Raw genomic sequence first — 288358 nt, forward strand, 5'->3', positions numbered from 1 at the left:
TCCGGTCCCTGCTGTGGCTGCTGGTGGAGGAGCAGTGACCAGACTGGTCCATCAGCCTCGTCCAACTGAAAACCTCACATGAGAAAGCTGCCTTTCTGTTGGAGGAGACTGACGGACAGGTCTGGTCACTGCTCCTCCACCGGCAGCCACTGTATGGACCGGAGAGCTGTGCAGTCTGTGCGGAGGAGAACCTACATACCTGGCTAATAGTCAGTGCCACTAATCATGTCCCCAACACATCTAATAAATAAAGATCATGTAGCTGACCCTGTTACCTGATTCTGGTGCGATCAACAAACAGCGTAATACAGCGGCTATAGAAGGCAAACGGCAACATTTTTAATTAAACCAAATTACAAAAATGATTTTTAGCCACAATTACATGCATTTAAGTAAGAAAACAAATAGTCCCCAAAGGTGGACAACCCCTTTAAGTGACGAATTTTTGAATGTTATTGCTGAGGGTATTGGGGGCCATGGATGATCCTCCAGACGAGTGCTCACTGCACCCAGAGAACCATACGTAGAATTGTACGACGAAGTCTTTAAGGACATCTCCATTGTGTTATATTTCCAGTTCAGAATAAAATGTTTGTAAAGTTTTCATTCAGCTTACTAGTTATTACAATTCTTTACAAAGAGCCGACATATTCTATAGCAATGTACACAGCAAATGTAGCTCCCATCACACCCTGCCGGAATAATGGCAAAATGTGCAGAAACCAGCAAAAAAGAACAACGATGTATCCCCTGCTACATCCGGCTCCCCTCTATATCCTGCTCCCCACTATCGCTGATCGCTCTCTCTTGCTCCCCTCTATTGCTTATCATTCTATTTTGCTCACCACTATAGCCGATTGCTTTCTTTTGTTCACTGCTATTAATGTTCGCTCTCTTTTGCTCCCCACTATTGGTGATCGCTCTTTTACTCCCCACTATTACTGATCACTCTCTCTTGCTCCCCACTATTCCTGATCGTTCTTGTTTGCTCTCCACAATTGCTGATCACTCTTTTGCTCCCCACTATCCCTGATCACTCTCTTTTGCTCCCCACTCTCCCTGATCACTCTTTTGCTCCCCACTATCGCTGATTGCTGTTTTGTTCCCATTGCTCCCCACTATCGCTGATTGCTGTTTTGTTCCCAAATATCGCTGATCTCTGTCTCTTACTTCCCAATATCACTGATTGCTTTCTTTTGTTCACCACTATTACGGATCGCTCTCTTTTGCTCCCCACTATAGCTGATTGCTCCCTGCTAACCCTGATCACTCTCTTTTGCTCCCCACTATTGCTGATTGCTCCCTACTATCCCTGATTTCTCTCTCTCGCTCTCCACTATTGCTGATCATTCTCTTTTGCTCTCCACTATCCCTGACTGTTCGGTTTTGTTCCCCACTATTCTTGATCACTCTCTTTTTCTACCCATTATTGCTGATTGCTCTCTCTTGCTCCTCACTATATTCTGCTCTCACCTATCCCTTCTCCTGGCTATATTTTTCTCCCCATTATTTCCTGCATTCTCCTTGCTGGCTGCTATCCTCTGCTCCCCATTATGTACAGTAGGGTCAAACATCCATTGCATGATGTGCACTATGACCCTGGAAAAGGTAAATATTAACTGTGATGCCCCCCGATCATGACCACTCACTCTATCTGCCAGTGAAGACTCAGTCTGTAGCGGATCTCTGGTGCCATCTATATAACACTTCACTTTCCTTGATATTAGCAGCTGACCACAGAGAATATGTGGCAGCGGGAAGGCACCAAAATGCTCTAGGAATATAGAATGTTTCATTTTTGGATTTATACTTTTTATTAAGTTTTATGGATGAGAGAAGTTTTTTTGGTTATTTTATTTCCAGACATGAATGCCGGTGTAGATGTTGGGAGTAGTTATCCAGCGGGCAGTTCATACAGTCCCAGGTTTATCTGTAGCTGCTGATCAGGCGCTGTAGGAAGGGCCACTCATGTTATAGCTCCTGTGGAAGTTCAGCCGGTCGTGGGCGGTGATGAGATTGTCCGTACCAGTCACGAAGCTCTTCTCAATGTACGTGTTAAATCCATAGTTCCGGAACATTCCACACTTGGTTGCGGCTTCTGAAAACTTATCTGATACTCCATTAAATGTGGTCTGGAAATAGACAAAATGCTATTAGTAACATAGAATCAGTCATTGCTTAGGAATCCAAAGTAGCAGAGTGGAGGATGGGCATCCCCCAGAAAAGAGCCCAAAATCATAGAACAAGGTCCCTCAACCTACAACTCTCCGGCTGTTGCAAGACTACATCTCCCATGATGCCCTGTCTGTCACAGGTGGGGCTGATGCATTATTAGGGCACAATAGGTGGAAAAATGTCATCCCATTAATACCCATATTAGACAATATGGTATCATAGAGGGAGGGTCTCAGTTTAAGGCCACGGCCCCACTATCAGTATTTGATCAGTATTTTTTCTCAGGAGTGGGAGCCAAAACCAGGAGTGGGTGATAAATGCAGAATTGGGGACTTGTTTCTATTATACCTTTTCTCTGATTGTTCCTCACCTGGTTTTGGCTCCCACTCCTGAGAAAAAATACTGACCGAATACTGACCAAATACTGATAGAGGGGCTGTGTCCTAAGACCCCTTTTCATTAGCCTCTCTCTCTGGCTATGTGACAGATCAGACGGCAGCGGATTGCAGTGTCTCACCGGCATCTCGTGGACGGTCGGCGGTTTATTCCCATATGTCTGGTTTGTTGTTCTGTACAGCGGATTCCCCGGTTTTGATCTGAAAAAAATTAGGAAAACTTAAGTGATCTTCACCCAACTAAAAGTGTGGAATACATGTCTGCTAGGAACGTCTGTCCTATCATGCCCTGCCCGGCTCTGTGCAGACTACAGTCAACCCTGCAGGGCTTCATGCAAAAAAAAAAAAGAAAAAGTGTCTTTTTGACCTCTGGATGCGGTGGTATAGAACTATAGGAAAGCCCGGCTGATTTTCCTACATAGAGGTTCACCACAAAAGACATTACAGCAGGGTGTTACAATGGTGGTATGTTCTGAGCCAGCATTCATTATGTATCTGCACCCATGGGAATCGATTCTCCTCTGCAGCTGTAATAAGAGGGTTCATGATACCAATCGTACCCTCCTGTCTGGCTGCTCGGTCTGTTTCTGGGACAGCTAGCTGATCATTAATGTGGCCGCAATTCCAGGGGATAACTTGCTGATCACTGGGACCAGCAATCCTGAGGACGGGGCAGAGATAGTCGAGCGCTGCACTTGCTGCATCCCATTGTTGGAGGTCCAGAGCCCCCGTGGTTTGGACCTTAGCGGTCGGACCCTCAGCAATCAGCCAGTTATCCCCTATCCTGTCACCTTTGGCTAAGTGCATGACTTCTTCACCTTGTCTGTAAGTCACAACTTCAGGACTTGTATTTGTCCTCATAGTTTATTCGCTGCGCCCATCCCTTTTTTTTTTCCAATATCATTATTATTTGATTTTCCATGACACAAATATATAACACATCAGATCTGGTACATAGACAGGTAAGAGTGCCCGTACACAGACTGGGTCTATAACAACTCTATTCACATATTTAATTGGTATAACAGATCTAACAAACAACAAAATGAATTAGTTGACAGAATGTCTTATATCTCATTGAAGCCATCATGGATAATTAATGCATTTATATCTATGCCAGAAGTCCTGGCCCATTGATTGTTCTCCTCACCATTCTCTTCTTCATTTTAAGTTAAGCGAAGTGGACCTAAGTTATTTTTGAGATCTTCTAGTATATACCAAGCTGTAGATATAAGGGGTTCTACCATTTTTCTTTTGTCCTCTATTGTGCAGCAATTTATAATAAACTGTTTCCATTTTAGAAGGTATTTGCCTGCTTGCTTCTCTTTATTACATAGGGCATCTTGTTGTTCTACCTCCATATAATGCTTCATTTGTGCTATTAGTTCCGTAATGGGGGGATATTGGGATCTAGTCAGTGTTTTAGGAGCTGTTTTTTTCGCCTATATAAGCCAGGTATGTAGTAGCTTGGGGGGACTCCCTATTAATTTGTTAGGGTTGTTTATGTTAGGTCAAACATGCAGCAGGGCTAAACATGGAGAAAGGACATATCCTGGTCCCCACGCCCATCCTTTTACCTGTATCCTCCTCTCCATGTGTCCGGATGATTAAACCTGGCAGGCAGGTCGGGCTGCACCCGATAGTAGTCGCTGGTTTTTGGGCTTGTGGGTGCTTGGGATTCTGCGGGGTCAGGCATTGTGTCCTCCAACTGCAGCCGCACAGAGATCACACGATCCTGATGTTTAGGCTCCAGCGCCATGGAGATTGTTGCTAGGAAACCTCCAGAAGGCAACAAAGTATCATCGTCCAGGAATACAATGGAGGGCGTGGCTACCATGGATCATGTGATGGTGGCTGCACAGACCCATGAGGCCCAGTGCCTGCAGCGCCCCCTGGTGTGTCCGGCCATGCCTGATCCGCAGCAGTTCTCTATACACACTTGCATGGAGCTTGTTCTTAGAGGCGCATAAAGGGCTCGTCCAGCGCCATTCACTTCTGGTTAATGCCAATGACGTCACGTTTGGGGGGCGGTCTCGTTCAGATCAGACGGTTAATTCGATTTGATCCCAATGAAATTATTCCAATTGAAACTGCTGCGATAAACATTTGTTATGTTCTGACGTCTCTACAGACACCAAAATAGGGCAGAAAGGGTTAAAAAAAAAGCGCCTGTCCTCCCCCTATCACAGGCGCATGCCCCCTGGTCCTGCGGGTGCCCGCTCCTCCAGCAGTGAGATTGGGAATGACACGTGTCACACCCCAGGTGAGGTCTAGTGCTGGAGGGAGGAGCGGGGCGACCCGCAGGATCGGGGCGAGCGGGTATAACCCCTCCTGGCCCTATAAGCCATCCAGCGCCTGGCTGACCACGATTTTGCTGGATTCATGGGAAGGAAATCACTAAAGATATGGATTTCTGGCAGACCTGATTTTTTTTAATGTCATTTGTCATCTCTATGACCGTGTTTGTGGCAGCAGACAACCCCTCTACCTTACACGTTCGCTGCTTCATGGTTGTATCTGATCCTGGACAAGCTGGGTGACCACTAATAGGAATGTCGGAGCGGTGGATGAAGCACTGGAAGGATGGATCCAGGAAGCCTGAGACGCAAAGCCCCATGGGAAAAATAATGCAAATGTGCTTTCCTCCAAGAAGAAGTAATTTGCATAATTCTGCCATTAAGAGCTTGGGGAAAGCTGAGTGCAACAAGATCCGTGTGAGGAGGTGGCTGCAGTCTCCCAGAGCTGAGCACAACACGGCACGTCCCAGCACCTCCACCAGGTGGCGCTACGGAGCAGTCAGTGCTGGAAGAGGAGGCGCCCGGGGAGGAAGTGTCGGCGCAGTGTGACCTTCCCCCGGCGCAGACAGCATGGCCTCCCCTGCTCTGGCCGCGCTCCTCCGGACTGGTGAGGTCACTGCTGCTGGACACTACTGGGACGGTGTCGCCTTGTAATGTTCCGTCTCTGGCGCTGCAATAATGTACATTGTATAGGGAGGACCGTGGTGTGCGCGCACAGGGACCGTCATTACTGTGGTGTGCGCGCACGGGGACCGGCAGGACAGCAGAGTATGCGCAACAAGACGTGGGAGCGGCATGACCGGGGCGTATGCGCACAGGGACCGGCAGGATGGGGGATAGGCAATCGGAACCTTCAGGACGGGGATGGGATGCAAACGGAGCGCACAGAGACCAGCAAAACGGGTGGTGCAAACGGGGACCAGCAGGATGGGGGGATACAGACGGGACCGGAACGGGGACGAGCGGGATGACTTATGATGGACCTTGGGACCCCAAATAATTCCAAACTCGAGGGGCCATTATCCCCATTAGGCCACGGCCCCACTATCAGTATTATTTCTCAGGAGTGGGAGACAAAACCAGGAGTGGGTGATAGATGCAGAATTGATGCACTTGTTTCTATTATACCTTTTCTCTGATTGTTCCTCACCTGGTTTTGGTTCCCACTCCTGAGAAAAAATACTGACCGAATACTGACCAAATACTGATAGTGGAGCCGTGGCCTTAGACCAAAGAGTGGACTAGATTCTCCTTTTGAAGATTAGATTTGGTATGGAGTCCAGATGTCCTTTAACCTGTGCGCCTGTTTCTTGTGCAGCCCCTGAACCTGCACCTGATGCCATTTTGTCTTTCAGCGGCCCCGAGGTTTTCCGGCCTCGTCCTCCCAGCAGCCGCGTCACCGCAGCTCCTCTCGTCCGTCAGTCCAGGCAGCAGAACATTCGGAAGTATCCCATCCCCCGCAGCCGAGACCAATGTGAAGGGTCAGTGACTAGAAATTCCCTGATGACGTATGAAGTTGTACTAATTAGTCGTTAACCCTTTCATTTGCTTTTCTTTTCTAGATTTTACGGACTGGCTGGTCTCCGAGCCCCTGAAGCACCCAGATTTCTTTAATGTGAAGGAATTGCTGTCGCTTCAGACGCTTTTTGATGCTCGCGTTCACCTGGGGCACAAGAAAGGATGTCGGCACAGGTGCGTCACCGTCCAATGAAGGATGATACATGGAGTCCTAAGCAGGGAAGGGAGCGAGTTGTCCTGTGATTAGAAAAAAAAATCAGGTTTCTTCCAAAACTTGCAATACTACACACAAGCTGCAGCAGGTGTGGCACTGTTGAGTCACCATGTTTTCCCTATATTATTTAACCCTTTTAAGCTTGGTTACAAATATAACGTTATCATGAAAATAAAATCTCTGGAGTGTAACACTGGGGCTAGACGGCGACTTTGGCAGTGACACCGGCTGGTGCTGCCGCAGAGCGCTCTGTGCTGCTGCTTAATGCAAGTGAATGCGATGACATTACATCCAGCGAGCGAGTTGGAATTCTTGTGAACTGTTGCTTGTGCTCCCATAGAGCGCGCGGTGCGATCCCATTTACCCACATTACACTGCGACATAGCAGCGGCACAGAGCGGTTTTTGGACACGTCGCCTGTGTTGTGGCCAAAGTCGCCATGTTGCCCCAGCCTTTCTGATCCTTTCTTAAAGGGGAAGTATGTATTCATAGGACACTAAAACCGTTCAGTGGAAAACTTCCAGTCCTACTCGCACAGCTGTTTGTCTGGTTACTAAACCAGCTCCCATTACGCTGCAGTGAGCTCCACACCTGTCAGATGAACATCATCAGGAAGGTTGTTTTCAGCTTTCAGTCGTTCTATTCAGTGACAGCAAGCAGCGTTAATAAATTATGAGGCCTTGAGGCACCGGATATACCAAAACGTTGCAGATCTGTACTAAGCCCTTCAGATCCTGATGTTGGCAATGGATGCAGGCTTTGGGGCATTTCTCATTTCTGCGGCTGTTTCCCCTTGCTCTAGGCTGATGGAGTCGTACATTTTTGGCTGTCGATTGGATCAAGACATCATCGATCTGAACCAGACGCTGGAGCACCTGCAGTTGGCACTGAATTTCACCGCCCACGTCGCTTACCGCAACGGAATCATCTTGTTTATTTGTCGCAATCGTCAGTTTGGTCACAGGGTAGAGACGTTAGCGGAGGAGTGCGGTGAGTATGCCCACACCCGGTTCTGGAGGGGCGGCCTGCTTACCAATGCGCACATCCAGTACAGCCTCGGCGTCCGCCTTCCAGATGTCATCGTCTTCCTGGGGACTCTCACTACAGTGTTTGAGCAGCACGTTGCCATCCGGGATGCTGCCAAAATGAACATCCCAACAGTGGGAATTGTGGACACCAACTGCAACCCCAGCCTGATCAGCTACCCCGTCCCTGGAAACGACGACAGCCCCTCTGCCATGGAGCTGTACTGCCAGCTCTTTAAAATGACCATCACCCGAGCCAAAGCCAAGAGGAAGCAGATGGAGATTCTGTACGGACTGAGACATAAGATTGAGGACTCGTAACCCAACCTGAGGGGCCCGAGCCCCAGAAATGTTCATCTTTGTAGACTGTTCATTATAAATAATATAAATATAAGGTTCTTCTGTTATCTGGTCTCTTCCTGTAGTCACATGATCACCAAACTTTAATTTAACAGGCAGTGCTATACTTTATATATTCTTGTACATAGGGGGCAGTGTTGTAGCAGTTATATTCTTGTACATGCAGGGGGGGGCTGCGTTGTAGCAGTTATATTCTTGTACATGGAGGGGGGGGCAGTGTTGTAGCAGTTATATTCTTGTACATGGAGGGGGGGGCAGTGTTGTAGCAGTTATATTCTTGTACATGGAGGGGGGGCAGTGTTGTAGCAGTTATATTCTTGTACATGGAGGGGGGGCAGTGTTGTAGCAGTTATATTCTTGTACATGGAGGGGGGGGCAGTGTTGTAGCAGTTACAGTATATTCTTGTTCATGGGGGGGGGGGGCAATTTTTATAAAAAAAAAAAAAAAAAAAAAAGTGTATATATATTACACTACATTCCGACAAGAAATGCTAAAACAATACAAAACCATAAATAAAATGTTATGGTAATATTAGTTTAAGTCAATTGCTCTGGAAAAGGGGAGAAAAAAAGGAATTAATAACCAACACAAATTGCTTCATAAAGGTGAATCAACATTGAGGCTATGTGCCCAAGATGCAGAAATGCTCTGGATTTTTTCCTGAACGTTTCTGCATCTCCCTGGCAGAAAAAAACGCATGCGGATTGTACATGCATTTTGGAAAGTGCTTGACAACTAGATCACACAATATAAATCCATGCAAACGGCATGGATTTATATAGTGATAGTGTGACCCGAGAGAGTGTTAAAAATAAATATATACTTACCCTCCGATAGCCCACGCTGGCTTGTTTCGCTCGGTCACGGCTGCCGGCAGCAGTGGATTGAAAGACCTGCCGACGTCAGCGTCACGTGACCTGTCACATGACTCTTACGTCAGCGCAGGTCCTTCAATCCACTGCAAAGTGCCGGGAAGCAAGTAGAAGCTCAGCGCGGGCCGCCAGAAGATAAATATACATTTATTTTTTATTTTATTCTTTTTTTTACAGATTTTTTAATGGTACCTGGGTGTGGATGAGACTCTCCTCTCCTCTACACCCGGGTACCATCCGCACATTAGAACGCTTGGATTACGCATCTACATATACAGTGATGCGTAATCAATGCGTTCCAATGCAAGTCAATGGCGGCGAAGACGCAGCACTTCCGCAAAATAATTGGTAGTGCTGTGTTTTTTCCCGCAATGATAATCCGCAGCGGAAATTTCCGCAGCATGTGCACAGCACATATGGGTTATCATTGGGGAACATGGCAGACCTTCTACCATGCGTTTTTAATGCGTTTCCGCAGCTGCGGAAACGCATTAAAAACGCATCGTGGGCACACAGCCTAATCCTTATGTACATGCCTCCATAATGTTTTGCTTTTCCCATTTTTCCTGATCCTAGATATTTCATCCACTTCATCTCTGACGTGATCAGGTTCACTGCTGTCGTATGATAGAAGGGTTCATTATTGAGGGATACTCTATTTCTCATATGCCAGTGGTAGTATTTTATGACTGTAATAATCGTATACATGGTCCCCCTGTCAATGTCACCTACAGTAGCTCTTACACCATAGATAATATCTGGATATTTTAGGGACTGCAATCTTGGGGCATTTAATTTGCAGGATATTTTTTTTCCATATGTTCCTCACACCCCAGCACTCTGTTCACAACACATTCGATCTGACAGGCTCAAACACTTTAGGTTCCCTTGCACTTACAGCTTCCCATGTAATGACAGCCAAGCAATGTCAAAAAATTTAGCTGGGTGTCTCGCTGCATTGAGAAACCTCAGACTTACCTGCAAGGTGGTAGTTGTACAATCTCTCCGTGCAGGCTGTAAACAAAGGAAAGTCCGGCATATCCTGACATACAGGCCCTTCCTGGTCTTACAGAGAAGCCTTATATTGAGAGTAAGTGAACTTCCAGTTCTTTCATCACTGAACCTTTTGAGTTTCTGGTTTCCAACTTTCCAATTTAATCTTACACCCTGAATTTAACCAGTAGGCTCTTAATATGGGTGGGGGCCTCAGCAAACTGCAGCAGATCAAAGCCTGGATCAGCATCCAATGTCCCTTTTTTCAAGGTTGACTGGAGCCCTTTATATAATTTCTGATGGGCACAGACAACATCTACACCTCATGAGGATTAGATATCACCATTATCACATCGGCTGTGTAGGCAACAACATTCGTGCAAGCAGTGGGGGACTGGCACCCTCTGAAAGCCATACTCCTGTAGTAACCTCAAAAATGGGTCTATGGCAAAAACATACAGAAGGGGACTCTGCGGGCAGTCATGTCTCACCCCTGCTCAACTCCAAAAGTGTTACCCTGGCAACCATTAATCAGAGGAAAGCTCACTGCCTCTCTGTACAAAGTATACAGCCAATCCACAAATTGTCCCTGAATACCATACTAGCCTGGTCTACACTGACGACAGATCTCCCACACTGCAGAGCTTTACATCTCTCAAACATCTACTGTATCAAGATGACTGCTCCAGAGATGTTCCTCCCATTTAATGCACCAAACTAAGAGCCTGCCAAACGTGCTGGGGACAGACACTAACCTAGAAAACAGGATCTTTTCCAGAAGCTTCTTGTCAACATTCAAGAGGGCAATTGGCCTCCAGTTCTTGATGTTACTCGGCTCTTTATCTTTAGACAGCAGAATTAACAAGGGCACTTTAAAGCCCAAGACATATTAATACGTATCTGTGCCCTGGGCTTTAAGAGCCTGATGCGTATTAGTACGTCTTTGCAATCGTGCCTGTACACGGGCTGTGCGGGCGCGATCGCCGCCGGGTGTTAGCTGATCTTCACAGCTGACACCTGGTACTATGTTAAGGCAGCTGCCCCGCACTGCTCCCAGCACATTAACCCCCGCAATGCTGCGATCGAAGTCGATCGCAGCATTGCTGTGGCAAGGGGAGGTGATCGCAATACTCACCTCCTCTTCCGGCCTCCAGCACTGTCTGCCGCGGCTTCCCGGATGTTGCCATGACGACCCAATGTCGTCATGACAACATCCGGGTCACCAGACAGCAGTAAGATAGTTTGGTCATGCGCAGTGCATGACCAAACTATCTTCTCCCTGTCCAGCGCTGACAGCCTGCGTAGCACAGGGATGGTGCTCCATTCCTGTGCTATGCAGGTGATCAGAATAAAAAAAGTGAAAGTCCCATAGTGGGACAAAGTAAAAAAAAAAAATTTGTAAAAATAAAAAAAATAATCCACCAAAAATATAATGTACCTATCGATAAGTATTATTATAAAAAAAAAAATATATAAAAGTACACATTTGGTATCGCGGCGTCCGGAACGACCTGACCTATAAAATTGTCCCACTAGTTAACCCCTTCAGTGAACACGGTAAAAAAAAAAAAACAAGCAAAAAGCAATGCTTTATCATTATGCTACCAAACAAAAAATGGAATAACACGCGATCAAAAAGATGAATATAAATAAAAATGGTACCGCTGAAAATGTCATCTCGTCCCGCAAAAAACAAGCCGCCATACAGCTCCATCAGCCGAAAAATAAAAGTTATAGCTCTCAGAATAAAGCGATGCAAAAAAATAATTTTTTCTATAAAATTGCTTTTATTAAGTAAAAGCGCCAAAACATAGAAAAACGATATAAATGTGGTACCGCTGTAAACGTACTGACCCGAAGAATAAAGCTACCTTATCAATTTTACCACACGCGGAACAGAATAAAAAAATAAAAAAAAACAATTCCTGAATTGTTGGTTTTTGTTTATTCTGCCTCCCAAAAATCGGAATAGAAAGCGATCAAAAAATGTCACGTGCCTGAAAATGGTACCAATAAAAACGTCAACTCATCCCGCAAAAAACAAGCCGTCATATGACTGTCGGCCAAAATATGGAAAAATTATACCTCTCAAAATATGGCGATGCAAAAACTAGATTTTACAAAAAAATGCGTCTTTTAGTGTGTGACAGCTGTCAATCATAAAAACCCCATATGATTCTGGTATCTCTGTAGTCGCACCGACCCGAAGAATAAAGTCGTCTAATCACTTATACCGCACGAGGAACGGCGTAAAAAATAAACTCTTGGGTTAGGGTTGTGTTAGGGTTAGGGTTGGGATTTTTTTCAAAAGTAAAAAAAAAAAAAGATGACGATATGGCAACTAGTGTTGAGATCAAGTGCTCGCTACTTGAGTTTGCATCGGGTGCTCGGGTATCCATTGAGTATCGCGGGTGCTCTAGTCTCCGCCCCATATGCTTCGCGGCCAAAAAAAACCTCGCGGTGATTGCCTGCCATGCACGAGCGATCCCTGTCTGTTTTTTTGGGGGTGTCTAATAACCGTGAAACATGCGGACGGGGACTCGAGCATGTCACTCGAGCACCCGTGATACATGGTGCATGCCTGAGTACCCAATGCAAACTCAAGTAGCGAGCACTTCCACTCAAGACTAATGACAACTTATTCATCCTAATGTTATCAAATTCTGTGTCGTACCTCTGGGTTCTAAATGTTCACTATACCCCTTGATAAAATCCTTGAGGGGTGTAGTTTCCAAAATGAGGTCACTTGTGGGGGGGTTTTCACTATTTAGGCACATCAGGGGCTCTCCAAACGCGACATGGCGCCCGCTCTCGATTCCAGCCAATTTTGCGTTCAAAAAGTCACACAGTGCTCCTTCCCTTCTGATCTCTGCCGTGCGCCCAAACACTGTATTTTCCCCACATATGGGGTATTGGTGTACTCAGGAGAAATTGCACAAAAGTTTTTGGGTTCCATTTTCTCCTCTTACCCTTGTGAAAATAATAAAATTGGGGCTAAAACATCATTTTTATGGAAAAAGTTAGATTTTTTTATTTTCACGGCTCCATGTTATAAACTTCTGTAAAGGACTTGGGGGTTCAAGGTGCTCACCACACATTTAGATAAGTTCCCTGAGGGGTCTAGTTTCCAAAATGGTGTCACTTGTAGGTGATTTCCACTGTTTAGGCACATCAGGAGCTCTCCAACGCAACATGGCGTCCGCTAATTATTCAAGCAAATTTTACAATCAAAAAGCCGAATGGCACTCCTTCCCTTCCGAACCCTGCCGTGCACCCAAGCAGTGGTTTTACTCCACAAATGGAGTATCTGCTTACTCAGGAGAAATGCTGGTGCAATTTCTCCTGTTACCCTTATGAAAATGCAAAAGTGGGGGCTGAAAAATGTGAAAATTTTATTTTTACGGCTCAATGTTATAAACTTCTGTGAAGCACCTGGAGGTTCAAGGTGCTAACCACACATCTGGATAAGTTCCCTGAGGGGTCTAGTTTCCCAAATGGGGTCACTTGTGGGTGGTTTCCACTGTTTAGGCACATCAGGGGCTCTCCAAACGCAACATGGCGTCCGCTAATTATTCAAGCAAATTTTACAATCAAAAAGTCAAATGGCGCTCCTTCCCTTCCGAACCCTGCCGTGCGCCTAAGCAGTGGTTTTCCCCCACATATGGGGTATTTGCGTGACCAGGGGAAATTACACAACAAAGTTTGGGATCTATTTTTTCCTGTTACCCCTGCGAAAATAAAAAAAAATGGGTCTAAAGTAACATTTTTGTGAAAAAAAGTTAAATGTTCATTTTTTTTCTTCCGCATTCCAAAAATTCCTGTGAAGCACCTGAAGGGTTAATAAAGTTCTTGAATGTGGTTTTGAGCACCTTGAGGGGTGCAGTTTTTAGAATGGTGTCACTTTGGGGTATTTCTGTCATAAAGACCCCTCAAAGTGACTTCAAATGGGATGTGGTCCCTAAAAAAATGGTTTTGTAAATTTTGTTGGAAAAATGAGAAATCGCTGGTCAACTTTTAACCCTTATACAGTGCCTACAAGTAGTATTCAACCCCCTGCAGATTTAGCTGGTTTGATAAGATGCAAATAAGTTAGAGCCTTCAAACTGCAAACGAGAGTAGGTTTTATGAACAGAAGCATAAATCTTACAAACCAAAAAGTTATGTTGCTCAGTTGAATTTTATTAAATTTTAAACATAAAAGTGTGGGTCAATTATTATCCAACCCCTATGTTTAATATTTTGTGGAATAACCCTTGTTTGCAATTACAGCTAATAATCGTCTTTTATAAGACTTGATCAGGCCGGTACAGGTCTGTGGAGTTATCTTGGCCCACTCCTCCATGCAGATCTTCTCCAAGTTATCTAGGTTCTTTGGGTGTCTCATGTGGACTTTATTCTTGAGCTCCTTCCACAAGTTTTCAATTGGGTTAAGGTTAGGAGACTGACTAGGCCACTCCAACACCTTGACTTTTTCCCTCTTGAACCAGGCCTTGGTTTTCTTGGCTGTGTGCTTTGGGTCGTTGTCTTGTTGGAAGATGAAATTACGACCCATCTTAAGATCCTTGATGGAGGAGCGGAGGTTCTTGGCCAAAATCTCCAGGTAGGCCGTGCTATCCATCTTCCCATGCATGCGGACCAGATGGCCAGGCCCCTTGACTGATAAACAGCCCCACAGCATGATGCTGCCACCATCATGCTTGACTGTAGGGATGGTATTCTTGGGGTCGTATGCAGTGCCATCCAGTCTCCAAACGTCACGTGTGTGGTTGGCACCAAAGATCTCGATCTTGGTCTCATCAGACCATAGAACCTTGAACCAGTCTGTCTCAGAGTCCTCCAAGTGATCATGAGCAAACTGTAGACGAGCCTTGACATGACGCTTTGAAAGTAAAGGTACCATACAGGCTCGTCTGGAACGGAGACCATTGCGGTGGAGTACGTTACTTATGGTATTGACTGAAACCAATCTCTCTGATTTAAGGGCATAAAAATAAAAATTTTGAAAATTACAAAATTTTCAAAATTTTCGCCAAATTTCCGTTTTTTTCACAAATAAACGCAAGTGATATCGAAGAAATTTTACCACAATCATGAAGTACAATATGTCACGAAAAACAGAATCAGGGGGATCCGTTGAAGCGTTCCAGAGTAATCTAATATATATAATTGTCTTATCCCGTCTGTCTGTCCTTCTGTCCAGGAAATCCCACGTCGCTGATTGGTCCGACCGCGACCAATCAGCGACGCGGGATTTCAGAACAAGATGGCGGCCGTTAGCGGCTCATTTGCCGCACGGAGGTCAGCGGCGATGCAGCCGGGATATCACCCTCACACGCTCACCCTCAGACGCTCCCACGCTCACCCTCACATGCTCACCCGCACCCGCTCACCCTCACACGCACACCCGCTCACCCTCACACGCACATCCTCACCCTCAGACGCTCACCCTCAGATGTTCCCACGCTCACCCTCACACGCTCCTACGCTCACCCTCACACGCTCCTACGCTCACCCTCAGACGCTCACCCTCAGACGCTCACACGCACACCCTCACACGCTCACCCTCACACGCTCCCCCTCACACGCTCACCCTCACACGCACACCCTCAGACGCTCAACCTCACACGCTACAATGCTCACCCTCACACGCTCAACCTCACACGCTACAATGCTCACCCTCACACGCTCACGCCCTCAACCACACACCCTCAGACCCTCAGACGCTCACCCTCAGACGCTCACCCTCAGATGTTCCCACCCTCACACGCTCACCCGCACACGCTCAACCTCACACGCTACCACGCTCACCCTCACATGCTCACCCTCACACGCTCACCCTCACATGCTCACGCTCACCCTCACATGCTCACCCTCACATGCTCACCCTCTGATGTTCCCTCCCTCACACGCTCCCACGCTCACCCTCACATGCTCCTACGCTCACCCTCACACGCTCACCCTCAGATGTTCCCACCCTCACACGCTCCTACGCTCACCCTCACATGCTCACCCTCACACGCTCACCCTCACACCCTCCCACGCTCACCCTCACACGCTCCCACGCTCACCCTCACAAGCTCCCACGCTCACCCTCACACGCTCACCTTCACACGCTCACCATCACACGCTCACCCTCACATGCTCCCACGCTCACCCTCACAAGCTCCCACGCTCACACCCTTACACGCTCATACCCTCACACGCTCACCCTCGCACGCTCATACTCTCACACGCTCGCCCTCACACTCTCACACGCTCACCCTCAGACGCTCACACACTCACTCTCAGACGCTCACCCTCAGACTCTCCCACACTCACCCTCACACGCTCCTACGCTCACTCTCTCACACTTACACGCTCACCCTCACACGCTCACCCTCAAACGCTCACCCTCAGACGCTCACGCTCAGATGTTCCCACCCTCACACACTCCTATGCTCACCCTCTGACGCTCACCCTCAGACGCTCACCCTCATGCTCACACCCTCAGACGCTCACCCTCAGACGCTCACCCTCAGACGCTCACCCTCAGACGCTCACCCTCAGACGCTCACCCTCAGACGCTCACCCTCACATGCTCACCCTCACACGCTCACCCTCACACGCTCACCCTCACACGCTCACCCTCAGATGTTCCCACCCTCCTACGCTCACCCTCACACGCTCCCACGCTCACCCTCACAAGCTCCCACGCTCACACCCTTACACGCTCACACGCTCACCCTCACACGCTCCCACGCTCACCATCACACGCTCACACCCTCACATGCTCACCCTCACATGCTCACCCTCACACGCTCACCCTCACATGCTCACCCTCTGATGTTCCCTCCCTCACACGCTCCCACGCTCACCCTCACACGCTCCTACGCTCACCCTCAGACACTCACCCTCAGACACTTACCCTCAGACGCTCCCACGCTCACCCTTACCCGATCACCCTTACCCTCACACGCTCACCCTCACACGCTCACACCCTCACATGCTCACCCTCACATGCTCACCCTCACACACTCACCCTCACATGCTCACCCTCTGATGTTCCCTCCCTCACACGCTCCCACGCTCACCCTCACACGCTCCTACGCTCACCCTCAGACACTCACCCTCAGACACTTACCCTCAGACGCTCCCACGCTCACCCTTACCCGATCACCCTTACCCTCACACGCTCACCCTCACACGCACACCCTCAGACGCTCAACCTCACACGCTACAATGCTCACCCTCACACGCTCAACCTCACACGCTACAATGCTCACCCTCACACGCTCACGCCCTCAACCGCACACCCTCAGACGCTCACCCTCAGACGCTCACCCTCAGATGTTCCCACCCTCACACACTCACCCGCACACGCTCACCCTCAGACGCTCAACCTCACACGCTACCACGCTCACCCTCACTTGCTCACATGCTCACCTTCACACGCTCACCTTCACATGCTCACCCTCACATGCTCACCCTTTGATGTTCCCTCCCTCACACGCTCCCACGCTCACCCTCACATGCTCCTACGCTCACCCTCAAATGCTCACCCTCAGACGCTCAACCTCAGACGCTCACCCTCACACGCTCCCACGCTCACCCTCACACGCTCACCCTCCCACACGCTCACCCTCACACGCTCACCCTTAGATGTTCCCACCCTCACACGCTCCTACGCTCACCCTCACACGCTCACCCTCACACGCTCCCACGCTTACCCTCACAAGCTCCCACGCTCACCCTCACACGCTCACCCTCACACGCTCACCTTCACACGCTCACCATCACACGCTCACCCTCACATGCTCCCATGCTCACCCTCACAAGCTCCCACGCTCACACCCTTACACGCTCATACCCTCACACGCTCACGCTCATACTCTCACACGCTCGCCCTCACACGCTCACCCTCAGACGCTCACACACTCACTCTCAGACGCTCACCCTCAGACTCTCCCACACTCACCCTCACACGCTCCTACGCTCACTCACACGCTCACCCTCACACGCTCACCCTCACACGCTCACCCTCACACGCTCACCCTCAAACGCTCACCCTCAGACGCTCACACTCAGATGTTCCCACCCTCACACACTCCTATGCTCACCCTCACACGCTCACCCTCACACGCTCACCCTCATGCTCACACCCTCACACGCTCACCCTGACACGCTCACCCTGACACGCTCACCCTGACACGCTCTCCCTGACACGCTCTCCCTGACACGCTCACCCTGACACGCTCACCCTGACACGCTCACCCTGACACGCTCACCCTGACACGCTCACCCTCTGATGTTCCCTCCCTCACACGCTCCCACGCTCACCCTCACACGCTCCTACGCTCACCCTCAGACACTCACCCTCAGACACTTACCCTCAGACGCTCCCACGCTCACCCTTACCCGATCACCCTTACCCTCACACGCTCACCCTCACACGCACACCCTCACACGCACACGCTCATCCTCACACGCTCACCTTCACACGCTCACCCTCAGATGTTCCCACCCTCACACGCTCACCTCACACGCTCCTACGCGCACCCTCACCCTCACACGCTCACCCTCACACGCTCATCCTCACACGCTCACCCTCACTCGCTCACACCCTCAGACGCTCACCCTCAGACGCTCACCCTCAGACGCTCACCCTCAGACGCTCACCCTCAGACGCTCACCCTCAGACGCTCGCCCTCAGACGCTCGCCCTCAGACGCTCGCCCTCAGACTCTCGCCCTCAGACTCTCGCCCTCACACGCTCACCCTCACACGCTCACCCTCACACACTCCTGCGCTCACCCTCAGACGCTCACCCTCAGATGCTCACCCTCAGATGCTCACCCTCACACGCTCCCACGCTCACCCTCACACGCTCACACCCTCACATGCTCACACGCTCACCCTCACACACTCCTACGCTCACCCTCAGACGCTCACCCTCAGACGCTCACCCTCAGACGCTCACCCTCAGACGCTCACCCTCAGATGCTCACCCTCAGACGCTCACCCTCACATGCTCCCACGCTCACCCTCACACGCTCTCACCCTCACACGCTCACCCTCCCACACGCTCACCCTCACCCTCAGATGTTCCCACCCTCACACGCTCCCACGCTCACCCTCACACGCTTCTATGCTCACCCTCAGGTGCTCACCCTCACACGCTCACACCCTCACCCTCACACGCTCACCCTCACATGCTCACCCTTACACGCTCATCCTCACTCGCTCGAACGCTCATCCTCACCCGCTCACACACTCGCCTTCACACGCTCACCCTTACCGCTCAACCTCACAGCGCTCACCCTCAAACGCTCACCCTTACCGCTCAACCTCACAGCGCTCACCCTCAAACGCTCACCCTCACACGCTCACCCTCACACGCTCACTCTCACATGCACACCCCCAACCGCACACCCCCAACCGCACACCCTCACTCTCACACGATCACCCTCACACGCTCACCCTCACACGCTCACCCTCACACGCTCACCCTCTCACCCTTTCACGCTCATGCTCACACGCTCACCCTCCCACCCTCACACGCTCACCCTCACACACTCATCCTCACCCGCTTACCTTCACACGCTCACCCTCACACGCTCACCCGCTCACCCTCACACGCTCATCCTCACACGCTCACCCTCACATGCTCACCGTCACACGCACACCCTCAACCGCACACCCTCACTCTCATACGCTCACCCTCACACGCACATCCTCACTCTCACACGATCACCCTAACACGCACACCCTCACATGCACACCCGCACACGCTCACCCGCACACGCTCACCCTCACACGCTCCTACGCTCACCCTCAGACGCTCACCCTCAGACGCTCACCCTCAGACGCTCACCCTCAAACGCTCACCCTCACATGCTCACCCTCACACGCTCACCCTCACATGCTCACCCTCACACGCTCACCCTCACATGCTCACCCTCTGATGTTCCCTCCCTCACACGCTCCCACGCTCACCCTCACACCCTCACAGGCTCACCCTCACACGCTCACCCTCCCACACGCTCACCCTCACACGCTCACCCTCACACGCTCACCCTCCCACACGCTCACCCTCACACGCTCACCCTCAGATGTTCCCACGCTCCCACGCTCACCCTCACACGCTTCTACGCTCACCCTCAGGTGCTCACCCTCACACGCTCACACCCTCACCCTCACACGCTCACCCTCACATGCTCACCCTTACCCGCTCACCCTCACACGCTCATCCTCACCCGCTCGAACGCTCATCCTCACCCGCTCACACACTCGCCTTCACACGCTCACCCTCAGACTCTCACCCTCACACGCTCACCCTCACACGCTCACCCTCACATGCTCCCACGCTCACCCTCACACGCTCCCACGCTCACCCTCACAAGCTCCCACGCTCACACCCTTACACGCTCACCCTCACACGCTCCCACGCTCACCCTCACAAGCTCCCACGCTCACACCCTTACACGCTCACACCCTTACACGCTCACCCTCACACGCTCACCCTCACATGCTCACCCTCACGCGCTCACCCTCACATGCTCACCCTCTGATGTTCCCTCCCTCACACGCTCACCCTCACACGCTCCTACGCTCACCCTCAGACACTTACCCTCAGACGCTCCCACGCTCACCCTTACCCGATCACCCTTACCCTCACACGCTCACCCTCACACGCACACCCTCACACGCACACCCTCACACGCACACCCTCACACGCTCACCCTCACACGCTCACTCTCACACGCTCACCCTCCCACGCTCAACCTCTCACGCTCACCCGCACCCACTCACCCACTCTCACGCTCACCCTCAGACGCTCACGCTCACCCTCACACGCTCACCCGTACCCGATCACCCTTACCCGATCACCCTTACCCGCTCACCCGCTCACCCTCACACTCTCACATCCTCAAACTCACACGCTCACCCTCCCATCCTCTCACCCTCACACGCTCACCCTTACCCGCTCACCCTCACACGCTCATCCTCACACGCTCACCTTCACACGCTCACCCTCAGATGTTCCCACCCTCACACGCTCCCACGCTCACCTCACACGCTCCTACGCGCACCCTCACACGCTCACCCTCACACGCTCATCCTCACACGCTCACCCTCACTCGCTCACACCCTCAGACGCTCACCCTCAGACGCTCACCCTCAGACGCTCACCCTCAGACGCTCACCCTCAGACGCTCACCCTCAGACGCTCGCCCTCACACGCTCACCCTCAGAAGCTCAAGCTCAGATGTTCCCACCCTCACACGCTCCCACGCTCACCCTCACACACTCCTGCGCTCACCCTCACACACTCCTGCGCTCACCCTCAGACGCTCACCCTCAGATGCTCACCCTCAGATGCTCACCCTCACACGCTCCCACGCTCACCCTCACACGCTCACACCCTCACATGCTCACACGCTCACCCTCACACACTCCTACGCTCACCCTCAGACGCTCACCCTCAGACGCTCACCCTCAGACGCTCACCCTCAGACGCTCACCCTCAGACGCTCACCCTCAGACGCTCACCCTCAGATGCTCACCCTCAGACGCTCACCCTCACATGCTCCCACGCTCACCCTCACACGCTCTCACCCTCACACGCTCACCCTCACACGCTCACCCTCCCACACCACACCCTCAGATGTTCCCACCCTCACACGCTCCCACGCTCACCCTCACACGCTTCTATGCTCACCCTCAGGTGCTCACCCTCACACGCTCACACCCTCACCCTCACACTCTCACCCTCACATGCTCACCCTTACCTGCTCACCCTCACACGCTCATCCTCACCCGCTCGAACGCTCATCCTCACCCGCTCACACACTCGCCTTCACACGCTCACCCTTACCGCTCAACCTCACAGCGCTCACCCTCACACGCTCACCCTCAAACGCTCACCCTCACACGCTCACCCTCACACGCTCACTCTCACATGCACACCCCCAACCGCACACCCTCACTCTCACACGATCACCCTCACACGCTCACCCTCACACGCTCACCCTCACACGCTCACCCTCACACGCTCACCCTCACACGCTCACCCTCTCACGCTCACCCTTTCACGCTCATGCTCACACGCTCACCCTCACACGCTCACCCTCTCACCCTCACACACTCATCCTCACCCGCTTACCTTCACACGCTCACCCTCACACGCTCATCCTCACACGCTCACCCTCACATGCTCACCCTCACACGCACACCCTCAACCGCACACCCTCACTCTCATACGCTCACCCTCACACGCACACCCTCACACGCACACCCTCACTCTCACACGATCACCCTAACACCCACACCCTCACATGCACACACGCACACACTCAAACCTCTCACGCTCACACGCTCACCCTCACACGCTCACCCTCAGACGCTCACCCTCAGACGCTCACCCTCAGACGCTCACCCTCAGACGCTCACCCTCAGACGCTCACCCTCAGACGCTCACCCTCAGACGCTCACCCTCACACGCTCACCCTCACACGCTCACCCTCACACGCTCACCCTCACACGCTCACCCTCACACGCTCACCCTCACACGCTCACCCTCTGATGTTCCCTCCCTCACACGCTCCCACGCTCACCCTCACACGCTCACACCCTCACAGGCTCACCCTCACAGGCTCACCCTCACACGCTCACCCTCCCACACGCTCACCCTCACACGCTCACCCTCAGATGTTCCCACGCTCACCCTCACACGCTTCTACGCTCACCCTCAGGTGCTCACCCTCACACGCTCACACCCTCACCCTCACACGCTCACCCTCACATGCTCACCCTTACCCGCTCACCCTCACACGCTCATCCTCACCCGCTCGAACGCTCATCCTCATCCGCTCACACACTCGCCTTCACACGCTCACCCTCACACGCTCACCCTTACCGATCAACCTCACAGCGCTCACCCTCACATGCTCACCCTCAAACGCTCACCCTCACACGCTCACCCTCACACGCTCACTCTCACATGCACACCCTCAACCGCACACCCCCAACCGCACACCCCCAACCGCACACCCTCACTCTCACACGCTCACCCTCACACGCTCACCCTCACATGCTCACCCTCACACGCTCACCCTCTCACGCTCACCCTTTCACGCTCATGCTCACACGCTCACCCTCCCACCCTCACACGCTCACCCTCACACACTCATCCTCACCCGCTTACCTTCACACGCTCACCCTCACACGCTCACCCTCACACGCTCATCCTCACACGCTCACCCTCACATGCTCACCCTCACACGCACACCCTCACTCTCACACGCACACCCTCACACGCACACCCTCACTCTCACACGATCACCCTCACCCTCACACCATCACACGCACACCTTAACACGCACACCCTCACATGCACACACGCACACACTCAAACCTCTCACGCTCACCCACTCACCTGCTCACCCGCACACGCTCACCCACACACGCTCACCCTCACACGCTCCTACGCTCACCCGCACACGCTCACCCTCAGACGCTCACCCTCAGACGCTCACCCTCAGACGCTCACCCTCAGACGCTCACCCTCAGACGCTCACCCTCAGACGCTCACCCTCAGACGCTCACCCTCACCCGCTCACCCTCACACGCTCACCCTCACCCGCTCACCCTCACCCGCTCACCCGCACACCCTCACACGCACACCCTCAACCGCACACCCTCAACCGCACACCCTCACGCTCACCCTCACACGCACACCCTCACACGCACACCCTCACATGCACACACGCACACACTCAAACCTCTCATGTTCACCCACGCACACGCTCACCCTCACACGCTTCTACGCTCACCCTCAGACGCTCACCCTCAGACGCTCACCCTCAGACGCTCACCCTCAGACGCTCACCCTCAGACGCTCACCCTCAGACGCTCACCCTCAGACGCTCACCCTCACACGCACACCCTCACTCTCACACGATCACCCTCACACGCTCGCCCTCACACGCACACCCTCACACGCTCACCCTCACACACTCACGCTCACCCTCACACGCTCACCCTCACACACTCACCCTCACACACTCACTCTCCCACGCTCAACCTCTCACGCTCACCCTCACCCGCACACCCTCACCCTCACACGCACACCCTCACTCTCACACGCTCACCCTCACTCTCACACGCTCACCCTCACTCTCACACGCTCACCCTCACTCTCACACGCTCACCCTCACACCCTCACTCTCACACGTTCACCCTCACACGCTCACCCTCACACGCTCACCCTCACACGCTCACCCTCACACGCTCACCCTCACACGCTCACCCTCACACGCACACCCTCACATGCACACACGCACACACTCAAACCTCTCACGCTCACCCGCACACGCTCACCCTCACACGCTCCTACGCTCACCCTCACTCTCACACGATCACCCTCACACGCTCACCCTCACACGCTCACCCTCACACGCTCACCCTCTCACGCTCACCCTCTCACGCTCACCCTCTCACGCTCACCATCTCACGCGCACCCTCAACTTCACACCCTCACTCTCACACGCACACCCTCACACGCACACCCTCACACGCTCACCCTCACACGCTCACCCTCACACGCTCACCCTCACACGCTCACCCTCCCACGCTCAACCTCTCACGCTCACCCGCACCCGCTCACCCGCACACCTTCACACGCTCACCCTCACACGCTCCTACGCTCACCCTCACACGCTGACCCGCACACGCTCACCCTCAGACGCTCCCACGCTCACCCTGACACGCTCACCCTCTCGCTCACACGCTCACCCTCACACGCTCACACGCACACTCTCACTCTCACACGATCACCCTCACACGCTCATTCTCACACGCTCACCCTCTCACGCTCACCCTCACACGCTCACCCTCACATGCTCACCCTCACATGCTCACCCTCACATGCTCACCCTCACCCGCTCACCCTCACACGCTCACCCTCACCTGCTCACCCGCTCACCCTCACCCGCTCACCCTCACCCGCTCACCCTCACCCGCTCACCCTCACACGCTCACCCTCACACGCTCACCCTCACACGCTCACCCTCACACGCTCGCCCTCTCACGCTCACCCTCTCACGCTCACCCTCACACGCTCACCCTCACACGCACACCCTCACATGCACACACGCACACACTCAAACCTCTCACGCTCACCCTCACACGCTCCTACGCTCACCCTCACTCTCACACGATCACCCTCACACGCTCACCCTCACACGCTCACCCTCACACGCTCACCCTCTCACGCTCACCATCTCACGCGCACCCTCACACGCTCACCCTCACACACACACCCTCAACTGCACACCCTCACTCTCACACGCTCACCCTCACACGCTCACCCTCACACGCACACCCTCACACGCACACCCTCACACGCTCACCCTCACACACTCACCCTCCCACGCTCAACCTCTCACGCTCACCCGCACCCGCACACCCTCACACGCACACCCTCACACGCTCCTACGCTCACCCTCACACGCTGACCCGCACACGCTCACCCTCAGACGCTCCCACGCTCACCCTGACACGCTCACCCTCTCGCTCTCACGCTCACCCTCACATGCTCACCCTCACACGCACACCCTCACTCTCACACGATCACCCTCACACGCTCATTCTCACACGCTCACCCTCTCACGCTCACCCTCTCACGCTCACCCTCACACGCTCACCCTCACACGCTCACCCTCACACGCTCACCCTCACGCTCACCCTCACCCGCTCACCCTCACACGCTCACCCTCACACGCTCACTCTCACACGCTCACTCTCACACGCTCACCCTCACACGCTCACCCTCACACGATCACCCTCACACGCTCACCATCACACGCTCACCCTCACACGCTCGCCCTCTCACGCTCACCCTCTCATGCTCACCCTCACACGCTCACCCTCACACCCTCTCACCCCCACCCTTACCCGCTCACCCTTACCCGCTCACCCTTACCCGCTCAACCTCACACGCTCACCCTCACACGCACACCCTCACACGCTCACCCTCACACGCTCACCCTCACACGCTCACCCTCACACGCTCACCCTCTCACGCTCACCATCTCACGCGCACCCTCACACGCTCACCCTCACACGCTCACCCTCACACGCTCACCCTCACACGCTCAACCTCACACGCTCACCCTCACACGCTCACCCTCACACGCTCAACCTCACACGCTCACCCTCACACGCTCATCCTCACACGCTCACCCTCACGCTCACCCTCACACGCTCACCCTCACACGCACACGTCCACACGCACACCCTCACATGCACACCCTCACACGCTCACCCTCACACGCTCACCCTCACACGCTCACCCTCACACGCTCACCCTCTCACGCTCACCCTCTCACGCTCACCCTCTCACGCTCACCTCTCACGCTCACCCTCTCACGCTCACCCTCTCATGCTCACCCTCTCACGCTCAACCGCACACCCTCACATGCTCACCCTCACACACCCTCACACGCACACTCTCACATGCATACCCTCACACGCACACCCTCACACGCATACCCTCACACGCATACCCTCGCACGCACACCCTCGCACGCACACCCTCGCACGCACACCCTCGCACGCACACCCTCGCACGCACACCCTCGCACGCTCACCCTCACACGCTCACCCTCACACGCTCACACGCACACCTCCACACGCTCACCCTCACACACACACCCTGTGCTAGCTGGTCATCTTCCTCACACGCTTACCCGCTCACCCTGTGCTAGCCGGTCATCTCCCGGCTTCTCGCAGCAGAAGTACCCCTACTGGCGGCCTCGTTCCCCGGTCCTCCAAAATTCATTAGGGGCCCCGGGGGGATACATTGGGGGGTTAATTTAAAGTAGTGCACAACCCATTTAAATGCTACTTCGCTGATTAGTCGTGCCCAGTCGGCCGCATACATATTCTAGAATACCCGATGCGTTAGAATCGGGCCACCATCTAGTTACCTCATAAAGTGACAGTGGTCAGAATTGTAAAAATTGGCCTGGTCATTAACGTGCAAACCACCTTGGGTTGTAAAGGGGTTAATGGATGGAGGCATCAGGTGATGGTCTAGATGCTTTCAAACACATCCATGAGAATTGGAGCCAGGAGGTTTCTGAATTTCTTATAAAATTCTGCTGTTATACAATCTGGACATCGTGTCTTCTTCAGATGTAATTTATCAACAGCCTCCGCAACTTCCTCCACCACTAATTCTGCTGTCAAGGAAGAAAAGTCCAGATTATCAGTATCAGGCACTGGAGTTGCCTCCGAGAATGGAGCCAAACAAGTCACCATAGTAAGATCTCACTACACAAAGGATACCCTCCTGAGATTCCTGCAATACACCCCTGGGAGTCAGTGAGACCTGTAAACAATTTATTGCCCACCTGCTCCCAGCTGTTCTCAAAAGGATCTGGTGCCCCCAAGCAGCCATAATCCCATTCAAGAACCAGGGAGGTATACAGTAGTGCTCAAAATAATAGCAGTCCAATATGACTAACCAGATTAATCACCGTTTTTGGTATAAATTATATTACCACATGTCAAACAATTTACCAGTTGGTGCAGTAGATTCTAAGAAAACCAACAGACTCCGCATTCATGATCTGCAGGTTTTTGAGTCTGTGTATTTGAATAATTAATTGAAAGGGGGTGTGTTCAAAGTAATAGCAGTGTGGGGTTCAATTAGTGATGTCAATCATTCTGTTAAAAACCAGATGTGAATCAGATGGCCCTTATTTAAGGGAGAAGCCAGCACATGTTGTACATGCATTTCTTCTTGAAAGCCTGAGAAATGTGGGTTGTTCGAGACATTGTTCAGAAGAACAGCGTACTTTGATTAAAAAGTTGATTGGAGAGGGTAAAACTTATAAAGAAGTGCAGACAATGATAGGCTGTTCAGCTAAAATGATCTCCATTGCTCTAAAATGGAAAGCAAATCGAGAGAGACGTGGAAGAAAACCGAAAACTGCCATTCGAATGGATCAAAGAATAGCCAGAATGGCAAAGGCTCAGCCAATGTGCAGCTCCAGGATGATCAAAGACAGTCTCAATTTACCTGTGAGTACTGTGACAGTTAGAAGGCGCCTGTGTGAAGCTAATCTCTTTGGAAGAAGTCCCCGCAAAGTCCCACTGTTAAAAAAAGAAAACATGTACTGAAGCGGATACAATTTGCCAAAGAACACATCAACTGGCCTAAAGAGAAATGGAGAAACATTTGTAGACTGATGAAAGTAAAATTGCTCTTTTTGGGTCCAAGGACTGCAGACAGTTCGTCAGACGACCCCCAAACTCTGCATTCAATCCACAGTACACTCTGAAGACAGTGAAGCATGGTGGTGCAAGCATCATAATATGGGCATGTTTCTTTTACTATGGTGCCGGACCTATTTACCGCATACCAGGGATCATGGACCAGTTTCATATAGCAAATTACTTGAAGAGGTCATGTTGCCTTACGCTGAAGAGTATATGCCCTTGAAATGGGTGTTTCAACAAGGCAATGCCCAATCCCCCGACCTTTATCCGTTAGAACACTTGTGGGGTGACATCAAAAATTCAGTTTCTGAGGCAAAGCCAATAAATGCCAAAAATTGTGGGATGTAGTCAAAGCATCCTGGGCTGGAAAAAAACAGTTGAAAGGTGCCAGAAGTTGGTTGACTCTATGCAACATAGATGTGAATCAGTTCTAAAAAAAAACCTGTGGGTATACAACTAAATATCAGGTTAGTGATTCACAGGAATGCTAAAAAAGAGTACATATTGTAAGTTTGTAAAGACAAATGCAGACACTGCTATTTTTTAGAACAACCCAATGTTCATTTTTTGTTATTTTCTGTAAATGTTTCATGTTTTTCAACACACTGCTATTATTTTGAACACTACTGTACCTGCTGTACTGATACTGCCTTATCTCAGATTTCAGTTGGTCAATCCTCTCTTTGTCTTCCTCACCCGCCGAATAGAGTGACTCGAATTCTTTACACAGTCTTAGGTACTGGCTATGCTCTGTCCTCCCTGTATTAACAGACAATCTTTTTAAGAAGGATCTGATATCATCCTTGACAACCTCATACCAGTTGGCCATGTTGTCATAGAAGTCCACTCTCTGTAGATGACCCTGAAAAAGGGAGTAGACACCACTCTGAACATAAACGTCATCCAGGAGACTGGAATTAAGTTTCCACAACCCTTTACCTATGTCAAGGCATCTAGTGGCCCCCAGACAGAAACACAAAGCGAGGTGATCAGAGTAAGGGACAACTTTCTCACTCATGGCACTGACATCTTCTCTGGGACTCACAAAAGTCAAATCAATCCTACTACTTCTGTTGGAACAGGAATAGGTACATTTTGATTTCCAACCTCCCTGTGTAAAAGCATCACACAATCCAGCCTGCAGAATGATGTTATTTAAGCATTTAGCGTCCCTGATCACGGTCCTGCCTGAGGAGCTATCGTCTGATGTCGTTGTGAAGTTGAAGTCCCCCGCCATTACCACCAGAAGTGAGGTGAAGAGAAATGGCTTAATCTCATTAAACACCAGGATCCTGTTAATCCTGGTAATCCCATATTAATAGGCATATCTCTCTTTTTATGTTTCTTTGAGAGTGTTTTGCACGATTTTGTATTTTAAATTAAAATAATCAAAGGTATATTTTCAGGGTTTTTTCTATGTTGGTCGTTACCTAATTGGACCCCGCATGATATATTTTTTCTTCTGGTGTTTGAACCCAGATGACTCTTTAGTTGATGCCATTGCTGGTTTTGTGGCTCTAGGCTCCACAACACTTTAACTGCTGCCACCTGACTGCGGCCTCGTGCGTCATGAGCGTGCCGTGACAATCACCAAGTCTTTCTGCTATTGATTTTCCTGGAGTATTTGCTTCTCCAGTGATGTCCATCTCTGCCTGTTTGGAGTGAGCTGCACACCAGAGGCCTATGATGGGATCTGCTTCACCTCCTGTGTGACAAGCCGGTCTCCAACATTCAGTTTCTCAACAGAAGATTCCTTTGGCATTTTCTTTATTGCTCTGCACAGTGTTTGCCCACCCAGGAGGGCCACTCCCTGGACTTACTCCAGACATGAGGAGAACTACCAAGACACATCCTCACAGCTAGGCGGCAGTATTATAGTAGTTATATTCTTGTACATAGGGGGCAGCATTATAGTAGCTATATTCTTGTACATACAGTAGGAGCTGTATTATAGTAGTTATATTCCTGTACATTGAAGGCAGAATTATAGCATTGTGACAGAGTCAGTGGTATGGTATATGAGGGGAGGCATGTGTCACGCAGGTTGCTGGCCTGTGTGAACTGAAACCAATAGACTTTCTGCCAACATGTTATATGCTAGAGGTAAACTCTTTTAAAGGGTGTGGTTTTATGGAAATGACGTAGAGATGGGAGGGAAGTCATTCCCCATACCTCCACCTCAGGGTGTGGCTGAGCAAGGTTTAAATGCTCAGTCACCCTCTTTTTTTTCTGTTGTTGAGTTTGGAGTGGCAAGGACTCCAGACTGGAAGGCCACAGCTCAGAGAGGAAAGCTGGGGCTACAACCTGTGTGGGTGAAACCCGCACTGCTATGGACTGTGTTATCGTTTATCTTTCTGTTTTGTTGTTTTGCCAGTAAGGCATTTTTTTTGCTGGAGTGCAGAGCTTTATGCCACATATTAAAGCCTGCAGAGAAAACACGGTTCCTGAGTCTACTTCCAGAAGCGGCCGAGTGAGGCGTCATACCACAGTAGGTATGTTCTTGTACACAGGCGCGGTATTATAGTAGTTATATTCTTGTACATAGGGCGCAGTATTATAGTAGTTATATTCTTGTACATAGAGGCAGTATTATAGTAGCTATATTCTTGTACATAGGTGTAGCATTATAGTAGTTATATTCTTGTACATAGGGGCAGTATTATAGTAGTTATATTCTTGTTGTTAGAACCTTGCTGTTAGGTTTTTTTTCCTTTGCTGGTCACATGACCTTGTTGGCCTATTTAATCCTGCTCCGCCCTTCTGGCTTTGCTGGACTACATTGTATATCTACTTTCTAGCTAGCCTGTGCTCTGTGTCTTGCTCTGTTAGTTTGCTTGGTCTACGGACCTCTATGTTCTTTATATTTTGTTTGTTCGTCTGTCTGCTACTATTTCTGTTAGGAGGTGTCCCATATTCCTCCCAGTCCTTAGTACTTGTAGGGATTCCTCCCCCACATCTATAGGTCTTCGTACAGACTAGCTTAGGACTTTAGCAGGTCTGATCGCAGGATCAGGTTCCCTGTTACATCGTAGGGATTCAGCTGAGTCCTATAGTAGGGACAGATCTCCTCTCTTTCCTTAGCTCTGGTAGCAGAACATAACAGTAAGTCCAGCCAGCAAATTCTCTAAGGAAAGATTTTTTTTGTTCCATCATGGTGTCGGTTCAGGATTTGGCTAAACACCTGCAGGGACTCTCTCTGGAAGTGGCCGAGCTCCGTCAGCGCGTGAGTAACTGTTCTGGAGCACATTTCTTGGAGCCTAAGGTATGTTTGCCGGATTTATTTTTTGGTGAACATCGAGAATTTTTTTCATTTAAAAATGCTTGCTTATTGTATTTTCGTTTGAGACCCAAGTCCTCTGGGGATGAATCCCAGCGCGTAGGGTTCATAATGTCACTTTTGCGCAAAGAGCCTCAGGAGTGGGCCTTTTCTTTGCAACCTAGTGATACATGCTTCAGATCAGTGGATAGTTTTTTTTCTGCTTTAGGACTATTATATGATGATCCTGACCGTGTCGCATCAGCTGAGACTGAGTTGAGACGTTTAAAACAAGGATCAGGTAATGTCGAAAAATATTGTACACATTTTCGTCGTTGGTCCACTCAAACAGGGTGGAACGATTCTGCTCTGAAAAGTCTATTTCTTGCTGGGCTCAGTGAAAGGGTTAAAGACCTGCTAATTGCTTATCCTACACCTGAGGATTTGCAACAGGCTATGCAATTAGCTATACGGGTGGATAGAAGACTGCGTGCTAGGGTTAATGAGAGCAAATCCTCTGCTATGTCAGTTTCTGGTTATGATAATGTGTGTACTAACAGTGGTGAACCGATGGAGATTGGATCGGTGGCACCTCGCTCTCAAGAAAAAGACCGTCGTTTTTCGAAAGGCTTGTGTTTCTATTGCGGAAAATCTGGTCATTTGATTAAAGGCTGTGAGCTTCGTATGAAGAAAGAAAAAAAAATGGTCAGTCACGCCCGTATTGCCTGTTTAAATTCCAAGGGTGTATTTTTAGCTGCTTCCACGATTGCTCAGGAAAAATTAATGGAATTTCGGGTGTTTGTTGATTGCGGGTCTACACTGAATGTAATTGATGGGGGATTCGTGGAAAAACTCAATTTAAAACCTGAACCTTTATCATCCCCCATTGCTGTGGTTTCTGTGGATGGTTCCCCTTTGAAGAATATTACTCTCAAGGTCTGTGAATTTCCTCTCACTATTAATGGTGTTCACCATGAGAAATTGGATTTGGTAGTGTTGAATAACTTGCCTTCTCCAGTAATATTGGGTTTGCCCTGGTTAAAATTTCACAATCCTGTACTGGATTGGTCTACCAGTGAAATTAAATCCTGGAGCCATAAATGTTATGACAAGTGTTGTAACGGGCGTATTGCAGCTTTGGATAGGGGAGAATTACCTGTTCCTATTCAGGATTTTTGGAGAGTTTTTTCTGAGAAAGATTCGCAGGTTTTGCCTCCCCATAGAGACTATGATTGTTCTATTGAATTTGTCCCTGGAGCGACTCTTCCTAAAAGTCGTTTATTTAACCTTACTATTCCTGAGAGGAAGGCTTTGGAGGAATACATACAGACAAGTTTGGCCGCCGGTCACATTAGGCCCTCTAAGTCTCCTGTGGCGGTTGGATTTTTTTTTGTAAAAAAAAAGGACGGCGGTTTACGTCCTTGTCTGGATTTTCGTGAGATTAACAAAATTACGGTACGCAATCCTTACCCACTGCCATTGATTCCTGATCTGTTTAACCAGTTATTGGGGGCCAAGTGGTTCTCTAAAATTGACCTTAAGGGGGCATACAATCTGTTGCGCATGAAGGAGGGTGATGAATGGAAGACTGCTTTTAACACTCCTGTGGGTCATTTTGAGAATCTGGTTATGCCTTTTGGTCTTACTAATGCTCCTGCATTTTTTCAGAATCTGATTAATGACATCCTTAGACCTTTGATCGGTAAAAATGTGGTTGTGTATTTGGATGACATTTTGATTTATTCGCCAGATCTGGAGTCTCATTGGCGGAGCGTGCGTGAGGTATTACAGTTATTAATGGACAATTCGCTTTTTGCTAAGCTGGAGAAATGTGAGTTCGCTGTACAGAGAATTAGTTTTTTGGGCTACATTATCTCCAGCAAAGGTTTTGAGATGGATCCGGTTAAGGTTCAGGCTGTGCAGGAATGGCCTAGGCCTATTGGTTTGAAATCGATACAGAGGTTTTTGGGTTTCGCCAATTACTATAGAAAATTCATAAAAAATTTTTCTAGTATTGTCAAACCTCTGACTGATCTCACCAGGAAAGGTGCTGATGCGGTTCAGTGGTCTTCTGAGGCCATTGAAGCTTTTGTGTATCTCAAGGAGAGGTTCACCTCTGCTCCCATCCTTATGCAGCCTGATGTTACTAGGCCGTTTTTGGTTGAGGTTGATGCTTCCTCTGTGGGGGTTGGCGCAGTATTGTCTCAGGATAACGGGGATGGATTACATCCCTGTGCCTTTTTTTCAAAAAAATTTTCGGAGACTGAATTGAATTACGATATTGGTAATCGGGAATTATTGGCTATTAAACTCGCATTTGAACACTGGCGCCACTTCTTGGAAGGTGCGGAATTTCCCGTTCAGGTTCTTACGGATCATAAAAATCTGATATATCTTGACGCTGCCAAGCGCCTGAATGCCCGTCAGGCTAGGTGGGCACTGTTTTTCTCGCGGTTAATTTCTCCGTTACTTACATCCCTGGTACTAAGAATGTTAAGGCGGATGCCTTGTCTCGCAGTTTTTCTCCCATAGTCGGTGCTGAGAAAGAGGAAAACATTTTACAAGAAGGTGTTGTGATAGCTGCTTTAGACTCCGTTTTGGAAGATGAGATTCTTAAAGCTCAGGAGAATGCCCCATCTAACACTCCTCATGGGAGGTTGTTTGTGCCTGGGACCTTTAGGAGAGATTTGTTTGTTGAGTGTCACGAATCTCGGTTGGCAGGTCATCCCGGAATCTCTGAGACCAAGAGACTGGTGGGTCGCAGTTTTTGGTGGCCTGGATGGCAGAAGGAAGTCATTAAGTGGGTACGCCAATGTACTGTATGTGCTAGATCTAAGTCCTCACATACTCCTGCTGCGGGGTTGCTTTGTCCTTTGGAGGTCCCCAGTGCTCCTTGGACACATTTGGCTATGGACTTTATAACTGACCTTCCCCCCTCTGAGGGTTTTACTGTCATCTGGGTGGTCGTGGACCGTTTTAGCAAGATGTGTCACTTGGTTCCCTTCATCAAACTGCCCTGCGCTAAAACTCTCGCTAAGGCCTTTGTCAAGGAAATTGTCAGACTTCATGGCGTTCCTACTGACATTGTTTCTGATAGGGGTCCTCAGTTCGTGGCTCGTTTTTGGCGTGCCTTTTGTGACAGGTTGGGAATTCATTTGTCGTTTTCGTCCGGATATCATCCTGAATCTAATGGCCAGACAGAAAGGAAAAACCAGGATGTTGAGCAGTTCTTGCGTTGTTTTGTGGCAGACAATCAAGAGGGGTGGTCTGAGTTTCTGCCACTTGCCGAATTTGCTCTGAACAATCATACATCTTCTTCTGCTGGTTGTTCGCCTTTTTTTTGTTGTTCTGGGAGACATCCGTCGTTTGGGTCGTTCTCCAAGTTGGGATCTGCCGTGCCTGAGGAGGAGAATTTTTCCGGTGATTTGGAAAGAGTTTGGACGGATGTGCGTGGTAATCTTCAGGAGGCCAACAGAAAATCTAAAGACTACTTTGATAGGAAACGACAGGAGGTTTTGTTCGCTGTTGGTGACATGGTTTGGTTGTCCTCTAGGAATCTGCGGTTGAGGATTCCTTCTAAGAAATTGGGTCCCAAGTTTGTAGGGCCCTTTAAGGTGCTTCAGGTTGTCAACCAATCTGCTGTTAGGTTGGAGGTTCCTACCTCCTGGAGAATTAATCCGGTCTTTCATGTCTCTCTGTTAAAAAAAGCTGTTGTGTCGGATGGTGACGCCTCTGCCTCTGTTCCTCCGGTGGTGGAGGACGGGGAATATGAAATTTCTCGCATCCTTGACTCTAGACGGTATAGAGGTAGTTTGCAGTATCTTGTGGCCTGGAAAGGTTTCGGACCCGAGGATAACTCTTGGGTGAGGTCAGATGATGTTTCCGCGTCCAGACTTATCAGAGCGTTTCACAGGAGATTTCCTGATAAGCCTGGTCCTAGGGGATCCGGAGGATCCTCTTAGAAGGGGGGGTACTGTTAGAACCTTGCTGTTAGGTTTTTTTTCCTTTGCTGGTCACATGACCTTGTTGGCCTATTTAATCCTGCTCCGCCCTTCTGGCTTTGCTGGACTACATTGTATATCTACTTTCTAGCTAGCCTGTGCTCTGTGTCTTGCTCTGTTAGTTTGCTTGGTCTACGGACCTCTATGTTCTTTATATTTTGTTTGTTCGTCTGTCTGCTACTATTTCTGTTAGGAGGTGTCCCATATTCCTCCCAGTCCTTAGTACTTGTAGGGATTCCTCCCCCACATCTATAGGTCTTCGTACAGACTAGCTTAGGACTTTAGCAGGTCTGATCGCAGGATCAGGTTCCCTGTTACATCGTAGGGATTCAGCTGAGTCCTATAGTAGGGACAGATCTCCTCTCTTTCCTTAGCTCTGGTAGCAGAACATAACACTTGTACATAGAGGCAGTATTATAGTAGCTATATTCTTGTACATAGGTGTAGTATTATAGTAGTTATATTCTTGTACATAGTGGGCAGTATTATAGTAGTTATATTCTTGTACATAGGGGCAGTATTATAATAGTTATATTCTTGTACATAGGCGTAGTATTATAGTAGTTATATTCTTGTATATAGGAGCTGTATTATAGTAGTTTTTTTCTTGCACATAGGGGCAGTATTATAGTAGTTATATTCTTGAACATAGGGGGCAGTATAATAATAATAATAATAATCTTCTTTTTATTTATATAGCGCCAACATATTCTGCAGTGCTTTACAATTCAGACAATTTACAGACATTATGGGCACTGTCCCCATTGGGGCTCACAATCTACTTTCCCTACCAGTATGTCTTTGGAGTGTGGGAGGAAACCGGAGAACCCGGAGGAAACCCACGCAAACACGGGGAGAACATACAAACTCCTTGGTGGGATTTGAACCCAGGACCCAGCGCTGCAAGGCTGCAGTGCTAACCATTGAGCCACTCTGCTGCCCTTATTATAGTAGTTATATTCTTGTACATAGGAGCAGTATTATAGTAGTTATATTCTTCTACATAGGGGTAGTGTTACGCTCGCGCCCGGACTGACTGGCGTGAGCGTGATTAGTGATCCCACTGTACCATGAACCGAGGAGTGCCTGGAGGGGTGTAACTAAGTATCAACCCAATCTGACCAAGGTTGCACGGCGGCTCAGTCGACTCTGTGAACCAAGGAGGAACCGAGCAGAGGGACCAGGTGCTACTCCAGGTCAGACCCCGGTCACAGCTGTTGACCCACACCGGGGAATGCAGGAACAGGCAGGTTAGACTGGCATGTAGACAGGTGGGTACTAGCAAACATGGCTGGTATGCAGACAGGTGGATATTGACAGGCACAGCTGGTATGCAGACAGGTGGGCACTGGCAGGAATGGCTGGCGTGCAGACAGGTGGGCACAGGCACGCACGGCTGACATGCAGAGAGGCAGGTACTGGCAGGTAGAAAGACAGACAGGATAGGGACCTGTACAGACTGGGACACAGGAACGGAGCCGCAGGTGCGGTAGACGAGCAGAGCAGAGCAAAACCCGCAGATGCGGTACACAAGCAGAGCAGAGCAAAACCTACAGATGCGGTAGACAAGCAGAGCAGAGCAAAACCCGCAGATGCGGTACACAAGCAGAGCAGAGCAAAACCCGCAGATGCGGTAGACAAGCTGAGCAGAGCAAAACCCGCAGAGGCGGTAGACAGGCAGAGCAGAGCAAAACCCGCAGATGCGGTAGACAAGCTGAGCAGAGCAAAACCCACAGATGCGGTAGACAAGCTGAGCAGAGCAAAACCCGCAGATGCGGTAGACAAGCAGAGCAGAGCAAAACCCGCAGATGCGATAGACGAGCAGAGCAAAACCCGCAGATGCGGTAGACAAGCAGAGCAGAGCAAAACCCGCAGAGCTTGTACATAGGGGTAGTATTATAGTAGTTATATTCTTGTACATACGGAGCAGTATTATAGTAGTTATATTCTTATACATAGGGGCAGTATTATAGTAGTTATATTCTTGTACATAGGGGGCAGTATTACAATAGTTATATTCTTGTACATATGGGCAGTATTATAGTAGTTATATTCTTGTACATAGGGGGCAGTATTATAGTAGTTATATTCTTGTACATATGGGCAGTTTTATAGTAGTTATATTCTTGTACATAGGGAGCAGTGTTATAGTAGTTATATTCTTGTACATAGGGGCAGTATTACAGTAGTTATATTCTTGTACATAGGAGGCAGTATTATAGTAATTATATTCTTGTACATAGTGGGCAGTATTATAGTAATTATATTCTTGTACATAGTGGGCAGTATTATAGTAATTATATTCTTGTACATAGGGGGCAGTATTATAGTAGTTATTTTCTTGTACATAGGGGCAGTATTATAGTAGTTATATTCTTGTACATAGGGACAGTATTATAGTAGTTATATTCTTGTACGTAAGGAGCAGTCTTATAGTAGATATATTCTTGTACATAGGGAGCAGTATTATAGTAGTTATATTCTTTTATATAGAGGCAGTATTATAGTAGTTATATTCTTGCACATAGGGGGCAGTATTATGGTAGTTATATTCTTATACATAGGGGCAGTATTATAGTAGTTATATTCTTGTACATAGGGGCAGTATTACAGTAGTTATATTCTTGTACATAGGGGGCAATATTATAGTAGTTATATTCTTGTACATATGGGCAGTATTATAGTAGTTATATTTTTGTACATAGGGAGCAGTATTATAGTAGTTATATTCTTATACATAGGAGCAGTATTATAGTAGTTATATTCTTGTACATAGGGGCAGTATTACAGTAGTTATATTCTTGTACATAGGGGGCAATATTATAGTAGTTATATTCTTGTACATATGGGCAGTATTATAGTAGTTATATTCTTATACATAGGGAGCAGTATTATAGTAATTATATTCTTGTACATAGGAGCAGTATTATAGTACTTATATTCTTGTACATGGGAGTAGTATTATAGTAGTTATATTCTTGTACATAGGGGCAGTATTATAGTAGTTATATTCTTGTACATAGGGGCAGTATTATAGTAGTTATATTCTTGTACATAGGGGGCAGTATTATAGTAGTTATATTCTTGTACATACGGACAGTATTATAGTAGTTATGTTATTGTACATAGGGGGCAGTATTATAGTATCTATTTTCTTGTACATAAGGGGTAGTATTATAGTAGTTATATTCTTGTACAGAGGGAGCAGTATTATAGTAGATACACTGCTCAAAAAAATAAAGGGAACACTTAAACAACAGAATATAACTCCAAGTAAATCAAACTTCTGTGAAATCAAATTGTCCACTTAGGAAGCAACAGTGATTGACAATCAATTTCACAAGCTGTTGTGCAAATGTAATAGACAATAGATGGAAATTATTGGCAATTATCAAGACACACTCAATAAAGGAGTGGTTCAGCAGGTGGGGACCACAGACCACATCTCAGTACCAATGCTTTCTGGCTGATGTTTTGGTCATTTTTGAATGTTGGTTATGCTTTCACATTCGTGGTAGCATGAGACTGACTCTACAACCCACAGAAGTTGCTCAGGTAGTGCGGCTCATCCAGGATGGCACATCAATGCGAGCTGTGGAAAGAAGGTTTGCTGTGTCTGTCAGCGTAGTGTCCAGAGGCTGTAGGCACTACCAGGAGACAGGCCAGTACACCAGGAGACGTGGAGGGGGCTGTAGGAGGCAATAACCCAGCAGCAGGACCGCTACCTCCGCCTTTGTGCAAGGAGGAACAGGAGGAGCACTGCCAGAGCCCTGCAAAATGACCTCCAGAAGGCCACAAATGTGCATGTGTCTGCACAAACGGTTAGAAACTGACTCCATGAGGGTGGTATGAGGGCCCGACGTCCACAGCTGGGGGTTGTGCTCACAGCCCAACACCGTGCAGGACGCCTGGCATTTGCCACAGAACACCAGGATTGGCAAAGGCGCCACTGGCGCCCTGTGCTCTTCACAGATGAAAGCAGGTTCACACTGAGCACATGTGACAGACGTGAAAGAGTCTGGAGACGCCGTGGAGAGCGATCTGCTGCCTGCAACATCCTTCAGCATGACCGGTTTGGCAGTGGGTCAGTAATGTTGTGGGGTGGCATTTCTTTGGAGGGCCGCACAGCCCTCCATGTGCTCGCCAGAGGTAGCCTGACTGCCATTAGGTACCGAGATGAGATCCTCAGACCCCTTGTGAGACCATATGCTGGTGCGGTTGGCCCTGGGTTCCTCCTAATTCAGGACAATGCCAGACCTCATGTGGCTGGAGTGTGTCAGCAGTTCCTGCAAGACGAAGGCATTGAAGCTATGGACTGGCCCGCCCGTTCCCCAGACCTGAATCCGATTGAGCACATCTGGGACATCATGTCTCGCTCCATCCACCAACGTCACGTTGCACCACAGACTGTCCAGGAGTTGGCGTATTCTTTAGTCCAGGTCTGGGAGGAGATCCCACAGGAGACCATCCGCAACCTCATCAGGAGCATGCCCAGGCGTTGTAGGGAGGTCACACAGGCACGTGGAGGCCACACACAATACTGAGCCTCATTTTGACTTGTTTTAAGGACATTACATCAAAGTTAGATCAGCCTGTAGTGTATTTTTCCACCTTAATTTTGGGGGTGACTCCAAATCCAGGCCTCCATTGGTTAATAAATTTGATTTCCATTGATGATTTTTGTGTGATTTTGTTGTCAGCACATTCAACTTTGTACAGAACAAAGTATTCAATGAGAATATTTCATTCATTCAGATCTAGGATGTGTTATTTGAGTGTTCCCTTTTTTTTTTTGAGCAGTGTATATTCTTGTACATAGGGGACAGTATTATAGTAGTTCTATTCTTGTACATAGGAGCAGTATTATAGTAGTTATATTCTTGTACATAGGGGGCAGTATTATAGTAGTTATATTCTTGTACATAGGGGGCAGTATTATAGTAGTTATGTTCTTGTATATAGGGGTAGTATTATAGTAGTTATATTCTTGTACATAGGGGACAGTATTATAGCAGTTATATTTTTGTACATAGGAGCAGTATTATTGTAGTTGTATTCTTGCACATAGGGGGCAGTATTATAGTAGTTATATTCTTGTACATAGGAGCAGTATTATAGTAGTCATTCTTGTACATAGGGGCAGTATTATAGTAGTTATATTCTTGCACATAGGGGGCAGTATTATAGTAGTTATATTCTTGTACATAGGGGACAGTATTATAGCAGTTATATTTTTGTACATAGGAGCAGTATTATAGTAGTTGCATTCTTGCACATAGGGGGCAGTATTATAGTAGTTATATTCTTGTACATAGGGGCAGTATTATAGCAGTTATATTTTTGTACATAGGAGCAGTATTATAGTAGTTGCATTCTTGCACATAGGGGGCAGTATTATAGTAGTTATATTCTTGTACATAGGGGACAGTATTATAGCAGTTATATTTTTGTACATAGGAGCAGTATTATAGTAGTTGCATTCTTGCACATAGGGGGCAGTATTATAGTAGTCATATTCTTGTAAATAGGGGGCAGTATTATAGTAGTTATATTCTTGTACATAGGGGACAGTTTTATAGCAGTTATATTCTTGTACATAGGAGCAGTATTATAGTAGTTATATTCTTGTACATAGGAGGCAGTATTATAGTAGCTATATTATTGTACATAGGAGCAGTATTATAGTAGTTATATTATTGTACATAGGAGCAGTATTATAGTAGTTATATTATTGTACATAGGAGCAGTATTATAGTAGTTATATTATTCTACATAGGGAGCGGTATTATAGTAGTTGTATTCTTACACATAGGGGGCAGTATTATAGTAGTTATATTCTTGTACATAGGGGGCAGTATTATAGTAGTTATATTCCTGTACATAGGGAGCAGTATTATTGCAGTTATATTTTTGTACACAGGGGGGCAGTATTATAGTAGTTACAGTTTTCTAGATAGCAGCTGCATTATGGCAGTTACTATGTGATTCCAGCAGTGAAATATATGTGAGATCTCCTATGATTCCCTTGTAATCATTAAGGTCTGTATATAACTTCCCAGCGCAGATAACATTGTATAACACGATGTAATAATTCTGTTATCGCCCTTATACGATTTCCATATATATTCTGCCACCATCTAGCGGCGCATTGTTTTATTACAGCATCAATGCTTGACTCTCCATGGACGGACAGAAAAGAGGCGGCTCTGCTGCCATCTGGTGGCTGACTGCCGCATTATAATATTGACCCCTCTGACGCGCCGTAGGCGGCTATTTAAATCCCTGTGAGCGCATGTGCGTTCTCTTTCTCCGCTGACTGTATGGTGGGGTGGATCGGTGTGGCCGGGGCTCGTGCTGTGTGAGTTTCCTGCTGGGGGTCGTAGATTATATTGTGTTACCTCATCGCAGAGGATTAGAGGGGCGCAGGTTTCGGGTGAGTCTGAGTTGCTCCTCAGTGTACAGTCTGTTGATGGCTTGTAGCTAGAACTATAATCCTTGCAGGCTGGAGCTTGTAGTTCCCCTGGGGGTTGGGAGCATGGGCCATTGTGGGATATGAGTTGCCCCTAGAGGCGTTGCAGACATGACCTTGGTTTCATGTTTGTGTCATTAGGTGGCATAGAGGATCTCTGCTGTGTCTACACTTGGTGCCCTGTGTGTGGGTGCTAAGAATGGTTTACAGCTGGATACTTGTTAATTGCTGCATTATAATTTCTGCTCTGGCAGGCGGGTCATAGAAAGCCATGTGAAACGCAGTATCTTTTTATGAATCTTGCATTCAGGTTAATGGGTGCGCAAAAAAATCACAACCCAAATGGCTCATCTGTACGGTGTCCAGTTATTACTTTCTTGTTGCAATTAACTTGAAAAACTGCTTTTAAATTTTATTTTATTTTTTTTTACAACAAGTTTGACTGAATCAGGCAGTTTTTATGTTTGTCTGAACCCGGCCGTAGACTTACGCAGTCTTGGCTTCATTCTCGCATACATAGAGCCATGTTTATTTTACATCTGTATGAAATGAACCTTATAATTTTCTTCCATGTCTTATCTATGGCTCGTTTCATGGCTTTTAAAAACTGAACAGGAGTTTTTTTTTTGTTTTTTTGCCCATTGACTCCTTTACAATTGATCAATGAATCGCTGTATAAATTGTCTATACGGATCCCCATAGACTTTAACAGTGTCTGATCCACAAATTGCATGAGAACTGAGTCCCTGACCAGACACAGATCCGTTTTTAAAACTGATTGTATGGATTGATGAAACTCTGGGGCCATGTGCTCTCCAAAGCAAAAATGGCCGGCATGTGGATGTGATTGCAGCGTTAAGATTTTTTTTTTTTTTTCCTGTTAGTCACCATGTCGCGTTGTACGATCTGTGCACTAAGGTCCTCTGTCTTATAAGCTTATTCTGTGGCAGTTTCCGTTTCTCCATTACGTCTTGCACACGGTGGCTGCTGGATTCTTTGGTTTGTTTTCTGCAGTCACAGCAGATTGCACCTGTTCACATTTGTTTCTGCTATTAGAAGGTGCTGTGAGATTTTGCTTCCTTTGTAATTCTCACTGACTGTTAATGACCAGGTTGTAGATAGGTTAGGATGGTGGTAGTAGTTGGCGGTTTTTGTATATAATTTTTTTTTCTGTCTTGCAGGATGCGTAAAGGTTATCTGGAACCTCATCTGTACAGGTGATGCTTTTCCTAAAACCTATTTTTAAAAGGTTCTCCTTGCCCCTAGAGGCGTTGCAGACATGACCTTGGTTTCATGTTTGTGTCATTAGGTGGCATAGAGTAGCACGGCTGTGTCTACGCTCGGTACCCGCTGTGTGGGTGCTCAGAATGATTTCCAGCCGGACATCTGACTTGCGTTGATCGGCTTCTGTCCAGGGTTGCACAAACAGCCGTATGTTAACAACATTACATTACATGGCTGGCGGCCAAACCATGCTTCAAATGATCGGTTGAACAACAGCCATCTCAGCCGACAATCCTGTGTTCACTGAGAAAGCCACTCGCTGACACCTCGGCCGGTGGATAATCTCTGGAAGAAGACAATTGGCAGTCCAAAATCAAACCTGTCCGCTCTACCCTAAGGATCATTAGGCCTGCAGCCCATTCAGTGTCTGCTGACATTGGTCTAATGTGTATGGGGGCTGTTGGTTTATGCACATGCTGCTTGTCACTCAATCAGATGTGAAGCAGATTAGCACTGAGTGCACATGGGTGAACTGATCTGCATAAGAGGGTGGTTGTTAGTGTAGCCTCAGCTTATTCATGTAGTTACAGCTCAGGCGCTATCTAAGGGTGCATTTACACTGACTATTGTGGATTAGCGAGCCTAGGAACACTTCCCAATAATCATCATGCAGTTTGAACAGGCTGCCGATCACCCAACAAACATCTAAACTGCTTGTTCGTGGAGGAATTGACTTTAAACTACAGACGTCTGGACAGTCCACACCTTACTCTGCACTGATCTTTTATAAGTCAAGGCAATGTAGTCAGTTGGCACTAGATTGTGGGGGGTGAGGAGCCAGCTGTCACACTGCCATACCTCCTCACAGAGGAAATAAACATTGGCTATTACCATCTACCTTCTCAGTCACTATACAGAGCTGAACCAGCTATTGTGTATACATATAGCAATGACCATGCTTCCCCCTCCGGACCCAGCGGTCGTATGATTGCTGGGTGTAGGGAGAACACAGGAGGTGCTGGGTCCTAGGAGGCTCAAACTCCCCTGCAACTGGGGCTGGCATACCAGTTACAATGGGAGCTGGCATTAAAAATAATGAACCATGTTAAAATGCCCCCAAGGGCCTTTTAAGATCTTATGGGGTCAGTGTGTGAAATAAGGAGAAAAAAAAACCTAAAACAGATACTTTGAGCAAGGCTAAAATCGGGGAGGATGTCCAATATATAAGAATAATTTAAGAAGGGGAAACTCAATTTAAATTGTCTTTAGCAGTGAAATGGACATACTTTTACTATGTTTCTATGTTTTCCCCCAATATCGGCAAAAAGAAAAAATGAATCCCCAGAAATCGCAAAAAAGAGGTTATAATTGAATATATAACTGAGAAAGTTTGATAAAATCCAAAAATTAGTCTGGTCAGGAAGGTAAGGGTACGTACCCACGATCAGGAGATGCTGCTGGTTTGACACGGCGTGTTATACAGTTGTACAAATCCCATGTCCACTATGCGTCTCTGCACCCGCGGAAACTGACATCTGATGCGTCTTTCCAGAGCGCAGCATGTCAGTTTCTCCTACGGGTCCGCATGTGGACGTTCCCCATAGACTTAACCTCCTATGAGGAAAGTCCACATGGGGGGGGGGGGGGATCACGCCGCTTATTTGCATAATGAGGGCGGAAGTGATGCGGCTATTCTGCAGCGTCGGGGCCACAGCGGCTCCTGATCGTGGGCACATACCCTAAAAGGCCCACATAAACAGGACTTGTTCTGCCGTGAATTAGTGTCTAATCGCCTAAAATGATCGTTTGCCAATTGTTCGAATCGTGGCCAATCTGTCTGAACAGGCTATTAGACCGCTGATCGGCGATTGTTTGACGTCCGTTATTGGCGAGGGAAATGGGCCCCAAGTTATTAAGCTTTGTGTTTTGCCCTGGGTAATCATACTCTGACCCTCATCCTATTCAGTGCCCCTTGTCTCCATGTAGAGTAGTATTGGGGATTTGCCTTTATTTTAGCCTTTTGGTGATGTCAGTGTTTTTGATGGATTTGTAAGGTTTTGGTAACACCATCTTTCCTTTTATCTTACAGGATGGGTGCAGTGTCCCTGGAGCTTTGGCTGCTCAGGTTTGTCTACCATCTTATTCAGCATTTTCCTGCCCCTAGAGGCGTTGCAGACATGACCTTGGTTTCATGTTTGTGTCATTAGGTGGCATAGAGTAGCACGGCTGTGTCTACGCTCGGTACCCGCTGTGTGGGTGCTTAGAATGATTTCCAGCCGGACATCTGACTTGCGTTGATCGGCTTCTGTCCAGGGTTGCACAAACAGAGCCGTATGTTGACAACATTACATTACATGGCTGGCGGCCAAACCATGCTTCAAATGATCGGTTGAACAACAGCTATCTCAGCCAACAATCCTGTGTTCACTGAGGAAGCCACTCGCTGACATCTCGGCCGGTGGATAATCTCTGGAAGAAGGCAATTGGCAGTCCAAAATCAAACCTGACGATCATTAGGCCTGCAGCCCGTGCAGTGTCGGCTGACATTAGTCTAATGTGTATGGAGGCTGTTGGTTTATGCACATGCTGCTTGTCACTCAATCTATCAGATGTGACGCAGATTAGCACTGAGTGCACATGTGTGAACTGATCTGCATAAGAGAGTGGTTGTTAGTGTAGCCTCAGCTTATTCATGTAGTTACAGCTCAGGCGCTATCTAAGGGTGCATGTACAATGACTATTGTGGATGAGCGAGCCTAGGAACACTTCCCAATAATCATGCAGTTTGAGCAGGCTGCCGATCACCCAACAAACATCTAAACTGCTTGTTCGTGGAGGAAATGACTTCTGGACAGTCCACACCTTACTCTGCACTGATCTTTTATAAGTCAAGGCAATGTAGTCAGTTGGCACTAGATTGTGGGGGGTGAGGAGCCAGCTGTCACACTGCCATACCTCCTCACAGAGGAAATAAACATTGGCTATTACCATCTACCTTCTCAGTCACTGTATACAGAGCTGAACCAGCTATTGTGTATACATATAGCAATGACCATGCTTCCCCCTCCGAACCCAGCGGTCGTATGATTGCTGGGTGTAGGGAGAACACAGGAGGTGCTGGGTCCTAGGAGGCTCAAACTCCCCTGCAACTGGGGCTGGCATACCAGTTACAATGGGAGCTGGCATTAAAAATAATGAACTGTTAAAATGCCCCCCAAATGTCTTTTGACCTTATGGGGTCAGTATGTGAAATGAGGGAAAAAACATAAATAAAGCAGATACTTTTTAGCCTTGCTCAATCAGTGAGGATGTCCAATATATAAGAATAATTTCTTAAAGGGAAACTCAACTTAAAATGTCGTTAGCAGTGAAATGGACATATTTTTACTATGTTTCTTTACATTTTCCCCCAATATCGTCAAAAAAGGAAAAAATCAATCCCCAGAAATCGTGAAAGAGGCTAAAATTGAGTATCTGACAAAATCCAAAAATTAGTCTGGTCAGTAAGGAGGGTAAAGCCCACGTAAACAGGACTTGTTCTACCGTGAACTACAGTCTAAATGGGCCCCAAGTTATTAAGCTTTGTGTGTTGTCCTGGGTGCGTAATCATACGCTGACCCTCAGCCTATTCAGTGCCCCTTGTCTCCATGTAGAGTAGTATTGGGGATCTGCCTTTATTTTAGCAGTTTGGTGATTCAATGTTTTTGATGGATTTGTAAGGTCTTGGTAAAACCTTCTTTCCTTTTATCTTACAGGATGGGTGCAGTGTCCCTGGAGCTTTGGCTGCTCAGGTTTGTCTGCTGTCTTATTCAGGATTTTCCTGCCCCTAGAGGCGTTGCAGACATGACCTTGGTTTCATGTTTGCGTCATTCGGTGGCATAGAGGAACTCTGCTGTGTCTACGCTCGGTGCCCACTATGCGGGTGCTCAGAATGATTTCCAGCCGGACACTTAATGACTCTTCTGGGGTCTTCGTAGGGTGGGCTGATCTTTCACAGGGGCTCCGTGCTGATGCTCCTTATGGCTGTGCACCTTCTTAATATGGTAGGTGGCAAGATACGGTCTTGTGGGCTATGGCTCATCTTGGTGTCCCAACTAAATAAGGCTAGGGCTACACAGCGACTTTAGCAACAACACAAGTCATGTAGCCAAAGTTATCTAGGTATTGCAGCACAGTAAGTCAGTGGGGTCACATTGTGACCCCCCCCCCTAGGGCACTTTGACCATGACAAAGTTGCAAAAAAATCCAACTTTGTTGGGCTTTTTGTGACTTGTTGCTTGGGGACTTGCCCTTTTTAGGCTGCGAGAAGACCCTATGATCTCTGTTGAGCGGCAGTGTAGCATCACCCAGAAAACTTTGGCCGCATGACTAATGGCAATGTAGCCTAAGATTTGCAGAATGGGGGTGTAGTACTTAAGTGGCATAGTGCATTAGTTCAGCTTCTGGTGGGCAGATCCCTCACCAATCTGTTTTCAGTGAAAACTCCTTTAACTTAATTAACTGCATAAATCTTATAACCCCTTTTTATATTTGGGATCAAACTTTCATTATTTTTCTTTATTAGGATGTAGCTTGCTGTATGAGACCATGATGAGGAATAGATGTGAGTTTTATGTCCTCTGGAAGACCATTCTCAAGAATATCATCTTCAGCAACTGGGGAGAAAACTAGCACAGCTCTGATCAGCACTAACGTGTTGTACTAGTACTCTTGTTTCTGCCCATGAGGTACAGTATGAGGGGTATTCGAGACGTTGGTTTCTCCAGCATGTCTGTCAGTGTTGGGGAGCTGAGCTTTCCTCTGCATGTACAGTGCGGGTCTACAGAGAAAGTGAGGGATTTAGAGCTTTGTTCCATGATATTTCTTCCTTTTTTAAGGAATTTAGAAGCCTAAAAGGATGGTTGCTGTATATGGTGATGATGCACCTTCCTACTACCAAGGAATGTTGAGTTTTGGGCCAAGCTGTTTAAATGGGGTAGGGAAACAACTGAAGATGATCCACTCTCCCGGTTTAGGGAGACCTGGCGAAGCATCTGTAGAGGAAAAGTGCTGTAATGTGAAAGCCATGATTTTAGAAGACACTGGGGTCGAAGACAGTGTTATAGCTCATGAATTGGGCATTTCAGTTGGCACGGTTTTGAGTGTCGCTCATGTTTTGATATGAAAGGCCCGTTTCCGTTAGGTGCCATGAATGTTGATGCTTGAGCAAAAAGTGTCTTCAGCAATTTAGCCAAGAGAATTTAGAAACACTCGTAGAAAATCCAAGAGGCTTCTATTCCGAAGGTGACGAAACATGGGTCCACCACCATGATCCTGAGACCAAATAAGAGACCAGGCTATGGAAGCACAAGGAGGTCACCAACTCCAAAGAAATTTAATGTTGAGCCGTAAATTCAGCAAACTCTTGAAGGCTTTCAATCATACGTAATTGACTACAAACCCTCAGGGTGCAGTCAGATGGATATATAAATTGGACTGGCCGGCAGCTTTCCTGAGCGTGACAGCATCATATTTGTATGCAGCGGTCATTCATGTAGTCTAGAGAACTGCAGCCAGTCCAAGAGTAGTTATACCGCCGTCTTACTGCGCCCTTGTGTGGTGGCGATTGTAGTGGTAAGCAGCAGAAACTGATGAATAGTGTTCATTATAGAAGTGTAAGGTCTCCGTTATGTTAAATTCATGTGGTCTGGCCACGGAGCACCTAATACTGCAAATAATTGTAGAAAAGCTGTGTAGTTGTGGGCAACTAGATGGCATTTCACTGCATGACCGTTAGCAAACTGTTTAATAGCAGGCAACCTGAAACTGCACCAATATAAACTGTGTAGATCTGGTGCAGTTCCAACTTGTGAATTCAACTTTTTTGGAGGAGTATATAAATCCTACAGGGTTCTGTGTGGTCTTATAGAATATATTAGATATCTCCCCACTTTTTGTTCAAATAAAGTAATTAAAAAAGAAAACTGCTTCTGTCCATGTGTCTAGTGATTGTGCTGTCAAATCTCAATTGCCAGTATTTTGTTCTGCATGTGTTTGAGGTGTGGTGCCACATACTTGTGACGTACCTATAGCAGAGGTGGGGGTGGGTGGGAAAACTTCTGAGTGGGCCCCTAACCAGGTAACCTTGATTCCAAATATGGTGGCGCATCCTAAGGACAGAGACACTGCTGTATAATGAACTCGTGCAAGGATCGCATCTCTCTCCTGACCTGAGCATGACAGTGTGATGGATTTCTATGCCACTATCAAGGTCCGATCAGGAGAAGTGCTGGCCAGTACGAGGCTTATGATGCCATCCTCGCACGAGAAATACAGCCGTGTGTCTCTACCCTAATGGTGTATGTAGGAGAACCTCAGCAGATGACTGCACTGTTGCTGAAAATAATCTATACAAAGACCTAAAGTTTCTCCTTGTGGAGAGTGACATACCAGTCCTGGCATGCCAATGTAAGGAAGCTTATTTGCTGTACAGTGTTCCTCTGGGAAATTAAATATGCAAACTGCGTCTTCAGAGAGGAAGAGGACGAGAACTCTAGTGCTGCTTCCAACAGGTGGTGCTATAGAGTTCTAGTCCTCTTCCTCTCTGAAGAAGCAATTTGCATATACAAAGACCAACACTGATATTGCTTCCATATAGTTACATATAGTGGTAGATACCAGTGATGCAGAACATGAAAGATATTGCAGTACAGTTACAGCTGGTGAAGTCATTCACTTTTCCATCTGGCCCAGACCAACATAACAACTTCTCCAGCCACGACTCTGCTGCAGAGATTACAACAAAAACACCTGACTTCTCACATTTGCATCACTGTCTCCAGCCTGAAGAACTTCTTATCCTGCTGATACCCCCAATGCTCAGCTGTTGTTGCCGTGTCTCTCTATTACTGTGCCCACTAACATTAATAATGTCCTGAGTCACCCCCCCCCCTTCCCTGTACAGCTCTCATATACACAGTATGACAACACCCACTGTATAGTATCCCCCAACCTGTTTGTATTGCTGTGAGCAAACCGCACGGTGCGTATCATGTGATGTCCGCACAGCATGCGTGATGACATCAGATTCAGAGGGGGAATGATGGGAAAGAGCGTTAGCTGATGCTCTGTCTCTAATCATTACTTTCATCTATATCGGCATGTGGAATGCTCATGCACTTGAATTTGCGATGCCGGGTGGGGGGGACCCCATAGCGGCTGTGTGCCGGTGTCAGGAGATCGTGTCTCCCTGTAACACTGCTGCAGAACGTGTAAGAGGTTACACATGGTGACTTAGAGCTGCCGGTGTTTCTGGTGGAGTCATTCACTCTCTCCATCTGGTCCAGACCGACATGACAACTTCTTCCAGCTTGGACTCTGTTGTAATCTCTGCAGCAAAAACATAATTTCTCACATTTCCATCTCCATCTATTCCTAGCCGGAAGAACTCCTTATCCTGCTGATACCCCAATGCTACTGTTGTATGTGTCCCTATTACTGCACATTAGTGTGTGCCCCTACATGATAAAACAAATTTCTAGAATACTGTATATTAATGCCCTGTGCAAGTTCCCTACAAAACAGTGCCCACATTTTGCCCCTAGAAATAAGTGCCCTCTGTGTGCCCCTTTTGACAGTCACAATAACCCGAGCTCCCCCATATCGATAAGTGCCCACTTGACATTTTATAATGTCCTGAGTCTCCCTCCCCCTGTACAGCTCCCTGCTACACAGTACAATTACCCCAGCACTGTATAGTAGCCCTCAAACAGATGGCCCCAACACTGTACAGTCATGGCCAAAAGTATTGAGAATGGAAAAATTACTATTTGTCTCAAAGTTTACTGCTTCATTTTTTGTAATGGCAATTTGCATATACTCCTGAATGTCAAATAGTGATCAGCTTAACAGCAATTACTGTACTTGCAAAGTCCATATTTGCCCAGAAAATGAACTTTAACCCCCAAAACACATTTCAACATCATTGTAGTCCTGCCTTAAACGGAGCAGCTAACATCGTTTTAGTGATTGATCCATTAACACAGGTGTGGGTGTTGATGAGGACAGGGCTGGCGATCAATCAGTCATGATTAAGTAAGAATGACATCACTGGACACTTTAAAAGTTGGCTGGTTCTTGGTATCATTGTTTCTCTTCAGTTAACCATGGTTATCTCTAAAGAAACACGTGCAGCCATCATTGCACTGCACAAAAATGGCCTAACGGGGAAGAGTATCGCAGCTGCAAAGATTGTTGACTGAGGTGCAATCTATTGCATCATCAAGAACTTCAAGGAGAGAGCTTCCATTGTTGCCAAAAAGGCTCCAGGGCGCCTGAGAAAGACCAGCAAGCGCCAGGATCGTATCTTAAAACTGTTTCGGCTGCGGGATTGGACTACCAGCAGTGCCGAGCTTGCTCAGGAATGGCAGCAGGCTGGTGTGAGTGCTTCTGCACGCACTGTGAGGCGGAGACTCTTTGAGCAAGGGCTGGTTTCAAGGAGGGCAGCAAAGAAGCCACTTCTCTCCAGAAAAAACATCAGGGACCGACTGATATTCTGCAAAAGGTACAGGGAGTGGACTGCTGAGGACTGGGGCAAAGTCATTTTCTCTGATGAATCCCCTTTTCGATTGTTTGGGACATCTGGAAAACAGCTTATTCGGAGAAGAAGAGGTGAGCGCTACCACCAGTCTTGTCTCATGCCAACTGTAAAGGATCCTGAAACCATTCATGTGTGGGGTTGCTTCTCAGCCAAGGGAATTGGCTCACTCACAGTCTTGCCTAAAAACACAGCCATGAATAAAGAATGGTACCAGAATGTCCTCCAAGAGCAACTTCTCCCAACCGTCCAAGAGCAGTTTGGCGCCCAACAATGCCTTTTCCAGCATGATGGAGCACCTTGCCATAAAGCAAAGGTGATAACTAAATGGCTCATAGAACAAAACATAGAGATTTTGGGTCCATGGCCTGGAAACTCCCCAGATCTTAATCCCATTAAAAACTTGTGGTCAATCATCAAGAGACGGGTGGACAAACAAAAACCAACAAATTCTGGCAAAATGCAAGCATTGATTATGCAAGAATGGACTGCTATCAGTCAGGATTTGGTCCAAAAGTTGATTGAGAGCATGCCAGGGAGAATTACAGAGGTCTTGAAGAAGAAGGGGCAACACTGCAAATATTGACTTGCTGCATTAACTCATTCTAACAGTCAATATAACCTATTGGTCCTCATAATATGATTGCAATTATATTTCTGTATGTGATATAAACATCAGACAAACACTAATAAAAACCAGAGGCCAGCAGATCATGTGAAAATATAATTTTGGTGTAATTCTCAAAACTTTTGGCCATGACTGTACAAACACCCTACATTAGCTCCAACACTGCATGGTGCCCCTTTCACTGTAATGCCCACACTGTATGAGGGCCCCTTAACTAGCCTCCATACAGTATAATGCACTATAAAGCATCCAATCACTGCTAAACTACTAGGAACGGCATAAAAATAAATAAAACCAATTCTTCGCCTGCTGTGATTTTTTATTTTTTTATTCTGCCTCCCAAAGATCACAGTAAGGCTCTGCGCACATTTATCCTGTGCCCTATACTGAGCGCTTACATGGGGGTTTCCGTGTAAATCTCTGAAATACGCGTACTTGGGAGGAATCGCATAGATTTTATTGTCCATTTTTTCCTGTTACACTTGTGAAAAGGAAAAATTTGGGGCTAAAGCAACATTTTTTCGGGAAAAAATTCGATTTTTTTTTTTTGTTGTTTTTTTTTTTTTTTTTTTTTATTATTTTCACGGCTCAATGTTATAAAATTCTGTGAAGCACCTGCGGGTTCAAGATGATCACCACACATCTAGATAAATTCCTTGAGGGGTCTAGTTTCCAAAATGGGGTCACTTGTGGGGGGGGGGTTTCCACTGCTTAGTTACATTAGGGTCTCTGCAAACGTGACATGGCACCCGCTATCTATTCCAGTCAGTTTTGTGCTTTAAAGGAATCTTGTCAGCAGGATTTTGCTTTGTAATCGGTAACACCAGTAGCTTATCATTGCTGTGACTAGCTGGTAGTGTGCCTCCTGGTCTGACATGCCCCCTCCTGTGATAGGCAGCTCAATATCTATGGACTTTGTTCATACACAGCCTGGTGGGGGCAGGGTTAGCTTTTCAGCTCTGCTTCATTGCTAAATCTAAAGGCTCTGATTGGGTCAGAAAGGCTGCACCCAGTAATCTTAAGTGATACATCATTGGAGTCAGCGTCTCTTTGCCTACATTATCTGCTCTCAGATGAAGTAGCAAAAACCTGCTGACAGATTCCCTTTGAAAGTCAATTAGCGCTCATTCCCTTCCAAGCCCTGCTGTGCTCCCAAACAGTAGTTTTTCACCACATATGGGGCATCGATGTACTCAGAAAAAATTGCACAACAGATTTTGGGGTGCATTTTCTTCTGTTATCTTTGTGAAAATGAAACATTTAGGGCTGAAGCAACATTTTTGTGGGAATTTTTTTTTTCCCCCACATTCATGGCTTGGCATAATACAATTCTGTGATGCACCTGTGGGTTCAAGGTGTTCACTACCCCTCTAGATAAGTTCCTTGAGGGGTGTAGTTTCCAAAATGGTGTCACTTGTGGTGGGGGGGGGGGAGTTCCACTGTTTAGACACATCAGGGACTCTCCAAACAGGATGTGGCGTCCGCTATCGATTCCAGCCAATTTTGTGCTCCAAAAGTCAAATGGTGTTCCTTCCTTTGCAAGCCCTGCTGTGCACCCAAAGAGTAGGTTTTCATCATATATGGGGTATTGGCGTACTCTGGCGAAATTACTCAACACATTTTATGGTCCATTCTCTCATGATACCCTTGTGAAAATTAAAAATTTGGGGCTTAAGCAACATTTTTGTGGGAAAAATATATATATATTTTTTTATTTTCATGGCTCAAAAATGTTGTGAAGCACTTGTGGGTTCAAGGTGCTCACCACACATCTAGATAAGTTCTTTGAGGGGGAGTTTGGTTTTCAAAATGGGGTCACTTGTGGGAGGTTTCTACAGTTTAGGCACATCAGGGGCTCAGCAAACACAACATGACCAATTTTGAGCTCCATAAGTTTAATGGTGCTCCTTCCCTGCAGTGCGCCCAAATAGTTTTCCACCACAAATGGGATATCGGTGTACTCTGTAGAAACTGCACCACAAACTGTATAGTCCATTTTCTCCTGTTACCCTTTTGAAACTGCACAATTTGGGGCTAAAGCAATATTTTTTTTTGTGGGAAAATAAAATTTTCATTTTTTCCTTCCACATTGTTTTAATTCTGGCGAAGCCCCTAAAGGGTTCATAAACTTCTTGAATGCGTTTTTTGTGCACTATTATGGGTGTAGTTTTTAAAATTGTCAATTTTGGGTATTTTCTGTTACATAGGCCCATCAATGTCACTTCAAATGGGATGTGGTCCCTAAAAATAATAAATGGAAAAATGAGAAATTGCTGATAAAACTTTTAACCCTTTTAACTTCCTAATAAAAAAAAAAAAGTTTCAAAAGGGAAGGGATGCTGATATAAAGTAGACATGTGGGAAATGTAACTTCTTAACTATTTTTTTTTGTGGTATAACTATCTGGTTTAAGAGTGTAAAAACTAAAAGTTTGAAAAATTTTCAAATTTTTGATATAACAAATGCAAATCACATCGACCAAAATTTACCATTATCATGGAAGTACAACATGTTATTAAAAAAAACAGTCTCAGAATCACTGGGATATGTTGAAGTGTTCAAGAGTTATTACCTCATAAAGTGACACTGGTCAGAATTGAAAAAATTGGCCTAGTCAGGAAGGTAAAAACTGGGGAGTGAAGAGGTTAATGGTGTAAAAAAAAAAAAACACACAGCAAACAAGTCTTAAATAGGTCTCACATTGCGTTTGGGCCATGTCGGCGCTTTCCGTGTAAAGCCCTATAAAATGGTATTTGGACAGAATCCCTGATGAGTCCAATCACTTAAATTAGGCAGTCGCTTTGTTCTGTTTCTGGCCTTTGTTTCGGTGGTGCCCATATTTTTGAGGTAGGTACAAAGAAAGGCTCTGTCAGGGATTGCAGCTAATTTGTCGTTTTTCAGGGCTGCAGATGCAAGAGTGAATGGAGTCTCTGACATGTTGCCAGATGCAATGTGAACATGCTCATCTGTATAGTGCAGAATGCAGACAGGCCGCAGTGCTATATGGTGGTAGCACAGATATTCAATACTGATGAACTTGCACTTGTTTTATTTATTTTTTTTTCCCTGTGATGTGTTTTGGATTTTATCATCTCTGGTGAATTGTTTTGTGCCCTCCCAAATTTCTGTGCTACTCCACGTGTATTTTCATTCAGCCCAGCTGTCGACTATCATATGGCTTGTTGCTCTGGGGTGGATCTGGCACATTGCAGGTGGATATGTTGATACTGTACAAGCCGCCTCAGTCATAACTTGTTGTAGGATGATGGCGAAATGGATCGTTTGATGAATAACCTGGCAGGATCCTGCACAACACTAGGAAATTTCTCTCATTAAACTGAAATTATTGGGGCCAAAGGTGTCATTAGCAAAGCTGCAGCTGCTGGCTGCAAAATGAAAGCTGTTAATTGGTAAAAGGCACAACTAATGGAAGAGAGTCCTTAAAGAATTTTAATGAGATTCCCCACAGAGGTGGCTGTGCATTCACATGAGCGGGAAATGTGATGTGCAAATAGTGCAACTGAACAGAGATGCTCTGGTGCAGGGAATGGGGCTCCTGTGCACCTCGGGGGGCTGCTCTCACTTAGATTATTCAAAATTTGGGTTAGGGTCACATTGAGGGTGGCTGTATCGTGCTGAATGTACTAGTCATGGCTTGTTTGCAACTGCAAAGTGGCTCATTGTGCTGCATCTGTTCTTGAAATCAATCTGAGAGACCACTCCAGGGGGTGCACAAGTGATGGTCTGTGGGGAGAACCACCATAATATGGCATCCACTGGAATCTGTCAGGAGTCATAGGTCATTTCTCTGCTGTGAACTGTGACTAGGAGCTTGTATGAAGCTGTGTCCACAAGGCTTTATAGTATCAATATTTAAAGCGGACTTCGTAGACAACACTGGTTAGCTTTTGCAGATGTAAGATGCCAAGACACCTAAACTGGCAAACATACGTCAAAATTGGGCGCAGCTTATGTCTAGAATGGGGAGAGAAGAGTGAGTCCTTGCCATATTTCGCTGGCCTCCTTCCAGAGCTAATCTGGGGGAAATATCGGGACTAGGTGTTGATTTTTGTCAGGGCTGATTTTTCTCTCCCCAGATGACATCTGCCAGAGTTGAGGCCTCCATAATGATTAGATGGCTTGGGTGACTAATGATTTTTCAAAGTATTTCCACTGAGCTAAGTATGTTCTTATTTTAAGCTAATCACTCCTGAGCAGCCTTTCACTCTGTATCTCTCGTAATACTTCACTTCCCAAGCTTGTTCTAGCCACAGGTCATAACGTAAGGGGAGCTGCACAGGTTGTAGTGCACCTGCTGTAAAACATGTAAATGTACTCACTGTGTACTACTGTTACTTTACCACTTGAGGGCACTGCTGCAGAGCATGTAGAAATGTGGTCACTATGTGTAGTACTGATATTTTACCACTTGAGGGCAGCACAGCTCCATGTATGATGGAACCTGTATGACCAGATCCTGATTGTCCTCTGGTTTCAGTTGCAGTGTAGTTTTCTGGGTGCCGTCTGGTCACAACATCTTCAAGTTGTGATCTGTGCAAGAATGATGTAGAAACTGACTCTCTGATGCTGTATTAGTGGACACCTTTCTAACTTTTGGGGTTCAAGGCACCCTGAAATCAGCCTGAGGCCACAGCCCCAGGGAGTAGTGTGTAGTATTTTGCCACGCTTTTGGAAAATGATGGTAGAGAAACACTATGATTTTTGCATGTGGACTAAGCCTAAGGCCACGGCCCCACTATCAGTATTCGGTCAGTATTTTTTCTCAGAAGTGGGAGCCAAAACCAGGAGTGGGTGATAAATGCAGAATTGGTGACTTGTTTCTACTCTACCTTTTCTCTGATTGTTCCTCACATGGTTTTGGCTCCCAATCCTGAGACAAAATACTGACCGAATACTGATAGTGGGGCCGTGGCCTTAGGAATAGCTGTCAGCACGTGGATTACAGACGCAAGCATTTGGGGATTCTGATTCTGGATCCCCATTAATGTCAGGAATAAGGGGAATTTTTTTGGTTAGAAGTGCAGCTGCCTCATCCAAGTAGTCAGAATTTACTGCACTCAGAAAAGCTGAAGGGGGCGCTGCACTTGGACTATAATTTTGGTATATAGTTACCTATTACTAATGTGTGGGGAAACTCCCGAACAGTGAGCACAGGGTTTGGTTTCTGCGGGGATTACATGGGGGCCTGCAGTGATGCAGCGTCTTTCTTCTCCGGCTGCTGCTTCTCTTATTGGAGACAGAGCAGCGTTTACTCCAAGGCCCCAAATTGTGGTGTCACATAATAGGACAGCAGAACACCCAGAGAAATAAAGGCCGATGCTGGGCAGACATGATGATCTCGGTATGAGCTTGCTCTGAGGGACACCAGCTGTGTGCCTTTTTTGGGGGGGTGAGTGCTTATGTTGGGGGGTCTACAAGTATAACACCATGGTTTCTGAACTCCAGTAATTGGAGCAGATAATCACATAACTAGGGGCAGCAGCCTTAGTGCTGGAAAAGTAAAGAGCTGAAGAAGTCTGAGCGCAGGGGGCTACAATCAGATTAGACCACCAGTGATCGATGGTGTATAACTGCACTGCTGAGCTGAGATCTGCCAGTATATGGACACTGGCTGGCGGTATTATTCATCTGTGTAACTGGTTTTTATTCCATCCCTGTTCAGGGGTAATGGTATTATTTGGGCCTTGTAGTGGCACAGTGTGGCAGTAGTATCTGTATGTACCCATGTTGTTGGGAAGACATATCTCAGCATTTAGGGCCAGCCTTGGTCTACACCCGGGCCCGATTCTCTGAGGCATCTGGGTTTGGCTTGCAGCCTCCAGAGCTGCTGAGGCTTCACTTCTCCTGACGTCAAATCCTTCACTGCTGGAGTGGTCTCGAGAAGCGTTTCATTGCGTCGCTGCTCTTAGGAACTAAAGGAGTTTATAAATTGCTGCCCTTTCAGCGTCCCCGCAGCCGGCATTCAGGGTTGCCATAGAAATCATTTTAAGTAGCGTGATTTGAGTCACATTCACCCAGAGTAACTCCGCGCTTTATGCATAAAGGAGAGAAATGTATTATCGGGCAGAATAAGAGGCGAAGCAGGTATGTGCGGAGGTTAAATGCAATCCCATAAGTGGAAATGAAAGGGACGAGTTCCCGCTACATCCTGTTAAGACGAGGTGTTCGTAACTAATGGTGACACAATAAACAGCGAGGACGCATCACATAAAATCATTTAATTTACATGTAAATTGCCGCATGGAAACGGCGCTGACGATTGCAGGCGCCATGGAGGGAAGTGGGAGCCTGCAGGAGCGAGTAGTTGGCGCGTTTCACATGGAGGAAGCATGTTGTCTGCAGATCGGCCCGGACACCGTACCATTTTGGATTGGACAATAGCGGGGGGGGGGGGGGGACACATTAAATCAATGGAACACTTTTTTACAGCACACATGGCTAATGTATGCACAGGGCCCTGTTCACACGATAGCAGACTGCCCTTCTGGCCAATGTTCCGCTGATATAGATCTGTTTTCTTTACAGACTATGCCACACAATTTAGCAGAAAGAAAAGGAAATGGAAAACATAAATCCTTTTATAGTTGGAGCCTACAACGTGGTACCGGTCAAAGTTATAAGTCCGGATATCTTTCTGGTATATACTGCAAATGCAGCCAATATCCAAAATTTAACAATCCGGGCTGACAATTTATTTACAGATAGATGGCCCCTAAAAGGGGAATTCTACTTCCAGTCATCTTGTGATGCAAGTCAGAAGGACCGTACAGCGCTCACGTGGTCAGCCACTATTTTAGAAGGGCTGTATAGCACTCACGTGGGCAGCCACTTTTTATTTAGGAGCACCATACAGTGCTCACGTGGGCAGCCACTTTTTATTTAGGAGGACCGTAGAGCACTCACGTTGGCAGCCACTTTTTATTTAGGAGAACCGTACAGCACTCATGTTGGCAGCCACCTTTTATTTAGGAGGACTGTACAGCGTCTCGTTGGCAGCCACCTTTTATTTAGGAGGACCGTACAGTGCTCACGTGGGCAGCCACCTTTTATTTAGGAGGACCGTGCAGCGCTCACGTGGGCAGCCACTTTTTATTTAGGAGGACCGTACAGCACTCACGTTGGCAGCCACCTTTTATTTAGGACTGTACAGCGCTCACGTTGACAGCCACCTATTTTTTAGGAGGACTGTACAGCGCTCACATGGGCAGCCACCTTTTATTTGAGAACTGGCATTGCTTACAGTCTCCTCCCATGGAGGTCATCTTCTGATGCATCATTGTGACAAGATGAATTTTTGTGGAATTGCCCTTTAATTAGAATTTAGAGAATCATAATCTTACACCTCATTGGTATCTTTACTATTTTGATGTGAGTTATCAAAATGGTACCATCTCCGGGAGGCATCATGTAGCCCATAGACATGACAGGGCTGGTGGCAGATCCAGCCACATAAAAACTGGCGGCAATGTAAAGTCAGTAGCCAGCCATTAACATTAGAGTGGCTGGATCCGTCACCTGCTGTATTGTGTGAGCGCAGCTGTAGGCTCCAGTTAGGAATATTTGGTATTTGAGATCTTTTTCCACAGTAAGGTCTTCAGGTTGTTTAACACCAGTGAATGGTGAACTTCCATCTGACTGGCGAGTCCACTGAGGGTCATACAAGTCCGCAGCTGCTTCTGCAGCTCCTCCCGAAGGTCTGCTGGCGAGCCGTACAGCAGGTATTCCTGCAGCAGTTTACAAGCTTTCGCCAGGTTTGGCTGGATAACGTCATTTTTACACTGTTTCATGAGTTTGTCACAGGCGGCTGTACAATCTCTGCCGAACGTGCAGTCCGAGTTCTGCTCGCAGTGCCGCCCCTTCAGGAAGCCTCTGATGGTCATCTCGGTGGCCACCTGCCGCAGGTTTACCACTTTGAAGTCGTACTTTTCATTGTATCCAATGTTTTTAAAGCTGGTTTCGCAGACGAAGAAACTTCCGTAAGTCCCGTGGAAAATCTCCTCCACAAATTCCAATAGTCCGATGGCGATTTTGGCTCTTCGGGGCCAGGCGGGAGCAAACCACTGGTGAATGAGTCTGTGCACGGGGGAAGGCAGCAGGTTTTGGAGGAAACTGGGCATCCGTGTGCCGTAGAGGGAGTCGTGAGGGATCTTCTCAGTGACATAGAGGTCTCCGCAGTGCCCGAGCAGCTGAGATGTGTGCTCCTTCTCGTGTAACGAGAGCATGAGAAGAAACTCGTTCAGTTGCAGCAAAGCCCATATAGACTTGGCTTCCGCCAAAGACACTTTCCCGTCCTCGTTGACGTCTGCCATTGTTAAAATCTGGCTCACCAGGGTCGCCAGTGAAGTCTGATCTCCCAAATTAACCTGGAAGGATGGAGAGCAGTGACAATCAGGACAGATACAATCGGCCTGACTGATGCACAGAAAAGACTGTGGTCCTAATGCTAACCGATTCTCTGGTCCTGTGCTGACACTAATTGCTACAGGGTCATAAGGATGACAGGTCACCACGGCTCGCAGTGATTGGCGGTGGTAGTTCGGTGACTGTCCCCAGACAAATGAGAAACTTGTGACTGGCTGATAGATGCAGAAGGGAAGGTCACGTATTTCAGTTTATGACCATACACCCCTAATGCACCAGACACGGGTTAGAGATCGGTAATAGTGGCGCTCATGTCTTCAGCACAGACAGTTTTTCACTTGCCTTTGGTAACATTGTGGGAAAGAAAATCAGCAGGGACCTACGCACTATCAACAGGTACGTGAGGACGCAATGACATCGGACCCGATTACCTCTCACTGCAGAAGAGCCATGCTACAAACAACCCCTTTCAGACATCCTATACTTACTGAGCCGTATTAAATAATAAGGTACTGATGAACTTATGTTCCATTACAGGATATATATTTATTCCTCTGTTACTTAAAGGGATTTTCCCATGAACAAAAGTTCATTTTAATCAATAGATCTTGGAATAATAATAAGTTCCACAATTGGATGTGTTTAAATAAAATGTTCCTGTGCTGAGATAACCGTGCAGGAACATGGTCTGATCATACCACATCTCCTGAGTAGGGCAGAGAGCTAAAGATAGTATACAGATATTCAGCTGGGGATCACAGCTGATTCTTTTTTTTTGAGGTAAAACATTCCCCTGTCTGTTTTTAAACAATGTTTTACTTCAAAGAAAGAGTCAGCTGTCATCCCGTGCTGTAATATCTGTATTCTCTTTTGCTTCCCCCTCCCCCCCTGCCCAGGAGATGTGGTATGATCAGACCATGTTCCTGCACGGTCAGACACAGCCATTACACAGTACACAGCAGGGGCACATTTATAAGATTATCTCAGCACAGGAACATTTTATTTAAACCCATCCAATTGTGGAAATTATTATCATTCCAAGATCTATGGATTAAAATTAACTTTTGTTCATGGGAAAACCCCTTTAAAGGGCAGGTCCACTACATTACACCCTGCCGTTATCTGTCCTAACAGCTGCAGTCAAGCACTTGTTATCGGCTTTTATTACATGAACACGTTTCTAAGCCGTCATATCACGGCCGGGCATGCGATTCAGTGCCTCTCTTCACCGTTTCCTTCCGGTGACTTTCCATCTTATCTGCACTTCCTCTGGGCTATGGATTGAGACAGATTGCGTGAAGCATTGGTGACCATCTCTGGAGGGGGCACAGTGACAACCGGTCCGAATCCAGAAGCCGGAAGAAAAAATTGTAGAGACACAATGAATGACGTGACTGGCAGCAATTACAAATATGCGTGGCTAAAGCTGTTCGGACAGGTGGGGGCGATTTATAAAGTAGTGGACAACCCCTTTTAAGTAGGCATATTTGGCGGGGGTAGAGGGGCTGGGCGATACTGGTCCTTTATGGATTATATCATTCTTGCGACAACACAGCTGTACATAAAATATTATATCTCGCAGCAGTGACATCTCTACTTTCCAATTGGCCAATTGTTTCTATGGGGGATTGGATCTTCTTCCTTTGTAATCCCAGCGCCCTCCATTCTCACCTTCAGGAAGTTCAGTAGCATCTCCTTGAATTCGTCCATGGACGTCCCTCTTGTGGGTTTATCAAACAGGACGAGCTCCCTCCGCGGGACGGCGTCCGGGTTACTGTCTACTTTTAAGTTCTCCTCCACCCCGCACTTAATGATGACCTCTCGGTCGCTCCATAGCCCCCTGTAGACCTGCAGAATACAGAAATATCCTTTTACTATGGTTTGGACCCATTCGACCTCTCGCGTCCAGCCCTGACAATGGTTGCCAAGGTTTCCTAATGACATTTGTGACATTTCAACAAATCTAAAAAAAAAGTCTCATTGATTACAGTCAACTGCAGGGAACATGAACCCGAGACAAAAGAGGGGTGTTCTTATCAAGAGATATAGTAACAAAAATTCCTTATATGTAATAATAAAGGGGTTGTCTGCTGGTGAGCGGTGGTGCTGTCATGTCTGTACATAACTGCTGAGATGCGGATATGCCTGTGTAGACGGGCCGACCCGAAATACGTGCACAGAACAATTGTTAATACGACCATTCTGTGAGCATAAAATACCATGTCGTCAGCAGCAGCATGTCCGAGCTACACCGGTCAATGTGCTGCTGAAAGTCATCAACGATCCAATCACCAGATGAACGAGTGGTTTGCTGGTTCTTCAGGTGATTGTCGGCCTGATTACACAATTCAATACTCGGCGAATGAGGGTAAGACATGTTCCAAATTATCGGCTTGTCTGAATGGGCCTTTAGACTACACATGGTGTTCATTTTCTGCCATGTATACATTGCAAAGGTTGAAATCTTCAGAAATTAGACAATGACAATGTTACCAGTAGACATTAGGAAAGGCTGGGGTCACATGCACTGATTTCAGCAGATTTTTCACATACACCGTACTGCAGACTTTTGCTCTTTATTCTAGCAGACGGACTGATCGCCATTTTGAGCTCCTTCTTTAGTAGGCGTTGCAATCTCATCAGTTACTAGTGGTGACATTTTCTTGCACCAGTTTACATATCTGTAGTATAATCCGCCTTCCCCAGTATCTCGCATACATTCTCCTTATAAACCCGTCGATCGCTAACCTTCACCTATATATCACGGTCTACAGCGTAATACCTGGTGGGTGGGCGAGGAGGACAGGCACTGATGGAAGACCAGTGTGTGGTCGTCACATAAGTCTTTGCAGGCCGAGCCGGAAATAATCCCTTTCTTGTACTGGTCGCACTGGAAGAAAGACAAACAGCAGGGTTAGGGGGGTGCTGCAACGGGGCGTTTAGCCTAAAGACCCCCCCCCAACTCTTTGCACCTCAAAAGACATTATCAATTTCATGTAGACTTGGTGATTATAGGATTTCTCATGGAAAAAAATGGTTTTGCAACTTCATCATATACTTTTTAAACATTTTTATTTATTTTGTGCACGGTTTACATTTACAATTCGATGGACAGATTCAGTTCAGATTAAATTTTTGGGATATGACTTGACGCAATGTGATTGCCGTTTTTTAGAAGGAATCTCACTGTCCTTCCTTAAATCCCATAAAATCCGCAGCATGTAAGATGGCGATTTTGTGCTTTCCTCGCCCTCCTCCCTCCCCAGGTAGCAGGCGGTGCGGACTCTCTATAGCTGAAGCTTCCTTACAGACTTCAATAAATAAATTAGTCCCAGTAGACGCCGGGTCAATACATTGTTATCAGTCCGTCTTTAACAGTAACCACCATCTGACAGACGCACAAGTACCTTAATTAAAACAGAGTGGCAGCCGGCCGCTCACCGCAAAATATCTGCCAGCATCTTTAAGGCACAAAGCCATTTTCAACAAGCTCAACTTTAATTGCATTCCCCGAGCTGCTCCAAACTGCGGAAATATCTGCAACGTTGTCATCTCCTAATGGGGGACGGGACAGGAATATTCTGCAGGTCGGAGGCCATGCCTGCGCCACAGGGAGAAGCAAATTACCTGTAAAACCACGACAGACGGAATATGGACTCTGGAGAGGGGTATTTTACTGTCGCTTATAGACCAGACCCTGGTGGAGGCAAAAAGCTGAAAATCTCTTTTTATACTGTTCATAAATCAGGACGAGATGTCGGGGGCCATTCCCGCAGCAAACCGCAAAAGTCCGCTGCAAATCCCTCTCTCATGCACATTTATTTGCTAAAATGCCATAAAACATTAGTAGGGAGAGATCAACCCCACATCGTAGAAGGAAGGGCCGCAGCACTTCTCCATGGGTCACACATGTCTAGGAAGAGAGAGAAAATCTGCGATTCCTCTTTAAGAACACAAGCACATGTTCCTAGGCATCAGCACCTGGTTTTATTCCTTCAGGACCCTGACATCTTACCCGCAGGACAGGAGGGACGTGGACAAAGGATTCATTGACCGACACTGGGAACCAGCGGAGAACAAAGCAGACAGGTTCTGAGCTGGTAATTCGGACAAATTACAGGTTTCTGGTCTTTTTACTAAGCGACTGATGAAGCTTCAAACAAAGCCGAACTCCAGACTGAACTGTCCACAGCGGCACTGGACGTACCCAGACAGGAGTACAACTCCCAGCATGCTCCGCCAACCTCTGTCTCCAACCTGTGGTGTTACAGCTACTGCACAACCACAACTCCCAGCATAACCAGACAGGCAAACGCCCTCAGGGCATGCAGGAACGTGCAGCTTTGCAACAGCTGGAGAGCCACAAGTTGGAGACCACTGACCTAAATCCTGAAAAGCTGGGTGACAACCCTCATAGGAGCTGTGACAGTGGTTGTCAACCTCTCTCATGTCCCTTAAAAGCAGATGAAAAACAGCCTCATGGCGGAAATCTCACATTTATGTTTCTTTTTTTATTTTTGGGGGAAGCCTACAAAGGAATTGCAGCTCGGTTCATATGTTTGGATGAGGAAGAGACAGAAAGTGAAAAGAGATGAAGCTTCAGAGACTCCCAAATTCCCTAGTATCTGGTTAGCGGCCAAGGCGTAATGGAATTAGGTCTGCAGAACGCAGCAGGTGTTTGGTTCCGATAAGTGCGCCTCTCTGTCCGTGCTCCAGGATCATCTGGTGTGCTCACTGAAGTGCATTAGTCTGAGCGCTCTTCAAAAAAAAAAAAACTTCTTATGGATCTCAAAAAAAAAAAAGGGAAATAAATGAAAATGGGCCTAATCCTCTAATTCAATCCATGAGAAATACAAAGCACTAAGAGCAAACAGATGCAACAGCATTAGGTGCAGCGTCCACAGTAACAGGCATCTTCCCTCCTCGGGTCTCATCGGCTTTTTCTATTAAGACTGTGTTCCCATGATGAGCCTGTGGTGAGTTTTTGATGTTGCAGATTTTCTGCACCCATTAAGTAAAATAGGTTAATTGTATTTTTTTCAAAAATCCACAGCGTAAAAAAACTCACCAAACACTCATTGTGGGAATTTAGCCTAACAATCGATATACACAATTATCAAAATGCAAAAGAGATTTCTTTCCGGTTTTTATGTCCTCAAAACTCAGCTTTTCTGCTTTCTGCTGCATTGAACAGAGCTGGTTTTCAAAAGGCCGGCTCCTCGTAATGAATATTAATGACCGCGAGCCACTTGTAAGAGCCGCGCAGCTCCCAGAAGACTAAATCTCCGAGTAATCTCATGCAAATACCAGCCTGCGTCATCAAGTTTTGCTTTAAAAGAGATTTTTGAGTTTATGGTGCAGTCAACGCACAAGACTGGCAGCAGCTACCAGGGCGATTGGCATCCTTTACTGGACGGGTACCAGTGCCATCTGTCCTGGCCTCAGTGCTACCTGGTAATGGACCTGACAATGACTCTGAATAGGATGCTGGAAGCTGCAGTGTTCACAGTTGGTTTTATGAGAGGCCCTGAGTCTGAATTTCGTCACCATGTAATAGGCAGTGCGTGACATACTGACATTTTAGTACCCAGTAGACTCCAGATTTCAGATCTTAGTCTTCATCATATCCAGAGACTTAAAACCGGTTCTGACCCGGTCCTGCTCCTGTGCGAGTCACACATGCACAAAAATGCTGCACTTTGTGTTCTGCAGGTGCCCGCAACAAAATATGCACTAGCAGTCGAAGTTGATTACGGCTCTTTATTATCTGTTTTTGAGGCCAATTTGCTGCACAATTTTTCATTGTAGAATCATCTGGAATCTCCACTTAAAAAATGCAATTGTGTTTTTTATATGTATTTTTTGCATGCTTCCCATAGAATCCTATAACGAAAAAAAATAGCACCAAAAAATATTATAAATATCCACTACTTGAGCAACCCTTCTTGAACTAAATGTTTGGCCCCGATAAAATAAAGGTTATACTCATCTCCCATGCTGACGCCGTTCCCGTGGTATCGGCACTCGATTTCCTCGGGGCTCTCATGCTGTTGTTGTGACACGTGACGCCGTCGCCCAATCATTGCTGGCGTCACTGTCATCGCCTTCGGGCAAATCGAAGTCCAGGCTGCGGCTGATCTCTGACTTCCTCTTAATGTTCATTTAGACAGGAGGTGACACCAGCGCTGATTGGGCAACGGCGTCACGTGTCAGCATGGAAGGTGAGTATAGGCTTTTTTATTTTATCTGGGCCAAGCATGGGGGATGACAAGGAGTAGTCCAAGCAGTGGGCAACTTCTTTAATGCTGTGGCTACACAGTGACGTGAAGACTGAAGTGTCAACTTTCCACATAAAAGTCAGATCTATCAAAATATAAAGTAAATTAATCCGATCAGTAAACGGTGTAAGGAGAAATATAATCAAAACGCCAGAAATTATGTTTTTTGGCTGCTGCAATATTGCAATAAAACGCAATAAGAGGCAATCAAAACATCATATCTACCACGAAATGGTATCAGTAAAAATGTCAGCTCAGGGTGCAAAAAATAAATCCCTCACACAGCCCCATATCTCGAAAAATGAAAACTTTCTGAGTCTTGGAAAATGGCGACAAAAGCAAAATTATTTTTTTACAAATTTCAGAATTTTGTTTTCACCACATAAATAAAAAAAAAACCTATAAATGTTTGGTATCAGCGTACTCATACTCACATGGAGAATTATAGTGCCAGGTCAGTTTTACCGTATAGTGAACATGGTAAATAAGAAACTTAAAAATACATTTTGGAATTGCACTTTTTTTTACAATTTCAATGCACTTGGATTTTTTTTCCTGTTTTCCAAGACACTGTGTGGTAGAATGAATGGTGTCAATCAAAAGTACAACTCCTCCTGCAAAAAAAACAAACCATAATACGGCTGTGTAGACAAAAGAATAAAAAAGTTATGGCTCCTGGAAGAAGAAAACGTAAAAACTGAAAATTGCCTGGGGGTGAAGGGGTTAAAATTCTTGTAATAGCCATATAATAGCAGCACGAGCGCACCCTGCAGGTTTCATTCTTCGGATGTCCATGACAGGGTTACTAACAAACTAAAAAAAAAATAAATAATCATATCTATAAAATGTCCTCAGGGTTAAAGGACTTCATTAATTCCTAAATGTGTAGACCAGAGGTCTCAAACACGCGTCCCGCGGGCCGCATGCGGCCCCTGAGGCTGCTTTATGCGCCCGCAGGCACAGACCCCTTGACGATCCCGACCTGGTCCAGGAGGTGCCGCCGACAGCAGCGCTGCATTGCTGCGTACTGCGCGCAGAGACGGTCTCCCAGCACAGCATTTCCAATGCCAGCCACCGGCCAATTAGAGGCCAGCAGCTGATCGCTGTGCTGGGACGCAGATGAGTATGGCGTCACTGCTGGCAGATGTCAGCTGCTGGCCTGTGATTGGCCAGCGGCTGGCATTGGAAATGCTGTGCTGGGAGACGGTCTCTGCGCGCAGTACGCAGCAATGCAGCGCTGCTGTCGGCGGCACCTCCTGGACCAGGTCGGGATCGTCAAGGGGTCTGTGCCTGCGGGCATTATGTGCACAAAGGACGCCGAGGGAATGGAGAACAGGTGAGAAGAATCTTTTTTTTTTTTTTCTTTTATGTGTGTGTGAAGAACAGCGCAGGGGACAATTCTACAAGATGGGGACCTGGATGGGGCATTACTACCGGATGGGGGACATTACTCCAAGACGAGGACCAGGATGGGGCACATTACTGCAAGATGGGGACCACCAGGATGGGGCACATTACTGCAAGATGGGGACCACCAGGATGGGGCACATTACTGCAACTGGGGACCACCAGGATGGGGCACATTACTACAAGATGGGGACCACCAGGATGGGGCACATTACTGCAAGACAAGGACCAGGATGGGGGCACATTACTATAAGATAGGGACCACCAGGATGGGGCACATTACTCCAAGACGAGGACCAGGATGGGGGTACATTACTACAAGGTAGGGACCACTAGGATGGGGCACATTACTACAAGATGGGGACCATCAGGATGGGGCACATTATTGCAAGATGGGGACCACCAGGATGGGGCACATTACTGCAAGATGGGGACCACTAGGATGGGGCACATTACTGCAAGATGGGGACCACTAGGATGGGGCACATTACTGCAAGATGGGGACCACCAGGATGGGGCACATTACTCCAAGATGGGGACCACCAGGATGGGGCACATTACTACAAGGTGGGGACCACCAGGATGGGGGCACATTACTACAAGGTGGGGACCACCAGGATGGGGGCACATTACTACAAGGTGGGGACCACCAGGATGGGGGCACATTACTACAAGATGGGGACCATTACTACAAGATGGGGACCACCAGGATGGGGCACATTACTGCAAGATGGGGACCATTACTACAAGATGGGGACCACTAGGATGGGGCACATTACTGCAAGATGGGGACCATCAGGATGGGGCACATTATTGCAAGATGGGGACCACCAGGATGGGGCACATTACTGCAAGATGGGGACCACTAGGATGGGGCACATTACAGCAAGATGGGGACCACTAGGATGGGGCACATTACTGCAAGATGGGGACCACCAGGATGGGGCACATTACTCCAAGATGGGGACCACCAGGATGGGGCACATTACTACAAGGTGGGGACCACCAGGATGGGGGCACATTACTACAAGATGGGGACCACCAGGATGGGGGCACATTACTACAAGATGGGGACCACCAGGATGGGGGCACATTACTACAAGATGGGGACCATTACTACAAGATGGGGACCACCAGGATGGGGCACATTACTGCAAGATGGGGACCATTACTACAAGATGGGGACCACTAGGATGGGGCACATTACTGCAAGATGGGGACCACCAGGATGGGCACATTACTGCAAGATGGGGACCACCAGGATGGGGCACATTACTGCAAGATGGGGACCACCAGGATGGGGCACATTACTCCAAGATGGGGACCACTAGGATGGGGCACATTACTGCAAGATGGGGACCACCAGGATGGGGCACATTACTCCAAGATGGGGACCACCAGGATGGGGCACATTACTACAAGGTGGGGACCACCAGGATGGGGGCACATTACTACAAGGTGGGGACCACCAGGATGGGGGCACATTACTACAAGGTGGGGACCATTACTACAAGATGGGGACCACCAGGATGGGGCACATTATTGCAAGATGAGGACCACCAGGATGGGGCATATTACTGCAAGATGGGGACGACCAGGATGGGGCACATTACTGCAAGATGGGGACCACCAGGATGGGGCACATTACTGCAAGATGGGGACCACCAGGATGGGGCACATTACTACAAGATGGGGACCACCAGGATGGGGTACATTACTGCAAGACGAGGACCAGGATGGGGGCACATTACTACAAGATAGGGACCACCAGGATGGGGCACATTACTCCAAGACGAGGACCAGGATGAGGGTACATAATTACAAGGTGGGGACCACTAGGATGGGGCACATTACTACAAGGTGGGGACCACCAGGATGGGGCACATTACTACAAGATGGGGACCACCAGGATGGGGCACATTACTACAAGATGGGGACCACCAGGATGGGCTACATTACTGCAAGACGAGGACCAGGATGGGGGCACATTACTACAAGATAGGGACCACCAGGATGGGGCACATTACTCCAAGACGAGGACCAGGATGGGGGTACATTATTACAAGGTGGGGACCACTAGGATGGGGCACATTACTGCAAGATGGGGACCACCAGGATGGGGCACATTACTGCAAGATGGGGACCACCAGGATGGGGCACATTACTGCAAGATGGGGACCACTAGGATGGGGCACATTACTCCAAGATGGGGACCACCAGGATGGGGGCACATTACTACAAGGTGGGGACCACATTACTACAAGGTGGGGACCACCAGGATGGGGCACATTACTACAAGTTGGGGACCACCAGGATGGGGGCACATTACTACAAGATGGGGACCATTACTACAAGATGGGGACCACCAGGATGGGGCACATTACTACAAGATGGGGACCACCAGGATGGGGCACATTACTGCAAGATGGGGACCACCAGGATGGGGCACATTACTACAAGATGGGGCACATTACTGCAAACTGGGGACCACCAGGATGGGGCACATTACTACAAGATGGGGACAACCAGGATGGGGCACATTACTGCAAGACGAGGACCATGATGAGGGCACATTACTACAAGATAGGGACCACCAGGATAGGGCACATTACTCCAAGACGAGGACTAGGATGGGGGTATATTACTACAAGGTGGGAACCACTAGGATGGGGCACATTACTACAAGATGGGGACCATCAGGATGGGGCACATTATTGCAAGATGAGGACCACCAGGATGGGGCATATTACTGCAAGATGAGGACGACCAGGATGGGGCACATTACTACAAGATGGGGACCACCAGGATGGGGCACATTACTGCAAGATGAGGACCACCAGGATGGGGCACATTACTACAAGATGGGGACCACCAGGATGGGGTACATTACTGCAAGACGAGGACCAGGATGGGGGCACATTACTACAAGATAGGGACCACCAGGATGGGGCACATTACTCCAAGACGAGGACGAGGATGGCGGTACATTATTACAAGGTGGGGACCACTAGGATGGGGCACATTACTACAAGATGGGGACCACCAGGATGGGGCACATTACTACAAGATGGGGACCACCAGGATGGGGCACATTACTACAAGATGGGGACCACCAGGATGGGGCACATTACTGCAAGACGAGGACCAGGATGGGGGCACATTACTACAAGATAGGGACCACCAGGATGGGGCACATTACTCCAAGATGAGGACCAGGATGGGGGTACATTATTACAAGGTGGGGACCACTAGGATGGGGCACATTACTACAAGGTGGGGACCAGGATGGGGCACATTACTACAAGATGGTGACCACCAGGATGGGGCACATTACTACTGTATGTGGCCAATTGGGGGAAACAAAATTGTAAAAATTAAAAAAAAAAAAGTTAAAAATAAAGCATGAAAAAATATTTTGCCACTAAAAATGCTGTTTTATATATAAACTAAAGTAAACACAGAAAAGTGCATGTTTATTATCGTCACATCCGTAACGAACCAAGCTATAAATAAAATAAACACAGCTAAAATGTTCAGACGGTGTATACAAAAAAAATTGGTATCACTGAAAATGGCACTTTGACCTGCAAAGCATGCGGCACCCCAAATTCAAATTTTTTCCATGTGCGGCCCATCTACCCAGCCAAGTTTGAGACCCCTGGTGTAGATAGTTATCAGGCAGAACTTACAAGACATTAAGTTCAACATTTCCACTAGTTACCACCCTAGTGAACCCATAACAGCACAAGACAGGAAGTGTTGTCATAGGGATTTACAGTTAAGTAGATGTTCCTATGAAAACGTTCTTCTTACTGACTTTTCAGTCTGTAAGGCTGTGTGCCCACCATGTGTTTTTTAAGCGTTTCCGCAGCGGCAAAAACGCTGCAGAAATGCTTAAAAAACGCATAGTAGAAGGTCTGCCAGGTTCCCCAATGATAATCCGCATGTGCTGAGCACATGCTGCGGAAATTTCCGCTGCGGGTTATCATTGTGGAAAAAAACGCAGCACTACCAATTATTTTGCGGAAGTGCTGCGTTTTCGCCGCCATTGACTTGCATTAGATCGCATGGATTCCGCATCACTGTATATGTAGATGCGCATTCCATGCGTTCTAATGTGCTGATGGTATCCAGGTCTAGAGAAGAGGAGACTCTCCTCCGGACTTGGGTACCATAGAAAACTGTAAAATAAAGAATAAAATAAAAAATAAATATATACTTACCTTCCGATGGCCCCCGCAGTCTTGCTTCACCGTCCCGGACGCCGGCAGTTCGCGATGGACTGAAGGACCTGCGCTGACGTCATAGTCATGTGACGGGTCACGCGACGCTGACGTCGGCAGGTCCTTCAGTGTAACGCGATCTGCCGGCAGCCGGGACGGTGAAGCAAGACTGCGGGGGCCATCGGAAGGTAAGTATAGATTTATTTTTTGACATTCTCTTGGGTCACACTATATAAATCCATGCCGTTTGGATGGATTTATATAGTGTGACCAAGTTGTCAAGCACTTTCCAAGTGATGCTAAAATCGCTTGGAAAGCGCTTGACATCCGCATGCGGAAATGCATGTGAAGAACGCTTCACATCCGCATGTCCCTGGCAGGAAAAACGCATGTACAATCCGCATGTACAATCCGCATGCGTTTTTTTCTGCCAGGGAGATGCAGAAACGCTCAGGAAAAATCCGGGGCATTTCTACATCGTGGGCACATAGCCTTAAACTTATTTTATTAAACATTTGTAGGTAATTCTTAATTAATTAAAGGAGTCATTTGTTCAGAATCCTCATCTCTTGGTCATAGTATAAGTGGTTACAAAGAGCGTCTCTCTCTGGAGGACCCGTCCTGTATGACACTCAATGGTGTGAGTGTACATGTGAGTGTCTGTCTGTCTGTGTGTCTCTGTGTGTGCGGTTGAGCCTATAATGTATAGACTCTTGGTGTTGTATAAATATATACAGTTGAAACCAGAAGTTTACATACACTGTATAAAAAGACACAAATGCATTTTTTTCTCAATATCTGACATGAAATCAGAATAAACCTTTCCCGTTTTAGGTCAATTAAGATTACCATAATTTTTAATATTTGCCAAATGCCAGAATAATGAGAGAGAAAATGTTTTAAGGCATTTTTATTACTTACTGTAAAGTCAAAAGTTTACATACAGTAAGATTACTATGCCTTTGAACAATTCTGGACTGCCCATATGATGATGTCATGTGTTTGGAAGCTTCAGATTTTTTGGCAACATCTGAGTTAGAGACACAAAACATGCAGATGTATCTTTTTATATAGTGTATGTAAACTTCTGGTTTCAACAGTATATGTGTGAAGACATGTAAGTTTGTGCTCTGTATACATGTGTGTATGTGCTCGGTGTATACATATACTGTATATCTGTATGTATGTGCTCTGTGTATACATATACTGTATATATGTATGTGCTCTGTGTATACATATACTGTATATCTGTATGTATGTGCTCTGTGTATACATATACTGTATATATGTATGTGCTCTGTGTATACATATACTGTATATCTGTATGTATGTGCTCTGTGTATACAAGCTTGTGTGCTATGTGTGTCTATACATATGTGTGTAACATACAAGGTGTGCGTCACATATGATGTATGAATGCAGCATCCACATTTATAAATAGCGGTAGCACAGACGAGAGTCCATAGGTGTAATCATCACCAATCGCCCAACGAAAATGCTGTTTATTCATCAAATGATTGGATTGTTTATGGTGGAACAAAAATCCTTGTTCTCAGCAGCACATTGCCCGGTGTAAGCTGCAGATGAGCTTCTGATAACATGATACTGTATTAGTTATCGGTCTGTCCCCATCATTCTTCCTCAGCCGGTGTAAAGAGGCCGGGAAACAAGGGCCGAACAACTTCAGGATTGTTGATTGCGCTCATTTAATGGTCTGAACTCTGCACATATAAATACAACCAAAATGAGTGTGATTGTGCAATATGTAAGCACTTAGGGCCCCACTTTAAACTTTTACTCAGTGCCCCACTCTGTCTAAAACCAGCCCTGCCTGCAATGTAGGTTGTATGGGACCGCGCTTTGCCCTCCATGTCAGCAGGAGCACAAACAATTGTGCGACTATTTTGGACCTGAAATTTGTCTCTAAAAAGAGAAGTGAAGTTGCAGATAGACTGCACGGTCACACACATTACTGGTAAAGAGTGCGCCCTGCACCCACAATGCCAGCATGCTTCTTGCCTCTGTGGGGTCTCCATAGGTTACAGCGGGATCCCATAGACAATCATTGGATGTGATGTGGCAGTGTAACCGGCCCAGCCTAAAGTAATGGTAAAAAAGAGACCCTCATTCACTGACAGCAAAGGACTGCAAAACAGCGAGAGGCGGACCTGCAAAGAGTGGGAGAAAGTGGCAGAAGTTTTCCGCTCAGAGGTCACACAGGTAAAGTCTCCTAACAAATAGGCCCCATGCCCCATGATGCACCACTGTAGCCGCCGTTCTGACACCTGTGCAGGAAACATAAGGCGCCTGACAATTGCCTGCCGGTGTTAGTATGAGGCAGACTGCGAGAATGTAACAGTGTCGGGAGCTCGTTATGGAGGGTCTGTGTGGCCCCCCGCAGTCCCAGGGCCAGGCCCAGGCCCTTTCTCTCACTCTGGTCTCCCATCTCCATGACAATTCCATAAGTTCCTCGCTGGAATCAGCCAGATTCATTACTGCGTCATTATCCAGCCATTAATCTTGCACGGTGGCGGCGGAGGATGGAGCCTGGCGTCTACGTGCTGTTGTCAGGAAGGAGAGTCCGCTAATTCCCCTCAGGTGCCGTTCACCTCAAAAATCACAGTTACCAGAACAGAACTGGCAGCAGGGTCAGCCGAGGCGTGTACAGGCATCTGACGGGCAAGAGGGGGCTCATCTGCATCTCTTACCACATGATGGGGGTTATAGTCCTAAACCTGAGCCTGACGGGGCGCAGGGGGGCCGCAGAGATCAGGGGCCAAGCCCTAAATGTGTCCGCAGCACAATGAGGAACGTAGTACTACTGGCCAGATACCAGAACATATATCAGCACAGTATCACACAGGATAGGATTAGATACAGGAGCTCAGCAGACAGTATCACACAGGATAGGATTAGATACAGGAGCTCAGCAGACAGTATCACACAGGATAGGATTAGATACACAGCTCAGCAGACAGTATCACACAGGATAGGATTAGATACACAGCTCAGCAGACAGTATCACACAGGATAGGATTAGATACACAGCTCAGCAGACAGTATCACACAGGATAGGATTAGATACACAGCTCAGCAGACAGTATCACACAGGATAGGATTAGATACACAGCTCAGCAGACAGTGTCACATAGGATTAGATACACAGCTCAGCAGACAGTATCACACAGGATAGGATTAGATACACAGCTCAGCAGACAGTATCACACAGGATAGGATTAGATACACAGCTCAGCAGACAGTATCACACAGGATAGGATTAGATACACAGCTCAGCAGACAGTGTCACAGGATAGGATTAGATACACAGCTCAGCAGACAGTGTCACACAGGATAGGATTAGATACACAGCTCAGCAGACAGTATCACACAGGATAGGATTAGATACACAGCTCAGCAGACAGTATCACACAGGATAAGATTAGATACACAGCTCGTCAGACTGTATCACACAGGATAGGATTAGATACACAGCTCAGCATACAGTATCACACAGGATAGGATTAGATACACAGCTCAGCAGACAGTGTCACAGGATAGGATTAGATACACAGCTCAGCAGACAGTGTCACACAGGATAGGATTAGATACACAGCTCGTCAGACTATCACACAGGATTGGATTAGATACACAGCTCGTCAGACGGTATCACACAGGATAGGATTAGATACACAGCTCAGCAGACAATATCACACAGGATAGGATTAGATACACAGCTCAACAGACAGTATCACACATGATAGGATTAGATACACAGCTCAACAGACAGTATCACACAGGATAGGATTAGATACACGACTTAGCAAACAGTATCAAACGATAGGATTAGATACAGAGCTCAGCAGACAGTATCACACAGGGTAGGATTAGATACACGGCTCAGCAAACAGTATGACACAGGATAGGATTAGATACACAGCTCAGCAGACAGTATCACACAGGATAGGATTAGATACACAGCTCAGCAGACAGTGTCACACAGGATAGGATTAGATACACAGCTCAGCAGACAGTATCACACAGGATAGGATTAGATACACAGCTCAGCAGACAGTATCACACAGGATAGGATTAGATACACAGCTCAGCAGACAGTATCACACAGGATAGGATTAGATACACAGCTCAGCAGACAGTGTCACACAGGATAGGATTAGATACACAGCTCAGCAGACAGTGTCACACAGGATAGGATTAGATACACAGCTCAGCAGACAGTATCACACAGGATAGGATTAGATACACAGCTCAGCAGACAGTATCACACAGGATAGGATTAGATACACCGCTCAGCAGACAGTATCACACAGGATAGGATTAGATACACAGCTCAGCAGACAGTGTCACAGGATAGGATTAGATACACAGCTCAGCAGACAGTGTCACACAGGATAGGATTAGATACACAGCTCAGCAGACAGTATCACACAGGATAGGATTAGATACACAGCTCAGCAGACAGTATCACACAGGATAAGATTAGATACACAGCTCGTCAGACTGTATCACACAGGATAGGATTAGATACACAGCTCGTCAGACTGTATCACACAGGATAGGATTAGATACACAGCTCAGCAGACGGTATCACACAGGATAGGATTAGATACACAGCTCATCAGACGGTATCACACAGGAGAGGATTAGATACACCGCTCAGCAGACAGTGTCACACAGGATAGGATTAGATACACAGCTCGTCAGACTATCACACAGGATAGGATTAGATACACAGCTCGTCAGACGGTATTACACAGGATAGGATTAGATATACGACTTAGCAAACAGTATCAAACGATAGGATTAGATACAGAGCTCAGCAGACAGTATCACACAGGGTATGATTAGATACACGGCTCAGCAAACAGTATGACACAGGATAAGATTAGATACACAGCTCAGCAGACAGTATCACACACGATACACTGGGATGCAGTCACTAATGCATTGTGTGTCCCGGTCTGGTAATCTACAGTGTTGGCTCGTGTGTAATAATCGTTCATTAATATCCCATGTTCCCCACAGAGGCCGTGTCTTTACCAGGCCGAGGCGGATGAGTTCTGTCAGGGTCGAGGTTTGTTGGTTTCATGTGTGATGCTTACACTGAGAACGGACATCGCCTGATGAGGAAAATAACTGAATCTGTTCTCGATCCTTTATAAATCAGCAGTTAACGTAAATCAGCCGGGACACGATCTCCACTGACAGATCAATGGCAAGGTCGTCATACATGAAACCGCGCTGGAGACTGCAGCTAAGCCGAGTATTAGACACCACGGACGAGAACCCCGGGTCTAAGCCAAATATATCCACAGTGCACAGACCCTGACCCAGATAGTAAAGTACAGTATGTACACAGTGACTACACCAGCAGAATAGTGAGTGCAGCTCTGGAGTATAATACAGAATGTAACTCAGGAGCAGCACAGGATAAGTAATGTAATGTATGTACACAGTGACTGCACCAGCAGAATAGTGAGTGCAGCTCTGCAGTATTATACAGGATGTAACTCAGGATCAGTAATGTATGTACACAGTGACTGCACCAGCAGAATAGTGAGTGCAGCTCTGATCAGCTGCTGCTCGGTGTGCTGATTACGGGTGTGGTGGCTGCAGATCTTGCTGTGTGCTCCTGATCTCTCTGAGAACCAACACCTCTCCACCTGGGGACCTGCTCTCTCTCCTACCCAGGGAGGGAGTGGGTTTCTGGGATGAGTGATGGAGCCAAGTCCCAGGCTTCTGCTTCCCGAACCAGGTGGGGGGCAGGAGAAACCAGCAACCGGCCTGCACATCAGAGGACTCGGGGGTGAGACGCTCCACCAGGAGTCGCAGCAATGTGGCTCCTACTCCCCCCGAGACTGTGGAGACTCCCAGAAGCCGCAAGGCTTCCAGCATTGAGGTAAAGCCTGACAGCGGCGTGCATGATGGCGCTCCTTCCGGAGGAAAGCTGAGTGCTCACGGAGGTGAGGCCGACCTCACTGAGGGGGGTTGGGCGCTGCAGGGACCCCAGGAGTCTGTGTCCACCTCTGCCTCCCGGGTCATGATCCACCTCCGTGAGTATGAAGATGCAAGTAAGCTGGTCAGGAGACTTCGGGAGGAGCTGCGCTGCACAAGCGCAAAAGCTGCGGGGGCCTCCAAACAGAGGAAGGCTAAACTCCAGGCGGAGGTAAAGAGGCTGACCAGTGAGATTCACCTGCTGGAAAGCCACCATCAGGGAGCAGAGTGGTCCATTCAAGGAAAAGCTGATAAATGAAGACCACTACAGAGAAATGTCTGATACCAGAGAGCAAAGGCAGATGGGGCTGCAGTCTGAGAGCCAGGTGGATGATGAGAGTGATGATGACCAGCAGGAAGCCCCACCTGGCAGCCTGCAAAGTCACCCGCAGGCCACGTGCAGCGAGTTCCCTGCAGGACAGGCAGCAATGGCATCCGGTCGCAGTTCTGCCGGCTCTGGGGAGGACAGTGACAGCAGCGGCCAGGGAGGGGCGCTAATGGCGGAAATAAAGCTCCTGAAGTCCCCAGTGTGCCTCCAAAACTTCCATCTTGGTGGCGATCTACCAGAAGAAGCACCTGGGGGCCACAAAAAGGCTAAGAAGACCAAGCCAAAGCTGCAGGAAGTGTTAAGCTATGTCTATGCCCCCCTCCCTGTACCCCGAGTCGGCGGCAGGCTCAGCTCGCTGTATAAGCCCCGTTGCCCAGCCCAGGTTCTGCTGTGGATCCGGTGCAAAGGTGCGGGGAGATTGCACAGCGCGGTAGTGAGGCGCAGAGCTCCGTCTCTGCTTGTAGTAGCGGGGACGCAGCAGGAGGTGCATCAGCCAAGAGGCTGGACAGTGAGGGCGGCCCGACGGCGGGCGTTCCGTCAGGCCACGATGCTGTTGTGTGCTCCTCAGTGGGAGGGGGGAGCGGCCTGGTGTCGGGGGCAGCACCGGTAGCCTCGGCGCCTCTGAATGCTGTTGCCACTGATCACTTAGTTGAGGAGCGGCGGCAGTGTGAGGGGGCTGTCGGGGCTGAGCGTTCCAGTCCTCCCACCAAAGTGCTATTCTGTGTTGGCGCTGCTGGTCAGGAAGATCCTGATGCTAAAGATCAGCGGCGCCTCACAGCGGCGCATCACTACAAATTCAAAACAGCAGAAATTACCGACTGATGATGTGGAGGGCACACACAAGACCAGGGGTGAGGTTGGCTCCAGTTCTATGGAGGTGACTGAGCCCCTTGTGCCTGATGCTGAGGTCAAAAGGTCATCCACCATTGTCACTGGTCCAGCAGGAATGAATGTGGTGGTGGGTGTGAATGAGGCCAATTCATTGTCTAGTGGTGTGGTTGCTGGTTTGGTGGAGGGTGAGATGGAGGTGGGTAATAGTGATGCTGTTGGGGCTGATGTAGTCACTGGTCCGGTTGCCCCCCCGGGGTGGCAACGCCTGTCCAGAGGTATGCCAGTGTCACCTCCGGGTCAAATAGGGCATCCTCCTCGTCTCCGGGCTTTGGGGACGGCATTTTGCAACGGCGCCTTCTGAAGGCTCTAAAGAAGGGGGAGAGATCACTAATGGTAGAGGGTCGAGAGGTTGATCTATCCTTCTGGATAGAGAGGCATGGCCTCGGGGCCTTCCGAGAGCAAAAAGGGGGGGTACAGTGTGGTCACTCCCAACAGCCGGGCCAGGGAGTGTGCGTAGGAATGTGGTCCGTCTTCGGTGGAGGGGCAGTGATGCATGTCCTCCAAGGTCTAAAGTTGTGGAGCTCCTGCTGAGGATGGGCTTCAAGGCTATTGACATCTACGCCTTGATACATCCCTATTCCACGCCTGAGTTTGATGTCAGCTTTGTTCGGCCGGAGGGGCTTGAGCTCTTCTGGACGAATTATGAGTTGGCAAAAAATGAGCCCGGCTGGCGAGACTTTGCCGTTCAGGCAGTGTCTCGCCAAAACCAGATCAAGAAAGTGACCATGATGACTCGTAACGAGTCGCTTTCTTGTTATGACATCATGACGTGGCTTGGTCGGTATGGCGAGGTGGTGGAGATGCCAAAGAAAAACCGCGACGAGTTTGGTATCTGGTCAGGGGCCTGGACGTTTATGGTAAAACTTAAGCGTTCAGGTGGTACGGTTGCCCACATTCCATCATCTGCCTTCCTTCTACTAGGGGCAACCGAAGCTCTGTCACAGGTGCGGCGACCCCACACACTTCAGTCAAACTGCACTGTGCAGAAATGTGCGTTGTGTGGGGGTGTCGGCCATCTTGCTGCCTCTTGTGTGGAGATTAGGTGCCACCTGTGTGGTGAGTTAGGTCACCCATTCAGCTGTTGTCCTCGCTCCTTCGCTAATGCAGTCGAGACCCCGGTGGGAGAAAGCCGTGAGGCCGATTCTGCTGGGGAGGAGACTAGCAGGGGTGGGGGAGCTGAGGGGCCAGGGAAGAAAAGCAATAAAAAGACGCCTGCCCAGCTGAGGCGTCTAGACAAGCGCAGACAGGAGAGGGAGCAAGGCGAGCCACAGGATACTGGGGCAACCCTGTCCTGGATGCCAGTGTTGCTGCTGAGGCCCCGAGGGATGATGAGTTGGATGAGGAGGTCAGGAGGATCCACAGGGAGGAAACTGCCTCTGCCTCAGAATCCTCCCATTATGAAAGTATGGATGAGGATAATAAGCGGTGGCTAGAGAACAAGCGTAAGCTCGGCACCAAAAAGAAGAGAAAGAAGGGAGATAAAACATCTTCTCCCGCTCTGACCAAGGTACCTAAGGAAGGTAAAACTGACTCCCCTCTAGTTGGTCTTTCTAACCGGTTCCAAGCCCTTGATAACATCTCTTCCTCAGAAGAGGAGGCTGAGGGTGAGGTTCCAGCTTCGGCGGAGCTTACAGGGGGTGCCGAGTCTCCTTCTCCTGGGGATGCAAGGTCCTTGGGGGGGGGAACTGGCCCAGAGTCCGGAGAAGAGGACGAAAATAGAAGGAAAAATGTGGGAATGGACACCTCTGTGTCATTAAAGAGGGGGAAGGATTCCTCCTCTGAGGCAGAGGATAAGGGGAGTGGGAAGAAGAAAGCCATCTATCTCAATCACCAATGATGGCGGTACCCACTCCGTTGACGCTGGCGTCCATTAATGTCGCCAGCATTAAGTCAAATATGGCTAGATTTGCGGCCTTTGATTTTCTCAGCCGGGTTGAAGCTGACATTTTCTTTTTGCAAGAGACCAGGCTGCCAAATATGGCAGAGGTGTTTATCGCTAAGAGGCAGTGGAGACTCGGGCCCTCTTATTGGTCTCTTGCAGCCGAGCGGTATAGCGGAGTGGCTGTCCTTTTTACCGCACCGGTAGAATGCCGACGGGTTACTGAGTTAGAAATGGGGAGGTGCCTGATATTAGATGTCCTCATGAAGGGTCAGGAGCTTCGGCTCATTAACATCTATGGTCCCCAATCTAAGTGGGACCGTAAGTGTCTCTTTATGAGGATCAAGCCCTACTTTTTTACGAGTCGGCAGGTCGTTTTTGGAGGGGACTTCAACACTGTCACGAGGCCCCGGGATAGAGGAGGTTCCAGAGACAAGCTGACTTATGATAGCGTCGCCCTTAATAGTATAGCTAGTGAGGCTCACCTGGTGGATGTCCACATCCGGCACACCGCAGGCCACGAGGGGTTCACCTATCATAGAGGTAACTGTAGGTCCAGGATAGACAAGTTTTATTTAAAGGAGGAAGCCGTCTCTTCAGCAGTATCTGTTGTTGAGGTGGAGTTCTCCGATCACTGTATGATTTTGTTTTCCCTGAATGTTACAGAGACCCCCTGGATGGGAAGAGGCTTTTGGAGGCTCAATTCGTCAGAGTGGTGGGAGATGTTCAAGAAAAGGGTGGCGAGATTCTTCCGCCAGCTCTCGAGCCTCAGGAGCCTGTACAGGTACCGCCTGTATCAGGGACTGAGGAGGAAACTCGAGCATCTTGTCTCAACTGGAGGTAGCCGTGAGGAGATCTACAGAGTGAAATCTTTGCTAATGAGGTGTCAGTATGATAGACACGCATCTTTGGTTTTTGAGAGGGATTATGGGAAGTACCGCTCGCCCGACCCTTACAGAAACTGCAAGATGTCAGTGAATAGTAAAGTTGTTACAGGACTGGTTGACACTGCGGTGTCCCTGAAAAGATCCAGATCAGGGATCCTGGAGGTCGTCAGATCCTTCTACTCGTACCTCTTGGGGAAGAGGGATCTGGATTGGGATGAGATGTCGGCTTTTCGGGCTGACGCCGTCCCCGAACCAGGGGTAGACCCCTCTCTTGGCGTTTTGACAGAGATGATCAAGGAAGAGGAAGTTAAGTAGGCGATTGAAGGGCTTGCCCTAAAGAAATCTCTCGGTCTAGATGGCTTAACATCTGAATTCTATAACTCCTTTAAGGATGCCTTGGTTCCCCTCTTGACTGAGGTATTCAATGAGTGTCTTTCCTCGGGCACTCTGCCAAAGTCAATGAGGAGGTCTGCCCTGATCATCTTGTCAAAGGGTAAGGACTCATCTTGCATTGAGAATTGGTGTCCCATAGCGCTTCTCAATGCAGACAGGAAGGTTTTGGCAAAGGTGCTGTTTAATCGGCTGGTGAAATTTGTGCCCCGACTCCTTTCGGGAGCCCAGCATTGCTCTGTTCCGGGCCTCAGTACAATTAGTGCTGTACTCTGTGTCCGAGAGGCGGTGGAGCAGGGTAAGGCTGGTCACTGGAAGGGGTACATGTTGTCATTGGACCAGGCAAAAGCGTTTGATCGGGTTAATCATAAGTACCTCTGGTCTGTCCTTCTGAGGTATGGCCTGCCGGGGGGGTTTGTTGATTGGCTTAAGACCTTGTACGCTGGGGCAGAGAGTTTCCCGCTTGTGAACGGTTGGATTGGCAGCTCTTTTGAGGTTGGGTGTGGTGTTCGCCAGGGTTGTCCCTTGAGCCCACTGCTGTACGTGTTTGCGATTGACCCGCTTCTTAGGAGGGTGGAGCGTGGACCGTTGGCTGGGATCGGGATGGATCAAACAGCACCGGAAGCCACTCTGAGAGTGGTGGCGTATGCCGACGACGTCACCGTTTTTATTTCCTCTGATGGGGAGGCAGAATGGCTGATGTCAGAGGTAAATCGCTACTCGGAGGCATCCAGGTCCAAGATCAACCGGGATAAGTGTGAGAGTCTCTGGTTGGGAGGAGGAGATCCTGGTTTTGATCTCTCGGACATCCTTCCAGGACCCAAAGTCTCTGCAAAAGTTCTTGGCATCGAATTTGGCCAGGGGGATTACCCCAAACAAAATTGGGACAGCAAGCTAGAGATCGCCACTCAGAAGGTGAACCAATGGAAGGGTTGGTCTTTGACCCTAAGGGAAAGGATAAACCTGATCAAAACTTACCTGCTCCCTTTGCTGATCTATCTGGGCAGTGTGTGCATCTTGCCGGAGCCTCTCTGGACTCGGGTCTACAGTTTGTTCTTCCAACTGTTATTAGGGAATAAACTGAACCTGGTCAAGAGGGAGGTTACTTACCGTACGAGGAGACTAGGAGGGTTAGGTATGGTCAACACTGTGGTATTCCTTGTGAATACCTTCATTAAGATCAATATTGCAAACCTCTGGAAAGAGAGGGCTCCTCCGTGGGTATTCTCCTGTAGGGGATGGTTTCAGCCTTTCTTCCAGGAATGGGAGACAGGAGGGCAAGTGAAGGATCTACGCACACCGCATGGACATCTCCCGGCTTACGCTACCGTGGTTCTGAAGGTAATTCGCCGGTGGGGTCTGGGAATGTGGAAGTCAGGACTCTGCCAAGGAAGCTCCTTGACAAAAGGGTTCTGTTGACCCATTTTCAGAGGCCTCTGGCGCTCAGGGATTACCCAAGTCGGGATCTTGGGGTGGGTCTGCATCTTTTCAATTCTATCAGGATCCCCTCAAAGTTTTGGGACTTGGCTTGGCGCTGCTTCCATGGGAAACTGTGTGTGAGGGACAATCTGAAGTGGAGGAGCTCTGAGGACAGGAACTGTCCTCGAGAGCATTGTGGTACCATGCTTGAAAGCATGGACCACTTCCTGCTTCGTTGTCCCTTTAACACAGAGGTGTACAACAGCGTGGGCGCCTCCATTGGCTGACCCCGGCTGGCCGGTCTCTCTTATGCAGAATGGGCCTAAGGAGCATTCGGGGACCTGGGTGGTCCTTAGTTCTAGTTAGCGCAGTGGTTAGGTATCACACGTGGAACGCACGGTGCTTAGTATCGACGCAACGGAATATCCTCCCAGTGGACGATGTGTTTAGGACCATACTCGGTGACCTGGTGAAGGTGCGTTCTCTGGAGTATGAGAGACTGGGTACACAAAGGGCCGCTGTCCTCTGGAGGTGCTTTTCTTTTAGTGTGCCCTAGTCTGGTCATCTCCTCTCCTGGTGGTGGGCTGCTGCTGACACCATAGATTTTGTTTTGTTTTGATCAGTAGACAGTGATGTAGGACTGCAGGCCCGAACTTGGGCTTTGTTAGTTGTGGTTATTGTATTGTTTGTTATTGTATTGTTTGTTTCTGTATATATTGTATATATGGATTTGGGTGTAAGTGTTAGGAAAAGGGGGGAGGTGGGTTCATCTTGAGGGACACTGGTTATTTGGGTGAAAAACTGGCACTGCCTGATCTGGCCTATGGACGTTGGATATAGGCATGAGACGCAGGACCAGCTTTCAGGTCAGTGCCGGGGTTGGGAATGGTGGGCTTGAGTGTGGGGTGTTTTGTTTAGTATTGTATATATTTGTATAGTTAGTATTTATTTTATATTAATTAAAAAAAAAAAGTTTGTATATATTTGTCAGCTATTGTTTATTTTGTTTATGTTTATTTTATTTATTGTTTGTGGTTATTATTTTCTATGGTAACCGGACCAGAAGTCTGTAGTGTAAGTTCTTATTATTGCGTGTATATGTATAATATGTGTGTGAGGGGAGAGGGAGCGGCTGGACCAGTTCATTACATTGTTTATTTTCTGGTTATTAATTTTATGTTATGTTTTTCATTTTTATAATAAAAGATCTACAGGATGTAACTCAGGATCAGTAATGTAATGTATGTACACAGTGACTGCACCAGCAGAATAGTGAGTGCAGCTCTGCAGTATAATACAGGATGTAACTCAGGATCAGTACAGGATAAGTAATGTAATGTATGTACACAGTGACTGCACCAGCAGAAAAGTGAGTGCAGCTCTGGAGTATAATACAGGATGTAACTCGGGAGCAGCACAGGATAAGTAATGTAATGTATGTACACAGTGACTGCACCAGCAGAAAAGTGAGTGCAGCTCTGGAGTATAATACAGGATGTAACTCAGGATCAGTACAGGATAAGTAATGTATGTACACAGTGACTGCACCAGCAGAATAGTGAGCGCAACTCTGGAGTATAATACAGGATGTAACTCAGGAGCAGCACAGGATAAGTAATGTAATGTATGTACACAGTGACTGCACCAGCAGAATAGTGAGTGCAGCTCTGATCAGCTGTTGCTCACTGTGGTGATTTTGGGTGTGGTGGCTGCAGATCCTGCTGTGTGCTCCTGAGAACCAATACCTCTCCACCTGGGACCCTGCTCTCTCTCCTACCCAGGGAGGGAGTGGGTTTCCTGGGATGAGTGATGGAGCCAAGTCCCAGGCTTCTGCTTCCTGAACCAGGCCGGCGGGGAGCAGGAGAAACCAGCAACCCGCCTGCACATCGGAGGACTCGGGGGTGAGACGCTCTACCAGGAGTCGCAGCAATGTGGCTCCTACTCCCCCCGGGACTGTGGAGACTCCTAGAAGCCGCAAGGCTTCCAGCATGGAGGGTAAGCCTGACAGCGTGCATGATGGCGCTCTTTCCGGAGGAAAGCTGAGTGCTCACGGAGGTGAGGCCGACATCACTGAGGAAGGTTGGGCGATTCAGAGACCCCGGGAGTCTGTGTCCACGTATGCCTCCCGGGTCATGAGCCACCTCCGTGAGTATGAAGATGCGAGTAAGCTCGTCAGGAGGCTCTGGGAGGAGCTGCTCTGCACAAGCGCTAAAGCTGCGGGGGCTTCCAAATCGAGGAAGGCTAAACTCCAGGCGGAGGTAAAGAGGCTCACCAGTGAGATTCATGTGCTGGAACTAAAGAAAGCTACCATCAGAGAGCAGAATGGTCCTTTTAAGGAAAAACTGATAAATGAAGACCGCTTCAGAGAAATGGCTGATAACAGATCAAAGGCAGATGTGGCTGCAGCATGAGAGCCAGGTGGATGATGAGAGTGATGATGACCAGCAGAAAGCCCCACCTGGCAGCCTGAAAAGTCACCCGCAGGCCACGTGCAGTGAGCTCCCTGCAGGACAGGCGACAATGACATCCGGTCGCAGTTCTGCCGGCTCTAGGGAGGACAGTGACAGCAGCGGCCAGGGAGGGGCGCTAATGGCGGAGATAAAGCTCCTGGAGTCCCCAGTGTGCCTCCAAAACTTCTTTGTGACGATCTACCAAAAGAGGCACCTGGGGGCCACAAAAAGGCTAAGAAGACCAAGCCAAAGCTGCAGGAAGCGGTAAGATACGTATATGCCCCCCTCCCTGTACCCCCTGAGTCGGCGGCAGGCTCAGCTCACTTTATAAGCCCCGTTACCCAGCCCAGCCCAGGTTCTGCTGTGGATCCGGTGCAAAGGTGCGGGGAAATTACACAGCATGGTAGTGAGGAGCAGAGCTCTGTCTCTGCTTGTAGTAGCGGGGACGCAGCAGAAGGTGCATCAGTCGAGAGGCTGGACAGTGAGGGCGGCCCGGCGGCAGGCGTTCGGTCAGGCCATGATGCTGTGGTGCGCTCCTCAGTGGAAGGGGGAAGCAGCCCGGTGTCGGGGGCAGCTCCAGTAGCCTCGGCGCCTCTGAATGCTGTTGCCGCGCTGATCACTTAGTTGAGAAGCGGCGGCAGTGTGAGAGGGCTGCTGAGGCTGAGAGTTCCAGTCCTCCCAAAAAAGTGCTATTTTGTGTTGGTGTCGCTGGTCCGGAGGGTCCTGATGCTAAAGATCAGCGGCGCCTCACAACAGCTAAAGATCAGCGGCGCATTATACCTAACGTCAAACAGAAATTACTGACTGATGATGCGGAGGGCACACATAAGACCAGGGGTGAGGTCGCCTCCAGTTCTGTGGAGGTGACTGAGCCCCTTGTGCCTGATGATGCTGAGGTCAAAATGTCATCCACCATTGTTACTGGTCCAGCAGGAATGAATGTGGTGGTGGGTGTGAATGAGGCCAATTCATTGTTTAATGGTGTGGTTGCTGGTTTGGTGGAGGGTGAGATGGAGGTGGGTAATGGTGATGCTGTTGGGGCTGATGCAGTCACTGGTCTGGTTTCCCCCCCGGTGGTGGCAACGCCTGTCCAGAGTTATGCCAGTGTCACCTCCGGGGCAAATAGGGCATCCTCCTCCTCGTCTCCGGGCTTTGGGGACGGCATGTTGCAACGGTGCCTTCTAGAGGCTCTAAAGAAGGGGGAGAGATCACTAATGGTAGAGGGTCGAGAGGTTGATCTATCCTTCTGGATAGAGAGGCATGGCCTCGGGGCCTTCCGAGAGCAAAAAGGGGGGGGGTACAGTGTGGTCCCTCCCAACAGCCGGGCCAGGGAGTGTGCATAGGAATGTGGTCCGTCTTCGGTGGAGGGGCAGTGATGCATGTCCTCCAAGGTCTAAAGTTGTGGAGCTCCTGCTGAGGATGGGCTTCAAGGCGATTGACATCTACGCCTTGATAAATCCCTATTCCACACCTGAGTTTGATGTCAGCTTTGTTCGGCCGGAGGGGCTTGAGCTCTTCTGGACAAATTATGAGTTGGCAAAAAATGAGCCCGGCTGGCGAGACTTTGCCGTTCAGGCAGTGTCTCGCCAAAACCAAATTATGAAAGTGACCGTGATGACTCGCAACGAGTCACTTTCTTCTTATGACATCATGACGTGGCTTGGTCGGTATGGAGAGGTGGTGGAGATGCCAAAGAAAAAACGCGACGAGTTTGGTATCTGGTCAGGAGCCTAGATGTTTATGGTAAAACTTAAGCGTTCAGGTGGTACGGTTTCCCACATTCCATCATCTGCCTTCCTGGGTAGGGATCGTATCCTGGTCTTCTACCAGGGGCAACCGAAGCTCTGTAACAGGTGCGGCGACCTGACACACTTCAGTGCAAACTGCACTGTGCAGAAATGTGCGTTGTGTGGGGGCGTCGGCCATCTGGCTGCCTCTTGTGTGGAGATTAGGTGCCACCTGTGTGGTGAGTTAGGTCACCCATTCAGCTGTTGTCCTCGCTCCTTCGCTAATGCAGTCGAGACCCTGGTGGGAGAAAGCCATGAGGCCGATTCTGCTGGGGAGGGGACTAGCAGGGGTGGGGGAGCTGAGGGGCCAGTGAAGAAAAGCAGTAAAAAGACGCCTGCCCAGCTGAGGCGTCTAGACAAGCGCAGAGAGGAGAGGGAGCGGGGCAAGCCCCGGGCTACTCGGGCGGCCCCTGTCCTGGATGCCAGTGTTGCTGCTGAGGCCCCGAGGGATGATGAGTTGGATGAGGAGGTCAGGAGGATCCACAGGGAGGAAACCGCCTCTGCCTCAGAATCCTCCCATTATGAAAGTATGGATGAGGATAATAAGTGGTGGCTAGAGGAAAAGCGTAAGCTCGGCACCAAAAAGAAGAGAAAGAAAGGAGATAAAACATCTTCTCCTGCTCTGACCAAGGTACCTAAGGAAGGTAAAACTGACTCTCCTCTAGTTGGTCTTTCTAACCGATTACAAGCCCTTGATAACATCTCTTCCTCTGAAGAGGAGGCTGAGGGTGAGGTTCCGGCTTCGACGGAGCTTACAGGGGGCGCCGAGTCTCCTTCTCCTGGGGATGCAAGGTCCTTGGGGGGAGGGACTGGCCCAGAGTCCGGAGACGAGGATGAAAATAGAAGGAAAAATGTGGGAATGGACACCTCTGTGTCATTAAAGAGGGGAAAGGATTCCTCGTCTGAGGCAGAGGATAAGGGGAGTGGGAAGAAGAAAGCCATCTAACACAATCACCAATGATGGCGGTACCCACTCCGTTAACGCTGGCTTCCATTAATGTCACCAGCATTACATCAAATATGGCTAGATTTGCAGCCTTTGATTTTCTCAGCCGGGTTGAAGCTGACATTTTCTTTTTGCAAGAGACCAGGCTGCCAAATATGGCAGAGGTGTTTATCGCTAAGAGGGAGTGGAGACTCGAGCCCTCCTATTGGTCTCTTGCGGCCGAGCCATATAGCGGAGTGGCGGTCCTTTTTACCGCACCGTTAGAATGCCGACGGGTTATTGAGTTAGAAAGGTGAGGTGCCTGATATTAGATGTCCTCATGAAGGGACAAGAGCTCCGGCTCATTAACATCTATGGTCCCCAATCTAAGTGGGTTAGTGAGGCTCACCTGGTGGATGTCCACATCTGGCACACCCCAGGCCACCAGGAGTTCACCTATCATAGAGGTAACTGTAGGTCCAGGATAGACCGGTTTTATTTAAAGGAGGAAGCCGTCTCTTCAGCAGTATCAGTTGTTGAGGTGGAGTGCTCCGATCACTGTTTGATTTTGTTTTCCCTGAATGTTACAGAGACCCCCCGGATGGGAAGAGGCTTTTGGAGGCTCAATTCGTCTCTCTTGGAAGAAGCGGAGATAAGACAGTCCTTTGAGGATTTTCTTCAGAGCCAGGTACCCTTACTGGACCTTTGTAGTAGTAAGTCAGAGTGGTGGGAGATGTTCAAGAAATTCTTCCGCCAGCTCTCGAGCCTCAGGAGCCTGGACAGGTATCGCCTGTATCAGGGCCTGAGGAGGAAACTCGAGCATCTTGCCGCGAGGAGATCTCCTGAGTGAAATCTTTGCTAATAAGCTGTCAGTATGATACACATATCTTTGGTTTTTGAGCGGGATCATGGGAAGTACCGCTCGCCTGACCCTTACAGAAACTGCAAGATTTCAGTGAATAGTAAAGTTGTTACAGGACTGGTTGACACTGCGGGGTCTCTGAAAAGATCCAGATCAGGGATCCTGGAGGTCATCAGATCCTCCTACTCGCACCTCTTGAGGAAGAGGGATCTGGATTGGAATGAGATGAGATGTCGGCTTTTCTGGCTGACGCCGTCCCTGAACCAGGGGTAGACCCCTCTCTTGGCGTTTTGACAGAGATGATCAGGGAAGAGGAAGTTAAGTTGGCGATTGAAGGGCTTGCCCTAAAGAAATCTCCCGGTCCAGATGGCGTAACATCTGAATTCTATAAGACCTTTAAAGACACCTTGGTTCCTCTCTTGACTGAGGTATTCAATGAGTGTCTTTCCTCGGGCACTCTGCCAAAGTCAATGAGGAGGTCTGCCCTGATCATCTTGTCAAAGGGTAAGGAACCATCTTGCATTGAGAATTGGCGTCCCATAGCGCTTCTCAATGCAGACAGGAAGGTTTTGGCAAAGGTGCTGTTTAATCGGCTGGTAAAATTTGTGCCCCGACTCCTTTGGGGAGCCCAGCATTGCTCTGTTCCGGGCCGCAGTACAATTAGTGCTATACTCTGTGTCCGAGAGGCGGTGGGGCAGGGTAGGGTTGGCCACTGGAAGGGGTACATGCTGTCATTGGACCAGGCAAAAGCATTTCATCGGGTTAATCATGAGTACCTCTGGTCTGTCCTTCTGAGGTATGGCCTGCCGGGGGGGCTTGTTGATTGGCTTAAGACCTTGTACGCTGGGGCAGAGAGTTTCCCACTTGTGAACGGTTGGATTGGCAGCTCTTTTGAGGTTGGATGTGGTGTTCGGCAGGGTTGTCCCTTGAGCCCGCTGCTGTACGTGTTTGCGATTGACCCACTTCTTGGGAGGGTGGAGCGTGGACCATTGGCTGGGATCGGGATGGACCGGGCAGCACCGGAAGCCACTCTGAGAGTGGTGGCGTATGCCAATGATGTCACCGTTTTTGTTTCCTCTGATGGGAAGGCAGAATGGCTGATGTCAGAGGTAAATCGCTACTCGGAGGCATCCAGGTCTAAGATCAGCCGGAATAAGTGTCAGAATCGCTGGCTGGGAGGAGGAGATCCTGGTTTTGATCTCCCGGACACCCTTCCAGGACCCAAAGTCTCTGCAAAAGTTCTTGGCAATGAATTTGGCCAGGGGGATTACCCCAAACAAAATTGGGACAGCAGGCTAGAGATCGCCACTCAGAAGGTGAACCAATGGAAGGGTTGGTCTTTGACCCTAAGGGAAAGGATAAACCTGATCAAAACTTACCTGCTCCCTTTGCTGATCTATCTGGGCAGTGTTTGCATCTTGCCAGAGCCTCTCTGGACTCGGGTCTACAGTTTGTTCTTCCAACTGTCATGGGGGAATAGACTGAACCTGGTCAAGAGGGAGGTTACTTACTGTACGAGGAGACTAGGAAGGTTGGGTATGGTCAACCCTGTGGTATTCCTTGTGAATACCTTCATTAAGATCAATATTGCTAACCTCTGGAAAGAGAGGGCTCCTCCATGGGTATTCTCTTGTAAGGGATGGTTTCAGCCTTTCTTCCAAGAACGTGAAACAGGAGGGCAAGTGAAGGATCTACGCACACCGCATGGACATCTCCCGGCTTACGCTACCGTGGTTCTGAAGGTAATTCGCCGGTGGGGTCTGGGAATGTGGGAGATCAGGACTCTGCCAAGGAAGCTCCTTGACAAAAGGGTTCTGTTGACCTATTTTCAGAGGCCTCTGGCACTCAGGGATTGCCCAAGTTGGGATCTTGGGGTGGGTCTGCATCTTTTCAATTCTATCAGGATACCTTCAAAGTTTTGGGACTTGGCGCTGCTTTCATGGGAAACTGTGTGTGAAGGACAATCTGAAGTGTAGGAGCTCTGAGGACAGGAACTGTCCTCGGGAGCATTGTGGTACCATGCTTGAAAGCATGGACCACTTTCCTGCTTCGTTGTCCCTTTAACACAGAGGTGTACAACAGGGTGGGCGCCTCCATTGGCTGGCCCCAGTTGGCCCATCTCTCTTATGCGGAATGGGCCTATGGAGCATTCGAAGACCTGGGTGGTCGGGACCGCTGCACCTTATTTCTAGTTAGTACTGTGGTTAGGTATCACACGTGGAACGCACGGTGCTTAGTATCGACGCAACGGAAAATCCTCCCAGTGGACGATGTGTTTAGGACCATACTCTATGACCTGGTGAAGGTGCATTCTCTGGAGCATGAGAGGCTGGGTAAGCGAAGGGCCGCACTCCTCTGGAGGGGCTTTTCTTTTAGTGTGCCCTAGTCTGGTCATCTCCTCTCCTGGTGGTGGGCTGCTGCTGACACCATAGATTTTTGTTTTGTTTTGATCAGTAAACAGTGACGTAGGGCTGCAGGCACTGAACTTGGGCCTTGTTAGTTGTGATTATTGTATTGTTTGTTATTGTATTGTTTGTTTCTGTATATATTGTATATAAGGATATGGATTTGGGTGTAGGTGTTAAGTTGGGTGGTGGGAAAAGGGGGGAGGTGGGTTCTTCTTGTGGGACTTTGGGACACTGGGTATTTGGGTGAAAAACTTGCACTGCCTGATCTGGCCTATGGACGTTGGACATGGACTGAGGCATGAGACGCAGGACCAGCTCTCAGGTCAGTGCCGGGGTTGGGAATGGTGGGCTTGAGTGTGAGGTGTTTTGTTTAGTCTTGTATATATTTGTATAGCTAGTATTTATTTTATATTAATAAAAAAAAAAAGTTTGTATATATTTTGTCAGCTATTGTTTATTTTGTTTATGTTTATTTATTGTTTGTGGTTATTATTTTATTTGGTAACTGGACCAGAAGTCTGTAATATGAGTAGTTGTTATTCTGTATATATGTATAATATGTGTGTGAGGAGAGAGGGAGCGGCTGGACCAGTTTCATTACATTGTTTATTTTGTGGTTATTAATTTTGTTATGTTTCTGTTATTATTATTGTTATGTTTTTCATTTTTATAATAAAAGATCTACAGGATGTAACTCAGGAGCAGCACAGGATAAGTAATGTAATGTAATGTATGTACACAGTGGCTGCACGAGCAGAATAGGGAGTGCAGCTCTGGACTATAAGGCTGTGTGCCCACGAAGCATTTTCCAAGCGTTTATGCTGCGGAATTTACGCAGCGTAAACGCTTGGGAAACGCTTGGTAATCCGTCCTCTATGGTCCCCAATGACAAGCCGCAATGTCAATGCCCATGCTGCGGATTTTTCCGCAGCATTTATGCTGCACTCAAAAGTCCGCAGCATGTCCATTAATTTTGCGGACACACAGCGTAATCGCCGCCATTGACTGGCATTGGACCGCGTGACATCCGCATCACTGCATCTGCACAAGCGGATATCACACGGTTCAATGTGCGGATGGCACCCAGGTCTGGAGGAGAGGAGACTCTCATCTAGACCCAGGTACCATAGAAACTGTAAAAAAAAGAATTTAAAATAAAAAATAAAGATTATACTCACCTTCCGATGTCCTCCCGGTGTTTTCTCCCCTCCGTCTGGTCTGCTGTATGGGTCGCAGTGTTGTGAAGGACCTGACGTCATTGAGTCATGTGACTTGTCACATGACTCAATTACGTCACCGCAGGTCCTTCACACCACCACGAGCCGCCCAAGACACCGGACGCAGCGGAGAAAACACCAGGAGGACATCGGAAGGTGAGTATAATCTTTTTTTATTATTTTTTACCATTCTTATTCTTTTTAACTAACTTGGTCACACTATATAAATCCATGCCAGTTGCATGGATTTATATAGTGTGACCAAGTTGTCAAGCACTTTTCTAAGTGATGCTAAAATCGCTTGGAAAAGCGCTTGATAACCCTCATGCAGAAATGCATGCAAAAACGCTTGAGAAACGCTTCTACCTGGCGGGAAAAACGCATGTAAAATCCGCATGCGTTTTTCCTGCCAGGGAGAAGCGGAAAAAATATGCAGCATTTCTGCATCGTGGGCACATAGCCTAAATCCTTCCAGAGATGAATATGGCACAGGTTGTGAGCAGTCCACCCGATTTACCACTTTCCTTACATACTAGTAGAGCAGGGAGCTGGCTCCTTTACACAATAATTAAAATGAGGCTTTCGGGAAAAAAAAAAAAAAAACCTGGATTTAATTAAAGATTGTCCCAGATTTATTAATAAATATTTCATAATGAGTGCAAGAAACGCATCAGATCTATCAGCATGGCTGGAGATTGTACCGGTCTGATGGGTCCAGTCAGTCAGTGCAGTCCTTCCTGCCCCAGTAGTGAAGGGGAGACGCCATAATGTATTACTGTATGGTGCACCGAGAAAACACTACATCTCCCCACAATGCACCACAGCAGAGCATGCTCAGTACAATTGCTTACCACCAGCAGCGGGAAATAGGGAGGTGTGAGATCCAGCAGCCAGGGAGCTAACAGGAAAACAGCAGAATTTTGAATGCAGCTCTGGGTGTGACTGAGTATTAGCTGTGATGTGAATGCAGCTTTGGATGTGGCCAGGGATTAGATGTGATGTAAATGCAGCTCTGGATGTGACCAGGTATTAGGTGTGATGTAAATGCAGCTCTGGATGTGACCAGGTATTAGATGTGATGTAAATGCAGCTCTGGATGTGACTGGGTATCAGATATGATGTTATTGCAGCTTTGGATGTGACTGGATATAAGACGTGATGTAGGAGCAATACCTTGGGTGCAGCTTTAGGTATTATTGGGTGTATGAAGTACTGGGCATTCCCTGCAGATATAGTCTGTACATGGGGCTAAGTTAAGCTTTTCAGGCATTTTATTGTTTCCATTAATATGTGACCCCACAGTCCAGCAGTAAATGGTGGCAGAGTCCGTGCGGGGGGAGACGACAGGTGGATTTTTACCATTATGTTCCCACTAATTCTCTTTAATGACTGGTTCTCTATAATGGGATTTTTGGTGGAGACTCAGTAAATACTGAGCGGATTGTTCTATGCATCAGAATTTTAGAAACAAGAAAAATATCTCTTTTTCCCTCTAATAAAGCTGTAAATTTGTGCTTGCACTTTATCCTGCACGCTGGATACAACGCCTACTTTTTTTCCTTTATAATTTAATTGGTGGTTGCTATGACGACCGGAGTATTATTTATCCTGGAGGTTCCGAGTTTCAAGTACTTGTAGAGAAGAAAAACTGTCTTAAAGGGGCCGTGCTGCACGAGAGATCCAGGGGCTTCTGTGAATTGTCCTTTATTTTCTCCAGTTTGTATTAATGCAAAATGAGAGAAACAGAAAAACATCCTGAAGACCTGAACATACCAGAAAGAGGCAAAGAGGGCAACCGGGTGAGAACACTACATCTCCCACAATGCAAGGCATCAGAGCAACCGCTGTACTGAAACCCGCCAGTAGGGAGTAGCAGTGGGGTAACTGGGGGCACTGACCATTCTAGCATTAGGGCAGTGTCCAGGGACCACTGATACCCTAGACCCCTGCACCAGATGTATTAAAACACAAGGCCATTTTCAGCAGAAAAAAAAACAAAATGCTGTAGAAAGTGCAGGGTATGAGAACTATGGCTGTTGGTGGTAACCTAGAGTACGCTCAGTCCGCCACTATAAATCAGCAGCTCTGGATGTGACTAGAGAGTAAGTCAGCATTTGAAACATACAAAGTCACGATAGCCATGGTGAGGTTTAGGTGGCCACCGGGAAAATGCAGCAGAGGCCAAAATGATCACAGCTTCCATCTCATGTACAACAAGGCTGAGAGAGAGAAACGCCGCCATTAATGACGACACCGAGCTGCTAATACAACGGTATCGAAGTCCCACACACATCTGCACGGCTCATATTGTATGGATGTGGCTACAGAACTACCTGGATGTGACCACAGGCCACCCAACGTAATGAGTCAGCAGTGAGGTGAAGCGTTTCATAGTTACAGAGGTTAGCAACAAATATGGCCGCTATAAAGCCTTGCACGAGGAGGTCATCCCGCTGTGTCAGCGTCCGGACTGGCTGATGTGCCCACATAGACAGGTATAGATCCTGTGTACTCCCATGTCACCAGGAGATTTACTAGTCAGGACCCTTATAGTAGCAGTAATGGCGGCATTACTAGTTGTCACTCAGGTCGATATCCGCTTATGGGAATTCTAACAGACACCAGGACTTGTATTTTCTGGGGATTTGGAGATTTTAGGGGGGGAAATACTCTTTAATGTTCAGATGTCATCCTGGCGGTAAAATCCGCTGGATGTTTTTAATGTGGCACAATAGCTGCTCCGGGATTTGCTTGGAATTCATTTGGAAGAGGATGAATCCATTAATTTAAATTAATCTACAGATTATCGTCGTCGGCGACGCTTTCAACTTATTATATCTGTGTCAGATAAAGGACGCCCTTCAGCAGTGGAATGATCTTCATCCTAAACTTCTGGGCCCCCTCCGCTCGCAGATGCTCCCCCCCACCACCAGCCTCTTGAGCGACTACTTTGGCCGAACCTCAACGCATTGGAGCTAAAACAAATTAAAACACTTGTAGAAAGTGCTGCACTAATCAAGGTAAATCAAGCTTTGTGCTTGTGCAATTACTTCAGAGCTGAAGGAAGGAAGAGAAATCAGCGGCTTAACGCAGGAGCTTGTCTGCCACATTCGCTGGCTACTGATGAAGCTTTATTCTTCAGGTCTCTCCAACATCAGCCGAAGCGGTTAACGCAATGTTGTGCTGGAAGATTTTATAGTATGGTGTGTTACCGGTGGTCTTACGTAGGACTGCAGGTAACAACTTCTACATTATCACTTTACCTGTGGTGGAAATGGGAAAAAGGCCCCATGCACATAGACTGTCAGCCGATATCGATATGGCCCACAGTCTAATGTTTCGGGAGCTGCTGACAAATGACTATCGGATGAGATAAGGATCCACCATGTCATGGCGATACTTTTGCTCTCCGTCAGATAAGTCACCACCAGACATGCCTGACAGCGGCTCTCACATGGAGAACGCAGGAGCACTCGGCCGGCTGAGCGATCCTGTGTATGGGAGAATTGGGCGAGAATGCAACCGACAGATCAAGTGGCCAACAGCTGTCTAAGGTGTACGGCGGGAGATTTAAGTCTGTGCCAGATTCCTTATCTCTGGAAGTGAAAAAAAAGGTCAGGCGAGTTGACTGGGGATACCTCCAAACACATTAGCTAGTCATCCGATCTCGCCTAAATCGCTGGGTTTGGTTCACTTTTAACTTGTGCATAAGGGCTTGGCACAGGGGTGGACATGAAGTGAGGGGTAGCATGGAGTGGCTCTTACAGGCCATCATCAATGACATGAAAGGGTTTTATCATCTCCAGGCTAAGGGGAGCCCAGAGCTGTCATGTTGGTAAGTTCCAGGAGACTGGGCTGCTGCCGAACATTTCACTCCTGCATTACCAGGAATGTCACCCTCTGCCTCCACAGCTTGTGGGCATCATGCGGCACCACCTGTGCTCCTTATATTTAAGATGTTCCCTGATCAGCAGTGGTGGTACCAGGGGTGTAGTTACACGGATGGCAGGGATTGCCCACTTCAGCACACAAACGCTCAGGGTCACTTTTACCATGAAGCGATCAATATCTGCCAGACATTACTACAATATGGGGGTGATTAAATAGTAACACACATAGTAATGTAGGTTGAATAAAGACCTAGGTCCATCAAGTTCAACCTTTCTTTGGCTATCTGAAATTTCTTACATTATTTTTTTTTGTGGTGATGTTTGGGGGGACATCCAAATGTTGAACACAGAAAAGCTGGAATCAGCAACAATGATGACTAAGCAGCATTGACGGGTCCCTCTGACACTGAGTGATGCAGCTGAAAGTTACAGGTTGGCAGCAGCCGGCTACCAGAAAGTTGTGCAGGCCGGTGGGGTCCAAGCTGAATTTTTGTACCAGGGATCATGAGCTTTTACCTACGCCCCTAATTAAGTAAAGAGTTAATGGCATTGTGCTAGATTAAAAAACCATGGCTGCTTTCTTCCAAAACCAGTGACGCAAATTTGCATTAAAGCCAGGAAAGATGTTAACCTGATCAGGGAAGATAAGGCTTCCAGTATTGTCCATCATCCGAGCAGTTATTCTGACAAGGCAATGATGATGAGAGTTATAAAGCAGCGGTGTGTTCTGATTTATTATACCAAAAAAAAAAATCAGCTACATATGAATTTCTTGCTCTTATTGTTGAATGCATCAGATTTCCATCAGTTGGGACTGATCGTTCAGGTTATTGGTCCTGACATCACTGTGCCCCATTCATCATATATCTGCGGGGAGCTCATAAGATGCAGAACGTGGTGTGATCGTCTTTCGGATAACAGATCTGACTTTGCTATCCCAGCTGACATTCAGGGCACTGATGGTTTCCAGGCGACATTGTGATTATACAAGCCTGAGATGCAGCAACCAGTGCGTGTTCCCATTAGATTCCTGTATTTAAATGGTTTTCAGGAGGGAGGACGCCGACGCTTCGCCTTTCCCGGTATACAGCATTGGAGACCCAGTGATAGTAAAGTCACCTTGAAGGTGTCATTATTCAGTGCATTCAATGGGCCGCTGCCCGGGCAGATTATATGTGGACGTACAAAGATGACTTGTGCCATGAAGATGACCCATTGTGTCCCTTCACCATGAGGGTCAGTGCATGCTGTGAGTTGTAGTATCACAAGAGCTGGAGAGCAACAGGTTACAGACCATCCTGGGTCCATGTGCATCCAATTGCCCCCACCTGTAAATCTCCTATACTGGATGGAAGAAGCTAATCTGATCAAACCCCCTGCTGACGGGCTGTGATTGATTTTTGCGCTTCAGCCTCCACATAAATAAGAGATGATGCCGTAAGTCATCAGTTTATGTACCCCCCAATACACTATATATCATGCATATACTCAGTATTCCCCTTGCAGTCTCCAGCAGGAGCAGTTCTCTAATGAAGGCTCTGGCCTTGGAGTCGTTCCGAGGGTCCTCTGCTTTGTCTAACCCCAGGCTACTAACATTGCTGTTTGATTAGAGAATTTAATGTGGGCAGAATATCAATCAGCTCGTAGCTGCAGGATGGTGGGGGGTGAGGATGAGGCGTGTGCGGAATTCACACTGCTTCCCCGATCCCCACAAGAGCCTTGTCCGAGTCTCCTCCGCTGCGAGACGGCATTGTCCTGCAGACCGCCAAGCTCATTATCTCGGCGGAGTGACAGCTTAGATGGTGGTGCTCAAACTTGGAGAAAGTAATAATTACGACTCTGTGCATTAAGCTGGAGTATTTCAAGTGTCAGAAATCGGACTCCTCACACCAAATTCCTTAATCAGAAGAGCTAATATTTGTGCTATCAGAGAGACACTGAGAAAAAGCAACGGGAAATATCAAAACGCCGACGCATGAATCCGAGAAAAAATGTGACGGTGTCTACAGAATAAATATAATAGGCAGCACACCAGTCATTCAGATGTGGCGCTTATTATAATCACCACCCAGCTTTCCCAGAAACAGATGTAAGATTGGAAGAGGATGAACAAAGGATTTATATTTAGGGGGTCAGCCCCATCCTCAACCTTCCAGAGGGCGTTAAGTCACTGTCGCCCTAATGCTGTTTGCTGCTGTGAAGATTTCATGGCAAAGGGAATCTATGTCAGGAGCTAGATAACAAGGTGACCCTGCCCGAGCCACCGGGGAGATTAAAGCCCAGCAAACTGGCAGTCTCCGAAGCGCTCGCCAATTAATCTTTTGACAGGTTTTAATTTCAGCGAGTCCCATTGTTTCAGAGAATCGGTTCAGGTTCAGCTCACAGAAAGCTGTTTATTTAATTCTGCCGTCCATAGAAGCTTTTCCCAGAGACACCAAAGTGAAGGTGGGAGACGTAGAGGGAAAAGTCAGATGACCGTGCCGATCGAGTGTGTCTCTTTGGCCTCATTCACATGTCAGTACAGGGGGAGGCTGAGTGCCGGTGCCGATCGTGTGTGTGTGTATGGCCTCATTCACATGTCAGTACAGGGGGAGGCCGGGTGACAGTGCCGATCGCGTGTGTGTATATGACCTCATTCACATGTCAGTACAGGGGGAGGCCGGGTGACAGTGCCGATCGAGTGTGTCTGTAGGGTCTCATTCACATGTCAGTACAGGGGGAGGCTGAGTGCTGGTGCCGATCGAGTGTGTCTGTATGGCCTCATTCACATGTCAGTACAGGGGGAGGCTGGGTGACAGTGCCGATCGAGTGTGTCTGTAGGGTCTCATTCACATGTCAGTACAGGGGGAGGCTGAGTGCTGGTGCCGATCGAGTGTGTCTCTATGGCCTCATTCACATGTCAGTACAGGGGGAGACCGGGTGACAGTGCCGATCGAGTGTGTCTGTAGGGCCTCATTCACATCAGTACAAGGGGAGGCTGGGTGCCGATGCCGATTGCGTGTGTGTGTATGGCCTCATTCACACGTAAGTACAGGGGGAGGCCGGGTGACGGTGACGATCGAGTGTATCTGTAGGGTCTCATTCACGTCAGTACAGGTAGAGGCTGGGTGCTGGTGCCGGTGCCAATAGAGTGTGTCTCTATGGCCTCATTCACATGTCAGTACAGGGAGAGGCTGGGTGACAGTGCCGATCGAGTGTGTCTGTAGGGTCTCATTCACATGTCAGTACAGGGGGAGGCCGGGTGGCGATACCGATCTCGTGTGTGTGTATGGCCTCATTCACATGTCAGTACAGGGGGAGGCTGGGTGCTGGTGCCGGTGCCAATAGAGTGTGTCTCTATGGCCTCATTCACATGTCAGTACAGGGGGGAGGCCGGGTGACAGTGCCGATCGAGTGTGTCTCTATGGCCTCATTCACATGTCAGTACAGGGAGAGGCTGGGTGACAGTGCCGATCGAGTGTGTCTGTACGGTCTCATTCACATGTCAGTACAGGGGGAGGCCGGGTGACGATGCCGATCGTGTGTGTGTGTATGGCCTCATTCACACGTCAGTATAGGGGGAGGCCGGGTGACGATGCCGATCGTGTGTGTGTGTATGGCCTCATTCACATGTCAGTACAGGGGGAGGCCAGGTGACAATGCCGATCGCGTGTGTCTGTATGGCTTCATTCACACGTCAGTATAGGGGGAGGCCGGGTGACGATGCCGATCGCGTGTGTCTGTATGGCCACAATCACACGTAAGTACAGGGGGAGGCCGGGTGACTGTGACGATCGAGTGTGTCTGTAGGGCCTCATTCACATGTCAGTACAGGGGGAGGCTGGGTGCCGATGCCGATCGAGTGTGTCTGTATGGCCTCATTCACATGTCAGTACAGGGGGAGGCTGGGTGCTGGTGCCGATCGAGTGTATCTGTAGGGCCTCATTCACATGTCAGTACAGGGGGAGGCTGGGTGCTGGTGCCGATCGAGTGTGTCTGTATGGCCTCATTCACACGTCTGTATTTGGTCAGTGTATGCCAAAACCAGAAGTGTCTCTAAAAAACAGAACAGGTGTCAATCTTTCAATTATAGTTTTTCTCTGTACGTTCCATTCCTGGTTTTGGCATATAAACAGTGATGAAAAATACTGACGTGTGAATTAGGTCTATGAGGGCGGGCAGACGTAAATAATGGCTCTGGGAATGGAGTCGCCATATAGGACATGGTGCACGGTAATAGAGGCACATTTATATAGTCATCTGTTATTTGTCCTGAGAGTTCAAGGGCTACGCCTACGATCTCTACAGTCTGCAGCCTATAATAGTTCAGCATTATCAGAGGAGCGGCCGATGTCAGACACATCGAAGGAAATGTCAGCAGTGGAGAAATAGGACTTAGAAGTAGCTGAAGGCTCATGAGCCCTGGGGTGAAAGCTCAGCTTGGGCCCTCTTCTGTCTCAGCAACCTTTGGGAAATGTGGGCCATTGTGTACATCACAGGAGTAAGGCCTCATGCACAACGTCAAGCTGCACAAGGGTGTGAACGCTGCCGCACTCGATCTCCATACAAAGGTTTTTCTTGGATTCTATAAGAAACTGTGTCCCATGTAGTTACGGCACTGATCATGGAAGTTTCTGGCCCTCGTCACTCATCACACTGAAGACCGTTAGAACCGCTATACACATTAGATGGCTGTCGGCCGTACAATATTTCAGACAGCTCTCTCATACACAGAAGCACTCATTCGGCCGAAAGCTGTAATCAGACATGTCTGGTGGTGATTTATCTCCAGGAGACAATACGAGCCACAGTCTGAAATCGTACATGCATGATCAATATTTTCCCTGACAATATCGGCTGACAGTTTAATGTGTATTGGGGTGGTGTGGACTGGGGTGGAAGGTTTATAGTCAGCTGCACCCTAATCTGACATAGGTGTATGTCTGAAATGGCTGATAACAGAAAGAATCAGATTTCATTCAGCTGAACTGCAAATCAGGATGTGATGGGCGTTGGTTTTAACGTGCCCTTAAATAATTCCTTTGTTCCACAATATATGCAAGAAGAAAGTGGAAGCTGGCCATATGTCAGCGGAGCCCGCCGGCGGCTCGTTCTGTGCAGGATATTGATTTGGCATCTCAGCGAGTGCACGTTATCACAATGGAGCAGCCTCTCACCCAACATGAAAAAATAATGAAGAGAAACTGACTATGGAGAAGATCATTCCTCCGTCGTGCATAGTGAACATAGTAATGAAATGCTCTGTACCGTTCTAATAAACTTCATGTAACAGTTTTTCTATTTTCCTACTTGCTGTCAGTGAATGAAAATACTGGTTTACATTCAGAGGCTTAAAGGGAGTGTCAGCTGCAACTGACAGTATAAACCAAGCACAAAGCCTTTTAGTGGATATTCCCCCTACAAATCACACCTTTAGTGCTCTCATCGTTGTGTCTGTTCTGGAGAAATGAAGTTTAGGCAAATATGATAATTAGGGTGCTTGGTGCATCTTGGGCGTGGCCAGGTGGCTCAGTGCACGGTCTCAACCACTGGTTTTGCATGCGCTTCCCTCACTGGTGATTGCCAGCACTGGCTTCCCTATGTTTTCTCTGCTGACTATGCTGATTCCAGGCAACCCAGTGCTGTCAATCACCCTGGAGAGAGCCGGGACATGCAAAACTAGTGAGCGCAGCAGTGCACTGAGCCTCTTGGCCATGCACAGGATTCACCAAACACCCTAATTAGCATATTTGGCTAAATTTCAGTTTGCGCAAAACAGAGGCAGCGATGATAGCATTAAAGGTGTGATTATTATAGGGGTGATATCCTCTACAAGGCTTTGTGCTTAGTCTATACCAGGCCTGCATAACATGCAGCCCGCCAAAAGGTTTGCTGACCAGCAGAGCTGTCTGGGAGATGATGCTCACCCATTCCTCTTGTACACATATAGCAATCCAGAACGTGCTTCATGGCTATATAGAAACTTAAAAAAACTCAAAACGTAAAGATTTGAAGCTAGGAGGATTTGGCGAGTTTCTGCTCCAAATACTCAGTTTAAGTCAGCATATGTCCGCACTGATTTTATTTTTTAAGCAGAAACTCTTCAAATCCTCCTGAAATACTTAAAACCTTGCTCTGGTGATGCATTAAAGTACTGATGGTGGTTCTGGTGATATATTCATGTAAGCACCACTTTAAAAAAAATTTGCGGCCCTTGGGATTGGTTCAGTACGACAATGTGGCCCTTAGACCAAAAAATGTTGTGCACCCCTGGTCTATACTATTAATTTGGGCCGACAGATGTCCTTTCAAACCAGTGCAGATGTAATACTTCTCACTGCTTCGTTCAAGTGTATTCAGTCCAGAGACAATACTTTCACAGCTGAACACTCAGGAATAATGGGAATATTATAATAAATGGGGCAACGTACAAGCAGTGGCGGATACAGACAGGAGAGGGCTCCTGTGCAAGAACAGTTTAAGGGCTCCTCTTTGTGCCTGTGGCAGAACCTGCTTGCTGATTTGCAGGTGAAAGTGGCCCCCCTTACCTCTTGGGCCCCTGTGCATCTGCACACTTTCCACCAATGATATATCCGCCCCTGTTTTATAGCTGTATAACTTAGGGATCATTTACACTGAAGGATTATCACGCACTACTATTGTTAAAAACGTTCATTTCAAAATAATCCTTCAGTGTAAACCTGATGGCGATAACCTGATGAACAAGAAAACGCTCGTTCATCAGGTGACATGATCTTTTGCGCTTGCACAAAAGATTATCATTCTCGGCAGTGCATTATCCTGTGTGATCAGGATGGCAGCCTATGCACTGAGCGATCTATTACAGATCTCTTACAGATTGCTCACTGTGCATCATTCACTGCGGTCTGAATGTGCAAACAGGCTGTTAAATGTCCGCCATTCGGTGTGTGTAAACAGACCCGAGTCCATTGTCTCAACTGGATACAATTACATCAGCAGCAATAGATTAAAAGACCCTTATAGTGCAGCTGCCTGTTCCTGTACAGAGCAATAAACATTCAGTGTGATAATCAGAAGTATGACCTGAAAAAAACTTCTTAAAGTACAAACTACAACAGTGTCAAACATTTTCATCTGGCGCATGTTCATCCACATTAACTGTTCTGGACACGTAATGGGGCTGCATACAGAGTAACGCCATGAGGTTGATCTAACATCTGCACACCCCATGTTATATTATTGGGGGGTAGATATGTAATCTAGCTTAATTGGATCCAAAAAGTTACTCCAAATTGTGGCGCAATTTCAGCATACAAGGTTCCTATATAGGTCACATCCCTTTCTCCGCCCTCTGTCTGATACATTATGACTCCTGTCACATGTCAAACACATCTAAAACAACGCGTAATGAATGTGGTACAAGGAATGAAAGACAGTTTTTTGTCACTAAATTAAAGAGGTTATGCACAGCTTGGACAACCCCTTCTCATTCTGACTAAACTCGGACTTTTAAGAGAGTTACAGCACTCAAATGGCATAATTGTGCCACACCGGGGTCAGGAACGGCAGCTGTGTGGGAGGGGAGTATACATTTTCATTTTACAAAGGAAACTTCAACATCTTAGACGGAATTGTCCAAGTAGTAGACAACCCTTTAAAAGCAAAGGTGTTAAACTCAAGGCCAACGGGCTGAATCCGGCCTGCCACGTCATTTTGTGTAGCCCGCTATGTCAGGACACAGAAGGAATGGCTCTTCACTTTCCCCACACAGAGAGCCAGTCAGAGAAGAGTAAAGGTGCATCAGAGCTCAAAATCTAAGATGGCACCCACCTCCTCTGCTGGCGTCACCCCCTCTACTAAGTACTGGCTGCATTCTGTGTTGAAACACAGTGCTTAGCAGAGGTGGTAGAGCCACTGCAAAGAATAGGTGCCATCTTTGAAACCAAACGCACTCAGCCAGCACAAAAAGTGAACGCAGTCAGCCAGCACTTTTGTGTGGTTCAACCTTTGAATCAGAGCAGGCGCAGTCAGTACTTAGCATAGGGAGCAGTCCATCTTGGACTCTGAGGTCTGGCACAGCCTGTCTTAGCCCTACTACTGAGGGACAACTCTTTTTAACCCTACAACCCAGGGACAGCACTCTGAGCCCAACTATCCAGGCACAGCACTCTTAGCCCTACTACCCAGAGACCACTACCTTATAGTGCTACTACCCAGTGTAACACTGATACACAGACTGTGTGACGCTGGTGGATGTGGACCCACTGCACCACAGACTAGGCTTACCTTGGAGGGGAGTGACTAGGTGCCTAACGGGTCTTCACTAGAGCCTCGGGTGGTGAGGATAGCCTGGGCTGCCGGAAAACACCAGATTCCAGTCCAGGGCAGGGCAGTCCCCGGGACTGTAGCAGCCGACCGGATGACACGGGATAGGCCAGGGAACCTAATCTTTGCGAGACACAGCAGAGTTAAATTCCTGAAGGGGCCAGTTACGCCCCCCTAAGGCAAAATGGAAACTACCTTAAGATGCAGCAGCAGCATTGCTGCACTCAGCGAGCCATGTGATGACTGCAGTGAGTAGAGCGGCGTTGAGGAGGCTACAGGTTACCGCTTTGAAACCCAGGGACAACTCTCTCTTAGAGCCCTACTACCCAGGGACAGCTTTCTTTAGAGCCCTACTACCCAGGGACCGCTCTCTTAGAGCCCTACTACCCAGGGACCATTCTCTTAGAGCCCTACTAGCCAGGGACAGCTCTCTTAGAGCCCTACTAGCCAGGGACAGCTCTCTTAGAGCCCCACTAGCCAGGGACAGGTCTCTTAGAGCCCTACTAGCCAGGGACAGCTCTCTTAGAGCCCTACTAGCCAGGGACAGCTCTCTAAGCCCCCTACCCAGAGATAGCTCTCTTAGCCCCACTACCCAGGGACAGCCACCTATGCAGTCTATCAGTGGTGAATAATTTCCTAGCAAAGGAGGGTGTGCTGGCAGGGTCTTTCCTAGAATCATAGAATCATAGAATGGTAGAGTTGGAAGGGACCTCCTGGGTCATCTGGTCCAACCCCCTGCTCAAAGCAGGATTCACTAAATCATCTCAGACAGATGTCTGTCCAGCTTCTGTTTGAAGACGTCCATTGAAGGGGAACTCACCACCTCTCGTGGCAGCCTGTTCCACTCATTAATCACCCTAACTGTCAAAAAGTTTTTTCTAATATCTAATCTGTGTCTCCTCCCATTTAGTTTCATCCCATTGCTTCTAGTCTTTCCTTGTGCAAAAGAGAATAAAGATGATCCTTCTACAATGTGACAGCCCTTGACATATTTGTAGACAGCTATTAAGTCTCCTCTCAGTCTTCTTTTTTGCAAGCTAAACATTCCCAAATCCTGCAACCGTTCCTCATAGGACATGGTTTGCAGACCAGTCACCATTCTGGTCGCTCTTCTCTGAACTTGCTCCAGTTTGTCTATGTCTTTTTTAAAATGTGGTGCCCAAAACTGTACACAGTATTCCAGATGAGGTCTGACCAAAGAGGAGTAAAGACCAATAATGACTTCACGTGATCTAGACTGTATGCTTCTGTTAATACATCCCAGAATTGTATTTGCCTTTTTTGCTGCTGCATTACACTGTTGACTCATGTTCAGTCTATGATCTATTAGTATACCTAAGTCTTTTTCACATGTACTGTTGCTTAGCTCTATTCCTCCCATTCTGTATATGCTTTTTTCATTTTTATTGCCCAGATGTAGTACTTTGCATTTTTCCCTGTTAAAAACCATTCTGTTGGTTGCTGCCCACTGCTCCAGTTTATTTAGGTCTTTTTGAATCCTCTCTCTCTCTTCTCTAGTATTAGCTATCCCTCCTAGCTTTGTGTCATCAGCAAATTTAATCAGTTTACCCTCAATTCCTTCATCTAAATCATTGATAAAGATGTTGAACAATACAGGTCCCAGGACGGAGCCCTGTGGTACCCCACTTGAGACATTCATCCAGCTGGATGTGAAGCCATTTACAATCACCCTTTGAGTCCGATCACTAAGCCAGTTATGAATCCACCTAACAGTTGCCTGGTCCATTGCATACTTGGTCATTTTTTCAATAAGGATGGTGTGAGATACTTTGACAAATGCTTTGCTGAAGTCAAGATATACTATATCTACAGCATTTCCCTGATCCACCCAGTCAGTGATTCTGTCATAGAAGGAAATTAAGTTAGTCTGACATGACTTGTTAGTTATAAACCCATGCTGACTCTGGTTAATCACTTCATTCTTATCCAGGTACTTACATACATGTTGTTTAATAATTTGTTCAAAGATCTTTCCTGGTATAGAAGTCAGACTCACCGGCCTATAGTTCCCTGGGTCCACCTTCTTCCCCTTTTTGAAGATAGGAACAACATTTGCTCTTCTCCAGTCTTCTGGGACTTCTCCTGTTCTCCAAGAATTTTCAAAGATTATGGAGAGTGGTTCTAAAATTTCTTCTACGATCTCCTTCAGTACTCTGGGGTGTAATTCATCTGGACCTGGAGACTTGAACTCATTTATGTTAGCTAAATATTCCCTCACAATCTTTCTGTTTACAGATAACTTGGATTCTTCTATTCCTTTAAAAGGACAGTGAAGATCAGTTGATGTTACATTTTCTTTCTGAGAGAAAACAGATGCAAAATAGGAATTAAAAAGTTTGGCCTTCTCAACATCCTCTCTTACCATTTCTCCATTTTCATCCTGTAAAAATCCTATAGCATCTTTGACTTTTCTTTTACTTTTGACATACCCCCAAAATCCTTTTTTATTGCTTTTGACATCTCTTGCAAGCCTTAATTCATTGTCAGCTTTAGCTAACCTGATACATGCCCTGCAGGATCTGCAGACTGCATTATAATCTTCTTTAGATATGCCTCCCTCTTTCCATTTAATAAACATTTTTTTCTTTCTTTTTAGCATGTGTTTAAGTTCTGTGTTCATCCATCCTGGTTTCCTTAAATGCTTCCCATTCTTCCTACTTTTCGGGATTGTTAACGATTGTGCTTTGAGAATCTCATTTTTAAAAATTTCCCATCCTTCCTGGACATTTTTGTCCTTAAGGACATCCAGCCATTGGATCCCTCCTATTCTCTTTCTGAGTCTCTTAAAATCTGCCTTTCTAAAATCTAACCTTGAAGTTTGAGTCTTCACATGTCTTCCTCCTCTAGTTATCCAAAATTCTATAATAGCATGATCGCTGCCTCCTAGGGTCCCAGCCACTTTTACCTCCTCAACCATTTCCTCCTTGTTTATAAGGATTAGATCCAAAGTAGCAGATCCCCTTGTTTTCTCCCCAACCTTTTGGAAGATAAAGTTGTCAGCAAGAGAGGATAAGAATTTGCTTGACCTGTTAGTTTTACTTGAGAGAGATTCCCAACAAATGTCTGGATAGTTGAAATCTCCCATGACCACTACGTCATATTTTTTTGAGAACTTGGTCATTTGATACATAAAGAGTTCATCCATATCTTCAGCTTGCCCAGGTGGCCTGTAGTAAATGCCTACAATGGTGTCCTTTCCGTTGTTCTCTCCTTGTATTCTTACCCAAACAGTTTCCACAGAACTCCCAGTCTCTGAAGCTTCAATCTCTGTGCAGATATACGCTTTTCTAACATACAATGCGACACCTCCTCCTCGTTTATCAAGTCTGTTTCTTGCAAATAAGTTGTATCCTTTTAGCCTTTTATTCCAATCATGTGTATCGTCCCACCAAGTTTCAGTGATTCCAATGACATCATATTTCTTTTCCTGCGTTAGTAGTTCTAATTCTCCTTGTTTGTTGCCCATGCTTTGTGCATTTGTATAAAAACATTTTAGTTTGTGATTGGTTTCTCTTCCTCCCATATTTTTATTATTTAAATTGTTTTGTCTTTGTTCTTCCTTTCCACTTCCAGTAGCAGAGATCTCAATAGTATTTGTCAGCTGTATGGCTTTTTCTGGCCTTTTGCTTCCCTTCCCACATTGTTCTAGTTTAAAGCTCTCCTGATGAGTGTAGCAAGGCGACTTCCAAATACATGTTTTCCAGTCTTCGTAAGGTGCACCCCATCTCTAGCAAGTAGTCCATCGTATAGGTAATTCATTCCGTGATCCAGAAATCCAAATCCTTGTTGACGGCACCATCGACGTAGCCAGTTGTTCACCTGTAGAATCTTATTCCACCTCATTGTTCCATGGCCATCCACTGGGAGGATGGATGAGAAGACCACCTGCGCTCCCAATTCTTTCACTTTCTTGCCCAAGTCTTCAAAGTCACTGCAGATGGTTTCCAGGTCCTTTCTTGCGGTGTCATTTGTCCCCACATGTATTAGCAGGAATGGGTAGTGATCTGTAGGTCTGAAGAGTCTTGATATCCTGTCAGACACATCTTTAATTTTTGCTCCTGGAAGACAGCACATTTCTCTTGAGGTTATGTCTGGTCTGCAGATAGCGGCCTCTGTTCCTCTTAACAGGGAATCCCCCATGACCACCACTCTCCGTTTTTTCTTCACAACATTCTTCTTTCTCCATCCAGGAGGATTCTGAGGGCTTACAAGGTTATTCATTGCTGGCAAAGTCTTATCTTGCTGTATTTCTTCATGGTTCTCCTGCGAGAGAGCCTGGTACTGGTTCCTGAGCAGTATAGGTGCTGACTGCCTCTCGATCCTCCTGCTTCTCTGGGTCACATGCTTCCATTCCTCTGTTTCTTCAGGTGCAGTTTGAATTTCTTCTCTTTCTGAATCATGAAGAGATAATTCTGCTCTGTCTAAGAACTCTTCACCTTCCTTAATGATTTTCAAGGTAGTTAACCTCTCTTCTAGATTTCGCAACTTTTCCTCCAACAGGGACACAAGTTTGCATTTCTGGCATGTGAAGTTTGGCTTTTCCACTGGCAAGTCTGTGAACATGTAGCAGGATATGCAGCTCACCAAATGGCTCCTGGACTCTTCCATGTTCTTACTGTTAATGTTCTGAAAACAGTGAAAAAAGCTTAAAAAAAAAGCTTCAAAATGCGGCGCGCGGTTTACCGATGTCCTCTTTTCAGCTCCAACAGCCAAAATCCAGTGTTCTTTGAGCTCACGGAGACTCTTCACTTACCCCAAAATGCAGTGGGAATATGCAAATTATCTCCTCAGGACTCCTCCCCTGGTTTACCGATGTCCTCTTTTCAGCTCCAACAGCCAAAATCCAGTGTTCTTTGAGCTCACGGAGACTCTTCACTTACCCCAAAATGCAGTGGGAATATGCAAATTATCTCCTCAGGACTCCTCCCCTGGTTTACCGATGTCCTCTTTTCAGCTCCAACAGCCAAAATCCAGTGTTCTTTGAGCTCACGGAGACTCTTCACTTACCCCAAAATGCAGTGGGAATATGCAAATTATCTCCTCAGGACTCCTCCCCTGGTTTCCTATAGAGCTTGGAAGCGCAGCTCTGGAACTCGCCAGATTGCATGATCCACTTTACTTGTCGTACCAAAAAGCACGCAATCCGGGTCATTGGCACAACAACCCTGCTAATCCAAACTGTCTGTCAATGAGGAGTGGTAGTGATACACTATGAGACAGTCATACCAGATTGTGAGCTCCGGATATCACAGATGATGGGAGTGATACATTGTGCTGCAGCACAGAAGGGAAGTGAAAGTATCTGACATATTTGCCACCCAGTATATTTTAAGGGGGTGGGGCAATCACTTTCTCACACAGGGCCCTGTAGGTTTGGATTTCCTTTTCCCTTAATAATAAAGACCTTAATTTTAAAACTGCATTTTGTGTTTACTTGTGTTATCTTTGTCTATTATTTAAATTTGTTTTTTGACCCGAAACCTTAAGTGTGACAAACATGCAAAAGAATAAGAACTCACATGCAAAAGAATAAGATACCAGGGAGGGGGCAAACACTTTTTCACACTACTATAACTATTGGCTTTCATCGCGAGAAAGTCAGATGAAGTGACAAGATGTCAGCTAGGACAAACTTAATCCAGTAGCCAAACCTATGCTAATCCAGCGAATGATTAGTGATTTCTGCCACATCCCCGCACATCCTGGACCTGGCAGCAGACTGTATAGAAGTGGGACAATGGGACGCATGTGACTGAGCAACAGCCACTACCTGACATTGACAGCTTGTTTTCTCTGGTTCACAGGCAGTTCCCTCACAGCAGATGAATGCAGAGAACATTCCCATCTTCACTGAGTAAATCTGCATGTTCAGAGATTTCCACGAGCGGCAGATGACATTTACGTATCACCAGGCGCAGCGTGATCGGTCATTTCTAATATCCTTGGCGTAAACACTATATTGAACCACAGAAACAACAGAGCGGCGAGTTCATCTAATGATCTCATCTGAATGAATAGGGAATGAATAGGGATGTCACAATCTACAATATTCCTGGCAGCTGACAAATGTACCGTGAAAGCAGAGGTGTGCGCCGGCAAAGAGAAAAGCCAGATTATGCTAAACACATTAATATCATCAATAATATGCAGCTCGCCGGATGGAGGACATAGAATAGAGGAGACTAGACAGAAAGATAGATACATAGATACATTATATGGAGAAAAGTATGTGCCCCCCCACATCCTCCTCCGGAGGCTATTCTGACCTCCCATTCTGTATCCGTAGATATTAATATGGAGTCATCCCCTTTGAAGATATAACGGCTCCCGCTCTTCTGGGAAGGTTATCTACAAGATTTTGGAGGTGTCTGTGGGAATTTTTACAACCTTCATCCAGAAGAGCATTTATGAAGGTAGAACCTGATTTGGGGAGAAGACCGGGCTCACAATGTCCGTTCTTGGATGGGTTTGGGGTCCAGGCTCTGTACGGCCGCTCATGTTCTTCCACCTCCATGTCTGTATGGACCTTGTGCACTGGGCACAGTCATGGGGGACAGAAAAGGTTCTTCCCCAAACTGTTCCCACAAAGCTGAAGCTACAATTGTCCACAATGTCTTGTGCTGTGAAGATTAAGATTTCCCTTCACTGCAACTAAGGTGCCGAGGATGACCCCTCACAACAAGCCCATAGCATTATCCTCCTCCACCAAACTGTACAGCAGGCACAGAAACCCTGATTCATCCATCAGACATCAGTTAGAGAAGTGCGATCCGTCACTGCACAGATCAAGTCTCCTCCAGAGTCCTGTGGTGGCGGCTTTATACCACTCCATCTGACGTTCAGCATTGTGCTTGGTGATGTACGGCTGCATGCAGCTGCTCAGCCATGAAGCTCCTGGTGGTGGTGCAGTGTTTGTGCAGATGGTATACCAGAAGAGGTCTGGACTCTGCAGTTATGGGGTCAGCAGAGCTTTGGTGACTTTTCTGCCCTTTGTGTCTCAGCACTAGTCCCCCGCTTGGTAACGTTACAGGGGCTCCACTTCACTAACAGGCATAGGCAGATTATAATGAGGGCAATCTGGCCTACTGCACATATCCCAGCAAGGAGCTTTCCTGGCGCACTGTTGCCGACGATACGGAAAGGCAGCACAGCTCCAGGGGAGCTCCAGTCGTCTCTGCTGTGACGTGCCAGTGCAATGACGTCATCAGCTGGCGCCGGTGCGCGGCAACATGTACGCACTGGCCACAAGTACAAGTGGAGCCAGACCGGGGACCGGAGCAGAGTTCCGGGGGAACGGGAGCGAGGTGAGTATGTGTTGTTTTTTTTTATTAATATGTGTATATGATGTGTGCATATATATGGGCTTTGTGAGGGTTTGTACTGTATAAAGGTTTCTATGTGTGGGATCATACTGTATATAGATTACTATGTGAGGACTCATCTTGCATCTAGGGAGTTATATGGGGGCTCGTACTGTATATAGGAGCTATGTGAGGGCTCATACTGTATATAAGAGGCTATGTGGGGCTCATACTGTATATAAGGAGCTATGTGGGGGCTCATACTGTATAAAGGAATCTATGTGAGGTATCAAACTGTATATAGGGGGCTATGTGGGGGCTCATTCTGTATCTAGGGAGCTACGTGCAGGCACCATACTGAATATAGGAGCCTATGTGGGGGTTCATACTGTATATAGGTGATGACGTGGGGAAGTACTGTATATATGAATCTGTGAGGGCTCATACTGTATATAGGGAGCTATGTGGGGCTTATACTGTATCTACGGGCTATGTGGGGGCTCATACTGTATCTAGGTAGCTATGTGGGGGCTCATACTGTATCTAGGGGGCTATGTGGAGGCTCATGCTGTATATTAGGGGCTATGTGAGGGCTCATACTGTATATAGGGGACTGTGTGTGGACTCATACTGTATATAGGGGGCTTTGTTGGGACTCATACTGTGTATAGGGGGCTGTGTGGAGGCTCCTATTGTATGTAGAGGGATATGTGAAGGCTTACACTGTATATAGGGGGATGTCAGCATAATTAATTCTGCTCAATATTAAGTGATACAATTAAAATAAAAAAAATATTTATAATTAATATGTTAATATTAATATTGAGCAGAATTAATTTCAGCCTATCGGTTCGGCCTGTACAACAGTAACAGTCTCTAATGTGGCCCCTTGGGAAAATTAATCTCCCACCCCTGCTCTATTTTGTATAGTGCTATGTTATGCATAGTTCTGTACATAAGGGAAAAATTTGCGTTGCGCACCGCCATCTCTGTTGTTTTCCATCTGCAGATGGGCACCACAGCACCTGTGTGTTACTCACATGATCTATCAAAGGGGATCATGTGTCAGGTCATGTGGTACATCTGGTACGAGGGGTGGGGAGGGCAGCACACGGCATCTAAACTGCCCGGGGCCCTGGCTACTCTTAATCCGCCCCTGCTCACAGGTGATGGGGGAAGATTCAAGAGGAAGGAATGTAATACACCAGGAGTGATGGGGCCGGATGTTATACACCGGGGGGCGATGGGACTGAATGACAAACCCAAATTTAACGATTAAGTCGTCAGTATTCAGTAACAATAATTTTGTCTACATGGTGTAGACAGATAGATAGATAGATACCCGTTGTCTAGTTATCTGTGGGAATGATACAATCTTGTTGGTTCTCCCTTTTGATGTCCCTTTAGCGGGGGATCTGCAGGCGGCTCCGGCGCTGTGCACACATGACGGCTCGGAGAATGAGGAAGGAATCATATAATGGAAGACATTTTTCCAGGAGGATTGAGAGCAAATGGGACCTGACCCACCAGTGGCTTGACCTTGTGTGAGATGTAATGAGACAGGGTCGCCCCTTTTCCCGGCACCTATAGCACAGGTCTCCAATGTTGTGGTTTCCATGGAAACCAGCCTCAAGCTGCTTAAAGGAGCCTTGTGCAAACCCTGCCATTTGACAGGAGAAGAGCGATAGCTTCAAGCAGCCAAGAAAAAAAAAGGATGTTTCCTTCAGATGTTGCCTGAGTGTGAAAACTAAAGCCAACTCACGCAATGCACGTGACGGACATGAGCATAGATAGATAGAGTTACATTCTCATAAGTTATAACATAGCTCCCAACCGTCCCAGTTTCCGCGAGACTGTCCCTCTTTGAGGGCTCAGTCCCGCGTCCCGTCACAAAGTGTGCGCTATTAAGATGAATATTCATTCAATAGTGCACACTGTCAATCGCAGCCGCCGGCTTCCTGCTGCGGCTCCGCGATCCTGTGTGCCCGCTATTAGAGAGAATGAATATTCACTCTTTTCCACTCCCATGGGCGTAGAAGAGTGAATAAACATTCTCTTTAGTAGCGGGCACGGAGGATCGCGGAGTCGCAGCAGGAGCGCGGCCGCTGCTGTGTGCACTATTCACTCTCCTCCACGCCCATAGTCCCGGCATGGAGAGGAGTGAATATTCCCGCAGCTCACCTCGGCATCTGAGGGCGCATGGCAGTGACGTCATGCGCTGCTCAGATGCTGATATGAGCTTCTGGCAGACAGGGCACAGCGCTGGAGCAGAGCAGAGGGGAGGAAGGAAGGAGAGTATAATTGTTTATTTTTTTTTCATGTGTGCAGTGATGGGGGGCCATGTATATCAGGACTGGGGATGAGGGGGCCACCATGCACACCAGGACTGGGGATGAGGGGGCCATGCATACCAGGATTGGGTCTGAGGGGGCCATGCATACCAGGATTGGGTCTGAGGGGGGCATGCATACCAGGATTGGGTCTGAAGGGGCCATGCATACCAGGATTGGGTCTGGGGGGGGCATGCATACCAGGATTGGGTCTGAAGGGGCCATGCATACCAGGATTGGGTCTGAGGGGGCCATGCATACCAGGATCAGGTCAGAGGGGGCCATACATACCAGGATTGGGGATGAGGGGGCCATGCATACCAGGATCTGGTCTGAGGGGGCCATGTATACCAGGATTGGGGATGAGGGCCGTCTGCTGAATGTCCTTCATTACCAGCGCCCCTCTGACAACGCCTCCTGCCAGGGGAAAAAAGAAATTGTAAATGGGCGTGGACTGGGGTGTGACCAGGGGCATGGCCAAAATTTGCGCACCACATGATCTGTCCATCTTTCTCTTCTTCAAAAGTTGGGAGGTATGGTTATAGGCTGATTTGTGCAAACTAAGTATTTGTGTATCCACATGGCGGATGAGGTTCAATGTTGAAAAACTTAAAGTTATGGAAATGGGTATTAATGTGCAGGCAATCATATGTTCTAGGGAGAGTCTAAAGGGAAATTAAGGGGAGAAAAGCTAGGAGAGTCACTTGTAGAAAAGGATGTGGGTGTAATAATCTGCAGACATCATATGCTCTAGGGTTAGGTAAACTGGGAGAGTCACTTGTAGAGAAGGATGTGGGTGTAATAATCTGCAGACATCATATGCTCTAGGGTTAGGTAAACTGGGAGAGTCACTTGTAGAGAAGGATGTGGGTGTAATAATCTGCAGACATTATATACTCTAGGGTTAGGTAAACTGGGAGAGTCATTTGTAGAGAAGGATGTGGTTGTACTCGTAGATCACAGGCTAAATAACATCATGAAAGGTCAATCAGCTGCTTTTAAGGCCAGCAGGATATTGTCATGTATTATTAAAGGTACTCTCGGAACAGAGAAGTGACACGACCACTTTATATTGAATTAGTACCATCTCATTTGGAATATTCAGTTCTGGACACAAGTTCATAGAAAGGAGGCGCTGGTCCCAGAAAAGATACAAAGAAGAGCCACAACACTGATGGGGCATGGAGGAGCTAAACTATGAGGAAAGACTAAAGGAATTACATTTATTTAGTCTTGGGAAGAGACGTCTCAGGGGAGACATGATTAAATTGTGCAAGTACATAAATGGCCCATACAAAAGTACAGTCAAAAGATGTATCGTGGCACCCCCTCAAAAGACAAGGAGCATTCTCACTGCCTGGATAAAGAAAGGTTCAATCTCCAGAGAAGACAAGTCTTCTTTACCATGAGAAATATTAATCTGTAGATTACTCTACCTCAGGAGCTGATCACAGCGGGATCCACTGATGGTTTCAAAAAATGCTTTATTTTTTAGAAGAAATGAACAAATAATTATTGAAATGTGTAAAGTTCTTTTCTGAAGGTTTGTTTCAGTGGACTGACAATTGGGATCAGGAGGAAAAGATTAGCTCTTCTGGAATGGATCAGATCATGCTTTGTAGTTGGACAATCCTTTTACAATCCCCTTCCTTTTATCCTTTCCCATCCCTCGGTTGAACGTAATTGATGTGTGTGTCTTTTTTCAACCATATTAATTATGCAACTATTTAACTACTATGTTACATATGGGAAATATGCACTACTTATCCTTGGCTGTTTCCATTGGCTGTAAGCCATAATCATCAACATTAACAGAAATAAACACTTGAAATAGATCACTCTGTGTGTAATGACTCTATATAATATGAGTTTCACTTTTTGTATTGAAGAACTGAAATAAATTAACTTTTTGATGATATTCTAATTTAGTGAGATGCACCTGTATATATCTATAGTGCAATACAAGGGGCATACAAGTGTGTCACTGAAGACCTTCTGCAGACAATGAGAAGGAAGATGTCGGGACAGTTGGGAGTAGAAGGATGCCACAATGGTAGTGTAGTGGTTTAAGAAGTGTGATTATGCAACACTTAACAGTTATTAATTAGATTTAGGATACACATTAGATAGTTGTTAGCCGGTCGTATGGCCAATATCTATTTCACCTAATCTTCTTTACCCCCATTGGCTTAGTGTGCATATGTTCAGACACCTCTGGCATTGATATACAACATGCACAATTTTTTTATCAGCCTCCATACACATCATATGGTCATTCGTTCCCACCTATTGTGTAAGAGCATTCCAGAGTATGGGTGCAGGTCAAGAGAAGTCCTGCAGCGACTGGCTGCAGTTATTATGATAACATTTAATATTTTTTCCCAAAAGTATTAAATTCTATCAGTATATGGCTGACGCCAACATCATTGGTCTGACTAATGATCACTGCAGCTTTCTCCTCCGCAGTCTGCTGGTGTAGCTGTATGGATATGTCCACGCTGGATGTGCATTCAGTGCATAAAAACTGCTGGACACTTTGCCATAAATTATTATTATTTATTTATATAGCACCATTGATTCCATGGTGCTGTACATGAGAAGGGGTTACATACCAAATACAGATATCACTTACAGTAAACAAGCTAACAATGATAGACAGGTACAGAGGGAAGAGGACCCTGCCCTTCAAAGGGTGAAATTAATGGTGTAATTACACAGAGGCAGCAAAAATTCACAAACCAAGGCGTTAAAATTGTCACCATAGATCAATTGCTGTGCATGTTCTTCATGGTAAACTGCAGCTGGAGAATCCACAGCATATCTGCCACATGTGAACAGACCAGGGGCGGGCTGGGCCGGTGGGGCAGGGGGGCATATGCCCCCCAGGCCGGTCACTTAGTAACAGTTCAGGGCCACCCTGCACACTAAATCACCGGTGGTGGTGGCCCGTGCTAGGTCCGTCTGCGGCCGCAGGTGACACAACAACACTGCACCCAACGGCCAGAATTAGGCCAGGCAGTGTAGCACGCCGCAAGTGACACACGGCGTAATTATCAGAGTCCTGGCTGTGGTGTGCTGACGTACCACGCTGCCTGCTGCCTCTCTTTCTCTAACCCTCCTGAGCGGAGCGCTGCATCTCTCTCTAATCCTCCGGACACTGTGTGTCTGGGAGGGGGGTGTTTACTGTGTGTGTGAGGGGGGGTATTTACTGTGTGTGTGAGGGGGGGTATTTACTGTGTGTGTGAGGGGGGGTATTTACTGTGTGGGGTGGTGAGGTATTTACTGTGTGGGAGGGGGGTATTTACTGTGTGTGGGAGGGGGGTATTTACTGTGTGTGTGTGGGAGGGGGGTATTTACTGTGTGTGTGAGGGGGGGTATTTACTGTGTGGGGTGGTGAGGTATTTACTGTGTGGGAGGGGGGTATTTACTGTGTGTGGGAGGGGGTATTTACTGTGTGTGGGAGGGGGGTATTTACTGTGTGGGGTGGGAGGGGGGTATTTACTGTGTGTGTGGGAGGGGGGTATTTACTGTGTGTGTGTGAGGGGGGGTATTTACTGTGTGGGGTGGTGAGGTATTTACTGTGTGGGAGGGGGGTATTTACTGTGTGTGGGAGGGGGGTATTTACTGTGTGTGGGAGGGGGGTATTTACTGTGTGGGGTGGGAGGGGGGTATTTACTGTGTGGGGTGGGAGGGGGGTATTTACTGTGTGTGTGGGAGGGGGTATTTACTGTGTGTGTGTGAGGGGGGGTATTTACTGTGTGTGTGAGAGGGGGTATTTACTGTGTGGGGTGGTGAGGTATTTACTGTGTGGGAGGGGGGTATTTACTGATTGTGGGAGGGGGGTATTTACTGTGTGTGTGAGGGGGGTATTTACTGTGTGGGGTGGGAGGGGGGTATTTACTGTGTGGGGTGGGAGGGGGTATTTACTGTGTGGGGTGGTGAGGTATTTACTGTGTGGGAGGGGGGTATTTACTGTGTGTGGGAGGGGGGTATTTACTGTGTGTGTGTGGGAGGGGGGTATTTACTGTGTGTGTGTGGGAGGGGGGTATTTACTGTGTGTGTGTGGGAGGGGGGTATTTACTGTGTGTGTGAGGGGGGGTATTTACTGTGTGTGTGAGGGGGGGTATTTACTGTGTGGGGTGGTGAGGTATTTACTGTGTGGGAGGGGGGTATTTACTGTGTGTGGGAGGGGGGTATTTACTGTGTGTGTGTGGGAGGGGGGTATTTACTGTGTGTGTGAGGGGGGGTATTTACTGTGTGGGGTGGTGAGGTATTTACTGTGTGGGAGGGGGGTATTTACTGTGTGTGGGAGGGGGGTATTTACTGTGTGTGTGAGGGGGGTATTTACTGTGTGGGGTGGGAGGGGGTATTTACTGTGTGTGTGGGAGGGGGGTATTTACTGTGTGTGTGTGAGGGGGGGTATTTACTGTGTGGGGTGGTGAGGTATTTACTGTGTGGGAGGGGGGTATTTACTGTGTGTGGGAGGGGGGTATTTACTGTGTGTGGGAGGGGGGTATTTACTGTGTGGGGTGGGAGGGGGGTATTTACTGTGTGGGGTGGGAGGGGGGTATTTACTGTGTGTGTGGGAGGGGGTATTTACTGTGTGTGTGTGAGGGGGGGTATTTACTGTGTGTGTGAGAGGGGGTATTTACTGTGTGGGGTGGTGAGGTATTTACTGTGTGGGAGGGGGGTATTTACTGTGTGTGGGAGGGGGTATTTACTGTGTGTGTGAGGGGGGTATTTACTGTGTGGGGTGGGAGGGGGGTATTTACTGTGTGGGGTGGGAGGGGGTATTTACTGTGTGGGGTGGTGAGGTATTTACTGTGTGGGAGGGGGGTATTTACTGTGTGTGGGAGGGGGGTATTTACTGTGTGTGTGTGGGAGGGGGGTATTTACTGTGTGTGTGTGGGAGGGGGGTATTTACTGTGTGTGTGTGGGAGGGGGGTATTTACTGTGTGTGTGGGGGAGGGGGGTATTTACTGTGTGTGGGGGGGAGGGGGGTATTTACAGTGTGTGTGTGGGAGGGGGGTATTTACTGTGTGTGGGAGGGGGTATTTACTGTGTGTGTGAGGGGGGTATTTACGGTGTGGGAGGGGGGTATTTACTGTGTGGGGTGGGAGGGGGGTATTTACTGTGTGGGGTGGGAGGGGGGTATTTACTGTGTGTGTGGGAGGGGGGTATTTACTGTGTGTGTGTGAGGGGGGTATTTACTGTGTGTGTGAGGGGGGGTATTTACTGTGTGGGAGGGGGGTATTTACTGTGTGTGGGAGGGGGGTATTTACTGTGTGTGTGTGAGGGGGGTATTTACTGTGTGGGGTGGGAGGGGGTATTTACTGTGTGTGTGGGAGGGGGGTATTTACTGTGTGTGTGAGGGGGGGGTATTTACTGTGTGGGGTGGTGAGGTATTTACTGTGTGGGAGGGGGGTATTTACTGTGTGTGGGAGGGGGGTATTTACTGTGTGTGTGTGGGAGGGGAGGTATTTACTGTGTGTGTGTGGGAGGGGGGTATTTACTGTGTGTGTGGGGGAGGGGGGTATTTACTGTGTGTGGGAGGGGAGGTATTTACTGTGTGTGTGTGGGAGGGGAGGTATTTACTGTGTGTGTGTGGGAGGGGGGTATTTACTGTGTGTGTGGGAGGGGGGTACTTACTGTGTGTGTGGGAGGGGGGTATTTACTGTGTGTGGGAGGGGGGTATTTACTGTGTGGGGTGGTGAGGTATTTACTGTGTGTGGGAGGGGAGGTATTTACTGTGTGTGTGGGAGGGGGGTGTATTTACTGTATGTGGGAGGGGGGTATTTACTGTGTGTGGGAGGGGAGGTATTTACTGTGTGTGTGGGAGGGGGGTATTTACTGTGTGTGTGGGAGGGGGGTATTTACTGTGTGTGTGGGAGGGGGGTATTTACTGTGTGTGGGAGGGGAGGTATTTACTGTGTGTGTGTGTGAGGGGGTATTTACTGTGTGTGTGGGAGGGGGGTATTTACTGTGTGTGGGAGGGGAGGTATTTACTGTGTGTGTGGGAGGGGGGTATTTACTGTGTGTGGGAGGGGGGTATTTACTGTGTGTGGGAGGGGAGGTATTTACTGTGTGTGTGTGTGAGGGGAGGTATTTACTGTGTGTGTGGGAGGGGAGGTATTTACTGTGTGTGGGAGGGGAGGTATTTACTGTGTGTGTGGGAGGGGGGTATTTACTGTGTGTGTGTGGGAGGGGGGTATTTACTGTGTGTGCGGGGGTATTTAGTGTGTGTGTGGGAGGAGGGTATTTAGTGTGTGTGTGTGAGGAGGGTATTTACTGTGTGTGTGGGAGGGGGTATTTACTGTGTGTGTGTGAGGGGGGTATTTACTGTGTGTGTGTGTGAGGGGGGTATTTAGTGTGTGTGTGGGAGGGGGTGTATTTACTGTGTGGGGGGTATTTACTGTGTGTGTGTGGGGGGGGGGTATTTACTGTGTGTGTGTGAGGGGGGTATTTACTGTGTGTGTGTGAGGGGGGTATTTACTGTGTGTGTGGGAGGGGAGGTATTTACTGTGTGTGCGGGAGTATTTACTGTGTGTGTGGGAGGGGGGTACTTACTGTGTGTGTGGGAGGGGAGGTATTTACTGTGTGTGCGGGAGTATTTACTGTGTGTGTGTGAGGGGGGTATTTACTGTGTGTGTGGGAGGGGGGTATTTACTGTGTGTGTGTGTGAGGGGGTATTTACTGTGTGTGTGTGTGAGGGGGGTATTTACTGTGTGTGTGGGAGGGGAGGTATTTACTGTGTGTGGGAGGGGAGGTATTTACTGTGTGTGTGTGTGTGGGAGGGAGGTATTTACTGTGTGTGTGGGAGGGGAGTATTTACTGTGTGTGTGGGAGGGGGGTATTTACTGTGTGTGTGTGGGAGGGGGGTATTTACTGTGTGTGCGAGGGGGTATTTAGTGTGTGTGTGGGAGGGGGGTATTTAGTGTGTGTGTGTGAGGAGAGTATTTACTGTGTGTGTGGGAGGGGGTATTTACTGTGTGTGTGTGGGAGGGGGTGTATTTACTGTGTGGGGGGTATTTACTGTGTGTGTGAGGGGGGTATTTACTGTGTGTGTGTGAGGGGGGTATTTACTGTGTGTGTGGGAGGGGAGGTTTTTACTGTGTGTGCGGGAGTATTTACTGTGTGTGTGGGAGGGGGGTATTTACTGTGTGTGCGGGAGTATTTACTGTGTGTGTGGGAGAGGGGTACTTACTGTGTGTGTGGGAGGGGGGTACTTACTGTGTGTGTGGGAGGGGGGTATTTAGTGTGTGTGTGTGAGGAGGGTATTTACTGTGTGTGTGGGAGGGGGTGTATTTACTGTGTGGGGGGTATTTACTGTGTGTGGGAGGGGTGGTATTTACTGTGTGTGGGAGGGGAGGTATTTACTGTGTGTGGGAGGGGAGGTATTTACTGTGTGTGTGGGAGGGGGGTATTTACTGTGTGTGTGGGAGGGGGATATTTACTGTGTGTGCGGGAGTATTTACTGTGTGTGTGGGAGGGGGGTACTTACTGTGTGTGTGGGAGGGGGTACTTACTGTGTGTGTGGGAGGGGGGTACTTACTGTGTGTGTGGGAGGGGGGTATTTACTGTGTGTGTGGGAGGGGAGGTATTTACTGTGTGTGTGGGAGGGGGGTACTTACTGTGTGTGTGGGAGGGGGGTATTTAGTGTGTGTGTGTGAGGAGGGTATTTACTGTGTGTGTGGGAGGGGGTGTATTTACTGTGTGTGTGAGGGGGGTATTTACTGTGTGGGAGGGGAGGTATTTACTGTGTGTGGGAGGGGAGGTATTTACTGTGTGTGGGAGGGGAGGTATTTACTGTGTGTGGGAGGGGAGGTATTTACTGTGTGTGGGAGGGGAGGTATTTACTGTGTGTGGGAGGGGAGGTATTTACTGTGTGTGTGGGAGGGGGGTATTTACTGTGTGTGTGGGAGGGGGGTATTTACTGTGTGTGCGGGAGTATTTACTGTGTGTGTTGGAGGGGGGTACTTACTGTGTGTGTGGGAGGGGGGTATTTAGTGTGTGTGTGTGAGGAGGGTATTTACTGTGTGTGTGGGAGGGGGATATTTACTGTGTGGGGGGTATTTACTGTGTGTGGGGTATTTACTGTGTGTGTGGGAGGGGGGTATTTACTGTGTGTGTGGGAGGGGGGTATTTACTGTGTTGGAGAGTGGGAGGGGATTTACTGTGTGTGTGGGAAGTGGGGTATTTACTGTGTGGGAGGGGGTATTTACTGTGTGGGAGGGAGGGGGGTATTTACTGTGTGTGTGGGAGATTTAGTGTAACGGGATGGTGATGATTTGAGGACACAAGTGAGCAAGGGAGGGATCCGTGCAGACACAATATGGGGAGCAGGACAAATTTGAAGACACAATATGAGAAGCAAGGGGTGAAATGGGGGGGATGTGTGAGGAGGCAGTATGGAAAGTGGGAGGCGGAAACTTATGAAGAGACTATTAAGGGGAATAGTGTGAGGAGACAATATGGGGGGGGGAGTGTGAGTGAGCACAGAATAAAGACTGAGTAGTGTGTGTGTGTGTGTGTGTGTGTGTGGGGTAGCATGGGGGGAGGGGCAGTGTAAGGTCACAGCCAGGAAGGGATAGTAAGCCAAGGAGGGGGGAGTGTAATGAGGGGGCATAGTATAGAGGCTGGGCCCTATAGGGGGGACACTGTGTGAAGAGGAGGCCCAGTATTGTAAGGAGAGGGCAATGTGGAGAGCATGTACCATAAGAGGGACATTGTGGAGGTCATATTTTGTGCAGGGAATATAGTGAGGGGCAATTATTTATTCAGGGGCTCAGCGTAGGGCAGATATATTTATTCAGGATCATTATAATGACGCTGCTATCTTTAAGGGCGTCGTGTGGGGATGTGCTGCAGAAGATCGGAGAAGATGGAAGTCTGGAGAGACGAGCTGTGGATGGGAAAAATCATCATGGAGTCTGGACAAGATGAAGAAGAAAGAGAAAGACTCCAGAGACAACGTCATCTATCAGGTACCGGGATGTAAATGTTTTTTGTGATACTGACTAATTCTCATATTTTTATATATGTTAGGAGCATTAAAGATGTTGTCCAAGTTTGTGATGAGTCTGCAGTCATGATTTGTGACTGCAGACTTCTGAATTCTCACAGTGCGCAATGCACACTATCAAGATTTTCTTGTGCTGGCGATTTGAATGCATGCAGTCACATGCTGACTAGACATGTGTGGCCTCACTCAATGAAAATGAATTGAGCGAGGCCGGACACGTCTAGTCGGAATGTGGCCAGAAGTGTACAAATCACATACTTGTGCGAGGGAGAATCCTAAAAGTGTGTAGAAGCCTGCAGTCAACTAGAGTGACTATAGACTTTCATCTCAAACTTTAAGCCTTGTAGCCAATCCTAACAGGAGGTAATATACTCACTGTCAGGATTCATCACATGGCCACTTCATTCGTACTTACAGTCACGTGACAACGAGCTTCTCTTCTGCTTCTCTCAGTTTTTCACTGAACATTGAGAGAATTAGGGAGAGCAGCTCATCGGCACGTGACTAAAGTGTGCACATCGCATATGTGCTGGGGGGTTGGGGGGAGATGTCAAACTGAACTCTTGCCCCAGGTGCCAGAAAACCTAGATACACCTCTGCTGTAACTACAAAGTCCAGCTCATGGACCAAGACAGCCGAAGGGCTGAAAACTGTGACCCACGGCCCACACCATATCCTCCACTATGCCGATATCACCGCTATCTGCATCCCCAAGATGCAGATTGTGGTGAATACATTGGTGGAGGATGGAACCGCTGGCTCCTACTTCCACCAATCAGCGTATGCACCTGAGATAGCAGATGTGACGACATCACTACATCACATCTGCTTTGCGGAGAGTCAGTGCACCGGAAACCGGAGCAGAGTGCTGGGGGAAAGAGAGCAAGGGGAGTATGTGTTGTTTTTTTTCTTTCATATCTGTATGGGATGTGTGCCTGCATATAGGGGGCTATGGGAGGACTTATACTTATACTGTATATAGGAGGCTATGTGGGTCACCACACTGTGTATAGGAAGCTGTGTGGGGGCTCACACTGTATATAGGAGGCTTTGTGGGTTCTGACACTGTATTTAGGAGGCTATGTGGGTCCTCACTGTAAACAGGAGACTATGTGGGTCCTCACACTGTATACAGGAGACTATGTGGGTCCTCACACTGTAGACAGGAGGCTGTGTGTGTCTTCACACTGTAGACAGGAGGCTGTGTGGGCCCTCGCACTGTATATAGGAGGCTGTGTGGGGGGTCATACTGTATATAGGAGGCTATGTGGGTTCTCACACTGTATATAGGAGGCTATGTGGGTCCTTACACTGTATATAGCAGGCTATGTGGGGGCTCACACTATATGTAGGAGGCTATGTGGGTCCTCACACTGTACATAGGAGACTATGTAGGTTCTCACACTGTATAGGAGGCTGAGTGGGGGCTTATACTGTAATGTACATGGAAGGCATTGTGGGGGTTCATACTGTATATAGGAGGCTGTGTGGGTCCTCACACTGTATATAGGAGGCTGTGTGGGTCCTCACACTGTAGACAAGAGGCTGTGTGGGTCCTCCCACTGTATATAGGAGGCTGTGTGGGGGTCATACTGTATATAGGAGGCTATGTGGGTCCTCACACTGTATATAGGAGACTATGTGGGTCCTTACACTGTATATAGCAGGCTGTGTGGGTCCTCACACTGTATATAGGAGGCTATGTAGGTTCTCACACTGTATAAGAGGATGAGTGGGGGCTCATAGTGTATGTAGGAGGCTATGTGAGTCCTCACAATGTATATAAAAGGCTGTGTGGGTCCCCACACAGTATATAGGAGGCTGTGTGGGTGCTGATACTGTATATAGGAGGCTATGTGGGGCTCACACTGTACTGTATATGGAAGGCTATGTGGGGGATCATACTATATATAGGAGGCTATGTGGGACCTCACACACTATATAGGAGGCTTTGTGGGTCCCTACACTGTATATAGGAGGCTGTGTGGGTGCTGATACTGTATATGGAAGGCTATGTGGGGGCTCATACTGTACATAGAAGGCTAGATGAGGGCTCACATTGTATATAGGAGGCTATGTGAAGGCTCACATTGTATATAGGAGGCTATGTGGGGCTCACACTGTACTGTATATGGAAGGCTAGATAAGGGCTCACATTGTATATAGGAGGCTATGTGAAGGCTCACATTGTATATAGGAGGCTATGTGGGGCTCACACTGTACTGTATATGGAAGGCTATGTGGGGGCTCATACTGTAAAAAGGAGACTATGTGGTGGCTCCTGTTCAGCAGCCACTGAATATTCATCTGACCACTGGACCACAGTCCTACAAATTGCTAGTCTCTATATACCAGTCATACTGTAGATTTTCCTATATATATTGTACTGTATGTGGTATACTATGTTCCTGTGCGCACAGACATCAGATGGTGCACACAGGATAATTAGTGACTGCTACATCATATACTATAATGTGGAGTTGAAGTTTACAATGATGATTTGATTGATCAAGTATGTTTGAAAACATATACAAAATAATAATTCATAGGTCTCTATCTAGCAGACCTGGGCTTGTGTGACCATCTTTACTCTGCTGATATGTTTTTTTAGAAGTGTAGAAAAGTACAGTGTACCTGACTTTACTACATCTCTAAAAAGGTATATCTGCTTTAAAAATGGTCATACATATGCATAATCTGTACTATGTCTGACCACTACAAACACTCATCTGAACTGGTCCAAGTGCTGTCAGTTTTTTTTCACGGGCAGCACTTAGACAATACTGTCGTGTGAATATAGGCTTATGATGCAGCTGGTAATAAACATGTTAAGGATGGGCCGCTACTCATGGGCCACTGCTGTGTGCTTGCCCCCCAGGCTAAAATTTGCCAGCTAGCCCCTGGAACAGACCCAAAATAGACAGCACTGTGCAGCTGTTGTGGAGGCTGCAGTCAGAAGACACAGACCTGAGGGTCAGATATGTACATGAGCGTGCTCGAGACAACAGGCATTTACCGTTTTACGTGTGGCGGGTCAGCTGGCGCACAGCTGGAGCTGCTCCAGCGGATCAATATCTATGAAACTGCAGTTTATCAGTTCACTAGCAGGTGACAAGAAGACTGGAAACCTTCATGAGTGTCTGCCGATTCCCCAGTTAGGGAGGTGATGGATTTTATGCATTGCGAGCAGCGGAGACAGGTCAATCTCCAGTGTGGCAGGGTGACAGGTGATAAGACAAACCTCATTCAGTCTCATCACGATGTCGGCTGCGCTCAAGTGAGAGGTTAAGGAGATAGAACATTCTCCCACCTGCACGGTTCATTACCCCGCAGAACAGACCAATTCACACCAGCGGACACATATGGAATCTATTTAGCTTCACAATAGAAGGTGATTTCTGCATCGCTCAGGTACTAGGGGGAATATATATTCATACAAGGCTCTGGTACAGGCAAAGACACATCAAACAGGTGGCAGCTGAATTTGTTGAGAAGAACAAGTCAGGGTTGGGTTTTAAAAAAATATTCCAATTTCTGATGATCCCCCGGAGCACCATCATATCCATTATCATCAAGTGGAAAGAACATGGTACCGCAACAAACCTGCCAAGAGAGGGCCGCCCACCAAAACTCTCAGCCCGGGCAAGGAGGGTAATAATCAGAGAGGCACACACCGAGACCAAAGGTAACTGAAGGAGCTGCAGAGTTCCCAGGTAGACTGGTGTATCTGTCCATATGACCACAGTAAGCCATACACTCCATAGAGGTGGCCTTTATGGAAGAGTGGGCAGAAAAAAGTCTTTACTTACTTATACGCAAAACATGTAAGGCTCGTTTTGAGTTGGCCAAAAGACATGTGGGAGACTCCACAAATGAATGGAGGAAGGTGCTGTGGTCAGATGAGACCAAAATGGAACTTCTTGGCCATCAAGGTAAACGCTATGTCTGGCACCAAATCAACACAGCTCATTACCCCAAGAACACCATCCCCACAGTGAAACAAGGTGGTGGCAGCAGCATCATGCAGTGGGATGTTTTTCGGCAGCAGGGACAGGGAAAATTGTCCGAGTCGAGGGGAAGATGAATTGTGCGAAATACAGGGATATTCTTGAGCAAAACCTGTTTCAGTCTGTCAGTGGTTTGAGACTGGGACAGAGGTTCACTTTCCAATAAGAATATGACCCAAGGCATACTGGTAAAGCAACATTCGAGTGGTTTAAGGTGAAACATGTAAATGTTTTGGAGTGGCCTAGTCAAAGCCCAGACCTTAATTTAATTGAGAATCTGTGCTCAGACTTGAAGATTGCTGTTCACCAGAGGAAACCATCTAACTTGAAGGAGCTGGAGCAGTTTTGCCTTGAGGAATGGGCAAAAATCCAAGTGGCAAGATGTGGAAAGATCAGACTCATCCAAAGCGACTTACAGCTGTAATTGCCGCAAAAGGAGGCTCTACAAAGTACTGACTTTAGGGGGTGAATAGTTAGGCACATTGAAGTTTTCAGTTATTTTGTCCTATTTGTTGTTTGCTTCACAATAAAAAGAAAACCAAATGTTCACAGTTGTAGGCATGTTCTTTACATGAACTGATGCAAACCCTCAAAAAAACAAAGAAATTCCAGGTTGTGAGGTAGCATAACACAAAAAAATGTCAAGGAGGGTGAATACTGTATATATTTATAATATCTAATATGCATTTATTATACCTCCTGATGAAGCTAATATAATAGCGAAACGAGTGTCTTGGTTAGTGCAGCCTATTATGTCTTCAAGTAATGTGGCTTAGTCTGCACCAATTTTGGCAATACTCGTTGGGCCTCTGAGGTTAGCACATGTATCTGGCTTAATGTCTGACATTTATTTATGTTGGTTTCATCACCTTGAGTCAGTCTTGATTAAGGTTTTGCCCATTACTTGGACACCCCTCTCTTAAATTTTGTAAGCTCCAGTGTAAAAAATAACCCCAAAATTACAGACACTCAACTTTTGCCCCAGCACCGTTCCAGCAATGTCAGTGCCAGGTCTGCTGACACTCGTGTAACACTGACTTAACTATCAGCAGCTTCTAGTGGGCAGCTCAACTCACACTTCCCTTGGGCAAAACTCTGATATAAGAGGGGTTTGCTGCTGTTAGAACCTTGCTCTTAGAGTTTTTCTATTGCTGGTCACATGACCTTGTTGGCCTATTTAGTCCTGCTCCGCCCTTCTGGCTTTGCTGGACTTCATTGTATTACTACTCTTTAGCTAGCCTGTGCTCAGTATCTAACTCTGTTAGTTTGCTTGGTCTCCGGACCTCTGTGTTCTATATATTTTGTTTGTTCGTCTGTCTGCTACTATTTCTGTTAGGAGGTGTCCATTTGCTCCCAGTCCCTAGTACTTGTAGGGATTCCTTCCCCATATCTATAGGTCTCCGTACAGACTAGCTGAGGACTTTAGCAGGTCTGATCGCAGGATCAGGTTCCCTGTTACATCGTAGGGATCAAGCTGAGTTCTATCGTAGGGACAGATCTCCTCTCTTTCCTTAGCTCTGGTAGCAGAACATAACAATAAGTCCAGCCCGCAAATTCTCTAAGGAAAGACTTTTCTGTTCCATCATGGTGTCGGTTCAGGATTTGGCTCAACGCCTGCAGGGACTCTCTCTGGAGGTGACCGAGCTCCGTCAGCACGTGAGTAACTGTCCTGGAGCACATTTCTTGGAGCCTAAGGTACGTTTGCCGGATTTATTTTTTGGTGAACACCAAGAATTTTTTTCATTTAAAAATGCTTGCTTATTGTATTTTCGTTTGAGACCCAGGTCCTCTGGGGATGAATCCCAGCGCATAGGGTTCATAATGTCACTTTTGCGCAAAGAGCCTCAGGAGTGGGCCTTTTCTTTGCAACCTAGTGATACATGCTTTAGATCAGTGGATAGTTTTTTTTTCTGCTTTGGGGCTATTATATGATGATCCTGACCGTGTCTCATCAGCTGAGACTGAGTTGAGACGTTTGAGACAGGGATCATGTAATGTGGAAAAATATTGTACTCATTTCCGTCGGTGGTCTACTCAAATAGGGTGGAACGATTCTGCTCTGAAAAGTCTGTTTCTTGCTGGGCTCAGTGAAAGGGTTAAAGACCTGCTAATTGCTTATCCTACACCTGAAGATTTGCAACAGGCTATGCAATTAGCTATACGGGTGGATAGGAGACTGCGTGCAAGGGTTAATGAGAGCAAATCCTCTGCTATGTCAGTTTCTGGTCATGAGAGTGTGTGCGCTGGCAGTGGAGAGCCGATGGAGATTGGAGCGATGGCACCTCGCTCTCAAGAAAAGGACCGCAGATTTTCTGAAGGCTTGTGTTTCTATTGCGGAAATTCTGGTCATTTCATTAAAAGCTGTGTGCTTCGTATGAAGAAAGAAAAAAAAATGGTCAGTCATGCCCGTATTGCCTGTTTAAATTCCAAGGGTGTATTTTTAGCTGCTTCCACGATTGCTCAGGAAAAATTAATGGAGTTTCGGGTGTTTGTCGATTGTGGGTCTACTCTGAATGTAATTGATGGGGGATTCTTGGAAAAACTCAATTTAAAACCCGAACCTTTATCATCCCCCATTGCTGTGGTTTCTGTGGATGGCTCCCCTTTGAAGAATGTTACTCTCAAGGTCTGTGAATTTCCTCTCACTATTAATGGTGTTCACCATGAGAAATTGGATTTGGTAGTTTTGAATAACTTGCCTTCTCCGGTGGTGTTGGGATTGCCCTGGTTAAAATTGCACAATCCTGTACTGGATTGGTCTACCAATGAAATTAAATCCTGGAGCCATAAATGTTATGACAAGTGTTGTAACGGGCGTATTGCAGCTGTGGATAGGGGGGAATTGCCTGTTCCTATTCAGGATTTTTGGAGAGTTTTTTCTGAGAAGGAATCGCAGGTTTTGCCTCCCCATAGAGACTATGATTGTACTATTGAATTTGTCCCTGGAGCGACTCTTCCTAAGAGTCGTTTATTTAATCTTACTATTCCTGAGAGAAAGGCTTTGGAGGAATACATACAGACAAGTTTGGTCGCCGGTCACATTAGGCCCTCTAAGTCTCCTGTGGCGGTTGGATTTTTTTTTGTAAAAAAAAAAAAGGACGGCGGTTTACGTCCTTGTCTGGATTTTCGTGAGATTAACAAAATTACTGTACGCAATCCTTACCCACTGCCATTGATTCCTGATCTGTTTAACCAGTTAGTGGGGGCCAAGTGGTTCTCTAAAATTGACCTTCGGGGGGCATACAATCTGTTGCGCATGAAGGAGGGTGATGAATGGAAGACTGCTTTTAACACTCCTGTGGGTCATTTTGAGAATTTGGTTATGCCTTTTGGTCTCACTAATGCTCCTGCATTTTTTCAGAATCTTATTAATGACATCCTTAGACCTTTGATCGGCAAAAATGTGGTTGTGTATTTGGATGACATTTTGATTTATTCGCCAGATCTGGAGTCTCATTGGCGGAGCGTACGTGAAGTATTACAGTTACTAATTGACAATTCGCTTTTTGCTAAGCTGGAGAAATGTGAGTTCGCTGTACAGAGAATTAGTTTTTTGGGCTACATTATCTCCAGCGAAGGTTTTGAGATGGACCCGGTTAAAGTTCAAGCTGTGCAGGAATGGCCTAGGCCTATTGGTTTGAAATCGATACAGAGGTTTTTGGGTTTCGCCAATTATTACAGAAAATTCATAAAAAAAATTTCTATTATTGTCAAACCTCTGACCGATCTCACCAGGAAAGGTGCTGATGCGGTTCAGTGGACTTCTGAGGCCATTGAAGCTTTTGTGTATCTCAAGGAGAGGTTCACCTCTGCTCCCATCCTTATGCAGCCTGATGTGACTAAGCCGTTCTTGGTTGAGGTTGATGCTTCCTCTGTGGGGGTTGGCGCAGTATTGTCTCAGGATAACGGGGATGGAGTACATCCCTGTGCCTTTTTTTCAAAAAATTTTTCGGAGACTGAACTGAATTACGATATTGGTAATCGGGAATTATTGGCTATTAAACTCGCATTTGAACACTGGCGCCACCTCTTGGAAGGTGCTGAATTTCCCGTTCAGGTTTTTACGGATCATAAAAATCTGATATATCTTGATGCTGCCAAGCGCCTGAATGCCCGTCAGGCTAGGTGGGCACTGTTTTTCTCGCGGTTTAATTTTTCCGTTACTTACATCCCAGGTACCAAGAATGTTAAGGCGGATGCCTTGTCTCGCAGTTTTTCTCCCATAGTCGGTGCTGAGAAAGAGGAGAACATTTTACAAGAAGGTGTTGTGATAGCTGCTTTGGACTCCGTTTTGGAAGATGAGATTCTCAAAGCACAGGAGAATGCCCCATCTAACACTCCCCATGGGAGGTTGTTTGTGCCTGGGACCTTTAGGAGAGATTTGTTTGTTGAGTGTCACGAATCTCGGTTGGCAGGTCATCCCGGAATCTCTGAGACCAAGAGACTGGTGGGTCGCAGTTTTTGGTGGCCTGGATGGCAGAAGGAAGTCATTAAGTGGGTGCGTCAATGTACTATATGTGCTAGATCTAAGTCCTCACATACTCCTGCTGCGGGGTTACTTTGCCCTCTGGAGGTTCCCAGTGCTCCTTGGACACATTTGGCTATGGACTTTATAACTGACCTTCCCCCCTCTGAGGGTTTTACTGTCATCTGGGTGGTCGTGGACCGTTTTAGCAAGATGTGTCACTTGGTTCCCTTCGTCAAACTGCCCTGCGCTAAGACTCTCGCGAAGGCCTTTGTCAAGGAAATTGTCAGACTTCATGGCGTTCCTACTGACATTGTTTCTGATAGGGGACCTCAGTTCGTGGCTCGTTTTTGGCGCGCCTTTTGTGACAGGTTGGGAGTTCATTTGTCGTTCTCATCCGGATATCATCCTGAATCTAATGGCCAGACAGAAAGGAAAAACCAGGATGTTGAGCAGTTCTTGCGTTGTTTTGTGGCAGACAATCAGGAGGGGTGGTCTGAGTTTCTGGCACTTGCTGAATTTGCTCTGAACAATCATACATCTTCTTCTGCTGGTTGTTCGCCTTTTTCTTGTTGTTCTGGGAGACATCCGTCGTTTGGGTCGTTCTCCAAGTTGGTATCTGCCGTGCCTGAGGAGGAGAATTTTTCCGGCGATTTGGAGAGAGTTTGGACGGATGTGCGTGGTAATCTTCAGGAGGCTAACAGAAAATCTAAAGACTACTTTGATAGGAAACGACAGGAGGTTTTGTTCGCTGTTGGTGACATGGTTTGGTTGTCCTCTAGGAATCTGCGGTTGAGGATTCCTTCTAAGAAATTGGGTCCCAAGTTTGTAGGGCCCTTTAAGGTGCTTCAGGTTGTTAACCAATCTGCTGTTAGGTTGGAGGTTCCTACCTCCTGAAGAATTAATCCGGTGTTTCATGTCTCTCTGTTGAAAAAAGCTGTTGTGTCGGATTGTGACGCCTCTGCCTCTGTTCCTCCGGTGGTGGAGGACGGGGAATATGAAATTTCTCGCATCCTTAATTCTAGACGGTATAGAGGTAGTTTGCAGTATCTCATGGCCTGGAAAGGTTTCGGACCCGAGGATAACTCATGGGTGAGGTCGGATGATGTTTCCGCGTCCAGACTTATCAGAGCGTTTCACAGGAGATTTCCTGATAAGCCTGGTCCTAGGGGATCCGGAGGATCCTCTTAGAAGGGGGGGTACTGTTAGAACCTTGCTCTTAGAGTTTTTCTATTGCTGGTCACATGACCTTCTTGGCCTATTTAGTCCTGCTCCGCCCTTCTGGCTTTGCTGGACTTCATTGTATTACTACTCTTTAGCTAGCCTGTGCTCAGTATCTAACTCTGTTAGTTTGCTTGGTCTCCGGACCTCTGTGTTCTATATATTTTGTTTGTTCGTCTGTCTGCTACTATTTCTGTTAGGAGGTGTCCATTTGCTCCCAGTCCCTAGTACTTGTAGGGATTCCTTCCCCATATCTATAGGTCTCCGTACAGACTAGCTGAGGACTTTAGCAGGTCTGATCGCAGGATCAGGTTCCCTGTTACATCGTAGGGATCAAGCTGAGTTCTATCGTAGGGACAGATCTCCTCTCTTTCCTTAGCTCTGGTAGCAGAACATAACAGCTGCGGTGCTCACATAACAATTGCATGCGAGTGCCAGCAGACCAAGCATCACTGTGGGACAGGAGTATCTGTTTCTTTTTTATTATTTTACATGGGGTAATAAAGAATCTAACAAGGTGATGTCCAAGTAGTGGTCACGCTCTAATTTTATATGGTCTTCATTAGGGGCAGCCTAGTGTATGATCTATGTGCGGCATTATATTTTGTACTGACACCTGGGCCCCATTATGTGATCTCTACAGTGGGTATGGAAGTATTCAGACTCCTTTAAATTTTTCACTCTTTGTTTCATTGCATCTATTTGGTAATTTCTAAAAAGTTCATTTTTTTTCTCATTAAAGTATACTCTGCACCCCATCTTGACTGAAAAAAAACAGAAATGTAGAATTTTTTGCAAATTTATTTAAAAAGAAAACTGAAATATCACATGGTCATAAGTATTCAGGACCTTTGCTCAGTATTGAGTAGAACACCCTTTTGAGCTAGTACAGACATGAGTCTTCTTGGGAATGATGAACAAGTTTTCTCACACCTGGATTTGGGGATCCTCTGCCATACTTCCTTGCAGATCCTCTCCAGTTCCGTCAGGTTGGATGTCGTCCTGTCCCTGCAGCTGAAAAACACCCCTATAGCATGATGCTGCCACCACCATGTTTCACTGTTGGGATTGTATTGGGCAGGTGATGAGCAGTGCCTGGTTTTCTCCACACATACCACTTAGAAATTATCACCAAAAAGTTCTATCTTTGTCTCATCAGACCAGAGAATCTTATTCCTCATAGTCTTGGAGTCCTTCATGTGTTTTTGAGCAAACTCTATGCGGGCTTTCATATGTCTTGCACTGAGGAGAGGCTTCCGTCGGGCCACTCTGCCATAAAGGCCCAACTGGTGGAGGGCTGCAGTGATAGTTGACTTTGTGGAACTTTCTCTCATGTCCCTACTGCATCTCTGGAGCTCAGCCACAGTGATCTTGGGGTTCTTCTTTACCTCTCTGACCAAGGCTCTTCTCCCACGATTGCTCAGCTTGGCTGGAAGGCCAGGTCTAAGAAGACTTCTGGTGTTCGCAAACTTCTTTCATTTAAGGATTATGGAGGCCACTGTGCTCTTTGGAACTTTGAGTAATGCAGAAATTCTTTTGTAACCTTGGCCAGATCTGTACCTTGCCAAAATTCTGTCTCTGAGCTCCTGGGCGGTTCCTTTGATCTCATGATTCTCATTTGGTCTGACATGCACTGTGAGCTGTGAGGTCTTATATAGACAGGTGTGTGCCTTTCCAAATCAAGTCCTATCAGTTTAATTAAACACAGCTGGACTCCAATGAAGGAGTAGAACCATCTCAAGGAGGATCACAAGGAAATGGACAGCATCTGGCATAAATATGAGTGTCTGAGCAAAGGGTCTGAATATTTATGACCATATGATATTTCAGTCTTTCTTTTTTAATTACATTTGAAAAAATTTCTACATTTCTATTTTTTTCAGTCAAGATGGGGTGCAGAGTGTACTTTAATGAGGAAAAAATGAACTTTTTAGAAATTACCAAATGGCTGCAATGAAACAAAGAGAATACTTTCCGTACCCACTGTTCATGAGACTGATGTCGCCGCTGACAAATGAAGCTGCGGAGCTAAGGATATGGTATGTCTGATCTCTGACTGACGATCCTTTATTTTCCCATATGAGTCAGCAGTGGCTCCCCCAGTGAACACACAGCAGAGCGCTCCCGTGAGGAATCAGGAGGAATAGCTGTTGGTCAAACGATCGTTCATCTGACAACTATCTAATGTCATTTTGCTGATGCTTAATTTGCTATTTTATATGTATTTACTATTTAAATGGAGATACCCTTTGACTTATATGTAGTGTTTTTTTTTTTACTGCTCCGTATTATGTATAATTGTTTATTTCCCAAGATCCTGCCAATGACCCTAGGTTGCGTCTGGACTGTGCCCAAAACCACGCTGCCATGCCGTCTGTCTGACTGCAAATAAAAGCAGTTTGATGGTCATGCCTCCCTGGTTTCGCAGATGAACGGCAGCTTTCTTTTCACCATTAAATTGCTTTTAGCTCCAATTCATTGGAAAACTGCAGCGATCAGCATGTCGGAGCGGTTTCTGAAGCCTCGTAGGTGCATTTCAGCAATTGTACAGCAGCAACGTGTGAACCCAGACTGACAGATTAGCGCCGTTGATAATGGCAGCCTGGATATATATATAAATATATCCAATAGCTGACAGCAAGCAGAAGTCTGGAAACTGCAGAAGAATTAAAAACCTGAAGGCGAAAATCATAAGATCATAATGAGACAGCAACAAAGTGAACGGGAGCGGTGCGTCCATAGTGAGGGATCGTGTTCATGCACGAGACAGATTTTACAGAGGCAGAATATGATGGGCGCTCAGACATGACACCGACTGACAGCCGCACTACAAAAGCCGCTGCAGGAAATCCAGCATCTTGTCCATGGTAAATTGTGATCCAGGACCCGCAGCAAAGCGCCTCTGTATCACCGGCTGAGACACCATGCATTAAGTGTGCATTCACACATTGTCATCAAAGTGCAATTTTTGGCCATGAAATGAAAGAAACCGCTTCAATTTTGAGAAAAAAAAATAACAATGAGATATTTTACTACAATTTCGCTATAATATCATGATGGGAGAATAACGTACAAGAATCCACATGAGGAACATAACTTGCCCGTGATCCCATAATGGCCGCACGCATACACGTGTGCTACAGAGAGCATTTCGGAGCAGGATCTTGCATTCCATTACAATTTTAATGTCGGAGATTTGTATTTTTGTGCAGCCATCATTTTGGCAGCTCCGTTCACCGCCTCTGCTGCTGCGAGCTCTCAGGTGATCGGAGGACTTGCAGAGCTCTGGGACCCCTTTTCCTCGCACAATGTCGGGGGCTGGCAGGCTGCAGTGCTCTTATTATTTGTGTGCAGACATGCTAGTATGTAATGACATGCAATGCCATGCTAGCTGTGCCCTGCGCCATATGCTCTGATGTGTTCTGACTCGTCCTATATGCCTGCAGCGCACGCGGCCATGTTGGACTAAAGGACGGAGACCTTTATTTTGTGTCCTCCAGGCTCGGCTGGGAGATGTAATTGCTTTTGCCAAGAAAAAAAATGTAGTCGCTACAGATTGTGCAATGTGGAGCTGCTAACAATGCCGAGACATAACATCAGCTTCAGGGGATTGTGAGTGGGGGTGACAGAAGCTGGGGGTTATGATCACTGACCTGTAACAGTCTGTGGCCCAAGTACCAAATGGTGTTTGAATGGAAGCGCTCCGTAGTAATTTACCTATTAAAGGGGTCGTCTCCTCATCATGAATGGGAACAACTGAAAAGTAATTTGTAGAAACAAGCGACTTTGCAATTAACCTCTTATTGAAAATATTTTCTGTTCTCAAGAACTGATGGATTTTTAACTATATAGTGTACAGTTTGTTGCCTAGGTAACCAGCCACTGCTGCAGTCTATCAGAGGTGCATCCTACAATAGACATGGAGTCATAGTTCTTATATATATAAATTCTGAAAGTACTGCATGATTATTCATTATGATTGTTTTGTCCCTTATTAGACATGGATGTATACATGTGATTTAATATGATTGGTGGTTCTACAAATAGCATGTATATTCCCCCCTTGGCTTCTTTATATTGATTATTATTACATTTGATCTTCTGCACATGCACTTTACCACTGGGTTTATTATTTGTTTGGATACTTGTGATTTACCGTATGTATTGTCTGCATATGGTGCTGCTAATTTAACATTTACACCACTATCTTTCTGGAACTATATGATATTCTGGGATACACACCACCCCTGCCCATGATATTTTGGATGGGCTTGCAGCTTTAAGCACCTGATCTTTTGTCCGTATGGCTGCCTTTTTTAATATGTATTGTTGTCTGTTTTGTTATTTTTTTAACAATTAATAGCATTTTGTAATTTTTATATATATGGACTATGACTCAATGTCTCTTGTAGGATGCATTCATTAAGGAATGTCCATGTGGAGCATCCACTTTAGCCCGTAATTCGGGTATTTGGCTTTAACGTACAATGGAATATACGGTATAATGTATGTGCTTCAGATAATATTGACTTTAGGTATATCAGAGGTGGCTGGTTTCCTAGACAAGGAGTGCAGCGCTTACAAGCAGTTTGCTATAGAGCTTGCAAGCACTCGTCTTCAGCTGGCCAGATCGCTGGGTCTGGCCAGCTTCAGTGCCCCCAGGTTCCTCCAAGACAAAGCTGCCTCTGCTAGCAACTTGGGAGTGAACACAGTTTCAGACCTATGGTGTGATCATGACACTGGTCAGAGCTTTCAATCTTCAGAAGCGCACCAAATCCCACCAAATCCTACCATGCCGGGAGGCAGAGGAGCAGTGCACTACTGAATGGTGATCAGAATAACCCTTTAGGCCACAGCTCCACTATCAGTATTTGATCAGTATTTTTTCTCAGGAGTGGGAGCCAAAACCAGGAGTGGGTGATAAATGCAGAATTGGTGACTTGTTTCTATTATACCTTTTCTCTGATTGTTCCTCACCTGGTTTTGGCTCCCGCTCCTGAGAAAAAATACTGACCGAATACTGACCAAATACTGATAGTGGAGCTGTGTCCTTAGGAATATTTCCTATAGCTGTCAGCACGTGGATTACAGACGCAAGCATTTGTGGATTCTGATTCTGGATCCCCATTAATGTCAGGAATAAGGGGATTTTTTCTGGTTGGAAGTGCAGCTGCCTCATCCAAGTAGTCAGAATTTACTGCACTCAGAAAAGCTGAAGGGGGCGCTGCACTTGGCCTCTAATTTTGGTATATAGTTACCTATTACTACTCTGTGTGGGGAAATACTGATAGTGGGGCTGTGGCCTTAGAGAGATAATCCAGGATTAATAAAAACAGTGCCACACCCGTATCCATGTTGTCTCTGGTATTGCAGCTCAGCTTGATTGAGGTGACAAGGGCTGACCTGCAATATCACACACAACCTGTAGACAGGTGTGGTGCTGTTTTCAGGAAGATAGCAGCCATATTTTTCTACTCCTAAAAAAACTTTTAAGGAATAAATCTCATAATAATTACTGCAGTGCTACATTTAATTGTATTAATTTACCATGTTGACTTTGACTCTAGTCACACCCAATGCTGCATTTACATAGAGCAGTGCATTATGGGAGTCACACAGAACTGCATCATCATGATGGTTGATACTGGAAATACTTCTCTATAAGGGGCAACAATGGGATGGAGAATGCCGCCCCAGATGTGTCTGGAGTACAGGATGACTAAGTAAAATATCTTTAAAGGTAATCTGTCATAAGAAAAGATCTATTCTTTAAATTAGGTTTTTCTGGTAAAAATCTTTTTTTTTTTTTTTTTTTTACTTTGGCAATGTTTTATTTACTGTAGCACAATCTTTACTAAAGATATCTATTAGAAATCTTATCATTTTCACACCTGTCACTGGGCTTTTCTAGACTGTAAATTCCTGTTATTTCAGGACATTCAAATGTACATTAGCAGCAATAGACTGACTATTGTATTGAAGCATCTAATGAGCAAGTGCAAAGGTCATTGTGAAGGGAAGGAGAGGAGGTGAGCTGTGACATCACCTATTGTGAATGGTGGATCTTGTGTTATCAGCTGTATATAGAGGTGTTAGCAGTCATTGTACAGGAGGAGGAAGAGGTGAGCTGTGATAACACAGGATCCATGATTTACAAAAGGTGATATCAGCTGCATATAGAGATATTAACAGACATTGTACAGGAGGAGGAGGAGGTGAGCTGTGATATCACTTATTTCGAATGGTGGATCCTGTGTTATTAGCTATATATAGAGGTATTATCTGTTATCAGACATTGTTATCCGTCTTCTGATGATAAGGAAACTGCTGTAAACTCTTCCTGAAAGAACAGGAAGTACGAGTCTAAAATAGCCCCAGTGGCCACTGAAAACTGCAGCATTACAGTCATGGCCAAAAGTATTGAGAATGAGACAAATAGTAATTTTTCCAAAGTTTACTGCTTCATTTTTTGTAATGGCAATTTGCATATACTCCTGAATGTCAAATAGTGATCAGCTTAACAGCAATTACTGTACTTGCAAAGCAATATTTGCCCAGAAAATGAACTTTAACCCCCAAAACACATTTCAACATCATTGCAGTCCTGCCTTAAAAGGAGCAGCTAACATCGTTTTAGTGATTGATCCATTAACACAGGTGTGGGTGTTGATGAGGACAGGGCTGGCGATCAATCAGTCAAGATTAAGTAAGAATGACATCACTGGACACTTTAAAAGGAGGCTGGTTCTTGGTATCATTGTTTCTCTTCAGTTAACCATGGTTATCTCTAAAGAAACACGTGCAGCCATCATTGCACTGCACAAAAATGGCCTAACAGGGAAGAGTATCGCAGCTACAAAGATTGCACCTCAGTCAACAATCTATCGCATCCTCAAGAACTTCAAGGAGAGAGCTTCCATTGTTGTCAAAAAGGCTCCAGGGCGCCCAAGAAAGACCAGCAAGCGCCAGGACCGTATCTTAAAACTGTTTCAGCTGCGGGATCGGACTACCAGCAGTGCCGAGCTTGCTCAGGAATGGCAGCAGGCTGGTGTGAGTGCTTCTGCACGCACTGTGAGGCGGAGACTCTTTGAGCAAGGACTGGATTCAAGGAGGGCAGCAAAGAAGCCACTTCTCTCCAGAAAAAACATCAGGGACCGACTGATATTCTGCAAAAGGTACAGGGAGTGGACTGCTGAGGACTGGGGCAAAGTCATTTTCTCTGATGAATCCCCTTTTCGATTGTTTGGGACATCTGGAAAACAGCTTATTCGGAGAAGAAGAGGTGAGCGCTACCACCAGTCTTGTCTCATGCCAACTGTAAAGCATCCTGAAACCATTCATGTGTGGGGTTGCTTCTCAGCCAAGGGAATCGGCTCACTCACAGTCTTGCCTAAAAACACAGCCATGAATAAAGAATGGTACCAGAATGTCCTCCAAGAGCAACTTCTCCCAACCGTCCAAGAGCAGTTTGGCGCCCAACAATGCCTTTTCCAGCATGATGGAGCACCTTGCCATAAAGCAAAGGTGATAACTAAATGGCTCATGGAACAAAACATAGAGATTTTGGGTCCATGGCCTGGAAACTCCCCAGATCTTAATCCCATTGAGAACTTGTGGTCAATAATCAAGAGACGGGTGGACAAACAAAAACCAACAAATTCTGGCAAAATGCAAGCATTGATTATGCAAGAATGGACTGCTATCAGTCAGGATTTGGTCCAAAAGTTGATTGAGAGCATGCCAGGGAGAATTACAGAGGTCTTGAAGAAGAAGGGGCAGCACTGCAAATATTGACTTGCTGCATTAACTGATTCTAACTGTCAATATAACCTATTGGTACTCATAATATGATTGCAATTATATTTCTGTATGTGATATAAACATCAGACAAACACTAATAAAAACCAGAGGCCAGCAGATCATGTGAAAATATAATTTTGCTGTCATTCTCAAAACTTTTGGCCATGACTGTACTAATCGGTTTTTTTTTTGTGTTTTTTTTTAAATAAACATCGTGATATATAAAAAAAAGGCGTTGGGTCAATTAAAAAATATACATGCAAAATAAAAACCTTATTTAAATGACAGGTCATTTTCTAATGACACAGTCCCTATAAATACAAATACACATATGTTTCAGCCATACTGCTACACAAGTTTTTCCCCAGACCGGGGGCTCAGGGGTCCTTTAAATCTGTCCTTTCTGGTGACCTGAATACATCCGTTGCTTCGAGATGTGCAACATAATTTGCTTTAGAAATCGAGGTTTGTAAGTAAATCATCATCATCATGGTTTCCCGGTGATAGCAATCTCTGGGCACTCTGCAGAACATCAGACAGCCTGCCTGCATTATATAATGGAAACCATTGCAGCATGTCCATGTTTTATTGATGTACCTGCGTAATGAATGGGTTATGACATCTGCCTGGCCTCGCCAGAGACAGGGCTGAAGAGAAGACTGGAGCAGAAACAGCGAGAAACAGCGAGCGAGAAAAGTCTGCAACGTGTGCCAAAGAAACGGACGGGAATAAAAATTATACAGCAGAGAGGAAAGAAATGCATTCAGTGCGGCTCCAGGAAGATTAAAGGGAATGAAACCCAACCGAGTAACCGGAGCACGGCGAGAACATTGTCTGCAGGAGGAGAGGAACGCCAGGTACAAGACATCAAGCACTGCTCAGAAACAAAGAGAAATGGCCTGATCCCTGGCAAAGAAACTCACCAGAGCGAATTGCTGTAATCCATTAGAAAGACACAAAAATGGGAAAAAAAATAATAATCATAAAGCAATGAGATGTAATACGATGAATTAATCAGAAATGCTGCCACAGAGATATACTAAAGAGAAAACCATAACAGGAGGTCAAAAATCCCCCAATGACATCACTGAGAATGCCGCCTATCCATCATTAGAGATCAGCGGTGACATCACTGAGAATGCCGCCTATCCATCACTAGAGATCAGAGGTGACATCACTGAGAATGCTGCCTATCCATCACTAGAGATCAGCGGTGACATCACTGAGAACGCCGCCTATCCATCACTAGAGATCAGCGGTGACATCACTGAGAACGCCGCCTATCCATCACTAGAGATCAGCGGTGACATCACTGAGAATGCCTCCTATCCATCACTAGAGATCAGCGGTGACATCACTGAGAATGCCTCCTATCCATCACTAGAGATCAGCGGTGACATCACTGAGAATGCCGCCTATCCATCACTAGAGATCAGCAGTGACATCACTGAGAATGCCACCTATCCATCACTAGAGATCAGCGGTGACATCACTGAGAATGCCGCCTATCCATCACTAGAGATCAGTGGTGACATCACTGAGAATGCCGCCTATCCATCACTAGAGATCAGCGGTGACATCACTGAGAATGCTGCCTATCCATCACTAGAGATCAGCGGTGACATCACTCAGAATGCCGCCTATTCATCACTAGAGATCAGCGGTGACATCACTGAGAATGCTGCCTATCCATCACTAGAGATCAGCGGTGACATCACTGAGAATGCTGCCTATCCATCACTAGAGATCAGCGGTGACATCACTGAGAATGCCTCCTATCCATCACTAGAGATCAGCAGTGACATCACTGAGAATGCCGCCTATCCATCACTAGAGATCAGCGGTGACATCACTGAGAATGCCACCTATCCATCACTAGAGATCAGCGGTGACATCACTGAGAATGCCACCTATCCATCACTAGAGATCAGCGGTGACATCACTGAGAATGCCGCCTATCCATCACTAGAGATCAGCGGTGACATCACTGAGAATGCCGCCTATCCATCACTAGAGATCAGCAGTGACATCACTGAGAATGCCACCTATCCATCACTAGAGATCAGCGGTGACATCACTGAGAATGCCACCTATCCATCACTAGAGATCAGCGGTGACATCACTGAGAATGCCGCCTATCCATCACTAGAGATCAGCGGTGACATCACTGAGAATGCCGCCTATCCATCACTAGAGATCAGCGGTGACATCACTGAGAATGCCACCTATCCATCACTAGAGATCAGCGGTGACATCACTGACAATGCCGTCTATCCATCACTAGAGATCAGCGGTGACATCACTGAGAATGCCGCCTATCCATCACTAGAGATCAGCGGTGACATCACTTAGAATGCCACCTATCCATCATTATAGATCAGCGGTGACATCACTGAGAATGCCACCTATCCATCACTAGAGATCAGTGGTGACATCACTGAGAATACCACCTATCCATCACTAGAGATCAGCGGTGACATCACTGAGAATGCCGCCTATCCATCACTAGAGATTAGCGGTGACATCACTGAGAATGCCTCCTATCCATCACTAGAGATCAGTAGTGACATCACTGAGAATGCCGCCTATCCATCACTAGAGATCAGCGGTGACATCACTGAGAATGCCGCCTATCCATCACTAGAGATCAGCGGTGACATCACTGAGAATGCCTCCTATCCATCACTAGAGATCAGCAGTGACATCACTGAGAATGCCGCCTATCCATCACTAGAGATTAGCGGTGACATCACTGAGAATGCCGCCTATCCATCACTAGAGATCAGCGGTGACATCACTGAGAATGCCTCCTATCCATCACTAGAGATCAGCGGTGACATCACTGAGAATGCCGCCTATCCATCACTAGAGATCAGCGGTGACATCACTGAGAATGCCGCCTATCCATCACTAGAGATCAGCGGTGACATCACTGAGAATGCCTCCTATCCATCACTAGAGATCAGCGGTGACATCACTGAGAATGCCTCCTATCCATCACTAGAGATCAGCGGTGACATCACTGAGAATGCCGCCTATCCATCACTAGAGATCAGCGGTGACATCACTGAGAATGCCGCCTATCCATCACTAGAGATTAGCGGTGACATCACTGAGAATGCCGCCTATCCATCACTAGAGATCAGCGGTGACATCACTGAGAATGCCTCCTATCCATCACTAGAGATCAGCGGTGACATCACTGAGAATGCCGCCTATCCATCACTAGAGATCAGCGGTGATATCACTGAGAATGCCGCCTATCCATCACTAGAAATCAGCAGTGACATCACTGAGAATGCCTCCTATCCATCACTAGAGATTAGCGGTGACATCACTGAGAATGCCGCCTATCCATCACTAGAGATCAGCAGTGACATCACTGAGAATGCCTCCTATCCATCACTAGAGATCAGCAGTGACATCACTGAGAATGCCGCCTATCCATCACTAGAAATCAGCAGTGACATCACTGAGAATGCCTCCTATCCATCACTAGAGATTAGCGGTGACATCACTGAGAATGCCGCCTATCCATCACTAGAGATCAGCAGTGACATCACTGAGAATGCCTCCTATCCATCACTAGAGATCAGCAGTGACATCACTGAGAATGCCGCCTATCCATCACTAGAGATCAGCAGTGACATCACTGAGAATGCCGCCTATCCATCACTAGAGATCAGCGGTGACATCACTGAGAATGCCTCCTATCCATCACTAGAGATCAGCGGTGACATCACTGAGAATGCCGCCTATCCATCACTAGAGATCAGCAGTGATATCACTGAGAATGCCGCCTATCCATCACTAGAAATCAGCAGTGACATCACTGAGAATGCCTCCTATCCATCACTAGAGATTAGCGGTGACATCACTGAGAATGCCGCCTATCCATCACTAGAGATCAGCAGTGACATCACTGAGAATGCCTCCTATCCATCACTAGAGATCAGCAGTGACATCACTGAGAATGCCGCCTATCCATCACTAGAAATCAGCAGTGACATCACTGAGAATGCCTCCTATCCATCACTAGAGATTAGCGGTGACATCACTGAGAATGCCGCCTATCCATCACTAGAGATCAGCAGTGACATCACTGAGAATGCCTCCTATCCATCACTAGAGATCAGCAGTGACATCACTGAGAATGCCGCCTATCCATCACTAGAGATCAGCAGTGACATCACTGAGAATGCCGCCTATCCATCACTAGAGATCAGCGGTGACATCACTGAGAATGCCTCCTATCCATCACTAGAGATCAGCAGTGACATCACTGAGAATGCCGCCTATCCATCACTAGAGATCAGCGGTGACATCACTGAGAATGCCGCCTATCCATCACTAGAGATCAGCGGTGACATCACTGAGAATGCCGCCTATCCATCACTAGAGATCAACGGTGACATCACTGAGAACGCCGCCTATCCATCACTAGAGATCAGCGGTGACATCACTGAGAATGCCTCCTATCCATCACTAGAGATCAGCAGTGACATCACTGAGAATGTCGCCTATCCATCACTAGAGATCAGCGGTGACATCACTGAGAATGCTGCCTATCCATCACTAGAGATCAGCAGTGACATCACTGAGAATGCCGCCTATCCATCACTAGAGAACAGCAGTGACATCACTGAAAATGCCGCCTATCCATCACTAGAGATCAGCGGTGACATCACTGAGAATGCCGCCTATCCATCACTAGAGATCAGCGGTGACATCACTGAGAATGCCGCCTATCCATCACTAGAGATCAGCAGTGACATCACTGAGAATGCCGCCTATCCATCACTAGAGATCAACGGTGACATCACTGAGAATGCCGCCTATCCATCACTGGAGATCAGCGGTGACATCACTGAGAATGCCGCCTATCCATCACTAGAGATCAGTGGTGACATCACTGAGAATGCCGCCTATCCATCACTAGAGATCAACGGTGACATCACTGAGAATGCCGCCTATCCATCACTGGAGATCAGCGGTGACATCACTGAGAATGCCGCCTATCCATCACTAGAGATCAACGGTGACATCACTGAGAATGCCGCCTATCCATCACTAGAGATCAGCGGTGACATCACTGAGAATGCCGCCTATCCATCACTGGAGATCAGCGGTGACATCACTGAGAATGCCGCCTATCCATCACTAGAGATCAGTGGTGACATCACTGAGAATGCCGCCTATCCATCACTGGAGATCAGCGGTGACATCACGGAGAATGCCGCCTATCCATCACTAGAGATCAGCAGTGACATCACTGAGAATGCCAACTATCCATCACTAGAGATCAGAGGTGACATCACTGAGAATGCCGCCTATCCATCACTAGAGATCAGCGGTGACATCACTGAGAATGCCTCCTATCCATCACTAGAGATCAGCGGTGACATCACTGAGAATGCCAACTATCCATCACTAGAGATCAGCGGTGACATCACTAAGAATGCCGCCTATCCATCACTAGAGATCAGCGGTGACATCACTGAGAATGCCGCCTATCCATCACTAGAGATCAGCGGTGACATCACTGAGAATGCCGCCTATCCATCACTAGAGATCAGCGGTGACATCACTGAGAATGCCGCCTATCCATCACTAGAGATCAACGGTGACATCACTGAGAACGCCGCCTATCCATCACTAGAGATCAGTGGTGACATCACTGAGAATGCCGCCTATCCATCACTAGAGATCAGCGGTGACATCACTGAGAATGCCGCCTATCCATCACTAGAGATCAGCGGTGACATCACTGAGAATGCCTCCTATCCATCACTAGAGATCAGCGGTGACATCACTGAGAATGCCAACTATCCATCACTAGAGATCAGCGGTGACATCACTGAGAATGCCGCCTATCCATCACTAGAGATCAGCGGTGACATCACTGAGAATGCCACCTATCCATCACTAGAGATCAGCGGTGACATCACTGAGAATGCCGCCTATCCATCACTAGAGATCAGCGGTGACATCACTGAGAATCCCGCCTATCCATCACTAGAGATCAGCGGTGCCATCACTGAGAATGCCACCTATCCATCACTAGAGATCAGCAGTGACATCACTGAGAATGCCACCTATCCATCACTAGAGATCAGCAGTGACATCACTGAGAATGCCGCCTATCCATCACTAGAGATCAGCGGTGACATCACTGAGAATACCACCTATCCATCACTAGAGATCAGCAGTGACATCACTGAGAATGCCGCCTATCCATCACTAGAGATCAGCAGTGACATCACTGAGAATGCCGCCTATCCATCACTAGAGATCAGTGGTGACATCACTGAGAATGCCGCCTATCCATCACTAGAGATCAGAGGTGACATCACTGAGAATGCCGCCTATCCATCACTAGAGATCAGCGGTGACATCACTGAGAATGCCGCCTATCCATCACTAGAGATCAGAGGTGACATCACTGAGAATGCCACCTATCCATCACCAGAGATCAGCGGTGACATCACTGAGAATGCCTCCTATCCATCACTAGAGATCAGAGGTGACATCACTGAGAATGCCGCCTATCCATCACTAGAGATCAGCGGTGACATCACTGAGAATGCATCTTCCCCACCATTACAGGCCTCAGACTTGAGTTACATAGATAATGTAGGAAACGTCCTTATTTTCTGCTTCTTCCTAGATGTTCTCTCTCCTTTCTTCATTGTTCCTTAATCCTTGTGACTGGAGAAGCTGTTGAGAAGGTCCTTGTCGCCAAAGATTAGATGGCTTTTTTAAGCAATCCTGAAGACTTGGAAGAAGTGATTTCAGTCTCAAATCTTATGATACAAGAACAAGTTTAATTTAGTCGCTCCCAGAACCTCTTGATAAGGGCGAGTGTTGTAGATTGCGTGTCAGAATAAGCCGGACACATATAATAGCGCGAAGACAGGAACAAATAAATTAAGTCATCCTATGATGTTCACAATCGCTGCTCGAGGACCTGAAGTAAAGGCTTAAAGTGGCAGACCTGCATGTGTACGCCACGAATAAGCCGCCATTTAATTCACTGAGATCTGTGAGTCTGGTGATTATCGCAAAGGGCAGAAGAGCCATAGAATGGCAGGAGCCCCGCAGAGACAGATGCAGACATACAATTCTCACGGGTTTTCTACAATGCATTCATCTTATCATACATTTTCAAGGCATTCTGAGAGCGACAGTAAAGACGGACAATGGTACAAGGATGCACTGACTGCTAGGATCCGATGACTGGTACTCACAATAATCATGCGGCACACGTGTCCTCTGCACAGCTCCGAGTAGGAGGAATAGTGGATATAAACCACCCAGCTGCCCACGAAGATGCCAAGCCATGCCAAGAAGAGATATTTCACCTTGATACCAGGAAGGCGACTCTAGGATAAGAAAACAAGAGGACGGATTACAAGGTGAGTATACATCACACAGGAGCGGAGGGAGAGAAAAGGCTTTACTTTCATGAACAGAAGTGTATGCCAGGCACGGTAAGACGACCGGGGGCTGCGGTGCCAGCTCAGAGTCAGCATCTCGCTGTGCAAGAGATAGCGCTCAATATTTGCTTAGACTTCAGCGTCTCAAGGTCATCGCTTCTCATTGAGCCGTGTACCTGCGTCGGCTGCGGGTCGGGATGGATACAGGAATTTCTAGCCATAATTTCATTGTTTCTTACATACACATTTTACCAGTCTCTTTGTGTCGGCTATAGACAACTTGTTGAAAGCGAGATGTATCCCACAAGGAAAGCTCCCGCCTGCATGGGGAATGAAGGCACACAATAGCCATCTGTCAGGTCTGAAATATGTTTCTTACCAGAGGAGCCCACCGCCAAGAGCCCACAACCCTCCTGGGCTTACAGAGCAAGAAGACATGATGTTTCACCAACCTGGCAATGTACTCGGCATGTTCAGGGAATGCGTAGAATACCTGAGACAACTAAACTACTGTGGGAGACACTGATCAGTGACATATGGGGGACGCACGGACACTCGGGGTACGTGATAATGATACTGACACTCTGGGTGCAGGATAATGACAGTGCCACTCGTGGGTACGGGATAATGACAGTACCACTCGGCGTACAGGATAATGACGCTGACACTCGGGGTACAGGATAATGACACTGACACTCGGGGTACAGGATAATGACACTGACACTCGGGGTACAGAATAATAACGCTGACACTCAGGGTGCAGTCAGGAAAAAAGTTAAATATCCAGCGATAAATAAAAATAAAAATTCTTCCTTTATTTAAATTCATATAAAAAGTCCTGGATTGCGGACAAACACCAGCCACCAGACAGACCAGCCCGATCAACGCGTTTCGACGTTATTTAGTCTTAATCATGATCACTGGGGGTGCGGTATAATGACGCTGACACTCGGGGTACGGGATGACACTGACACTCAGGGTACGGGATAATGATGCTGACACTCGGGGTATGGGATAATGACGCTGACACTCGGAGTACGGGATAATGACAGTGACACTCGGAGTACAGGATAATGACACTGACACTCGGTGTACAGGATAATGACGCTGACACTCAGGGTGCGGGATAATGACGCTGACACTCGGTGTACGGGATAATGATGCTGACACTCGGTGTACGGTATAATAATGATGCTGACACTCGGGGTAGGGGATAATGATGCTGACACTCGGGGTACGGGATAATGACACTGACCCTCGAAGTACAGGATAATGACGCTGACACTCGGTGTACAGGATAATGACGCTGACACTCGGGGTACGGGATAATGACACTGATACTCGGGGTACGGGATAATGACACTGACACTCAGGGTACGGGATCATAGGCGGATTATAATGAGGGCAATCTGGGCTACCGCCCGGGGCTCCAGAAGGCCCGGGGGTCCATGGCCAGATTGCCCTCATTATAATAGGTGCGGCGCCGCGGCACATACCGGCAGTCAGAGGCGGGGGGGCCCTCGGACCGCTCCCCCAGCAGCGGCGCACGGCCGCTACTTCCTCTTCGGCCGGGCCAGCACTGCACCTGTTAACTTCCCTGTGTGCTGGCCCGGCCGCGTCACTGCTAGGAGACACGGCCCTGTGCGCGGCCGTGTTTGCTAGTGTGACGTCACACAGTGCGCGCTGCACTGCTGCACCGGAGAGGAGCTGGAGGACTGGAGCCGAGCCGGGGGATGGTGAGTGTTTGTGTGTGTGAGAGTGTGTGTGTGTGTGAGTGAGTGAGTGTGCAGGCAGATATCATTGTGTGATGTCTGTTTATATGTGTTTTTGTGTTTCAAATGTGTTTAAGCGTGTATGTATATGTCTGTATATGTTTGTGTGTGTGCGTGACTGCGTCCGGCCTCCCGCTGTGTATAGATGGCGCCGTGCGGCCTCCCGTTGTGTATAGATGGCGCCGTGCGGCCTCCTGCTGTGTATAGATGGCTACGTCTGGCCTCCTGCTGTGTATAGATGGCTACGTGCGGCCCCCTGCTGTGTATAGATGGCTACGTGCGGCCTACTGCTGTGTATAGGTGGCTACGTGCGGTCTTCCGCTGTGTATAGATGGCTATGTGTGGCTTCCTGCTGTGTATAGATGGCTAAGTGCGGCCTCTCGCTGTGTATAGATGGCTACGTGCGGCCTCCTGCTGTGTATAGATGGCTACGTGCGGCCCCCTGCTGTGTATAGATGGCTATGTGCGGCTTCCCGCTGTGTATAGATGGCTACGTTCAGCCTCCTGCTGTGTATAGATGGCTACGTGCGGCCTCCTGCTGTGTATAGATGGCTACGTGCGGCCTCCTGCTGTGTATAGATGGCTACGTGCGGCCCCCTGCTGTGTATAGATGGCTACGTGCGGCTTCCTGCTGTGTATAGATGGCTACGTGCGGCCTCCTGCTGTGTATAGATGGCTACGTGCGGCTTCCTGCTGTGTATAGATGGCTACGTGTGGCCTCCTGCTGTGTATAGATGGCTACGTGTGGCCTCCTGCTGTGTATAGATGGCTACGTGCGGCCCCCTGCTGTGTATAGATGGCTACGTGCGGCCTCCCGCTGTGTATAGATGGCTACGTGCAGCCTTCTGCTGTGTATAGATGGCTACGTGTGGCCTCCCGCTGTGTATAGATGGCTACGTGCGGCCTCCCGCTGTGTATAGATGGCGCCGTGCGGCTTCCTGCTGTGTATAGATGGCACTGTGCGGCCTCCCGCCGTGTATAGATGGCTATGTGTGGCCTCCTGCTGTGTATAGATGGCTACGTGTGGCCTCCTGCTGTGTATAGATGGCTACGTGCGGCCTCCTGCTGTGTATAGATGGCGCCGTGCGGCTTCCTGCTGTGTATAGATGGCACTGTGCGGCCTCCCGCCGTGTATAGATGGCTATGTGTGGCCTCCTGCTGTGTATAGATGGCTACGTGCGGCCCCCTGCTGTGTATAGATGGCTACGTGCAGCCTCCCGCTGTGTATAGATGGCTACGTGCGGCCTCCCGCTGTGTATAGATGGCTACGTGCGGCCTCCCGCTGTGTATAGATGGCACTGTGCGGCCTCCCGCCGTGTATAGATGGCTACGTGTGCTCAATATTAAGCCATACAATTAATGTAAGGCTATGTGCCCACGATGCAGAAATGCTCCGGATTTTTTTTGAGCGTTTCTGCATCTCCCTGGCAGAAAAAACGCATGCGGATTGTACATGTGGATTGTACATGTGGATTGTACATGCGGATTGTACATGCGTTTTTCCTGCCAGGGACAAGCGGATGTGAAGCGCTCTTCACATGCATTTCCGCATGCGGGTTGTCAAGCGCTTTACAAGCGATTTTAGCATCACTTGGAAAAGTACTTGACAACTTGGTCACACTATATAAATCCATGCAATCGGCATGGATTTATATAGTGTGACCGTAAAAGAATGGTAAAAAATAAATATATACTTACCTTCTGATGGCCTGCCGACGTCAGCGGTCGCGTGACCCGTCACATGACTAAAGGACGTCACCACAGGTCCTTTAGTCTACCGCGAGCTGCCGGCAAGCCAGGACACATCGGATAAAGACACCGGGGGCCATCAGAAGGTAAGTATAATATTTATTTTTTATTTTATTCTTTTTTTTACAGGTTCTATGGTACCCGGGTCAGGAGGAGAGTCCCCTGTTCTCCAGACCTGGGTACCATCCGCACATTGAAACGCATGGATTCCGCATGTACAGCTGCAGTGATGCGGATATTAAGCGTTCCAATGCAAGTCAATGGCGGCGAAAACGCCGCGCTCCCGCAAAATAATTGGTAGTGCTGCGGATTTTTCCGCAATGATAATCCGCAGCACAAATTTCCGCAGCATGTGCACAGCACATGCGGATTATCATTGGGGAACATGGCAGGCCTTCTACCAAGCGTTTTTTAAGCGTTTCTGCAGCAGAATTGCCACTGCGGAAACGCTTAAAAAACGCATAGTGGGCACACAGCCTAAAAAAAAATATTATAATTAATATATTAATATTGTGCCAAATTAATTTCACGTGAACTATCACATGATTTATCACAGGGGATCATGTGACATGTGATACATCAGGTGTGTGTGTGTTGGGGTGGGGGCCGCGCTTTCTAAACTGCCCGGGGCCCCTGCTACTCTTAATCCACCCCTGTACGGGATAATGACCGGAAACTCGGTAAGCGACAACCTTGCTGACACTCTCGGTTCAGGATAATGACTGACACTTGCGGAATGAGAAAATGAGACTGACACTTAGGGTACAGGATAGTGATGTTGACACTGGGGAACAGAATAACGAAGCTGACGCTCTTGGTATGGGATAGTGACACTGACACTTGGGGTACAGGATAATGTCGCTGACACTGGAGGTACGGGGTAATGACATCGACACTCGGGGTTCAGGATAATGATGTAGACACTTGGGGTACGGGATAACGACACTGACACTTGGGGTACGGGATAATGGCTCTGACACTTGGGGTACAGGACAATGGCTGTTGTACGTTCGTTTCCACGTTTCAGAGTTGAGCACATCACTAATAACGCAGACTTGTTATCAGATCTCCCTCGGGTTCTGGTAACAGGTTTAATGCAGAGCAAGGCAGGGACACAAATCCTATTTGTTGCACATATTAGGAAGCGAATTCTGGCCCCAGGCACCTGAAACGTTCCCTTATTTTTTATCAGGCAGGGAGGACGCCATCTGGATGTATTAGCTGTAGAGATCTGGTATAATGCTCCTCATGCTGAGCAGATAGTAGGTGCAGTATACCAGCCCTCAGACCGCACATCCCGTATCCTTCTGTATATGAAGGCATTACCTGTATATGTGCTGTATACAGAGGATCCGGGGGCTTGTGCCTACAGGCCGGGCTGATGACATGATGGTACATAGTCCCTCCACAGAGGAGCCATATATACTGAGAGCTATAGAGATCCTACATAACATCCACTAGCGGAATAGAGATCCCTGACGCTCTGTTTGTTGTTGGGGATCCAGACCACCAACATCCGCGTCTTGGACAAATCTCTCATCAGCTGCAGAATTTTATGTGCAAATCTGAACCTGGGAGGCATTAAAAGTGGTTGAAAAATTAAGAGACGGGAGGTTAATACGTATATTTATCGCAGTGCTCAAGGCGGCCTCTTCGGTTTCCATGGAAACTTCCGGCACTGGAGATTAAAAGAAACAAATTAATGCCGAAAAGATAAATATGCGGGAACGATCGAAGCTACGATGGTGACGCAACGCCAGAATGTATTTAGATATCAACGTATTATCAGGGGAAAGTGTAAATGACATGGTAATTCACCGGAAAGCAGGATCCAGGATGGCAGAACAGCGCCCAGTAAGGAATCAGAGGCTGATACATAGAGACGGTGTACAGGGGGCTAGGAGAGTCACTCAGTAATAAAAAACGTCTACAAAGTTATCGGAGTTTAGCCGGCAGTGTAAAGAATGGAGGATTTCTGTGTGCCATTTGCTGTGCAGTTCAATATGATTAATTGTTTAAAAGGGTATTCCTAAAATAACAAGTTATCCCTTATCCATCAATACGATACAAGGCGCTAATCACTGAGGTCTGACTGCTGGGCCCCAGCGATCCCGAGATCAGGGCTCAGAAGCTCGGTCTCGAGCGCAGCAGAGATGCCCATGCTCCACCTCCGCTTCCTAGAATCACTGAGCGGCCCAGTAGTTACACGCCCCGCTATCTCCCCTCACCAATCACTTCATTATCCCCTATCCTACTCATTGTGTTAATACTTTAATGGAATGGAACATGAATACCATCTGGTGCTCTCTGTTATCAGCCCTAGTGATCATGAGGGACAGGTAGGTTTCTACATATCCTGTTAAAGGTAATTTGTCAGTTGGATCAACCCTCCTAAGTAGTCTAAATGGTTATGCAGGTCATAGAAAGTTTAATAAAATGACATCTTGATATCTGAAATCTGTTGTTTTATTCCAGAGAAATCCACATTTTTACTATATGTAAATTCTATGGGCCGGACACAGATCTCCCTCAGACACTTCATGTGAGTGGGGTCCTGCAGACGTTATGGGCCCTGGTGTTCCTTGCCAACCTTCATTTACTTGGCTACCGCCATGACGCCACGCTGGCACACAGGATCGCAGCCGCCAATCTCTCTCCCCTGCGTTTTCCACTTCTCTGAACGCGGCCACCATTTAAGGAGGTTTCTATCCCAGTTGTCATGGCTACATCCAAGGACACATATAAATATTGTTTTTGTGTTTCTTTTATGTATATTTTGAAAAGAAACTCCATTTATCCCGTGATAGTGTATCTTCATGAACTCAATATAGATAACTACATGTATGTACGTCTCTACTGCTTAAGTCAGAGAAATGGAAAGGTGCAAAATAGGGACAGGTGCACACGGTCAATGATAAAGGGTTTTCTGCTTTGGACAATCCCTACGGGTGCAGTAGGGCCCCTTAACAATAAATTTACCATACATTGAGACAAACCTGGACGAGGCTGTACTGGTTATACACGAACGGGTTTGGCTCTGTATGAAGCTGTAGGGATCTTTCCTTGTGACAGATGGATCAGTTTGACAGAGTAAGTCGCTTTCTTCCCCTCAGGATTTGTTCTCTAGCAGTCGCTATTTTCACATTCAGTCCTGCAGCCATGTCCAAAACACAACAAGCAGCACAAAGCCGGCCAGACCATGGAAAGAGGATTTTCCTTTACAAATTAGTTTTAGGAGTGAGAAAAGAAGGACGGCTCAACTGTCACACTATTGGCTTCTCCTTCATCAGAAGAGGCAAGCAATGCTGTTGGGGAACCCTTACTTCACATACTATGTATGCCCATGTGTTCAGGTTCCCAATATGCAGTGAGTCTTGGGGGGTGTTGCCAGTAAATGCCAGGTCTTTTGGGGTGTTTCCTGGTATTTGCTGGGTCTTTTGGGGTGTTACCATTATACGCCAGGTATTGTGGAATGTTTCGGGTATACGCCAGGTCTTGTGGGGTGTTTCTGGGATATGCCGGATCTTGTGTGGTGTTCCTGGGATACACCAGGTCTTGTGGGGTGTTCCTGGTATACGGCGAGTCTTGTGGGGTGTTCCCAGTATACAGTGAGTCTTGTGGCATGTTAACAGTATATGGCAGGTCTTGTGGGGTGTTCCTGGTATACACCAAGTCTTGTGGCATTTTCCTAGTATACACCAGGTCTTGTGGCATGTTCCTAGTATACGCCAGGTCTTGTCGGATGTTACCGGTATACGTCAGGTCTTGTGGGGCTTTCCTGGTATACACCGGTTCTTGTGGCATTTTCTTGGTATATGGCAGGTCCTGTGTGGTGTTCTCGGTATATGGCAGGCCTTGAGGGGTGTTCCCGGTATACATTGGGTCTTGTGGGATGTTCCTGGTATACGCCATGTCTTGTGGGATGCTCCCGGTGAATGCTGGGTATTGTGGGGTGTTCCTGGGATACACCCAGGGGTGGGATTCAGCCGGTTCTCCCCGGTTCAATGGAACTGCTTGTTAAAAGAGCAGCCGGTTCCCCAAACCGGGGAGATCCAGAGCCGCGATCTGGTTCAGTGGCTTCCAGTGGGGCCCCATAGTAGCGGGGAAAGGGGGAGGATGGGTGAGTATTGGGGGGGAGGGAGGTTGCGGTGGTGGAGAAGCGGACACAGGCAGTAGCCGCTGCTGCAGCTACCGCGTGTGCCCACTGCTAAAGGGACATGAATATTCCCTATTATGAATATTCATTCTCTTTAGTAGCGGGCACGGAGGAGCGCTGAGCCGCGGCTCCTGCTGACAGTGCCCGCTACTAAAGAGAAAGTGTATTCACCCTTCTCCATGCCCATAGTCCCGGCATGGAGAAGAGTGAAAGTGCCGGCAGAATGAGGGGGCCACACATACCAGGATTGGGGGATGAGGGGGCCACGCATACCAGGATTGGGGGATGTGGGGGCCCACACATACCAGGATTGGGGGATGAGGAGGCGAAACATACCAGGATTGGGGGATGAGGAGGCCACACATATCAGGATTGGGGGATGAGGTGGCCACACATACCAGGATTGAGGGATGAGGAAGCCACACATACCAGGATTGGGGGATGAGGAAGCCACACATACCAGGATTGGGGGATGAGGAGGCCACACATACCAGGATTGGGGGATGAGGAGACCATGCACACCAGGATTGGGAGATGAGGAGGCCATACATACCAGGATTGGGGGATGAGGGGGCCATACATACCAGGATTGAGGGGGCCATACATACCAGGATTGGGGGGATGAGGAGGGCCATACATACCAGGATTGGGGGGGATGAGGAGGGCCATACATACCAGGATTGGGGGGATGAGGGGGCCATACATACCAGGATTGGGGGAATGAGGGGGGCCATACATACCAAGATTGGAGGGATGAGGGGGGCCATACATACCAGGATTGGGGGGGATGAGGGGTGCCATGCATACCAGGATTGGGGGATGAGGAGACCATGCATACCAGGATTGGGGGATGAGGGGTGCCATACATACCAGGATTGGGAATGAGGGGTGCCATGCATACCAGGATTGTTGGATGAGGAGACCATGCATACCAGGATTGGCGGATAAGGAGACCATGCATACCAGGATTGGGCATGAGGGGTGCCATGTGTACCAGGATTGGGGGATGAGGAGTGCCATGAATAACAGGATTGGGGGATGAGGGGTGCCATACATACCAGGATGGGGAAATTTACCAGTAGCTGCTGCATTTCCCACCCTAGGCTTATAATTGAGTGAATACGTTTTCCCAGTTTTTTTGTGGTAAAATTAGGTACTTCGGCTTACTGTTCTACTGAGCCCCTACTTGTATATGTTTGAGGAAAAGGTGTGTGTAAATGAGTGTAAAAAGGGTGTGGCTTTAAAAATGGGTGCGGTTTTCCTACACACAAACACAGAACCGGTTGTTAAAAATTTGAATCCCACCCCTGGATACAGCAGTTATTGTGGCATGTTCTCGGTATACGGCAGGTCTTGTGGCGTGTTCCTGGAATATGCCAGGTCTTGTGGCGTGTTCCTGGAATATGCCAGGTCTTGTGGCATGTTTCCGGTATTCGCCAAGTCTTGAGGCGAGATGTTCCCGGTATACGCCGGGTCTTGTGAAGTGTTCTGGAGTGACACAATATTACGCAGATGGATTTCATGTTATGGCTGAATATAAACCATGGAAACCTCATGCTCACTTCAACCATGCCATTTTCTGTTTTAATGTTAAAATGATTCTCCTGTTTTTCATGACTATAAACATCATATATAAATTAAAAGTCTCCACTTCTTGTTTGCACATGCTGATCTGAAGCTGTTCAGCACACAGACTACAATTCATGGAGTCACGCACTGTGATTACGTGTCATTTTACCAGCAATTTCTTCCTTTCGACACACAACGTGAAATTACGTGTCCTGTGGTTTCCTCTTCAATCGGAGCCACCTCATTGCCTCTCTGTACTGCAGCAAGTGGGAGGAAGGGGGTATCCCTGAGTAATGTTTTCCTGAGGTCCCAAAACCCCTGCAGACCCATCCCCAGACCCTTTCCTCCTTATTACTTCACCCAGTGTGCCCCGCAGCTCCCAGGACATCATTATCACTGTTATTTCAGCTTTCTCCTTAGAAATCCCTTCATCATCTCGATCACAGCTCCCATCATGCTGCGGATGCAAAGCTTCAGGTGGGCTACACGGCTCCGCAAGCCCCCGCTGCTTGACTGCATACATATATTTTTGGCCAGCAACACATAAAAGATGAGAGGTCTGTTTCCGCTCTTATCCTGTGGTTTGAAGGTGCATTCGAAATGCATTGAGATTCTCACTGAGGTTTCTGCAATGTGATTGCCTGCACCTTCTATTTTCTAGCTGGTGGGCAAAGCACTAGGGTAACGCATTCCCCACAGTACCATACTTGGCCCTACTACTTGTATGCATGTGCAAATTCATACCTGAGCGCCACAGTTTTACAAGGTCAATTAAAGGGACCATAGGCTAATGAAGGATTTTTCCTGCAGGTGACATGTGCTCACTTGCTCTTCTACGAACGCATTTTTAGGTTTGATAAAAGGCTTTCCTTGCTTAGAAGACATGGATTATTTGGGTCTGGAACACATTCTATCTTGAGCAATGGCCGTGTAAAGCTTCAACCAAGGAAGAAGCTGCGCTGAATTGTTGTCCATCCAGTAGATTCATCACTAAATTCTTGAATTGCTCCTTTAGCCGATGTACAGTGGGGATAAAAGGTATTTAGTCAGCCACCAATTGTGCAAGTTCTCCCACTTAAAAAGATGAGGGAGGCCTGTAATTGACGTCATAGGTAGACCTCAACTATGAGAGACAAAATGAGAAAACAAATCCTGAAAATCACATTGTCTGATTTGGAAAGAATTTTTTTTCTAATTTTGGTGGAAAATAAGTATTTGGTCAATTACAAAAATTCATCTCAATACTTTGTTATATATCCTTTGTTGGCAATGACAGAGGTCAAACGTTTTCTGTAAGTCTTCACAAGGCTGGCACACACTGTGGCTGGTATGTTGGCCAATTCCTCCATGCAGATCTCCTCTAGAGCAGTGATATTTTGGGGCTGTCACTGGGCAACACGGACTTTCAACTCCCCCCAAAGGTTTTCTATAGGGTTTAGATCTGGAGACTGGCTAGGCCACTCCAGGTCCTTGAAATGCTTCTTAAGAAGTCACTCCTTCGTTGTCCTGGCGGTGTGCTTGGGATCATTGTCATGCTGAAAGACCCAGCCACATTTTATCTTCGATGCCCTTGCTGATGGAAGGAGGTTTGCACTCAAAATCTCACGATACATGGCCCCATTCCTTCTTTCATGTACACGGATCAGTCATGCTGGTTCCTTGGCAGAGAAACAGCCCCAAAGCATGATGTTGCCACCCCCATGCTTCACAGTAGGTATGGTGTTCTTTGGATGCAACTCAGCATTCTTTCTCCTTCAAACACGAGTTGAGTTTCTCCCAAACAGTTCTACTTTGGTTTCATCTGACTATATGACACTCTCCCAATACTCTTCTGGATCATCCAAATGCTCTCTAGCAAACTTCAGATGGGCCTGGACATGTAATGGCTTAAGCAGGGGGACACGTCTGGCACTGCAGGATCTGAGTCCCTGGTGGCGTAGTGTGTTACTGATGGTAGCCTGTGTAACGTTGGTCCCAGCTCTCTGCAGGTCATTCACTAGGTTCCCCTGTGTGGTTCTGGGATTTTTGCTCACCGTTCTTGAGATCATTTTGACCCCACGGGGTGAGCTTTTGTATGGAGCCCCAGATTGAGGGAGTTTATAAGTGGTCTTGTATGTCTTCCATTTTCTAATTATTGCTCCCACAGTTGATTTCTTCACACCAAGCTGCTTGCCTACTGCAGATTCAATCTTCCCAGCCTGGTGCAGGGATACAATTTTGTTTCTAGTGTCCTTTCGACAGCTCTTTGGTCTTCACCATAGTGGAGTTTGGAGTGTGACTGTTTGAGGTTGTGGACAGGCGTCTTTTATACTGATAACAAGTTCAAACAGGTGCCAGTACTACAGGTAATGAGTGGAGGACAGAGGAGCCTCTTAAAGAAGAAGTTACAGGTCTGTGAGAGCCAGAAATCTTGCTTGTATGTAATTGACCAAATACTTATTTTCCACCAAAATCTGAAAAAAAATTCTTTACAAATCAATGTGATTTTCAGGATTTGTTTTCTTATTTTGTCTCTCATAGTTGAGGTCTACCTATGATGTCAATTACAGGCCTCTCTCATCTTTTTAAGTGGGAGAATTTGCACAATTGGTGGCTGACTAAATACTTTTTTCCCCACTGTATTTCCAGAGAACTGGAGTTACATTTATCAATTCTATTGTGTAGTCCCAGCATTGTGCTGCTGGCGGACAGGCATCCCTGAAAATCCTAAACTTTTACATATGGATTAATTATATTTCATGCAAACCGCTTGTATTTAGAATGATAAATGGCAGCCATGACTTTGAAGGTTCAATAGGTTTCCAATATAAACTATGTTTTAAGTTATGAACTTTCACTTGATGATCACGGCCCCTCATTTGATGTTTTGTATCGTGTACCCCACCTGCTGATATCAGCCCAGGAAGTCCCTCATAGCTAATTAATTAGTCTTGCTAATGTCTTTATCTTGCCTGTCTTCCTGGCAACCACAGAGCGAACAGACTTTGTGTGAGAGGACACCCAGCATTCTCTACACCCCCCGCGGATCTGCGCTTCCTATAACTAACACACACAGGAAGATGACAAAGCCGCCATACACACAGCATATATAGAGAATACAATAAATCGCACAAAGAAGACAGACACTCTAGCAGGAAAGAATACATTTTACCTACAGAATATATATAAAAAATGAAACATGTCCTAGTTTGCTGTATCAAAATTATATATTTGTTTTTGCCCTTTTTTTCATCAGAAACTTCTTAATGTATCTGCTTACCTTGAAGACAATTTTATAGCTGATGTGTAGAAAAAATACATATTACGGTACTCATCCTGTACTGATCCTGAAATACCTCTTGTATTAAACTTCAGAGCTGAACTCACTATTCTGTTGGTGGAGTCAGTCACCTGACCTTAACCCCATAGATTCTCTATTATAGAGAATCTATGGAGTATTGTCAAGAGGAAGATGAGAGACACCAGACCCAACAATGCAGACGAGCTGAAGGCTGCTATCAAAGCAACCTGGGCTTCCATAACACCTCAGCAGTGCCACAGGCTGATCGCCTCCATGCCACATTGCCACATTGATGCAGTAATTGATGCAAAAGGAGCCCGACCAAGTATTGAGGGCATTTACTGAACATACATTTCAGTAGGCCAACATTTCGGATTATAAAAACATTTTTCAAGCTGTTGTTATAAAGTATTCTAATTTACTGAGATAATGACTTTTGTGTTTTCATTGGCTGTAAGCCATAATCATCAACATTAACAGAAATAAATACATGAAATAGATCACTCTGTTTGTAATGACTCTATATAATATAGGAGTTTCACTTTTTGTATTGAAGAACTGAAATAAATTAACTTTTTGATGATATTCTAATTTTGTGAGATGCATCTGTACATTACTTATCCTGTCCGGATCCTGCATTACATCCTACTCTAGCACATTGTTACAAATGTTATTTTTCTATTCCTTACATATGAAAGGTTTTGGAAAAGCTGGATGGCAAGTAATAGATTAGTGGTTACCCTTATTAATCACTTTCCTAGAGACCCAAAAGACAACCCTGGCTAATTGTACAGCAATGTGATCCACTTTTAGCTCTGGGCAGAGTTTCACACACACTCCCCTCTTGTAAAAGAGCAGCACAAGTCATGATAGCCTATGAACACACATCATTTTTTCTGCAGTTTCTGCTCACAACTTTTGCTGGTCCGGTAAAAGCAGATTTTTATTTGTATAAAAACAGAAACGCTGCTTGTGAACATAGCCTTACCAAGTAACGCCCCTCATCCGTGTACATTCACAAACCAGAGAATAATGGGAGTTGTTTTTCATCATTATGAGGTCACGTTCACACGTTCAGTATTTGGTCAGTATTTTACATCAGTATTTGTAAGCCAAAACCAGAAGTAGAACAATCAGAGGAAAAGTATAATAGAAACACGTCACCACTTCTGTCATTTTCACCCACTCCTGGTTTTGGCTTACAAATACTGATGTGAAATACTGACCAAATACTGAACGTGTGAACGTGGCCTTATAAATATGACCTTGACACTTCTGCTGGTTAACACAGACTTACATTTTATTTTACCTTTTTAATTATTGTATTTGCCTCAGAAAAATAGATAAAATAAATTCCAGGCCGTTTCCTGGAGATCGCACAACGCAACTGAAAACTAATCAGTAAATGAAATGGAGGTATGTCTTCTCAGTCTTTCTCCAGGCGAGATTCCCTTATGTGAATATTGCATTAATTAGTAAAACACATCACTGTCCAAGGTCCTGATCTCCGGCGACCGCTGCGCTGTTGTCTGGACAGTTGTTGCATCGTGTTTAGCATTTTCCATGTAGGTGTGAACGTCTGATTTCACAATTTATAGAAGAGAGGAGATTTTATGCCTGCAGGGAAACAGACTTGTAATAGAAGATTAGGGGTCCGCACAGTGACAATGAGACAGACGTGAGCGCCCCATAGAGCGCCTCCTACCAGTGTCCATTATACATGGATGTAACTCTGTGACACATTGTATCCACCTGTGTCCCTCAGTGCAGACCTCACGCTTGTAGCAATTCTCTCCCAACATAAAATCAAGAGAGGCTCTAAGGGGTTAATCCAACAAGAGAAGCAATGAAGCCAACAACCTGGATGTAAAGTGACAGGAACAGGACAAAGCGAGTACATGATGATGAAGTGTGCAGGCGGCAAGGTGCAGACATCATGATGGATAACATGTAGGGAGCGCGTCTCCCATAAAGATGAGATGGAAAGCAGATTAATGTCACGTAAAGACACTGAGCTATGTAACTTTACACAATGGCGGCAGTGACATCCCCACCACTGATCCTGCTGGAACATGAGCTTAGATCCTATATCTGAAGGTACATCATGATGTGATTAGTACCGTATTCACACCAGCATCATGGTTTAAATAGGACTTGTGCCGGTCAAGAGAGGCCAGGTCTTTGCTCTTACTTATACCCACTGCTCCCTTGAATATTTTGTGTGTTGCTTTTTTTTTTTTAAATCTGCCCACAAGTCCCAGAGATATATATGGGGCCTTTATTTAGTGCCCCCAATGTGCTAGTGTTCATCGTCTTTATCAAGGGGGTGTTGGTCACGGGATAATTATGCAGAATAGGCTAAAGACACGCTCCAGAGAACCCTGTGAGCCACGCCCCCTTGGAAAAACCATAAAAATTAGCATATTTGGGTGCACTAAACAAAGAAGCCCAATATCTCTGAAACGGTGTGGTGGAGAATACTCTGAGAACCAGGAGAATAAAATAAGAGTAAAACCTGGCTGCTTTTAACCTCGGGATCTCTTTATAGCAGCTTAATCAATTCAGGACCAGAATTAAAATAAAAACAATGTATAGTCACCTGGTCCGGCAATGTCCGCGCTGCTGCTGCCGGCGGTGATGCCACATTATGGTGTCACTTGCAGGCAATGGAGCAGCCTCTCGTCAACTGCTCATCATTCTTCCATCAGACCGGACATCCGCTCTGATAAGGTAGTAAAGGCGGCAGATGATGAGCGGCCACTCATTGGATGCAGCCAGCAAGTGACACAACAATGTCACGTCACTGCTGGGAACAGCGGTGCCAACATAGATGGAATGGCACCGCTGCAGGAGGTAATAATCATTTTATTTCTATATCGCCAACATATTCCGCAGCACTTTACAATTAAGTGGGGACATGTACAGACAATAAAAGACATAGCCGAGTAACACAAAGTTCTACACTTACAGGAGGAGTGAGGGCCTTGCTCAATCTATCAGGAAATTAGGGGGGACACAATAAGTAAAAAGTCTCTTTGGCTCCCACTCCTGAGAAAAAATACTGATAGTGGGGCCGTGTCCTTAGGGGAAGAAAATCTGCCCAGACCTAAAGCTCCTGACAGCTGGATCCGGCCCCGATGACTATCCGTGAGCAGATCAGCTAGAAGCCTTGATATAGTTTGCCTGTATGGGATATATTGAAACGTAACCTAAACTGTGCAAAGTATTAATTCTGTACACAGTTATTTTTTGGGGCTAAAAGATGAACATTTCTCTACAATGACAGGAAACAGTTGTTGAAATAGTAAGAAAGTAATACACCACATATGATAAGAAGTTGCTGAACTTCTGGCACTTATCAGCTCTACAAAATACCTATATTCTCATAAAAAGCCTAAGGGACACCTCATTTAGACACCTTTTCCTAGAGGAACACACAATGCAGAGAGTATTTATTTTTACTCGCTTGTATAGCGCCACTAATTCCACATCGCTTTACAGATATTATCATCTCAGTATTGTCTACCGATTTATTCCGCATTTAATAAACCCTCATTTGCCAAATCCCAGTGTTTCTCTTTTGCCACCATATGAAAATCCCGTGGCCCAGTCGTGCCTGGAGGCAGCGTGGGAGTCAGGAGAGAGAATTGGCAATTCACAGTAGGAGCGAAAGTTAAATTCAGTGTTCAGCATTTCCGGCACAATGAGGCTCATCTTATCAGCTCAGGGATATGACGACCTTGCAGTACCTGCCTGTTATCGCTCTGGAGTGTCGGAGCGACATCATCAGGTCCCACAGCAAATCATCCAGGTAGACTTGACAGGCGAGCAGCTGCAGGGGGTTTGCTGCTCAACCTTCTCCAGAACCTTTGGGAGGCAAGGAGGCAACTGGAAAAAATGGAGCCCCATTAAAACATTATTAGTGTGTAAATATGCCGGAGACCCTTTTATGAGAGGAGAAGACAGCAGACACAGAGAGCGCACAGGCGAAATGTCAGCTCGGCAGTAATGAATTCAATGCATCGGGGTCCATTTAGTAAACTGATTGAAATGTCTTTGACTGTGCTTATGCCAGGAGAACTTTTCAATAGGAAGACACGTTTATGAAATATAATAATGCAGTTTTATATCTCCTGTGCCTTTCAACATCGGTAAAAGGCATTTACGTAAAGTTAACATCCTCTCAGAAATATAGCAGATGAGTGCATAGTGGAGAGTTGGAGACACTGCTGAGCCAGTTTATATTGCAGGGTTTCTCAAAGCAGAAGCCCCTGAGATTTCTCTAAGTCAGGCGTGGGGAACCTTTTTCCTGCCAAGAGCCATTTAGATATTTAGAATATCATTCGGGGGCAGAACAACATTATCAATTAATTAACTCATCCGTAATGTGATGGCTGGTCCTGCTTCTCTTTTTTGTGCGGCTGTGATGTTAGGTGGTAGTGATCATATACCTCCCAAATTTTGAAGAGCAGAGAGGGATGTCATTTTGCCACTTGCAACTGCTGTTCCAGGTTTGCGTCGGTCTGAAGCGCAGTTGACTCTTTGTGATAATAAGTTTTGTAAAGAACTCGCAGCAGAAAGTCGTACCGAGCACAGCTGTATATTACATTGCAAGTCTCATCACAGTGGGAAATTTATCACTACTCACGTGGAACTGATGCATAAGTATCACATAGGAGACACTGGGGCTGATGAATATGCATCACATAGGAGACACGGGCTGGAGTATATATATCACATAGGAGATACTGGAGCATATAGTATAGGAGACACAGGGGCTGGAGAATATGCATCACATAGGAGACATGGGCTGGGTATATACATCACATAGGAGATACTGGAGCATATAGTATAGGAGACACAGGGGCTGGAGAATATGCATCACATAGGAGACATGGGCTGGGTATATACATCACATAGGAGATACTGGAGCATATAGTATAGGAGACACTGGGGCTGTAGAATATGCATCACATAGGAGACACTGGGGCTCGAGAATAAGCATCATATAGGAGACATGGGCTGGAGTATATACATCACATAGGAGATACTGGAGCATATAGCATGGGAGACACTGGGGCTGGAGAATATGCATCACATAGGAGACACGGGCTGGAGTATATATATCACATAGGAGATACTGGAGCATATAGTATAGGAGACACTGGGGCTGGAGAATATGCATCACATAGGAGACATGGGCTGGAGTATATACATCACATAGGAGATACTGGAGCATATAGTATAGGAGACACTGGGGCTGTAGAATATGCATCACACAGGAGACACTGGGGTTCGAGAATAAGCATCATATAGGAGACATGGGCTGGAGTATATACATACATAGGAGATACTGGAGCATATAGCATGGGAGACACTGGGGCTGGAGAATATGCATCACATAGGAGACACGGGCTGGAGTATATATATCACATAGGAGATACTGGAGCATATAGTATAGGAGACACTGGGGCTGGAGAATATGCATCACATAGGAGACATAGGCTGGAGTTTATACATCACATAGGAGATACTGGAGCATATAGTATAGGAGACACTGGGGCTGGAGAATATGCATCACATATGAGACATGGGCTGGGTATATACATCACATAGGAGATACTGGAGCATATAGTATAGGAGACACTGGGGCTGTAGAATATGCATCACATAGGAGACACTGGGGCTCGAGAATAAGCATCATATAGGAGACATGGGCTGAAGTATATACATCACATAGGAGATACTAGAGCATATAGCATGGGAGACACTGGGGCTGGAGAATATGCATCACATAGGAGACACGGGCTGGAGTATATATATCACATAGGAGATACTGGAGCATATAGTATAGGAGACACTGGGGCTGGAGAATATGCATCACATAGGAGACATGGGCTGGAGTATATACATCACATAGGAGATACTGGAGCATATAGTATAGGAGACACTGGGGCTGTAGAATATGCATCACACAGGAGACACTGGGGCTCGAGAATAAGCATCATATAGGAGACATGGGCTGGAGTATATACATCACATAGGAGATACTGGAGCATATAGCATGGGAGACACTGGGGCTGGAGTATATACATCACAGGATATATTGTGGCTGGTGTATACTTCTTAAGAAATATTTGGGGCTGGTGCACACATTACACAAGACATTTGGGGCTAGTGCACAAATCATACGAGACATTTGGGGCTGGCGCACATAGCACATGAGACATTTGGGGTGGCAGCCAGTCATATTGGGAGTAGTGCCACTCTGGAAGATCCACTGCTGCAGCCAGCCAGTACCCCAGAACGGGTCTGGTCACCCAGCCAACAGAAATAAGGTCCTAATGCAGCTTGAAAATTGGGGTTTCACATCATGCTTAACGACATTTCCTCACACAATCAGAAAGGTGTCAATGTGGTCTCCAACTTTAGTATCATATATAACGCTCCAGAACCAGAATGCACATCACTTGGTGTTATGGGTTAGGGCAGTGTGCCTCTACTCACCCACATCCATTATGTTATAGGGCCGAGTACATTTACCGTTTTGTAGACTGACTTTGCACATCCCTTTCTTGTATTTACTCCATCTTACATTGTACCTTATGTGACTCTCACAAACAGAGCTCCATTCACACAAAGCCATAGGAAACAAACTGTAGTTTATGTACACCCTGTGTAAGGCCATGTTCACACACCCAGCCTTCAATGATTACACATCATCACATACATACGATTCAGCAGTCACGTGCCTACACAAGACATTATCTCTAGACGCTAGCATACACCCACGGGTGGAGAACCAAGGAAGCATTACAATGTGAGAAAAGTAGAGTGAGTTTTTTGTTTTTGCTTTCTTAAACTTATCTAGACCTACGGATTTGGCTGCAGATCCATAATTAATTCCCAACAAAATAAAATCCACCACAATTAGGTTTAATTTTCAATGAGGACTCCTCAATTGACTTGATTTGGAAAATCTGCAAAATCCAGACCACAACTTGATATTGAAATTTTCACATTCAGCCTGCATATCCGTAATAAATGTCTGCAAAAATTCTGATACGTGTGGATGTACCACAACTGAGAACTAAGGAAAGGAAAGTTTCTACACAGTTCACTCAATACGTTATATAGATTTTGGCCCTTGGTCAGTGGAGACTTCGGCCATTTGCAGCATTGCTGCAGTGACCTTCCCCGTGATGAATGGTAAATTGACCACAACCGTGCAAGACCGACAAACTTGGCAATACATATTGTGCAAACCAGCTCAGCCCTACAGGAACACGTAGAAATTATCTTGCATATTCTCCATTTCCAGCAGAGAATCCTTACTGTCCAGTAGCATTGGAGTTTCTGATGAAAATGGACTTATGAGAATGGGCATGGTGGTGCAATTACATTGTGCTCTTATAAGATATAAAAAAAAAAACACACAAAGAATGGAGCCGGCATTTTCTCGGTAATTCCATTAATATGGCAGCCTGGTGAGTCACTCTGATCCTGATATGCTCAGATTTGCTATATTTGTAGTTTTGTTCAGATCTTCAACGTAAAACAAGAATTTGTTATTTTTTGCCCTAGAATTCTGTGCCATTTCTACATTTTTACATGAAATAGCCAATCCTTGGTACAAATGAATCATCCAGCTTGTCGGGCTCTTTATCAGCTACCGGGGAGGCTTGTAAGCTGCAGTTAAGAAGACTTATTACCGGCTAAATATATGCCGTCCATAGGTTCTGTGGTAATCTGTTACCGGAGAGACTGCAACGTTGGGGTGGTCTATAGACCGTCCATCTGTTACAACTCTCCGGATCTGGCCGCCTGCCCAGATACTTTTCATAGACGTCTACAATGGCAGATAAAATGTATTTTTTTCTTCTTTTTTTACTGTACACCTGTTTCTGACGCGCCCCCTGGGCCTGTGCTGTGCAGGGGATACCCGGAGCCGGATCGCTGGGGGTTGTAGTCCTCCGTGGCTCTGACCCGGTCCGTGCCCAGGGCGGTCAAACCAGTGGCAGTATTAGTAATGTGACAAATGTCCGACTACACCACCCGTGGATTGCGGTCAGTGGGGACCGCCGCTGCGCTGCAGACCGCTGAGACTGATGTTGTATGCGCAGCCAAGTATGGGATAACTCCCCACGGGAGAAGTATTGCCTCAGGGCAGCTAGTGTAGATGATGGGAGTGATGGTGTGAGCGTCCCAGTACTGATGGTGCTGGTGCGGCGATGAAACACAGAGACGTGTGGTGCAGTTCAGGGTCTTTACTGATGGAATAACGCAGACCGTCCCGGGAGTACTGGTTAGCAGTAGGGGCCTGGTCAGTCTGTAAGCAACTAGGATCTCCCCTGGCCAGGTGGAGTTGTAGGCCTCCCCGACTATCTGCACTCTTTCCTGGCTACCTTGCTTTATGCGGGTAGAAGTAACCCATGTCCCTGAGTATACCGTGTGGTGCTCACCCATATGGCCGGTGACTTGGGGCCTTCCGTTAGCCTCCGCTTCACGATGGCGGTGCTGGTCCCTTGCTTGTGACCGTGCCTAAGGGCTTCTATGGCCAGAGGACATGGAATCCCCTGCCGGTTGGATTCTGCTGCTGGACCTGGATGTCCCCACAGCCTCGGACTCCGTGTCCGGGTTTAGTGTCTTCAGCCAAGGCGAGCTATCTAGCTTCCAGCCTCTGGCACTCGCTCCTGCTCCTACAGAGCTCCTAGTTCTTGCTTTCCCTGTCCAGGCTCTGACTCCCAGACTCTGTCTGTTCTGCTTGTTCTGCAGGCTCTGTCTGACCTAATCCCGCCCCAGACCCAGTTTATAAGGGCAGATTCTTCCCTTCCCAGGTCTGGGCGGGCAGTGTTGCATGCTTAGGGCTCCTGACCAGAGAAACCTCCCACTTGCTCTCAGACATAATATTTCTATTACTGTGGCAACCAGACCCCTGGGGTACCACATTCCCCCCTAGTAAATTTTAGTACTCCGGGACTAAACACATTTTTAAAGAAACATAAATACAAGGGTATAAACGATAATACAATAACATATTTACAAGAAGCTTTAGTTCTTTAAAGGTCACGGCGTGTCCGCAATCGGGTGTCCATATCACCCAAGGTGAAGCTTTAAGCGATGTAGGGGAGCTGTCCAAAGCAAACCCCTTGCGTTGGCCCTGGGCGTGGCTGCAAGGCTGAAGCTAGCTACTTTGGACCGCAAGGAGGCCACGCCAGACAGGTTTTCTTTTCCGCGGCCGTCTTCGCAAGAGGCACAATGTGCAACTGTCTACAAGAATTGTTCCGGTTATCCAGTGTCCATAACCTGTTAGTCCATAGAAATCTGCAGGGTAACTGAGAAACATAATTAATAACAGGCAACAAACATAAACCATAAACAGTTAAACAGATAAATTCACAGTGCATTAGTTTAGATTTTCCAGCGAGCGGGCATCTGACCTCTAGTGACTCTAGTGGACCTACGGAGCTCACTAACTGGTCCTGCACTACAGGGTGTAGGAGGTGTTATGGGCAAGCTGGGCAGCTGTCTGCGTACTCTTTGGCTCACTAGGGGCACAGCAGGCTCACTACTAGCAGAGGGTTGATCCTCCTGTGCTGCTGGTGTGGATTCTTCTGCCTCCTGGGCCGGCTGCTCTTCCAGCTCTACCTGGTCTTCTGTAGGCACTTGAGGGGCTGGCTGGAGAAAGGTGAGGACGGGCACCACGATAGCGTTGTTTACTTGTGTCCAGGACCGGGGAAAGTCTCCGAGTACGGTGCTGATCATTTCCTCCTTTTCCTCTACGGGTTGAGGGTCTTCCTGATCTTCATCCGTGCTTTGCAACTTCTCGGGGCACTTTTTCAGGTGGTCTCTGGAGACAGTGGCTATGGTCTCTCCTCCATCCTTGCTGATGACGTACACCTTTGGATTATTGTGGCTTGAGGGCAGTACGGTGTACGGGTCCTTTTCCCACTGGTCGTCCAATTTATGCAGCCACCTTTTTCTTTTCAAGACTTGCTCTCCAGGTACCAGGGGAACAGCGGGAGCATGTTGATTATAAGTCCTCTCCTGCCTTTCTCTTGATTGACAGAGACTTCGCTCGACGCTCTCCTGTACTGCTGCTGCCGTTCAGTATCCCAGTCTGCCTCTGGCGAGGTGTCCTCGGGTATCAGGACTCCCATATCCAGGTCAACAGGCAGCTTACCAGGTCTTGCTCGCATTAGGTAAGCCGGGGTACAGTTGGTGGAACCTACCGGGATGTGGTTATACAGGTCCACCAGATCGGGCAGTTTCTCAGGCCACAGACTGCGTTCTTCCAGGGGCAATGTTTTTAGCAGATTTATCACCACCTGGTTCATCTTCTCGCAGAGTCCATTGGTTTGGGGGTGATAGGGCGTTGTTCTTATCTTCTTGCAGTCATACAGGTTGCAGAACTCCTGGAAGACCTCTGCTTCGAAGGCTGGTCCTTGGTCCGTCAGCACTTGGTCCGGGTACCCATGTGGGCGGCAAAAGTGCAGCTGGAAGGCTCTGGCTGCTGTCTGAGCCATCAAGTCCTTGACAGGGACCACCACCAGGAACCGGGAGTAGTGATCCACGATGGTTAGGGCGTAGACATACCCGCTTCTGCTTGGAGCCAGTTTAACATGGTCCAGGGCGACCAGTTCCAGTGGCTGCCTGGTGATGATGGGCTGCAGGGGAGTCCTCTGGCTGGCACGGTCCCTTCTTCTTAGATTGCACGGGCCACAGTCTCTACACCACCTCTCAATGGCTCCTCTCATGCCTATCCAGTAGAACCGTTCACGCAGCAGGAACTCCAGCTTCTTCCATCAGAAGTGCCCTGCCCCATTGTGGTAGGCCTCCAGCACCATAGCTGCGTCCCGTCTCGGTACCACAACCTGCCAGATCAGCTCATGTGTCGGGGAATTGACCATTCTGCGGCACAACTTCTCCTTGTAGAGAAACAGTCTGCTCTTTTCCGTCCACAGTTGCTTGGTCTCTTCCAGAGCGTCTGGGTCCAGGCGGGCGTCAGCCTGGGTCAGCATCTCCTTCACCAGACGGACTGCGGGGTCACTGTCTTGCGTCTCCGCCCAGTTGTAGTGGGGTAAGGGGTTGAACGTAGCGGATCGCTGGCCCCTCACACGGTGGGAATACTGGGTAATCCCATGACGGTGAAACGCAGGGAGTTCGATCTCTTCCAATTCTTCTGGATCCTCCCCTTCGTCCGATAGGTTTGGCATCCTGGACAGGGCGTCCGCGTTGGTATTGGAGGGCCCTGCCCGGTATTTGATCGTGAACTCATAATTGGACAGGCGGGCCATCCATCTCTGCTCCAGGGCACCCAGTCTTGCAGTGTCCAGGTGTGTCAACGGGTCCCTTGCTCGTGACCGTGCCTCCGGGCTTCTATGGCCAGAGGACATGGAATTCCCTGCCGGTTGGATTCTGCTACTGGACCTGGATGTCCCCACAGCCTCGGACTCCGTGTCCGGGTTTAGTGTCTTCAGCCAAGGCGAGCTATCTAGCTTCCAGCCTCTGGCACTCGCTCCTGCTCCTACAGAGCTCCTAGTTCTTGCTTTCCCTGTCCAGGCTCTGACTCCCAGACTCTGTCTGTTCTGCTTGTTCTGCAGGCTCTGTCTGACCTAATCCCGCCCCAGACCCAGTTTATAAGGGCAGATTCCTCCCCTCCCAGGTCTGGCCGGGCAGTGTTGCATGCTTAGGGCTCCTGACCAGAGAAACCTCCCACTTGCTCTCAGACATAATATTTCTATTACTGTGGCAACCAGACCCCTGGGGTGCCACATTTCCACCAAAGACTCTGTGCCCCGGAACATATAGCCAAAGCTCAGGAGGCTGCACCTAATATAACGACTCTGCTGCTGGAAATGGACAGATATAACCAACGCTATAAAACAGCATTAGCTTTTTATTAACTAATGGGCATTTTGGGTTTCCTCCTTGGATGAGTGCCTGAATCAGACACGATGGTGAGATTTTCACTGTAACATAAAAAATCCAAATCAATAAGTCTCCATAGGGACAAGAGACACGGCCAGCCGTCTGGGTTAATCTTCTCGAATCAGTCAGTTCTTGAGGAATGACGTAGTTATTCAGCCACTGACCCTCAGCTAAAGAGATGGTATTAAAGAATATTGACACCATTATCTGTCACCCGTAGCCGCACCATGTACTGCCGAGAGTTCAGAAATGTCCATAAAGCCTGAAATATTCCAGACACGTGGACGACGTATCAACATTCAGAGTGACACATCGCGCTCCCCTGACCCTTCCTCCGTGTCATATCTCTGTCACTGTAATTAAGTACTTTAGCACGGACGAGAAACTCATTTCCACCTCTCTGCCCATATCACACCGTTCTGTCTGGGCATGTCGTGTCTGGGCAGGCTTATATCCAATTTAAGTTCACCATGCTGAGAACTCAGGGTAATGATGAAGGCTCTTTTGCCGGAGCGACTGGAGTTGATGCATGAGTAGGGCCCGCGAATATAGGTAATTGAAAAAAAGTCACTACGGGTCATTTACATGCAGAGATTAATGCTTGAGACTGTCTAAATTGTAAGGATGGCACCAAAAAGTCCTAGTAAATATACCTTAAGGCATACGTGTCAAACTCTGGCTTGTGGGCCAAATCTGGCCCACAGGGTGATTATATTTGGCCCGTTGCACCAGAACCACCACCCCTATGTGGAGCCCATTATTCTGCATGGAGGACTAAGTGGGGCCCATTATACTGTATGGAGGACTATGTGGGCCCATTATACTGTATGGAGCACTATGTGGGGCCCATTATACTGTATGGAGCACTATGTGGGGCCCATTATTCTGTATGGAGGACTATGTGGGGCCCATAATACTGTATGGAGGAATATGTGGGGTCCATTATTCTGTATGGAGAACTATGTGGGGCCCATAATACTGTATGGAGCACTATGTGGGGCCCATTATACTGTATGGAGGACTATGTGGGGCCCATTATTCTGTATGGAGGACTATGTGGGGCCCATTATTCTGTATGGAGAACTATGTAGGGCCCATAATACTGTATGGAGCACTATGTGGGGCCCATTATAATGTATGGAGGACTATGTGGGGCCCATTATTCTGTATGGAGGACTATGTGGGGCCCATAATACTGTATGGAGCACTATGTGGGACCCATTATACGATATGGAGGACTATGTGGGGCCCATTATACTGTATGGAGAACTATGTGGGGACCATTATTCTGTATGGAGGACTATGTGGAGCCCATTATTCTGTATGGAGGAATATGTGGTGCCCATTATACTGTATGGAGGAATATGTGGGGTCCATTATTCTGTATGGAGAACTATGTGGGGCCCATAATACTGTATGGAGGACTATGTGGGGCCCATTATCCTGCATGGAGGACTATGTGGGGCCCATTATCCTGTATACTGGTTGGCCCTCGACTTTGTCCAAGTTTTTCATTTTGGCCCTCTTTGTTTTTGAGTTGGACATCCCCATCTTAAGGTGACTGCTGAAGAAACAGACGAATGTTCCCATGTGATTCCCAAACTATGGATGGTCAAAATGGTCAAAATCAGAAGACATTTACCTCAAATGTAAAGACAGCTTCCGTTCTCATGATTCTTGGACTAAGGCTTTGTTCACATAGCACTGACCAATAATTACCTATGTGCAAGTGCACGTGAGAATTTCTCTACATGGACAAAATTGCACCATCCTTTATACTGGTCCTTTTTATGGATAACTCCTGCCACCGTTCACATTGCAAACAATACATAGAGATAACATCGAGTAGGGTTGTAACCAGCTTGTCATACTCCAGTCACATCCAGAGCCACGGTTATAATGGTGACTTTTCTCACTCTGTATTGTCCAAACGCCCTAAACCTCTTAGCCGTAGATTATTCTCCAGCATTGCATTCTGATATGTACCTTTTCTAACCCAGGCTACTGTAATGTGCCAGGTGCTCACACTACATCTCTCACAATGTAGCAGCGGATCATGCTTTGTACAGATAATGAAGCAGCAGGTGAGGTGAGGTCGTGTAACCTGAGAGCTACGGCCATGTTGACATATCCAGTAATGTTCCGCTAGAACAGATCCAGCAGAAATCCGTTAGGAAAAAAGTTGTGCTGACACAACTTTAGTCCGTTATTCACTTACTGATCTCTGTCGGATCCGTCTTTTTAGAGTCAATGGGCAATGGATCCACCTTTTCTTGTCAGATCCGTTAGAAATTGACGTCAATGGATGCCGCATTAACGGACTAAAGTTGTGTCAGCAGAACTTTTTTCCTGATGGGTTTCTGCTGGATCCGTTCTAATGGACATGTGAACAGAGTCTTACAGAAAAACAGTAGCGTTGTGAATGGTTGCACCGTGGTGACATTTTCAGTGCTTACATCAGAGTCGTATTTTATACACTTTATACTAACCGCTCTATTCGCAATCTCTGATTTAGCACTCTGCGCAATTCATCAAAAAAAATAAAATTATGCAGACTTCTCTTTAACTGCTACACTGAGGCAAAATCCAGCCGCCTAATTCACTGGCAACGTAGTGGCTCATGAATCATGATGAAGATCCAGAAAATGGCTGCCTCTGCTTTATTTTAGCTGCCGTTGACTGATGGGCCCTATATGATCTGTATCCCCCCCTGTGACTGGATGAGACGGCTGCTCGTGTAAACAGTGCTTGCATTTCTTGGGCTATTGACAAAAGATGTTTAGATATGGAGAAGAAAGACTTGGCGCTTCCTACCTTGCACCATCAAACATCGCCCTCTCTACCTTTAATTGTCAGTGCCGGCGGCCATACTCTGGGGCGTCTCTCCTCTCTTATGTGCATTGTGCGCGTTTTGCAAGGCAATCCATTCTGTGTCAGTGTTATGCAAATCAATATACACTATATGGCACTCAGACATCATTTTTATTAGCAAGCTTTTCATTTGCCTAATCCTCTAGGAATTGCTCCTGAATGATGATCCTGAGGCTCGCCGCTGAAATGCGACCAACAAACTTCTGCAGAATGAATTACTCTCTATAAACCTGGCAGCTCCCTGCACCCGGGAGGCCGGGCCGCTAGGAGGGAGAAGGTTAATGGCTGGTGCAGAATTGACTGAGCATCTTAGCTGTATGTTTAATGTTACATAGCAGAGAATTCAGCCCATAACGTGCACAGAATCTCACTCTGAAGATTCCTATCAATAACACTGGGCCCTAAAGGGAACACATTACAGAATGCAGTCCGGTCGCCAGGCTGAATAAACTACATTCATACATATTCGTGGGTAAATATTCAGTAATATTATTAATCCAATCGCTAATCATTCTGGGCCTAGGAGTCCAGGCGGTGGTCCTAATCAGTGTTGTCAGCAAAGCTTGCATTAAGGTGACAGCAAGGAAGGCAATCAATGAACAGGACCGCCCATTGGGCTTGTAAACCCAGAAGGATCACAGTTTTTCATGAATAAACAACTAGGTTTAAATACTAAATATTTTCCCACAAATATGTAGGAAACATGACAGGTTCCCTTAAGCTATGTTGTTTGACGTATTTTTTTTAGTCCGAAGGGAAGGGAAATTGTTCAGTATAAAAATGAGTATAAAAGAATGTGCGCCTTTTTGCCCCTTTTTCTCTGTCCTTGAAACTTTTCTAAAAAGTGGGAAGGGAAGTTCAGCCCATAGGAATCACTATAATTTAAGCTCGAAATGTATTTCTCTGTAAGGCATGCAGCCTTCCCAATGTGCATTATGTCTAGTGTCACATATTCGCCCTGCACTCTGGATTTAAGGCTGACATATGACGGGTTTATATAAATGGGCCCCATTGAATCAATTCTTTAGCAAAGCTTTTGTATGGTCAGTTTGATAGTCTAATGTAGGACAGAGAAAAGCTTTGCTCCTGGAGAAGCCATCGTCTGTTGTGGTATATATTACACATGCACGAAGAGTATAACGGAGATGGTCAGAAACCAGCAACCAACTGCAAGGCTAAAAGGGTCCTGGTCCAACCCATCATGTCTAGGCCAATTCTGTGGACTGAGATACAAGAACAACTGATGTGTAAAATCACTATTATTCAGTATCACGTGTCAAAATTCACCACTCAACTAAGCTTCACATGGTATCTTGACCCTACTTTGGAGTCCATCATCAGGGTAGGTCCTGAGGAGATAGAAAAAAAATCTGCTGCAGGTTCCTATACAAATCCTGCCCAGTGGCGTGCCGCCAATAGTGGCAGGCCATGCAACTGCTATGGGACCATGAGCCAGGGGACCCGGTGTCAGCGCCCGCACCAGGGCCCCCTGCACTGGAGTTCACCTCTGGCCAGCCAGCGCCGCCCCCCGCCCTGCATTCAACTGTATCGGCAGATGCCAATACAGTTGAAAGCAATGATGGAGGAGGGAGGGTCATGTGACATTCCCTCTCCCATCATTCCTCCTCTGTGTCTAACACAGTGGGCGCGATGACGTTACTTCATCGAGCTCCACGCTGTGTCAGACAGTGGAGCAGCTGAGGTGAGGAGACGCGCTGCAGAGACTGAAGCAGCGGGGAACGAGGAGCGGTAAGTGTGTATTTATTTATTTTAAATCAGTTTGTACTGATAATACTGGAGGACTGGGGCTTCATTTTACCCTAAAGGGCCTGCATTTTACTGTGTGGAGGACCATGGGGAGTGCATTATACTGTGTGGAGAACCATGGGGAGTGCATTATACTGTGTGGAGGACCAGTGGGGAGTGTATTATACTGTATGTAGGCCCATTATACTGCATGGAGAGCTGTGTGAGGGATCATACTGTGATGGATCACCATACTTTACTGGGGGGTACAGTAGGGTCCTTCTACAGTGCATGTGAAGGTAACCACCATGGGGGTATCATACTGTGCTTGGTGGGCACTTTTGATGGCATCATACTTCATTGGGGCAATGAAAGAAGGATATAGAACTTCAGCAAAAGGAAAATTACCGTATATACTCGTGTATAAGCCGACATTTTCAGCACATTTTTTTAGGCTGAAAAAGCCCTCCTTGGCTTATACTCGAGTATATACTTACATTCTGGCTGTGGAACGTGGTGGGGAGGGTTGCGGCGGCGGAGGAGCGGTGAACAGGTAGTAGGCAGCTCCTGCAGCTATCACGTGTGCCCACTGCTAAAGAAAATGAATATTCCCTCTTCTCCACGCCCATGGAAGTGGAGAGGAGTGTATATTCATTTTTTTTAATAACACGTGCAGGATCAGTCGCAGCCGCCGGCGTCCTGCTGCGGTTCAGCGATCCTCTGTGCCCACTATTAGAGAGTATGAATATTCACTCTTCCCCACTCCCATGGTCGTGGAGAAGAGTGAATATTCATTCTCTTTAGTAGTGGGCACATGGGACAGCTGAACCGCAGCAGGAAGCCGGCGGATGCAGCTACAGAGTGCGCTATTAAAGAAAATGAATATTCACTCCTCTCCATGCCCATAGTCCCGGCGTTGAGAGGTGGGAATATACCCGCAGCTCACCTCTGCATCTGAGGGCGCATGTCATGCGCTGCTCAGATGCTGAGATCAGCTGCTAGCAGAACAGGGAGAGAGAAGGAAGGTGAGTAGAAGTGTTTATTTTTTTCATGTGTGCAGTGATGGGGGGCCAGGTATACCAGGATTGGGGATGAGGGGGCCATGCATATCAGGATTGGCGATAGGGGGGCCATGCATACCAGGATTGGGGATGAGGGGGCCATGCATACCAGGATTGGGGATGAGAGGGCAATGCTTTCCAGGATTGGGGATGAGAGGGCCATGCATACCAGGATTGGGGATGAGGGGGGCATGCATACCAGGATTGGGGATGAGGGGGGCATGCATACCAGGATTGGGGATGAGGAAGCAATGCATACCAGGATTGGGGATGAGGGCGCCAGGCATACCAGGACTGGGGATGAGGGCGCCAGGCATACCAGGACAGAGGATGAGGGGGTCATGCATACCAGGATTGGGGATGAGTGGGCAACGCTTACCAGGATAGGGAAATTTACCAGTAGCTGCTGCATTTCCCACCGTAGGCTTATACTCGAGTCAATAAGTTTTCCCAGGTTTTTGTGGTAAAATTAGGTGCCTCGGCTTATATTCGGGTCGACTTATACTCGAGTATATACGGTACTATGTAAAGGCTGGAAAGTTGTGAGATATGCTCTTCTGTGACCCTAACAAATATTTATTTATTTAATTTATTTGGGGGGGCCCCAATTAGAACTTCTGCTATAGGGCCCCATGATTTCTATATACGCCCCTGCTGCAGTCACATTTTATGTGCAGATTTTGTTGTGGTTTTGCCATGGATTTCACCTAACGCATTGCAAGGTAAAACCTACATAGAAAATCTGCAGAAATAATGGACATGCGGCGAAGTTACAATCCGCACTACATGTCAAAATAGATTATTTCACAGAGCGCGGATGAAATTTGTTAAAATTTCATCCACTCTCCTGCAGCTGTATTTTATCCTGAATTTAATAACTTCCTATTCACTTACAGCTAACACATGAATGCAGCGGGTGTTTTTTCTTTTTGACAGAAAACTACTATGGTTTTCTAGAAAATGCTGCGTGTGAAGCTACCTTAAAGGGGTTGTCCCCATTCAAATATTCGTACTCCAAAAGGATCAGGGATTTGAAAAAAAAACCTCCTTCCCTGGGTCCAGTGCTACCTCTCACTGGTGTTTTTTGGTTGGCTGCAGGTATGACGTCACATTGACAAAGCTGCAGCCAATCACTGAGCTCAGTGTCCCGGATAATATACAGTGGGGGAAATAAGTATTTGATCCCTTGCTGTTTTTGTAAGTTTGCCCACTGACAAAGACATGAACAGTCTATAATTTTAAGGGTAGGTTAATTTTAACATTGAGAGATAGAATATCCCCCCAAAAAATCAAGAAAATCACACTGTATAAATTAGATACATGTTTTTGCGTTTTGCAGTGAGAAATAAGTATTTGATCCCCTACAAACCATTATACAGTCATATGAAAAAGTTTGGGCACCCCTATTAATCTTAAGCTTATTGTTTTATAAAAATTGGTGCTTTTGCAACAGCTATTTCAGTTTGATATATGTAATAACTGTTGGACACAGTAATGTTTCTGCCTTGAAATGAGGTTTATTGTACTAACAGAAAATGTGCAATCTGCATTCAAACAAAATTTGACAGGTGCATAAGTATGGGCACCTCACCAGAAAAAGTGACATTAATATTTAGTAGATCCTCCTTTTGCAAAAATAACAGCCTCTAGTCGCTTCCGGTAGCTTTTAATGATTTCCTGGATCCTGGATGAAGGTATTTTTGACCATTCCTCTTTACAAAACAATTCCAGTTCAGTTAAGTTTGATGGTCACCGAGCATGGACAGCCCTCTTCAAATGATCCCACCAATGAAACACCAATTTTTATAAAACACTAAGCTTAAGATTAATAGGGGTGCCCAAACTTTTTCATATGACTGTAAGTTCTGGCTCCTACAGACCAGTTAGACACTCCTAATCAACTTGTTACCTGCATTAAAGACAGCTGTCTTATATAGTCACCTGTATAAAAGACTCCTGTCCACAGACTCAATTAATCAGTTAGGCTCTAAACTCTACAACATGGGCAAGACCAAAGAGCTTTCTAAGGATATCAGGGACAAGATCATAGACCTGCACAAAGTTGGAATGGGCTACAACACCATAAGTAAGACGCTGGGTAAGAAGGAGACAACTGTTGGTGCAATAGTAAGAAAATGGAAGAAATACAAAATGACTATCAATCGACATCGATCTGGGGCACCATGCAAAATCTCACCTTTTGGGGTATCCTTGATCATGAGGAAGGTGAGAGATCAGTCTAAAACTACACGGGGGGAACTTGTTAATGATCTCCAGGCAGCTGGGACCACAGTCACCAAGAAAACCATAGGTAACACATTACGCCTTTAAGGTCTAAAATCCTGCAGTGCCCGCAAGGTCCTCCTGCTCAAGTAGGCACATGTGCAGACCCGTGTGAAGTTTGCCAATGAACACCTGGATGATTCTGTAAGTTATTGGGAGAAAGGGCTGTGGTCAGATGAGACAAAAATTGAGCTCTTTGACCTTAACTCAACTCGCCGTGTTTGGAGGAAGAAGAAGAATGAGTACAACCCTAAGAACATCATCCCAACCGTTTAGCATGGTGGGGGAAACATTATACTTTGGGGGTACTTTTCTGCAAAAGGGACATGACGACAGCACCGTACTGAAGGGAAGATGGATGGGGTCATGTATCACGAGATTTTGGCCAACAACCTCCTTCCCTCAGTAAGAGCATTGAAGATGTGTCGTGGCTGGGTCTTCCAGCAAGACAATGACCCAAAACATACAGCCAAGGCAACAAAGAAGTGGCTCAAAAAGAAGCACAGTAAGGTCATGGAGTGGCCTAGCCAGTCTCCAGACCTTAATCCCATAGAAAACTTATGGAAGGAGTTGAAGCTCTGAGTTGCCAAGCGACAGCCTCAAAATCTTAATGATTTAGAGATAATCTGCAGAGGAGTGGACCAAAATTTCTCCTGAGATGTGTGCAACCCTCATCATCAACTAAAAAAACGTCTGACTGCTGTGCTTGCCAACAAGGGGTTTGTCACAAAGTATTAAGTGTTGTTTGCCAGAGGGATCAAATACTTATTTCTCACTTCAAAATGTAAAAAAATGTATCTAATTTATACAATGTGATTTTCTTGATTTTTTTGGGATATTCTATCTTTCAATGTTAAAATTAACCTACACTTAAAATTATAGACTGTTCATGTCTTTGTCAGTGGGCAAACTTACAAAAACAGCAAGGGATCAAATACCTATTTCCCCCAGTGTAGATGGTAGAGGGCAAAGAGTAGTGTCAAGAAACAGGGCCGGACAAAAAGAAAGTGAGGTGTTTTTGCCTCCTTTGAAGACTTTGGAACAATAATCTTTGGACCCATGTTGGCAGAGTCAGGCACTACCATTTTTCGCAGCGTAATCAATTATTAACAATTACCCCTAACAATATATTATTGCGCGAACTATACGTGCCTCGAATGGAAGCTGATGTCAGGTCAATATTTCCAGCAATTGCACAGCTACATCAGACGTTCATTATAAAAAACACTCTCAGCTGTTATCCGGTAGCTCATCTTAATCTCGCGCACATATATTGCAGTCATAGGTGTTTATTCTGACAGATATGCAGTTCGTTCATCAATAGACTATAATATGAGGCACAGCGCATCCGCCATCGCCCCCGTGGGCGAGCCACATGTTCATCTAGGGTCACTCTTATGATGATCGCATTTACCAAGACAAAAGAAGCAAACGGCAACCCAACACGAGTGATAGTGGCTTCCTGATCACTGCACTGTGGAGCTGCGGAGTGACTTGTTTTATGTGTCGCCTGACCCCTGCTGTTGGTGGATACCCTTACAGAAGATGACAAGGCGATAAGAAACTTGATGCATGGTAGGTCCGTTTGTTGCTGGCACAACCACACTACAGACAATCCAGCTGCCGTTTAACCCTTGTTCAGATAAAAGAAGGCTTCATACATTTTGTAAAGGCATTAATACAACGCTTGGTTCCTGGATACGACCATCTGCAGAATATCGAAACCCAAGACCATTGCACACAAGAGCTCTCTGTAAGAGCAGCAAAACGCAACCCATATCATATTCCCTTTATGAAGCCAACTAAGCACTCCAGTCCTGCAATGATTGCCCCCGAGCGTGTAGGTGGCTGCAGATGGGAGGCTAAGAATATCCCTGCCATATACATATATTCACAGACATAAAAGATGAACATAGACGTGTGTCCATCAAGTTCAACCTTTCTCTGGAATAGCTATGTGGTTTACAGAAACGTAAAAGAAACACCTAGGTGATAGAAGACCACCACACATGGCCCAAGACCTCCGAGGCCAGTGACTAGCTGCAGATGTGACATGGAGTATAGAGGCTGTGACATCTACAGCCAATGTAAGTAATATACTGATGGGGAGAAGTGAGACGCAATGCTGGAATGGAGGGTTAGTATTATATCATTATTTTAGCACTACAGCTGCCGGTGTGCAGCATTTTACATATGTCAGAAAATCCCTTTAAAGAAGGATCTATGCCATTGAAATACACTGTCCTATTAGTTAATTGTGGGGGGTTGTTTTTACTTGTACAACACAGAACATAACTCCCGCAGGGCACCGTAGGCCAATAATCTGACATTTGGACATCGCAGTCTGACATTTACTCATTCATGGTCAGCTAAAGCCCTGACAACAGAAAAATAAGCCCTGGGAGACAAGATGAGATATTTAGGAACACTTTATATGTTGTTACTTAAAGGAAGGCAGAAAAGTTATCCCAGCACTTCCTTCCTTGATTTGGGTCTCTCTTCTCTGACACTACCATTAAAATAGAGAAATATAGAAAAAAAAGAATTATATATAAAGAAATTTTCCCTGTGACTCAGGAGCTCAGCCATGCTGCACTTAATTATCTGATGCCTAGCTACAAGACAACTGTCTGCAGCAGGAGCCTCTCCCCTCTGTCCTGTCCATAGAAGGACAAAAGAACCCTAATCCCTGCCCCTTTGGCTAAGCCCAGCCCTTTCAGCTGGTCACCAGTCTAAAATTAAACTGTTCAGTGGGAGATTAATGCATAACATATGCAACATTTCTACAAGATCGCTGGTTTAAGGATCATTCACTTAACGGCCATTATTAATAAAAAAAAACACACAACATCATTGTTCCCAAACCTTGAACGTGCACAGCTAAAGGTTTTGGTAATGAAGATGGAACCTGCTAAAATATGAGGAAAAAAACAACATGGATGGTAAGTCCACACATGTAAAACTATTCATCTGAATGGAGTGTGTTATAAATCAATGCCCATCCTGCAAAAAACAAAACCCAGTCATAGAAACGGAGTGAGTATATGGCTGTGTGCCCACGTAGCATTTTTCAAGCGTATATGCTGCGGAATTTCCGCAGCGTAAACGCTTGAAAAACGCATGTATATCCGCACCCCATGATCCCCAATGGGATTCCGCAAGTTCTATGCACATGCTGCGGATTTTTCCGCAGCGTTTATGCCGCGTTCAAAAATCCGCAGCATGTCATTTAATTTTGCGTTTCCGCAAGCGGAATTGCCTTTGTCCAATGCATAAAAAACGCAAGGCAATTCCGCATGTGGAAAACGCGTGATAAACGCGCGAAAAATGCGCGATAAACGCGTGCGGAATTCCGCATGCGTTTTTCCGGGAGAGGACTTGCATTTATGCAGCAGAAATTTTCTGCTTCATAAATGCAACGTGGGCACATAGCCTATCACCTCCAGGTGTAAGGCTATGTGCCCACGTTGCAGAAATGAAGCAGAAAATTTCTGCTTCATTTCTGCAAGTCCTCTCCCGGAAAAACGCATGCGGAATTCCGCACGCGTTTATCGCGCGTTTTTCTCGCGTTTATCGCGCGTTTTCGACATGCAGAATTACCTTATTTAATGCATGAAAAAACGCAAGGCAATTCCGCATGTCGAAAACGCGTGAAAAACGCACGATAAACGCTTGCGGAATTCCGCATGCGTTTTTCCGGGAGAGGACTTGCAGAAATTAAGCAGAAATTTTCTGCTTCATTTCCGCAACGTGGGCACATAGCCTCAGATGGATTGCCGATAATCTTACGCTTTTGGGTACTGGTAGGAAAGCAGCCGGGGCAGTGGCAGAGTTTAGACCACTTAGCACCTCATCTCAGAGGAAAAAGTGCCAACATATAATAAGGTACTTTCACTAATAATGCTAAATTTAGTAATACATTATACTAGAATACAGGGGTGAAATAACCATTGAACATGTCACTAATTTTCTAAGTAAATATATTTCTAAAGGTGCTACTGACATGAAATTCTCACCAGATGTTGGTAACAAACCATCCAATCCACACAGACAAAGAAATCAAACCACAGATGTCCATAAGTTAAGTTATGTGTAATAGTGAGAAATGACACTTGGAAAAAGTATTAAACACGCTTACTGAAAAATATTTAATACTTCGCACAAAAGTCTTGGTTGGTGATGACAGCTTCAAGGTGCCTGCTGTATGGAGAAACTAGTCGCATGCATTGCTCTGGTGTGATTTTGATCCATTCTTCCACACAAACACTCTTCACATCCTAAAGGTCCCGTTTTATTTTCTTTCTCTAAAACCAATTGAGAGTTTCCTTGGCGATGTGTTTGGGATCATTGTTTGCTGAAATGTCCACTCTCGTTTCATCTTCATCATCCTGGTAGATGTCAGCAGATTTTTATCAACAATGTCTCAGTACATTAGTTCATTCATCCTTTCTTCAATTATATGAATTTTGCCAGTGCTGTATGCTGAAAAACAGCCCCACACCATGACGTCCCCACCTCCAAACTTCACTGTTGGTATGGTGTTTTTGGGGTGATATTCACAGAGCCTTTTGGCCTCCAAACATGGTGTGTATTATGGCATCCAAAAAGTTAAATTTTGGTCCCATCTGACCAGACTATATTCTCCCAGTATTTCACAGGCTTGTCTAAATGTTGTTGAGCAAACTTTATACCTGCTTGAACATGCTTTTTGCTCAGCAATGGAGTCTTATGTGGTGAGCGTGCATACAGGCCATGGAGGTGGAGTGCATTACTTATTGTTTTCTTTGACATAATTGTACCTGATGATTCCAGGTCTTTCTGTAGCTCTCCACAAGTGGTCCTTGGCTTTTGGACAACTCTTCTTAAAATTCTTTTCACTCCTCTGTCTGAAATCTTGCAGGGAGCACCTAGTTCTGGCTTGTTTATGGTAAAATTATGTTCTTCCCACTTTCGGATTATGGCCCCAACTGTGATCACAGGAACCTTCAGTAATCAATGCCATCAGTATGTTTTGCAACAATAAGGTTGCAAAGGTCTTGAGAAAGCTCACCTGTTTTACCCATCATGAGAGGTTTCTTGTGTGGCACCTTGGTGATGAGACTCCTTTTTATAAGCCACCCATCAGTTGAACCAGCTGATATTATTTTTCACTAAGTGGCAGGATTGCTTTCTAAATACTGATAGATTTCAGCTGGTGTCATGACTTTCCGTGGCATTTTGAACCTCTCTTTCGTCATGTGTTCAATACTTTTTCGCTGTGTCATTTCTCATTATTACACATAACCTAATTTATAGACATCTATGGTTTGATTTCTTTGCCTGTGTGGATTGGATGGCTTGTTACAGACATCTGGTAAGAATTTCATGTCAATAGCACCTTTAGAAATATATTTACTTAGAAAATTGGTGACATGTTTCAATACTTATTTCACCCGCTGAATATGACAAAATAGAATATAATATAAGTGCATAGGTGTTCGAGGTTTTAATAAGACTACTAGCCGAGATGAGCAAATGGTCATCAATAAGAACTTCTATAAACCACAACAGAAAAAAACAAAACAAAACTAGATCTAAATCTAAAACAGATTTCTAGGTATAGTACATTGATTACCAGCGTCCATTTACAGTGTAGAGCTAATAGCATCCTGGCAATGCTAGTGGGAAGCCAAGAGGCGTTCTGCCCCCACTAATGCAAAGAGACGTAAAGCTAAGCTAAGCATCCATCCAGTTGGTATCAGTTGTTAATCTTACTAATAGATAAATCTATCTATAGTAATTACTATATTTTTTCACCTTTATTAAAAAGGACATGAACATCAAAAAGAACAGTTACTCCCAAGTAGGCCTAATAGAAAAACTTAAAATTGTACCTCCCTTCTTATTGTGGTTTCTCCAGAACATAATCCTTTACTCCCCTTTCGGATATTTTGTGGGGAGAAGAATGCCATGACCGTGAGTCTGTTTCCTGAGTTTATTCCTTCTCCTTTTCTCAAACAATGAGGCGAGCCATTCACAGGTTTACATAGTCCATGAGGAACATGGGGAGCAATTGAAATAAATGCCCCCCTTCCCATGTTCCAAGACCCCATCACATACATAGGATTGTTTTTGTTGTTGTCTAGGATTCTTAGATTTGACAATTAAGCCATTACATCCAGAATACTGGGGCTACCATCCTATAGAAAAGGATGTCATCTACTATGTAACCAGTTAAATAGGGCTTGGAATAGAATTCTGATCCACATTTAGGTGACACATCTACAAGGAACCCTCTATATAAGCTTCAGATAACAAGGCTGCCCTACAAAAACGACCAAGAATGAGAAGACGGCATTACCACGACATAATGCCAAGTAAACAGTCAATGATCTTAACTAACAAAGGTCTTCAACTCTTCTCCAGGGACCAGGAACCGAAAGTGCATTAATATCTGCCTGTGATTTCTTCAACTTTGCTCTTTCATTATTAATGAAGAGGATATTGAATGTAACTACAGTTCAGTTTCCTCCGCTTAACCCCTTATTAACAAGGCTAGTGGCTGCTGCTCTGTAGACTCCAGAGGCAAATATCACAACCAGCTGGAAAATGGACTGAAGCAAAACTGCATTGTAAATATAAAACCAGGCCACCGGCATGGAGCCATCAACAAATAACGTCCAGTATTAGTAACCCTGGGAGGGTTATCAGACCTGTGTGTAGGAACATTCATCTGTATATGATGTGACCACAGTTACTTTATATCATCTTAATGACCAAGAATTCCCTGATGAGATGTAAAGCCCCATATGTCTGATCACACAGCATTGTCCTTCCAAGTAGGTGGTAAAAGCAAATAACACCAGTCCTATAATCAGGGTAAGAAGATTATAAAATGATCAGGAGTCACACGCGGTCACTAGTATGATGTGTTACAGGTGATGGAGTTGCTTGTTGGCTACTTACTTGGAGTCCTTTGGAAAGTGGGCAGAACAGGACCATATGGACGAACCGTCTTAGCTTTCTCATCCTCCTAATTCATGGGAGCCAGTCCAGTGCTAGGAAGGTTAGTGTGCAGGTGCCCTAAAGTAGACGATCATTGAGAAAATGTCATGTTATCCATCCAGGGGACTGGCTTCAATGTTCCTTGTAGTGAATGTGAAATCTTTGAGTAAATACTTTACTTGTAGGAAGGATGTCCTCACTGACCATTCAAGTCACCCATTAGATTAGGATCCAGTGCCCAACTTGCTGTCTTTATGTCCTATTTGTACACCTAGGCGAGCCCCTCCAGGTTACGTAGGGGAACACATTCCAGATAGAGCCGTTAGGTTGTCTCACCCCTGACTTGTCCAGGAGACAGTGTAGTAATGATAGTCACCAGGAGGCAGGCAGGATGTAGTGCACACAAAGGGGGCAGCTTCCCCCAGTGCCAAGAGGGATTGTTTATCTCTGGCTATCTGGGGCTCCCTCACTCCCCACTAAAGAATTATTGTTCTTTTCAATGGTGCCACAGAAGAGTCATTTTCTGCTCATTCAGCCTGCGGGTCACTAAATTTCCAGATCACACTAGGGTCCGCGCCTCTCTCTGGTGCGGACTGCAGGCTCCCTGCACCTCCCTGTAATGGATAAGGGTGCACCCCAGCCAAAAGGAGAACCTGAACCTAGCTTTCCTTTAGCTAAATGCCAAGCATAGACCTCTAATCTCGCCATTTGAGGAGCGCACCCCAATACTCTGCTACATCGTCCTTTCCTCTCCTACACAGACTGTACTCCTGGATTATCACTCGAATCATCCAGATCCTCTATCAGAACAGGAGCATCACAATTCTCCTCCAGGTACCCTATAAGTCTTACACAGGTGCAACATCCCAATAAATGCCCCCTATGATAACCTGCTCTGCTCACTCATATTCCCTGTATGTTTCTCCCATAGTCTTGCAGGACACCCTGTCATTGCTCCCTGGGAAGTCTTGAGGGGTTTTATTCACCCTTTTATTCTATCATATGACCCTGTGACTCCTCTCAGCCTTGGCAGTGCTCATCACATTACCTAGTGTCCCACCTTATACCCTGACATATCAATATAGGAGTCACCCAAAACACCCGATCACATATCTGCTTTGCCAGGATGCCACTAATTCTTCAGATTTTGGACCTTTCGCTGCCCTTTCCCCATAATGTGTGCTCCAAGTCACATGCAGATCATGACACCTGTTTCCTCTGCTCCCTCGGTATACACTCCTTGCCCCTATATAATCCCCCTATATCATCTCCCTATATAATACCCCTATACAGCCCTCATTACTTCTGCAGCCCCTGTTCCCCCCACAGATCCAGAGCACCCCGATGTCTCACCTGACAGCCCTGTACTCCCTCCTCTCCTCCTGGACATCCCCCCAGCACAGCCTGCTGTCCTCCCCTGGACGCCCGTCACTGGCTCAGCGCTCTGCAGGCAGCGGGTCCCCGGCTGCAGCCCCCTCCCCGGTGTCTGCTCATCGCCCCCTCTCCGCCTCCTCTGACGGCTCAGGCTGATAATGATGTCAGTGCTCGGCCCTGGAGCCGCAGTCCTGGGGCTTCTCAGCGCCGGGCACCCGGTGTCTCGCCCGGCTGTGTGCTCGATGCTCCGGACCACACCGCTGCTGCTGCTGCTGCCTCTTAAAGCGGAGATCCGGCTTTGAGGATTATTTGTCCGCCGACGCAAAATTCAGCAGCACAGAGAGGGGGAGCCTGGAGCAGGTGCAGCCGAGGGAGAAGGGGAGGCAGCGTTTGATTATTAACCTCCCCCTTATTCCTCATCCAGGCTGAGCCTCAGCTGCTGCACCTCCTCTTCGCTGATGTGAGCCTGTCGTATTCAACGCCTATAATAGCTCTATTCCTATACCTCTAGGCTCTGTAAGCCAGCATCTCGAGCCGCAGCTGCTGCACAAACTCTTTCTTGGCACAGAGATGCCAATCACTGAGTATGCTGGATTCAGCACATGCTGCAGCCGATGTACGATGTCCAGCCCTGACCCTATATGTCTGCCATATTGGAAGGGGCTGCACGGCAGCTAAGGGCACCCCTGCTCTATACTCAATGGTTTCCTAGGTAACCTGGCAGCAGGGGCTGATACATTGTTGCAGTGCACCCTGTATGTGGTAACTGCACATTACAAGCTGTTACTTGTCCCAGTCACAATTAATACCATAGATTCATTATTCCGATTGTCTATACCATCCATCCTGTCTTGGGATTTCATGTTATCTACTTGGGGAAGAAACTTCTTAGGGTGTCGCCCCCTGCTGAGGAATGCTTTGTGTGGCATCCTGCTACTACAGGTACCACAGGACCCAAAAGGGTGCATGGATGGACTTCTTCACAAGAGGCTCTCACTACAAACAGACACCTCCACCCTTCCACCTCATACCACAAGAGGGAGCCCTGTTAGGGATATATATACTGGAGGGTGGAGTTAGGTAGTCAGAGAGTGTGCTGACACTGAGAGCAGCGAAGACGCAGTACGTCTACTGCTGTACTGAGGCCCCGAGTGTGGCCGAGGCAAGGAGAGAGAGAAGAGAGAAGTTAAGGGGGCAGAGGAGCGTCTGAAGCTCACCCCAAGACACAAGCCAGACACCGGGTTCGCGCCTACAGGGTCCTCTACACCTAGTACGGACAACCGGCATACCAGGAGGCTTCTAGACCCCTGGAGTCCATCAAAACTACCCAACCCCTGGAGATTGTCGCTCTGGATCACGTCAAACTGTCGCCCAGCAGATCAGGCTATTCCTATGCCCTGACCATGGTGGATCACTATTCCCGGTTCCTGGTGGTAGCTCCCGTCAAGGATCTGACAGCAGAAACTGCAGCAAGAACCTTTCAAGCCTACTTCTGCAGACCCCATGGATATCCGGACAAGGTGCTAACAGATCAAGGCCCTGCTTTTGAAGCCGAGTTATTCAAGGAATTCTGTCACCTGTATGGATTGGATGCAAGAAGATCCGGACTACGCCATATCATCCGCAAACCAACGGTATGTGCGAGAAAATGAATAACATCATTATAGATCTGCTAAAAACCCTACCTTTGGAAGAGAGAAACCAGTGGCCAGAAAAACTACCTGACCTAGTGGACCTGTATAACCACATACCTGTGAGTTCTACTAATTGTACCCCAGCGTACCTCATGAGAGCAAGACCTGGAAAATTGCCCATGGACCTAGAGCTCGGAGTGGTAGAACCTGCTGCAGATATGTCCACTGAATATTGGGACACAAGTCAGCAAGAGCAGTACAGGAAAGTACAGGCCTGTGTCGAAGACAGTCTAAACAAGGTGAGGGAAAGACAAGAAGATCAGTATAACAAGAACGCACCAGCAGAACCCTTGGCACCCGGAGAGATAGTGATAAAGTGGAAAAGAAGAGGTCACAAGCTCGATGACCAGTGGGAAAGAGAGCCCTACACAGTGTTGAATTCTAAATTTGACAACACCAAAACCTGCCTGATCAGCAAGGATGGAGGTAAAACAACCACAACAGTCTCAAGAGACCACTTGAAATTGTGCCCAGGTCTACTGAAGACACAGGAGAAAGAAACACCTCTTGTAATACCGGAGAAACCCAAGGAAGACGTAGTTCATACAGTTCTAGGAGACTTCCCTGCGGACTGGCCTCAACTCGATGGAGCAGTTATCATACCAGTGGTACACTTCTGTCAACCACCGGAAGAGCCTCCACAACAAGAAGAACCTGTGAGCGCCCTAGAAGAACCTGCTCAGGAACAGGAAGAGTACCCAGTAAACAGTGTACTTGCCAGTCCCATAGAGAGATTGAGGCAGTTTTATAATCTACCCGCACGTAGATCTGATAGGTTAACAGAGAGTGCATGCATAGACACCAGTATCACCCCAGTGCTACGAAGGTCCACACGCAGCACACAAGGCCAAACCCCTGCCAGGTATAGGGAATAAATACAAAATGCCTATATTGTAAATAGTTACCCAGTTGTGTATTGCCTACTGTTATTTATTGTGTGAACTGAAAATAATGTGTTCGTTTAGTTACCCGTAAGGGTATAAAGACTTGTAGGCTGAGGACTGTGAGCAGCCAAAAACTTTCCGTTGTAAATAGTTGCACTTATCAAAGTGCCCCCTTATTTGTTCCATAAAAAGACCACAGAACAAAAACCCGGTTTTCATGGCCGAAGACGTGGTCCAACACCAGGATCACTTATGCTCTGTAGCCACGCCCAGGGCCTACGTTGAGGGTTTTCGGGCGGTTCCTTCATGCTTCTGTTGTTACACCTTCATCAGTGAAATGGACACCTGGTGACGGGACTTACTGTAACATTGTTATTGTTGTTGTAATTACTATTGTTACTTGTTGTTACTTGTTAAAAAATGCTTAAGTCCAGGAGTACTGAATTGTACTAGGGGGGAATGTGGCACCCTGCTACTACAGGTACCACAGGACCCAAAAGGGTGCATGGATGGACTTCTCCACAAGAGGCCCTCACTACAAACAGACACCTCCACCCTTTCACCTCATGCCACCAGAGGGAGCCCTGTTAGGGATATATATACTGGAGGGTGGAGTTAGGTAGTCAGAGAGTGTGCTGACACTGAGAGCAGCAAAAACGCAGTACGTCTGCTGCTGTACTGAGGGCCCAGAGTGTGGCCGAGGCAAGGAGAGAGAGAAGAGAGGAGTTAAGGGGGCAGAGGAGCGTCTGAAGCTCACCCCAAGACACAAGCCGGACACCGGGTCCGCGCCTACAGGGTCCTCTACACCCAGTAGGGACAACTGGCATACCAGGAGGCTTCCAGACCCCTGGTCATCCTGAAGCTGCTATCAATTACAGGACTAGGAACCACGAAGGCCCCGGCGTCCAGGGATAGTGGTTGCCAGAGAAAAGTCCTACTACCAAGCAGTCAGGTGAGAGAGCAAAACAATATAAAAGCTAGGCCAAGTTCCAGGCTGGCTAGAAGCTTAGAGAGAGGAAGACACGGACCAGGAGGCCTACAACCCGCTCACTGGGGAGAGTTCTGAAGTGCACCCTTCCTATTAAGTACCCTGGACCCTACCTGCCATTACACCAGTAAAGGTACTGAAGCGAATCCCCTGTGTGCGTGTCCGTCATTCCCCCTGACCCGACCTGGTCACCTCTCACCTGCATCCCTTTCATCAACCCTGCCCCGGGGGCCCGCTCCGCCTGTGGGGAGCAGAAACATCCCAGCTGCCATCCCATCACCCCCGGAGGTCTGCAGCAGCGCCGGTACTCATTACCGGGAACCACAGGTGGCGTCACGAGACAAACTGTTAACAAAAAAAAACCTTTTAACCCTTTAATAACATCTGACGTACTAATACGCGTCTGTGCCCTGGGACTTAAGAGCCAGACCCGTATTAGTACGTCATGGCGATCGCGCGCGCACACAGGCTGTGCGGGCGCGATCGCCGCCGGGTGTCAGCTGATTGTCACAGCTGACACCCGGTACTATGTGCAGGGAGCGGTCACGCACCGCTCCCAGCACATTAACCCCCGCGATGCTGCGATCGAAGTCGATCGAAGTCGATCGCGGCATTGCGGGGGCAAGGGGAGGTGATCGCCGATACTCACCTCCTCTTCCGGCTTCCAGCGCAGTCTGCAAAGGCTTCCCGGGTGTTGCCATGACGACCCGATGTCGTCATGACAACATCCGGGTCACCAGAGAGCAGGAAGATTGCTTGGACATGCGCAGTGCATCTCCAAGCAATCTTCACACTGTGCACTTCTGACAGCCTTCATGGCATAGGGATGGTGCTCCATTCCTGTGCCATGCAGGCGATCAGAAAAAAAAAAGTGAAAGTCCCAGAGTGGGACAAAGTAATAAAGTGTATAAACTGTGTGAAAGTGGAAAAAAAAAAAAAAAAAAATGTGCAAAAATATTATAAAAAAATAAAAATAATAATACACCAAAAATAAAAATATAATGTACCCATCAATAAATATTATTATAAAAAAAATAAAAAAAAAACAATAAAAGTACACATATTTGGTATCGCCGCGTCCGGAACAACCTGACCTATAAAACTGTCCCACTAGTTAACCCCTTCAGTGAACACGGTAAAAAAAAAAAAAAAAAAACCAAGCAAAAAACAATGCTTTATCACCATACCGCCAAACAAAAAGTGGAATAACACGCGATCAAAAAGACGCATATAAATAAAAATGATACCGCTGAAAACGTCATCTCGTCCCGCAAAAAACAAGCCGCCATATAGCTCCATCAGCCGAAAAATAAAAAAGTTATAGCTCTCAGAATAAAGCGATACTAAAAAATATTTTTTTCTATAAAATAGCTTTTATTGTGTATAAGCGCCAAAACATAGAAAAATTATACAAATGTGGTACCGCTGTAAACGTACTGACCCGAAGAGTAAAGCTGCCTCATCAATTTTACCACACGCGGAACAGAATAAAAAAAAAAAAAAAAAACAATTCCTGAATTGTTGGTTTTTGTTTATTCTGCCTCCCAAAAATCGGAATAGAAAGCGATCAAAAAATGTCACGTGCCTGAAAATGGCACCAATAACAACATCAAGTCATCCCGCAAAAAACGAGCCGTCACATGACTGTCTGCCAAAATGTGGAAAAATTATAGCTCTCAAAATATGGCGATGCAAAAACTAGATTTTACAAAAAATGCGTCTTTTAGTGTGTGACAGCTGTCAGTCATAAAAACCCCATATGATTCTGGCATTGCTGTAATCACACCGACCCGAAGAATAAAGTCGTCTAATCACTTATACCGCACAAGGAACGGCGTCAAAAATAAACTCTTGAGTTAGGATTGGGCTAGGGTTAGGGCTGGGTTTGGGGCTAGGGTTGTGCTGGGGCTAGGGTTGTGCTGGGGCTAGGGTTGTGCTGGGGCTAGGGTTGTGCTAGGGTTAGGGCTGGGGTTGGGATTTTTTTCAAAAGTAAGAAAAAAAGATGACGATATGGCGACTAGTGTTGAGAGCAAGTGCTCGCTACTTGAGTTTGCATCGGGTGCTCTGGTATGCATTTAGTATCGTGGGTATTTGAGTGACATGCTCGAGTCTCTGCCCCATATGCTTCGCGGCCAAAAAACTTTACGGGGATTGCCTGCCATGCACGAGCGATCCCCGCATGTTTTTTTTTGGGTGTCTAATAACCGTGAAACATGCGGAGCAGGGACTCGAGCATGTCACTCGAGCACACGCTGTACATGGTGCATACCTGAGTACCCGATGCAAACTCAAGTAGCGAGCACTTGCGCTCAAGAATAATGAAAACTTATTCAATATGATGACCTAATGTAAACAAATAATGTGCCGTACCTCTGGGTTCAAAATGTTCACTATACACCTTAATAAAATCTTTGAGGGGTATAGTTTCCAAAATGGGGACACTTGTGGGGGAGCTCCACTGTTTAGGCACATCACGGGCTCTCCAAACGCGACATGGTGTCCGCTAACAAATTGAATGGAAAATCGGCTCAAATTGTTAGCGGACACCACATTGCGTTTGGAGAGCCCCTCTGTGCCCAAACTTTGGAGCTCCCCCACAAGTGACCCCATTTTGGAAACTAGACCCCCCAAGGCACCTTTCTAGATGCATAGTGAGCACTTGGAACCCCCAGGTGCTTCACAAATTGATTCGTAAAAATGAAAAAGTGAAAAAAAAAACACTTTTTCATTTTTATGAATCAATTTGTGAAGCACCTGGGGTTCCAAGTGCTCACTATGAATCTAGATAGGTGCCTTGGGGGGTCTAGTTTCCAAAATGGGGTCACTTGTGGGGGAGCTCCAATGTTTGGGCACACAGGGACTCTCTAAATGCAACATGGTATCCGCTAACAAATTAAATGGAAAATCGGCTCAAATTGTTAGCGGACACCACATTGCGTTTGGAGAGCCCCTCTGTGCCCAAACTTTGGAGCTCCCCCACAAGTGACCCCATTTTGGAAACTAGACCCCCCAAGGCACCTTTCTAGATGCATAGTGAGCACTTGGAACCCCCAGGTGCTTCACAAATTGATTCGTAAAAATGAAAAAGTGAAAAAAAAAACACTTTTTCATTTTTATGAATCAATTTGTGAAGCACCTGGGGTTCCAAGTGCTCACTATGAATCTAGATAGGTGCCTTGGGGGGTCTAGTTTCCAAAATGGGGTCACTTGTGGGGGAGCTCCAATGTTTGGGCACACAGGGACTCTCCAAATGCAACATGATATCCGCTAACAAATTGTCGGCTCAAATTGTTAGCGGATATCATGTTGCATTTGGAGAGTCCCTGTGTGCCCAAACATTGGAGCTCCTCCACAAGTGACCCCATTTTGGAAACTAGACCCCCCAAGGCACCTATCTAGATGCATAGTGAGCACTTGGAACCCCTAGGTGCTTCACAAATTAATTCGTAAAAATGAAAAAGTGTTTTTTTTTTCACTTTTTCATTATTACGAATCAATTTGTGAAGCACCTGGGGGTTCCAAGTGCTCACTATGCATCTAGAAAGGTGCCTTGGGGGGTCTAGTTTCCAAAATGGGGTCACTTGTGGGGGAGCTCCAAAGTTTGGGCACAGAGGGGCTCTCCAAACGCAATGTGGCGTCCGCTAACAATTTGAGCCGATTTTCCATTCAATTTGTTAGCGGATACCATGTTGCATTTAGAGAGTCCCTGTGTGCCCAAACATTGGAGCTCCCCCACAAGTGACCCCATTTTGGAAACTAGACCCCCCAAGGCACCTATCTAGATGCATAGTGAGCACTTGGAACCCCTAGGTGCTTCACAAATTAATTCGTAAAAATGAAAAAGTGTTTTTTTTTTCACTTTTTCATTATTACGAATCAATTTGTGAAGCACCTGGGGGTTCCAAGTGCTCACTATGCATCTAGAAAGGTGCCTTGGGGGGTCTAGCTTCCAAAATGGGGTCACTTGTGGGGGAGCTCCAAAGTTTGGGCACAGAGGGGCTCTCCAAACGCAATGTGGCGTCCGCTAACAATTTGAGCCGATTTTCCATTCAATTTGTTAGCGGATACCATGTTGCATTTAGAGAGTCCCTGTGTGCCCAAACATTGGAGCTCCCCCACAAGTGACCCCATTTTGGAAACTAGACCCCCCAAGGCACCTATCTAGATGCATAGTGAGCACTTGGAACCCCTAGGTGCTTCACAAATTGATTCGTAAAAATGAAAAAGTGTTTTTTTTTTCACTTTTTCATTATTACGAATCAATTTGTGAAGCACCTGGGGGTTCCAAGTGCTCACTATGCATCTAGAAAGGTGCCTTGGGGGTTCTAGTTTCCAAAATGGGGTCACTTGTGGGGGAGCTCCAAAGTTTGGGCACAGAGAAGCTCTCGAAACGCAATGTGGTGTCCGCTAACAATTTGAGCCGATTTTCCATTCAATTTGTTAGCGGATACCATGTTGCATTTAGAGAGTCCCTGTGTGCCCAAATATTGGAGCTCCCCCACAAGTGACCCCATTTTGGAAACTAGACCACCCAAGGCACCTATCTAGATGCATAGTGAGCACTTGGAACCCTCAGGTGCTTCACAAATTGATTCATACAAATGAAAAAGTGTTTTTTTTTTCACTTTTTCATTGTTACGAATCAATTTGTGAAGCACCTGGGGGTTCCAAGTGCTCACTATGCATCTAGATAGGTGCCTTGGGGGGTCTAGTTTCCAAAATGGGGTCACTTGTGGGGGAGCTCCAATGTTTGGGCACACAGGGACTCTCTAAATGCAACATGGTGTCCTCTAACAAATTTAACGGAAAATCGGCTCAAATTGTTAGCGACACCATGTTGCGTTTGGAGAGCCGCTGTGTGCCCAAACATTGGAGCTCCTCCACAAGTGACCCCATTTTAGAAACTAGACCCCCCAAGGCACCTATATAGATGCATTGTGAGCACTTGGAACACTCAGGTGCTTCACAAATTGATTCATAAAAATGAAAAAGTGTTTTTTTTTTTCACTTTTTCATTGTTACGAATCAATTTGTGAAGCACCTGGGGGTTCCAAGTGCTCACTATGCATCTAGAAAGGTGCCTTGGGGGTTCTAGTTTCCAAAATGGGGTCACTTGTGGGGGAGCTCCAAAGTTTGGGCACAGAGAAGCTCTCGAAACGCAATGTGGTGTCCGCTAACAATTTGAGCCGATTTTCCATTCAATTTGTTAGCGGATACCATGTTGCATTTAGAGAGTCCCTGTGTGCCCAAATATTGGAGCTCCCCCACAAGTGACCCCATTTTGGAAACTAGACCACCCAAGGCACCTATCTAGATGCATAGTGAGCACTTGGAACCCTCAGGTGCTTCACAAATTGATTCATACAAATGAAAAAGTGTTTTTTTTTTCACTTTTTCATTGTTACGAATCAATTTGTGAAGCACCTGGGGGTTCCAAGTGCTCACTATGCATCTAGATAGGTGCCTTGGGGGGTCTAGTTTCCAAAATGGGGTCACTTGTGGGGGAGCTCCAATGTTTGGGCACACAGGGACTCTCTAAATGCAACATGGTGTCCTCTAACAAATTTAACGGAAAATCGGCTCAAATTGTTAGCGACACCATGTTGCGTTTGGAGAGCCGCTGTGTGCCCAAACATTGGAGCTCCTCCACAAGTGACCCCATTTTAGAAACTAGACCCCCCAAGGCACCTATATAGATGCATTGTGAGCACTTGGAACACTCAGGTGCTTCACAAATTGATTCATAAAAATGAAAAAGTGTTTTTTTTTTTCACTTTTTCATTGTTACGAATCAATTTGTGAAGCACCTGGGGGTTCCAAGTGCTCACTATGCATCTAGAAAGGTGCCTTGGGGGGTCTAGTTTCCAAAATGGGGTCACTTGTGGGGGAGCTCCAAAGTTTGGGCACACATGGGCTCTCCAAACACAACATGGCGTCCGCTAATTATTCAAGCAAATTTTACAATCAAAAAGTCAAATAGCGCTCCTTCCCTTCCGAGCCCTGCCGTGCGCCCAAACAGTATTTTTTCCCCAAATATTGGGTATCTGCGTGCCCAGGGGAAATTGCACAACAAATTTTGGGGTCCATTTTTTCTTGTTACCCCTGTGAAAATAAAAAAAATTGGGTCTAAATTAACATTTTTGTGAAAAAAGTTAAATGTTCATTTTTTTCTTCCACATTCAAAAAATTCCTGTGAAGCACCTGAAGGGTTAATAAAGTTCTTGAATGTGGTTTTGAGCACCTTGAGGGGTGCAGTTTTTAGAATGGTGTCACTTTTGGGTATTTTCTGTCATAAAGACCTCTCAAAGTGACTTCAAATGTGATGTGGTCCCTAAAAAAATGGTTTTGTAAATTTTGTTGGAAAAATGAGAAATCGCTGGTCAACTTTTAACCCTTATAGCTCCCTAACAAAAAAAAATTTTGGTTCCAAAATTGTGCTGATGTAAAGTAGACATGTGGGAAATGTTATTTATTAACTCTTTTGTGTGACATATCGCTCTGATTTCAGGGCTTAAAAATTCAAATTTTGAAAATTGCAAAATTTTCAAAATTTTCGCCAAATTTCCGTTTTTTTCACAAATAAACGCAAGTGATATCGAAGAAATTTTTCCACAATCATGAAGTAAAATATGTCACGAAAAAACAATCTCAGAATCAGGGGGATCCGTTGAAGCGTTCGAGAGTAATTACCTCATAAAGTGACAGTGGTCAGAATTGTAAAAATTGGCCCGGTCATTAACGTGCAAACCACCCGCGGGGCTTAAGGGGTTAAAGAGTGACCCCAGAGGATGGGCCCGGGAGCCGACTGCCGTGACATCCTACAAAGAAGGTAAAGACCCGGGTACCGAGTCTCCCCCCATATTCCTCCTGGGCGAGTCATTTGTGTAGCAGATAGACAAATCCCCCTTGATTTTCAGTAGCATTTTACACTATTACAAAAGCTTATCAGGTTATGTAACCAATTCACTGCTCTATGTAATGCCAGTGTGAGCAACTTACTGCCAGACATTAGTGGCAAGAGAACAGTGCCCCCTAGTGGGTAGTTATCATGAAAAGACTAGAGATGAGCGAACTTGTTTGGAAAACACTCGCCAATCTCAACATCGGCACGAACATTGCACATTCGGATATGTGTTCGGACCCCCAAGCATTTTCCTTAAAATCGGCAAAATTCGGCCAAAGTTCATTAAATGAACGCGCTTCCACTAAGGCTTTTGTTAGGAGTTTGGCTAGGATAGTGGTGCTGTATGATGAGCGGGGAGGGGGTGGGGGGGGGGCGGGAGGGGATGGGGTGAGGTCAGAGGAGCGGCAGACTGTTATTCTTAATTTTTTTTCCTTAACTTAATGTGTGGAATTCCGGTAGCCAATGAGGGCGCAGAAACCATCCACAATGTCCAGACACAAGGGCTTCTGTCATTGGCTGCTGAAGTCAAATGTCCCTCTCCATATAAAGTGCAAACGTGTTGTTTTGGTGCCATTTGGTCAGTGTAACAGCGCAGAGAGGCTGCTCCTGCTGTTGCTGTTATGAACTGCTACAAGCACTAAGGAAAGACAGGAAGACTGTTCCTATGATAGGACTAAGCTGATTCCCTACGATGCAGCGGGGGACCTGTTCCTTGTGAACAGACCCGCCTCAGTCCTCGGCTAGTCTGAACGCAGACCTATAGAAATAAGGGAGGGGTCCCTACAAGAACTAAGGACTGGGAAAAAGTTGGACACTCCTAGCAGAAATTGTAGCAGGAAAAAGACAAACAAACAAAAAGTACAAAGTGGTCCAAGGACCAAACAAACTACTTAGTAAGGTACAAGGCACCTGGCTAGCTCAAGAGTAAAATTAACACTGAAGTCCAGCAAAGCCAGAAGGGCGGAGCTGGATTATAAAATTTTTAAAAATGAGATTCTCAAAGCACAATCGTTAACAATCCCGAAAAGTAGGAAGAATGGGAAGCATTTAAGGAAACCAGGATGGATGAACACAGAACTTAAACACATGCTAAAAAGAAAGAAAGAAATGTTTATTAAATGGAAAGAGGGAGGCATATCTAAAGAAGATTATAATGCAGTCTGCAGATCCTGCAGGGCACGTATCAGGTTAGCTAAAGCTGACAATGAATTAAGGCTTGCAAGAGATGTCAAAAGCAATAAAAAAGGATTTTGGGGGTATGTCAAAAGTAAAAGAAAAGTCAAAGATGCTATAGGATTTTTACAGGATGAAAATGGAGAAATGGTAAGAGAGGATGTTGAGAAGGCTGAACTTTTTAATTCCTATTTTGCATCTGTTTTCTCTCAGAAAGAAAATGTAACATCAACTGATCTTCACTGTCCTTTTAAAGGAATAGAGGAATCCAAGTTATCTGTAAACAGAAAGATTGTGAGGGAATATTTAGCTAACATAAATGAGTTCAAGTCTCCAGGTCCAGATGAATTACACCCCAGAGTACTGAAGGAGATCGTAGAAGAAATTTTAGAACCACTCTCCATAATCTTTGAAAATTCTTGCAGAACAGGAGAAGTCCCAGAAGACTGGGGAAGAGCAAATGTTGTTCCTATCTTCAAAAAGGGGAAGAAGGTGGACCCAGGGAACTATAGGCCGGTGAGTCTGACTTCTATACCAGGAAAGATCTTTGAACAAATTATTAAACAACATGTATGTAAGTACATGGATAAGAATGAAGTGATTAACCAGAGTCAGCATGGGTTTGTAACTAACAAGTCATGTCAGACTAACTTAATTTCCTTCTATGACAGAATCACTGACTGGGTGGATCAGGGAAATGCTGTAGATATAGTATATCTTGACTTCAGCAAAGCATTTGACAAAGTATCTCACACCATCCTTATTGAAAAAATGACCAAGTATGCAATGGACCAGGCAACTGTTAGGTGGATTCATAACTGGCTTAGTGATCGGACTCAAAGGGTGGTTGTAAATGGCTTCACATCCAGCTGGATGAATGTCTCAAGTGGGGTACCACAGGGCTCCGTCCTGGGACCTGTATTGTTCAACACCTTTATCAATGATTTAGATGAAGGAATTGAGGGTAAACTGATTAAATTTGCTGATGATACAAAGCTAAGAGGGATAGCTAATACTAGAGAAGAGAGAGAGAGGATTCAAAAAGACCTAAATAAACTGGAGCAGTGGGCAGCAACCAACAGAATGGTTTTTAACAGGGAAAAATGCAAAGTACTACATCTGGGCAATAAAAATGAAAAAAGCATATACAGAATGGGAGGAATAGAGCTAAGCAACAGTACATGTGAAAAAGACTTAGGTATACTATTAGATCATAGACTGAACATGAGTCAACAGTGTGATGCAGCAGCAAAAAAGGCAAATACAATTCTGGGATGTATTAACAGAAGCATACAGTCTAGATCACGTGAAGTCATTATCGGTCTTTACTCCTCTTTGGTCAGACCTCATCTGGAATACTGTGTACAGTTTTGGGCACCACATTTTAAAAAAGACATAGACAAACTGGAGCAAGTTCAGAGAAGAGCGACCAGAATGGTGACTGGTCTGCAAACCATGTCCTATGAGGAACGGTTGCAGGATTTGGGAATGTTTAGCTTGCAAAAAAGAAGACTGAGAGGAGACTTAATAGCTGTCTACAAATATGTCAAGGGCTGTCACATTGTAGAAGGATCATCTTTATTCTCATTTGCACAAGGAAAGACTAGAAGCAATGGGATGAAACTAAATGGGAGGAGACACAGATTAGATATTAGAAAAAACTTTTTGACAGTTAGGGTGATTAATGAGTGGAACAGGCTGCCACGAGAGGTGGTGAGTTCCCCTTCAATGGACGTCTTCAAACAGAGGCTGGACAGACATCTGTCTGAGATGATCTAGTGAATCCTGCTTTGAGCAGGGGGTTGGACCAGATGACCCAGGAGGTCCCTTCCAACTCTACCATTCTATGATTCTATGATAAAGGCAGAAAGTCATTTGATCAATAAGACAGAAAAAAACTAACAGGAGGGTTCTAACAGTTGCTACTGGATAGTGATATAGTTAGCTAGGTAGTTGATTGTCAGTCCGCTAGTTCAGATAGATAGGATCCTGTGTGGCTGGGAAATCGACCTTCCAGCAGATCAATCCTTTTTGCAAATTGTGTGGTCCAGAGACACCAGGCCACATTTCAGCATATAACTCTTTTGTGCTGCTAATTTTGTGCTCCAGCCAGGAGTCCACATTTGAAAATCTAAATTCTTTGTGCTAATAGCGTAGTCCTGAAACTGGACCACATTTCTGCATATAAATATTTTGTGCTGGTAATATTTTTGCTTCAGCCAGGAGTGCACATTTGAAAATCTAAATTGTTAGTGCTAATAGCGTGCTCCACTGACACTATCTCAGCAAATAAGTACTGATTGTTCCTTAAGTGGCAGGTAACTGACAGGTCTGGGCCTAGGGTTGTGAAATATCTGGTTAAAAGAGGAAAAGGGTACATCTAACATGAGTGGGAAAAAACGAGGTCGTGGTGGAAGGGGGAATAGGCTTAGTGTTCAAGGTGTACGTGGGGTAGGTGGTAATGTTACTGAAAGCTCTATCTAAAGACTACTGACAACTTCTGTTACTGGACAGACTACTCCACTCCCTTTCTTTGGCAGCCACAGCGGTACACCTAGTAGATGAGGGACAGAAAGAGCATGTGCTCCAGTGGATGGCAAGCGCTGCTTCAAGTGGCCTCTCCTGTTCTTCCTCCACCTCAAAATCACACACAGTACAGTCCTCAGAGGTGTCACCCCAATTACCCCAGTTTCCCTCTGCATCACAACTCTCCAACCGCCCAACTGACTGTGGGGAACCACAGATGGGCGAGTCTCCAAAGCGGTTCACACATTCTATTCCATGGGTATCAGAGGTCTGCTCCAAAGATTCACAGACTCAAGAGGAGGAAGGCATCTGCACCGATGCCCCAAATTTTTTTCAGTTGTACCCGGGGCCGGACAAAGTAGGGTCCAAGCAGAATCCAGATCCTCGTCACCAGACGTTAACCCCCGAGGGTGAAGGTGATCTTGATGAGACTCAGATACCAGAGGCGCACGCGGACTGTTCTGTGCTGTCAGGGCAGGAAGAGGAGGAAGGTGACTCTCAGGGCGAGGAGTAGGAGAACAGAGAGGATGACGATGAGGTTATAGATCACACTTGGTGTGAACCCAAAGGCACAAAGCTGAGTAGCTTCACAGAGGAGGTGGAGGAGTAGAAAGACGAGGGGGTTACGTTGCGGCCTCCTGCACAGACACGGAGTGATGCAACCACTACGAGCACTGCCCCCTCATCCACAACTCTGGCTATGGCCAGTATTGGTCGCGGGTCTGCAGTTCACAGGGGCAGCCAAGGTTGTCTAGCCTGAGCCTTTTTTGAGATCGCAAAGGATTACCCAACTCATGCTATCTGCCAACTTTTTAAAAATGACTCAGTAGAGGCAAAAACTTCAATAATTTGACTACTACAACCCCTGGCAAAAATTATAGAGTCACCGGGCTCGGAGGATGTTCATTCAGTTGTTTAATGTTGTTGAAAAAAAGCAGATCACAGACATGGCACAAAACTAAAGTCATTTCAAATGGCAACTTTAGGGCTTTAAGAAACAGTAAAAGAAATCAAGATTAAAAATGTGGTACTCAGTAAGGGTAATTTTTTTCAGACCAATCAGAGGGAAAAAATTATGGAACCGGCACATGCGTCATCAACATGCGTTAGTCTGGGAAATTTACTGCGCTAAAATGCGGACTAGCGGGCCTCGCCAACCACCGGCCACCCCATCAACCACATCTGCTGCTTCTTCCACCTCCATAACCATGGCAAGTGTTCTCACACAGGTCTCCGGCCACAGAGCCTCCACTTGTTTACCCACTACAGTCGGGGTGAGTTAGGTCCCGTCAGCTGTTACGGAAGTGGACATGCCTGCTGCAATTGTTTCACCGAGCACACCACATCTCTCTCAAACCACCAGAGCCTCCACCTCACTCACAGTCCAGCTGTTTGTCGTGTTCACACTACTCCACTCTCTCTCAGCACAGCAGCCAGCCCTCGGTTCCGTTGTTGTGGTCATGTAAAAGGTTGTTTCCTCCTACACATGCCAAATCTAAGAGCTTCAACTCCACCATCTCCAATCTGTTGGCCACGGAAATGCTGCCTTTCCGCCTGGTTGATACAGATGGTTTCCGAAAGCTGATGGCCGTTGCAACCCCCTAGTACCAGTTTCCCAGTCGCTATTACTTCTTTAAGAAAGCTGCTACACCAGCATGTCGCAGACAACATCACACGTTCATTGAAAAAATCTATGTCTGACAGGGTGCATTTCACCACTGACACCTGGACGAGAAAGCATGGCCAGGGGCGTTACATTTCACTGACTGGGCATTGGGTGACTCTGGTGTCTGTGGGGGCAGGCAGGGAAGGGTCTGCTCCACAAGTCTTGGAATCCCCAAGGCTTGCAGGACAAACCTCTGTATCGAACACTTCCTCCACTACTTCTTCCTCCTCCACCTCCTCTAAGGTCTTCACCTGCGCCCTCATCCTCTGCCTTAATGAGACACGAGTTCTAACAGTGAATAGAGAATCCCCCCCACATCCGTACTGCACAACCAGGGCTCACCGCAATCAGGCAGTGTTTAAATTAATATGCCTTGGAGATCGCAGTCACACAGCTCAAGAGTTGTGAACAGCTATCCAGGCCGAGTTTGAGCAATGGGTGTCTCCACTGAACCTGGAGCCAGGGAAGGCTGTGTGCAATAACTGTGCGAACCTGGTGGCAGCCCTCACACACGTGGGCAACCGCACACACGCATTGCATGGCTCACATTCTAAACCTGGTGGTAAAGCAATTTCTCCACCACTATCCCGGCCTGGATGCACTTAGGCAGAAAGCACGGTTGCTGTGTGCTCATTTCTACCATTCACACCCCACGGGTCATCGACCTGCATCACTACAGAGGTCTGCCGGTTGACCAGTTGATATGTGATGTGCCGACATGGTGGAATTCCACTCTGCACATGTTGCAGCGACTGTAGCAGCAGCGATGAGCCCTAGCGCAGTATCTCATTTTGCATAGCCTGGGCCAACACAGTATGGACGTGGTGCCAATCACGTTTGCGGAGTGGGCACAGATGAAGGACCTCTGCACCCTTCACAGTTTCGAAATGGCTATTAAGATGGTTAGTGCTGACGATGCCGTCATAAGCATCACAATTTCGTCATCTACATGCTGGAGCACACCTTGAATAGTCTACGGGAGGAGGTGGTAGTCCCAGAGGATGAGAACGAAGCAAAGGAGGATGCGGAAGGGATAACAGTATCTCTAAGTTCCAGACTGTCGTCACACAGGTGAGTGCCAAGGGAGGGTGGATTACAGCGATCAAGGGGGTCTCATAGTACCAGACAAGAGGTGATAGGCGCACAACAGTCAGAAGATGAAGAGGATAATGATACCCTCTCTGTTGTCCGTGGTGGGTGGGAGGGGACAGAGGAAGCAAGCTTGAGTGTTACCCCGCCACCAACACACCAAGGACTTGGACCTCATGGAAGCCCCCGACACATTAGCGCCTTATTGCTGCAGTATCTACAACATGATTGTTGCCCATATTGTTAGGATTAGAAATAGTGCTCACTACTGGGTTGCTACTCTGTTAGATCCACGGTACAAGAGTAAATTTTGCCAGCAGTGAGGCGCACAGTGTGCATGACAGTTGTATACTTCCAACCCTGGTAATGTCGAGTCATCAAAAAAAAAATAAATTAGCAGCACCAGTGTAAGTGGCAGAAGCAGGACAGAGTTCAAGTCTGACACATAGTGAACAAAAGGAGAGGATGGTGCAGGAGTATCTCGAGCTCAATATCAATGCTATTGGGGGGGGGTTTGGACCCCTTTGCATTTTGGTCTTCAAAAATGGAAGAAGAGTGGCCTGAGGTCGCCTGTCATGCCTTGGAGGTTTTGTCATGATCGCTAGCCAGTGTTCTCTCAAAACGTGTCTTCAGCGCTGCTGGTGGTGTCCTGACGGATAAGCAGCTGTTCCCTGAAAGTGTAGACCGCCTAACTTTCATCAAGATGAACAAGTCATGGATCTCCAATGACTTTTGCACCCCAGTCGCAGATGGGGCAGACTAGGTTATGGTGTCGTTTTTAGTGTGCTGTATTGATCTCACGTTATTGTAGTCTGTGACACCTTTGTCGTAGCTTCTGTGCTTGCTGTTGCTACTGCTGCTGATGTTAATATTAATTTTTTGAAATGTGGGGAGCCCAAGTTGGGTCTCCATCTGGTGGTTTACCTGTAGTGGAAGGGGTGTCGGAGCCCTATTGTCACGACTCTGTTGTCGGGTATCCCGGGGCCAGGGGCTCCTTCCCTGTCCCTAATGCTAGCGACGCCCTAACTGGCCCTGTTCTCCGGATTAATTCTGAAGGTGAAGACGCCAAGGCCACGTATTTTGTCTGAGCTCCTCAATCCTCCCTCAGTCTGTTCCCTTCCCCCACCCAGGGAATAGGGGAGTAGTAGTGTATGGCAGTACGCCAACCAGACTAAAAGGTAATACAAACAAGGCAAAAGGAAAATACCAGTCATACAAATATATGCACACAAACAACAGAGGTAAATACCGGGGAGTGGAGTATGGGGAAAAAAACAAAATAGGAGAAGAAGAGGATTACACACAAACTAAACCACGCAACAGTCTTAGCTTAAATCCTCCAAGCGCCTTCTCAAACAACAACACTCCACCACACTACTAGCATAAGCTAGCTCTGGCAATAACTCCAAGCCAAAGCCCAGAATATATAGGAGCGAGGAGTGGCTAACACTGGACAGCTGAGAGCCTTAATGCAGGTAAGCTTCCAGGAGCTCACAACTGAGCAAATTAACCCATGCACTGCTGAAAGAAATATGCAACATTTAATATGAAGGTGAAAGGCTTCTAGTGAGTACAGGAGTGGGAGTAATCAGACCCTGGGGTCTTCTGGCTCCTCTCTGTCGCGGTAAACCCGTGACAGTTATTATAATATTTATACCCTGGGGAAATTGATGCCACTTTAGTGTTGACTGTCCCTAATTTTTTGAAATGTGGAGATTCCAAGTTGGGTCTCCGTCTGGTGGGTTGCCTATAGTGGAAGGGGTGTCAGAGCTCCATTATAATATTTATACTCTAGGCAAATTGATGCCACTTTAGTGGTGTCTGCCCATAATTTTTTTAAATGTGGAGACGCCAAGTTGGGTCTCCTTCATGCGTGTTGCCTGTAGCAGTAGGACTCCCAGACAGGCAGGCCTGCACTTACTTTCAGTCAACTACCTGTGTTGCTATCCTTAAATTTTTCTATCAATAGTAGTCTACAAAACTGATGTTTATGCCACCTGGGTGTGGCTGAGCAGAAAAGCAGTTTGAGCTATTGCAGAGGTATCAGGGCTCGCAGCACAGCAGGCCTACACTAGACCCTCACCTCGTTTTAAATTGAACTTAAATTCAAAGCTGTAAATCCTGGCCCAGACCCTGATACCTTATGCATGGCCCATGCCTAACTGCTATAAAATTTGTACTGTGGATCAATTGATGCCACTTTTCCTGGTGTCTGCCCCTAATTTGAGCTGTTTTGGCAGCTTTTGGGCCCCCTTAACGGTGTTGTCTATGTGTTTGGTTTTGCCTCCCATTGAATTCAATGGGGTTTGGATATTTTCAACGAACTGTTCGGCGAACATCGGGACGTTCACTGAGCTGAACCGAACCTTGAAAGTTCGCTCATCTCTAGAAAAGACCAGTCCCGTTCATTTCTGTGCATCTACAAATGTACAGCAGTCAGAACTACAGCTAATGCCCCACATTCCTGGTGGACATAAGAATATACATATTCTCCGTCACCCATGTGTGGACCCCACCGAAGGCGCAAACAAGGTATCCTGACTTCTGTTCCTCTTAAAAACTCTATTAAGGTGTGTTCACACGGGTCTTTATTTCTAGAGGTTTTGGAGTACAGACTCACCAATCAAAACTTGTTGTTTTTGAACTCCTTAAGGTTTTTGGATAGTTTGTGCTCCAAAAAGAACTCGTGTGAACACACCTTTAGGGTTTGAGCACATGATGCCTTTTCCAGACAGGCAAAGCCACCAAGTTTTTCCAGACCTAGGAATGCTGGCATGTTTTGTTTTTATCTTTATATTTTACTGAAGCTTCTTTTTTTAGCATTTCCTATGCTCTTTTTCAACATTTTTAACTGCCAGCATATTTTTTTTAGCTTTTTCTTCCACAGTCTTGGGGGTTTCTGTTTACTGGTGACTTTCGTTTTTTTTTATTTTTTTTTATTTTACTCTATTCAACAATGAATAAACTTCTATCACTTTTTAAAGCAAAATCGGTCAAGAACATGGCACAAATTAGTTACAGCTTTTTTTGTAAAATTGCCACCAAAGTAATTGATGTATTTTTTTTAGACAAACCCAGAATTGGAACATGCAGGAAGAATTCAGATATGTTCATATAGAGTTTATTGAGGTATTCAAAAATGAAGTTTTTCAAGAGGAAACCATTTTAAGAAACTTTCTTTTTTTGGGTGAGTCTTTAGAGGAGTTTTCCTTTTTTTGAAGCGGTTTTAAAAAGTTTTGAAAAAAAAGAGCTAAAAGAAAACTCATATGAGCAGCAAATTGAACTTCCCTTAGAAACAAATAGAGTCTATCCTTGCAAAGGAGTCTAGAACTGAACTCTATAAGCCATTTAAACAGACGATCTGTTCTGCTCCATGAAATTAATAAATGAGATTCCATATTATACATTGTGAGGATACTCAATACATGCCTATGGGAAGCTTACAAGGTCCGAGCCGCTGAGTTCAAGTCTACAGGAAATGTACACGACAACAACTTAGCCCTAGTCAATTGAGGGTATACAGTTAATGCTGGATTCGGATGGTCATATTCTTGGTAACTGGTCTCTCAGTAAATAGCACATTGATCCAATACTAACCAGTGACCATGTAATCATGACATTTTTTCACATGGACTGATGGTCTGTGTGAAAGAAGAAATAAATAAATAATCGCCGCATACACTAACCAGGTCCATTTTATGGACCACACTAGTACATGTAAATGCAGGCAGCTCCTGCAGTATTCCACCTTGCAGAAGAGCACTGGGAGCCAATTATATCTGTGATTTGCAGATGTGACTGGACCGTTTTTTTCTTTCATAGCTTACAGGTGAGTAAGAACAAGTCTTCCGTAGCAGACAAACCAGTGTAAGACCGTACATACAAGTTACAGGGTACCACAGGTATACAAATCATGTCATTAAAGCCACGTTCACACGTTGAGTATTTGGTCAGTATTTTACATCAGTATTTGTAAGCTAAAACCAGGATGGGACAGTCAGAGGAAAAGTATAATAGAAACACGTCACCACTTCTGCATTTTTTACCCACTCCTGGTTTTGCCTTACAAATACTGAAGCAAAAAATGCACCAAATACTCAACGTGTGTACGTGGCATAAACGAAGGCTCAAACATTGCATATTTGGTGCAAATGTAAAATCCATAGCATTTTAAAGATCTAGTAAAATGAATGAGTTCCAACTTAATCTCATACCGATGCTGCGGGTTTTTTTTTCCTTTGGATTCCGTACGAAAAAAGTTTTTTTTTGTAGCGTTTTTTTAAACTGTAATATTGTAACTTGTAATATGTAATATTGTAATATGTAATATGCTATTGACGCGCCCCCTGGGCCTGTGCTGTGCAGGGGGATACCCGGAGCCGGATCGCTGGGGGTTGTAGTCCTCCGTGGCGGTGACCCGGTCTGTGCCCAGGGCGGTCAAACCAGTGGCAGTCTATTGGTGTTATAATAAGTGTCTGACTACGCCACCCGTGGATTGCGGTCAGTGGGGACCGCCGCTGCGCTGCAGACCGCAGAGGCTGATGTAGTTTGCACAGCCGAGTATGGGATAACTCCCCACGGGAGAAGTATTGCCTCAGGGCAGCTAATGTGGATGATGGGAGTGATGGTGTGAGCGTCCCAGTAGTAATGGTGCTGGTGCGGCAAGGAATCACAGAGACGTGTGGTGCAGTTCAGGGCCTTTACTGATGGTATAAAGCAGACCCTCCCGGGAGTACTGGTTAGCAGTAGGGGCCTGGTCAGTCTGTGAGCAAGCAGGATCTCCCCTGGCCAGGTGGAGTTGTAGGCCTCCCCGACTATCTGCACTCTTTCCTGGCTACCTTGCTCTATGCGGGTAGAAGTAGCCCACGTCCCTGAGTATACCGTGTGGTGCTCACCCGTATGGCCGGTGACTTGGGGCCTTCCGTTAGCCTCCGCTTCACGATGGCGGTGCTGGTCCCTTGCTTGTGACCGTGCCTTCGGGTTTCTAAGGCCAGAGGACATGGAATCCCCTGCCGGTTGGATTCTGCTGCTGGACCTGGATGTCCCCACAGCCTCGGACTCCGTGTCCGGGTTTAGTGTCTTCAACCAGGGCGAACTCTGCTCAGCTCCAGCCCCTGGTATTCAGCTACTGTTCCTACAGAGCTCCTAGGTCTTCCTTTCCCTGTGTCTGCTGGCCTCCAGACCTGACTGCGTCTCTGTCTGGGACTTCACTCACTAATCCCGCCCCAGACCCAGTTTATAAGGGCAGATTCCTCCCCTCCCAGGTCTGGGCGGACCGTGTTGCATGCTTAGGGCTCCTGACCAGAGAAACCTCCCACTTGCTCTCAGACATAATATCTCTATTACTGTGGTAACCAGACCCCTGGGGTGCCACACTATGCTTTTATTGCGGAAACACACTTTTTTGGTGGATATTTTACCAGTCCATTTCAATGGGGACCATAAAGCAACAGGTTAAACTTCCGGACAGGCGCTGTTTTGTTACATTTTTTATGCATTTCTGCAGCAAAATAAATGCACATAAAAACACAAGAACAAGTGCGGAAAATATACAAGATTTTTCATGCAGAAACATTGCGGATTTTAGTTTATAAATCCATCCATGAGTAAAATCCACACCAAATATGTGCCATGTGAACCTAGCCTAAAGAGATCGTCCAGCCTGCGGGCCTTGAGTTTGACACCTCTTATCTAAGAGGAGAGAGGAGCGAGGGTTGTGATCACAAGAGCTTACATTATATGAGGAGATAGGGGTGACACAAAGTAGAACAGGTGTGTGAGCTGGAAATTTGGGTGAGGAGAACACTGACTAGATCCCATCTTGCCCCTGGACTGTGTGAACATTTGTCAAAGATGCAGGAAAGCAGTTCCCTAGTGAGATCCCTTCCCACTTGGCCACTTGACATGCTGTGCAGCATCTGAAATATAAAATGAATAGTTTCAGTTCTGGGCAAAATGCCACTTTCAATCAACCAGTGTGAAGCCAAGTGACTCATCTCAAGCAGGACTGTGGTATTCACCATTTCAGGATTTAGACAGAATTTTTAGTTTGTGTTTTACCTAATCAGATGAAATTCTTGCTGAAGTCAGCAGCTGTGATATCTGCAGAGTTTATCAGATGCTGAAGGTGAGCATATCTTTGCAGAGGTGATTACAAGTACAAAATCTGGGACATGTACAGTTATAAAAGCATCAAAAGTAAATGTACTGAGTGGACTGAAACATGATTCATGTCTGCAGTGCAGATCACGCCTGTTTTAGGCTGGGGCTAAATAGAAAGTCCGGTTGCATCACATGTTGAGCAGACAAAGATCACAGTGTTGTGATGCCTCAGAACTTGTACACAGGCCGAATCCGGCCCCCCACGTCATTTTATGTGGTCCTCGTGGTCGGGACACAGAAGGAATTTTGAAGTTATGTCATGAGGAATAAGTTTTGATAACTTCAAAACGCGTTGACTTTGTAACCTACTAATGAAACAATTCTTTTATGAATTCATCACCTACAAGCTTCTCCTTATGAGTATACCAGCAGCGCAGGAAAACCACAATTATCCGGACAACACACTCAATCAATTGCACTCCAACCTCTCCACCATGGGCAAGACCAAATGCTGTCTAAGGACACCAGGGACAAAATTGTAGACATGCACAAGGCTGGGGTGGGCTACAGGACAATAGGCAAGCAGCTTGGTGAGAAGGCAACAACTGTTGGCACAATTATTAGTAAATGGAAGAAACACAAGATGCCTGTCAATCTTCCTCTATCTTGGGCTCCATGCAAAATCTTGCCTTGTGGGGTAAGGATGATTCTAAGAAAGGTCAGGAATCAGCCCAGAACTACATGGGAGGACCTGGTCAATGACCTGAAGAGAGCTGGGACCACAGTCTCAAACATTACCGTTAGTAACACACTATGTTGTCATGGATTAAAATCCTGCAGGGCGAGCAAGATCCCCCTGCTCACGCCAACACATGGAGAGTTTGAAGTTCACCAATGACCATCTGGATGATCCAGAGGACGCATGCGAGAAAGTCATGTGGTCAGATGAGACCAAAATAGAACTTTTTCGTATCAAGTCCACTCGCTGTGTTTGGATGAAGAAAAAGCATGAGTACAACCCCAAGAACACAGTCACAACCGTGAAGCATGTTGGGGGAAATATCATACTTCGGGGGTGCTTTTCTGCAAAGGGGACAGGACGACTGCACCGCATCGCCTCAAGGATGGGTGGGGTCATATATCGCTAGATTTTTCCCAACAACCTAATTCCCTCAGTAACAGCATTGAAGATGAGTCGTGGCTGGGTCTTCCAGCATGACAAAAAGACAATTTGCATATTTCCCAGAGGAGCATTGCAGCTTAAAAGTCTCCTTACCTTGACATGCTTAACATGTCACTCGCCGCAAGGAGAAAGATTACCCCTTGGATCCCAGTCAGACGCCTCTCACTTAGCCAAAACAGATCTCAAACTTTGCACTGACGAGGGGCAGTACCCAGAAACACAGTGTCTGCAAATTGAGATTCTGGTTCTGGCTTTTATCCTAAATCATGTGACAAGGCTCGTTGGAGAGTCGATATTTACTTTTAGGATTGCTACTTCCTATAGGTGGTACTAGAGTTCCAGTCCTCTTTCTCTCTGAATAGACAATTTGCAATGACCCAAAACACACAGCCAGGGCAACTAAGGAAGAGCTCGGTAAGAAGCATTTCAAGGTGGCCTAGCCAGTCTCCAGACCTGAACCCAATAGAAAATCTTTGGAGGGAGCTGAAACTCAATGTTGCCCAGCGACAGCCCCTAAACCTGAAAGATCTGGATAAGATCTGTATGGAGGAGTAAGCCAAAATCCCTGCTGCAGTGTGTGCAAACTTGGTCAAGAACTACAGGAAATATGTCACGAGTTTACCGCAACAGAGAGGTGCCAGAAGACCACAGCGTCTGATTTATCTTACTTCTGCACTGACTAGAAGCACTTCTACTTCATATTAAACAGTGCAGGTTTCTTCTAGCAGTGCAGGGGTTAGTCTGCTCAGTTGTAAGCTCCTGGAAGCTTACCTGCATTAAGGATCTCAGCTGTTCATTGTTAGCCACTCCCCTCTCCTATATATTCTGGGCTCTGGCAAGCAGTCATTGCCAGAGCTAGCTTCATTGCTGCATGGTTCTAGAGTTGGTGGAGAGTTGTTGTTTGAGAAGGCGTTTGGTGGATTTATCTGAGACTGTTCTCTGATTTTGGTTGTGTGTAAATCCTCTCTTATTTTGTTTTTTTCCCCCAACCTCCACTCCCTGGTGTTTGTGTGTGTATATTTGTATGATCGGTATTTTCCTTTATCCCTGTTCGTATTACCTTGTTAGTCTGGTTGGTGTATTGCCATACACCACTATTTCCCTGTCACGGGGTTACCGCAACGGAGTGGAGCCAGAAGACCGCATTGTCTGAGGGCTCCTACTCCAGCTCCGAGAAGAAGCACTTCTCCTTCATTTTAAGACATGTTTTATTTCTTCTGGCAGAACAAGGGTTGGAAATCTTGGTGCTCTCAGCTGAGCTCGGTTAGCCACTCCTTTTCCCTTTATAATCTGGGCTCTGATATTAGTCCTTGTCAGAGCTAGCTTTTGCTGCATGGCTAAGGGAGGGAGAGGAATTATTATGAGAAAGAGAGTTGGAGGGATTATCAGAGACTGTTGCTTGGTTTGCACTTATGGTAATTCCTTACCCTTCTCCATTTTGTTTTATTCCCCTACCCTCATGCCCTGGTGCTTCCCTCTGTTATATGTGAGTGAATATTTTGTGTGCCTGGAGTTTTCTGTTTACCCCTGTCTGTGTAGCTTTGTCAGGTGGGTGTTCTACGGTTCACAGTAGCGCCCCCTTCCCTGGGTGGGGGAGGAGAACAGACGGAGGGCTGACTCAGCAGCTAGGGCAAGGGCGGAGGCCCCGACATCCTCACCTTCCCCACTGTGTCACCTCTAATTTCCTGTGGGCCCCTCCCCCACAGTGTCACCTAATTTGCTGTGGGCCTGCTCAGAGGGGATAAGGGGACCCACAGTAAAATAGAGGTGATTCACAAAACAACGGGGAAGGGGGCCCACAGGAAATTAGAAATTTCCTGTGGGCTCCCTCCCCTGTGCCACCTTTAGATTGCATGAGGGCCCCCCTCCCCTAACTGCCTTGGTGCCTGGAGAACTAGTCAAGCTGCAGGTAGCAGGCATGATAAATTTTATGTACTTACAGACTGACACACTCACTCACACTGCAGATGGAGCCAGCTCATCAGACTTCTGCTCCTCTACACTATATGGCTGTGTCACTGTGTGCTGTTTGGCCAGGACCTGGACCAATCACAGCACAGCTCCTTGACTGAGCGGTACTGTGAGGTCACACAAAGAAAAGTAATGCTGGTTGCAGCCAATCAGCATTAGACCACCAGGGTCCTGTAGTAGAAGAGCAGGAGTCTGATACACTGGAAACAGGTGATGAGTGAGAGTGACTATGTGACTCGCCCGCTGGGCCGTGGGGTACCCGGAACCGGGCCTTCTGGTGTACGGTGCTGATGGGGGTAGTAGTGGCAACCTGATCCCGTGGCTCAGGGTGGTCAGACCAAATTGTGACAGTCTATTTATCAGTGTTTTGAATGTCCGACTACGCCACCCGTGGATTGCGGTCAGGGATAACCGCCGCTGCAAGGCAGACCGCTGAGGCTGGTGTTGGTGTGCAGCACAGGGGTAGGATAACTCCCCACGGGAAGAGTGTAGCCTCAGGGCAGTGTAGGTGGATGCTGGGGGTGATAGTGCAGGCCGCAACAGTAAGAGTTCAGAGTCCGCTTCAAACAGTCCAGGGTCTTTATTGTAGGAATTATTAATGACCCAACAGTAGTACTGGTTAGGAATGGGCCTGGGTGTCTGAGAGCATTCGGGCGAGCCCCACTGGTCAGTGTGAGTGTGTAGGCCTACCGTTCTCTCTATGCTCTTTCTGACTATCCCCCTCTTCGTGGTGTAATAGCCCACGTCCCTGAGCTGGCCGTGTACTTCTCGCCTGTATGGCTTGCGACTCGGGCCTTAGGTACCTTTTGCTTTCTCCTTGCTGTACTGGTCCCTCTGTGTGGCGGAGCCTCCAGGCTTCTTAGGCCAAGGGACCTGAAATCCCTCGCGGGTTGGTTCTCTGCTGCTGGGCTTACAACCCTGACTGCCTCGGACCCTAATGTCCGGTGGTGTGATTCTCTCAGCCAGGACCGGCTCTCGTCACCTTTGTCACTGGCTCGCAGTCTCTCCTCTGCCTCACGGACTCCTCAGCTACAGCTGAACTGTCCCTCCTTCTCTGGGACTAGTCTCAGTCCTGAGCTAGGTCGTCCAGTTCTCCCTAACCCTGCCCCCAGTTCCAGCTTTTATAGGGGCAGCCTGCTCCCCCTACTGGCCTGGGACAGGAGGTGCTGTATGCTAATTGTCCCTAACCAGGGAACCTCCCTCCTGCTCTCAGACACAGCCTTTAATATTTGTGGCATCCAGGCCTGGGGTGACACATTCCCCCCTAGTAAAATGTAGTACTCCGGACTAAACACATTTTTAGGGAACACAAATACAGGGTATAAACAATAACATAACATACAGTGCCTACAAGTAGTATTCAACCCCCTGCAGATTTAGCTGGTTGACACATGCGGAATTAACTTGGCATTGTGACATTTGTACTGTAGATCAGCCTGGAAGTGGGAAATGCACTGCAGCAAATTTTGTTTTTGTTTTTTTTTTGTTTGTTTTTTTAAAACGTAAAAAGTTAATTCAGAGTGTCATTTATTATTCAACCCCTCAAACCACAAGAATTCTGTTTGGTCCCCCTAAAGTATTAAGAAGTAGTTCAGGCACCAAGAATAATGAGCTTCACATGTGTGGATTAAAGATCTCTTTTGCCAGCCTTTTCTGACTATTTAAGACCCTCCCCAAACTTGTGAACAGCACTCAGACATGGTCAACATGGGAAAGACAAAGGAGCATTCCAAGGCCATCAGAGACAAGATCGTGGAGCGTCACAAGGCTGGCAAGGGGTACAAAACCCTTTCCAAGGAGTTGGGCCTACCTGTCTCCACTGTTGGGAGCATCATCCGTAAGTGGAAGGCTTATGGAACTACTGTTAGCCTTCCACGGCCAGGACAGCCTGTGAAAGTGTCCTCCCGTGCTGAGGCCAGGCTTGTCCGAAGAGTCAAGGCTAACCCAAGGACAACAAGGAAGGAGCTCCGGGAAGATCTCATGGCAGTGGGGACATTGGTTTCAGTCAATACCATAAGTAACGTACTCCACCGCAATGGTCTCCGTTCCAGACGAGCCCGTAAGGTACCTTTACTTTCAAAGCGTCATGTCAAGGCTCGTCTACAGTTTGCTCATGATCACTTGGAGGACTCTGAGACAGACTGGTTCAAGGTTCTATGGTTTGATGAGACCAAGATCGAGATCTTTGGTGCCAACCACACACGTGACGTTTGGAGACTGGATGGCACTGCATACGACCCCAAGAATACCATCCCTACAGTCAAGCATGGTGGTGGCAGCATCATGCTGTGGGGCTGTTTCTCTGCCAAGGGGCCTGGCCATCTGGTCCGCATCCATGGGAAGATGGATAGCACGGCCTACCTGGAGATTTTGGCCAAGAACCTCCGCTCCTCCATCAAGGATCTTAAGATGGGTCGTAATTTCATCTTCCAACAAGACAACGACCCAAAGCACACAGCCAAGAAAACCAAGGCCTGGTTCAATAGGGAAAAAGTCAAGGTGTTGGAGTGGCCTAGTCAGTCTCCTGACCTTAACCCAATTGAAAACTTGTGGAAGGAGCTCAAGAATAAAGTCCACATGAGACGCCCAAAGAACCTAAATAACTTGGAGAAGATCTGCATGGAGGAGTGGGCCAAGATAACTCCACAGACCTGTGCCGGCCTGATCAGGTCTTATAAAAGACGATTATTAGCTGTAATTGCAAACAAGGGTTATTCCACAAAATATTAAACATAGGGGTTGTATAATAATTGACCCACACTTTTATGTTTAAAATTTAATAAAATTCATCTGAGCAACATAACTTTTTGGCTTGTAAGATTTATGCTTCTGTTCATAAAACCTACTCTCATTTGCAGTTTGAAGGCTCTAACTTATTTGCATCTTATCAAACCAGCTAAATCTGCAGGGGGTTGAATACTACTTGTAGGCACTGTATGTACAAGTACATTTTGTCCTTAAGGTCACGGCGCTTCCGTGACCGGGTGTCCATATCACCCAACAAGGTGAAGTTTTCCACAGTGTGGGGACCTGTCCCTATAAACCCCAAGTTCCTGGCCTTGGGCGTGGCGGCAAGGTAAAAGCTAACTACTTTGGACCACAAGGAGGCCACGCCGGACAGGTTTTTCTTCTGTGGCCATCTTCACAAGAGGGCACCAAGTGCAACTATCTACATGGTAGTTCCGGTTATTCACTGTCCATAACCTGTCAGTCCATTGTATCTAAGAAAACTGGGAAAACAGTATTAATAACCAGGGTACAAACATAAAACATTAAATATATACTTTACATTCAGATCTTCCAGCGAGCTGGTATTTGACCCCTAGTGCTCCGGGTTGACCTGCGTAACCCACTGTCTGATGGTGGTCTAACCTAGCTTTCCCCACTAGCATTTAGGGTACAGCCACTAGCTGGGTTTACAGGCAGGGCAGGCAGCTGTTTGCAGGTCCTTTGGTTTACCGCAGGCATGGCAGGCTCACTGTCAGCAGAAGGTTGACTCTCCTGGGCTGCTGGCATGGGTTCTTCTGCCTCCGGGGCTGCTTGTTCTTCTTGCTCTTCCTGCTCTCCTGTAGGTTCCTGCTGGGTAGGTTGAAGGAAGTGTAGGACGGGTACCACTATTGCGTCGTTTATCCGAGTCCAGGACCGGGGGAACTCTCTGAGAACGGTGCTGACCATTTCTTCCTTGTCCACTGCGGGCTCAAGGTCATCTTGATCTTCACTTGGACTCTGCAGTTGCTCGGGGCACCGTTTTAGGTGGTCTCTGGAGACAGTGCTAGTGGTTTCTCCTCCATCCTTGGTAATTACACATACCTTCGGGTTGTTGTGGTCGGACCGCAGTACTGTGTACGGGTCTCTCTCCCACTGGTCATCTAGCTTGTGAAGCTTTCTCTTCCGCTTCAGGACCTGCTCGCCAGGTTCCAGGGGACCAGCAGGGGCGTGTTGGTTGAAGAGCCTCTCTTGCTTTTCTCTCGCTTGAGCCAGACTCCTCTCCACACTCTCCTGTACCTTCTTGTACTGTAGCCGCCGTTCCATATCCCAGTCCTCGGGTATAAGGACTCCCATCTCCAGGTCCATAGGCAGCTAACCTGGTCTTGCTCGCATCAGGTAAGCCGGGGTGCAGTTGGTAGCATTCACCGGGATATGGTTGTATAAGTCTATCAGGTCTGGCAGCTTCTCCGGCCTCAGGCTGCGTTCTTCCAGGAGCAACGTCTTGAGATCAATGACGATATTATTCATTTTCTCACACAGCCCGTTGGTTTGCGGGTGGTAAGGCGTTGTCCGAATCTTCTTACAGCCGTAGAGGTTGCAGAACTCCTGGAAGATTTCCGCCTCGAACGCTGGACCTTGATCTGTCAAGACCTGTTCCGGATACCCGTGTGGACGGCAGAAGTGTTGTTGGAAGGCTCTGGCCGCTGTTTGGGCTGTCAAGTCTTTAACGGGAACCACCACCAGGAACCGGGAGTAGTGGTCCACTATTGTCAGGGCATAGACGTAGCCTGACCGGCTTGGAGCCAATTTCACATGGTCCAGAGCTACCAGCTCAAGAGGCTGCCTGGTGACGATGGGCCTCAAGTCTGTCTTCTGGCTGGTACGGTCCTTCCTTCTGAGGTTACATGGGCCGCAGTCCCTGCACCACTTCTCTATGGCCCCTCTCATACCGACCCAGTAGAACCGCTCTCTCAGTAGGAACTCCAGTTTCTTCCACCCGAAGTGTCCCGCTCTGTCATGGTAGGCCTCCAGAACCATTGCTGCATCTTGTCTCGGGACCACTACCTGCCAGGTCAGCTCGTGCGTCTGGTGGTTGACAAGCCTTCTGCACAGCTTACTTTCGTAGAGGAATAGCCTGCTTTTCTCCTTCCATAACTGCTTGGCTTCCTCTAGAGCGTCCGGGTAAAGGGTTAGCGTCTGCCTGGGTCAACAGGTCTTTCACCATGCGAATTGCAGGGTCACTATCTTGCGTTTCAGCCCAGCCGTGGTGGGGTAAGGGGTTGAACATGACGGTGGTTAGGTCTTTGTCTCTTACCCGGTGAGAATACTGAGTGGCCCCATACCGGTGGAACGCAGGGAGCTCTACTTCCTCCAGCTCTTCCGAGCCTTCTTCTCCTTCGGGTAGGTGCGGCATTCTTGATAGGGAATCTGCGTTGGCGTTGGTTCTGCCTGCCCGGTATTTGATTGTGAAGTCATAGTTCGATAGCCGGGCCATCCACCGCTGTTCCGGGGCACCAAGTCTTGCATTGTCCAGGTGTGTCAACGGGTTGTTGTCCGTGTACACCGTGAACTTTGCGGAGGCCAGGTAATGTTTAAACCGTTCTGTGACGGCCCACACCACTGCCAAGAATTCTAGCTTGAAGGAGCTGTAATTCTCCGGGTTTCTCTCGGTGGGCCTCAGCTTCCGGCTGGCGTACGCGATCACCCTTTCTCTGCCCTGTTGGTTCTGTGACAGTACGGCTCCCAGCCCCACATTACTGGCGTCTGTGTGGAGGATAAAAGGCTGGCCATAATCGGGATAGGCCAGGATCTCATCCCCCGTAAGGGCCATCTTCAGCTGGCGGAAGGACTCCTCTTCCGGCTTGTCCCACTTGGAGGGTGGCTTTTGGCTTCGGGATTTAGACTGACCTATCAGGAGGTCCTGCATTGGAGCTGCCATCTTTGTGAACCCGGGGATGAACCTTCGGTAGTAGCCTACCAACCTGAGGAATTGCCTCACTTCTTTGATGTTAGAGGGGGTTGGCCAGTTCTTGATTACTGTAACCTTGTCGGGGTCGGGGGCTACTTCCTCTGCACTCACCACGTGTCCTAAGTACTGTACCTTCGGTTTCAACAGGTGACACTTTGAGGGTTTCACCTTCAGGCCAAAGCCTTCCAAGGCTTCGAACACCTCTGCCAGGTGTTTCAGGTGGTCCTCGTAGGTCTTCGAATAGACAATCACGTTGTCCAGGTAAAGTAGGACCGTCTCAAAGTTTTGGTGCCCTAGACAGCATTCCATCAGCCTCTGGAAGGTCCCGGGTGCGTTGCAGAGCCCGAATGGCATACAGTTGAATTCACTTAATCCCATCGGGGTGGTGAAGGCGGTCTTCTCCTTGTCAGCCTCTGCCACAGGAACCAGCCAGTACCCGCTAGTAAGGTCCAAAGTAGAGAAGAAATTAGCTGATTTTAGTGCGGCCAAAGACTCCTCTATTCTAGGCAACGGGTATGCGTCTTTATGGGTGATACGATTGACTTGTCTATAGTCCACGCACATTCTCATGGTACCGTCTTTCTTTTTTACCAAAACTAAGGGAGCTGCCCAGGGGCTACAGCTATCTCTAATGACCCCGGCTTCTTTCATTTCTCTCAGCATGCCCTTTGCGTTCTGATAATGTGCAGGGGGTACAGGCCTGTGTCTCTCTTTTATTGGTGGGTGGCTCCCCGTGGGGATGTGGTGTTCTACCCCTTTCACTCTGCCGAAGTCTAGCGGGTGCTTACTAAAGATTCTCTCGTACTCCTGAACCACCCGGTAGATTCCTTGTTTTTGATGCAGGGGAGTGGAGTCAGCACCCACATGGAGTTTCTGGCACCAGTCCTCCTTGGGTTTCTGGGAGCCATTACCCTCCGCCTGGGGAGATGGAGGCAAGGGTTCCACGGCCCTGACAACATTGTGTTCAACAGTATACAATTTGGCTAGTGTAGCGTACCGGGGCAAGTGTACTTCCCTTTCCCCAATGTTTAAGATCCGGACGGGCACCCTTCCATGGCGGACATTGACCACCCCCTGGGCTGTCAAAATGGTGGGCCTGCTGTCTGAGTACACGGGTTCTACCATGGCTTGGTAGTCCCTTCCTCTTAACCCGATCGCAGTCCGACACCAGATCATCATTTCACTTTTGGGAGGCATGGCAATGGGGAACGGGTAGCTCATCCTCACGCTACCGATCTCACCACCAGACAGTTCTACCTGTTGCCGTCTCATCAGGGCTCTTATCTCCTTCTGGAAGACCCTCTGTTGGCTGGAGCTAGCATTCATCGCCACCTGCTGCAAAATTACAATTACTTCTGAAAGACAATTTTCAATCACGTTAGTACCCAAGGTTATTTTAGGGTGACTTTCTCGACGGTCAATGTCCACAATGATCACTCCCTGTGCCGGCAGTTCAACTTTACAAATCTTAATGGTCATCTCTCTGAACCCCACCTGCGGCACGGGTTGACCATTGCTGGCGATGATGCTCAAGTCATTGTCTGGATAACGGGTTATATCAGTGTCACTCCAGTACTGCTTGAAAAGTAAGTAGGGGGTGGTAGTTACTTGTGACCCGGTATCCAGCAGTGCACTCATGGGGATACCGTCCAGCACTACGGGTAAAACTGGGCGTCCCCCCACGTACTTATCACGCCAATTAGACGGGCCTGATGACCTTATGCCTGGGGGTTGGCCCTCTGCCCCAGGTCGGACCCATTTAAAGTACAGTACCTGGCTACGTGTCCCGGCTGGCTGCAACGGCGGCAAATCGGCTGTCCATCCTCAGTGTAACGATCGGCGGGCCTCCCTCTGAACGACGGGATCCTCCTCCGTCGACGCCACGGGACATCCGCCGGACTGGAAGCCAGCTTGATTGGTCCTGATGGGTACATCTGTAATGACTGTACGGTCCTGGTCAATGCAGCAACACTCTTTGTTAGTTCTTGGACCTGATGGTGCAGGTTTGCAGGCGGGGATGGATTTAGGGCCTGCGCATCAGCCCCCACAAGGTCTGCAGGGTAGGGCGCCGCCCCCTGGTGGTAAGTGATAGCAGGACGCCGGGAAGCTACAGCGCCACCCAGTGCAGGTTCTCGGAGCACCCGGATGGCCCTATCTTTGAACTGTGCAAAAGTCAAATCGGGGTTCTGTAGGGCCATGAGGCGCAGCTGAGTTCTGTGGGGACTGGACAGCAGACCTTCTATGAACTGGTCAGTCAATAGTTTATCTGGATCCTGCACGCTGCCAGGGTCAGCTTGCTTAATTGCCCCCAAGGCTTCCTGTAAATTTAGGGCATAATCTCTGATGCTATCTTGAGCTCGCTGCTTACATCCATAGAACCGCATTTTGATTTCTGCTGAGGTACGGGTATCAAAGGTGTCCCGTAGACAGGTCAGAACCCCCCTTACAGTCCTTTTCTCCTCAGCTGTCCAAGACTTTACCTCCAGCTGGGCCGCACCAGTTAACTGCCATATCAGTATGCTTACTTTCTGTTCTTCTGTCAGGGGATAAACTTTCAACAGGCTATACAGCCTTTCTTTAAAGTCGCCCAAGGTATGCGACTCGCCGGCATACTGTGGCAGCCAGGCCGCTCCGGGGATATAGGGCATGGAAAACGGCATCACAGCTGCAGCGGCTACGCTGGTGATAGAGGGTCCCTCTGCGTCCGACATCTTCCTCCCCCCTAGTTAACCGTGGCCTACCTTACGGCGATCCTCTTCTGTAGGCCGCGGCTCTGCTCGCGATGCTCTGGGCGAGGACCTTGCGTCGCTCGGTGATGACGTCGGCGTCCGCTGGATCTCCTTCCAGGACCTCGCGCAGCGTCTCAGCGTAGGGCGGGGCTTCAGGTCTCGCGCGTTTTTGACGTCCACGCCCCTCTTCTTCCCGTGCGGCGTCCCGAAGATGGCGCCTTTTGGCGGGAAACGGCTCCGGATGGCGGGAAATGGCCCCGAATGGCGGGAAACTTCACTTCAGGTACATATAAAGTCTTTTTCAGGCACGCAATACCCGTTTGTGGCGGGTTGGTCACAATCCTGCCGACTACGCCAAAGCTGACACGCCCCCTAGGCCGTGGGGTACCCGGAACCGGGCCTTCTGGTGTACGGTGCTGATGGGGGTAGTAGTGGCAACCAGATCCCGTGGCTCAGGGTGGTCAGACCAAATTGTAGCAGTCTATTTATCAGTGTTTTGAATGTCCGACCACGCCACCCGTGGATTGCGGTCAGGGATAACCGCCGCTGCAAGGCAGACCGCTGAGGCTGGTGTTGGTGTGCAGCACAGGGGTAGGATAACTCCCCACGGGAAGAGTGTAGCCTCAGGGCAGTGTAGGTGGATGCTGGGGGTGATAGTGCAGGCCGCAACAGTAAGAGTTCAGAGTCCGCTTCAAACAGTCCAGGGTCTTTATTGTAGGAATTATTAATGACCCAACAGTAGTACCGGTTAGGAATGGGCCTGGGTGTCTGAGAGCATTCGGGCGAGCCCCACTGGTCAGGGTGAGTGTGTAGGCCTACCGTTCTCTCTATGCTCTTTCTGACTATCCCCCTCTTCGTGGTGTAATAGCCCACGTCCCTGAGCTGGCCGTGTACTTCTCGCCTGTATGGCTTGCGACTCGGGCCTTAGGTACCTTTTGCTTTCTCCTTGCTGTACTGGTCCCTCTGTGTGGCGGAGCCTCCAGGCTTCTTAGGCTAAGGGACCTGAAATCCCTCGCGGGTTAGTTCTCTGCTGCTGGGCTTACAACCCTGACAGCCTCGGACCCCAATGTCCGGTGGCGTGATTCTCTCAGCCAGGACCGGCTCTCGTCGCCTCTGTCCCTGGCTCGCAGTCTCTCCTCTGCCTCACGGACTCCTCAGCTACAGCTGAACTGTCCCTGCTTCTCTGGGACTAGTCTCAGTCCTGAGCTAGGTCGTCCAGTTCTCCCTAACCCTGCCCCCAGTTCCAGCTTTTATAGGGGCAGCCTGCTCCCCCTACTGGCCTGGGACAGGAGGTGCTGTATGCTAATTGTCCCTAACCAGGGAACCTCCCACCTGCTCTCAGACACAGCCTTTAATATTTGTGGCATCCAGGCCTGGGGTGACACATATGCTCCTTGGATCAGCTGTTGCCTCTTGCTGTGCACTGCTGTATGTGCCTCCTCACAGTCTGGCGAGTGAGACAGTGACCATGGGGAGCGGATCAGCTATTGCCTCTTGCTGTGCGCCGCTCGTGTGTGCCTCCTCACAGATGTCTCGCAGCCTCACACAGTCAGCTGTGAGTCTGTGACTGTGCTGGCTGCAGTAAGGAGCACGCACGCACCCACCCGATCAATAGAAGCCGCCGGCAGCGGTGGCAGCCGCTGGTGATGTGAAGGGTCTGCCTCTGCTGCACTTCACATCACTTGTGCAGGCTGCCCGCCTGTTGCGGCTACCAAATAAAGTGTGCGCATGCTATTAACATGAGTGGCAGGCATGAATGACGGAGGCAGTAGCTGGAGCAGGGGATTCTGCAAATTGAGATTCTGATTTGGCTTTTATCCTAAGTTATATTGCACGACTCGTTAAAGGGTTGATTGTGACTTGTAGGATTGCTGCTTCCAATACGTGGCGCTATAGAGTACAAGTCCTCTTTTTCTCTGAAGAGGCAATTTGCATATTAAATTTCCCAGAGGAGCATTGCATGGCAAATAAGCCTCCTTACCTTGACATGCCAGAGCTGGTGTGTCACTCTCCATAAGGAGAAACGTTACCCCTTAGACCTCAGTCCAGAGCCTCTCACCTAGCCAAATCAGTTCTCATACTTTGCACTGACAAGGGCCAACAGCCCGAAACACCATGTCTGCAAATTGAGATTCTGATTTGGCTTTTATCCTAAATCATATTGCACGACTTGTTAAAGGGTTGATTGTGACTTGTAGGATTGCTGCTTCCAATAGGTGGCGCTATAGAGTGCAAGTCTTCTTTTTCTCTGAAGAGGCAATTTGCATATTACACTGTGTTCCAAATTATTATGCAAATAATATTTTCTCAGATATTCCCAAATTACCTATATGAATTGCAGTCATTGTAATATTCCAGTCAAATAACTATTAGAGTACAATTGAAAGGTTTTTGTACAAACTGCCTAGGATAACAGTATATTTAAAAAAAATCAAACTGCACTCAAAATGCATGTTCCAAATTATTATGCACAGCAGAGTTTTCAACCTTTTCATTTTAATAAAGAACAAAAAAATGGTCATTTTTGAAATTATAAGCATTAGCAGGTTATTACAAACTGAAATCAAACAGTTTTCAACTCAAAACTTTATTCTAGGTGATGTTACATTTGCACATAGGACCCCTTGTTCGAAAGGATCTTCTGAACTCTCTCGTCCACAAAAAATCTGTAACAAGTGACCAAAAAGTCATTTCTATCCTAAAATGGCACTAATAAAAATGCTATCTAGCCCCGAAAAAATTAAGCCATCACACAGCTCCACCTGCCAAAAAATATAATTGTTATGGGCCTCGAAACACGGTCAGAACGCCCTAAAATTTTTTTTTGCAAACTTCTATTTTTTTTTTTCACTACGAAAATAATTAGAAAAACTGGACATGTTGGGTATCACCGTAATCATATTGCCACAAAAGAGTCATTTTTGCCACAAAATATACACTGTAAAAACAATTTCCAAAAAACAATGTCAGAATTTTATTTTTTCACTATTTCACCACACTTGGAATTTGTTTCCTGTTTTCCAGTACACTATGTGGTAAAATGAATGGTGTCATTCAAAAGTACAACTTGTCCCGCAAAAAACAAGCCCTCATACGGCTATATTGACCAAAAAATATAAAAGTTATGGTTCTTGAAAGAAGGGAAGTAAAAAATGACAGCTCAAAACTGGAAAATTTCCCCATCATTTAAGGGTTAATTCTAGTGATGCATGAATGTGCTCAAATAAGGTGTTATAAGGTGTTATTCGAGCACACCTGGGTGCTAACAGAGTATCTTCGGCATGCTCCAATACTATGTTCGAGTCACCACAGCTGCATGTCTCGCAGCTGTTAGACAGCTGCATCACATGTACGGATTGACTGTGCATGTGTTGCGACTGTCTATCAGCCGCGAGACATGCCGCCACGGCGACTCAAACTTAGTATTGAAGCATACTCGGCTAGCACCCAGGCGTGCTCGGATAACCCCTTATCCGAGCACAGTAACGCATCACTAGTTAATTCATATTAGCTAGTTATTTCCTATTAATTTACCATACACACACATATTTTGAGATCTGTCAGTACAGCTATTGGAAGCTTAATGTCATTATTTTAGGAGCTTGACCTGTATTTTGTTTTCTGCTCACTTTTTTTCCTTGCCATAGCGAGCCGACACCAAACTTCTAACAAGTGAGTTCAATTTTGAGATCTCAGCCTCAGGATTATGAGTAGTGCCCGTTTCCATTAATAAAAATCAATCATGTTTTATTGTATAAGGGATGTCATTGTTTTTTTGTAAAAAGGCTAGATGTTTACATTTAGGAAGAGGGTACCATATTTTTCGGACTATAAGACGCACTTTTTCCCCCACAAATTTTGGGGAAAAATTGGGGTGCGTCTTATAGACCAAATATAGCTTACCGAGAGGGGGGTGGCGGCAGGAGTCGGTGATGCTGCGGGTCTTGCGCTTGGAGGAGGGCATGTCTGGAGGTGCAACGCTGAGTGTTCCAGGATGGTAAGAGGGGACGTTTGACGGTCTCGTCTCCCAAGATCTCAGTGCTGAGATCTCAATCTGGACAGGGTCCACCTCTGGCAGCCATTTTCCCACAGTCCATCGCATAGAGAACATGGAAGTGCAAGGGCTCTGGACTTGCACAAAATGTCGGCGGAGCGCACGCACCGCAGAGGACCGTTAAACATCCCCTCTTACCACACTGGGACACGCAGCATCGCACCTCCAGACATTCCCTCCTCCTCCAAGCGCAGGACCCACAGCATCACCCACAGTATTGCCCAACTCCTGCCACTGAGCACCAGTGAGCTGCCCCTTCTTCTACATTACATTCTACAGTGTTGGGTTCTGTACTGGAAATTGGAGTCTAGGACACTTATAACCAGCATGGACTCTGGTGGTTTGTGCATATATATATATAGACTAGACTCCAATTTCCAGTACAGAACCCAACACTGTAGAATGTAATGTAATTATACAGCACTGGTTCCCGTACTGATATGGAAATAAAGAAGACAGAGCAGGACACAAGACTAATGCAGAGTGTGGCCTCATTCACACTTTCATATTTTGGACACCATTTCGCATCGGGATTTGTAAGACAAAACCCATAGTTGAACCCAAACAGAATATAATAGAAAAATTCACATTTATTCTTCAAAATACTGATATATATACTGTATATATATATATATATATATATATATATATATATATATGTGTCCAGTGATATCATAGTTTGACACTTTAATTAGCTTTGCACTTAAGAGCCTCACATAAGCAGTTGAATACTGCCAGTAGTATATAGAGGACCTCTCGTGTGTGGTGTACTATATAGAGGATCTGTCAGCTCTCCTGTGTGGTGTAGTATATAGAGGATCTGTCAGCTCTCCTGTGTGGTGTAGTATATAGAGGATCTGTCAGCTCTCCTGTGTAGTGTAGTATATAGAGGATCTGTCAGCTCTCCTGTGTGGTGTAGTATATAGAGCATCTGTCAGCTCTCCTGTGTGGTGTAGTATATAGAGGATCTGTCAGCTCTCCTGTGTGGTGTAGTATATAGAGGATCTGTCAGCTCTCCTGTGTGGTGTAGTATATAGAGGATCTGTCAGCTCTCCTGTGTGGTGTAGTATATAGAGGATCTGTCAGCTCTCCTGTGTGGTGTAGTATATAGAGGATCTGTCAGCTCTCCTGTGTGGTGTAGTATATAGAGCATCTGTCGGCTCTCCTGTGTGGTGTAGTACATAGAGGATGTGTCATCTCTCCTGTGTGGTGTAGTATATAGAGGATCTGTCAGCTCTCCTGTGTGGTGTAGTATATAGAGGATCTGTCAGCTCTCCTGTGTGGTGTAGTATATAGAGGATCTGTCTGCTCTCCTGTGTGGTGTAGTATATAGAGGATCTGTCAGCTCTCCTATGTGGTGTAGTATATAGAGGATCTGTCTGCTCTCCTGTGTGGTGTAGTATATAGAGGATCTGTTGGCTCTCCTGTATGGTGTAGTATATAGAGGATCTGTCAGCTCTCCTGTGTGGTGTGGTGTAGTATATAGAGGATCTGTCAGCTCTCCTGTGTGGTGTAGTATATAGAGGATATGTCAGCTCTCCTGTGTGGTGTACTATATAGAGGATCTGTCAGCTCTCCTGTGTGGTGTACTATATAGAGGATCTGTCAGCTCTCCTGTGTGGTGTAGTATATAGAGGATGTGTCACCTCTCCTGTGTGGTGTAGTATATAGAGGATCTGTTGGCTCTCTTGTATGGTGTAGTATATAGAGGATCTGTCAGCTCTTCTGTGTGGTGTAGTATATAGAGGATCTGTCAGCTCTCCTGTGTGGTGTAATATATAGAGGATCTGTCAGCTCTCCTGTGTGATGTAGTATATAGAGGATGTGTCCTGTGTGGTGTAGTATATAGGATCCATCCTGTATGGTATTTTTACATAACTGCATGGTGGGCCCAAAGAATGATTTTCTCTGGTGGGCCCAAGGTAGTCCAGTCCGACACTGTAGACCACAGATACTACCTATGCCCTTCTTCTGCACTCACACAAATTAATACAAATCACACATCAGACCCTCCAAACATATAGAATCATAGAATGGTAGAGTTGGAAAGGACCTCCTGGGTCATCTGGTCCAACCCCCTGCTCAAAGCAGGATTCACTAGATCATCTCAGACAGATATCTGTCCAGCCTCTGTTTGAAGACGTCCATTGAAGGGGAACTCACCACCTCTCGTGGCAGCCTGTTCCACTCATTAATCACCCTAACTGTCAAAAAGTTTTTTCTAATATCTAATCTGTGTCTCCTCCCATTTAGTTTCATCCCATTGCTTCTAGTCTTTCCTTGTGCAAATGAGAATAAAGATGATCCTTCTACAATGTGACAGCCCTTGACATATTTGTAGACAGCTATTAAGTCTCCTCTCAGTCTTCTTTTTTGCAAGCTAAACATTCCCAAATCCTGCAACCGTTTCTCATAGGACATGGTTTGCAGACCAGTCACCATTCTGGTCGCTCTTCTCTGAACTTGCTCCAGTTTGTCTATGTCTTTTTTAAAATGTGGTGCCCAAAACTGTACACAGTATTCCAGATGAGGTCTGACCAAAGAGGAGTAAAGACCGATAATGACTTCACGTGATCTAGACTGTATGCTTCTGTTAATACATCCCAGAATTGTATTTGCCTTTTTTGCTGCTGCATCACACTGTTGACTCATGTTCAGTCTATGATCTATTAGTATACCTAAGTCTTTTTCACATGTACTGTTGCTTAGCTCTATTCCTCCCATTCTGTATATGCTTTTTTCATTTTTATTGCACAGATGTAGTACTTTGCATTTTTCCCTGTTAAAAACCATTCTGTTGGTTGCTGCCCACTGCTCCAGTTTATTTAGGTCTTTTTGAATCCTCTCTCTCTCTTCTCTAGTATTAGCTATCCCTCCTAGCTTTGTGTCATCAGCAAATTTAATCAGTTTACCCTCAATTCCTTCATCTAAATCATTGATAAAGATGTTGAACAATACAGGTCCCAGGACGGAGCCCTGTGGTACCCCACTTGAGACATTCATCCAGCTGGATGTGAAGCCATTTACAACCACCCTTTGAGTCCGATCACTAAGCCAGTTATGAATCCACCTAACAGTTGCCTGGTCCATTGCATACTTGGTCATTTTTTCAATAAGGATGGTGTGAGATACTTTGTCAAATGCTTTGCTGAAGTCAAGATATACTATATCTACAGCATTTCCCTGATCCACCCAGTCAGTGATTCTGTCATAGAAGGAAATTAAGTTAGTCTGACATGACTTGTTAGTTACAAACCCATGCTGACTCTGGTTAATCACTTCATTCTTATCCATGTACTTACATACATGTTGTTTAATAATTTGTTCAAAGATCTTTCCTGGTATAGAAGTCAGACTCACCGGCCTATAGTTCCCTGGGTCCACCTTCTTCCCCTTTTTGAAGATAGGAACAACATTTGCTCTTCTCCAGTCTTCTGGGACTTCTCCTGTTCTCCAAGAATTTTCAAAGATTATGGAGAGTGGTTCTAAAATTTCTTCTACGATCTCCTTCAGTACTCTGGGGTGTAATTCATCTGGACCTGGAGACTTGAACTCATTTATGTTAGCTAAATATTCCCTCACAATCTTTCTGTTTACAGATAACTTGGATTCCTCTATTCCTTTAAAAGGACAGTGAAGATCAGTTGATGTTACATTTTCTTTCTGAGAGAAAACAGATGCAAAATAGGAATTAAAAAGTTCGGCCTTCTCAACATCCTCTCTTACCATTTCTCCATTTTCATCCTGTAAAAATCCTATAGCATCTTTGACTTTTCTTTTACTTTTGACATACCCCCAAAATCCTTTTTTATTGCTTTTGACATCTCTTGCAAGCCTTAATTCATTGTCAGCTTTAGCTAACCTGATACGTGCCCTGCAGGATCTGCAGACTGCATTATAATCTTCTTTAGATATGCCTCCCTCTTTCCATTTAATAAACATTTCTTTCTTTCTTTTTAGCATGTGTTTAGTTCTGTGTTCATCCATCCTGGTTTCCTTAAATGCTTCCCATTCTTCCTACTTTTCGGGATTGTTAACGATTGTGCTTTGAGAATCTCATTTTTAAAAATTTCCCATCCTTCCTGGACATTTTTGTCCTTAAGGACATCCAGCCATTGGATCCCTCCTATTCTCTTTCTGAGTCTCTTAAAATCTGCCTTTCTAAAATCTAACCTTGAAGTTTGAGTCTTCACATGTCTTCCTCCTCTAGTTATCCAAAATTCTATAATAGCATGATCGCTGCCTCCTAGGGTCCCAGCCACCTTTACCTCCTCAACCATTTCCTCCCTGTTTATAAGGATTAGATCCAAAGTAGCAGATCCCCTTGTTTTCTCCCCTACCTTTTGGAAGATAAAGTTGTCAGCAAGAGAGGATAAGAATTTGCTTGACCTGTTAGTTTTACTTGAGAGAGATTCCCAACAAATGTCTGGATAGTTGAAATCTCCCATGACCACTACGTCATATTTTTTGGAGAACTTGGTCATTTGATACATAAAGAGTTCATCCATATCTTCAGCTTGCCCAGGTGGCCTGTAGTAAATGCCTACAATGGTGTCCTTTCCGTTGTTCTCTCCTTGTATTCTTACCCAAACAGTTTCCACAGAACTCCCAGTCTCTGAAGCTTCAATCTCTGTGCAGATATACGCTTTTCTAACATACAATGCAACACCTCCTCCTCGTTTATCAAGTCTGTTTCTTGCAAATAAGTTGTATCCTTTTAGCCTTTTATTCCAATCATGTGTATCGTCCCACCAAGTTTCAGTGATTCCAATGACATCATATTCCTTTTCCTGCATTAGTAGTTCCAATTCTCCTTGTTTGTTGCCCATGCTTTGTGCATTTGTATAAAAACATTTTAGTTTGTGATTGGTTTCTCTTCCTCCCATATTTTTATTATTTAAATTGTTTTGTCTCTGTACTTCCTTTCCACTTCCAGTAGCAGAGATCTCAATAGTATTTGTCAGCTGTATGGCTTTTTCTGGCCTTTTGCTTCCCTTCCCACATTGTTCTAGTTTAAAGCTTTTCTGATGAGTGTAGCAAGGCGACTTCCAAATACATGTTTTCCAGTCTTCGTAAGGTGCACCCCATCTCTAGCAAGTAGTCCATCATATAGGTAATTCATTCCGTGATCCAGAAATCCAAATCCTTGTTGACGGCACCATCGACGTAGCCAGTTGTTCACCTGTAGAATCTTATTCCACCTCATTGTTCCATGGCCATCCACTGGGAGGATGGATGAGAAGACCACCTGCGCTCCCAATTCTTTCACTTTCTTGCCTAAGTCTTCAAAGTCACTGCAGATGGTTTCCAGGTCCTTTCTTGCGGTGTCATTTGTCCCCACATGTATTAGCAGGAATGGGTAGTGATCTGTAGGTCTGAAGAGTCTTGATATCCTGTCAGACACATCTTTAATTTTTGCTCCTGGAAGACAGCACATTTCTCTTGAGGTTATGTCTGGTCTGCAGATAGCGGCCTCTGTTCCTCTTAACAGGGAATCCCCCATGACCACCACTCTCCGTTTTTTCTTCACAGCATTCTTCTTTCTCCATCCAGGAGGATTCTGAGGGCTTACAAGGTTATTCATTGCTGGCAAAGTCTTATTTTGCTGTATTTCTTCATGGTTCTCCTGCGTGAGAGCCTGGTACTGGTTCCTGAGCAGTATGGGTGCTGACTGCCTCTCGATCCTCCTGCTTCTGTGGGTCACATGCTTCCATTCCTCTGTTTCGTCAGGTGCAGTTCGAATTTCTTCTCTTTCTGAATCATGAAGAGATAATTCTGCTCTGTCTAAGAACTCTTCACCTTCCTTGATGATTTTCAAGGTAGTTAACCTCTCTTCTAGATTTCGCAACTTTTCCTCCAACAGGGACACAAGCTTGCATTTCTGGCATGTGAAGTTTGGCTTTTCCACTGGCAAGTCTGTGAACATGTAGCAGGATATGCAGCTCACCAAATGGCTCCTGGACTCTTCCATGTTCTTATTGTTAATGTTCTGAAAACAGTGAAAAAAGCTTAAAAAAAAAGCTTCAAAATGCGCGCGCCTACCGGCGAGCGGTTTACCGATGTCCTCTTTTCAGCTCCAACAGCCAAAATCCAGTGTTCTTTGAGCTCGCGGAGACTCTTCACTTACCCCAAAATGCAGTGGGAATATGCAAATTATCTCCTCAGGACTCCTCCCCTGGTTTGCCGATGTCCTCTTTTCAGCTCCAACAGCCAAAATCCAGTGTTCTTTAAGCTCGCGGAGACTCTTCACTTACCCCAAAATGCAGTGGGAATATGCAAATTATCTCCTCAGGACTCCTCCCCTGGTTTGCCGATGTCCTCTTTTCAGCTCCAACAGCCAAAATCCAGTGTTCTTTGAGCTCGCGGAGACTCTTCACTTACCCCAAAATGCAATGGGAATATGCAAATTATCTCCTCAGGACTCCTCCCCTGGTTTGCCGATGTCCTCTTTTCAGCTCCAACAGCCAAAATCAAGTGTTCTTTGAGCTCGCGGAGACTCTTCACTTACCCCAAAATGCAGTGGGAATATGCAAATTATCTCCTCAGGACTCCTCCCCTGGTTTGCCGATGTCCTCTTTTCAGCTCCAACAGCCAAAATCCAGTGTTCTTTGAGCTCGCGGAGACTCTTCACTTACCCCAAAATGCAGTGGGAATATGCAAATTATCTCCTCAGGACTCCTCCCCTGGTTTGCCGATGTCCTCTTTTCAGCTCCAACAGCCAAAATCCAGTGTTCTTTGAGCTCGCGGAGACTCTTCACTTACCCCAAAATGCAATGGGAATATGCAAATTATCTCCTCAGGACTCCTCCCCTGGTTTGCCGATGTCCTCTTTTCAGCTCCAACAGCCAAAATCCAGTGTTCTTTGAGCTCGCGGAGACTCTTCACTTACCCCAAAATGCAGTGGGAATATGCAAATTATCTCCTCAGGACTCCTCCCCTGGTTTGCCGATGTCCTCTTTTCAGCTCCAACAGCCAAAATCCAGTGTTCTTTGAGCTCGCGGAGACTCTTCACTTACCCCAAAATGCAGTGGGAATATGCAAATTATCTCCTCAGGACTCCTCCCCTGGTATATAAGATCCAATTCATTGCATTTTGTTGTATTTTTTTTCTTAAGTCAGTTTATGTTTTCTTGTCTTTGTGTGTTGGCAAATTTTGTATCAAATTCAACAAAATGTGTATAAAATGTTTAATACACATTTGTCTTTTTTTGTGCCTTTTTATAGAAGAAAGAATTAAAATGTCTCACATAAGTCTTCAACTGTACAGAGAAAAAAATTAGACATGGGTAATCTAGGGTACTAGAGGACGATTATGTAAAAATTTGGCTACATTTTGAAAATTTGTAAATGATAATTTAGGCTTAATCTTCTGGATAACCGAAACTAAGGCTATAATAGGGAAGGGAAAAAAAAGTAAAGTTAACCAAAAAAAAGCACATTTTATAATGCATAAAGCACAAATAAAGTCATTAGGCCATGTCCGCACAAAGTGTAAATTCTACATTTTTTTTGCTGCTTTTAATTATTTACACTGTGTTCCAAATTATTATGCAAATAATATTTTCTCAGATTTTCCCAAATTACCTATATGAATTGCAGTCATTGTAATTTTCCAGTCAAATAACTATTAGAGTACAATTGAAAGGTTTTTGTACAAACTGCCTATGATAACAGTATATTTTTAAAAAAATAAAAAACTCAAACTGCACTCAAAATGCATGTTCAAAATTATTATGCACAGCAGAGATTTCAACCTTTTCATTTTAATAAAGAAGAAAAAAAATGGTCATTTTTGAAATTATAAGCATTAGCAGGTTATTACAAACTGAAATCAAACAGTTTTCAACTCAAAACTTTATTCTAGGTGATGTCACACTTGCACATAGGACCGCTTGTTCGAAAGGAGCTTCTGAACTCTCTCGTCCATTGAATTTGTCAGGTTTTGGATGGTTTCTGCTTCAATTGTTTTGCATGAGGACAGAATACCCTCCCAGAGCTGTTGCTTAGATGTGAACTGCCTCTCGCCATCATAGACACTCCTTTTGATGATGCTCCAGAGGTTCTCAATGGGGTTGAAGTCAGGAGAGCATGGGGGCCACACCATAAGTTTGTCCCCTTTTATGCCCACAGCAGCCAGAGATGCAGATGTGTTATGTGCAGCATGAGACGGGGCATTATCATGCAGAAAAATGATCTTGCTGTGAAATACACGGTTCTTCTTCTTGAACCATGGCAGGAAGTGCTGTTTGAGAAAATCCACATACATTATGGAGTTCATCTTTAGCGCCTTCAGGGATCCTAAAGGGGCCGACAATCTCTCTCCCCATGATTCCAGCCCAAAACATTACTCCACCTCCTCCTTGTTAGCGCCGTAGCCGTGTTTGCATGGGGTGTCCATCAACTAGCCATCCACCACTCCATCCATCTGGACCATCGAGATCATTTCATGCATGATAATGCCCCGTCTCATGCTGCACATAACACATCTGCATCTCTGGCTGATGTGGGCATAAAAGGGGACAAACTTATGGTGTGGCACCCATGCACCCCTGACCTCAACCCCATTGAGAACCTCTGGAGCATCATCAAAAGGAGTTTCTATGATGGCGGGAGGCAGTTCACATCTAAGCAACAGCTCTGGGAGGGTATTCTGTCCTCATGCAAAACAATTAAAGCAGAAACCATCCAAAACCTGACAGATTCAATGGACGAGAGAGTTCAGAAGCTCCTTTCGAACAAGGGGTCCTATGTGCAAATGTAACATCACCTAGAATAAAGTTTTGAGTTGAAAACTGTTTGATTTCAGCTTGTAATAACCTGCTAATGCTTATAATTTCAAAAATGACAATTTTTTTGTTCTTTATAAAAATGAAAAGGTTGAAAACTCTGCTGTGCGTAATAATTTGGAACATGCATTTTGAGTGCAGTTTGAGTTTATTATTTTTTAAAAATATACTGTTATCATAGGCAGTTTGTACAAAAACCTTTTAATTGTACTCTAATAGTTATTTGACTGGAAAATTACAATGACTGCATTCATATAGGTAATTTGGGAAAATCTGAGAAAATATTATTTGCATAATAATTTGGAACACAGTGTAAATCCTTCACCCCCCAAGTCTGTTTTCACCTTCATGACCAGGCCAAATTTTACAATTCTGACCAGTTTCACTTTATGAGGTAATAACTCTGGAACACTTCAACGGATCTCACTGATTCTCAGATTGTTTTTTTTTGTGACATATAGTACTTCATGATAGAGGTAAAATTTGTTTGATATGATTTGCATTTATTTGCTAAAAAAAATTGACGATAATTTGGAAAAGTTTGCAATTTTCAAAAATTGTATTTTAATGCCCTTAAATCAGAGAGTTATATCACACAAAATATTTAACAAATAACATTTCCCACATGTCTACTTTACATCAGCACAATTTTTGAAACAATTTTTTTTTGTTAGGAAGTTATAAGGGTTAAAAGTTGACCAGCGATTTTTTATTTTTCCAACAAAATTTACAAAAATTAAATTTTTTTAGGGACCACATCACATTTGCTCAAAACCACATTCAAGAAGTTTATTAAGCGCTCAGGTGCTTCACAGGAATTAATGCAATGTGGAAGGAAAAAATAAACATTTAACTTGTTTTCAGAAAAATGTTACTTTAGACACATTTTTTTTTCTTTTACAGTGGCAACCAGAGAAAATGGACCCCAAAATTTGTTGTGCAAGTTCTGAGCACGCCGATACACCATATGTGGGGGAAAACCACTGTTTGAGTGCACATCAGGGCTCATAAGTGAAAGAGCGCCATTTGACTTTTTGAATGTAAAATTTGCTGGAATAATTAGCGGATGCCATGTCGCATTTGAAGAACCCCTGATGTGCCTAAACAGTAGAAATCCTCCACAAATGACACCATTCTGGAAACTAAACTCCTCAGTTAACTTATATAGATGTGTGGTGAGCACCTTGAACCCCCAGGTGCTTTACAGTAGTGTATAACGTTGAGCTGTGAAAATGAAAAAAATCTAATTTTTCTCATAAAAGTGTTTTTTAGCCCCAAATTTTGCATTTTTACAAGAGTAACAGTAGAAAATGGACCCCAAAATTTGTTGTGCAATTTCTCCTGAGTACGCAGATACTGTTTGGGCGCACGGCAGGGCTCAGAAAGGAAGGAGTGATGTTTTGGAACACAGACTTTTATGGAATGGTCTGTGGGTGTCATGTCACGTTTGGAGAGCGCTTAATGTGCCTAAACAGTGGAAAAACTCCACAAGTGTCCCCATTTTAGAAACTACACCACTCAAGGATTTTACCCAAGGGTATTGTGAGCATTTTGAACCCACAGGTACTACGCAGAATTTGATAACATTAGGTTGTCATATGGAAAATTCATTTTACCACATGAAGTGACACTGGTTAGAATTAAAAAATTTGGCCTGGTCATTAAAGTGCACCAGTCAGCAGGATTGTGCTAAGTAAACTACATACACTGTCAGGTTGGCGCCATTACATTGATTAAAATGATACCTCCTATTTTGCTTAGCCCTGCACTACTAGATGCATTATGTAAAATAGCAGATCACAGACCACAGATCACTATAAGGCTAAGTGCCCACGATGCAGAAATGCTGCATATTTTTTCTGCTTCTCCCTGGCAGAAAAAACGCATGCAGATTTTACATGCGTTTTTCCTGTCAGGTAGAAGCGTTTGTCAAGCGTTTTTGCATGCATTTCTGCATGCTGGTTATCAAGTGCTTTTCCAAGCGATTTTAGCATCACTTGGAAAAGTGCTTGACAGCTTGTTCACACTATATAAATCCATGCAACCGGCATGGATTTATAGTAGTGTGACCAAGTTAGTTAAAAAAAAAAGAATAAGAATGGTAAAAAATAAAAAATAAATTTTATACTTACCGTCCGGTGTTTTCTTCGGTCCGTCCAGTGTCTTGGGCAGCTCGCGGTGGTGTGAAGGACCTGCGGTGATGTCATTGAGTCATGTGTCAGGTCACATGACTCAATGACGTCATGGCAGGTCCTTCACAACACCACGACCCATACAGCAGACCAGACGGAGCGGAGAAAACACCGGGAGGACATCGGAAGGTAAGTATAATCTTTATTTTTTATTTTAAATTCTTTTTTTTACAGGTTCTATGGTACCTGGGTCTGGAGGAGAGTCTCATCTTCTCCAAACCCGGGTACCATCCACACATAGAAACGCATAATATCCGTGTGTACAAATGTACTGACACGGATATTATGCGTTTCAATGCAAGTCAATGGCGGCAATTACGCGGCATGTCCGCAAAATTAATGGACATGCTGCGTATTTTTCTGCAATGATAATCCGCAGTGGAAATTTCCGCAGCATGTGCACAGCACATATGGATTATCATTGGGGACCATGGGGCACGTATTACCAAGCGTTTTTTAAGCGTTTTCGCTGCGGAAATTCCGTGGCAAAAATGCTTGAAAAACGCATAGTGGGCACACAGCCTAAAGAGTCCTGGATGCACGAACGGGGAGAGATGAGAATGTGAGGCACCTGGGGAATTTACGTACATCCGCACCACCAGCCGTAACTCACAGTACTGTGCCATTCAGGAGTCTAGAAAAGCTGCGTGACCAGGCTTGATGACAATGTTATGGTGACCATCACCCAGCTAATCTGGAAAAAGATATACCTGAGGCTCCGTCATAGGGCAAGAGCAATGAAATTAGCCAAAGCGTTGGATCTGCCACACCAGCGTTTATTATTGCATTTGGAACTTTTTTGGTGTTTTTAATTTGCGCCTTATTGTTATAATTTGCACTCTTTTTAAAGTCTATGTTCTATGTGTTCTCCTGTTTAGCTTTTTTTATGTTCATTATTCACAGGGGTCGGGGTTTTCAGATGTTTAATGCTGGTTCATCAATTATATCTTCCTAAAAAATTGCAGCATACTCTCCAGCACCTCCTCCCGCCCCCAGGAGTGATTTAAAGAGATTGTCCACTACCTGGACAACTCGTCATACCCCATGCTTGGCCCAGTGAAAATAAAAAAGCTTATACTCATCTCCCATGTCGGCGCCGTTCCCACAGTGTCGTACTAATTCTCTCCGGGGCTCCCGTGCTGTTGTTGTGACACGTGGCTCTCGCGCCCAATCAGCGCTGGCGTCACTGTCCCCGCCTCCTGTCAAATTGAACACGAAGAGGCAGTGAGAGGTTAGCTGCAGCCCAGACTTCCTCTTCATGTTTGAGTTGTCCAAAGACGGGGACAGTGACGCCAGCGCTGATTGGGTGCCGGATCAGGTGTCACAACAACAGCACAGGCGCCCCGGGACCGCGAGTGCCGACACTCCTGGAATGGTGCCGGCACGGGAGGTGAGTATAGTTTTTTTTATTTTATCGGTCCCAAACATTTAGATCAAGAAGGGGTTGTCCTTGTAGTGGACAACCCCTTTAACATACATCTGAAATTTTTGAGTCAAAAGTCGCACAAAAGTCAAAAATATACAACATTTATGATTTCACGCAAATAAGTTCATGAACCGCATCTGACATTTTAAAGAATTTGCCACAAAAAAAATTGACAAATACCATAAGGCAAAAAAAGAAATGTGTCTGAAAATAAAAGCATGCAATTAACAAATCTGGTGTCGGTGTGTCCTATCTTTGGACAAAATCGCATAGCGTGTTGCGCTATTTTGCCTGGAGCCTACAGATGTGAATACAGCCCCAAATCCTGAGAAGGGAGAAATATGGCGACTGTAGGATTTTATTTTACTGATAGGCCCATGGTAATCCTAATATAAAACTCACCTCCCTGTCCGGCACCATTCCTCCACATGGCTACGTGTGTTCCACACAGGTCTCTTCCTCTTCTGGCAGGAGACGACGTCACATGACTGCAGCAGCCAATGATTGGCTTCATCAGTGATGTCACATGACATGCTGTCAGCAGAGACCGGTGGGCAACAGGGGCGGCGGTGTGGAGGAATGGTGCTGGTCCGGGATGTGACTGAGGAGGTCTTTTATTTTTAAGACCATGGTCTCATTAGTAAAATCAGATATAGCAGTGGACAACCCCTTTAAGGCTATGGCTACGCAGAAATTTTCTGTTTTCTCTTGGAAAGAAAACAGCGTGTAGGGGACGTCTGATTTATTGGTGCAAACAAAAGTCACCACAGACAAAACCCCCCAAAAAAGAGAAAAGCACTGATTATGTGGTAACAAAACCCCAGCTCCCATAACCAGCCAGGTCTGTTAGCAAAGCATGTGACAACACCCTAGAGAGCCATTTTGACAAGAATATTCACAATTACTCAGCCTTCCTAAGAAACAAATGTCTATTAACTCATTTACTGGGAGATTTGTTGCAAATTTGTGAGAAAATACAGACAGCACACATGTAATACACCATTTCTATACACTGAGGCCAGGGCCCCACTACACTGAGGCACAGCTGCTTTCTCTCACTTCTTCCTTTGCCTCTTGATTCCCGCTCAAACTGATTTCCTTTCAGAAGCAGGAGCTGCTGCTATTGGTCAGTCCTCCTGTCATTCACAGCACATCACAGGCGGGACTTTTCTCTTATTGGCTCAAATGGTGAAGTGCAGTGACTGACAATTCGATCAGCCAATTAATGTCCCTTGTTGTATCATTGCGAAGAATTGATTGGTTGAGAAGGCTCACCTCACATACATGGATGGATCATTGGCAGTGTAAGCAGCTGAGAGAAGCAGCAATGTCAGCAGTGCAGCTTCTGAGGTAAAAAGGTCAGAAAATGAGCTCATCTCCGTCTTAGTATTGTGATTATGAGTTTTAAGCCACTCTGCGCCTCAAAGTCACCATCAGGTTGTGGCACGTTATGATTTGTGTGGTAAAAAAAATGCAAAAAAGCTCAAAAAGAGGATTTGAAGGAGCGTGAGACGCACTGAGGGATAAATGTCTAAAACGTATCCAGAAATGCACAATTTCACCCTCCCATCTGTCACACCAAGCGTTTGCACGGTTAGCGGTGCCCTGCTCGCCTGCGCTGCCGCCATACTGTGTCCGCTGTATTCATGGTGACAGACACTTCACTCATTTATCTGTTAACGGCTTCTTGTCGCAGACAATTTCATCTTTTTGTGTTTTAATTTTTTCCCTGATATGAAATATAGTTCTGAATAACGACATTGAATTTACCGGACAAGGTGCTGGAAAACGTGTGGTGAAACGGTGGAAAAAAATGTAAATCCACTAGTTTTTAATAAATGACCTAAGAACATGATTCTCCAGATCGGTACGACTACGACGATCAAACTTTAATTATGTAATGTGGTAGCAGAAAAAAAAAAAATTGTGTCGCCGTTTTCTGGGACCCGGTAACTATTTTTCGGTCGATGGAGCGGAGCGAGGGCTTGATTTTTTTTTTTCGGGGCAAAATGCAGTTTTTAATGGTATAATTTTGGAGTACAATACTGTGTTTTTATTGCATTTTTGAGGAAAGAAGGGCGACTGAAAAACAAGCAATTCTGGCATTTTGAGTTTTTTATTGTGCGTTACATTGTTTAGCATACAGGTTACATCATTTTATATTTGATAGTTTGGACTTTTGTGGATGTGGCGATATCAGATATGTTTATTTTTTTACATTTCTTTATTTTTAAATGGAGGAAATGTATTATTATTTTTATTCAGGCCCCATAGCAGACTGTGCTTGTTCTATTTACTGCATAGAATACTGCAATATATAATGGAAATGATGGTCTCCAATGAATTCCACACAGGAGTACCACAATGCCATCCATGGGTTCCTTTATCAGGCACCTGGCAACCCATCGATCACCCAAATTGGTGCACCAGGCAGATTGTGCCTCCTAAATGCCGCTGTCAGTGCCACACAAGAGTATGTTCATACAGATCCTTTTTTTTTGCTTGTTTTTGATCAGTTTTTCAAGTCCATATTTTTCGCTTTTGATTGGTTCCTTTTTATGCATTCAATGAAATGGGTAAAAAAACAATCAGCCAAAACGCTAAAAGAATTGACATGCTTCAATTTTCAAACACACTGCTGCTCAAAATGTATAGAAAAATAAAAACTCACCGTATGAAGGAGATTTTAGAGACTTAATTTGTTTTGCTGCTACCACAAAATGCTACATGTGAACAATCCCTAAATATTGCTCTGGTCACTGTTGATAGTGGCAGGTGCCTGCTGTATAACACAGCCAGCGCCCGCCATGGGAGGAGTAGGTTGAGCTCCTGAGCCTGCTCCATATACATATACCCTCACCGACAGGTGTTGTACGTGTATAGTGGATGCCAGGAAGGGGTTAATAAAGTATGAATGAAACTGTGCCATTATTAAAGGGATGTTCTTGTCAATATTTCATACTTCATACAACTGCTGGGACCAGCGTGATCCTAAAAATGCAGGGGCAGCTCCCCCAATACAGCACCAACAAGAAGCAATGGGTTGTACTCTAATGTACCTCATTGTTGCCTGTTAAGACGTAATCTTGTATTAGGCCATGGCCCCACTATCAGTGTTTGGTCAGTATTCGGTCAGTATTTTTTGTCAGGAGTGGGAGCCAAAACCAGGTGAGAAACAATCAGAGAAAAGGTATAATAGAAACTAGTCACCAATTCTGCGTTTATCACACACTCGTGTTTTTGGGTCTCACTCCTGAGAAAAAATACTGACCAAACACTGATCAAATACTGATAGTGGGGCCGTGGCCTTAGAGACATTCCCCCTTGATGTGGACACCCCCGCGCATGGTATATGTAAGGCTGTCATAAGTCAGTGGGGTCAATGTTTAGGATGGATACTGTGGTACAAATGTGAACAGCAAAATAAAGGTGGAAAAAAACGCATGGCCTTAAAACGCTCTGAATTTATACTGCTATTGACTGCAATACAAAAAGTTGCGCTTTTCAATACTGTGGAATCCTGACTTTTACTAAACAAACATATTATCAAGAACGTCTTTTGGAGTGATTGCATGTAGATCATAAGATTTTCCTGCTGTAAATTTGTTTTGACCATAAAGTGTGAATATATATCCTTAGACTTTGGCCTCATTCAGAAGTCAGTGATTTTTCTTGTTTGCGAACAAATGAACTGATTTTCCACAGCGTTTTGGATCAGATTTTCCATGGTGTTTGATCAGTGTGTAGGTTGTTACCATCAAGGTTTAATTAGTGATTTTCTTATAAGAAAAAAAACACAAAGATTCTCCCACCCATTGGATTATTAAAAATGAATGGCATGTGTTATCTGTGATTTTCAAGGACCCATAGATTTGAATGTGTGATTCTGACCCGTGACTCAGGTCAAAATTAGACATGCCCGTGATTTTTTTTTCACAGGCACATGTTAAGTGAAAAAACATGGACATGTGATTAGCCAGATAGACTATCACAGGTTCTTTCCTTGAAAAATTTGGTAGAACACTATGTGACTCATGGATGCCTGAGTGAGGTCTAAAGTTGCATATATGTAGCTCCCCGAGGGTTCGGCCGCTACAGGGGTATTGCACCTCTGCCAGAGGTGTGATATTCCACTCCCGGGTAAGGATGGAGTATGGACCAGGGCTCAGTTAGCTGCATGCAGCACACTCACCCCATTTCCGAGGGACAGCTCAACGGTACTCCCATTAGACAGAAATGCAGGTACGACAGACCATGTCCCTGGCTGGAGTGGGGAGGGGGGAGGAATACCCAGTGATGTAGGAGCAGATAGGGGTTGGTTCCTGAGTGTAGGTAGGAGCCCATTGGTTGCTGGTCACCTGGGCTCATGGCTAGAGGGAGGTATAAAAGGTGGGCACCATCTTAGGACAGCAGACAGTCTGTGCAGAGAGAGGAGAAGACAGGGAGTGGAGGCTCTGTAGGAGCTCTACTCCAGAGTGGGCCTAGAGAGAGGCCGAGGAGGAGGTGAAGGGGAGCTGGGATTACTTCTCAGCCCAGCTCCACGAGAAAGGAGAAGAAGGAGGAACAGAGAAGGGAAAAGAAGAGAAAGAAACAGAAGGGCTCAGGAACAAGAAGGAAGAAGGGACCCTAAGAACCCACGAGAATACAGGGTGAAGGGCCAGGCAGATTAAGGGTTCCGGATCCCAAGTTGGTGGAGGAGAAACTACCCTCAGCCAAAGACCAGACGTCGTGATCATTTATTGGTGCGACACCTCATTAAACCTGCTAGGAAGGCACCATATAGAACAGCGGGGAACGGGATCCACGTTTACCCGCACAAGTTCGCGGCAGCTGGACAAAAGTGGGTCACTGGTGAGGCAGGCCAGAGGAAGGATTGAAGGGGGTCCTGAGCCATACTTCCAAGCTGCCTGGGAGTTGACCGAGCCCCTCACCTGGTGGACGCAGTCATTGCCAGCTGAAGTGACTTGGATATTAACCGTGAGTAAAGACCCTGGACTGCAGTACGTTGTCTGTGTGCTTTTTCGCTCCATCGGCACTACCGGTACTGGGGCTCTCACCACCATCACTCCCACCATCCACTACACTGCCCTGGGGCCGCACTCTTCCCGTGGGGAGTCACACCATCCCAGCTGCATACATCATCAGCCCCAGCGGTCTGCCTTGCAGCGGCGGTTCCTAATAACCGCAATGCACGGGTGGCGTAGTCGGACATTATCTAAAACATCTAAAAGACTGCCACTGGTCTGACCACCCTGAGCCACGGGACCGGGTCGCCACTACTACCCCCATCGTCTCCCTATTGCCCGGTTCCGAGTGCCCCACGGCCCAGGGGGCGAGTCATATACACTGGTCAATCTGCTGCCATGAAGCGACCACTGATCATCTGCATGATTGCAAACTGATAGTAGTTTTATAGCCTATTTTGACTATTCGACAGCACTTCCTTGCACACATAGCGATGGTTAGTGTGATCATTCTGTGTGCAGAGAATATAATTTTTCTTGGCTGCATGTGTCCTGGTTAAAAATCATTTCACGTCAATGAATGAGTTATGGTCCTTTGTCCAGTGACTGCCATCTTGTTTAGACAGGCTGTTCATGAAACAAAAGTTCCTAGGAATGCCAGTATACATGCACGCTTAGTAAACTGCATTTTAACTGCAAAACTGTGTAGTCATTAAAATTTGTTTTTGGCCACAATAAGAAAAAAGTCATTCTTCATTCATTCTTCATGTTGGCACAATTTCAGGCGAATAAAGACCTCAGATTGATCATTCTTCATTCATTTTTTTATGTTGGCACAATTTCAGGCAAATTTGAGGAAGCGGCCCCTGGTGGTCGCGAAACGCGCGTCGTAGCACGCCATTGCGCTCTCACAACCGCTGGTGCCTGTTTTTTCATCCACCTGGTAAGACTTGCGATGAATTGCCTAAATTGTTATATATATTCCTCTTGTGCTGTGCACTAAAACTGTGTGACACATAGGTAATTTACTCGCAATAGATATCTCTTTTTTGCCATGTATCAACACTTGTATAGTGTAAGGGTAAATTATATGTCGGAAGTCTAGGCTATTTATCTCTAACTATACCAGTAATTTATACATTGAGTCCAAGACTGACCCAAACATTTGTTATTTAATGTAGCTAGGCTATATTCCTTTTTTACCCACTTTCTTTGGAACATATGAGCTCTATCTAAACATAGGACCATTTACACTGGTGGTTATTGCTGCTATCCCTATGCACTTTATTTCTACTACTGTTTGTATATTTTTATATTGATTAATGATGTAATAAAATTGATACATTTTTTATGCCGTTAAAACTCTCTTTTTCTCATTTAATATGTGTATTATGAGTCGGCATTTTTTGGCGCCTGTGTGAAGCAATTCCTCCCACATACGAAAATATAACATTAGAATGGTTGTATTGTTAGGTTCATTCATTCTTCATGTTGGCACAATTTCAGACAAATAAAGACCTCAGATTGAGCCCAGGCTCAAGCTGGTTTCATGCATCCATCTTTCACAGTCCAAGTATGGACCGTGATGTCCAACCTGGCTCCTAACCTGAACTCAGCAGTCTCATAGCCTTAAATGAGGATGTTGAGTGTGGGTCAGATATACAGCTTTCTAAACTTGGACTGTGAAATTCAGTTGAGGGAAACTCGACCAATAAAGGAGGGTCTACACGTCCCTGGTTTCGACAATTACTATTAGGCTACGTTCACACGTTCAGTATTTGGTCAGTATTTTACCTCAGTATTTGTAAGCCAAAACCAGCAGTGGAACAATCAGAGGAAAGGTATAATAGAAACACGTCACTACTTCTACATTTTTCATCCACTCCTGGTTTTGGTTTACAAATACTGATGTAAAATACTGAACGTGTGAATGTGGCCTTAGGACTTCTTCACACAGGGCCGGCGTCAGCACCCGGCGCACCCGGGCAAATGCCGGGGCCCTGAGCAGGCAGAGGGGCCCACTGGCGGTCGCACACCCCGCTGGGCTATGGGCGGAGGAGAGCGGTGTCAGCGCCCGCCCTTCTCCGCCGCTTGCTCAGAGCCCCGGCAGCCGGATACTTACCTCTCCCCGTGCCTCCGCAGATCAGCTGTCTTCCTGCTCTGCGCTCCCTGTGACGTCTCAGGTCAGAGGGTGCGGTGACGTCTTTACACCGCGCCCTCCCCTGAGCCGTCACAGGGAGCGCTGAGCAGGAAGACGCCGACAACGCTGGAGTTCGGACCCGAGCAGCGGGCGGCAGGTAGCAGGTGAGGAGAAGGGAGGTGAGTATTTGATTTGATTTTTTTTTTTTAATGTATGGAGGCATGGGGCAGTATAAAGAGAAGGGGGGGGGGGTGGCATCCTCCATGGAGCATTATAAAGAGAGGGGGGGGGCATCCTGCATGGGGCAGTATAAAGAGAAGGGGGGGGGGCATCCTGCATGGGGCATTATAAAGAGAGGGGGGGACATCCTGCATGGGGCATTATAAAGAGGGGGGGGTGACATCCCGCATGGGGCATTATAAGGTGGGGAACAGCCTGCATGGGGAATTATAAAGGGGGGGGGGCAGCCTGCATAGTGCATTATGTGGGGGGGAACAACCTGCATGGAGCATTATAAGGGGGGGGCAGCCTGTATGGGGCATTATGTAGGGGGTAACAGCCTGCATGGAGCATTATAAGGGGGGGACAGCCTGTATGGGGCATTATGTGGGGGGTAACAGCCTGCATGCAGCATTATATGGGGGCCAGTATCCTGTATGGAGCGTTATAAGGGGACCGGTATCCTGTATGGAGCGTTATATGGGGGCCAGTATCCTGTATGGAGTTTTATAAGGGGACCGGTATCCTGTATGGAGTTTTATATGGGGGCCAGTATCCTGTTTGGAGCTTTATAAGGGGACCAGTATCCTGTATGGAGCGTTATATGGGGGCCAGTATTCCGTATGGAGCCTTATATGGGGGCCAGTATTCCGTATGGGGCCTTATATGGGGGCCAGTATTCCGTATGGAGCCTTATATGGGGGTCAGTATTCCGCATGGAGCCTTATATGGGGGCCAGTATTCTGTATGGAGCCTTATATGGGGGCCAGTATTCCGTATGGAGCCTTATATGGGGGCCAGTATTCTGTATGGAGCCTTATATGGGGGCCAGTATTCCGTATGGAGCCTTATATGGGGGTCAGTATTCCGCATGGAGCCTTATATGGGGGCCAGTATTCCGTATGGGGCCTTATATGGGGGCCAGAATTCCTTATGGGGCCTTATATGGGGGCCAGTATTCCGTATGGGGGCCAGTATTCCGTATGAAGCGTTATATGGGGGCCAGTATTCCGTATGGAGCCTTATATGGGGGCCAGTATTCTGTGTGGAGCGATTCACCGGTTTCTGAGCTATTGTGGAATTTACAATAGATATCACTCATGTAATGTAAGAAGTGAAATCTTTGCATTGTACTATATATATATTTCTCCGCCGTATCTCTGCATCATGAATCGTGGTATGTGTTAAAGGGGCCCACTGAGACTCTTTCGCCCGGGGCCCAGAAAAACCTGGAGCCGGCCCTGTCTTCACACATGCACATGAGGCTGCTGAGACTGGGACAGGAGACCTATGGCCTGTTCCTGCACTGTGGGCCGTGTTTGGACTGTATTTCAAGTACGTATGAAGTAGCCATTAGCCATAGGCCACGTGCACACGTTCAGTATTTGGTACGTTTTTTACATCAGTATTTGTAAGCCAAACCAGGAGTGGGTAGAAAATGCAGAAGTGGTGATGTGTTTCTATTATACTTTTCCTCTGATTGTTCAATTCCTGGCTTTGGCTTACAAATACTGATGTAAAATACTGACCAAATACTGAAAGTGTGAACGTGGCCTAAAGGTCAGATCCCACACATTATACACTCATCGTGAACTGCATGACTTTTAGGCCTCATTCAAACATCTGTAATGGAGAATTTTAGCACCCGCAAGTGCATAAAAAAATCTAGAAAAAACATGAGAATTCCTTATTTTGACAGATGATTGGTTTACATTAGTGTTTTTGCTTATGTGCGCCATTAAAAAAACAGTAATTGACGTTATTGGGGTTGTGTTGAACTCTCACTTTTGATACTCTCTCAGTGAGTCTAGACTCCATCCCCAAATCTCTGTTTTTTTCACATATACTTTCTGAATAATTTTTTTGATCCATGACTGAAAACAGACAAATCTCTGATTTTTTTGCAAAAAAAAAGACATGTGAGCAGCTTCATACATTATATACATGTTTTGTCTAAGAACACATACATAGAAAATGAGAACTTCAAATAATATTTTACACTTTTATAACTGTGTCCTTCCTTATCTGAAGTTTCACATGAAGACTCCTATATTGTCTTCATCTCCATTTTTTTCAATCTATGGGAAGTGGTCTCACTAATAGGAGCTTTTTCCCTGAATCCCTAGTGGATATAATCTTGATAGATTTACATATGGATGGGTATAATTAGGCAGCCGACCAAAGAGTTCATACGTTTAAACAGGGATTGTTCAGAGAATCTAATTAGGAGCGAGCGGATCTTCCGTTGTAGCAATACGCCAAGTAATTAAGTGATTACTATTGATTGTACAAATGTCCACAGAGCGGTTATCATCTCCGAATGATTAATTCATCTAATAAAAAGGTGATATTAAAATTCCAGTCACTGGAATGTAATCGTGCATGACACTGGGTGGGCTATAGAATGAATGTCAAATGAGATGTCATCCAATTAGTCCAGAACTTCTCATTGGATCCTTTGCAGCGGTGCCACAGATTGATCGCCTGGTGAAGCTGCGACTTACTGACAGATGTTAAAGTAGAATAGGTGATTGCTTTATGAATGGCATAAGGCTGTGTTGCAGTCATAGAGCTGTTTTTGCGGCAATATTGCAGCCAGAAAAGTGGCGGTTTCACAAGACCACTGCAATTTCACTGTAATTATGTAACAATCTACCCCCACCTCCATTAAAAAATACAATATGACCAAAAAGTGTGAAAACAGACTTAAATTTTTATATATTTTTTTCATTTTTCCAGACTTAGGCTGTGGGCCCACGATGCGTTTTTTAAGCGTTTAGGCAGCGGCAAAAACGCTGCAGAAACGGTTAAAAAACGCATGGTATAAGGCCTGCCATGTTCCCCAATGATAATCCGTATGTGCTGTGCACATGCTGCGGAAATTTCCGCTGCGGGTTATCATTACGGAAAAAAACGCAGCACTACCAATTATTTTGCGGAAGCGCTGCGTTTTCGCCACCATTGACTTGCATTGGAACGCATGGATTACGCATCACTGGATCTGTACATGAGGAATCCAAATGTTTCAATGTGCTGATGGTACCCGGGTCTGGAGGACAGGAGACTCATCCGGATCCGGGTACCATAGAACCTGTAAAAAAAAGAATAAAATAAAAAATAAATATTATATTTACCTTCTGATGGCCCCCGGTCTCCTTGTCTTCGCTTGCCAGCAGATCGCGGTGGACTGAAGGACCTGCGCTGACGTCATAGTCATGTGACGGCAGGTCCTTCAGTGTACTGCGAGCTGCCGGCAAGCCAGGACAGAGCGAATCAAGACTCCAGGGACCATCGGAAGGTAAGTATAGATTTATTTTTTTATTTTTTACCATTCTTTCGGTCACAATATAAATCCATGCCGTCTGCATGGATTTATATAGTGTGACCAAGTTGACAAGCACTTTCCAAGTGATGCTAAAATCGCTTGGAAAGCGCTTGTCAACCCGCATGCGGAAATGCATGTGAAGAACGCTTCACATCCTCATGTCCCTGGCAGGAAAAACCCATGTACAATCCACATGTACAATCCGCATGCGTTTTTTCTGCCAGGGAGATGCAGAAACACTCAGGAAAAAATCCTGAGCATTTCTGCATCGTGGGCACATAGCCTTAATGCTGTATCTTTTCCAAAGATTTCTATGCAGGAAGCTTTTGCTGCCACCTTTTAACTAAAATGATGTTAGTCTGCAGATCCTAAATTTGTAAGATTGTGGGGTTAATTTAAATATTAGGCTACATTCATCCGTATGAGACGTCTGTGTGCTGATCTTTTTTTTTTTCTCAGACATCACATAGATCCATAGTTTCATTGAGTCATACACAAAACTGTTTTTAATGGAATCTGTCAGCACGTTTTTGCTATGTAATCTGAGAGCTGCATGGTGTAGGGGCAGAGAGCTTGATTCTGGGGTTGTATCTCTTACTAGGCTGTGTGCTGTAGTTTCAATGCAATCAATGTTTTATAAAAAGGAAGATCATCACTGCTGAACTAGGTATTGCATGCCAGGTAGTCCAGCTAATCTGTGTAACCCCGCTACCACCACTGATTGCTGGAATCGGGCTCTTTGCCCCTACATCATGCTGCTCTCAGATTCCATAGCAAAAAGCATGCTGCAGATTCCTTTTAAAAATGAATCCATGCATCCTGACTGTGAGACTCGGAACCTGTTCTATTCTCATCTGTTTTGTGAATCAGACTCGGCTAATAACCCCTTCACGATATACGCAGTACATGTACAGCGCCACAGGAGGTGCGGTACAGCGCCACACGAGGTGCATTACCGCAAACCACTGTACATCGGCAGGACAGTCTTGTCGGCTCACTCGCAGAGCGGGTCATCAGAGGGAGTCAGCTATATATTGTAGCTGACACCCTGCTGAAACGTCCACAATCGATGCTAGTACCGATCGCGGTAATTTAACCCCTCTGATGCCCCTGACAGTAGTGACTGTGACATCGATCAGCATAGCAGATGGATGGAGCTCTCTCTCTACTCCGATTGGCACAATGCGATTGCGATCGCCGATTGTGGTTGGCTTCTCTAACCATTGAGCCACAGCAGTTACACTTTTCTACAGGTGTTTATTTTCTGTCATCCTTGCTTTAGTGTTTTTATTCATTCGTCTGCCCAATCATCTTTCGAGTGCGGCTATATATACTTTCCCCCCTGCTGGTATTTCCTGCTGATGATATTCTCATTTGAATGTTCAGCCATACTGCCGTTGTTTATGCCAGTCAATGAAAGAGCAGCTAGGGGTTATCTCTCTGCTGATTAAGCTTTTTACCCTGCACCTATCTTCTGTTTCTTGTTTAGGACGTAGTCGGCATACTCTCTAGCAGAGTACGTACCATATCTCTTCATTTTGTATTTCATGGTTTGCTTTAACTCACTCTGGGATCTTTCTTTCGCAGCACTCCTTCCTTTCTGTAGGTAAATAGCACTCTGCTCTGCCCTCCTGTTCCTTAGGAGGAACGTGAAGCGTTCGACGGTCTATCAGGTAGCATAGGTCATAGTTTGTTAGGGCTATTTCAGCCCACGTAGGAACCACTATGGACTGCAGAATCAAAATCTCTAGTCTGTACAGGAACCAGCTAGGTCAGTTGCAGTTTTTTAGTGTCTTACCTATTTTCCAATGTGAGTTGTTACACAATCATAACAGTGTGATGACATCAACTTCTGCTTCAGTATACTTTGTTAGCTCTATTGGAATATTGTTGTGGCACCCCAGGGGTCTGGTTGCCACAGTAATAGAAATATTATGTCTGAGAGCAAGTGGGAGGTTTCTCTGGTCAGGAGCCCTAAGCATGCAACACTGCCCGCCCAGACCTGGGAGGGGAGGAATCTGCCCTTATAAACTGGGTCTGGGGCGGGATTAAGTCAGTCAGAGCTTGGAGAGGGAAAGATACAGCAGGAGCTCTGTAGGAGCAGGAGTGAGTGCCAGAGGCTGGAAGCTAGATAGCTCGCCTTGGCTGAAGACACTAAACCCGGACACGGAGTCCGAGGCTGTGGGGACATCCAGGTCCAGCAGCAGAATCCAACCGGCAGGGGATTCCAGGTCCTCTGGCCTTAGAAGCCCGGAGGCACGGTCACGAGCAAGGGACCAGCACCACCGTCGTGGAGCGGAGGCTAACAGAAGGCCCCAAGTCACCGGCCATACGGGTGAGCACCACACGATATACTCAGGGACGTGGGCTACTTCTACCCGCATAGAGCAAGGTAGCCAGGAAAGAGTGCAGATAGACGGGGAGGCCTACAACTCCACCTGGCCAGGGGGAGATCCTGCTTGCTCACAGACTGGCCAAGCCCCCACTGCTAACCAGTACTCCCGGGAGGGTCTGCTTTATACCATCAGTAAAGACCCTGAACTGCACCACACGTCTCTGTGTTTCATCGCCGCACCAGCACCATTAGTACTGGGACGCTCACACCATCACTCCCATCATCCACACTAGCTGCCCTGAGGCAATACTTCTCCCGTGGGGAGTTATCCCATACTTGGCTGCGCTTACAACATCAGCCTCAGTGGCCTGCAGCGCAGCGGCGGTCGCCACTGACCGCAATCCACAGGTGGCGTAGTCGGACATTTGTTATTACACTAAGACTGCCACTGGTTTGACCACCGGACCGGGTCGCCGCCACACTGAGACTACCACCCCCAGCATCCCACCAGAGGCCCGGTTCCGGGTTCCCCACGCGGCCTAGGGGCCGAGTCAACTTTGGCGTAGTCGGCAGGATTTTGTGCCCGCAACCACCGGGTACTGCGTGCCTGAAAAAGACTTTTGTACTTACCTGTGGCGAAGTTTCCCGCCGTCCGGAGTCGTTTCCCGCCATCGGACGCCATCTTGGGTCGTTTCCCGCCGTCTTCTGCCGTCTTCCCGCCATCCGCAGCTGCTTCCCCCCATCTTCAGGACGCCGCGCGGGAAGAAGAGGGGCGTGGACGCCGAAAGCGCGCGAGATCCGAAGCTCCGCCCCACGTACTGACGCTGCGCAAGGTCCTGGAAGGGAGGAAGAGCGACGCTGACGTCATCGGAGCGCGACGCCAGGTCCTCTACCCCGACGATTGACTGCAGAGCCGCGGCCTACGGAAGAAGAGCATTGCAAGGTAGGCCACGGTCCACTAGGGGGGAAGGAGGATGTCGGATACCGAGGGGAGCTCCACCGCCACACCGGCCGCCAGCGCAACCGCTGCAGCGGTCATGCCATTCACCATGCCCTATATCCCGGGGGCAACCTGGCTACCCCAGTACTCAGGGGAGTCACATACCCTAAGTGGCTTTAGGGAAAGATTGGATAGCCTCTTCCAGGTATACCCCCTCACGGAAGAGCAAAAAGTAAGCATCCTGGTGGCCCAGTTAATCGGGTTTGCCCAAAGGGAGGTAAAGTCCTGGTCACCTGGGAAGAAGAGGACTGTCAGAGAAATACTAGCCCGGCTGAAAGACACATTTGATACCCGAACCTCAGCCGAAATAAAGCTCAGATTTTATGGGTGCAAACAACGGGCACATGAAAGTATAAGAGACTATGCTCTAAACCTACAAGAGGCCCTGAGAGCCATTAAGCAGGCAGACCCTGACAGCGTGGGAAATGAAGACAAGCTGTTGACCGAACAATTTATTGAGGGTCTACTGTGCAATGCCCACCGAACCCAGTTGCGGGCAATGGCCTTACAGGACCCTGACCTGGACTTTGCACAGTTCAAGGACAGAGCCATCCGGGTGCTCCGAGAACCGGCACCAGGTGGCGCTGTGACCCACAGGCGCCCTGCTATCACTTATCACCAGGATGCGGCGCCCTTGTCTGCAGGGCCTGTGGGAGCTGATGCGCAGGCTTTGAACAATAACCCGGCTACAGACCTGCACCATCAGGTCCAAGAGCTGACTAAGAGCGTTGCCGCGCTAACCAGAACTGTGCAGTCTTTGCAGGTCTCTTCTCCAGGAAAGATCCAGCTGGCATCCGGACCGGAGGACGTCCCGTGGCGCCGACTGAGGAGGACTCCACCGGCCAGAGGAAGACCCAGCGACAGGTACAACGAGGACGGACGACCCATCTGCCGCCGCTGCAATCAACCCGGACATATGGCAAGGTACTGTCATTTAAACGGGCACAACCTGGGGTAGAGGGCCAACCCCCAGGCCTAAGATCATCAGGCCCATCGAACTGGCGTGACAAGTACGTAGGGGGACGTCCGGTCTTGCCTGTGGTACTGGACGGCATTCCTATGAGTGCCCTACTGGACATCGGGTCACAGGTCACCACCATCCCGTACGTGCTCTTCAAGCGGTACTGGAATGACTCGGACATAACCCGCTACCCAGATGACGACCTGAGCATTATCGCCAGCAATGGTCAGCCCGTGCCACAGATAGGATTTAAAGAAGTGACCATCAAAGCCGGTAAAGTTGAACTGCCGGCACAAGGACTGATCATTGTGGACATTGACCGTCGCGAGAGTCACCCAAAAATAACCCTAGGTACTAACGTAATTGAAAACTGTCTTGCAGAGATGATTCTTATTTTGCAGCAGGTTGCCAAGAACGCCAGTTCCAGCCAGCAGCGTGTGCTCCAAAAAGAGATCCGGGCACTGATGAAGCGGCAACAAGTGGAACTATCTGGTGGTGAGATGGGTAGCGTGAGAATGTGTGACCCGTTCCCTATTGCCATGCCCCCAAAAAGTGAGATGATGATTTGGTGCCGGGCAGCTATTGGTCTAAGAGGTAGAGACTACCAAGCAATGGTAGAACCCGTCTACTCAGACAGTAGGCCCACCATTTTGACAGCACGGGGGGTGGTCGATGTACGTCATGGGAGGGTGCCCATCCGCATCATAAATATCGGGGAGAGAGAAGTATACCTGCCCCGGTATGCCACGCTAGCCAAATTGTTCACCATAAGCCAGAACTCTGTACAGGCCGTGGAACCCTTGCCTCCATCTCAACCAGAGGAAGGTAACGGCTCTAAGAAACCAATGGAGGACTGGTGTCAGCAACTGCATTTGGGTACTGACTCCACTCCCTCACACCAAAAACAGGGAGTCTACCGGGTGGTTCAGGAGTATGAGAGAGTGTTTAGCAAACACCCGCTAGACTTTGGGCGAGTAAAGGGGGTAGAACATCACATCCCAACGGGAGACCATCCTCCCATAAAGGAGAGATACCGACCCGTACCCCCTGCACACTATCAGCACGCCAAGGGGATGTTAAAGGACATGAAGGAGGCTGGGGTAATTAGGGACAGATGTAGCCCCTGGGCAGCTCCACTAGTCTTAGTGAAAAAGAAAGACAACACCATGAGAATGTGTGTAGGCTACAGGAAGGTCAACCGTATCACACACAAAGATGCGTACCCATTACCAAGGATAGAAGAGTCCTTAGCTGCATTAAAATCTGCTAACTTGTTCTCTACTTTGGACCTCACTAGCGGGTACTGGCAGGTTCCTGTAGCAGAGGCGGACCGGGAGAAGACCGCATTCACCACCCCGATGGGTCTCAGCGAATTTAACTGTATGCTGTTCGGGCTCTGCAACGCACCAGGAACCTTCCAATGGTTGATGGAATGCTGTCTGGGACACCGGAATTTCGAGACGGTCCTGTTATACCTGGACGATGTCATCATTTATCCCAAGACTTACGAGGACCACCTGAAACACCTGGCAGAAGTGTTTGACGCCCTGGCAAGCTACGGCCTAAAGGTGAAACCCTCCAAGTGTCACCTCCTGAAACCAAAGGTGCAATACCTGGGACACGTGGTGAGTGCTGACGGAGTGGCTCCCGACCTCGATAAGATCACCGTGATTAAAGACTGGCCAAGACCCTCCAGCATAAAGGAAGTGCGGCAGTTCCTCGGGTTGGTAGGCTACTACCGAAGATTCATTCCCGGTTTCACCAAAATGGCAGCCCCTATGCAGGACCTCCTGATAGGTCAATCTCGGAAAGCTAAAAACCAGAAGCCGCCCTTCAGGTGGGAAAAGCTGGAAGAGGAGTCCTTCTGCCAGCTGAAGATGGCCCTCACGGGGGGATGAAATCCTGGCGTACCCTGATTACAGCCAGCCCTTTATCCTCCACACGGACGCAAGCAACATCGGGCTAGGAGCCGTACTGTCCCAGATCCAGCAGGGGAAAGAACGGGTAATCGCTTACGCCAGCCGAAAGCTACGGCCCACGGAGAGGAACCCTGAGAATTATAGCTCATTCAAGCTGGAGTTCCTGGCAGTGGTGTGGGCAGTGACCGAACGTTTCAAGCATTACCTTGCCTCTTCCAAGTTCACCGTGTACACGGATAACAACCTGTTGACACACCTGGACACTGCAAGGCTCGGTGCCCTGGAGCAGAGATGGATGGCCCGCCTGTCCAACTATGAATTCACCATCAAATACCGGGCGGGACGCTCAAATGCCAACGCGGATGCCCTGTCTAGAATGCCAAACTTACCGGACGTAGGGGAAGATCCAGAAGATCTGGAAGAAGTCGAGCTCCCTGCGTTCCACCGTCATGGGATTACCCTGTATTCCCACCGTGTGAAGGACAGGCGCTCTGTGACGTTCAATCCTTTGCCCCACTACAGCTGGGCGGAAACGCAAGACAGTGATCCCGCAGTCCGTCTGGTGAAGGAAATGCTGACACAGGCCGATGCCCGTCTTGACCCAGACGCTCCGGAGGAGACCAAGCAACTGTGGAAGGAGAAAAGTAAACTGTTCCTCTAAAGGGAGAAGCTGTGCCGGAGAATGGTAAACTTTCGAACACATGAGTTGACCTGGTATGTAGTGGTCCCAAGACGAGACGCGGCTATGGTTCTGGGGGCATACCACAACGGAGCAGGACATTTTGGATGGAAGAAGCTGGAGTACTTGTTGCGTGAACGGTTCTACTGGGTAGGCATGAGAGGAGCCATCGAGAGGTGGTGCAGAGACTGTGGCCCGTGCAACCTAAGAAGAAAGGACCGTGCCAGCCAGAAGACTCCCCTGCAGCCCATCATCACCAGACAGCCACTGGAACTGGTAGCCCTGGACCATGTGAAACTGGCTCCGAGCAGATCTAGGTATGTCTACGCCCTCACAATCGTAGATCACTACTCCCGGTTCCTGGTGGTGGTTCCCGTCAAGGACTTAACGGCTCAAACAGCAGCTAGAGCCTTCCAGCAGCACTTCTGCCGTCGACACGGGTCCCCGGAGCAAGTGTTGACAGACCAAGGACCAGCCTTCGAAGCGGAGGTCTTCCAGGAGTTCTGCAACCTGTATGGCTGCAAGAAGATAAGAACAACGCCCTATCACCCGCAGACCAACGGACTCTGTGAAAAGATGAACCAGGTGGGGATAGATCTGCTAAAAACATTGCCCCTGGAAGAACGCAGCCTGTGGCCTGAGAAACTGCCCGATCTGGTGGACCTGTACAACCACATCCCGGTAGGTTCCACCAACTGTACCCCGGCTTACCTAATGAGAGCAAGACCTGGTAAGCTGCCTATTGATCTGGATATGGGAGTCCTGACACCTGAGGACACCTCGCCAGAGGCAGACTGGGATACAGAACGGCAGCAGCAGTACCGGAAAGTACAGGAAAGCGTCGAGCGAAGTCTCTGTCAATCAAGAGAAAGGCAGGAGAGGACTTATAACCAACATGCTCCCGCTGTTCCCCTGGTACCTGGAGAGCAGGTCTTGAAAAGAAAAAGGCGGCTCCATAAGTTGGACGACCAGTGGGAAAAGGACCCGTACACCGTACTGCCCTCAAGCCACAATAATCCAAAGGTGTACGTCATCAGCAAGGATGGAGGAGAGACCACAGCCACTGTCTCCAGAGACCACCTGAAAAATTGCCCCGAGAAGTTGCAAAGCACGGATGAAGATCAGGAAGACCCTCAACCCGTAGAGGAAAATAGGAAATGATCAGCACCGTACTCGGAGACTTTCCCCAGTCCTGGACACAAGTAAACAATGCTATCGTGGTGCCCGTCCTCACCTTTCTCCAGCCAGCCCCTCAAGTGCCTACAGAAGACCAGGTAGAGCTGGAAGAGCAGCCGGCCCAGGAGGCAGAAGAGTCCACACCAGCAGCGCAGGAGGAGCAACCCTCTGTTAGTAGTGAGCCTGCCGTGCCCCTAGTGAGCCAAAGAGTGCGCAGACAGCTGCCCAGCTTACCCATAACACCTCCTACACCCTGTAGTGCAGGACCAGTTAGTGAGCTCCGTAGGTCCACTAGAGTCACTAGAGGTCAGATGCCCGCTCGCTGGAAAATATAAAGTAATGCACTGTAAATTTACCTGTTTCTTGAAAATGTTTATGGTTTTTGTTGTTGCCTGTTATTAATTATGTTTCTGAGTTACCCTGCAGATTTATTTGGACTAACAGGTTATGGACGCTGGATAACCGGAACAATCTTGTAGATAGTTGCACCTTGGTGCCTCTTGCGAAGACGGCCACGGAAGAGAAAACCTGTCTGGCGTGGCCTCCTTGCAGCCCAAAGTAGCTAGCTTCAGCCTTGCAGCCACGCCCAAGGCCAACGCAAGGGGTTTGCTTTGGACAGGTCCCCTACTTCGCTTAAAGCTTCACCTTGGGTGACATGGACACCCTCTTGTTTCACAAACTTCACCTTGGGTGATATGGACACCCGGTTGCGGACACGCCGTGACCTTTAAAGAACTAAAGCTTCTTGTAAATATGTTATTGTATTATCGTTTATACTCTTGTATTTATGTTTCTTTAAAAATGTGTTTAGTCCCGGAGTACTAAAATTTACTAGGGGGGAATGTGGAACCCCAGGGGTCTGGTTGCCACAGTAATAGAAATATTATGTCTGAGAGCAAGTGGGAGGTTTCTCTGGTCAGGAGCCCTAAGCAGGCAACACTGCCCGCCCAGACCTGGGAGGGGAGGAATCTGCCCTTATAAACTGGGTCTGGGGCGGGATTAAGTCAGTCAGAGCTTGGAGAGGGAAAGATACAGCAGGAGCTCTGTAGGAGCAGGAGTGAGTGCCAGAGACTGGAAGCTAGATAGCTCGCCTTGGCTGAAGACACTAAAACCGGACACAGAGTCCGAGGCTGTGAGGACATCCAGGTCCAGCAGCAGAATCCAACCGGCAGGGGATTCCAGGTCCTCTGGCCTTAGAAGCCCGGAGGCACGGTCACGAGCAAGGGACCAGCACCGCCGTCGTGGAGCGGAGGCTAACAGAAGGCCCCAAGTCACCGGCCATATGGGTGAGCACCACACGGTATACTCAGGGACGTGGGCTACTTCTACCCGCATAGAGCAAGGTAGCCAGGAAAGAGTGCAGATAGACGGGGAGGCCTACAACTCCACCTGGCCAGGGGGAGATCCTGCTTGCTCACAGACTGACCAGGCCTCTACTGCTAACCAGTACTCCCGGGAGGGTCTGCTTTATACCATCAGTAAAGACCCTGAACTGCACCACACGTCTCTGTGTTTCATCGCCGCACCAGCACCATTAGTACTGGGACGCTCACACCATCACTCCCATCATCCACACTAGCTGCCCTGAGGCAATACTTCTCCCGTGGGGAGTTATCCCATACTTGGCTGCGCTTACAACATCAGCCTCAGCGGCCTGCAGCGCAGCGGCGGTCCCCACTGACCGCAATCCACGGGTGGCGTAGTCGGACATTTGTTACTACACTAAGACTGCCACTGGTTTGACCACCCTGAGCCACGGACCGGGTCGCCGCCACACTGAGACTACCACCCCCAGCACCCACCAGAGGCCCGGTTCCGGGTTCCCCACGCTGCCCAGGGGGCGAGTCATTGTCACATTCAGATGCTTTGTTTTTCGAGAGAAGCTTTATTGAAGCAACGACTTTGTCTTTCAAGATGTCCGGTATCTTCCTGTAGTCGTTCTTGTAGAGGTGCTTCGTGTATTCTTTCCATCTTTCCTTGATCTGGTGTAGCTCAGTTAGTTTGTTCCAATTGGCATCTTTCAATATTCCCCACTCTTGATTGAAACTTTTGTCGTATGTCTCTGATCTTTTGGTATGACTTCCTGGTCTTGCCTCGCAGATGTTCGCTTTCTATGTCTGTATATATCTTTTGGTAAGAAAATTCTTTCTTCTCAAATGGCTCTCTTTAGTCTTTTACTGATGTTGTCTGCATCCTGCTTATGACCTTTTGGTTTTGCCATTCGTCTTTCTTCGATGATCTCTAGGGTCTCTTCTGTTAACCATGGCTGTGGGGGGGGGGGGGGGGTCTCTTCTGCCTCTTTTTATTGTCTTTCTGACTTCTTCAGTAATAATAGTCTTTATATGTGTCCAAAATTTATCAAGCTTTCTTTCATCTGTGTCCAGTGATATAAATTGGTTGTGCAGACCGTTCCGATAACCTTCAGGTATATTGGTGAAATCGAAGTTGGAAACAACCTGTTGTATAGTCCGTTTGCGCAGCTTGATTCTGATCTTTGCTGTCAAAAGTTCATGATCAGTTCCATAGTCAGCGCCTGGCCTTGTTTTTGCGCTAATGATCGATGACCTCCATCTTTTCACACCGACTCGAAGAATAAAGCCATCTAATCACTTATACAGCACAAGATATGGCATAAAAAATGAATAAAATCAATTCTTGACCTACTGTTGATTTGTTCATTCTGCCTCACAAAGATCACAGCAAGGCTCGGCTCTCATCTATCCTGCGCTCTACGCTGAGCGCTTACACCGGGGTTTCCATGTAAATCTCTGAAATATGTGATTCAGACTTAACCCCCGGTGGAAGATTCCCTATAATGAGGCTGATGGAGATACTGTGGATGTAGTCTGGCCTGTGATCTGGCGGTGTCTGTCTTTTTAAGCATGCATAAAAGCGTGGTCAACCACAGTTTTGTGCACCTCTGAAAAGGACAACGCTGAACAGAGGTCAGATGGAGTCCAGACTAACTCTGAGGCCTCTTTTTAGTGGTTGGATCCATCGGGCTGTCATCTGAATCACGTCATTCAGAAATTTAAATGTAAACCCCAATGTAAGTACTCAGCGTAGAGCACCGGATAAATGTGATCCAAAATGTTATGTAAAATGTTCCAAGTAAAAGCTTCAACTCAATCCACAAAAAAAGCAAATCGCTACTCAGGTCTGTTATCTGTTAACGGAAGTATAGGGGCTTCCACGAAACTGGTAAAACTAAGGTTCTGGAAAAGCGAAATGGCTCCCTCAAAAGAAATCCAGTGAATTATGCGCTCCCAAATCCAAATGTCCCTCTCCCTTCTGAGCCTCTGTGTGCCTAAACTACATTTAGCGTCCACATGTTTGTAAGTAATGTAGTGAGGAGATCCCACTTAATTTACCAGGTGTGTGTCTCTAGAAGCATGAGGCAAAATGTACGTGCACTACAACGTACTGGGCACTGTAGATAAATTCCCATAAGGGTGTTATTTCCAAAATGGGGTCATTTGAGAGGGGATTCTGCTGTTCTGGAACTTATGACCTTTGTACATGTGCTGCCCCCGCCTTTATCATGGGGGTCTGCTGCATCTGCTAATGCATTGGTAATCTGACCTGGTGTTGGTAAGGCTGTTTTTTTTCTGTTATGTTTTTTGAATTTATGTCCTTTTCTGTGAGCCATTTTTAATTTTAGAGTAGGGACAAATATGAGGACCCTTGACGCGGGTTGCGAGCTTGCGTTTTTTTACCCAAAATATTGACCAATACCTCATGTAATGTATTTATCTTATACATTATTTTTCATCTTTTTATTGCACATTTTCAATTTTTTTGCAGGATGCAGCCAGGCCCTTTAGTGTTGGTTGGGTGAATTGGGGCATCTGTATTGTGGAGTGCTTGTGGAGTGCTGGGCAGCCCGCTTGATTTAAAATGATGGGCGTCATTAATAGGCTGTAAGCCAGACACTGTGCTATACAGGTATCTGTGTGACTGGCGTTCTATGCAAACCCCATCTGTGTGCATTTGTAATAAGACACAGCCACCCCCTCCATGAATTGGCAGGTTAGTGAGTGGCTGGTATTTAACACATGTGCTGCTAGTTCATCGGTACTCTGACCTGGTGTTCGTAAGGGTGGTTTCTTTTCTGTGATGTTCTCTGTATACAGAGTCCACAAACTATTCTAGGCAAATCTGTACTCCAAGAGTCAAATAGTGCTCCTTCCCTCCCAAGTCTTGCCATGTGGCTAAGCAGTACTATACAGACACATATGGAGTAACTGAATGTTCAGCAGAAATCATGTGACAAATGTTGGTGCCATTTCTACAGATTTCACCAAGTGAAAATGTAAAATCTGGGGCTAAAACAACATTTTTGTGATAAAAATGTAATTTTTTTTCTTCATTGCCCAATATTATCATAGAATCATAGAATGGTAGAGTTGGAAGGGACCTCCTGGGTCATCTGGTCCAACCCCCTGCTCAAAGCAGGATTCACTAGATCATCTCAGACAGATGTCTGTCCAGCCTCTGTTTGAAGACGTCCATTGAAGGGGAACTCACCACCTCTCGTGGCAGCCTGTTCCACTCATTAATCACCCTAACTGTCAAAAAGTTTTTTCTAATATCTAATCTGTGTCTCCTCCCATTTAGTTTCATCCCATTGCTTCTAGTCTTTCCTTGTGCAAATGAGAATAAAGATGATCCTTCTACAATGTGACAGCCCTTGACATATTTGTAGACAGCTATTAAGTCTCCTCTCAGTCTTCTTTTTTGCAAGCTAAACATTCCCAAATCCTGCAACCGTTCCTCATAGGACATGGTTTGCAGACCAGTCACCATTCTGGTCGCTCTTCTCTGAACTTGCTCCAGTTTGTCTATGTCTTTTTTAAAATGTGGTGCCCAAAACTGTACACAGTATTCCAGATGAGGTCTGACCAAAGAGGAGTAAAGACCGATAATGACTTCACGTGATCTAGACTGTATGCTTCTGTTAATACATCCCAGAATTGTATTTGCCTTTTTTGCTGCTGCATCACACTGTTGACTCATGTTCAGTCTATGATCTATTAGTATACCTAAGTCTTTTTCACATGTACTGTTGCTTAGCTCTATTCCTCCCATTCTGTATATGCTTTTTTCATTTTTATTTCCCAGATGTAGTACTTTGCATTTTTCCCTGTTAAAAACCATTCTGTTGGTTGCTGCCCACTGCTCCAGTTTATTTAGGTCTTTTTGAATCCTCTCTCTCTCTTCTCTAGTATTAGCTATCCCTCCTAGCTTTGTGTCATCAGCAAATTTAATCAGTTTACCCTCAATTCCTTCATCTAAATCATTGATAAAGATGTTGAACAATACAGGTTAGGTTCTGTGACACACTTTTGTTGCCAATATGATTACTGCACCCTTAGATGAATTCATTGACGAATGTAGTTTGCAAAATGTGCTCACTTATGTGGAGGTTCTGCTATACTCAAACCTCAGGGGCTCTGCCAATGTGACATGGCACCCGCAAACCATAACAGCAAAATCTGAAATATAATATGGCGCGCCTTTCCTTCTGAGCTTTGTACTGTGCCTCCAAAGTAGTTTTTTTCCACGTATGGTTTATTGGCGTACACAGGTGAAATGACGCAACAAATTATACCATACGTTTTGTCCGGTTTACCCTTGTGAAAATGAAAAATTTCAGGCTAAAACAACATTACGACAAAATGTCTTATTTTATCTCAATGTTATAAAATTCTGTTTAGCACCTGTGGGTTCAAGGTGCTCACCACACCTCTAGATAAATTCCTTGAGGGGTGTAGTTTCCAAAATAAGGTCAGTTGTCGGGAGTTTCCATTGTGTAAGGACATCAGGGGCTCTCCAAACGCAACATGGTGCCCACAAACTATTGCATCAAAGTCTGCTCTCAAAAACGTTGCTCCTTCCTTTTCGGAGCTCGGCAGTATGCCCAAACAGTTTCCTACCACACATGGGATGTTGGCGTACTCATGAGAAATTGCATGACAGAATTTGGCGTCCATTTTCTCCCGTTACCCTTGTGAGAATGAAAATCTTGGGGTTAAAGAAACATTTTTGTGAGAAAAATGTCTTCATTTTTTTTCATGGCTCAACGTTATCAAATTCTGTGAAGCACCTGTGGGTTGAAGGTGCTCACCACATCTCTAGATAAATTCCTTGAGAGGATTAGTTTCCAAAATGGGTTCTCTTGTGGGGCGTTTCCACTGCTTAGGCACATCAGGGGCTCTGCAAACGTGACATGGTGTCCGATATCTATTCCAGCCAATTTTCCTCTCCAAAAAGTCAAATCGTGCTGCTTCCCTTCTGAGCCCTGCCGTGCTCCCAAACAGTAGTTTTCCACCACATATGGGATATCGGTGTACTCAAGAAAAGGTGCACAACATTTTGAGCGGTCCATTTTCTCCTGTTACCCTTGTGAAAATGAAAAATTTGGGTCTGAAACAACATTTTCGTGAAAAAAACGTACTTTTTAATTTTCACGGCTCATTGTTATCAAATTCTGTGAAGCGCTTGAGAGGGGTGCAGTTTTTAAAATGGTGTCACTTTTAGGTAGGCCCCTCAAAGTCACTTCAAGCGGGATGTGGTCCCTAACAAAATGGTTTTGTAAATTTTGTTGGAAAGATTAGAAATTGCCAATAAACTTTTAACCCTTCTAACATTTTCGTCACATTTCCGTCATTTTCATAAATAAACTCAAAAAATATCAGCTTAAATTTACCACTACCATAAAGTAAAATGTGTCACTAAAAAACAATCTCAAAATCACTGGGATATGTTGAAGCATTCCAGAGTTATTACCTCAAAGTGACACTGGTCAGAATCAGAAAATTTAGCCTAGTCAGGAAGGTGAAAACAGGCTTCGGGGTGAAGGGCTTAATTTCTATGCGGTCCATGTAAAACAGAGGAAACATGCAAGACATACATTGCACAAGGGTTTCATTCATGTTTAAAAGATCCATTGTTAATAGTCAGTGGAGAAATAAAAGCACAGACAGTATATCTCGTTCAGTTTTTAACACATACGTCATGGCGATTAAGTGGGCACAGGAGCTGCCAGGATCTCGACTTAAGTGGCAGGCAAGCTCCAACTGTAGCAGCCAGGGCCAATGCCTGGCTGTTACAGCCGTCCTGCCATTGGTTGTTTAACCCTCTAAATGCTGCGATCAAGAGCGACTGCATCATTTAGAACGCTAGGAGGCGACGTAATGGCGAGCTGCGATTACCATGCCAGCTACAGTAGCCTGTTAGACCATGCCAGGGCATGATGATGATCTAGTCTTGTATGGGTGTGCGTGATCCAAATTCCGAAGCCACTCGCAGCATGCAGCAATTTTTTTTCTCATGTGTTTTTAGTGTAGTAGCCAAACCTAAAAAAACAATATAAATCTGGTATCCTTGTAATCGCACTGACCCAAAGAATAAAGTCGTGTAATCACTTATAGCACATGCGGAATGGCGTAAAAAAATAAATAAAACCAATTCTTGACCTGCTGTTGATTTGTGCATTCTGCCTCCCAAAGATCACAGTAACGCGTGGCTCACATTTATCCTGCCCTGAGTGCTTTCACCGGGATTCCGTGTAAATCTCTGTAATACGTGATTCCGACGGAACCCCCGGCGAAAGATTCCCTATAATGAAGCAGATGGAGGCACTATGAACGCCGTCTGATCTGTGATCCGGCAGTGTACGTCTTTTTAGGGGTGCATAAAACTGCAGTCCGCCACAGTTTTGTGGACTTCTGAAAAGGACACTGCTGAACAGAGGCCAGACGGAGTCCAGAGTATCTCTGCTGCTTCATTATAGTGAATGGATCTATCAGAGGTTTCATCTGAATCAACTCACTCGGAGATTTAGATGGAAACCCCAAAGTAAGTGCTCTGCGTAGAGCACCGGATAAATGTGATTCAAAATGTTATGTAAAATGTTCCCAATAAAAGCTTCAACTCAATCCACAAAAAAAGCAAGTCCCTACTCACGTCCGTCATCTGTCAACAGAAATATAGGGGGTTACCCTACTGCTAGTACAAAGAGTCTGGAAAAGCACAATGGCCCCTCACCCCAGCAAATTCTGCAATCCCAAATCCAAATGCCCCCCTTCCTTCTGAGCCCCAGTGTGCTTAAACCACATTTAGGGTCCGCATGTTTGGCATTTCTGTAGTGAGGAGAGCCCACCTAATTTATGGGTGCGTGTCTCCAGAAGCACAAGCTGGTCATAACTTACTGGTCACTACAACATGCTGGTCACTACAACGGCGGTTTGCAATTTTCACTCAGCAACATCCACTGCTGCTGCTTGTTACTGGAAAACACCCATGGAGTTAAAATTGTCACTACATCTGTAGATAAATTTCCAAGATTTAATTTTAATTTCTAAAATGGGGTCACTTGAGGGGGAGTGTGATGAAAGCCGGCCGGTGGGTGCAGCTCTCTGGCGCCCCCTTACCTCTCAGGTCAGTCAAGGTACTGCACCTAGAGAAAGTAGTGCCAGGAAGCTGCAACCAGCGCAGGGAACACGGTAGAGTGTTCCCCTTCAACGTCACTAAACCGTAACGTCACTACACAGCACAACTCGCTAGCGCCCTCTTAGCCTCAGGTCAGTCAAGGAACTGCACCTAGGATAAGCGGTCGCCAGAGAGACTGTCCTGTAACCTACTGGGTATCGGGGCCCTCTGTAGTGAGGGTGGTATATATATCTTCCTTGGCCGCGCCAGGAATATATATATCTGAACCTCCGACCGTCACTACCAGCCTTCCCCAATCCCCAGTTGGTATGCTGCCACCAGTCCCTATTTTAGATATACGCCCAGTCCGTGAATGGGCCTATATCGGGTCAGGAACCAACCCTGGGTAGCGTTTTTGGCTTGAGCCGAGCTCACACGGACGTGCGTTCGTTATGCAGAATAAAAGGCAGGCCCACAATTACTTGAGGTAATTGATTATAATAATACACTAGATACACGATATACAACTAAATATACACAGGTATAAGGTCAGGCTAAACTATACAACAATGGAATACAACACACAGAATCACCACAGCATATCAGTTACCGGTTTCTTGATTTTCTTGTGACGCAGGGAGAGGATTCTGCGGTCGCAGGCACGGTTCTTTGTTACAGGCTGAGGCCTACCACCGCATGGTCAAACTGCTCCTCCCCTTGGTGGCCTCAGCTGGTGCTCAGATGTTCAGCACACCACTCTTGGGTCAAGACTGACTTGTCTCTTGTCTGTCCTGCTATCTTACCTGCCCCGTCCCGCCCACTGCTGGTGAGGTCAGCTGGCTCAGTCTCCACCCTCAGGTCTAACTTCGATCAGAAGCCCAAATTCTATGGAACCCAATAACTTCTTCTGGGATGGTCTCATGATACCCCCAGGGGTTCCCATGGATTCGGGCCGCCGTAACCGACCTTTTGATATCAATTATGATACCATACGGTCCTCAGGAATGGCTCCGCGCTATATCTTGGCTTCCAGAGCACGTACAAACGTCTACCGCGGAGGCTTGTGTGCGCAATGGCTCCGGGACGCCGTGATATTTTTTTATTGGCCCATCCCACGCAACATGCGTGTACTATTCATGTTTCTATATCTTATGCCTCCATGCTTGTGACAGACAAAGAAACTAGTCCTATGGGACAAATGGTCAGGTACAGATAGACGAAGCACCCCCCCCTGCTGGCTGTGTTTCCTCTCGAAGTCTTTGAAGCTCCTAGCATTCAAGTGTTAAGTAGGCTTCTTATCTTACAGGAGCCTGGATGGGGGGAAACTATCTAGTTGACGTTTTAACAGAAGGTCCCAAGGGTGGGGGCTGCTGAAGTGTGGCCATCCCTGGATATGATTTATCATTACCAAGATGGCGGCTACAGGTTCATCACACCTCCCCCTATACGAGGGCGCGAGGGGGTAGCACATTCCTGTGTTCCCCCGTGCGTCCTTCTGCACCCTCCCCTTGCCGGGATAACCCGTCAGCGTTACCGTGGTCACGGCCTCTTCTGTGGCGAATGGAGAAGTGGTACTGCTGGAGAGCGAGGCTCCAGCGTAGCAACCTGCCATTCGACCCAGAGACCGTGTGTAACCAGCTGAGGGGGTTGTGGTCCGTCTCCACGGTGAAATGGCTCCCGTACAAGTAGGGCTGCAGACGCTGCAGGGCCCATACAATTGCCAGGCATTCTTTTTCCACCGTGGAGTAAGCCACCTCCCGGGGCAGTAGCTTCCTGCTCAGGTACAAGACAGGATGTTCCTGGCCTGTCGTGTTGACCTGACTTAGCACAGCACCGAGGCCAAAGTCACTGGCGTCGGTCTGTACCACAAACGGCCGGTCGAAGTCGGCAGCTTGCAGTACAGGGGAGCTACTTAGGGCGGCCTTGAGTGCCCCGAAAGCTGTCTCGCAGGCGACTGTCCAGTCGACTGCGACGGGCAGCTTCTTCTTGGTGAGGTCCGTCAGGGGCTTGGCCAGGATGCTATAGTGTGGGACGAACCTCCTATAGTACCCGGCGGTCCCCAAGAAGGACATCACCTGCTTTTTGGTCCTAGGAGTGGGCCAGGATGCGATGGCATCCACTTTCCCCGGTTCTGGCTTCAGAACCCCCCCGCCTACCCGGTGACCCAGGTAGAGGACCTCACTCATGCCCAGCTGGCACTTTTCCGGCTTGATGGTCAAGCCTGCCCGGTGGATCCGACCGAGCACCTGCCGCAGGTGCTCTAGGTGATCCTCCCAAGTGGGACTGAAGACTGCAATATCGTCCAAGTACGCAGCCGCGTACCCTTCAAGTCCCTCAAGCAGCGTATTGACCATCCGCTGAAAAGTGGCAGGGGCATTCTTCATGCCGAATGGCATCACTGTGGACTCGTACAGTCCAAAAGGGGTGATAAAGGCAGAGCGTTCCCTTGCCGCGGGGGTCAGAGGAATCTGCCAGTACCCCCGGCTCAGATCCATGATGGTCAGGTACTTAGCCCCGGCCATCCGATCGAGCAGGTCATCGATGCGTGGTATGGGGAACGCATCGGTGGCCGTTACAGCGTTGAGCCCCCGGTAGTCCACGCAGAACCGTGTAGTTCGGTCCTTCTTTGGTACGAGGACTACAGGCAAGGCCCACGCGCTGCTGGATGCCTGGATCACCCCCAGCTTCAGCATCTCGTCTATCTCTTGGCGCATGTTTCCCTGCACCTCGAAAGAGACCCGATATGCTGAACGCCGGATCGGCGGGTGATCGCCAGTGTCCACGTCGTGGACAGCCATCTCAGTCCTTCCGGGCAGGCTGCTGAACAGCCCCCGGAAGGGGTGCAGGGTGGTCCCCAGCTGGGACCGTTGGTCCTCCGTGAGCTGGTGGCCAACCCCCACATCCTCGATGGACCCACCCGCCTTGGCTTGGGTGAGCAGATCCAGGAGGGTTTCTACCTCTCCTTCCTCGGGAAGGTTGCACACTGGGTGGGCAGTCGCTTCCCGCTCATGATGAGCCTTCATCATGTTCACGTGGAAGGCCTTCCTCCTTCCACGGGCGTGATCCAGGGTGACCAGATAGGTGACGGCATTGAGTTTCTGGTGCACGAAGTAGGGACCTTCCCAGGCTGCCTGAAGCTTGTTCTGTGGTACGGGGACCAGTACCCACACCTTTTGACCCACCTGGTAGGTCCTCTCACAAGCATTCTGGTCGTACCACCGCTTCTGGTCGGCCTGGGCCTGGGCCATATTGTCCTGCACCAGCTTTGCCAAGGCCATCATCCTGTCCCGGTGGCGCACGACATACTCGATGACCGACACCTCGGGGGTGGCCAAATCCCCTTCCCATGCTTCCTTCACCAGAGCCAGGGGGCCCCGTACCCGTCGCCCGTACAGGAGCTCAAAGGGGGAGAACCCCGTTGAGGCCTGCGGAACCTCCCGGTAAGCAAATAGGAGGTGTGGGAGGTAACGCTCCCAGTCTCTCCCGTGGGAGTCGACCAACATCTTAAGCATCTGCTTTAAGGTGCCATTGAACCGCTCACACAGGCCATTAGTCTGTGGGTGATACGGGCTGGCCACCAGATGTTGCACCTGCATTTGCTTACAGAGGGACTCCATCAGCCGCGACATGAACTGGGTCCCTCGGTCGGTGAGCATTTCTTGGGGGAAACCCACTCTGGAGAAGATCTCCAGTAAGGCGGTAGCCACCTTGTCGGCCCGAATGGACGACAAAGCTACCGCTTCCGGGTACCGGGTGGCATAGTCCACTACCGTGAGTATGAAGCATTTCCCGGAGTGGCTGGGAGTGGACAGAGGTCCAATAAGATCCACAGCAACCCTCGAGAAAGGCTCTTCGATGATTGGCAGAGTTACCAGTGGGGCTTTGGGGCGCGGCCCCGCCTTCCCCACCCTCTGACAGGTGTCACACGAACGGCAGTAGGCACCCACCGCGGCTCCCATCCCAGGCCAGTAGAAATGCTGAGCTATCCTGGCCTTGGTTTTAGCGATCCCTAGGTGTCCGGCCATCGGAATCTCGTGTGCGATCCGCAACAATTCCGCCCTGAACGGATAGGGTACCACTAACTGTCGGTCCCTGGGCCACGCCTCCGGTGAACCCTGCTGTACCGTTACCCGGTACAGCCGTCCCTGGTCCCAGACCACACACTCGCAGTCTGACTCCATGGGAGGCTGTGCCGCCTGTTCCTTGAGAGCTTTCAGGCTGTCGTCTGCTTCCAACGCAGCCTGAAATTCCTGACTTGATGTGGCCAGAATCGACGAAACTGCCACATCCTCCGTCAGCCCCTCCGGGCATGTCACCTGGCCGCTGTCTGACCCGGCAGACACTTGGTCAGAAGTGGGGAAGCCGTCGGACCTCTGCAAGGCTCCTTGGGCTCCGGCGCTCCCACTCCTGGTGACAGCGGCTATGACCGCTGTGACCATGGGTAGTGCCCGCTTCCCCTTTGTTTCTGACCAAGCCGCCCGATCAGGCAGGCTTCCTAGGCCTTTGGACATCTCGGATGTGGGGAACTCCTGCCCTGGGGTCTTACCTGGCGGCCCCTCTCTTGGGACACCCCCACCCCCCATGGCCTGTTCCTCCCCCTGCAGTGGGCCTATACTCAGCAGCCTGGATACCCCTGGGAGCCCTACACTGCCGGTAGCTGCCCCCCTCTCCATCCCTGAGCTTCTCTCTACAGAATCCTGCCCGCCCCCTCCCTCACCGGAGGACAAGAGGTCACGGCACACCGGCTGAGCACCTCTGCGGGCATCCCCACACTCCCCACCTGCTCTCACTAACCCTGTTTGTGTTGTGTCTGTGCAGGTGTTACCCTCAGGTTTCACTCCCTCCTCCTCAGCAGGACGCACACTACATACAACATGGTTGGCATTAGCAGCAGACAAATCAATACACTCTTGGGGGGCCGAACTTGGGAGTTCAGAGGGTACATACTGCGATACTAGACGCCCCAAGTCGGTCCCTAATAAAACATTTGCGGGAATATTTGGCGTTACTCCCACCTCCCGCATCCCCCTCCCGGCACCCCAGTCCAAATACACCATGGCAACGGGAAGTGCCGGCTCCACGCCTCCAACCCCGGAGACGGAAAGAGTCTTTCCTGGTACCAAGTCCTGGGGGGACACCACCTCAGGCCGTACCAGTGTTCGTTCAGCGCCAGTGTCCCGCAGTCCCATGACCGCAGAACGGCCTATGGTGACGGGTTGGATGTTGTCCAGGGACCTACCACCACCCCCTCCCACACACAAAACATTGGGCGCTCTCTGGGACTGGGATGGGGTCTTTTGGCGCTGGGGACACTCAGCCCTAAAGTGTCCTGGTTTGTTGCATAGATGACAACGTCTTACGTCTGGTCCTTGCCTGGAGAGGGCAACAGGGGGATACACCCCTTGTGTTCTAGGGGCCGGGGAAACAGGGGCATGACTGGGCTTACCCCCTCTCCAGGTGCTGCTGGCAGACTTCTTCAGCTCAGGCGCCCTGTTATTGGCATACTCGTCTGCCAGGGCGGCTGTAGCAGAAGCCCCTGTTGGTTTTCGGTCACGGAGGAACTGTCGGAGGTCCTCTGGGCAGTTCCACAAGAACTGCTCCGTGACGAACAGTTCCTGGACCTCCTGGCGGGTAGTAAGCGCTAGGCCCGAGGTCCAGTGCTCTGCGGCTCTCAACAGCGCCCGCATATGATCGGTCCAGGTGTCCTTGGGGCCACGCAGCAGGCTCCGGAACTTCTGGCGGTACGACTCGGGAGTGAGGTTGTACTGCCGGATCAGGGCCCGCTTGATGCAGTCGTAGTTCTGTACCTCCCCGGCAGGTAAGTCCCCCAAGGCATCCAGGGACTTACCCCTCAAACGGGGGGTCAGGTATCTGGCCCACTGATCCCGGGCCAGATGGTGCTGAAGACAGGTCCGTTCAAATGCCACCAGAAAGGAGTCCAGGTCCCCATCCTTCTCCAGTAGAGGGAAGTCCTCAGCTCGGACTTTGGACGACTTGGTCTCCTGATGGGTTGGTTGCTCTAGCGGAAGCCCCCGCTGGGCCAGGTCCAGTTGGTGCTGGCGCTCCGCAGCTCGCTCTGCACGCTCCGCAACCTCCCGGCGCTCTGCAGCTTCACGCTCCGCAGCCCGCTCCGCAGCCCGCTCCGCAGCCCGCTCTGCACGCTCCTCCTCCGCTGCCTTCTCTGATGCTGCCAGGAGGGTTTTGTAGACGGCATCGCCATGAGACTGGAGACTTGCCATAGCCGCTTGTAAAAGGGCTTGTGATCTGGACAGGCTGGGCTGGGTAGGTGGTGGGCAGCCCACTGCGGGACCGTATACTGGGGACTGGCTCCCTGAGGTGCCCGGGCTGGACTCCTCCTCGCCATGAGTAACAATGTCCTCCCCTCCTGCCACACGGACCGTAGCATTAGCCTCTTGCAGGGTCTTGCTCCTGGTGCCGTCTGCCATCTTGGTAACCGACACCGCTGCAACCCTGAGTTTGCACACACCTTGTTATACTTTTAGCCTGACCGTCTAACGTTGGGCTGACCTTAAGACTCCAGCAGTGGAAGTTACCACTGGCAGTCTTTAGTGCCTGGGAGTAGGGGTCCCACAACACTATTATTCTGCAATCCCACCGCTCTGCCACCAATGTGATGAAAGCCGGCCGGTGGGTGCAGCTCTCTGGCGCCCCCTTACCTCTCAGGTCAGTCAAGGTACTGCACCTAGAGAAAGTAGTGCCAGGAAGCTGCAACCAGCGCAGGGAACACGGTAGAGTGTTCCCCTTCAACGTCACTAAACCGTAACGTCACTACACAGCACAACTCGCTAGCGCCCTCTTAGCCTCAGGTCAGTCAAGGAACTGCACCTAGGATAAGCGGTCGCCAGAGAGACTGTCCTGTAACCTACTGGGTATCGGGGCCCTCTGTAGTGAGGGTGGTATATATATCTTCCTTGGCCGCGCCAGGAATATATATATCTGAACCTCCGACCGTCACTACCAGCCTTCCCCAATCCCCAGTTGGTATGCTGCCACCAGTCCCTATTTTAGATATACGCCCAGTCCGTGAATGGGCCTATATCGGGTCAGGAACCAACCCTGGGTAGCGTTTTTGGCTTGAGCCGAGCTCACACGGACGTGCGTTCGTTATGCAGAATAAAAGGCAGGCCCACAATTACTTGAGGTAATTGATTATAATAATACACTAGATACACGATATACAACTAAATATACACAGGTATAAGGTCAGGCTAAACTATACAACAATGGAATACAACACACAGAATCACCACAGCATATCAGTTACCGGTTTCTTGATTTTCTTGTGACGCAGGGAGAGGATTCTGCGGTCGCAGGCACGGTTCTTTGTTACAGGCTGAGGCCTACCACCGCATGGTCAAACTGCTCCTCCCCTTGGTGGCCTCAGCTGGTGCTCAGATGTTCAGCACACCACTCTTGGGTCAAGACTGACTTGTCTCTTGTCTGTCCTGCTATCTTACCTGCCCCGTCCCGCCCACTGCTGGTGAGGTCAGCTGGCTCAGTCTCCACCCTCAGGTCTAACTTCGATCAGAAGCCCAAATTCTATGGAACCCAATAACTTCTTCTGGGATGGTCTCATGATACCCCCAGGGGTTCCCATGGATTCGGGCCGCCGTAACCGACCTTTTGATATCAATTATGATACCATACGGTCCTCAGGAATGGCTCCGCGCTATATCTTGGCTTCCAGAGCACGTACAAACGTCTACCGCGGAGGCTTGTGTGCGCAATGGCTCCGGGACGCCGTGATATTTTTTTATTGGCCCATCCCACGCAACATGCGTGTACTATTCATGTTTCTATATCTTATGCCTCCATGCTTGTGACAGACAAAGAAACTAGTCCTATGGGACAAATGGTCAGGTACAGATAGACGAAGCACCCCCCCCTGCTGGCTGTGTTTCCTCTCGAAGTCTTTGAAGCTCCTAGCATTCAAGTGTTAAGTAGGCTTCTTATCTTACAGGAGCCTGGATGGGGGGAAACTATCTAGTTGACGTTTTAACAGAAGGTCCCAAGGGTGGGGGCTGCTGAAGTGTGGCCATCCCTGGATATGATTTATCATTACCAAGATGGCGGCTACAGGTTCATCACAGGGAGGATTCTGCCCTTCTAGCACTTAGGGGCTCTGTATACTGAGTCCGCAAACTATTCTAGGAAAATCCGTGCTCCAGGAGGCAAATAGCGCTCCGCCCCCCCGTGTCTCGGTGTATGGCTAAGTTATACTGTACAGCAAAATATGGGGTATTTCTACATTCAGCAGATATTGTGGGAAAAAAATTGGTGCCATTGTTACCTGTTTCCCAGTATGAAAATGTAAAATCGGGGGCTGAAACAAAATTTTGGTGGTAAAAATGTAATTTCTTTTCTTAACAGCCTAATTGTATAAAATTCTGTGACACACCTGTGGTGTCAATATGATCACCGCATCCCTAGATGAATTCATTGAGAGGTGTAGTTTGTAAAATGGGGTCTCTTATGAGGGGGTTCTGCTGTTCAGGCACCTCAGGAGCACTACCACCCTCAAACCAGTCCAGCAAAATCTGAACTCCAATATGGCTCTTCTTCCCTTGTGAGCTTTGCACTGTGCCTCAAAAGTAGTTTTCGACCACATATGGGGTATTGGTGCACTCAGGAGAAATTGCACAACAAATTTTGGGGTCCATTTTCTCCTGCAATTCTTGTGAAATTGAAAAGATTTGTGGCTAATAAAATATTTTTGTGAGAAAAATATATATATTTTTCATTTTCACAGATCAACCTTGTAAAAGTCTGTGAAGTCAAGGTACTCACCACATGTCTAGATAAATTCCCTAAGGGTCTAGTTTCCAAAATGGGATCACTTGTGGGGAGTTTCCACTGTTTACGCACATCAGGGGCTCTCCAAACACAACATGACACCCGCAGACCATTCCATCAAAATCTGCATTCTAAAACGTCACTTCTTCCTTTCTGAGCCCTGCCGTGTGCCCAAACAGTAGTTTTCACCCACATATGGGGTATCTGCATACTCAGGAGAAATTGCACAACAAAATGTGATTTTTTTATTTTCACAGCTCAGTATTATAAACTTCTGTGAAGCACCTGGGGGTTCAAGGTGCTCACCACACCTCTAAATAAGTTCCCCAAGGGGTCTAGTTTCCATAATGTTGTCATTTGTTGGTTTCCACTGTCTAGGCACATCAGTAGCTCCTGACGTGACATGGCGTCCGCTAATTATTCCAGCAAATTTTACATTCAAAAAGTAAAATAGCACTCATTCCCTTCCAAACCCTGCCGTGAGCCCAAACAGTAGTTTTTCTCCACATATTGGATATCGGCATACTCAGGAGAAATTGCACAACAAATTGTATGATGCAATTTCTCCTGTTACGCTTGTGAAAATGCTAAATTTGGGACTAAAAAACATTTTTGTGGGAAAAATGTGATTCTTTTTTTTTTTTTATTATTTCCATGGCTCAACATTATAAACTTCTTTGAAGCACCTGGAGATTCAAGGTGCTCATCACACATCCATACAAGTTCCATGAAGGGTCTAGTTTTCAGAAGTGTGTCACCTGTTAGGGGTTTCCAGTGTTTAGGCGCATCAGGTTCTCTCCAAACACGACATGGCATCTGCTAATTATTCCAGCAAATTTTACATTCAAAAAGTCAAATATCACTCATTCCCTTCCAAGCCTTGCCGTGCGCCCAAACAGTGGTTTTCCCCCACATATGGTGTATTGGTGTGCTTAGGAGAAATTGCACAACAAATTTTGGGGTCCATTTTCTCCTGTTACCCTTGTGAAGGTAAAAAAAATTGGATCTAAAGGAAATTTTTTTGTGAAAAAAAGTTAAAAATGTTTATTTTTTCCTTCCACATTCCATTAATTCCTGTGAAGCACCAGAAGGGTTAATGAACTTATTGAATGTGGTTTTCATGTGCCATCATGAAGTACAGTATGTCATGAAAAAAACAATCTCAGATTCAGTGGGATCCGTTGAAGTGTTCCAGAGTTATTACCTCATAAAGTGACACTGGTCAGAGCTGAAAAAAATTGACCTGGTCAGGAAGGTGAAAACGGGCTTTGGTGGCAAGGTGTTAAAGATGGATGAGGAGGATATGTCTTATGTAATACGGATGATTCATGAAAGGAACACTGTCCTTTTCACATGCATGTAAAAATAGGCATAAATGTGTGAATGTAGCCTTCGCTCCTGAAAGGATTTGGACATTACCTGTGAGATGAGTTTATCTGCAGCTGGCACAGTACATCTTGCTTAGAGCTCATGCGCATGGAAGCAGGGTGTACTGTCCCGCAGCCACTGGCTTCATCTCCTCGAATCATCTTGGTAATGTTTAAATCCTTTACTCAAAATGGTTTGTTAGTGAAAGTTGAGTATGCTTTTCACTTCTTCATTTAAGGCCACGGCCCCACTATCAGTATTCGTCAGTATTTTTTCTCAGGAGTGGGAGCCAAAACCAGGAGTGGGTGATAAATGCAGAATTGGGGACTTGTTTCTATTATACCTTTTCTCTGATTGTTCCTCACCTGGTTTTGGCTTCCACTCCTGAGAAAAAATACTGACCGAAAATACTGACCAAATACTGATAGTGGGGCCGTGGTCTAAGGCTGTGTGCCCACTATGCGTTTTTCAAGCGTTTTTGATGTGGAATTTCCGCAGCGGAAACGCTTTAAAAACGCTTGGTAATCCGTGCCCCATGGTCCCCAATGAAAATCCGCATGTTCTGTGCACATGCTGCGGAATTTTCCATTATTTGTGCGTTTCCGCATGGGGATTTGAGGTCACAATGCATTTGAAAAACGCAAGTCAAATCCGCATGTAAAAACGCTGCAAAAATGCTTAAAAAATGCGTGTAAAATCTGCAAGCGTTTTTACTGCCAAGGACATGCAGAAACGCTGCGGAAATTTTCTGCTTCAATTCTGCATCGTGGGCACATAGCCTAAGACCAGGTTCTGCAGTGCCTGTTCCTTGGGATGCAAGGCCCGTTTCTCAAGATTGCTGTAGGCCCACAGCAATCCGTAAATTACCTCTTATCTTATGGATAGGTTGGTTATAACTTTTAAATTTGACAATGACTCTTTAATGTGGGTCTGTGTCACTTTGCACATAATTGTTGTACAATCTAGCTTTTTGTGCAGCGTGTTTCTGTGATATCACATTGTGCATCATATATATTGGATTGAATCTCTCTCATTAAAGAGGAAAATCAAATTTCTAAAAGCTGAGATTAATGATGGATCTCCTAATTGACCTTCAAGCTATGAGTAAATCAGTAGCGTTTCCTGTTGTATGGTGGTGACTTCTTTTAGTTATATAAGTGGACTATGCAGCACGTATGGCATCCACTCATTATATACAGATGTGTTATATTATTATGGATCTTTATACTTGTTGGCTTCTCATGGGTCTCCATATCAATTATGAAAGACCACACACTAGAGACTATGGAGGGCACCATCCAATTAATATGGGATCAACATGCAGCATACCAAATATAAGTAGACCTGAACAAACATTGAAAGGGGTATGCTCTTGTACAGTGATCACCAAATATACACAATAATTCAATAAATTACAATAAATGTTATTTTATAAATACATAAAAAACCACGTCACAATCCAATTCATTAAAACACAACTAAAACTTATTATAGTGGGATTATCCACTGTTTGAAAACCCACCTACTCCAAAAACCATCCCAGAGAAACACATGATCACAATAAATCAGATAGTAACAGGATAAAATATACACTTAGGCTATGTGCCCACGATGCAGAAATGATGCATATTTTTTACGCTTCTCCCTGGCCGGAAAAACGCATGCGGATTTTAAATGTGGTTTTCCCGCCAGGTAGAAGCGTTTGTGAAGCGTCTTTGCATGCATTTCTGGAAAAATGCTTGACAACTTGTTCACACTATATAAATCCATGCAACCGGCATGGATTTATAGTACTGTGACCAAGTTAGTTAAAAAAAAGAATAAGAATGGTGAAAAATAAAAAAATAAAGTTTATACTCACCTTCTGATGTCTTCCCGGTGTTTTGTCTGCTCCGTCCTGTGTCTTGCACTGCTTGCGGGGGTGTGAAGAACCTGCGGTGATGGGTCACATGACTCAGTGACATCATGGCAGGTCCTTCACATCAACGTGAACATTGCAAGACACCGGGCGGAGCAGACAAAACACCGGGAAGACATCGGAAAGTGAGTATAAACTTTATTTTTTATTTTAAATTCTTTTTTTTTACAGTTTCTATGGTACCCAGGTCTGGATGAGAGTCTTCTGTCCTCCAGACTTGGGTACCATCCGCACATTGAACCGTGTGATATCCGCATGTGCAAATGCCGTGATGCGGATGTCACGCTGTCCAATGCAAGTCAATGGCGGCGATTACGCTGCGTGTCCGCAAAATGAATGCGCATGCTGCGGATTTTTGAGCGCAGCATAAACGCTGCGGAAAAATCCACAACATGGGCATTGAAAGTGCGGCTTGTCATTGGGGACCATGGGGGGCGGATTACCAAGCGTTTCCCAAGCGTTTATGCTGCGGAAATTCCGCAGCATAGACGCTTGTAAGACGCTACGTGGGCACCCAGCCTTAGGGTATGTGCACACGATGCAGAAATGAAGCAGAAAATTTCTGCATCATTTCTGCATCTCCCTGGCAGAAAAAACGCATGCAGATTGTGCATGCGTTTTTCCTGCAGAATACATGCGGATTCACATGCGTTTCCGTATGCAGATTGACAAGCGCTTTCCAGGCGATTTTAGCATCACTTGGAAAGTGCTTGACAACTAGGTCACACTATATAAATCCATCCAAACGGCATGGATTTATATAGTGTGACCCGAGAGAGTGTATATACTTACCCTCTGATGGCCCGCGCTGTCCTGCTCTATCCGTTCTCCCGGCTGCCGGCAACTTTGAATTGAAAGACCTGCCGACGTCAGCGTCACGTGACCCGTCACATGACTCTGACGTCAGCGCAGGTCCTACAACTCACTGCAAAGTGCCGGGAACCAAGCAGGAGCGCTGCGCGGGCCGACAGATGGTAAGTATATATATATTTTTTATTTTATTCTTGTTTTACAGCTTTTTTAATGGTACCTGGGTATGGATGAGACTCTCCTCTCCTCCACACCCGGGTACCATCCGCATATTAGAACGCGCCAATAACGCAAGTAGAAATGCTGTCTTGCGGAATTGGCGCGTTCTAATGCAAGTCAATGGCGGCGAAAACGCTGCGTTTACGCAAAATTAATTGACATGCTGCGGATTTTTGAGCGCAGCGTTTACCCTGCGGAAAAATCCGCATCATGGGCACAGCACATGCGGATTTCAATTGGGGAACATTGCTGCCCTTCTACCATGCGTTTTTAATGCGTTTCCGCGGCGTTTACGCAGCTGCAAAAACGCCGCGGAAACGCATTAAATACGCATCGTGTGAACTCAGCCTTAGGCTGTCCCTGGTGATCAATTTTACACCTGGGTGCAATAACTGTGGCTAATCGCCACCAGTGTTAAAGGGAATGTACAATACCACAGAATATCCCACAGAATATCAAAAAATATATATACTATAACAGAAGATGTAAATTTCAAAATATTTGGTAAAATAATCCAAGGCACAAACATCACAAGGCCAGGGCATTAAACTGGTGAATCATATATAATCCCACACCAGAAAAAAACAATGTCCAGACCACAATAAACCCCTCATTCATGCTGTTAGTGCCCCTGCTGTTCCCATTAACACTGAGATCATTAATCCCCAAATACGGGAGAGCCTACACTGGGATGGTGTCAGTGGGCAATCAGTTTAATGCCCTGGTCTTGTGTTGTTTGTGCCTTGGATTATTTTACCAAATATTTTGAAATTTACATCTTCTGTTATAGTATATATATTTTTTGATATTCTGTGGTATTGTATTCCCTTTAACACTAGTGGCGATTAGCCTCAGTTATTGCACCCAGGTGATCACCAGGGACAGCCTAAGTGTGTATTTTATCCTGTTACTATCTGATTTATTGTGATCATGTGTTTCTCTGGGATGGTTTTTGGAGTAGGTGGGTTTTCAAACAGTGGATAATCCCACTATAATAAGTTTTACTTGTGTTTTAATGAATTGGGTTGTGACGTGGTTTTGTATGTATTTATTTATAAAATAAAATTTATTGTAATTTATTGAATTATTGTGTATATTTGGTGATCACTGTACAAGAGCATACCCCTTTCGATGTTTGTTCAATTATGAAAGACCATGCTTGCTTGTAAACACTTTATATGTTTAATCAAGAAACTGCAAATTGTGATGAATGTGTGAAAATGTGATGAAGAGCGGTTCACAGCAGCCTTTCCATGCCCGGATTTGTATTTGCTCCATGTGTTGCTCCAGTTCTCTGCATCTCACTGTCAGGGCCTCTTAGGAAATGACTTTTTTCCAGTCTCTTCTCTCCTATTTGCCGATGTTCAGTATTGGAAATGGTGTCCTAGACTCATATTATTACAGTACGCTCGTGTTTGTGAAAGGATTGACCTATGGCGCTAAAGAGACGAGATGCTAGGTCCTTGGGGAGCGCTGGGAATCTTGAAGGTTGATACAAGGGAAATAATACTGTGATTTCTTCTAGTCTGTGAAGCCGAGGCTTCACTATGAAATTACTTGGAATTAGCTATATCTGTAAATAATGATGTGTGACTCACTGAATATACAGAAAATATCCATTTTATGAGGACTATTGTTGCAACCCAAGTCTGTGACATATGGGTTCTGACTGCGATGTATGTCCAACTAAAGCCCCAGGCACACACAGTTTATACAGCATCTATCAGTGCTATATATAAGTGAATGAGAATGTATAGAGATATTGTGGTCTGTGCATTTTTGATCCCTGTTCCTATTTTATTTTAACGGCTGTCTGCTGTTGCAGCATATATATTTTTTTATGCAAAACCTGTATAGTGTAGGGTAGTGTAGGTTGCAGCTCAAAACTCCTGCTCCCTAGTAGGAAATATATGAATCTCACTACAGATATTTGCCAATACTGTCACACACCACTGCATACATTGAACTTATTGTAGGATCCAAATATAATAAAACATATTCATGAGATGGATGTGTGTACAGTACATTACATTAATATGCAATTTATTATAGTGATGAGCGAGTATGTTCTGTTAACCCTTTTGGCGAGTATGCTCGGGCCGAGCACCGAGTAGTTACAGCTGTTCGGTGTTATGTTTGAATCGCTCCCGTGTTCCCGTGTACATGATTTGCGACTGTTTGACAGCTTTAGTACATGTAAGGAATGTCTATTTCTTACACATTCCTCACATGTATTAAAGTTGTCAAACAGTCGCAAATCATGCACACGGGAGTGATTCAAACATAACACCGAGCAGCTGTAACTACTCGGTGCTTGGCTCGAGCATACTCGCCAAAAGGGTTAACAGAACATACTCGCTCATCACATTAACATGAGCTATAATTGCATAAATTTTCCTCTGCTGTTGTCTTGTATTCTTCTAATCTTCTGTACATATGGACACTGCATAGTACCACTTCTCCTGCCTACTGGGTGTAATTCTCAGTATCTATATTAGGCTACGGCCCCACTATCAGTATTTGGTCAGTATTCGGTCAGTATTTTTCCTCAGGAGTGGGAGCCAAAACCAGGTGAGGAACAATCAGAGAAAAGGTATAATAGAAACAAGTCACCAATTCTGCATTTATCACCCACTCCTGGTTTTGACTCCCACTCCTGAGAAAAAATACTGACCGAATACTGACCAAATACTGATAGTGGGGCCGTGGCCTTATGCTGTATATATACTTCACAGTACAATTTCTCCTGTCTGGTAACTACTTTATATTGCACAGTACCACGTCTCCTGTATGAATATACTAAATACTGCACAGTACCATTTCTCCTGTCCTCTATACTGGGTGTAAGGCCACATTCACACATTCAGTATTTGCTCAGTATTTTACATCAGTATTTGTAAGCCAAAACCAGGAGTGGAACAATCAGAGGAAAAGTATAATAGGGATACGTCACCACTTCTGCATTTTCACCCACTCCTGGCTTTGGCTTACAGATGTAAAATACTGACCAAATACCGAACGTGTGAATGTGGCCTAATCCTCATTATCTGTATTAGGGTGCGTTCACATCAGCGTTTAAACTTGGCGAGTGCAATGTAAAAAAACATTGCATTGCACTTGCTACAGTGTTAGACCTATAAATATGATATACAACTGTGAATATGTAAAACTCAAATTTTATTTGCCAAATGGTTGAAATTAATAAAAGTAAAAAGGAAAAATCTCAAAAAAGTAAAATTGATAGGAGGTAGGGTTATCACATAATATCAAAAAATTCTCAGTGATTACTGGTATATATACATCCATTAGATTAAACAATAATAATAATGTAATAAATCCTTGATAGCCAAAGCAGATGAATATAAAAAATATTAAATAATGTTCAATACATATATCATGATTATCATAAAATAGCAATATTCATCATAAAATGGCTAAAAAAGGAAAAAAAGAGGACAAAATTAACCAGAGTAAACTGTGCACCAGCTTAGTCAGCATATAGAAAAAGGTGGCAAGTTATATATAATCAAATACAGGCATAATAACATGATGGAATAAATAAGTGAAGAAAATCCATTGTATAGCTTGCCATGTTTACTCTAATCACAATATATATATGAAAAATATTAATCAATAGCAAAGTGGTCACATGATCATATATAAAACCTAGTGGTATAACCTATAAGGTCAATTGCAAAAAGAACTTCGGCACTCCATACATGAATATATAAGAAATATTGTATCTAGACTAATGTCACTTTGATATTCATGTATGGAGTGCCGAAGTTCTTTTTGCAATTGAGATTACTCTTTTCTTCAGAGCACCCGAATAGACCAGTGAGCGACCCCTCTCTTTTTTCTATTGATCATTTTTGGGATCCCGCTCCTGGAGCATTGCAGCAGGTACGTGTTCACACTATTAGAAGTTTGACAGCCTTTTTTCTGACCATGTGTCCCTCCCATTCAGTCACAGGTGGTTTTAACTAGCTCTACCAGCCCATACATTGTAGGTTAAAAGCCCAAGCAGAGACATATTGTCCATACAGGCTTACAGCCCAAGAGTGGCATATCCAGTGGTAGCGTAGCGTAGTTTCCCATCATACGAAGGTGACCTTGTCGTGGTTGATGGGCACACATAAATTGGCCAAATTATGCGCAAAAAACCTTCATTTTTCAAAGTGACATTAGTCTAGATACAATATTTCCTATATATTCATGTATGGAGTGCCGAAGTTCTTTTTGCAATTGAGATTACTCTTTCCTTCAGAGCACCCGAATAGACCAGTGAGCGACCCCTCTCTTTTTTTTCTTTCTAGTAACCTATAAGGTGACATGTGCCAGAAAGTGATAGGTGCTTAATGATATGTCAGAGTAAAGTGCCTGTAAAAGGGAAAAAGGAAAGCTGACAGGTATGTACAAACCCCACTCTCACTGTGCCATGCACAATGCATGTTTCGCCTGAGCTTTGACAATGTTTCTCACGCAGCGAGTGGTGACGTCAGTGAGGTGACCGGAGTTCATCAGCTATGAACTCCAGTCCCCTTCCTGACATCAGTGCTTGGCACTGAAGCTACGTTCTTCACGTGCAGCTTAGTGTCTCTCCTGGATGCCAGGCTGAACGGTCGCATCATGCCACCGTTCAGCAAGGCATCCAGATGTAGCTGACTTGGGATCATCGCAGGACAAATGGATTATCGGCGGACAGGTGAGGAATACTGTGGTCTATTATTTTTATTTTTCAATAATAAATGAGTAAAAGAGGGTGGGGGTGTTTATTTCAAATAAAGGAGTCTGTGTGTTTATTTCAATTAAGGGACTTTACTCTGTGTCTTTGATCATGGAGTTAGTAATGGGGGTGACTTATAGGCGCCTCTCCATTACTAACCCCTGGGCGTGATGTCAACTGACATTACAAAGCTGACATCACCCCAATACTATTACCCCACTTGCCACCAGAACAAGTGGGAAGAGCAGAGGCCAAGCGCCAGAATTGGCGCATCTAATGGATGCACCATTTCTGGGATGGCTGAGGTCTGATGTTCTTAGTCTGGGTGGGGGCCAATATCCATGGCCCCTTCTTAGGCTATTAATATCAGCTGTCTGCCTAGTCTTTGCTGGATATTAAAAATAGAGTAATGAGAGAGAATGTTTTAAGACATTTTTATTGCTTACTTTACATACATTTCATTAGTATTTGGTACCATTGCCCTTAAACTGAATGACTTGGGTCAAAGGTTTGGGATATCCTTCCACATGCTTCTCTCAATAGTTGGTCGGAATTTGGGCCCATTTCGCCTGACAAAACTGGTGTAACTGATCCAGGTTTGTAGGTCGCCTTGCTCACACCTGCCTTTTCAGTTTTGCCCATAAATTTTCAATAGGATTGAGATCCTTAAAACATTCTCTCTCTCTCATTATTCTGGCATTTGGCAAATGTTAAAAATTATGGTAATCCTAATTGACCTAAAATGGAAAAGGTTTGTTCTGATTTCATGTCAGATATTGAGAAAAACATGCATATGCGTCTTTTTATATAGTGTATGCAAACTTCTGGTTTCAACTAAATATACATTTGTGACAAAGTCACTAGCAAAGTACTGGAGGGAAGATGTGTAGCACTGAGATTGTTATCTCCAGTAATATAAACATTGAAAAAGTGTTCCAACACACGCAGTATAGAAAGGGGTTAATCAGCCATCTTTAATACTAGGGTGATTAAACAACTGTAGAAAGGGAGGAACTCAGATAAAATTCCCAACCTTTTAGAGCATTTGGTGTGGGCCTGGAGGAACAAGCTCTGAATTTGTGTTGTTGATGTTAAGGAAAGCTAAACCTTGGGCTGTGATTTGTTCCTGAAGCGGGTGGATACCTGTAGCAAGAAGGACTGTGCCATATGTTATGTTTTGTTTTTCCTGTTAGGCCAGGAAGGCAGTGTTTGGGTTTGTAACGTTGCCCTGGTTTTATGCAGTAATTTTAATAAAGCCAGCAGAAGATTTAACCCTCCGTCACATACAATAGGCCTGACAGGCACATCTTTTATTTGGCGGGAGTTTTGAAATGTTTGTATTTCAGAGTTATTAGTTTTATGTTAAGTAAATGGGTTTTTTTTGCACCTGATTATGTGTAGTCTCTTTTATTACATCCCTATGAACGTCACTGATCACCTTTAGAGCACTGAAATTGCAAACATTAGATATTATAGGTATTTTTCTAGCCTGCGCCTGAAAGTCACATTGTATGTGAACTCGTTAGAACCGATATTGTATGTGACGGAGGGTAGACAGTGTTTCTGTGTCTACTCTATGTGCAGCCGAGTGTGCCAATCTACCACAGTTGGTGCTAGAACTGCGGGCAAGATCCCCAAGAAGCAAGTGTGACGGGTGAGGACAATTTGCATGTACTGGGTTAAGGCGGCTGGGAGGATGGAACAGCGGTCAGACAAAATGGAGGAGCTGATCAAGTACCTGG

The 288358-nt window shown here is 46.9% G+C and overlaps 3 protein-coding genes and 4 non-coding genes across 10 annotated transcripts; 5 read left to right on the forward strand and 2 right to left on the reverse strand.

The window, feature by feature from the left end:
• Positions 1 to 452: 452 nt before the first annotated feature.
• PIERCE1 (piercer of microtubule wall 1) lies at positions 453 to 4818 on the reverse strand. The gene is made up of 3 exons (XM_073640755.1): positions 4148 to 4818; positions 2693 to 2771; positions 453 to 2132 (listed from the first exon to the last, which is right to left on the reverse strand). Exons 1-3 carry the CDS (start codon positions 4405 to 4407, stop codon positions 1944 to 1946), a joined length of 528 nt encoding a protein of 175 aa, XP_073496856.1. The 5' UTR covers positions 4408 to 4818; the 3' UTR covers positions 453 to 1943.
• A 510-nt stretch (positions 4819 to 5328) lies between these two features.
• MRPS2 (mitochondrial ribosomal protein S2) lies at positions 5329 to 8022 on the forward strand. Of its 2 annotated transcripts, none has more exons than XM_073640754.1 (4): positions 5329 to 5474; positions 6223 to 6348; positions 6430 to 6559; positions 7402 to 8022. In XM_073640754.1, the coding sequence occupies exons 1-4, from the start codon at positions 5438 to 5440 to the stop codon at positions 7943 to 7945; spliced, it is 837 nt and encodes a 278-aa protein (XP_073496855.1). In that variant the 5' UTR covers positions 5329 to 5437; the 3' UTR covers positions 7946 to 8022. The 2 variants fall into 2 exon arrangements, with proteins under 2 accessions (XP_073496855.1, XP_073496854.1); XM_073640753.1 differs by lacking the exon at positions 5329 to 5474 and adding an exon at positions 5504 to 5635.
• Positions 8023 to 41926: 33904 nt separating this feature from the next.
• Positions 41927 to 42058, forward strand: LOC141155625 (small nucleolar RNA SNORA17). Its single transcript, XR_012247552.1, has one exon. It is a non-coding gene; the product is annotated as a small nucleolar RNA SNORA17 (small nucleolar RNA).
• Positions 42059 to 43094: 1036 nt separating this feature from the next.
• LOC141155623 (small nucleolar RNA SNORA17) lies at positions 43095 to 43226 on the forward strand. The gene has a single exon (XR_012247550.1). It is a non-coding gene; the product is annotated as a small nucleolar RNA SNORA17 (small nucleolar RNA).
• A 1990-nt stretch (positions 43227 to 45216) lies between these two features.
• On the forward strand, positions 45217 to 45348 carry LOC141155624 (small nucleolar RNA SNORA17). Its single transcript, XR_012247551.1, has one exon. It is a non-coding gene; the product is annotated as a small nucleolar RNA SNORA17 (small nucleolar RNA).
• Positions 45349 to 46882: 1534 nt separating this feature from the next.
• Positions 46883 to 47014, forward strand: LOC141155626 (small nucleolar RNA SNORA17). Its single transcript, XR_012247553.1, has one exon. It is a non-coding gene; the product is annotated as a small nucleolar RNA SNORA17 (small nucleolar RNA).
• An 11476-nt stretch (positions 47015 to 58490) lies between these two features.
• DIPK1B (divergent protein kinase domain 1B) lies at positions 58491 to 190981 on the reverse strand. Of its 3 annotated transcripts, none has more exons than XR_012247447.1 (6): positions 189154 to 190981; positions 149602 to 149736; positions 63431 to 63538; positions 62320 to 62496; positions 59500 to 60650; positions 58491 to 59456 (listed from the first exon to the last, which is right to left on the reverse strand). XR_012247447.1 is itself a non-coding variant. In XM_073640756.1 (6 exons), exons 2-6 carry the CDS (start codon positions 189214 to 189216, stop codon positions 59838 to 59840), a joined length of 1296 nt encoding a protein of 431 aa, XP_073496857.1. In that variant the 5' UTR covers positions 189217 to 189270; positions 189372 to 190981; the 3' UTR covers positions 58491 to 59837. The 3 variants fall into 3 exon arrangements, 1 of the variants encoding a protein (XP_073496857.1); XR_012247448.1 differs by having other exon boundaries at positions 58491 to 59330; positions 59374 to 60650; XM_073640756.1 differs by having other exon boundaries at positions 58491 to 60650; positions 189154 to 189270; positions 189372 to 190981.
• Positions 190982 to 288358: the final 97377 nt, after the last annotated feature.

This window comes from Phyllobates terribilis, unplaced genomic scaffold (assembly GCF_046119375.1).
Source record: "Phyllobates terribilis strain yellow unplaced genomic scaffold, ASM4611937v1 Scaffold_7__3_contigs__length_470593459, whole genome shotgun sequence".
Taxonomy (NCBI): Eukaryota; Metazoa; Chordata; class Amphibia; order Anura; family Dendrobatidae; genus Phyllobates; species Phyllobates terribilis.

What these genes read in the sequence shown, in the direction of transcription:
- DIPK1B (XM_073640756.1), bottom strand. Translation starts at nt 189,216, where the DNA reads ATGAGAAAGCTAAGACGGTTCGTCCATATGGTCCTGTTCTGCCCACTT. An exon ending in ACGTGTGCCGCATGATTATT is followed by an intron (nt 63,539 to 149,601) that starts GTGAGTACCAGT and finishes TCTTTCTTCCAG; the next exon opens with TGCGACCAGTACAAGAAAGG. An exon ending in TGCTACTGAACTTCCTGAAG is followed by an intron (nt 60,651 to 62,319) that starts GTGAGAATGGAG and finishes CCATCCTTCCAG; the next exon opens with GTTAATTTGGGAGATCAGAC.
- PIERCE1 (XM_073640755.1), bottom strand. Translation starts at nt 4,407, where the DNA reads ATGGTAGCCACGCCCTCCATTGTATTCCTGGACGATGATACTTTGTTG. An exon ending in ACATGGAGAGGAGGATACAG is followed by an intron (nt 2,772 to 4,147) that starts GTAAAAGGATGG and finishes AATTTTTTTCAG; the next exon opens with ATCAAAACCGGGGAATCCGC. An exon ending in CGACCGTCCACGAGATGCCG is followed by an intron (nt 2,133 to 2,692) that starts GTGAGACACTGC and finishes GTCTATTTCCAG; the next exon opens with ACCACATTTAATGGAGTATC.
- MRPS2 (XM_073640753.1), top strand. Translation starts at nt 5,521, where the DNA reads ATGTTCCGTCTCTGGCGCTGCAATAATGTACATTGTATAGGGAGGACC. An exon ending in GGGACCGGCAGGACAGCAGA is followed by an intron (nt 5,636 to 6,222) that starts GTATGCGCAACA and finishes TTTGTCTTTCAG; the next exon opens with CGGCCCCGAGGTTTTCCGGC. An exon ending in AGCCGAGACCAATGTGAAGG is followed by an intron (nt 6,349 to 6,429) that starts GTCAGTGACTAG and finishes TTTCTTTTCTAG; the next exon opens with ATTTTACGGACTGGCTGGTC.